At 40.3% G+C, this 288,358-nt stretch overlaps 3 protein-coding genes and 2 pseudogenes across 10 annotated transcripts in view; 2 read left to right on the forward strand and 3 right to left on the reverse strand.

Moving 5' to 3' along the window:
• Positions 1-3,353: 3,353 nt before the first annotated feature.
• Positions 3,354-175,966, reverse strand: FAM168A (family with sequence similarity 168 member A). Of its 4 annotated transcripts, none has more exons than XM_054576244.1 (9): positions 175,645-175,966; positions 61,240-61,327; positions 27,623-27,703; positions 24,258-24,284; positions 19,021-19,146; positions 12,839-12,981; positions 11,169-11,343; positions 9,649-9,779; positions 3,354-8,976 (listed from the first exon to the last, which is right to left on the reverse strand). In XM_054576244.1, exons 2-8 carry the CDS (start codon positions 61,307-61,309, stop codon positions 9,667-9,669), a joined length of 735 nt encoding a protein of 244 aa, XP_054432219.1. In that variant the 5' UTR covers positions 61,310-61,327; positions 175,645-175,966; the 3' UTR covers positions 3,354-8,976; positions 9,649-9,666. The 4 variants fall into 4 exon arrangements, with proteins under 4 accessions (XP_054432219.1, XP_054432220.1, XP_054432222.1 ...); XM_054576245.1 differs by lacking the exon at positions 175,645-175,966 and adding an exon at positions 123,033-123,376; XM_054576247.1 differs by lacking the exon at positions 24,258-24,284 and having other exon boundaries at positions 175,645-175,965.
• LOC129072735 (cyclin-dependent kinase 2-associated protein 1-like) lies at positions 113,538-113,861 on the forward strand (annotated as a pseudogene).
• Positions 175,967-206,843: 30,877 nt separating the features above from the next.
• On the forward strand, positions 206,844-220,105 carry PLEKHB1 (pleckstrin homology domain containing B1). Of its 4 annotated transcripts, none has more exons than XM_054576250.1 (8): positions 206,844-206,977; positions 208,182-208,257; positions 209,332-209,484; positions 210,073-210,175; positions 211,253-211,292; positions 214,150-214,254; positions 218,190-218,289; positions 218,749-220,105. In XM_054576250.1, exons 2-8 carry the CDS (start codon positions 208,221-208,223, stop codon positions 218,883-218,885), a joined length of 675 nt encoding a protein of 224 aa, XP_054432225.1. In that variant the 5' UTR covers positions 206,844-206,977; positions 208,182-208,220; the 3' UTR covers positions 218,886-220,105. The 4 variants fall into 4 exon arrangements, with proteins under 4 accessions (XP_054432225.1, XP_054432224.1, XP_054432226.1 ...); XM_054576249.1 differs by having other exon boundaries at positions 206,844-206,965; XM_054576251.1 differs by lacking the exon at positions 214,150-214,254 and having other exon boundaries at positions 206,844-206,965.
• Positions 220,106-225,940: 5,835 nt separating this feature from the next.
• RAB6A (RAB6A, member RAS oncogene family) overlaps positions 225,941-288,358 on the reverse strand; it is a 65,536-nt gene continuing 3,118 nt past the window's right edge. The window contains exons 2-8 of one of the 2 annotated variants that reach the window (XM_054576255.1): positions 269,635-269,693; positions 260,140-260,193; positions 258,650-258,755; positions 256,539-256,650; positions 251,817-251,910; positions 231,644-231,710; positions 225,941-230,663 (exon numbers count right to left, since the gene is read on the reverse strand). In XM_054576255.1, coding sequence (XP_054432230.1) covers positions 230,599-230,663; positions 231,644-231,710; positions 251,817-251,910; positions 256,539-256,650; positions 258,650-258,755; positions 260,140-260,193; positions 269,635-269,693 — 557 coding nt within the window. In that variant the 3' untranslated portion in view covers positions 225,941-230,598. Of the gene's footprint in view, positions 230,664-231,643; positions 231,711-251,816; positions 251,911-256,538; positions 256,651-258,487; positions 258,594-258,649; positions 258,756-260,139; positions 260,194-269,634; positions 269,694-288,358 lie in introns of both variants that reach the window. The other variant, XM_054576253.1, reaches the window with a different exon arrangement.
• LOC129072839 (uncharacterized) lies at positions 281,655-281,754 on the reverse strand (annotated as a pseudogene).

Here is a 288,358-nt window from a genome sequence, read left to right on the forward strand (position 1 = left end):
TGAATTTTAACCCTATCAATAATGCATTCCATTTAACCCAGGAAATATCTATTTTCATTTCAATATACAATCAATCAGTATAAAAACTATGAGCCATTAGTATTTTGCTTTGAAATCTGGTGTGTATTTTACATATAAACCACATCTTCTTATGAACCAGCAATGTACTTCAAGGGCTTGGTAGCCGCCTGCGGCTACTGGCTCCTGTGTTGGACAGCACAGCTCCAGAGGAAGTGGAGCCAGGAAGATGGATGGGGTAGGAAAGCCACTGGGGGCTGGAGGACGTGGAAGGGGAAACGTTCCACAGAACGGCAACATACGCAAAGGCCGGCAGTCAGCAGAAATGTAAGGAGTTGGAAAGGCTGGAAGTAGAACCCTCTTGACAGGGTGGAGATTGGGATAAGGCTGGGCCTTAGAAGGCAGCCACCTGGGCTCTCAGAGCCATCGGCCTCGTCCCAGGGACGCCAAGGCGCTTCCGAAGCATATGCAGGAAGCGGGGAGTGCGGCCCGCTTGGTCTTGGGTGCAGAGTGGGAGCTGTTGCAGACATCCAGGCGAGGGAGGGTGGAGGCCAGGGTGCACGGGTGTGACGGGAACAGATGGATGGACCAGTAGGTTCCTAGAGCACAACCACAGGGGCGTGGTAATGGGGTGACAGTCAACGGAGCTGGGACAGCTGGGACAGCTGGGTGGGTGAAGAGGAGCAGCAGTCCTACGGCAGCTGGGATACTGCCCCATGAGATGTCCTGAGGCATCTGATGTGAAGGCCTGTTGCTCTCAAGACAGGTCCGGGCTAGGAGAGTACCTGGAAGCACTCACCTGGGCTTTTCTACCTGTACTGGACTGGGAGGGGCCATGTTCCAGGGCAAGGGCTCAGGGCAGACTGCCAGGCTGCTCCAGGGCACTGGCAAGGAGGGGGAAGGAAAGCAAAGGAGGTGCAGCATCCTGGAAGCCCGGGGAGAGTGTGGGGAGCAGGTGGGTCATGAGGCCAGGTGCTGCTGCTGGGCTGCTGCTGCAGGGTCAGAAGGAACGGTCCCATGATGGGGAGGCGCGGGTGCGCCAGGTATCCTCTCCTGGGAGTGGCGAGAGCAGGGCGGTCTGAGTGGCCTGAGCCCCCCGCGGAAGCCTGACTGCGCCAGGCCATAGCTGAGGGGGCCCGAGACTCCAGGGAGAGGGGGTTTTCAGTTCAGCTCTGGGTTCTTCTGCTGTTCGGGTTTTTTTTCTTTTTAACATAGAAGAGGGGGACACATTTAAAAACTAATGGGAAAAAGGCCCAAGGAGAGGCAGAAGCACCGGGACGCCTGATAGAGCCTGGTGGTGTGGAGAGGGCCCCTGTGCGAGGCCCGGGCCCCCTGTGGTGTCGCGCTGGGCCTGCCGGCGGCCGAGGCCGGGGCTGCTGGGCAAGGCATGCCGGGAGATTGCAGCCCTCCTACCTCTCCTTCCTACGCCACCGACTTCTCTCTGGGGCTTCTCAGGTGGGCAGGAAAGGGAGGGCACCTCCCGGGACCCAGGAAACAAGGCTTCACCTGCTCGAGGAGCAGGGCAGGAAGCAGAGCAGCTGGGTATCAGGAGGACTTTTCTGGAGCTCCAAAGGTTGAGAAAGCCTAGAACAGGGTGTTCTTGGTGAGGGACTAGTGAGTATCGCCAGGGCACCCAAAGAAATGTTCCTGCCACTGCCAGGGTGCACTGTGTCCTTATTTGCCAGCTGGGCGCAGCATCTCCGGGTTTGGCTTCTCAGTGTCTCCTCAGCCAACCAATCCCAGTTCACCTAGGACTGAGGTGACACACTGAGGTGAGGACAGTGCCCCGAAATGCCCTCACCTGGGGCGAGGCACATACAGGTGACGGCTAGGGTGGAGCCTGGGAATGGCTTCGCAGGCCAGGAGAGGGACACCCCCACCCTGGTGCTGGGCCCAGGGGTCATAAGCACTGCCCCCCTCCAGAACCCCCCCGCCCCCCCGCTTTTCTGCTTGCTGGAAGGCAAGACAAGTATGGCTCTGGCCTGTTTCTTCACCAGTCCCTCGGGGATGTTGAGGTCAGCTCCCAAGAGTGGGATGCCAAGCTGCGATATCAAGGTAGGGGGTGTGTCGTCTGATGTCCTGGCCTTCAGGACCCCACCCTCACCTGGAAGGCTTCCTGGCTTGTCCCTTCCCAGACCTGCCCTGTCTAAATGCCAGCAGCTGGCAGCTCTTGGCGGCTGGAAGGGTAGGGCCCTGGGCTGACCACTCCCTACTCCGCCCACACCCTTTCCTCCAGGGCTGACTGGTGCGCGCTGGGGCCCAGCTCTGCCTCCCTGCCCGCTCCTGGCCTGCAGCCCTGCCGCTGTGGCCTGGAGCCGAGTTCCTGGTAAAAATCCCCTTCCTGCCCTGGAGAAGTGCTGTGACCCAGGCTGGCACTGCCTGAGGGCGGAGGTACCCTCCCCTCCCACACCTGACTGAGCTGCCTGCGTGAGAACGAGCCTCCCGGCAGGTAAGGACAGGAGGGGAAGCTGGGAGGGTGCTGTGGAGGCACCGAGGGTGGTTTGGGTGACAGGGTTGGAGAGTTAGGAGTCCGAGTTGTAACTACAGCTCGAGTGTGAGCCTCATCACTTAGCCTCTTTGGGCCTGTTTTCTTACCATGTGAGGAGACTAAGTACTTGGAGGCTGGGCGAGTACAGACTGGAGGGGCCAGGCCCTGGAAGGAAACACTGACCACAATGACCAGGGAGAGTAGCCCCGAACGGGACTAGGACAGTGGCTTTGTCCAGAATGGAGCCAAAAGTGAGATGCTGAGGATGTAAAGCTGTCAACACCTGGTGAACATTGGGATGGAGACCACTTCCCTTCCCTTGTTTCCCACCCGACACATTTACCCTTTGCAGAGCAGGCATTGCTTCCTCGGGGCGGGGGCCGCAGAACATGCAGCTTGGTGCCTGGGCCTCGGAGCCAGGCCAAGTGTGAGTTCCAACTCTCCCCTCACCAGCTCTGCAACCTTGGTCAAGGTTTACCTTCCTTAGCTGTCCCCGGCTGAGGGCAGGCCTGACAACAGCGCTCGCTTCCCACCGTGCTGTGCGGGTTGAGTTACCACACGTCAAGAGCAGCACCAGCCACACGTGGTGGGCGCTCTGCAGATGTCAGCCCGCGCTGTTGGCTCCCTGCGCTCCAGTATCAGACACCTCCATCCAGGTGCTGATGGCCGCTTCCCAGGCCCCTCACCTGGGAGTCCCAGGGCAGCCCACTATGCCTGCAGGGAGATGCAGCATCGGTGTTACCCGACCGGGGGAAACCAGTTTAGAACCAACTTAAGAAGCTCAGGGGACTCACTGGCCCAGGAGGTGGTCTGTGTCCCCTGCCCCAAGAATCACCAGTCTGGTCACCCCAGACTTTTATTTTTTTGGAAACTTTTTTTTTTTTTAATAGTTATTGAATGTTCTACAGCTTACAGTAAATATCATAGTTACAAATTCTTGGCTTCAATCTTTCAGAGTGATCACTATCTGATCTTCAAAACAAAATGAAACAAAACCCAAAAGAATCCAAAACAACAAAACAAAACCAAATTTACACTTCATATACACAAGCGAGGCCATGGGGCTTTCCAATCTTTGCACTCCAGGCTGTGTTTTAAAAACACCTATAAGTTCTTTGATCAAACTACTTGGAAGACACTGGTCAAAGGTTTATTATTATTTTAAATGTTTTTGCTTTTAAAATGTAAATTCCAATAAAATTTAAAAATTAGATTCCAACCTGTAGATTAAAATGAATTAAAAAATACAAACCCATATACAACACTCTCTCACAGGGATGTTACATGCCATAAGAACAGGTTTCTGTCATATGATATGAAACGGGTGCAGATGCCTTTTAGTCAGGAGATGGGGACAGGCCTCTGGGCCTTTAAAGGTCGTTACAGACAACTTCAAGTTGCTAGAGGCCTGGTCTTACCTCCCCTTGGTAAGGAGAAGCTTGAGTCCCACCACACACGCAGATAACCTGGCTGACCCGAGCAGGCGGTCTCTGGGCAGCCCCACTTCCCGGTTCTCAGGCTTGAGGAGGAAGGCTGGAGCCTGAAGATGTTGGTCTGCTGGGGTCAGGCTCAAAGATGATTTCACCCATTTGACTCCCATGGGCTGGTATTGTACTTAGCTGCAAAGCTGTTCCATCTGTTCTCTTCAGGAAGGAAGACAGCCCTCCACCAGGTGCTGGAATGGGGACAGGGTCTCGCTGCCACAGCAAGGAGCCTGGGGACTAGCGATGCAGCCACAGGAAAGCGGGAACTCTAGCTTCCTTTCAGGCTTGTGACAACCAGTCCTAATTCCTGTGCTTCTCACTTGGCTGGCCACTGGGCTGCACTCAACAGCACGTAAGATAGAAAACAGCCACTGAAACTGAGTGAGTGGGACCGAGTCTGGCTCAGGCAAGGCTGGCTATGGAATGTTGAGGCTGGCCTGGCAGGAGTGTTGAAGGCTGGGCCCTGGAACCAGGTAAGACCTGATTTCAGAAATGCGTTCTCTAAGGACCGGGAACGGAGAGACAGGTAAAGGGCAAATCCTGCAGCCAGCCTGACATGCCCCATGGGAGCCTGAGCGCTCAGGAGGCCCAGGTGTGGATGCTGATGTTAGCCTGGCTGAGTGCCCTCTCCTGCGACCCTGCTTTTGGAGGCAGGTCGGGCCTGGACTCCCCAAGGGCTACACAGCTGCCTGGAGCCTGCTTCCCGCCTGCCCACTCCACCGCCTGGCCTGACCCCGCTCCGGGTTTCCCAGCTTGGCAAGCAGCTGGGCACCACGTGCCCTACAGTGCTGTGGCAGAACGCAGAATGGAAAAGCAGAGCCCGCACGTACTCTCAGCTGCAACTGAGGTGAGATGCCATGGCAACATCTAAATGAGTATTTTAGTCAGAGTGCTGTGACCAAGACCACACCAAGACCAAGACACACGCCATCCAGGCCCTCCATCTCCGGCCACGGAGCAGAGCTGAGGACTCTGACATGCAGGGCTCCTGGCCTGGCTAAGCCAGGGCCTCGCTGAGACTCTGGCTGAGTCTGCACAATGACACACAACTTGGTGACCAAGAGGCCCGCCCTCCTTTATGCCCCACAATTCATTTCTCAAGGCCACTCAGAACAAAGCAAGCCCCTCTGGAGAAGCACCCCCATCAGGGATATCAGGGAGACCTCGAACTTAGAACAGTTTGGGTGGCCAGAGATAAGAGCTGGGGTGAGGAGCAAGGACTGGGCACTGCCTCTAGGGCCCGGCCCTCCCCACAGGGCAGACGGGCAGCCCATCCCTTCTTCGCACCTGCCACCCAGCCCCCGCAGGTGCCAGCAGAGAGGAGAGGATCTGAAGAGTTCAAGTGCTGGCTCTTTCTCTTACGAGCCCTGTGACCTTTGGCAAGTCTCTGAAGCCTCTGAGACTTAGTTTTTTCCATCTGCAAACTGGGTATTTTGGCAATCAATGTCAAAGTATTTCGTACATGAAAAACACTCTGGACAGGTGTGTGTCCTTGTTCAGTATTTAGGCATGGGAAGAGAACATCACTTTAGGGTCATTGCCAGTAGAGAGAGAAAGAGAGAGCGAGCAGTGGCAACTGTCCTGTCTCGTGGGGAATACATTTTAAATATTTTTTCCAAAATGTGGCAGATTGTTTCAAGCTCTCACCATTGGGGCACCACAGCCTCCTAGGCCCCAGACTGAGAGGGAGTCAAATAGAAATGGGGGAAATGAAGAGGGTTGGCTCTGGAACCACCTATATGCCCCTAGCCTGGGCCACCAAGCTGTGGTACCGGGGAGAGGCAGGGGGGTAGGGAGGGACTGGCATGTGGTACCAGCACTGCAGCTCACCGCCACGTTGGCACACCCCTGTCCTCTCTGGCTTGCTGGCCTTCCTACAATGACAGGGTCCTTCCAGCTCTGATCTTCTGTCCAGCCTGGCCAGTGGGCCACCCAGTATCTTTGGATGGTGCCCCTGGCACCTCCTGACAGACACCCGTGAGAGTACCAGGTGTGCTCATCCTACCAAAAGCACAGTGCTGCCCCTGCTCCCCGGCTCAGTCCCTCTGCAATGGCTCCCCAAGCCTGGCCAGGCTCGTGGATCTCCATCAAAGCAAGAGGGTGAGGCCGGCCGAACTGGGGCTCCAACACTCATACCGAAAAAGGGGTGCTGGGCCGGGGCTCTCCCAGACCACAGGCTTGTTTATGCCCTGGGGCCTGTCTTTGATCTTGAATTACATACTAGGACTAAGAAAGGGTGGAGATCATAGATATTTCAGTCTGCAAGGCTGTGTGTGCAGTCGGGCTGGAGGGAAAGAGACAGCAGACAGACTGGGATTCAAGTGGCTCTGCCACTTCGGAGCAAGTCACTGTTTTCTGAGTTTGTTTCCTCACGAATCAAATGGGAGGAATACTCCGTTTCACAGGGTTATATCAGGGGATGGCTATGAAATTGCTTTGTGAACTGCAAGGTACAAGACATTAGTTTTTACTTACTGGCGTGGAAAGAATAAGAATAGCAAGGTCATTCCTAAGTTCCCTCTTTATCCCTTCCTCTCTGTGGCGCTACTCCAGCCCATCCAGAAGTGGCACCGTTCAGGGGAGGCTGTCGGCGTACCAGCACTCTGCTCACTTTGGGCAAATTCCCTCTCCATGCAGAACCAGTTTCCTTGTTTGATCCTGTCTCTCTCTGTCTCAGGGCCAGTAAATTAAAGGCTGTGAAGTGCTCTGAAATCTAAGAAGCACCTGACAAATGCAAAAGTTTCCTCTTATTATTATTTTGGCATTTTCCAAACATGACATAATCTAAACCAACCTTCGTCCACCCTTACAAAACCAAAGAGTAGGAGGAGGTATTTGCAAAAAATGGATTAATACTGGAAAACTTTGTTTTAAAAGAAAACTTCTTCAACAGACCATTTAGAATAGCTGGGTTTCTCCTTACTGGTCCTACAGATCCCTGGAAGGCCAAGAAGGTGGGCCCCCAACTCCTGGCTCTGGGCTGAGGAAGCTGAGGGGCTTTGCCCTCCTCAGAATGGCCAGGCAGCCTCTGAGGTCCCTCTGGCCCAAGGGTTCCTGATTTTTTTTCCTCCTTTAGGGAGTCATGGGAGGTAGGGGTAGGGATACGTCCAAGTTTGCATGAATTTAAATCAAAAAAGTTATTTAAAAGTCCCAAATGTTATCAATGATCCCACTTTGTATAGTAAAATGTCCCTGGCCCCACTGGGGGGCTGCTGGCCCAGCCAAGCGCTGGGTATGGGCGGGGGGGGGGGCAGTGCTGAACGAACCAGGCTCCGGCTAAGACTAGGGGGACCTCCTGATCCAGGAACCCCTCTTCTCCCAGGAGATCTCGTGTCTCCTGGACCTCAGCCTCGTCCTCCTCCCCGCTGAGGATGAGGAGCTACTGTCCTCAAAGCACAGCCTCTCCTTTTCAGCCTGCCCACCTGCTTGTTCTCCTAGGGCTGGATTCAGGTATAGGAAGAAAGCTCCTGATGTCGTCACAGAATTTCCAAATGCCATTTCTTCATTTACATTTTCTGTTCCTGCCGTCTGCCCCTAGGTAACCTCTGCCCAGGCTTCAACCCCTGCCTCTGGAGTCCGAGGAGGAGAACAAAAAGGCAGACAGATACTGTTCCAGAGCTCACCAGATGTGGGCACCGCTGACTTAATTTTTGCAAAACCAAGCCAATCCATCCCTAGGTAAATTTTTGTAGGCAACATGCCCCTAGGTAGGAAGGCTGCATTTAATGCTAATTTACTGCAAGATCTAGGGAAGTCCTTCCCTCTTCTCGTGGCCTCAGCTTCCTCATCTGTTGAATAGGGGAATGGATGAGATGATTGCTAAGGTCCCTTCAGTTCCATGAGTCTATGAAATGTTTATTGCTATTGCTTTTCCTTCACCATTCTGACCTTCAAAGCCGCCAGCACCCATCTGGAATGTGGTTCCTTCACTTTGGCCATGAGTGGCAAAGGTAACCAAGAGCCTGGCCTGCCTGCCAGCCCCATGGACAGATGGGCGAGTCCTGGCACTGGGAAGGGCAGAAGGAAGGGAGAGAAATGCCACAGGTTCCCACTCTAATCAGGAGGTGGCTCCTCATCAGAGTGGGTCCATCATGGCTCAGAGGCCAAGATCTAGATTACAGAGGGCACCTGGCCTTCCAAGGCTTTGGGAGGCTGGGATCCCACTACCCTGCAGCTGCTTGGCAGGTCTGAGGTCAAAATCGCCTTCTCAGGAAGTGCCGGGTCAGTTTACATTACTGTGCAAATGAGAGGGTCTAGGCCCAGGCAATTTGGCCAGAGACCTTACAAACCAAAGCCAGCAGGTAAGCACCTCTCTCCCCTCTTTCTTCCATATTGCTCCCCCCACCCCCAAGTTCTCCCAAAGAAAGAATCTTGTTTCCCCAGGCTCTCACCTGGCGTATTAAGCTGCTGTGAACACTCCTAACTAATCAGGTGGTTCTGTTCTTGGTCTGTTGCGATGGTTCTCAGAAGACATTTCATTTGAGTCAGGACATGGCAGTATCCTAGACTAATCTTGCTTGAGAAAAATCAAAAAAGGAACAATTCCCCAAAGATGTAGCCTGCTCAACAGCTCTGAGTTCCCACCCTGGACCCAAGAGCTACGTATGTCACACTCTCCAAAGGAAACAGCGCCTTCAACTGAACCACTGCAATAAACCCCCCCTCTCTATTTGCCACTAGACTGGGATCCCTGGGGAATGGATGCTGGGGGAAGGGAAGAAGAGCAGAGAGGAAGTGCCTGGTCAGGTAGGAGGAGGAGAAGAGCTGGAAGGGCAGTGGCTAAGAGGAGGAAAGTGGGGAGAGGCAGGAGATTAAAAAAAGCAGCTTTTACAAAAATCAAAAATAAAAATCAAAACCGTTAAAGATGCATAAAGTGACCCTTGCACTTCCGTTGTCTCTTCTTGCAAATAGAGGTGCTGCTGCTAGGGAACTGCTCCAGCACCTGTGTAAGACTTGAGTAGTTGCATACAATGTGTGACTCCAGATCTGGGGGAAGAAGGAGACAGCCATCAGTGACAGTGATATTCCCAAGGCCACTTCAGGAAGCCACTGGCTTCCTCACCATGGGAGCCCTCTGTGCCCTCCCAGTGGAGCTACCTGCTGTGCAGGACACGGAGGGCAGGGGATTTCAAGTGACACATCTGGCACCTTGTGGTTCACTGGCCCTGACTAAGGAGATGCCGAGGGCAGGGAGGAAATGGGTGGTGGCCACTGGCCTCAAGTGTCCATGTGGCCCCAGTCACAGCCAACATCTGATTGAGGTAAGGTTTCAGTTGAAGAATGGTACCCACAGTTAAAACCAGTGTGAAGACCGTATAGTAAAAAGCATAGAATTTAGTACCGGAGGACTGGAGTTCTGAGTCCCAGCCTCATTTTTACTGCTTATGCGATGCTGAACTATGTCTGTATCTGTACAACAGGACTGATGATCCTTATTTCACAGAGTTACTGTAAGAATTATGAGCTATCAGGTAAAGTACCTAGAATGTATGTGAAGTGACAGCTATTATTTAGAGTGCTGTTACTGAACTTAAGCATGAAAGCAACTGGGAACTCCCCTTCCCCTCTGACACCTGTGCTTCAGATCAAGCCAGGGCCAGTGAAGCAGGTGCAGTGTTCAGTCACCCTCCTACCCATCCCGCCCTGGGCCCCACTCACTTGGATGGGCTGCAGGCTTTACCAGTGCGGTGGCACATAGCTGTAGGCAGGGGTCCCCTGGGCCCTGTACGTTGGCATGGAGACAGGGTGTGCCCCAATCGCAGTGTGCTGGGGTGCAGTCAGCAGGGTCCCTGAGCACGGAGAGAGAGGAGAGCAAAGCTGCAGAGGCTGTCCCGGGGCACGGGGAGGAGGAGGATGAAGCCACAGTCTTCCCCACAGCTGCTCCCACCTGGCCCCTGCTGCCCAGCCAGCTCCTGAACTGTCACCTGCCCTTCCCCACCTTGCCAGGGTTCATCTCCTTAGAGAAAGCTTTTCTGATGCTCCAGGACAGAGCCAACCACTCTTCTCCAGTGGCCTCCTTTCACTCTTCTTTGCATGCTCCTCTCATGGCAGAAACATCATACTGAGGGGTAACAGTTGGTTTATGTGTCTGTGTTTCCTACTAACCTCGTTATTCCTAAAGGCAGGGCTCTGGTCTGATATATTGATAACTGGTCCCCAGGACCTGAACAAAAGGCTGGTACCAAGCAGATATTCCATAGCTCCCTGACCTGATCTGAGAAATGAGAGGCCTCAACAACCCCTTACGTTAGGGGCAGGATAAAATTCCAAATGCCTACCTCCTGCCCACTCGACCCCTCAGAAGGTGATCCAGCTGATTCTTTAGAAGTTGGGACCCTAAAAATCATCCACTGCCCTCTTGCCTTCTCATGCTCTTTGGAATATGAACTCATCCAGATTTCCCTAAGCCTGCTCTTCCTCTGGCATCTCTCCTACCCCCACCCTCAGGGCTCCTGAGGGGCAGGACTCTGGTCTAATTTCTGGAGTGAGCCAGAGATGGAGAAGGGCCCTTCTGGACTCCCACTTCTCCTACTCCTTACAAGTAATTACTGGACAGGCCCTTAAGCTCCTGCCTGCTAGCTAAGTTACACTGCCTCACGCCCTCCTTTCTAGAACCCCCGCTGCTGTCCGAGTCCCAGTGTCATCATCTCTCCACTAAACTACAGCCTCCCCTAGACCTACGTGCTTCCAGCCTCTCCACATCTCATCCTGCCTCCACCTTGCAGCCAGAGAGAATGTTTAAAGCAAGCCCCATCTCTTCCCTGCCTAAATCCCTTTGCTAGCTCTCTGTTAGCTAAAGGTATTCTCTTCCCCACTTTATCTCTGCCGACTGCTCCAGCCACCCTTCCAACTTCATACTCCTTTCTAAGTGCCTTGGACCATTTCCATTCTGTGAACATGCCACGCTCACGTTCTTTTGCCCGGATGGCCCTTCCCCCTCCTTCATTTCTCTGGTTTGCCCCTGCTCATCCTTTAAGTTAGTCTAGCTCAAGATGCCTCCTTGGTGAAATCTTCCTCATCCCCGTGGAGAGGTTCAGCGGATCCTTCCTCTGGGTTCCCAGAGACCCTGGTACGGGATTTCTCCTACTATGCTACAGTTGATTCCATGACTGTTTTCCACTATGTCGTGTGTTCCCGGAAGGGGGATGGCTGGGCACTGACACAGAGGTAGCCCTCACCTGCTGACATCGCCATGGTAGTGCCGGCCACCATGCCCATGGCCACGCCGTTGGTCCTGGGGGCGGCGACAGGTGCCGGGTAGATGGCGGAGGGAATGCTGTTGGGCTGGACGACCGTGGTGTGGTGGATGACGTGGGGCTGGGCGGCGTACACTGGCTGCGTGTAGTAGGCTCCCTGGGGGTGGGGGGAGAGTCTGAGGTCACACAGGCTTTGAAAGAGGTGGGTGGGATGTAGAGAGGAGGAGAGGGGTAGGGAGCCTATTCTTCCCAGATCCTAAGAGATGGGGTCAGAGAAACACTATCCAGGGACACAGGGTATGGGCCCCAGTGGGGCTCTGCTTCTGTCTTTCTATGAGAATGGGGACAATTCAGTGCTGGGCTCAACTTGTGGTCTGAAAAGTAAGGCTCCAACCCTGTCTTGCCTCGTTCCTAGGGCTGCTAGGATCATCTAATGGGGTAATAGCTCTACTCCCTCAACACTGATTTTAGCATTTAAAAAATGTTTGTACTTTATTGCATTGTGCTCTATAAGCTGCCTAAATGTAAAGGCAGAGACCACAATGAGTGAAGAGGCTGTGGTCATGGCTGCTGTGCACACGTGAGGGGTGATTAGTGGGCGTGTCATCCTGTGCGACCGCTACTGTTGTACAGATTGGAAAAATGTCCTAAATGCAGAGCATTTCCCTAGATGTCTCTTACTACCAATTTCCCTTTAGGAAAAAAAAGGTTGAGGACAGAAACAATGGTCTGCGGTGACCTCCTACTGCCTGGATCGCCTGGCTGCCTCCTGCTGCCACAGTGACAGGCCTGCTCGCCCTTGGGGGGAATAGACGGGGGTCCCCAGATCACCTGAACCCAGCGCTTCTCAAAGGTTTTTAGTGCACAATGACAAGAGCTTCAGAATATGGTTTGTAACCTGAGATCTGAGAGCATAGTGCAAAGCAGCCTACCATAAACAAGAAAAATTTACCTCACGGAATATAGGTTGCTTTAGAAGTTTTTCATTCTATTCTACAATACAGCTGTTTTTTAAATTTGAAAAATGTTTTCCTTACTACTTAAACCTCACCTAGAATTGTCACTCCAGAAAAATGCGCCATGAGTATGTTAAAGCCTCATCCAGTCACTGTCACATAGCCATCCCCTCAGAGTGCGCACGTTCTCCAGTTGAAGGAGCCCAGAAGGGGGCGTCAAGGCGCAGATGGAGAGAATAACTTGCCCAAGGTCACATAGGAACTGGCGGCAGCGCCTGGGCACTTATTCCCTCCCTACTCAAGCTCACAGACTTTATCAAGGAAAGGTACATTTGGGGAGTACAGAGAGACGCTCCCGACAGAAGGGGTCTCATTGGGACTCAACTAGCTCCCCGTGCAACCTTGGACTAGCCATTCCCCTCTCCGGATGTCAGATTCCCCAGCTGAGCTAGATGATTCCAAGGGCCCTTGCCCCTCTGGCATCCTGGGCTCCACTGATCTTAGTGACTCCGTATGTCACCCCTCCTGCCACTCTACCCCAGGGGCTGAGGTGGAGTGAGGGAGTGTATGGACTGCGGGGACATTCTTTCAGTGACATACTCGCCTTCTTTTTCTTTCTTACCCGCACCCACCCATCTAGGCTGGTGGTTCCTTTACCTGCAGAGGAGGTGGGCCGAGGCTTCCACATGTACCTACCTGGGCATACAGATTCTGCTGGGGGTAGGCACTTCTGATTGGATACATGGCCGTCTGATAAGGGTTGGGTGACGGGGAGTAGGGGGGAGGAGCAGTATTACTCTGGGTCGGTGGGACCTTGTATGGTGTCCCCGCAGTATATCCTGTACCAAGGCAATAAGAGAGACTTCCAATTAGTTGGCAGAACAGCACCGCTGGAAGATAGCAGGTCCCAGTCATGACTCCCCAGACAAGAATGGGCTGAATCCAGGCTGGAAACACGGATGAGAACAGACAGAGAACAGGGCTCCACCCAGAGAGCCCTGGCCCCCGAGGCAGCTCCCTCAGTCCTGGTGCACAGGGCTGCATGTGTGATTCTGGAATCTTTTATTTCTCTGGGTCTCAGGGCTCTCCATCTATCAAGTAACGGATGGAACCAGATGATCTCTTAAGGGACCCTTGCAGCTCAGACAGTCTGGGTTTCTGAGCTACATGCTGAGAAGCAAGTGTACACAGATGGGAGAACCTCAACCTGCTCGATCTTTATCTTCCTGCTTTTTCTCCTCACTAAGTGCCCAGTGTAACTTTTCCTGCTGTTTCTGTCTTTCTGTCTTGCTTTTCCCCTTACTCTGTTTTTTCTCCCTTGTATCTCTCTCCCTCTATCATATTCCTCTTTCTCCCTGCCAAGTTTTAAGATGAAAACTCCATACAAAACACCACCCAGAGACCCTCAATTTCAGAGATACTGAAGAACTCTGCTCTGCAGAGCTGGCTTTCCCTTTCCTCCTGGGCCTGGGGCAGGGCCGCCTCTGCCTGAGGGCCTGAAGTCAGGGATCACAAGGTTCACATCAATTTGGAGGCCAGGCCGCGGGTATTTCAGCAAGGTAGACAAAAGCTGGGGTTGAGGCTCAGAAGTCAGGTTCCAAGAAACTCATAGTTGGCCATTCAAACAAATTGTGCTGCCTTTGAATCTTCTGGAAAAAAGAATCTGATTCTACATTCACAGGAAAACAACTGAAACATGCCATCACACAGGTACAAGAATCACAAAACGAATGGTTATACGGAACTCAAGGATCTATACAAGGGGATCCTGGGGCTCAGCAAAGGCAAGTGTTTATAAGAAACTTCTCCTTTCTGAGTTGAAGGGACAGTGCCATATTGTCATACATCTCTGTTAGTCCACATCACAGCTCTGTCTTGGGGCCCCCATGCCCCCGAAGAGTTGGCAGGTATGGGAGTCATCACAAAGGCACCATAAAACATGTCCTTTACTTTCCCCAGAATTATCTTTCCACCTGGAGATAAACAGCTGGTTCCATGAGAAACCCATTTTGTGGTCAAATTCACTTGGGCGATAAGTAGCAATGAAGAGGGAGTGGGAAAAGCACAGGAGAGAGAAGGGAGCACTGATGAGAACCAGAAACTAGCTGGCGGGCGGGGGGGAGGGTATGGGGGGGGGGAAATGCGAGTCGGCTGGGGGCGGGATCCGCAGCAGGCTCCTCCCCGCTCCTAGGTGTGGGGCTAATCACAAGAGGTGGCCATGGGATGGGAAGCAGAGACTGCGGGGGACAGGGAATCGAGGTTTGCAGACATCTGGAAGGAGCCGTCTGAGGGTTGCTTCAGCTTAGAGACGCAGTTTACTTATCTGTAAAACAAAGGGGGTTGGGCATGTCCCAAGAGTATACAAGGGACACAGATGGATCTTATTGTTTTGCAAAAAAAGAAGAAAAAAGAAAGCAAGCAGCAGCAATATAAAACAGAGATAAATAGGTTGGTTTGTTTTTTCAGTCCATGACCCTGAGAAGTTTTAAAACGGCAGGATGAACTAAGACTCTCTAAGACAGGGACGTGCAGGAGCCAATTCCCGATTTATTTTACCACAGAATCTTTTATTCATACCATTAGCATTTAAACCAGGAAAACGGCAGTTTTGGGTAACTGTAGCCTGTTTTGGTAAATAAAAGTGTTATGGTAACACCGCCATGCCTATTTATATACATACATATTGACTACGGCTGCTTTCCTGCTACAATGGTAGTTATAATAGAGACCATATGGCCTGAAAAGCCTAAATTATTTTTTTACCAACTCGTGATTTAAAAGGATAAAACAAGGTATGGGGACCCCTGCCAGAGTGGAGAGCATCTTTCCTTTACATGAGGGCAGGACACCCCAAATCCTAAGATGCTGGTCTCTGAAAGCTACCTAGCACAGAGTGTGGTCATGAGTGGGCTAGGGCCAGACTGCCTGCCTGCCTGGGCCCAAACCCTACCCTGCTACTTAACAGCTCTAGAAGGTATCAGTCTCCTCACCTGTAAAATGAAGAGAGGGTGTAAAAATATTTCCTATGTTGTACGGTAACTGTGATAAATACATTAATAATTGCGAAGCCTTTAGAAGAGTGCCTAATACATTAAAAGCACTTCATAAAGGTTTGCTTTTATTCTTTTTCTCTGACTACACAGAGAGATAGTGAGCTTCTTGTCCTGGGGGTGTCCAAGCAGAGACAGGTCTGAAGGACTACAGTAGATAGGAGGTTAAACTATGATTTCCATAGCGTGATTCAACTTGAAATACAGACTCCAGGATTCTAAGATTCTAAAATTTTATAGTCTAAAATGCCATTGTTTTATGATTCTTTAAAGTTAACAAGCCAACAATGTTGGTGACTCTCCTTTGTGCTCCTCGAGAACGTGCCCTGGGATTTTGATCCTCTGGAGAAGTCTGCACGTCTCCCCCTATGCCACAAGGACAACCATCTCCCTCTCTGAGACAAGGACAACCGTCCTACAAAGTGTTGAAATCATCCCTCTGACAAAAATCAAAAGGCTCCAAGAGACTGCAGTAGAATTCGGTTTCCACATCTAAGAATAACCTTGTCTGAGACTGTTACCCTTTTTTCATGTTATGAAACGAAGACACACACATACTCAGAATACAAATCAGTAGCCAAAACATCCCTGGCAGCCAAACTGATGATGCTGCAGAAGGCCTTGCCTGTTTGTCCAGACAGTCCGAGAGGAGAAGCAGACGTGCAGAGCTAGGACAGATCTCAGAGGGCATTAGGACTGACACACGTGTCTCACAGATGAGATACGGTCAGATGCTGAGCGCGAGGACTCACGGCTCAGTGCTCCTTCCTCTAACTACAGTGGTTCTTAAGGCGACCATCTGTGTCAGAGGGCTGCAGAAACTGCCCGGGGTCCCCATCCTGGGCCCTGTCAGCATGAGTCAGGTCAATTCTTTTCTCAGGAAATACCCTCATTTGGACTAGGTAACATCAGAGGGGCCTTTCTAATGCTGACATTCTGAGTATTTCATTGAAATTTTTAAGAGGAAATCACTGCAGAGGACTTTCCACAACTGACTGGTGGTCCTGTTCATACGCCTGAGGATCACTGGAAAATCCCCTGGGCTGTAGCCTGGGCCACCTTCAAGGTCATTTGTTACTTTGTGCATCTAAGTAAAAGAAGGTATTGGGTTTGATGTAATAAACCTCATGCATTTTGCTCAAATGAACATAGACTCAACTCTTTAAAGGAGTTGTACCTAAATCTGAAGGTCAGAGAGTTAGGTCTCTGGAATTACTATGCCTTAAGGACATTACAGACTTGAATTCAATGCTCTCTGTTTTTCATGAAGAACCTGGAGCCCAGAGGGGCAGAGACTTCCCCCAGATTGCACAGCACATCAGCGCAGAGCTAGCCCAGAGTTCAGGGCTTACCACGCTCCGGGCAGAACTCCTTTCTGAGCTATAGGCCTCTGTAGTCCAATCCTGAACATCTGGTATGCCTTTATGACATCTTTTCACTAGAGGCAGTATTGTGACAGAAAAAAGGAATTTGATCACTACAAGTCCCAATTTTGCCTTAAAAGAGGATTTGTTTATGACACCCTTTTCTTTCTCTCAGGTTCCTAACCATGATTTTAGGCTCCATCACACGGGATAATAAAAGGCGTGTACGTTAGCGAGGTAAAACTTTTCAGTCCTCTCTTCAGTCCTTCTGCACTGTCATAAATCTTTCTCAGCTGTAGAACCTCACACCTTCAAAGTCATTGATTCTCACATCAAGGGTGCCTTTTAGACTAATTGGTTTATTGACCATTAGATTTATATGTCTGGACAAAGCTCTATGTCTGATTCTTGCCTTGACCCTCAAGTCTCCTTGTTGGTAGCTGAACAAAAGAGTGCTGAGTAAGTAGGAGGGAGGCATTATTACAAACGGGCTTAGCAAGTGTTGGTGAAATTGAACCGAGCTTGTCAAAGTGCCCTGAGTTTTCTGCTGCATTTTAAGCCACAAATCTGTGTGCTGGGAGGGACCCTGCCGGGTATGGGAGGGTCAGTCAATCCCACCACTATGTAAAAATAGTGCAGGTTGACACGTTACTTGCTTAAAAGAGAGGGAACTATGATAACCTGTGAGAGGGCAGCAGGATTTAGCTACTGGACATTTCGATGGGAAGGCAGGAAGATTTCAACACAGAAGCCAAGGCCTTCTAATACTCAGTTTCTCACTGTGGAAAGGGTTGCCCCTGGAGAGAATGGTACCCCACACCTGGAAATGTGTGAGCAAAGACTGGTGGGCCAACTACTGGTCAGGCAGTTAGAGGGAAGGGCCCTGCTGGAATGGAGGGTACTAAATGCCCAGCACCAATGTGGCAGAATCGGTAGTCTAATATAATAGCTGGAGAGAAACTTAAAAGATGACCTTATTTTACAGTTGGGAAAACCAAGGTCCAAAGCATGGAAATGAACTAAACACAACCAAATCTAGAATCCAGCCCTCTTGGTCTTCCACTCCGTGCCTCCTCCTGCTGCACTACAGCACATGTGCCCGTAAGCTGCAGATACATGTATATGCCCACTTACGTATATAATGCTGTAGGCATCTGGAAACACTGCCTACTGCTGCCATCCCTCCTTTAAAGAGTACAATTGATCTCATGAAAAAAGACAGTAATGGCAGCTTAACTGGGGGGTGATGCCTTTTTCTAGGTGCACTGCTTGCTAGTTGGATGGCAAGAAGTATATTCGCTTTCTGGGCCTCAGCTTTCAAAATACAATAAAAATCCACCCAAATAATAGGACTACAGTGCAGATTACCTGAGAAGGTGATTATGAAAGCATATTCTCTGAAAGGTGAGAGTCATGTTATATACAAACATAAGGTGATGTTGACATCTAGGAGCAATGACAACTAAGAAGAAAATAACAGTGGGCATTTTAAAGAAAAAAAATACCATGTATTCTTCTGATCTACTTAATAGATCAATAAGCCACTGAATCACATGCTATGGGGCCTAGTCGGCAACATGCCACCCAGTTCCTGGCCACCTGCTGCCGGAACAGCCTTAGAGACAGGCAGTCACCACACCCAAAGCCAGCCGTTCCTCTTCTGGACAGCTCCAAAAGACGCAAAGTCAAGTCAAAATCCCACTCAGTAATTTCTAAACTTTGGCCTCATTTTACCAGTGGAACCATTTTGTGTTCAAAATCAGATGTGAAGATAAAACCATCAGTCACCTCAGTGAGCCTGAAGATGAGTGTGACCAATATGACTGGTCACGTAGATGGTTTCTGTCCTCCCTGGAGACTCCAGGTACCTGCTTTACTCCCACAGTGTAGCTTCCACAAGGGCAGTACTTCTCAGACGGGGGCCATCTGGCCCCCCCGAGGCCCTCTAGCACTGTTTAGAGACATTTTTGACTGCTATAATGAGGGTTGCTGCTGGCAACCAGTGTGTAGGGGCCAGGGGCGCTGCCGAGCATCTTACAGAACACAGGACCGCGCTACACACAGCAAAGAATGGTCTGACCCAGACGTCCACAGCACCAAGGCTGAGAAGCCCTGTGCTTGCTGGAGGAGCCCTCTATGTCTAAAGGTCCACAGGCAGGTGCCCAAATGTTCCCTCTGTCTTTTCCCCTGAAATGTAGAAACAGTCCTTCCCTCAACAAACTCTTTGGCCGGGTAAGCACTTCCTTTTCCCTCCCTCACTGCTTTGTGTCTCCCCAGAGCTGGCTGCACGATCAAAGAGGATGACCTTTCCTGTATGAGGAGGGCCAATTTTAGGGTGGGTGAGAGAACCTCTTGAAATAGTGTCTTATAAATGTCACTTTTAAAGTTCCCTTTCCTTTCTTCCTAAAGACATATCAGTCCCAACCAAGGGGAACAAGGAAAGGAGGAGACAGGCTGTATTTACTGAAAGCCGCAGAGGATGCTTGGTAAGTTCGGTTCTCGGTCCCGGTGTCCACTGGGAGGTGGAAGGTGCCTTCAGTGCCACAGGAAGACGAGTTCTGTGGCCAGGCCTGTTTCATCAGCAGAGTTGCTTAAGGGAAGACACAAGAATGGCATTAGGCAGAAATAAGAAGTGGGCACCACCAATCACAGACACAAAGCAAGGGTCTTGGGCTGGATGGAAACATACAACGCAAGGGGCCCTGTTCAGACACACAGGCCGGTTCAGCCTTTCTGAGCTGGGTGGGCGGATGAGAGGAGTGCTGAAGTGGGCGTCCACAGGGTATGAAACCACGGAAATCTGAGCTCATACTAAATTAGGAGAGTCAGAATTTTCTGCCCATTACTAAAACCACAAAGATGCCTATGAAATACTGCCTCCTACTATGTGATATTCTGGCCTAAAGCTCTGGACTATTCCTTAGCCACTTTCTCATGAACGGTTAGCAACTTGGAACCTTTGACTGCATATTGGCAGATCAGCTGAGTACTTTTTTACACCTGAAATCTCATCTGGAGGTGTATTTAGTAAGTTGCTTTCAAAGGAGGACCCCGAAATAATTACCAGACGACATGAACCTTCCTGGACTGCCATCTGTTCTAAAGGGACTGACCTTTGGCAGCTCAGGAGGCGCACAGTGGCCAGTGGGGCGCTCCCTCCTCATTCCTCCTGTACACCCAGCTGGGGCCAGACAGACAAACCTTGTGCACACCCTCTATACCTTCTCCTGGGGCCTCCCACACTTGGAGATATCTCCTCACGAATTAAAGATGATATTTTGGGCCATTAAGAAAGTAAATGTCAAATGAGGTAGTTGTGAAACAGAGATGAGGCCCAGTTTGAAAGAAATCTACAGAGAATTCCCAGGATGACTCAAAGCTCAGCTTAAAAAATTTGAAGGATGATGCTTCATAGGTTCTAGAAGTGGGGAAGAACTCAAAAAAACTTACCTTCATGGTATCCTGTGGGGAAGGAGAGAGGAAATAGGGTTTCAAAGGGGGGAAATGCCTAACATTTTAGATATTTCCCTTGATACACTTTCAAATACTAGAGGAGAAACATTTTTGACCCAAATTGCTACAAAGGGGAAAAAACATTTTTAACAGTATCTTTTCCATTCAAATAAGGTCTTGGGAGTCATGGATATGGGGCATTTTAAAGTACATTAGAAGGAGGTGGGGCCACACTGGCAACAGTTAGATATACTTGAAACATTTTAACAAGGGGCTAAGGTAAGACAGGATGTTATGAGAAGAAAGTATGCCTACATACTCTAAAGGATAGTCCACCTCCAGAGAGATCCCATAACCCTCTGCCTGCCCCAGCAACAGGGATGCCTCTGGTTCCTTCCATCATGAAGGTATTGCGCCCAGAGAAGAAAGGCAAGGACTGCTGTTTTTGTTGATTCAAGTGGAGCTGTAGCTGTTGTGGGCTGACTCTGCCCTTGCATTAATGGCCCGCAATATATACAGCAGATGCTAAGAAATGAGAAGAAAATCATGGGCAGGGAAGTGACACTAAAAGGAGAATTCTGGCGGAAGAAACAGAGACCCAGCAGAATTCCAGGCTGAGTCCACGGCCTTGGCTGGCCCGCAAGATATGGCTGTGCAGACAATGTAGGACGAGGGCAGTTAGTTTTAAACAATTATCTTGGGTTTCTTTTTCTGGGATTGGTGGGGGTGGGGAAGGGTGGCGGTGAGTAGGGGTTGAGGATTAATGAAGGATCCAATTAGTGTTGAAAAACCTTATCAAGATGTCTCCAAATTTAGAACCTACCACTCCATGTGGCTCGACAGCCCAGCCCACCCAAAACAGCTCCCTAGAAAGTGAAATGTAGCTCTGTTTAAGTCAGACAAAGCAAATCCATGCCCTCAAGACCCCACAGGGACTTGCAGGAGGCCTAAATGTGGCTGCAGAACATTTGGAGAATTTGGAGGTCCAGTTCCGGTCCAGCTGTTTCCCCAAGTGGTGCATACTTTACCATAATTTTCATCATAAGCCAAAAGTCTGGCATTAGCCTGAAGGACTGTGCAACAAAATAAGTAAATCAAAATTAACCAAAGAGTGACTGAGGCCTACTGCACTCAGCACTGAGGGGAGCGCCACGGTGGACAGGAACACACGTGGGTCATGGTCACCGCACACAAGGTACTTATGGTCTAGCTGGGATGCAACACAGCCACACGCCAGCCAGAGAGTGAACAAGACAGCATCACACACGGTAAAATAATATTCCAGATTAGCCAGGAGAGAAGCAAGTGCGACTGTGCCTTTGATTATGTCTTTCCCAAGTGATCAAGTGAACTAAACTATACATGTTCCTGAAGCAGTGAGTATCTTCTTCTGGTTTCGTTATAAAGAAACGAATATTATTATTTCTCTCTTTTTATATATATTTGAATACTTAATAATTTAAATAACAGGATAAATAGGAAGACTAAAAACAAAAATGGATATCAGCTGTCAACCTGACTTCCTCATTAGTTAGTTGTACCACATGGTCTTCCTCCTCCATGTCCAATTCTAAAATAACCCATTCTGTTGGTGGTAGCAATTCAGAGCTCAGCTGCGGGATGACGACAATCCGGCTGAACCTTTCAGAGGCACGGTAACAGAGGAGGTAGCTTTGACAGGCATTTTGCTCCTGGGTGCCAGGAAAGGTACCAACTTCTAGAAATGTTTCTATATTGTGAAGTAGACGATGGTTAAATACAAGTGTATACATATGTCAAAAGTTAGTGAGCTGTACATTTGAGACTAGTGCACTGCACATACTACAGAATATGTGTTATTCCTCAATTTAAAAGGACAGAGAGAGAACAAGCCCTTGGCAGTGAAGGGCCGCGGCCCGGCCCCAGCATGCTGCCCACATCCACGTGCTGGGTTGTTCACTTCCCCGGACTCGGCGCCCTCACGCCCTCTGACACTTGAACAGTCTGTTAAGCACACTTACAAGGAGGAGAGGCAGCAAGGGACCATCATTCTGAACAATGTAGTAAGTCAGGAAATCTGAAAGCTAGCCTGGGCTGTGCCACTTATTAACTGTGAGAACTTGGGCAAGTCACAATCTCTCTAAACTTCAGTTTGTTGTCTCACAAAACGGCAATAATTATCACTCCCTGTTCACTTCATAGTATTCATGTGAGGACCAAAAATAAAGTGTCATCCAGGTTTACAGTTCTGAGTCTGGGTATCTATCCACCCTTTCATTTTCACAGCTGTGGACAGCTCTAATTTAAGCTCTCATCTCTCACCTGAACAATTGCAACTGCTTCCTCATTGTTCTGTTTGTTGTTAAACCTGCTGTAATCTCTAAGCTGTACTCAGAGTGATATTTCTAAGACCTAAACCTAATCACAAAACCTTTCTTACAAACATTCAAGGGTTGTCCACTGCCTACATAGTCCGAAGGCTGAACTCCTTGTGCGGCACTCAAGGCCCCTCGCGATCCATCCTATGATCTCTCTAGACTCCTCATGCCCTCCCTCTCAACCCTGCACTACCGCCACACAAGCTGCTTATCATTCCTGGAATATGCCCAAGGAATGTCACATCTCTGTATTTTTGCTCACAATGCTCCCTCTTCCCGGCCTTGTCTTTCCCCAAATGCTACCGGGTAAATATTTATTATTATTCGTCAATCATGAGCTGAAGTCTTATCTATCTACATTTTCAAGGTTTTTCTTTTCCCCACCACTTGACCACACAGCCTCCTCACAGATCCCATGTGGTTCACTATCCCAGTCCCTTAGAAGCTGGCTTCTCTGTCTCTCCCACTAAACTATGAGCTCCTTGGAAACAGGGACCCTCTCTTACTGGTCTTACATCTTCAAAGGGCCAGCTTAGGGCCTGGCACAGAACTACGGACTCTGTAACTGGAGGGGGTGGAAGCACAAGAGCTTCTCCCACTTCTTATGGAGTCTTCTGTCCAAGTTCATACGTCTTGAGGCAAACAAAAAATGACTCCCCATAAACGAAAGGAGGAACAAGTCTGTAAATAGCAAAAATGAAATAATAAAAGTACCCATGGCCAGTGTGGCGTTGGTTAGAGCGTCACCCACAGACAAAAAGGTTGCAGGGTCGATCCCTGGTTGGGGTGTGTATGAAAAGGCAACCAATCAATGTTTCTCTCTGACATCAATGTGGATATCTCTCTCCCCCCGACCTCCTCCTCTCTCTCTCTAGAAGCAATGGGAAAAGGTCCTCAGGTGAGGAAAAAATAATAAAAATTATAAGAGGACAGGCTGGTAGCACTTAAAGGGACCTCAGAAATCATATGAATAAAACACATTATCTATGGCCTGCAAACATTAGCAAATTGCCCAAGATCACGCAGTCCACAGCAGTGAGCGGCAAAGAGAAATTTCACAGTTCATCTCCTGAAAGATGCGCCAAACACAAATTCAATATTCGACATTCAAATAATTTAAGGGTAAAAGTTGAGAAGGTGTGCAGAGATTTTACGAAAACATTGTCCTGAGCAGCCCAGGTGAGGGTGGTGAAAGTGTCAAGTCCCTCCCATGGTCCCTTCCTGTCTATGACAAAAAGGACCTAGTCAAGTTACACTGCTGGGACCCTCACAGGTGCCCAGAAGTTCCTGTGGTGCCTTGGGCCTGGAGTCCACACTGCCCAGAGAGCTCTCTCTCTGGTCCCTTGCTCATTTTAGCACACTTGACCCTCACCTCTTTCCGTCCAGGAAAATGCCCTGAAAAAGATCCAGAGCTCCAGATCTGGGCTAAAAAAAAACAGATTGTATCTCTAGTCGACCAGGTCTTCAAACATCTCAGACTGTCAATGGAGGCATAATCCAGGTACTCCTCCAAGGGGCTGCCACAAAGCCAACAGGGGAGCCATACGGGCTCAGGAATTTTTGTTCACTTGTTTGAATTCAGCCACCAGGTCAAGATGAACGTTTCTGACCTAGGTCAGATCGGGACCCCGGAGGTGAGGAAGGGGTGAGATGCCTTTTAGTGCCATGATCCTTCACTGCTGCCCTAGGGGATGGTTCATGTGTGTCTCCAACCCATGATTTTGCACCATCAGACATGTTCCCGCATGCTTTAGGAACTGCTGCTGAGCCACCTGGGGGAGCCCAAGCCTAGGAGATGGGATTTGAGGAGGAAAGGGGAAGGGATCTACCATTGTTACGAGATAACACATTCATAGGCCATAATACATATGAGGAAAAATAGCTCTCCTACCATAAGCTGAATGCAGGAACTGAAACTCTGTTGGATAGAAATGTTAGTTGAAATTACCACTAAGAATTTGTGCAAAGTAGTACACATTGCAGTTACAAAAACAGACTTTGTTTCAGGTTTGCAGTTTATCCCAAGCCACACAAGAAATGAGACTGTAGAGGGTGTGAAGGGCCTCTACTCTGGAGGGGAGTGACAGACTTGCCATCCAGAAAAGCCCATTCATTAAGGAGCGACACCTTCGCGGCGGCTCACCCAGAAGCTGCCTGTACAAGAACAAGCCCAAGCTCCCGCTCCCGCGCTTTGCTGGTCCATGCTAAGAGTACATTTCAATTCTCCCAACTACTGCAAAGGGACTTCACACATGACAAAGGCTGTATGTACTAGAGGACATAAAGGTTCAGGGACAAAATCATCATTTTGGTCTCTGAAGAGTTCTCTATAAAGCCCCAAAGGGCGAGGACCAATGCAAAGCCACTTCACTCCCTGAGACCTCTGGGAAGACGAGGTGCAGGAGGAGGAGCACAGGCGGTGGAGGTCAGACAGGCTGGATTTGAATCCCAGTTCCGCTGCTTTTTAGCTGAGCAACTTTGGACAAGTTACTTAACTTCACTGAGCAAAATCGGTAGAAGCTCTAACTTACAAGACTGAGGTGAAAATTAATGTTTGTGACATGTCTTACACAGTGACTAGAAGACAGCAGCTGTTCAGAAAACAGAAATTGTTTCCTTTGCCTCCCCCCAGGATCATCATATGTCAAATGGGAATGATATGTTTGTACTTTAGAAGGCTGCTATGAAATCAAGTGAGACAACAGATGAAAATGACTTATAAACAGATCTCTTGTGAGACAGTATTTCATTCTTATCTACATTAGTTACCCTACGTACACTTTCCTTTCACTTTCAAGTCATTAATATGACATACCCTGTGGTCTCCAGATTCTCAAAACAATTCCCAGTTGGCTACTGCCTCTGGGGGTGAGGGGGAGGGGCAAGTATTTCTTAAATAAGATCCCTGAAGTCATTAAGAGCTTGGGAAAAAGCTCTAAGTACCTACATTGCCTTCAGAACCAATGAAATGTTTCCCTGCATCCTGGACAGATGACATATTAGGGTACTCAGAGCTCTGAAAATAGCTCTCTGAAGCAACTTCTTGGTCTCCCTGAAGAGGCTGAGAGAAATTTAAACCTGAGAGCCTAGCTCCTTTGCAGGTTTTACTCCGCAGGCAACTCTGGGCATCACGAACGGCAGGCTCTGGCAGGAGCTGAAACGAACCTACACTGCCCCCCACCCCCACCCTGTCTCCAGGTGGAGCGCCTCTCCAGAAGGAGCACTCCAGCCGCAGTCAGGAGACCTGTTGAGTGCAGAGGCCAGCCTCCCGATTAAATGGACCGGTGTGTGTGCATGCTACAGCCCTAGCCTTCCAACTCCCAGTTTGGGGCTTTCTGACACAATGAGCTCATACCACCCTCCCTAGTGGATTTTGTGGGTTTCTGATAAAATGGTCTGGGTTGGTTTAGTCATAGCTTAGAAATATGTTGACTTTTCAAAATAAAAAATTGAAGAAAATCAAGTCTGATGAGGGCTGATATTGAGTTTGTTTTAAAATTAAAGCTTACTCAGTACTTTATATATGCCAGGAGCTTTCCAATCTCTCTCCTGCCCCCACCCCGCCAGTCTCAGCCTCCTCCTGTCTGCTCTCTTCCCTTTCTAGTCTGGCTGCTCTAGTCTAACCCCTCAATTTCTCTCTGGCCAACTTCAAGTGCAACGCAGTGGTTAAGAATACACGCAGGTGTGGTGGCAGGATGCCCGCCTGGGCTGAGATCTTGTGCGAGTTCCCTAACTTCTGAGGTTTTAGTTTTCCCAGTTGGAAAATGGAATAACAACAGTACTAACCTCAAAGGTTTGTTGAGGTATAAAACAAGGTGATATCCATAAAGAGCTTAAAATATTCCCTGGCACATACGGATCATTCAACATATATTAGCTATTTATTCCCCATCCTCTACTTTTTTGCCATCCTGATCCTAAAACAATTCTCTCACCACACGTTTTGGACAACATGGGAAAATACCCCAGGGCTAGGGAATGGAGTCTTGACAAACTCCATTCTCACATGCCTCCTACTTTCTCCCTCAAGCCTCTGTTGCTGGCCCCCCGTGAAGCCTCCCCCGCACGTCTGATCTCAGGCAGACTGTTGCTCCCTCTTCTCTTGTGTGTACGCCGTCTACAACACTCATCACGCTGCACAGCCTCGCATCTGTTTATGTGCTGCCTCCCAAATGGACTGTAAGCTACTGAGGCAAAGGCAAGCATCCTTTCTGTTTTTTCTATACTAGCATGGAATACATTCAACAAACAAATCCTTGCTGAGTAAATGAAGAGGAACATAAAACCACCTACAACCCTGATTTCTCAGATATAAGGTAACTTGTCCAAGGCCTCACAACTAGTGAGCTGAGTAATCAGGATTCAAACCCAGGACTAACAGCAGAGCCCATACTCTTTCTTCTGCTCCTTGAATGTAAAAGTACCCACTGAGTGTGGGAATTAAGGTCAGTGAGAAGATCTCTGCACTGCTCCTAGCCCAAACTAGAACAAACTTTTTCAACATTTCCAAACCTATTTCAACATCCAAGGAGTGCTGGGTCTTTATTATTTTTGAAAGACAAGTTCCTTGCTTTAGCTTGAAAACCAGCTCTTTATCCTCTGGTGGCAAGTCTCTCACTTCCAAATTCGCACCCAGAAAAGTCGTGTGTGGGGGGGTAGGAGGGAGAGAGAGGAGGAGAGGAGGAGGAGAGAGGGAGGGGGAGGCGAGAGAGGGGGAAAGAAGGGGAGGGTAAGGGGAGGTGAGGGGAAGGGGAGGGGAAGGGGAGGGGAGGGGAGGGGAGAGGAGGGGAGAGGAGAGGAGAGGAGAGGAGGGGAGAGGAGGGGAGAGGAGGGGAGGGGAGGGGAGAGGAGGGGAGGGGACGGGAGGGGAGGGGAGGGGAGGGGAGCGGAGGGGAGGGGAGAGGATAGATTCTTAATGACATCCTCAGGGGCAACTGAGCAGAGAATGGATTTGGACATTGTTAGGAAGAGCAGAAAAGGTTCTGTGAGGAGGATGCATGTTTCAGACATTCCAATAAAGGAGAGATGGGTCAACCTTAAGTCCCAAGTAGAATGGAAGAGATTCTACTCCTGCCCCCACCCTAAGGCTGAACTACCCCAGTTCCCAGAGGGAGCTCCCAGGAGAATTATACTTGGACAAGCTGAGCCCAGAGCAATTAAGGACAGGAAAAGGCCAGCAGGTGGGTTTGCATTTCCAAATATAATAGATCCCACCTCCCACCCCACTCACCACTACTATCTCCACTTTCTCCTTACCTGGAGCGTAGCTGGGGCTATTAGTGGGGTATAGGCTGGGATTGTACGCAGGGGCCGCTGCTGGATAGGCTGTGGGGTAACCTACAAAGAGACAAGAAAAGCTCCATTCAGTTGGACAAAAAGAAAAGCAAATTTCTAAGGAAACGGAATCCAGGTCCCAGGCTTGGTCTTTAGCCTCTTCACAGGCCATTTCAGACAGTATATGTGACTTGCCTTTACTCTCTCAAGGGAAAAGCCACCAACACCACAATCCCAACTTATGCAGATTTCCTGTCCATTAAAAAAAAAACAAACCAAACCAAGAAATATATGTCTCTATGCTCACTGTAAAAATACTGAAATACAGAAATGTGTATGATAAAAAGTATAAGTTTACTTTTAAATTCCTGCCACACATTCTTCTCCCTGGCAGTAGTAACAGTTTGGCATCTATCCTTCCAGACAGTTTTCTATGTAATTTTATATACATATAGTCAGCGGTGTGCTGGTAAATACGTAACAAATGGCTTGAGGGGACTGAGGTGAAGCTCTGTTTTGTATCATTTGCCAAGTTCCATAGCATAAAAAACTCCCACCTTGGCCAATTTCAAGCTACCAACATCACTGAATGAGAAGCTGGGAAGAGACACTCACGATTGGCTTGAGAGCCCACACATGCCAGATCCAGCCCATCGATGCATATTTTATATGGTGTTTTGTGAGTTTTTAAAAAAATTTTATTGTGGCAAAGTATATATAACAAGATTTGTGATTTTAACCATTTTGGGTGTACAATTCAGTAGCATTAATTAGATTCACCATGTTGTGCAACCACCCCCACTACGTGTTTCTAAAACTTTTTAATCAACTCCAAACAGAAAACTTGTACCCATTAAGCAATAACTTTCCATTCCCCCTCCCTATAGCCCCTTGTTAACCTCTAATCTACTTTGTTTCTATGTATTTGCCTATTCTAGATATTTTACATAAGCAAAATCAAATTCAATTTGTCTTTTTGTGCCTGGCTTCTTTGACTTAGCATACTGTTTTCAAGGTTCATCAACATTGTAGCAGGCATCAGAACATCATTCCTTTACATGCCTGAATAATATTCTATTCTATGTTTATGCCGTATTTTGTTGAATCCATCCATTGATGGGCATGTGGGTTTTTTCTGCCTTTTGGCTACTGTGGACAATGTCCCTATGAACTTTGGGATACAAATTCTTGTTTGAATCCTGATTTCAATTCTTTTGGGTATATACCGAGGAGCAGAATTGCTATCATATTATAATTATATGTCTAGCTTTTTTGAGGAACCATCACAGTGGCTGCACCATTTTGTATTCCCACAAGCAATGCACGAGGTTTCCAATTTCTCCACATCCTCATCAACACCTGTTACTTTGATCATGCACATCCTAGTAAGTGTAAAGTGGTGTTTCATTGGGGTTTTAAAAAAAAATTATATTTTATTGATTATGCTATTATAGTTGTCCTAGTTTTTCCCCCATTTGCCCCGCTCCACGAAGTAACCCCTACTCACTCAGGCAATCCTCACATCACTGTTCATGTCCATGGGTCATGTGTAGGTTCTTCGGCTACTTCATTTCCTATACTGTACTTTACAACCCTGTGGCCATTCTGTAATTACCTATTTGCACTTCTTAATACCCTCACCTCTTTACCCATTCCCTCACACCTCCATCTCATCGGGCAACTATCAAAATGCTCTCCGTATCCATGATTCTATCTCTGTTCTTCTTGTTTGCTTGGTTTGTTTTTCAGATTCAATCGTTGATAGATATGCATTTTTGCAATTTTATTGTTCATAGTTTTGATCTTTTTCTTAAGTCCCTTCAACATTTCATATAATAATGGTTTGGTGATGATGAACTCCTTTAGTTTTTTGTCTGCAAAGTGATTTATCTTTATCTGCCCTTTGATTCTAAGTGATAGCTTTGCTGGGTAGAGAAATCTTGGCTGTAGGTCCCTGCTTTTTGTGACTTTGAATATTTCTTGCCAATCTCTTCTAGCCTGAAAAGTTTCTTTTGAGAAATCAGTTGACAGTCTTATGGGAACTCCCCTCTTGGTAACTAACTGCTTTTCTCTTGCTGCTTTTAAGGTTCTCTCTTTATCTTAAATGTTTGGCATTTTAATTATTATGTGTCTTAGAGTGGGCCTTTTTGCATCCATCTTGTGTGGGACTCTATGTGCTTCCTGGACTTGCATATCTATTTCTCTCACTAAATTACAGAAGTTTTCTTTCATTATTTTTTCAAATAGGTTTCCAATTTCTTGCTCTTTCTCTTCTCCTTCTGGCACCCCTATGATAAGAATGTCGGAACGCTTGAAGTTGTCTCAGAGGCTGCTTACACTATCTTCATCTTTTTGGATTCTTTTTTCTTCTGGTTGCTCTGATTGGTTTTTTTTCTTCCTTATGTTCCAAATCACTGACTGGATTCTCAGCTTCATCCACTCTGCTGTTGTTTCCCTGTAAATTGTTCTATGCCAAAATACAGTGCTATTTTAAAATCTCATCCATTCAACAAATTCGGAGTATTAACTCTGTGCCAGACACTATCATCCCTGCCCTTGTGAGCTTAGATTCTAAGAAGGTGTGAAAGGTAGTGAATAAATAGTAAATATAAACACACACACACAGTCTTAAATGCTAGGGGAAAGAGAAAAAAGGCAGGGTAAAAGACATCAGAAGTGCCACAGTGCTTTGAGCGGGGCAGGCACTGCAATATCAAATAGGGTAAGCAGCACAAGACACAACGAAAGGGTAAGATTTTCACAAAGACTTGAAGGGAATAGAGTTAACCAAGCAGATGGTTGAAAAGAGAGCAATGCAAAGGAAACAGTGCAAAGGCCCTCGGTTCTGAGCATATAGGACACGTCTGAGGACCAGCAAGGAGGCCAGTGTGGCTGAAATGGACTAAGTGAAGGGGACAGTAGTAGAAGTCAGAGATATAAAGGGCTGGTCAGTTCATATAGGGCCTTATAGGTTACTGTAACTTTGATTTTCATCATGGGGAATAACATGATCTGACTTACATTTGAAAAGGTCCATTACGATTGCTGTGTTGAAAACAGACTAAAAAAGGGGAAGGGTAGAGATGCACAGAAGCTACTGTCAATAGAAGATGGCGCTCCCATCAGGGCTATAGTAGCAAAAGTGACAAGAAGTGACATGCTTAGGGTCTTCATACACTTTGCCACACTACTTTCTAGAAAGACTATTGATTTTTAGTTGCACTAGCACTGTGTAAGTGCCTGTCTCACTGCTCCCTGTAGTTTTTTAATGCTCATTGGTATTTTGACTGACAATGAAAAGCAGATTTTAAAAGTCAAAGATTAAATCCCTAAATCCCTAAAAGCTTCTTTGGGATTTGTAAATACTGAACTTTAATAATGTATCTTTGTTAATATGCCTTTCTCTAAATCCTTTCCAGTTCCAAAGAAAATCAATCTCTCTTCCCCAGACCCCAGCTATTTTCTGATTTCAGAACTGAGGTAGCCAACTTGTTGTCACTTAATTAGCAATCTGGAGGTCTGCCACTTCTCAAGGAGAAAGTCAGGGATTTAATCTGGGAAGCAAAGTGATCCAGATTCAGCTCCATGTGGGAGACTGTGCAGCCAAGGGTAATCACAGCCCTGCCATATCATTGCAGATGCCTTCCACTTTAGGAGCAATTGCAAGATCTTCCTTCAATTTGGCAGATATCATAGAAGGCAGCGTTAGAAGGACCTTTATTTGGTTCAACCCTCTTCATTGTATAGATGACATCCTCAAGCCAAGGTAAAGAAAGGGATTCAGGGTTATGGACTGCTGAGGTTAGCAGCACCCTAAAGACCATTTGGCCCTCAAACATGCGCTACAGACTCCTCTACACCACATGCTCATGTGATCATTCATTCCAGCCTTTACATCTCCACTGAGAGTGAACACCTTCCTTTCCTGAGACTCCCACCCCCACTCCATGAGACTGCTCTGACTGAGAGTGACTTCTCGTACTGCACCCAACTCTGACTACCTGCAGCTTCTACTCTTTACAACAGAACAAATTTGAAGATACTTGCGTCCCCAATTACAGAACTTGTTACACTGTACTTCACTGGTTTGTCTGTACTTCCTGTCTTGCCCCTCTCTCTTTAAACTGTAAGCTCCTTAAAGGTACGGCTAAATCTCATTTGCCTGTACACAATAGCTCTTGGTCAGTTCCTCCTTCCCACTCCCTGCTCTGGGCATGGTCCTGTGTGGCCAGGAGAGAATATCCCTTCCCCAGCATCAACTTTCTTTGTCCAGCAAGGCATCACAGATAAGCTGGGATTCCTCTCTGCAACTTTCTTGGCTTTGTTTCCATTATTTTATTTCCTTATCTCCAGCTGATGTTATTCATCTTGCTGCTTCTGTTGATGATGATGTTGGCATCTCTGGTGCCTAGCACAGATAAGGCAGGGAATAGGTAAGGTACTCAATAAAGAGATTGGCAAGGAGGTTGTATTCTGAAGCTATGAGAGGTTTACAACAAAAGAAAGAAATCCAACAGGGTCCCTAGCCTTTAGAGGGTCACTAACTAATGAGGGAGAAAGAAAGATAAGCAGACAGTTAGAACGCAGCCTGAAAACTACCATGACAATGGCAAAGTAGGTAGAGAAGCAGCCCTCACCAACCACATTTATTTAGTGCTTACTGTCTGCCAGGACTAAACTGGGCACTAGGTGTCCTTGGATGTAGACAAAGAAGGGGAGGAAGGACATTCGAGGCAGAAGCATGGAGGGTAGCATTTAAGGGGCATTCAGAGTGACTTGGCTTGCACCCGCCTTGGCTCTAAAGAGCATGACTGAAGGGTCAGTAACACCTGAGAGGGCAAGTTGTCTTTCAGGGGTTTGAGCTCATCATTTTAATCTTCTTGTGATCATGTCTCCCCTTACGTGGTTGACCCTAACTTACCTTTTTTTAGCAACATCTGTCTACTAACAACTACGCCTGAGTTACATATTGCTAGATCAGACTTCCCTCCGGAACCCCTGACTCATACAGCATCTAACTGCCTACTCAACATCTTCACTTGGATGTTTCCTACACTCTAAGATATATGGTAGAGTGGTTAAGAGTATGGTCTCTGGAGCTAAACGCAGGCATAGGTGTGAATCTCAGCAACACCACTAATTATTATGTGTGATCTTGGGTCACTTAATTAACATGTCTGTGCTGTAGTTTGCCCATCTGTAAAACAAGACTAATAATATTACTTACCTAATAGGTTGCTAGAAGTATGAAATCGGTTAAGATTTTTTAAAAAAAGATTTTATTTATCTATTTCTAGAAAGTGGGGAAGGGAGGGAGAAAGAGGAAGAGAAATATCAATGTGTGGTTGCCTCTCACGTGCCTCCAACTAGGGGCTTGGCTCACAACCCATGCATGTGCCCTGGCTAGGAATCAAACTGGCAGCCCTTTGGTTAGCAGGCTGGCAGTCAATCCACTGAGCCACACCAGCCAGGGCAGAACTGGTTATGATTTTTAAGCACTAAGAGCCAGGCATGTAATTAAGGCTTCAAAAAGTTAGCTATTATCACTTCAAGCTTAAAAGATTAAAAAAATAAGCCCTGGCTGGTATGGCTCAGTTGGTTGGAACAGTGGCTTGTAAACCAAAAGGTCGTGGGTTCGATTCCTGGTCAGGGCACATGCTTGGGCTGCGGGTTCAATCATTGGTCAGGGCATGTATGAGGCAATCGATTGATGTTTCTCTCTCACTTCAATGTTTCTCTCCCTCTCTCTCCCTCCCCCTCCCTCTCTAAATAACCATGCCTCTTGGATGAGGATAAAAAAATAAAAATAAAAATATTAAAAAATAAGATTTTACTTCCTGACCTCTCCCTCCCAAACCTGTTCCTCCGCAGATTTCTCCTCCACTGTAAATGACAACTCATTATTCTAGTTCCTCAGGCCAAAAACTTGAGAGTTATCCTTGACTCTATGCTTTCTCTCCTATCCACATCCAGTCCATCAACAAATCCTGTCAGTTCCATCTTCAGAATATATTCAAAATCTGGCCATATTGCACTGCCTACACAATTTCTATCCTACTCCAAGTAATCATTATTTCTTACCTAGATTATTGCAAGAGCTGAATAACTGGTCTCCCTCTTTCTACCTTTGATTCCATGCAGTCCAATTCCCACAGCAGCCAGAGCAAGAGCAATCCAGCTAAAACAGTTAAGTCTGATCATGACACATTTCTCTTTAAGCCCCACCGTAGCTTCCCATGACAATCACAGTGAAATCCTTTTCATGACTCCTCTGGGCCTCAGCCACTTCTCTGACCTTCTCTCCTACTGTTTGCCCCCATGCTAATCTACTCCAGCCACAATGGCTTCCTTGCAGTTCTTCAAATGTATTAAGCACTTTCCTATCCCACACTCTTTCTGTACCCTTTTCCTGGAACTCTGTTCAAAGGTCACCTTAGATTCTCTCTCAAACAGTAATCTCAACTTGTATTACTCTCTCTGCTCTTAATCCTGCTTTTTCTTCACAGCACTTAATGGCTTGACATAGTATGTGTTTTCTTGTTAGTGAGAGACAATCTCCCACCACTAAAATGTGAGCTTCAGATCACAGTAGCACGTGGCTAGCGCATGGCTCTTTCCTACTGGAGGTCTCTTCTCAGCACAGTCCAAAGGCTCTCAGACGAGGCTCTGACCCATCCAAGCTAGCAGAGCGCATTCCAGTCCTAGCACCCCAAGGCTGCCTTGATCTGCTGAAGCTGTTGAGTAAAAATACTCAATTCGAGTAACACACCAGGTATATTTCACCCATTGCTCACACCCACTATTTCATTTGAGCCTCAAAACAACACTAGCGTTATTTTCCCCACTTTGCAGATAAAAAAAGGGAGGCTCAGGGAGGTGAAGTGACTTTTTGGTTAAGATTATTCAACAAGTCAGTGGGAAGCAAATCTTGAAAGCAAGACCCTTTCCAAACCTACTAAGTAACTATGACTTGGTCCTTGGAAATAAGTCAGTCCCTTCTGTATTTATATTCCTTGAAGGTTAAGAGTGCAGAGAATAAATGAACGTAAGTGAGCTTTTCTCCTTTGTATCCCAAAAGCTATAGTAGTGATCAGGTCTCCTGGGATTCTCATGTATACATTTTAATTGCTTTATAGATATCAATACAATCTAACCCCTCTTTCTAGTCACTAGGATTAGGACTAAAGAAGTGTAAAACTATTTTGTTATTAATAATTAAAAAATTAATAATTTTTTGTTATAAAAAATTAGAAGTGAAAGAGAAATCAGGGCTTTTTCAGTAACTACCTTAACCTTATCTTTAGGAAGTAAAAATAGCAGGAGTATCAAAAGGCCGGTGGAAGACTAACTCCTTGGCTCAGGAAGACAAAGGGAATTGCTCCTTTGTGAGCAGGAAGACACATGCAGTGGAGATATTTTAGTTCTGGAAGCTCATGATTAAAAAGAAGAAAACTCTGTTTCTCACCTAGATTACTGCAACAGCTTCATAACTAGTATCCCTTCTCCTACCGTGCCCTGCCCCCCATAAGGCCAGGGTGACCAAAAACAAAAGCAAACAAATAAACAAAAAGGGCAAGAGAGAGGGAGGAAATTTTGAATCTGTAGTATGCTCTGAGCACTGTGAGAGGCACTTCTTTATATGATTTAATCTTCACCCTAACTCTATGAAATACATACTTATTAGTCCCATTTCAGAATGAGGATATTGAAGCAGACTTACCCTCCACAACTAGTAAATAGAGTGGAGATGTGACCCAGGCCTGAAGAGTGAGACACAAAGTCTATCCCTACCAAACTCCCTACCTCTCCTCAAAGCATGAATCTACTCAGCAGAAACCTCTGGGTTTGGCAGCCATCTTCTTTGATTTCAGCTTCAAAACACAGGAAAACAGGAAATTAGAGAATTAATTTGGTCAAAGATGGTTCAGTTAAAAAAAAAAAAAAAGCGATTCTGTTCCTACTCAGTGTCCTGATATGGGCTATGCTCATGTTATTGAAAGGTATCACACATGCACTGAATTATAGAGTTAGAAGAGCTATTAGAGATGATTTCAACTTGCCACTCGACACAGAAATGCCTTTTATAATGGCCCAATGGCTGGCCACATGGCCTCTGCCAGCACACCCTTCTAACGATGGTGTGCTCAGAACCTCCTCAGGCAGTCCTGCACTTCCTGGAGAACTCTGGAGTTTAAGAAATTCTTCAATCTGAGCTTAACAGACAAACGAACAAACAAAAAACTTTATAAAGAATCTAACCCTGAACATCTTCCCCATCACTGGTCCTAGGTCTACCCTCACAGAACACGTCTGTTCCCTCTGCTCCAGGACAAGCCTCCAGAGATATGAAGATATCAGTTATTCTTCCTGAATTTTCTGTGCCCAAATTTAACAGACTCAATTCCTTCAACCCATCCCCATTCTGATTGCCCACCTTTGGCCAGACTTCAATTTATAAACCCCCTTTTCCTAAAACAATGCCATTTATTCTTCCTGCCTTATTCACTCTTCTGATGGTTTTCCCCCTGATTTTTTTTTTAATTGAATTGACTGCTGATAGGTGGTCAGTGAAAGCCTGAAGTGGCTTAATCTAGATTTCTTCATCATTATCCATCAGCATTGTTAGTATCTAGCAAATGCTTACTCTGTGCCAACCATGGTGCTAGGTTCTTTACATAGGAGCTTACAGTCTAATGGGGGAAATAATATAGGTTATTTATATTAATCTATAAGCAACATATATAATCAAATAATGTTGGGGTGTTAGTGGAAAGCTGAGGAGGGAATGGAGAACAAGTCTAGGAGAGTCGTAAATGAATGGCTTCTCAGAAGAAGAAATATAGTTGGCTCTGAACAACTGAGTAGCAGGAGTTTGTCAGAGGTTTATGGGAATGGGGACAAAGAAATATGCATTTGTTCCATGGATGAAGGCATGAAAATTTATGCCATATTAGGGAAGTGGCTAACAGTTCAATATAGCGGAGTTTACAATGTGGGGGAAATGGAAGCAAATGAAGATAGGTACACTGGGGATATACTGTGAGGAGATCTGAATTCCAGGCCAAGGGGTGGAAATCATCAATTAATAACAGGAGTCCATTGGAGGATTTTAAACTGGGGATTTACAGGTTTAACAAACACTACTCCAGCGGCAATACAGAAAGGAGTTCAGAGTGAGTGGAACAGAGGAGGGACCAGATAGGAAGTTACTATAGTAGTCCGAAGGCAAAGCTAAAACAGTAACAATGGAATAAAGAGAGAGGGAACTACAAAGATGTTTAGGAGATAGAGCCTATAAAACTTCACCCTGATAGCAAACCTCATCTTTATTGCTGTGAACTGAGAAGCTGCAAAGTAAGACGGAAATGTTCTAACTGCAAGGTTTGTGATCTTTTTTCTTTTCTTTACTAAAAGGAAAGAAAATAAATTAAAGGGAGTCTTGAATCTGTCAGTTCCAGAAAAAAAAGCCTGAATCTGAATTCTTCCTACTAGCTGGGAGGCCCGGCTGCTGAGAGTGCTATACTGGCGAGAATGCAGGTCAGCGCAGGCAGGCAGTGGTTCCGTGGCGCTGGCTCCGACCTGTCCACAGGACTGGAATCTGAGGTAGCCTCTACACTGGATTCAAGGCCCAGCCACCCAGCCTCCCACTAGTGAGTCCCAGGGAATTGTAAGGGTGTAAGTTAGGTACTGTTCTTCTTAGGGCAAGACAAGTCTCCTAAAGTAGTAAGAAAGGGGGGAATATCCAGTAATGAATTATGCTCCAGGCTGTGTTGTATCTTCAGGGAGAATTTACCCATCCAGATAAAAGGCCAGCAATCTGTGAGTCATTTGCCTTGGCTCAGCCCTGGAAGAGTGAAGGCTGCTAACACTAGAGCAGGCTTAACTTGACTATATCTTTAATATAAAAACAATTATCATCAACAAAAAAACAAAAAAGATAAGAAAAGAGGCTATATAAAAGCTAATAAAATTTCTCCTAGGTAAGCACCTAAGGCCAAGTATGTGTATTCCTCAGGGGAAAAAAAATTCTTTTACAGATCTAAAAATATCCCTAACGTTCCCTATCTGCCGGTATGGGAGTAATTTTAATGGAAAGCAGATGGCCAATTCTGTCTCAATTGCCACTCCAGGAGAATGCTGCTGCTGCTGCTGCTGCTGCTGCTGGTGCTTTTTTGTTTGTTCCCCTGCCAGATGGGGAGATATTCAGCACTTTACAAATTGTTTGATTCCTGTCCTCCCTGCATTTATCTTCTAAAAAAAAGATAAAGGAGTAAGATGAAATTCTGCAAACTGGTGATTTGGTCTGTGAAGCCCTTTCCCTACCAGGCCAATTCACTCTTTTATTGTTTAAAGAGATCTGGTAAAGGGAGGATTTTCACTCAGATTCAATGAAACATATTGGGATTCTTGGTTTTCTGTGTGAAAAATAAACTAGAACTTCACCTCTCACATCTCCAATTCTAGAAAGACCAAAGACCTAAATAGTTTTTAAAGTACACAAAACTTCAAAACTATTAGAAAAAAATAGAAGATTTCAGTTTGATCTTGGGATTAGAAAGTACTTATTGCCCTGGCTGGGTAGTTCAGTTGGTTGGAGCGTCTTCCCAATGTCCCAGGGCTGCAGGCAGTTCAATCCTCAGTTGGGGCACAAACAAGAATCAACCGATAAATTCTAGGTGGGTGGAACAAGTTGTTATCTTCTCTCTCCCTCCCTCTCTTTCTCTATCTCCTTTCTTCTCTCTCTCTAAAATCAATAATTTTTAAAAAATGTAAAGTATTTCTTATATACAACCAAAAGGAAAAATCACAGAAGATTAATTAATTTAACACATCGAAGTTTAAATCTGTATGACAAGATGTTGTAAACAAAGTTTTAAAATAAGCAGCCTAAGAGAAGAGATTGTAACACATTTAACAAAGGACTAATATTAAGAATACAGCACTGATATTAATCAATAAGAAAATGAAAATAAATCAATCAATAGCATCTAATCATGCAGTTCACAGACGAATTTACTCAAATGACTAGGGAGAAGGAGGAGAAAAGGAAAAGATGATCTGTCACATTAGTAATCAGCAAAATGCAAGTAAAAGGAATAAAATATCATTTCATATCAATCACACCGACAATAATTTTATTTTTAAAAGATTTTGTTTCTTTTTAGAGAGAGGAGAAGGGAAGAAGAAAGAAAAGGAGAGAAATATCAACATAAGAGAGAAACATCAATCTATTGCCCCTAGTACACACCCTCACTGGGGACTGAACACACAACCCAGGCATGTTGCCTTGACCAGGAATGGAACCAGCAACCTTTCAGTCTATGCGACAACGCCTACCCGAGCCACATGGGTCAGGGCAGACTGACAATTTTAAACTTCGACAATAACAAGCATTGAGAGGGTTCTGAAACAAAGGGAATTTAAGCATTTTGAAGGCAAATTTTGCAATAACAGATAAAGATATACAACTTGGCAATTCGGTTTCTAGGTATTGGAGCATATGTGCTTGGAAAATTGGAATTTGAGTTGGGCCTTGTGGGATGGGTGGGATTCTGTCAGAAGATAAAAGGACTGGCATTCCCAAATAAAAAGAACGGCATAAGCAAGTCACGAAGAGAGAAAAACCATTTGAGGAACTACCAGGCTGTTTTCCAAAGTGGTTACATGAGGCAGTATGTGAGAGTTTCAATTTCTCCATATCCTTGCCAACACTTGTTATTATCTGGTTTTTTGGTAATAGCTGCCCTAGGGGTGTAAAGTAGGTATCTCACTGCAGTTTTGATTTGCATTTCCCTGGTGATTATGACTAAATATGTTGAGCATCTTTTCATGCATTTATTAGCCTTTTATATATCTTCTTTGGAAAACTGTCTATTCAGATTCCTTGCATATTTCTTAGCTGGGTTATTTGTCTTTTTATTATTGGGTTGTGAAAGTTCTTGATATATTCTACATACAAGTTCTTTATCAGGCAGATGATGTGCAAATATTTTATCCCATTCTGTGGGTTGGGCTGTCTGTTTGATTTCTTGATGGCATCCTTTGAAACACCAAAGTTTTAAATTTTGATGAAGTCCAGTTTATCTATTTTCTTTGGTTGCTTGTACTGTTGGTGTCATGACCTTGCCAAATCTAAGGTCACAAAAGATTTATCTCCATATTTTCTTTTAAGAGTTTTTATAGTTTTAACTTTTATATGTAGGTCTCTGATAAATTTTGAATTAAGTTTTGCGTATGACGTGAAGTAAGGGCTTTTTTCATTCTTTCATTTGTGGATATCCAGTTGTCCCAGCACCGCTTGTTGAAAAGACTATTCTTTCCTTATTGAATTGTTTTTGGTACTCTTGTTGAAAATTGCTAACTGAAAATGTGAGTTTATTTCTGGATACTCAATTCTATTCCATTAATCCAAATGTCTATCCTTATACCACAACCACACTATCTTGATTACTGTAGACTTCTAATAAACTTTGAAACTGAAAGTTCTCTAAGTTAGTTCTTTATCAAGACTATTTTGGCTACTATGGGTCCTTTGAATTTCCACCTGAATTTTAGGATAGCTTGTAAAAGTCTGCAAACAAGCCCACTGGGATATTGATAGGCATTTTGTTGAATCTGTAGATCAATTTGGGAAGTATTGTTGTCTTAAAAATATCAAGTCTTTCAATCCATGAACGTGAGATGTTTTTCCAAATATTTAGATCTTTAATTTTTTTCAACATTTTATAATTTTCAGAGTATATGTTTTATACTTTTGTTAAATTTATTCCTAAGTATTTTATTCATTTTGATACTATAAATGAAATTTTCTTAATTTCATTTTTTGATTATTACAACTGTACAGAAATACAATTGATTTTTGTTTTGTACATTGATCTTGTATCCTGCAATCTTGCTGAACTCATTGATTAGTTCTAATAGTTTTCTGTGTGTGGATTCCTCAGAATTTTTTTTAAAAAAGATTTTAGTTATTTATTTTTAGAGAGAGGAGAAAGGAGGGAGAAAGAGGAAGAGAAACGATGATGCATAAGAGAGACATCCATTGATTACCTCTCATACCCCCAACTGGGGAACCGCCTGCCCCCCAACCCAGGCATGTGACCTGAGCAGGAATCCAACTGGAGTACTTTCAGTTCACAGGTCGGTGCTCAATCCACTGAGCCACACCAGCCAGGGTCTCAGAATTTTCTATATGCAAGACTGTGTCATCTTCAAATATAGTTTTACTTGTTCCTTTCCAGTATGAATGACTTATTACATATTCTTGCCCAAATGCCCTGGTTAGAACCTCCAGCCTGCTGTTCAATGGACATGGTGAGACTGGACAGCCTTGCCTTGTTCCCAGTGTTAGGGGAAAAGCATTCACGGTTTTTCTGTTAAGTATTATGAAAGCCATGGGTTTCTCATAATTGCCCTTTTTCACACTGAAGAAGTTCCCTCTATTCCTAGTTTGTTGGGGTTTTGTTCATTTCTCTGTTTAAATCATGAAAGGGTACTGGAGTTTGTCAAATGGTTTTTCTGTTTCTATTGAAATGATTATGAAAGTTTTCTCCTTTAATCTTTTAATATGGTGTATTGCATTGTCTGAAGTTACCTTGCACCCCTGGGATAAATCCCACTTGGTCATAATGTATAATAAAAGGTCTGTCCAGAAGGTATTCAGCCAAGCAACATGAAAAATAGAGACATTTACTGAAGATACAAGATACAATAAACACTGTACATAGGACAATGATGCCTCAGTCCCCTTCAAAGTAGGCATCTTGGGACCTCACACAACTCTTCCAATTGCCATCAGCTGCCCCATCTTATATTCTCCTGAATCTCAGTGATGGTCTGAAATCTATTCCCTTTCAAAGTTGATTTTAGTTTTGGGAAAAGCCAAAAGTCTCAGGGCACCAAATCTGGGCTGTAGGGGCCTAAATCACCTGGGTCATTTGATGTTTCGCCAAAAAACCCTGCACAAGTTTTTTGATGCATGAGCCAGTATGTTGTTGTGATGAAGCTGCCAATTACCAGTTGCCCATACCTGCAGCCTTCTGAATCATCTGAGTAGTTTCTGCGGAGGAATGTTCAAGCTTAATGCAAAATTTGATGCAGATTCATGGCTCTACTCGCTCAGTCATGTTTAATGCAATGGCCACACAATACACAGGCTCACTCAACAGCATCTACCGTCCCCACTGCCTAACAGAGTGAAGTCGTCATTTTTCACGGATGCACATTCCAGTCCACTATCCTTGGCTGCCAGGTTACATGGATGTCACACAAACTGTGATTGTTCTATTAACAATGGCTGGACTTTTTCTGGACAGATCTTGTATAACCTTTTCTGTAAGTTATTTGTAATTATTTTGCTAGTTTTTTGTTGAGGATTTTTGCATTTATATTCAAATGGAATATTGGTCCATAGTTTTCTCATGATGCTTTTGTCCGGTTTTGATATCAGGGCGATACTAGCTTTACAAAATGAGAGTGTTTGGAATTTTTTGGAAGAGTTTGTGGCACATTAGTATTAATTTCTATTTAAATGCTTCTTAGAACTTACCAATAACGCTGTCAGGTCCTGGGCTTTTCTTTGAGGAAAGTTTTTTTTTCTTAACTAATTCTGTTTGTTATAGGTCTATTCAGACTTCTGTTTCTCATAAATCAGTGTTGGTAGTTTGTGTCTTTCTAGTAATTTGTCTTTTAATCTAATTTGTTGTCATGAAATTTTTCATAGTATTCTTGTTCATTTTATTTCTGTAAAGTCTGTAGTGACGTCTCCTGTATCATTCCTGAGTTTAGTAATTTGAGTCTTCTTTCTTCTATTCTTGATCAGTCTGAATAAAAGTTTGTCACTTTTGTTGATTTTTTTTTCAGATAACTGACCTTTGTCCTGGCTGGTGTGGCTCAGTGGATTAAATTCCAGCCTGCAGACCAAAACATCACAGGTTTGATTCCTGGCCAGGGCACACTCTGGGGTGTGGGTCAGGTCGGGTCCCCAACTGGGGGTATGTGAGAGGCAACCTGTGAGATTTCTCTCCCTCTTTTTCTCCCTCCTTTCCCCCTCTCTAAAAATAAATTAAACAAAATCTTCAAATAACCGACTTCTGATTTATTGATTTTTTTCTATTGTTTTTCTATTTTGAAATGTCATTGATTTCTGCTTTATCTTTATTTCCTTCCATTTACTTGTTTTAGGTTTAGTTTGCTCTGTTTTTCCCAGTGTGTCATGGTGGAAGGTTAGGTTGTTGAATTAAAATCATTCTTTTTTAATGGAAGTATTTACAGTTATAAATTTCCTTCTAAGTACTACTTTAACTACATCCCATAAGTTTTGGTATGTTGTATGTCATTCATTTCCAAGCATTTTCTAATTTCGCTTGTGATTTCTTCTTTGACCCACTGGTTATTTAGGAGTGTGTAATTTAATTTTCACATAACTGAATTTCTCAAATTTCTTTCTGTTATTGATTTCTAACTTCATTCTATTGTAGTTGGAGGATATACTTTAAGTTCAGTTCTTTAAGTGGATCAGGAGTTGTTTTATAGCTCCAGCCTAGACAATGTTTCATGTGTACTTGAGAAGAATTATATATGGTTGTTGTTCTTATTGTATCCTATAGATGATATCTGTTAGGTACAGTTGGTGTGCAGTGCTGTTCAAGTCTTTTATTCCTTTGCTGATCTTCTGCCTAGCTGTTCTATCCATTATTGAAAGTAAGATAGTAAAGTGCCCAAGTATTACTGTTGAATTGTCTCTTTTGCCCTTAATTTCAGTCAGTTTTTGTTTCATGTATTTGGGGCTTTTTTGTTAGGTTCATATGTTTATCTTCATGATGGATTGACCCTTTTATTATTATAAAATGTCCCTCTTTATTTCTAGCAACTTTCTTTTTTATTTTAAAGTCTATTCTGTCAGAAATTAGTATTGCCACTCTAGTTTTCTTATAATTGCTATTACAAGATTTGCCATCTTTTTATTTTCAACCTTTTTTTACCTTTGAATCTGAAGTATATCTCCTGTAGACAGTAAAGAGTGGGATCTTGTTTTTTTAATCCCGTATGACAATGTCTGACTTTTGTTTTGACACACAGAAGATGTAATGAAGGCACTGGAACAGTAGGGTATGCCGAATATGAGTAACTGTTTCCCTGACTGGTGTGGGGCTCAGTTGGATGGGTGTCATCCCACAAAACAAAAGGTTGCCGGTTGGATTCCAGGTTAGGACACATGCCTGGGTTGCAGTTTCAGTCCCTGGTTGGGGCCCATACCATCAGAGGCAACTGATCAATGTTTCTCTCCCTCTCTTTCTCCCTCCATTCCCCTCTCCAAAAATAAAATACAATCTTAAAAAAAAAAGAAAAAGGGAGTAAAAATTGGCAATAAAGGAAAGATGACAGCCTGAGAAGGTAGGAAGACCTAGAAGATTTTTTCCCCCTCCCAGAATGGAGGCAAGACATTTTTTTCCCCTTAAAAATAAAGGAAATTAGGGGTGTAGATCTAAATACATCTTTTTTATGCTAAGGTTATTAACACTCACTTTTACAATCATTTTATTATCATGAAGTCTACATCCTTACAACTGTTCTTAGCTAGCCCTTTCCCAGGGCTAAAATTAGTTGTGGACTAGAAGACCTGAAATCCAACCTTTTTATAATTGTGTGTATGTTAAATGTTAATACCTGAGTAACTGCCTTCAAAAGTGAGCTAAGTACTCAAATCGTGGGCTATTCAATTAAAAATTTCCATGAATACCTAATGTGTTCTAGGTGCTATGAAAAATGCAAAATGAAAAGACATGATCCTCATCTTCTACAAATTCACCATCTAATGGGAGAGACAAGCAAGCACAAAAGTAACTCAGGTGCTAGGCATTCTGGGAAAAGGCTGTCAGAGAGGGAGAGTCACAGTGTTATAGGAGAACAGGGAAGAAGGACAAAATGAATTTTAGCATTTATCCTAGTTCTTTCTCCCACTAATCCGGTCTGGCTTCTGGAATGCAGAGGCTGCATGCACTTCCAAGTTAGCATAAGAGAGATCTTAAGTAGAGAGTTATTTGTGCTTAAGCCATGTACCTTTCCCTACTGCTAATTCAAACAAGTAACACTGTTGTGGACATGGAGAGACAGTGTCAAAATGAGACAAAGTGTACAATGTTACAGAAACACCAAGAGCTTCATTTAGAGGCAGACCTAGATTCAAATCTGAGCCCTTTTACTTTTCAGCTCTGTAACTTTGGGCAAATCACTTCAACTCTAAGTCTCAGTTTTGAGGTGTTTTTAAAAGAGATACAATCATTAATTTACTTGCTTGGTAAACATTTTTTGAGTACCTACTCTATGTCAGGACCAGCACCGCCTTACGTGGGCTGGCTGGGAGGAAGCAGGGCAATTCTGAACTTGTTTCGTATATACCCATCTAAGCATTCCTACAAAGAGTCACGAGGAGTTCCTGTTCTGGCCCTCCTGCAGGAGCCATCATAGTCCGGTAGGAAGAACGGGGGCTCCGAAGGCAGGCAAATATGGATTCAAAAGTCAGCCGTATACTTACCAAACATGAAATCTCAGGCAAGTCTGTTTACCTGAACCTCAAGAACACAGGGATATCCTATATGTAGGCTAAAAAATTTAAAGAGATAGCATGCGAAATATATAGCGTAAGTACTTGGCACAGAGTCATAACTACTTCAACGAATGTTAGTCTCCCACTCTTACCCTTCTCATTAAAAGTTCCCTTTTGGAAATGGCTGTGTTTGTCCATGGATTTTAAGGCATTTAATGAAAAGCTTCTAGATAATCATGTTGCTTACCTCCTACCCTTTCCTCTCCCTTACATGGCATGGCTCCAGGTGACTGTACCTACTGCCATTTGGCCAAGCACAAGCTGGACAAGAGCAAGGTCCTAGTGAGCATGGCTTTTTGCGAAACACTGAAATCAGTCACTATGCTTTGAATACAGGTAATTTGTGTACTGTTGTGTATGTAGGTGTACTTACAATCTTTTCTGCACTTTAAAACATTCTTGTCCTTTTAAAAAATTTGTACATAAAAGCATCCCCATATTTTTGCATTTTTATTTCTTACTTGTTTTCAGTACATTATTTTTGCTTTGTGCTACTGGTTAACAGTGAAAGTCAAAGCAACCTAAAAGGACATTATCTGAAACAAATCTAAATGACCCAACAAAACTCATAACTCCTTAAATAAATTAAGATGTCACAGGATAGTACATAGTATATAATCTCATTTTTGTTGAAAAATCATGTGTATGTATGTTCATTTTAAAAAACTAGAAAAAAAAATGTACCAAAATGTAAACAGTGACTACCTCTGGTTCAGGGGAACTATGGATGTTTTCTTATATTCAGTCTTTTCTGATTTTTCTAAAATAAACACATTGTTTTGAAAATGAGGAAAAAACAATAAACTATAAAATAATATTACTGACACTTTGGTAAATTCAATTACTCTCCTATTATTAGACATTTCATCTGTTCCAAATAACTGCTGCTCATCCTTCAGGCAGAACCAGGACTAGAATCCTGTTACCCAGATTTTCTAGTTATGTGTAAGAATGTCCTAAAAACTCTTTGGGGGCTCTATAAATTTAAAGGGATGATGTTATTAGAGGCCTGTCAGCCCATTGGTGGGTGGGCCCCTAAAAGAAGCATGAGGCAGATAGGCATGGCACGCACACCAGGAGTGTGTTTTCAAATAAACTGGGAAATAGGGAACGTCTTTGTCAGAGATTCCCAGAAAACGCTTCCACTTCAACACATTTTTTGTTTTAGAGATGCCACTAGGATACTATGTGACCTGGGCAAGACCCTTATAATCCTTATCAAATTCTGAATCTCTGTTTCTGTGTCTGCAAAATAATAATACCATTAACTGAACATCTCCCATATTTTTACAGGTGAGAAAACTGCGGAGGCACTGATAGGTTAAGTAATTTGCTCACATTTATGTGACAGTTAAGACTGAAATTAGATCTAGCTAATAAAGAAGAATAAGGATAGGGAATGGCAGACTATTTCTGTAAGTTATTTTTTCCTCTTAACACTATGAAGGCATCACTAAATCTTTGTACAGTGCAAATTATACTGTACACTCTGTTGGACTGAATTAGAAGGCACACTGAATTACAGTTAACTCATTGCCTCATCTAACGCTGAGTAATTAGATCAATCTAATCTTCTGAATTTTATTGCTTGTTTTATTATGGCCTACTATCAGTTGAAATTACAACAGGAAGTTCAAGAGTCTTACACAGACACAACATGCTGAAGAGGAAAGACTATCTCCTAACTCTGAGTAGCTAAACGATCCCAGGCAAGTTACTTAACTACACTGCACCTCAGTTTCCAAATCTGTAAAATGGGAATAGCATTATTTTGCCCTATAATTACCAAGGTGCATTTATTAAGTTTAGAAATCCCAAGAAAAACAGGTATTCCCCAAGGGTTATGAGAAAGTCACCTGAGAAACACACGCTGGTTTCAGTGCTCCTGAGAAAGGGCATAGTCATGAAGCCTGTCACTTAAATTCAGAGGAAGCCTGGGATAAGTCCAGACTCTTCCTTCTCCCTCACTCCCCCAATCCAACGTCAAGCTCTAACTTTCTCACTCATATTCCACAAATATTCAATGTCTACTGTACGCCACACACTGGTCTCTCTAAAACTGTCTCAAACCTGTCCTGTCTATCCCAAATACCACCTCTAGTTCAGGTCTCTTGACTGAACTACTTTAAGAGCCTCCTAACTTCCCCTCTAACCTCCACTTTTTCTCACTGCAATACATCCTTCTCATACATCTAGAGAGATCTTTCAAAAATAACAATCTACCCATCATGCCTAAAACTCTTTGGTGGTCAAAGATAAAGTTCCAAAGAAGGATAACGGTTATTGCCAAGTATAAAGTTCCAAATTTCTGAGCATGGCCTAAGACCCTACAAGTCCGGCTCCTATCCGCCTAGATGCCCTATTTTCAGTCCTGGCCTGGCATTTTACACGCCCCCAACACCAGACACACAGCTGCTGCAGCGCGCCCCGGTGACTGTTCCGTTTCCATGTCATGGGTCAGGCTGTCCTCAATCCCTGAATTCTCCTTCCCTTGCCTTTCCCTTCAATTCCTTAGCCAAAAAGCCTTGACCTTCCTCTCTCCAGGCTAGATTAGGGGTCCTTTCTGGGTATTCCCATACATGGCTTTTCTTACAGCTTTTATCAAACTATATTTCCATTTTCCTTAAATATTCATGCCCTAATGTGGAGGATCTAGCGTCAGTCTAGCGATGGCCCTCTAGTTGTGGTATTCTTTGTCCTTACATGCCCCAAACAGGGGTTTCTCCCTGTGTAAACCATTCTTTTCAGCTTCCTTCCATCCCCACTCACCAACCCTGTGGCTGATGCCATAAGTCTGGCCAAGACAGACTCACCAGCTAATTACCATTTCTCTGCTGACTCAACTCCCAGTGCAGAAAAAGGAGCATAGACTTTAGATTCAGATACAGGTTCTAATCCCATTCTGTCACTTCAAAAATCTGTGAATTCAGACAAGTCATTATTTCCATTCACTAAATTTCAGCTTCCTCTTTTATGTAAGATGTTATAACAGTTATTAATACTCTGCAGAGTTGATGATATTAACGCCAGTAAAAACAGTATTGTTATTTATTATGTATTAAGTATTATGCTAAGCACTTTACATGAATCTCATTGAATCCTTACAACTCCTTCAGGAGGTAGGTTCTACCATTTTCTTTCTTTTATAGATGAGGAAGCTGGCTAGAGTAGCTAACTAACTTGCCGAGCCACTGTGAAAGGCCGTGGGCTGGCTAACCGACACTCATTCTCAACCCGCTCTGTCCTTTGGCTACTGAGCCTGAAATGGCTACTTACTCTCCCAGCCTTCCTAGCACTTAGGAGCAGCCAGGAGGTCCAGTTCTCACCAATGACATATACAGGGAAGTCTCCTGAGGGAATTTCGGGAAAGCCTTACCTTCCTAGTAAAAGGATGACCATTATTATGTTCCCCGACACCCCCTTTTTCTACCTTGATCATAGACATGATGCCTATAGCTACAGCAGTCATCTTAGATCACGAGAGAAAAGTCAAGAGTCAGGGGACACTAGTCTTGAAATCACTGCCCAATAAATCAATGTCTACACCTGCCACTGACCTTCAGACTTCTCTTTTTATGAGAAAAATATACACCATATTTGTTTTTCTTAAATTATACTTTATTAATTATGCTATTACAGTTGTCCTGATTTTCTCCCCGTTGCCCCCCCTCACCCAGCACTTCCCATTCCCTCAGGCAATGCCCCCACCATTGTTCATGTCCATGGGTCATGCATGAAAGTTCTTTGGCTACTCCATTTCCCATACAGTACTGGGCAGCCCCACGGCTATTCTCTAACTGCCTATTTGTACTTCTTAACCCCCTCACCTCTTCACCCCTTCCCCCACGCACCCCTCCCACCTGCGACCATCAAAATGCTCTCCACATCCATGATTCTGTCTCTGCTCTTCTTGTTTGCTTAGTTTGTTTTTAAGATTCAATTGTTGATAGATATGTATTTTTTTTGCCATTTTATTGTTCATAGTTTTGATCTTCTTTTTCTTAAATAAGTTCCTTTAACATTTCACATAATAACGGTTTGGTGATGATGAACTCCTTTAGTTTTTTCTTGTCTGGGAAGCTCTTTATGTGCCGTTTGATTCTGAATGATAGCTTTGCTGGAGGGAGTGATCTTGACTGTAGGTCCCTGCTTGTCGTAACTTTCAATATTTCTTGCCAGTCCCTTCTAGACTGCAAAGTTTCCTTTGAGAAATCAGTTGACAGTCTTATAGGAACTCCTCTCTTGGTAACTAACAGCTTTTCTCTTGCTGCTTTTAAGATTCTCTCTTTATCTTAAACCTTTGTCATTTTAATTATGATGTGTCTTGGAGTAGGCCTCTTTGCATCCACCTTGTTTGGGACTTTCTGTGCTTCCTGGGCTTGTATGTCTATTTCCTTCACCAAACTAGAGAACAACTTTCATTATTTTTTCCAACAGACTTCCAATTTCTTGCTGTTTCTCTTCTCCTTCTTCATAGTGCTATGATAAGAATGTTGGAACGCTTGAAGTTGTCTCAGAGGCTGCTTACTCTATCCTCATCTTTTTCGATTCTTTTTTTCTTCTTGTTCTGATTGGTTGTTTTTTGCTTCCTTAAGTTCCATATCATTGATTTGATTCTCAGCTTCATCCACTCTACTGCTGTTTCCCTGAAAATTGTTCTTACTTCCATTAGTGTATCTTTCATTTCTGACTGGATCTTTTTATGCTGTTGAGATCCTTACTAAGTTCCTTGAACATCCTAGTAACCAGTGTTTTGAACCCTGAATCTGATAGATCGCTTATATCCATTTCATTTCGTTCTTTTTCTGGAGTTTTGATCTGTTCTTTCATTTGGGCCAAGTTTCTTTGTCTCAACATTTTGGCAGCCTCCTTGTGTTTGCTTCTACATACCAGGTAAAGCTGCTTTGACTCTGTGCCTTGGTAGTGTGGCCTAATGTAGTAGGTGTCCTGTAGGGTCCAGTGGCACTGCCTTCCCTATCACCCAAGCTGTGTATTTGAGGTGCACGCTTTATGTGAGCTAAGTACACCCTCCTCTTGTAGTTGAGCCTTGGTTGCTGTTGGCAGAGCAATGGGAGGGATTTACCCAGGCCAGTCAGCTGCAAGGATGTAACCACTTACTACCGACCTCTGCCCTCTGTGGAGGATCAGCTTTGCAGGGGCAGGGTGGTGGTGCCCAACATGGCCTGTAGCTGTGCACTGGATGCACTGGTCATGTGGTTTCCTGGGTGGTGCAGGTCATGGGCTGCCCTCACCTATGTTTTATCCCAGGCCACCCTGCCTGAGCTATAAAGCAATCTGAGATGGCTGCTAGTTGTGCTAGGTTTGGAGATTCCCAGGTGAAGTCAAGCTGTGAATCTATGCTGGGTGCTGGTAGTGCTGGTCCTGGGACTCACTGAGGCCACTGTTGCTTGTTTGAGAGGATTTAAGAAGTTGTGCAGTATGAGCAAAAACCAGCCATTCATACGGAAAAGCAGCTTGGGTCAGCCTGTAAGTTGGGTGGGTAGGAGTCTCTGGGGATCTCCAAGGCTGGTCAGTGTTAGTCAGGCTGATGTAGTCTCAGAAATGGTACCAGCCTTTTGGCACCGTGGCTCTGCAGGTAGAACACTCATAAAAAGGACAATGGCCTCTGCTTACCTTGATGCCAGACACTTCAGTTCTTCCCTTTATGCCACTGATGCCCTTCAAGCTGCCACCCTGATGTTAGAGCCCAGAGAGAGTAAGTTTGCGTAGGTAAGTCCGTTTGTGGGTGCTTTAAGAGGAACTTCTTGGAGCTCCAGAAATTTCTTCCACTGACTCAATCCCCACTGGTTTTTGCAGCCAGAGTTGTGGGGACTTATCTTCCTGGCACTGGAACCCTGGGCTGGGGGGCCAGTGTGGGGCTGGGACTCCTCACTCAAGAGATATTCCTCCCGAATTTTTATCCACCACATGTGGATGACAGACCAGCCTGTTCCACATCTGTGCTCCCCACCAGTCTGGATGGATGTGGTTTATGTAATTCCGTAATTGTCAGACTTCCATTCAACTCGATTTCAGATGGTTCTGAGTAACTGCTGTTCTATACTATAGTTATAATTTTGATGTGGTTGTGAGAAGAGGCAAGTCATGTCTGCCTACGCCGCGATCTTGACCAGGAGTCTTTACCCCATATTTGTTTAAATTACCAATAGTCAAGTGTTCAAGTAGCATCTTCAGGCATTTTATAAGTGATATAGAGTAATCAAATGATGGAGCTAAGATTCAAACTAGGCAATCTTAACCATTAAGGTATATAAAAAACGCTTAGCACTAGACTAGGTAGGGAATGGTTACTCAAATGATGAAAATGATAATAATATAAATTACCTAACTTCTGGAAACTCAGGATTGTCAGTATCCTAAATCACAACAGAGCTGCTTGGGAACAGACCACCCCTTTTAAATATTGTACCCAGCCCTTTTCTCTGCACTTCTGAATTCAGTTTCCCAGCTCAGGGTCTACCCTATGGAGGGAAGAAGGAAGAAAGGTCTTTGCTGTTCACCCCTACCTATCTCATGTTACCAAAAACATTCCAAGCCTCCTGCCACGCAGATATAAGATGATAGAGTTCAAGGAATTCAGCATGAACTCGGTGTCACACAGCATCTGTGGTGACACCAACGGCCCAAACTTCTCTGTGGCAGCTAGAGACCTTTGGAGGTAACTTGCAGTGTGGTTTTGTAGCTTAGGACCAAGGACTATTGATTTTTCTGCCTCTTTTCTTGCTGAGATCAGTAATAGCAAAAATCTGATTTAGACACTTAAATTCAAGTACCTCCCCTCCTAGCTGAGTGATTTTCAAGTAATCACTCTTTTGACCTCATCCAACATGAGTGAGGTCAAAAAAGCCAATTTTGGGGGCCAATTATTTAGTTTCCTAAGATGTGCAAGGAAAAAAGATAGCATTGTTGGTCATCTTCTTGAAAACTATAGCTTTTATTCCTATGTCCAGGGTTTAGAGCTGCCTGCTCACAGACCTCCGAATCTGTCTGAGAAGGGGCCATCCACTCCTGTCATATCTGGCACATGTGCCCTACCAGAGACATGACCCCTTTGGAATTCAAAGGTTATTTCCCACAAAAATTATGACATTCATGAAGACAAGAATCCTAGACAAACACAGAATTGGGAGAGAAGAGAAACCCTGTTTATTGAACATTTACTAAGTGACAGATATGAGCATCAGAATCATCTAGGGTGCTTGTGAAAACACAGATTGCTGAGAACCACCTCCAGAGTTTCTGATTCGGTACGTCTGGGGGAGCACCCAATAATTTGCATTTCTAACAAATTCCTAGGCCTGGAGACTACACTTAGAAGCCATTGTTACATGGTATAAGTCAGTTACTGAGACTTTGAAAACCCACAGCTGGCCACCTTCAGATGTTGGAAAAGCTTCTCCAACTCTAAGAAGAGATTCACAATACCATGATGTCCATCTTGCTTACAGCCTTTTAAAAATAAACAAGCTGCCCTGGTTGGTGCGGCTCAGTGGATTGAGTGCCAGCCTGGAAACCAAAAGGTCACTGGTTTCATTCCCAGTCAGGGAACATGGCTGGGTTGTGGGCTAGGTCCCCAGTCGAGGAAGTGCTTAAAGGCAACTGATTGATGTATCTCTCGCGCATCGATACTTTTCTCCCTCTCTTTGTCCCTTCTTTCCCTTCTTTCTAAAAATAAATAAAATCTTTAAAAAAATAAAATAAATAACAAACAAACAACCCTCTCCAACACCCCCTGCTCCCCACCCCCAAATCCAGTAGTGACAGGTTTCTCTTTAAGGACCAGATTCCAAGTGCTTCAGGACACTGGCCAACACCTGTGGGTTTTCAGAAGAGAAATTCTCCTAGAAGCTCCAGGTGCTATGTTTTGGAAGAAAGGACAAACCACCAGTGGAGGTTCACCAATCTTCCTAAGTGTGCACAGACTACTTACCACTTTAGCTTCTACTAAGGGGGAAAAAAACTTTAAAAGAATAATTCTCAAGCTTTGTCCACAAAACAACTGTGCTCATGACAGTAATGATCAGGGGTGAATGGGTACAAGGATAGAGAAGAGAGAGGGTGTGAAAGTGTATACTGGAGAGTGGGGGAGACAGACAAAAGCCAGAGCATTCTGAGATACCCTTCATGGCAGCTTAGGGGCCGTCAGTGGGTTACAGGCGAATTCAGACACTGATTCCTTACACTCTTAGGGTGTCTGGGAAGGAAGTGGAACATAAGGGCTCCTGGGTAGCCTCGCCTGTTTAATCTTGAGTTCTCTAGAAATACCATTATTTTCTGCGTGGAAGCACTTGCTTAAAGCTAACTGTGAATTGCTGCTTTAGAGAACAAAAACATTTATTCCAAACTCTGTGGTCAATGTGCCAGAGATTTATGGGCCTCTAAAAAGGCTTCAGTATTAGCCCTGGATGGTGTGGCTCAGTGTATTGAGTGCCAGCCTGCGAACCAAAGGGTCACTGGTTAAATTCCCAGTCGGGGCACATGCCTGGATTGTGGGCCAGGTCCCCAGTCGGGGGTGGGGTGGGGGTGGGGCATGAGAGGCCACCACACATTGATGTTTCTCTCTCTCTTTCTCCCTCCTTTCCCCTCTCTCTAAAAATAAATAAAATCTTTTAAAAAAAGCCTTCAGTATTAGGGGCCTAATTATTTAGTCATTTATTCATTCGCCAGTCACTATTCACTGAGGGTTTACTGTGTGTCAGGCACTTGTTAAGCACTGAGGAATAGTGAGTGACTGCAAGAGCAATGAGTATTATGGAAATATAACAATTATAAGGCAGGAAATAACATAGACTACATATAGCTCAGTGGTAAGAACACTAAACATCCAAATTTAGACTTGATTCTGACTCCACCACCTTCTGGCTCTGTGCCAGGAACAAGTCTTTCCATTTTCTTTGATTTGTGTCTATGTATATTAACACTTAATAAGGATTAAATAAAATAATGATGACATAGTTCTCAAACTGGGAACAGGAACCCCTAAGAATACTAAACAATACAGGTATATGAAAACACTGAATCAATATGGTACACTTTCTTGGGATGTTATTAATAGAATTTTGAAGATAATCCATAAATTTCAAATAAATTTTAACACTGGAGTACCTGCTCTGGGCTATTCCCCCATCAATCCAGGAATGAATTCATTCTCCTCTGATGTCAGATGTACTTGAGCAGGAGAGTTTCCAAAACACTGTACATGGCTGATAACACATGCTCAACCAACAGCAACCATAATTGTTAATAACAGATAACTGCTATCAATAACTTGTCCACAGTAGAAACAAATTTACTCTGTACTGTATGGGACATAAGACAGTGTCCTCTTTACCCAGGCATCCCTTTTTTCCATCCTCTGGACTTCAATTCCTGCCCCCAAATCCTATGATTACTTGGGAAGTGGAACTCCAGGAAGCAAATGCCAGGGAGTTGTCTTCAAAACATGAAAAAGAAGTTTCAGCACTAGTAAAGTTGCTAATCTCATCTACCTCCTGGCCTCTCCTGGGCCTTGGCCTGACCAAGCAGTTAACCTTCAAAATGGGAATAGATCAATAACAGACCCAGCTCCATCCTAGCTCTGTCTCATTTTAAAAGCTCTTAGAGATCAATTAACTCCTTAAAGTCTCATAAGCAAGTGATACATAGGTTAGGTATTATTTTTCCTACTTTACAGAGAAGAAAACTGAGGCCTTTGGAAGTAAAGTGACTTGTTCAAGTTTTTAATTAGAGGCATAGTCAAGACTCAAACTCAGGTCTCCTGACTTCAAGGAGGGGAAGGGGTTCTGCCCACTACATTAACCAATAGAAATCATTCCAATGAGAATCTATGCAGCATAGCCAAAAGGTCTTCTGGTTCTTTATCAAGAACCCACAAGTTTTCAGGGCCACTAAATTATATCTCCATTGACTAAGAATCATAAGTAACTACTAGAAAACTAAATTAAACTGCATGACCATACTGCGCAGGAAAAGGAAACTCACTCCCTGGTTGTGGCTATGGCTATACTTTTCCTTTTCTTAGGAGGATACTTGTGGAAAGGCTTTCATGTTTCCTACTGATCTTGCTCAAGAATGTCAGGAGCTCTGGGGCAAGAAGTCTAGGACTGACAGAAGGTACTGTCACAGCAGGAGAGGGTTCTGAGCCTACCTTGCCTCCCTATTTCTGAACTCTTCATCAATACCAGGGCTTCCAAGAAGGTGCACAGAAAATTGTGTTCAAGAAGCAGCAAACTAAATAGATTAAGGGAATGAGGTATCCAGATGTTTGTAACAAAAGAGATCTAACAAAAACTTATAGCTTAATGTCTAGAATGTTAAGAGCTGGAAGGGAAATTATTAAACAACTCATAGCCTGAATGGGAAAGTGAAGGCAAGAGAGATGGACAGGATTTGTCCAGTATCTTGCAATTATTAGTAGCAGAAACAGACCTGGAACTAAGACATCCATCTACCTCATGTGTTTGAAGACTGAGTTCCATGCCTGACTTCTCAGAAGCCTTTCCTGACACCAACCTCTCATAGAGCTGTGGCCTCTCCTCTACATTCACCATGTTTCTACAGCAATCTGTACATCTATTTATTATGTTATGTTCTTGAAATATAGTAGCTCTTATCTCGGTGTACTATCATTGTCTTCTTACATGTGGAGTCCATGGAGGGGCTGCTGGCCAGGAGCACACTTTTAGCTCCTCAAAGGTGAGGCTACCTAGTCCTAGAAATGGTAAAGATAACCCTCTTCCCTAGGTTGTCACTGGGAGCAGTGAAAGGAGCACATATTTTAATATGGATCAGCTTGCTATAATAGAAAGTACATGTAGTTTGAAATCATAAAGACCCAAGTTCAAATTCTTCCTCATCCTTCAAAAACTGTATTACAGTTCAGCCAACATGGAGGCATATGTAGACATGCTTCACCTTCTTGCACAACCGTAGGAAGGATCACAACCAACTTCAAAACCAAAAACAACCAGAACTGCCAAAAATTGAACTGTATGGAATTCCAACAACCAAGGATTTATAGAAGAAAATATTCATCCAGATGTGCAGAAGGGGTGGAGCTGGAGAGCAGGGAGGACTAGCTGTGGCAGAGGCTAGAATTCACATGTGGCAGATAAAAACCAGGAAGGACACCTGGTAAGTGAGCTATCCCAGCCTCTGGCCAGACTGTGCAGCCCAGGGTTCCAGTGCCAGGAAAATAAAGCCTCATAACTTCTAGCTGTAAAAACCAGTGGGGGCTGGGGTGGCAGAAGAAACTGCTGGCCTCTCAGGAGAGCCCATTTAAAGGACCCTCACTGTCCTAGAATGTACACAAACCTACCCATGCTGGGATTCAGCACCAGGGAAGCAGCTAGAAGGGTACCAGTCTCATTTGGAAAGTGGGGAAGTGACTAGAAACAGGGCGAGAGCTGGGCAAACAGCTTTGTCCCCTCCCCGACCTCTCCCCTACATACAGCACCATAAAGTGATGAAGCAGACTGCCTCGCCCTGCTGACTACTTAAGGCTCCGCCCCTTACAACACAACAGGTGTGTCAACATGGGGAGTCAAAGCAGCTCTACATAATACACAAAACAAACACAGGGAGGCTGCCAAATTGAGGAGACAAAGAAATATGGCCCAAATGAAAGACTAGTTCAAAACTACAGAAAAAGAGCTAATGGAAATGGAGATAGCCAACCTATCAGATGCAGAGTTCAAAATGTTGGTGATAAGGATGCTCAGAGAACTCATTGAGTATGGCAAATGCATAAGGGAAGAAATAAGGGTTACACTAAATGAAATAAATAAAAATCCACAGGAAAACAACAGTGAAGGGAAGGAAGCCAGGGTTAAATCAACGATTTAGAACATAAGGAAGAAATAAACCGTCAACCAGTACAGAATGAAGAAACAAGAATTCAAAACAAAAAAAAGAGAGAGAGAGAGAGAATAAGACAACTATGGGACATCTCTAAACGTGCCAACATCTGAATCATAGGGATGCTAGAAGGGGAAGAGGAGGAGCAAGAAACTGAAAACTTATATGAAAAAATAATGAAAGAAAACTTCCCTAATTTGGTGAAGGAAATAGACATACAAGTAAGCCCAGGAAGCAAAGAGTCCCAAAAAAGCTCGATCCAAAGAGGGTCACACCAAGACATATCATAATTAAAATGCCAAAGGTTAAAGATAAAGAATATTAAAAGGAGCAAGAGAAAAGAAGAGTTACCTACAAAGGAGTTCCCATAAGACTATCAGCTGATTTTTCAAAAGAAACTCTGCAGGCTAGAAGGGACTGGCAAGAAGTATTCAAAGAGATGAAAAGCAAGGACCTACAACCAAGATTACTCTATCCAGCAAAGCTACCATTTAGAATTGAAGGGCAGATAAAGTGTTTCCCAGACAAGGTAAAGCTAAAGGAGTTCATCATTGCCAAGCCCTTATTATATGAAATGTTAAAGGGACTTATTTAAGAAAAAGAAGATGATCAAAACTATGAACAGAAAATGACAACAAACTCAACTATCAACAACTGAACCTAAAAAAACAAAAACAAAAAGACTAAGCAAACAACTAGAACAGGAATAGAATAATTGAAATGGAGATCACATGGAGAATGAGCAGCAGGCAGGCGGAAAGAGGAGAATGGGGAAAAAGGTACAGGGATTAAGAACCATAATTGGTAGGTACAAAATAGACAGGAGGATGTTAAGAATAGTACAGGAAATGGAGGAGCCAAAGAACTTATATGTACAACCCATGGACATTAGCTAAGAGTGGGGACTGCTGGAGGGAAGGGGGGTACCAGGCAAAAGGGGCAAAGGGGAAAAAAACTGGGACAACTGTAATAGCATAATCAATAAAATATACTTAAAAAAAAGCTATATGATATACTGTCCAAGTCATATGATCTGAATTAAATTACCAGGTTTTTTTTATATATACTACAGGGTTTATGGTTAATAAGATTATAATTAGTATATATATATGAAGTACAAAGCATGTGCTTGTCAAATGGTAATTAATACTTTTTAATATAACCACCATTGTTACTAACCATTTATTGTATCTAGTATTTGTTTACAAATTATCCCACTTGGATCTTCTATACCTAACAATGTGAAGGAAAAGATAACCTGACAATCTGCCTCCTACGTAACACCTTGAAAATCTTGATAAAGTTTTAACAAATACTTTATGTTATATAACAAAACATAGAGTTGAGATTTTAAGAAAGAAAAAGAAATCTCCAGGGGTCCAAAATTTGGAGGAAACTAAAACTCAGGAACACATAGTGAGCTGATGTTGGCCTGCTCTGGGAAGGTTTTTGGTGTGGGTAATCAAAGGGCTTGATTTTTAAGTCATGGAAGTGGGAGATGAGGTTTTGGGCCTTGGAGAAGCCATAAGCTGGAACTCAAATTCTCCTGTATAAAGCTAGGACCTTAGAGGAAATCATATTGTCAGTTAAAAAAAAATAAATACACTGACTCAAAAGTACAAAGAGACAACAGGAAGCTTGGATTAGAAAAGACAGTTTCCCTAAGAATTTGAACCTTGGTCTGTATGAAGACAATTTATTCCAGTTGTGTGGAGTTTATACTACCTGTGTGGTCCTAGAATCTCCAGCAGAGAAATTAACTTAAAACGTAGTTCCAGGCTGAACAGCCCTGGCTGGTGTGGCTCAGTGGACTGAGTGCCAGCCTGCAAACCAAAGGGTGGCCAGTTAAATTCCCAGTCAGGGCACATGCCTGGGTTGTGGGCCAGGTCTCCAGTAAGGGGGCACACGAGAGGCAACCACACATTGATATTTCTCTTCCTCTTTCCTTCTCTTTCTCTCAAAAAGTAAAATCTTAAAAAGAAAATTGTTCCTGGCTGATAATATTTCTTGGTGATTCGTCAAAACAAAGGCAATCCTTCCTCTCTCCTTCTGGAGAGTACTAATTACCTCATTTAACTCTCACCACTATTCTATGAAATATATAATAAATTTAGGGAGGTTTAGCAACTTGTCCAAAGTCACTTAACTATTATTATCTGGCAGATCTGGGATTTGAACCTGGTTGTTGTTCATTCAATTGAAACTATTTACCAAGTTCTACTATGTGCCATGCAGAGACAAGGTGTGTTCCCTTTCCAATATACCACACTGCCTAATCTTCTTTGTGCAAATTAATAAATAAATGTAACTATTTTCTTCTCAAGTTTAGCAATTCAGTAAAAATGAAGGCAGTCAGGAAACCCACAGGATTACCCTGTGCTCTGTCTGCCAAAGCATCTCAGTCCTCTCTGGCCAAGGAACTTAGGTTGCTGGAACACTCTGAACTGGGAAGAACAGCAACAGGCTCTCTGAGCTAGAGAGGCATAGGGTTCTGCCCAATGGGTCCTGGTTACTGGGATTAATTTTATTAGAATACACATACAGAATTTCAAAGAAAAAATATTTACCATTAAGGCAAAATTGGGATAATAAAGCTATTGTGATAAACACCAATATATGGAGAGCGGGATGACAGTTCTGGGGGAAGTTAAGGGGTGAGGAATTGAGCAAAAAGGAAAAGGACTCATGGACATGGACAACAGTGTGGTGACTGCTGGGGGGAGGGAGTATAAGAGGACTAAACGGTAATGGGAAAAAATACAATAAAGATTAAGTAAAAAAAGAAATGGAAAGTTAGTGATGACAGCTATCGTCCCTATCAGGCTAAACCTCCAATATATTTCTGAATGATAGTCAGGAGCACTGAGAAAATCTTAACTTACAAATCAGTAGCTGTAAATGGTAGCAGTTTTTAAAAATTAATACATATTTGTACAAGCTTAAGTTAACACACTGATCATCTTATATATAGGTGTGCTTTATAAAAATAGTTCTAAATATTTTTTTTAAATCAAATAATATATTTGAGGAATTTCTGAAGCACCCTCTAGTGTTCTTATAGAACAAAGTTTGGAACAACCCAGGAGTTCCCTGAGATCTCTACCACTAAGACCATTATTAACCTACTTTTTGAGCTTCATCTTTCACTTTTCCCCATTTCTAATTTTTACTCCAGCTAATCTCAAGTATTGACTGTGCCCTGACCATACTTTCTTACTTCCATGTGTTTGTTCATACTCTCACCTTTACCTTTGATTTAAATTCATTACCTTTTTGAACACTCATGATATGCTAACACCAAGCTAGCAACTTACATACATTTTCTCATTCACTTCCACACATCCTACCCATTTTATTTATTTGAAAATAATAACTATTATTAAGCATGTACTTTATTACATGCTCAGATATTATATGCTGAGTGCCTTCTACTAACTCATTTAATCCTTACAGCAGCCCTATGAAATAGAGCAATACTATTGCTCCCATTTTATAGTGAGAACACTGAGACTCCAGAAAATTAAGAAACTTGCCCAAGGACAAGTAAGGAAGAGGCCGCTTCCTAGAAAAGTGCTTTCTGTGCTCCAAGTTGAATTCTTAAAGAATAAGGTGAAGCTATAAAGGGACAATGGCATTTCAGACAGAGGGACAACATGCACAAAGGCAGAGAAGTAGGAAACAGTTTGGTATGCAGTTCAGGGGAAAAAAAAAATCAGCCTTCACAATCAGCAGATCTGGGTTAAAAAATCTATTTTTGTTTTGTATTGTAGCCTCTTACTGTGACTATGATTTTCTCATCTGCAACACGGTGATGATAAGGTGTACCTTGTAGAACTGCTTTAAGATTAAAGCACAGGGCCAGGCCCATGGTAGGTACTCAGGAAATAAGTATTGTCTCCCTTCCTTTCCCCTAGTTGATTAGCCAATAATCCTTACTCTCAATAAATGTCGGCTCCATTTTCACTGGATCCCACACATGTCTCTCCCTTCTACAAGTCTGCAAGCTTTACCAAAGCTTTTGGAGGCACAGTATATCAAAAGTCATCCAGCAGCTTACCTGGTAATGACCTTAACCACCCTTTCTCAAAACGAGAACCATTCTCATACAACTCACCTGTGTAAGCCATGTTTTTAGGGTTGCCATAAGGAGCCCCAGGCTGCATGGGGCTATAAACAGGGTTCATTGTGGAAGACCGAGGATCCTACAGAGAAACAGAGAAAACAGGATAGATTATTAATTGCTTGTTCTTCCTAACACCAGCTTCCTCCCTATAATCTTCAGTTTATACTCATAGAGATGCAAATGGTAGAGCAAAAAAAGGACTAAACAAAAAGCCATTTGTTTGCACTTGGCCCTATGCTAGAGACTTTTTCTATCATACAGTTGAAAATGTGGGAAAGAAGAGAAGTGATAAAACTTGCTTAACATCAATCCGGGCCTTTGTTCAGTACTAGACCCACTATCCCAGATGACTCTGTCACTCGCATACTGTGTGACATGGCCAAGTCACTTCCCCTCTGTGGACTTCAATGTCCTGATGTAAAATCAATTAGTTTGGACTCTCCAAGGTCCTTTCTAATTCTAAGGCCGCTAGTCCAGGAGCTGGGAAAGGATACACTTCTGTTCACCAGGGGAGCCAGAGTGCCTGATGATGAGCACATAGACTTCCAAAAGGAAGAGTAGCAAATGTCTCCCACCCTCTGTACCTGCAGAGGACAAGCTACCAGTTACTAACAGCTCTGAAAGAAGGGAGGGGGAGATTTATTGCCATCGCTCATTTTAATGTAAACAAGGGAACACAGCCAAGGCCTGCAGGATCAAAGCCAGCATGATCCTAATTCCAAAACTAGGTAAAGACACAACAAAGAAAAAAAAACAAAACTACAAGCCAGTATCTCTGATGAACGCAGATGCTAAAATCCTCAACAAAATACTGGCAACCCAGACTCAGAAATACATTGAAAAGATCACATACTATGATCAAGCGGGATTCATCCCAGGGATGCAAGGATGGTACAATACTCACAAATCAATAAACATAATATACTGCATAAATAAAATGAAGGACAGAAATCACATGATCATATCTATAGATGCTGGAAAATCACTTGATAAAATCCAACACCCATTTATGATAAAAACACTCAGCAAAGTGGGAATAGAAGGAGCATAGTTCAACATAATGAAAAGCCATAAACAAGAAACCTACAGCCAATACTATACTTACAGGCCAAAAACTAAAAACTTTCCCTTTAAGGTCAGGAACAAGACAAGGGTGTCCGCTTTCACCACTCTTATTTGACATAGTACAGGAAGTTATAGCCAAATGATCAGACAAGAAAAAGAAATAAAAGGCATCCAAACTAGAAAGGAGGAAGTAAAACTGTCATTATTTACAGCTGACATGAATAGTGTGCATAGAATATCCTACAGTCTCCACCAAAAAAACTACGTGACCTAATAGGTAAATTTGGCAATACAGCTGGATACAAAGCCAATATTCAGAAATTGATGGTATTTTTGTACACCAACAATGAACTATCAGAAAAAGAAACTAGGATAAAAAGTCCCATTTACTACAGCAACAAGAAAAATGAAGTACCTAGGAATAAATTTAACCAAGGAGGTAAAAGACCTATACTTGGAAAACTATAAAACACTGAAGAAGAAAAAAATAAAGGAAAATACAAATAAATGGAAGCATATACCGGGTTCATGGATTAGAAGAATCAACATCAATAAAATGTCCATACTACCCAAAGCAATCTATAGATTCAATGCAATTGCTATTAAAATACCAATAGCATGTTTCACTGATCTAGTACAAATATTTCCAAAATTTATATGGAACCAGACTGACCCCAAATAGCCTCAGCAATCTTGAGAAAGAAGAACAAAGTAGGAGGAATCACAATACCCAATATCAAACTATACTACAAGGCCACCGTAATCAAAATAGTCTGGTACTAGCATAAGAACAGACACATAGATCACTGGAACAGAATAGAGAACCCAAAAATAAACCCAAGACTCGATGGTCAATTAATATTTGACAAAAGGGGCATGAACATACACCTGAGTAAAGACAGCCTCTTCAATAAATGGTGTTGGCAGAAGTGGACAGGTACATGCAAAAAAATGAAACTAGACCACTAACTTACACAATACACAAGGATAAACTCAAAATAGATAAGACTTAAATATTTTAAGTTGTGACACCATAAAAGTGCTAGAGGGAAACATAGACAGGAAAATTTCTGATATCTCTTAATGGTAAGGGAAATAGAAAAAAAACGAATGGGACTACATCAAATTAAAAAGCTTTTGCACGGCTAAGGAAAAATATCATCAAAGTGAAAAGAAAACCCACTGTATGGGAGAATATATTTCCCAATGATACATTGGAAAGGGGTTTGATCTCCAAAATATATAAAGAACTCATACGACTGAACACCAGGAAGACAGACAATCCAGTTAAGAAATGGGCAAACAATCTGAATAGACATTTCTCCAAGGAGGATATACACATGGCCCATAGAAATATGAAAACATGCTCAACATCACAAGTCATCAGAGAGATGCAAATTAAAACCACAATGAGATATCATCTCACACCTGTCAGAATGGGCATGATTAACAAACCAAAACCAACAAATGCTGGCAAGGATGTGGAGAAGGGGGAACCCTAGCACACTGTTGGTGGGAATGCAGACTGGTGCAGCTGCTATGGAAAACAGTATGCAATTTCCTCAAAAAACTAAAAATGGAACTGCTTTTTGATGCAGCAATTCCGCTGCTGGGACTATATCCTAAGAATCCAAAATCACCAATTCAAAAGAACTAACGCACCCCTATGTTCATAGCGGGGCTATTTACAATAGCCAAGTACTGGAAACAGTCTAAATGAACATCAGTAAATGAGTGGATCAAAAAACTGTAGTACATTTATACAATAACATACCATGCAGCAGAAAGAACGAAGGACCCCTTTTACCTTTTGCAATAGCATGGATAGAACTGGAGAATATTAAGTGAAATAAATCAATTGGTGAAAGGCAAATACCACATGAGCTCACCTATAAGAGGACTCTAATAAACAATAAACTAATGAACATAACAGAACCACAGGCATGGAAACATGGAAGACTGAAAGTGACCAGAGGGGAGGGGAGAGATGGATAATGGTAAAGAAGGGGAAGGGAATAGACAAAGAACATGTATGAATGATCCACAGACATGGACAACAGCGTGGAAATTAACTCTGGGAATGGTGGGTGGGACGGGTGGAGGAGGGCAAAGGGGGAAAACTAGGACAACTGTAATAGAATAACAATAAAAAAAAGATTTACAAAAACAAGTATCACCTGCACAAGTGCTCTGTTAATTATCGTAATAGAGCACATTCTCCATTCTGATTAACAGAAAATCTGTCATTAAGCTCTATTAGCCACCCCATTTGTCCCATCTTATTTAGGGAACCATCTTTGACACACAGGCCAACACATGTTTGAAAACATGTCTCCAAACATAGGCACATTATTTACACTTCATAAAAATCAAACAATTCCCTCCTAACTAGGTTCACATGATAGATGGGCAATTTTTTAGGTCATTAACTTTTCCTGTAGCACCTCAGAACAGGAAACAGTCAAACGCTGAAGACAAGCAGTCAGCAGTTGGCTTGATGACAACTGCTCTGCAATTAATTAGTCTGCCCAGGGTTCTGTAATGAGAGGTGGAGAAAAGATGGGTTCCCAAGGAGAGGAAGCTGAGGGGGTTAAACAGGCAAACAAGAAAATGTCACTGGCCAATTTCAGAGGACAGAACTTCCTGAAATGTGCTCAGTGTGCAGCTCTGGCCAACCACCCCAGGGCAACAGGCTACATTAAACTACCACAAGGTGACAAACTGAAACTAGAGCAATCTGAGGAGGAAAGTTGCAGGAGATACATATTTCAGCACAACTTAAGGAAACAATATTCTTACAGCCAGAGTTATCCAAAAATACAGACAAGTGACACTCTCTCTCTAAATATAAGCACTCTCTTGACAGGGTACTGAGAGAATTAACAGAGATTACAAATGTTAAAATACAAAGCGACATACATATGTAACTGATGGTGGCAGTGATGTGACAACACAGAAGACTTCCTGCACGCTTTCCCTGCCTTAAATCTCGTCTGTCCAACCGTTTCTCTGCTAACTAAACCAAGGTAAGGAAGGCTAAAATAGCTAAGCAGCACATCTGGCCCTGTAAACATCTGGGCACTCTCCTACTGAGAAGGTTTTCTATTTTGTTGATTGGGCAAAGTATGAAATTGCTCTTCATCACCAAAGAAACTCATCAACTTTGAAACTGGTCTCCTGCTGCTCCAAAACGAGTGCCACAGTGTCAGAAGAGATCAGCCCCGGGCAGCAGTCCACAACAGCATCCATTTCAATCCCAGCTAATAGCCGACAGAAATGAGGTCCCCCAGGGGCTCAAAATTTGGAATAAAAATGACAACCACTTTCGAGGAGCTGCTCACAGGTAAACAGGGTTCCTGGCTTTCAAGGTAAGGTCAGTCTTTTAAAACAGAATCCACACACTACTAACAGTTCCTGGGGCCAGCTAAAAATGAGCAGGAAGGTATAACAAGCCCTATGATCAGGGAGATTTAGGTTCAAATCCTGGGAACTGTCACCTACCAAATGGGGGCCACGGGCAAGTCCACTGATCTTTGTAAGCCTTGGTTTCCTCTAGCCTCAAAATAGAAAAGAATAACACATACTTTGTAGAGTTGTTGTAAAGTATTTTTTTAAAGAGGTTTATTTCCTTTGCGTATAGTAAAACCCCATTTGGGTATACAGTTCTGTAAGCCTTGAAAAATGTATACAGTTGTAAAAATGCTACAATTAAGATACAAAGTATTTTCATTGCTCCCATGCGTTGTCTCCATCTGTGTAGTCAGTACTCTCGCTCTCCAGACTCCCAGCCCATAGAAACAACTAAGTCAAGTCGCGAAAAGGCAAGTGAATGGTCCGAGGTCACAAAGCAAGTAAGGGACAGGTTCAAGACTAGCACCCCAAATGGATCAAAGTCCTAAATGAGAGAGTTAAAAAGATAAACACTCTTAGAAGAGAAGAGAAAATAAAGGTATAAACCTTCATGACCTTGGATTTGTAAATGGTTTCTTAGATATTAGATATGACAGCAATAGCACAAATAACTAAAGGGGGCAGCAGGTAAACTGGATTCATCGAAACTAAAAACTTTTGTGCTTTGAAGAATACCATCAAGAAAGTTAAGGGAATCCACAGAAAAAGAGAGAATTTTTTGCAAATCATATATACAGGGCCCAAATAACACCCCTTTTTTATTACAAAATCATAAGCACATAATTCTGTAACATAACAATATCACACTCAAGCACACCATATGACATTTTAAGTGAAATGTTCAAATTAAAACTATAAATTATTACACCCATATTATTATCCTACCAACTATACTTAAGCAGGCATTACTTCTGCTGGACCCCGTATACTAAGAAATTTTTATTTATTATATATAAAAAAAACTTCCAGTCAAGATGGAGACATAGGTAAATATGGCTTGCCTCCTCACAACCACAGCAAAAATTACAACTAAACTACAAAACAACTATCATGCAGAACAATGAGGATGTCCAACAAATAAGGAGTTAAAGAAGTCACATTCATTCAGATGGGTAGGAGGGCCGGAGACGAGGCTAGGGCTGGTCCCATACCCATGTGTGGTGGATAAAAACTGGGAGGAATATCTTGGGAGGGAAGGATCCCTGCACCACACCAGACCACCCAGCCCAGGGCTCCCGTGCCAGGAAGGTAAGTCTCCGTAACTTCCGGCTGTAAAAACCAGTGGAGGTTGGGGTGGCGGAAGACACTTCTGGATTCTTGGGTGTCTTATTAAAGGGCTCGTAGCAGACTTAGGACTTACTCGGACTCACTCCCTCTGGGCTCCAGCACCAGAGAAGCTGCTTGAAGGGCACCAATGGCGTTATCAGGAGAAACTGAAATGTCTGGCATCAAGGCGAGAGCTGGAGGACAGCTTTCTCCCAGACAGAAAGGTGGGCAGAGGCCACTGTCATCTTTCTGAGCTCTTCCCCCACACAGCCACAGAGCCCACAGGCAGGTACCATATCTGAGATTCCATCAACCTAGCTAACACTGTTAGCCGCATCTGGGAGATCCTCTGAGACTCCATCCCACCAAACTTACAGACCCATCCAGACTGTTAACCATGACTTCTCCTTATGAATGGCTGGTTTTGTCTGTGCTTCAAATTTCCCTAAATCCTCTCAAATAAGCAAAAGCTAAGTGGCCCCCGGCCTGGCACTAGCAGCAGCCAGCCTAGATCCACAGCGTGGCTTTGCCTGGAAATCTCCAAACTCAGCACAATAGCAGCCATCTCAGATTGCTTTATAGGTCATGCAGGGTGGCCACAGGCAGAACACAGGTGGGTGCTGACCTTGCCTGCACCTTCTGGGAAACCCCAGAGCCTGCACACCCAGTGCACAGCTACAGACCACATCAGAGCACCACCACCCTGCCCCGGCACAGCTGATCCTCCACAGAGGGAGGAGGTTGGTGGTCAGTGGTCACAGCTAGTCCTTGCAGCTGACTGGCCTGGGTAATCCCTCCCACTAAGCTGCCAACAGCAATCAAGGCTCAACTACAAGAGGAGGGTGTCATCAGCCCACACAAAGGGCACACCTCAAGCACCTAGTTTGGGCGATAGGGGAGACTGCGCCACTGGACCCTATAGGACACCTACTATCTTAGCCATGCTACCGAGAGTCATAGCAGCTCTACCTAATACATAAAAACAATCAGGCTGTCAAAATGATGAGACAAAGAAACATGGCCCAAATGAAAGAACAGATCAAAACTCCCAAAAAAAGAACTAACAAAGTGGAGATAAGCAATCTATCAGATGCAGAGTTCAAAACACTGGTTATTACGATGTTCAAGGAGCTTAGTAAGGACTTCAATAGCATAAAAAAAGGTCCAGTCAGAAACAAAGGAAACACTAATTGAAATAAAGAACAATTTACAGGGAAACAACAGTAGAGTGGATGAGGCTGAGAATTAAATCAATGATTTGGAACATAAGGAAGCAAAAAACAACCAATCAGGAGAACAAGAAGAAAAAAGAAGCCAAAAAAATGAGAATAGTTTGAGCAGCTTCTAGGACAACTTCAAGAGGTCCAATAATCGTATCATAAGGGTACCAGAAGGAGAAGAGAAAGAGCAAGAAATTAGAAATCTAGCTGAAGAAAAAATGAAAGAAAACTTCCCTAATTTGGTGAAGGGAATAGACATACAAGTCCAGGTAGCCCAGAGAGTCCCCACTCAAGATGGATGCAAAGAGGCCTACTCCAAAACACATCATAATTAAAATGACAAAAACTATGAACAATAAAAAGACAATACAAGTACATATCTATCAACAATTGAATATAAAAAACAAACTAAGCAGACAAGAAGAACAGAGACAGAATCATAATACAGAGAGCATTTTGATGGTTGCCAGATCGGGGGACGGTGTGGGGGAATGGGTGAAGAGGTGAAGGGATTAGGATATACAAATAGGTAGTTACAGAATAGCCATGGGGATGTAGAGTTAGAAAATGAAGTAACCACAGAACCTATATGCATGACCCATAGACATGAACAATGGTGTGGGGATTGCCTGAGGGAGTTGGGGGTGCTGGGTGGAGGGGGGCAAAGAAGGATAAATTGGGACAACTGTAAACACATAATCAGTAAAATATACCTTTTAAAAAAGAAATAATAGATGCTGAGGCAATGGAATGATATGTAAAACATGCTGAAAGAAAAAAACTTGTCTATGAATTTATCAGAAGAAACCCAAAACACTAATTCAAAAGAATACATGCACCCCTAACTTCACTGCAGCATGTTTTACAGCAGCCAAGATTTGGAAACAGCCCAAGTGTCCATCCAAAGATGAGTGGATAAAACAGCTATGGTAGCCATAACTGGTGTGGCTCAGTGGGTGGTGCACTGTCCCACACACAGAAAGGTCACTGGTTAGATTCCCGTTCAGGGTACATGCCTGGGTTTCAAGCCAAGTTGCCTATCGGGGGCATGCGAGAGACAATCAATTGATGTTCCTCTCACACATCAATGTTTCTCTCCTTCTCTTTCTCCCTCCCTTCCCCTCTCTAAAAATAAATAAAATCTTTAAAAAAAAATCTGGTACATTTATACAATTGAATACTACGTGGCATGAAAAAGAAAAAAAAATTTATCCATTGCAACGGCATACTTGGACCTAGAGAACATTTGCTAAGTGAAATAAACCAGAGAGAGGAAGACATATACCATATGATTTCACTCATATGTGGAATCTAATGAACAAATTGAACTAACAAGCAAATAGAGACAGAGTCATAGACAGAGAGCAGGCTGATGGCTCTGGGGGATTTAGGGGCTGGAGGGATTGAGCAAAAAAGAGAAAAGAACTCAAGGACATGGACAACAATGTGGTGACTGCAGGTGGGGAGAGGGGGGTGGGTGAAAGTGGAAGAGAGTATAAGGGGGATAAATGGTAATGGGAAAAAATACAATAAAAATAAACTATTAAAAAATAAAAGCTAAAAAAAATTAGAAAACACTTGTCAACGAAAACTTCCAACCCCAGCAAAAGTATTGTTTAAAATTAAAGGCGAAAATGACCCTGGCTGGTGTGGCTCAGTGGACTGAGCACTGGCCCATTAACCAAAGGGCTGCCCGTTCGATTCCCAGTGTAAGGAATATGCCTGGGTGGTGGGCCCGGTCCCCAGTAGGGGGCGTGTGAGATGCAACCACACATTGATGTTTCTCTCCCTCTCCTTCTCCCTCCCGTCCCTTCTCTAAAAATAAAATAAATAAAATGTTTTTAAAAATTAAGGGCAAAAATACATTCCCATATAAATAATGACTGAGATGATTCACTGCTAGCAACCTGCCTTTCCAAAATACTAAAGCCATCTGGCTGAAACAAAATGGTCCTGGAGAGTAATTCAAATGAACATGAGAAAAAAAATTATAAAGAGTCTCAGTGAAGGTGATTATGGACATAAATATAAAAGACAGTATAAATATTTTTCTATTTTTTTGTTAATAGACTTAAAAGACAGCTATAAATCAAAAACTTTAAAACTGTATTGTTTGGGCATATAATGGATAAAAATTTAAAAGACAAGAGCCCAAAGTCAAGGAGAAGGAGAATGGAGTTACATTGGAACAAAGTTTCTACATCTTACTGAATGTAAATCAGTTTGTATCTAAAGTAGATTGTATATGAAGTTGATTGTAACACACACATAATTTGTAATAAGACACATTTAATCCTCAAAACAATCACTAAAAAAATAACCTTTAAGATTTTATAAAAATATCAACTCTATCAGCAATAAAAAAAGAACCAACCATTGATACATGTTACAACAAGGATTAAGCCGGAAAAACCAGGGTCTGGCACAAATAACACCCCTTTTTTTTATTACAAAATCATAAGCATGTAATTCTGTAACATAACAATATCACCCTCAAGCACATCCTATGACATTTTACGTGAAATGTTCAAATTGTTGTCTATCTCATGCAAAACATTCACGTACCCTACCAACCACACTCAAGCAAGCCTTACTTCTGCTGGACCCTGTATTACGCTAAATGAAAGAAGCCAAAGCAAAGGATCACATATTCCTTTTATGTGAAATGTTCAGAAAAGGCAGATCTACAGAGGCAGACAATAGATATTTGGTCAACTACGACTTGAAGTAGGAATGGGGATTGACAGGAGGCAGGAGCAAAAAGATCTCTTTAGGGTAATAAAAACGGTTTAAAACTGGATTTTGGTGATAGTTACACAACTCTGTAAATTTAATAAAAATCATTCAATTGTATACTTAAAATGAGTGAACTTTACCATATCAATTATAAGTCAAAAAAGCTGTTAAAAATACAAATTTGTGCTTCAATAAATAGGTATGCATTTTTTATAAGCTAAAAGGAATTAAGTCATTTAGTTTGATACCCTCATTTAATATACATAAACTAATATCTCCTGTGCTAAGCTCTCTACAAAGTATTACAAATCCAGAGATAACAGGACTCAATTTCTGTCCCTGGGGTGTTTACATGAGGGAGACAGACATGGAAACTGACAATTGGGAGCAATATAGTGCTGTTATTACACTCACTGCTAAAATTTAAACAAAGACAACCAACTAAAGGGCAGGTGGGGGAAAATGTTCTGACTGCCATTAGGTGGCAACAGTTCAGTTAAAGGATTCCATTTCTTAATCTCTCTTGCAGTTAGGTGTGGCTATGTGATTACTTCTGTTCAATGAGATATAACTGAAATATGGTGGAGGACTTACACTCAAAAGCTGCTTAAAGAGAACAGTGTTAGCTGGGGGTGGTGCCCTTCCTTCTTCTCTTACTCTTTCCTGCTATTTAGAATTAAGGCATAATGATTGGAACTTACCAGCCTTCCTTACCATGAACTGACCTTGAGAATGGAAGTCTCAAACTGAGGGATAGCAGAAGGTGCCTTGATTTCATAGAGCAATGATTTCGACTGCGGCTTACCTACCTCTATATTTTCTTTAAACCACTGTTCATTTTAGATTCCTGTTGTATGTAGCTGAAACTAATCATTTAATTGGGACGGGGAAAGGGAAGATTTCAAGAGACTGTGTCATTTGATCTGTTTTGATGGATGACAGGAATTCTACAGAGGGAGAAGGGGAAGAAAAGGCCATTCGTGAAACTGTACCATGAGAAAGCAAGGCACATTCAGAGAATATCAAGTAGTTCTGAAAGGCTGCACTGCAGAATCTGAGGGAACACATGGCAGGGATATTACCATCCTGTCCCGACTTCTGAATTGTGTCCACTCAGCTCTTCTGAAGGCTCTCAGAAGCCAGATTGGGCATTATAGGCCATTATAGGCCATGACCCCAGAGCTCTCTGAACTTCTGTTATACTCATTGCAGCAATAATTTGCTTGCCCAATTCTTTTCTTCCTGCAATATTTTAAGCACCATGAGGTGATGGGACTGTATCTTTTTATTCATCACTACATTTCTAGAAAAGGACATGATTTAAAACAGGGTGCTCACTAAACATTTGCTGACTAGTTGAATTAATTAATGGATAAATAAGGGAACATTTTATTGAAATTCAACTGCTTAATATCTTCTTACCAAAGAAAGCTTCATTTCAGTGGGTTTTTCCCTTAATTCTCTTAGTATGGTATGCAAGGAAGTCCAGTTTGTTTTTTATCGAATCTGTACCTTTCTACTGTCTGCAAAATGTAATTAGACTGCACATTAGATTTCTGCATTTTACAGTTCTGTGTATCATTTCATCTCAGAAAGTGTTTCAATTTAAAAATGAAATGGACAAAAACTCTGATTTCTAGGAATCTGCCAAGAGGATCTCAATATCAAAAAGACTTCCACAGTTAACAGAAAGATCTTTTCATGCCAAAGCGCAACAACTATCTCTTGTGCCTGACTGTAAATGAGATGTTCTTCTGCAAAATGTCACATTCCAACCACTAGAGCATTCAGCCCATTGAAACAGCTTTAGTAAAATGGCTTTTTGTTGATCAAAATCACAACAAAATCGTCTCTCAAGCCAAATGCTTGCAAATAATACAAAACTTCTTCTCAAGGGTTTTCCCCCCTAAGGACAAACAAATTTCAGAAGGAATCTCCCTTAATATAGAATCCAATTACACACAGTCCCCAAGTTGTAATGGTTTGACTTAATTTTTCAGCTTTACAGTGGTGTGAAAGTGATACGCATTCAGTAGAAACCAGCTAGGCTAAGCTGTGATATAACTCCATCATAAGTTGAGGAGTATCTGTATTCATAAAACCTCACAAGTACTTGGGACTTAGTATGTGTCATTTCTCTGCCCTTAAAGAACTCATTCTTTAGTGAGGAAACAGCTATGTGTAACTATGACTATAATGAAAGCGCTGTATTAAAACAAAGAGCTTGAAACAGAGAGAATGTCATTTTTCCTGCCAGAAGGGTGGAGGAAAGTTTTCACAATGTAGCACTTTCATAGTTTATAAGGATGGTACAAGAGATAACAATTACACTATTGCAGATAGAGAAACATAATCAGAGAAGTTATATAAATTGTTAGTGGAAAGCCAGGTACTAAAATCTAGAACTTTAGATCTGAAGTCCAGAGTCCTTTGCATGATATCATGCTTTCCATGACACCCGGGTGGCTGAAATTTCAAGAGAATATTTTCCTGCTTTCACACTTCACAATCCAGTGATTTGATCTTCTTTGAATTCCCCTAAACATGCCATAGTCTCTTTCCTCTGAGTCTTTACACATTCTGCTCTCTCTCTTTGCCTGAAATGCCACTTTCCTTCATCATCCAGGGGTTCTCTTCATTTTTCCTGCATCTTAGTTTGGATAATTCCTACTCATTTTCAGGATTTAATTAAATGCTACCTATACAACACTATAATATAATTGTATCACACTCCCAACTGTAAAGCCCTCTAGAGCAGAGATTTGTCTTTTTTAAAATCGTTATTTTTCAATTTTAGTTGACATACAATATTATATTAGTTTCAGGTGTACATCCTTGTGATTAGACATTATATAACTTTAAGTGATCATTCCAATAAATCTACTACCCATCTGACACCATACATAATTAAAATATTATTGACTATATTTTCTATGCTGTACGTCACATTCCCAGGACTGTTCTATAACAACCACTTTGTACTTAACATCTTCACTTTTTCAGCCAGCCCTCCCAACCCTCATTCCATCTGGCAACTATATCTGTCTGTTTTTGTTCTTCTTCTTTGTTTATTTTGGGGGATTTTAAGATTCATTTGTTGATAGATATGTATTTATTGACATTTTATTGTTCACATTTTTGATCTTCTTGAAGAAGAAGACACTTCAACATTTCATATAATACTGGTTTGGTGATCATGAATTCCTGTAGCTTTTTCTTGTCTGGGAAGCTCTTTATCTGTCTGATAGTTTTGCTAGGTAGAGTAACCTTGTTTGTAGATCCTTGCTTTTTATCACTGAATATATTTTGTGCCAATCCTTCCTGGCCTGCAAAGTTTCTTTTAAGAAATCAGCTGACAGTCATGGGAAGCCCCACGTAGATAACTGTTTTTCTCTTGCTGCTTTTAAGATTCTCTCTTTGCCCTGGTCAGGCGGCTCAGTTGGTTGGAGCATCATCCCATACTCCAAAAGGTCATGGGTTTGATTCCCAGTCAGGTACATACCTAGGTTGCAGGTTCAATTCCTAGTAGGGTTTTGTACAGGAGGCAACCAATTGATATTTCTCTCTAACATCAATGTTTCTCTTTCTCTCTCTGCTTCTTTCTCTCTTCTTCTCTAAAATCAATAAACATATCCTCAGGTGAGGGAAAAGATCTTTTCTTTGTCTTTAACCTTGTGCACCTTAATTATGATGTATCTTGGTGTGGGCCTCTTTGGGTTCATCTTGTTTGGGATTCTCTGTGCTTCCTGAACTTGTATGTCTATCTCCTTCACCAGGCTAGGGAAGTTATCTGTCATTATTTTTTCCAATAGGTTTCCAATTTCTTGCCCTCCCATTTCTTCCAGCATCCCCATGAAGCAAACATTGGTGTGCTTGAATATGTCCAAAAGGCTCTTTACACTCTTCATTTTTTTTTTTAATTCTTTTTTTCTTTTTGCTGTTCTGATAGGCTGGGGTTTTGGGGGTTTTGTTTTGTTTGGGGTTTTTTTGCTTCCTTATGTTCCAAATTGCCAATTGGACTCTCATTTCATCTACTCTATTGTTGATTCCCTATAAATTTTTCTTCATTTCAGTTAGTGTATTTTTTATTTCTGACTGGCTCTTTTTTATGGTTTCCATGTCCTTATTTATGCTATTGAAGTTCTCGTAAGTTCATCTGCTCTTCTCCTTATAACCAGGGTAATGAACTCTGCATCTAGGAAATTGCTTGTTTCCATTTTATTTAGTGTGGTTTTTTTTAAGTTCTGTTCTTTTCTTTCATTAGGAACGCACTTCTTTGTCTCCTCATTTTGGCTGCCTCTCTGTGTTTGTTTCTATATATTAGGTAGAGAGCTGCTACGTCTAGGGTTCTAGAAGGGTAATTAGAGAGCCTCAAAAGATAAGAGCAGTAGCAATCACTCTGAGGCTATCTGCTATAGGAAAGCAATTATCTCCTCATCCATAAAATGGAAATACTACCATTTAATCTAAAGAACTGCTATGAAGATAAATAGAAAGCCATGAAGGACTGAAGCACACAGTGACAACCATAACTGTGTTTTATTGAATAGAATGTTTCATGGGAAGATGTAAAATGGACTGTAGAAGAGAAACAGAAGATCTGAAACAGAAAGCAATTCCTGAAATAGAAAAGGAAAGAACATAGGAAATATTCTGGAGTCAAGAATGGCAGGATTTCGAAACTATGCAGGGCTTAATGAGAAAAAAGTAAAGGGTTTTAAGGGTAAGCAATGAAAGACGGCATTCATATTTGAAGAGCAGAGGCAAAGATGTCCAATGAACATTTGGGAATACTGATCTGAGAGATGATGATTGCTGTGAACTAACTACCCACCAACCATTAAGTTTATTTGTTTAGAGGTTGGCAGAAGTAGTCCAGAAAGGGTATAAAGGCAGTAAAGAATGACAAAACATGGGGAAAGAGTAACAGTGTAGTAGAATACACTGTCAGGTGTAATTCAGAGCCAAGTAGGGCTCCCAGAAAACATGTCTTTAGAACTTTCTCAGTTGTTAAAGAATAAAGCCTGTTTGGCTCTCAAGTTGCTTGTTTGCTTCCTTCCTTCCTTCAGTCAAAAAACTTTCACTGAATTTCATTTTACACCAGGCCCAGTGCCAGTATTACAGATATAAAGATAAATAACATGCCCTTAAGGACCTTGGAGTTAGCAGAGAAAGGAAACATGTAGAGTCAAAGACACCCATGTGTTACAGTAGAGACAAATGAGCCCCAGGTCTAGAGAACCTAACTCCATGTACCCCTTCTGCAGGATGTCTTCCCTGAATGTTATTATTACCTAAATTTATGGAATGCTTACTATAAGCCAGACATTTTTCTTAGAGCTTTACATACGTTATTTTATTTTTCACAACGACCTTATAAAGTAGGTACTATTTATTACTCCCACTTTACCAATGGGGGAACTGAACAGTCTGGCCTATGATGAACTCTTTCCTCTGAGCTCTTATAATCCTCAACAAAGCATTTTATACCATTACACAGTACTTTGTAGCATTAGTTTTAAAAAAAGTTGAGGAGGATTAACTGTATCTTCAACTTCATATGTTAATGCCCCCCTACCCCACTGGCTTCTTGCTCTAAGTGAAATGCTTCTTCTGCAACCTTCTCAAATGGGGGCTGATTTTCATTCATTCCCCAGCTATTATTACTCTAACTTCTTGTTGCTTCCAGACTCTTCCTGCATGTAAACATCCAGGTTTGAATCTAACATCATCATATTCAAGATCACTCCATCTTGTAGCCATATACTTCCCCAAATCACTCCCTCTTATGCTTTCAAGATTGTGGCTCCTAGCAAACTGTTATTCTCTCCAACACCATTCTTGTCATAATTCTTGGTAATTTCAGTAACTATATAAATAATGGTTACGACATGTTGCCCTACTAGTTACCTGACCTCCTATCCTCTGTTGATCTTGATTTCCAGCCCACCTCAGCCTCTCATTCCCATGGTTATACTCTTGTCCTTGTCATCACTAATAGTTGCCAATCTTCTATAACCTCAGTTCCAAATATCTCATTTTCCAACCGCTGTCTCTTACCTTTTCAGGACAGAACACTGTAGTACCCCAATTCTAACAATCCTTCAGCCTATTAGGACATTCAATCTACTGATCCTACCTACACTTCATTTCTATCACCTTCCTTGTATCCTCACTTCCTTCCTAATCCTGGCTACTTTAAATTCATTGGTCAATTTTTGTAATCACTCCCTGGGCCCTCTATACTTGTATTAACATTAGATTGATTAAATCACAGCTCTGGTTAAATCCATTCACCATCTAATCTCTGCCTACATTGGCACACGTCTTGGAGAAGGAAAACATGTACAACTATACTTTCTAAAGTTAAACTTCAAACCCATGGTCACTATTTCCAAGTGGGTTCTAAATGTAACCTGACCATCATTCTGTATTTGCCAAGATGATTTACTTTACTAAACAATATACTTTCTCTGCTCCTACTCTCATTCTTACCTAGTGGTTTTGCTTATTTGTCTAAATAAAATCAATCATCCAGAAGAGAATTTTCACAAGATCCCACCACATTTACCTACCAGACTGCATCCATGCACATATACTCTAACTTCTCTCCTATTACCATGGACAACAGTCCACATCCAACCCTCCACTGGTACACCAGATTCCAGCTCCCCACTAAATGAAGGACATTACTCTGGTCATTTCCCCTTTCCTTCTCCCACATTATCATAATTTTCCTTTTCTGCAGAATTATTCCTATTAACATACTGTTACTTGTCTAATCAAATAAATAAGTAAACAAACAAAATTCTTTATTCCATCTAACACACCATCTACCAATCGATTTCTCTCGTTCCCTTCACAACAAACCTTCTAGTAAGAACTTTTATATGCTTTCTCTCATCTTTCCTCCCATTCTGTTGAAACTTCTCCAATTAGATTTTCATTCCCACCATGCCACCACAACTGCTCTTATCAAAGCCACCATAACCTCCACTACGTTAAAACTAGTGATCAGTTTTCAGCTCTCATCTTCCTTGACGTATCAGCACAATGTGACCCAGTTGATCACTCTTCCCCCTCTTTTAAACACTTTTGTAACTTGGTTTTCAGACACTACACTCACTCAGTTTTGGTGGGGTTCTGTTCTGTTTTGTTTTTCCTTCATCATTCTAACAGCTTGTTCCCAATCTCTGAACTTTGTGGTGATCTAGTGCCATGGGCCTCTTCCCTTTTCTATCCCCATGCACTCGGAAGGCCACCTCATCTAATCTCATGAGTCTAAATACCATCTACATTTCTATGTTTACTCATCCCCTGAAATCTGTTTCTCCTTAAGTCTTTCTCAGTTCAGTTAAAGGCAACTCCATCCTTTCAACTTCACAGGTCAAAATTTTGCTGTCAGTCTTGATTTCCCTTTTTCTTATACCTCACAACCAGTCCAACAACAAATCTTTTCGTGTTCTACCTCTATAATCAATTCTTGCCACCCCCATTTTCACCACCTTAATCCAAGCCACCATCATCTCTCAAGATCAATGCACCATAAACTGACAAGTTCCACATTCAAACATTTTCCTCAATTCTCTTCCCTAACCACCTCCTTTGTTCATTCCCTAAATTCCTTTGTGTTCACATCTGTCTGCCCTGAGCAATTAGCAGGTTAAGTCCTTGGAGGGCAAAGGCCACATGTGATTCTTCCTTCCTGTCCTCTGGCATAGGACTTAGTAGGTACTTTGGAAATATTTGTTAAAACCAAAGAAAGAAAAAGATCAATTTTTTTTTTTTACTATCCAAAGCATTTCTGTAGTCATCTAACAACTCAATGGGCAATCAGGGTTGGGATTAGCCACTGCTTTAGAAATGAGAAAAGTTTCAAAGAAGAGAAGCAACTTTGCCCAGACTTTAACCCTGATATCTCACACTCGAAGCCAGTGTTTTTTTCATCTAGTCATAATGTTCACCATATTTCTTAGAACGAAGAAGACAGTTAAGCCAATAAAGGATTAAGACTGACAAAAAGACTTACACATTATAAATTAATCACACAACAACATAAACAGCACATCTGAATAAATAAGCAAATATGACATCTATATCAGATCCAAGAGACTTGGATTAAAATAAACACACCCACATTTGATGACACGCTGAGCTGGGGAATTTGGTTTGTAAATCATTTGAAAGAGGCATTGATGAGAGAGTAAGATACACTGTTTGTCCTTACGGAGCTCAGAGTGTAGTAACAAAAATGACGCCCAAACGCTCAGTGTTTAAAATCCGGGTGGCAGACAAAATAAGAAAAGCAATTTGAGCTCACAGTTCCAAATAATTTTTTAAAATGGAAGACAATAATAAATAACAGCTTAAGGAATTTTACAGGTAACCTGTACAGCTATTGCAGCAGTGTGGATAAAGGAGGAAAGGATTTCTGTGACTGTGTATGTGTTTTTAGGGTTTTTGTTTTGTTGTTTTAAGAAAGAATATGATTTAATATGAAAACTGTGGCAAAATTTAAATAGGAAATGGGCTTGGGGACTCATATGGGGATGAAACAACAGAACAGAAACAGAACAGAGGTGAAGATGGACCAATGGCTCAAACACTTGCTCCTACGTGAAGCTTTGCCCATTCTTCCAGCAGAACTAAACATTGTCCTCGATTGCAAACCCACTTGGTGATAGCTCCATTCTACACCTGCTTCCAGTTAGACCCTCCTGGGCTATGTATGAGCTCTGTGAAAGCAGGGGCTATCTTGTTAACCTATTGAGATCCTCACTGAATGATACAGAGCCAAGCACACAAGTACACGGTTTGCTTAACTGAAATGAACCAAAGAATGTTAGAGCTTGGTAGGAACTCAAAAAACATTTAATTCAAGCTCTTCATTTTCCAACAGAGAAAACAGAGACCAAATGACTTGATCAAAGTAACAAGGCAAGTCAGTAACAGATTCAGCACTAAACCTTTGGCCTCCAGACTCCCAGCCAGAAAAGTAGCAGCAAGGCTGCTTTTCTACCCAAAGCACAAGAGATCTCTGCTTACTCGTTGGTTCAAAGACTGCTGGGCTCTCGCAAAGCGGAGGTTTAAGACTCAATCAGGAACTGTTTGAAACAGCTGATACTCGGAGTCCTTGGTTTCAGTACAAAAGGGCTCAGAAAAACCTGGCAGAACCCAATGTGAGGCAAAGGCCTCAGGACACTCTGGGCTACAGAATCAGGAAGTGTGACTATGATTAAGCTGAAGAAACACTGAAAAATATGGAGAACGGGAGCAATGGAGAGTTAGATTCCTGCCCAGCAACACCAACACTAAGCAAGTACTCTTGATTAAAAGGAAAGAAACTGTATTATAGGAAGGTAGGCTCAAGAAATGGAAGATGGAGTAATTTTAGAACACAGTAAAGACTCCCCAGGGAAGTCTAATTTGAGACTTAATAGTATAAACATTACAAAAAAAAAATCAAACTAGAGACTGTGTGATATCAAGAATAACCTAATCGAGAATAACACAGCTTGAATGATTAAAGCCTCCTTACTCTCCATCACAACTGCTGGCCCACCCAGCCCCATCCTCCTTCAAAATCACCAGGGTACTTATTTAAAACACAGTCTTACAAAGAATTCCACTGAAAAATGGGCAAAAAACTTAAAGGTGCTGAATATTGCTAATCAGCAAGGAAATGCAAAATAAAACTACAATGAGATACCACCTCACATCTGTTTGGATGGCCTCCTCCGCCCCACAAAAAAAATCCAAAAACAAAAACAAAACCCCAAATAACAATTGCTGGCAAGGATATGGTGCAGAAGCTATGGAGAAGAGTATGGAGATTCCTCAAAAAATAAAAAAATTAGGTTACTATATAATCCAGCAATCCCACTTCGGGGTCTAGATCCAAAAGAATTGAAAACAGGATCTTGAAGAGATGTTTGCACACCCATGTTCACTGCAACATTATTCGCAATGGCCAATAATGTAAGCAAACTAAATGTCCATCAATGAATGAATGGATAAAGAAAATCTGGTATAGACTTCCAGCCAAGATGGAGGCGTAGGTAGATAAACTTTGACTCCTTGCACAACCAAACGAAAGGACAACAACAAACTTAAAAACAGGAAATAACCAGAACTACCAGAAAATCAAACTGTATGGAAGTCTGACAACCAAGGAATTAAAAAAGAAACATTCATCCAGACTGGTAGGAGGAGCAGAGATGGGCAGCCAGGGTGGAAAGGACACCTGGAAAGCAGCATCTGGCGGACCAGGCAGTCCACATTTGCGTGCGTATAAACTGAGAGGAACAGCGGGGGAACGAGACAGACCGCACAATCCAGAGTTCCAATGCGGGAAAAGAAAGCCTCAAAACCTCTGGCTGTAAAAATCAGTGGGGGTTGCAGCAGCAAGGAAAATCCCAGCCTCACAGAAGGATTGGAGAGACCCACAGGGTCCTAGAACATACACAAACCCACCTATCCTGGAATCAGCACTAGAAGGCCCCACTTTGCTTGTAGGTAGCAGGGGAAGTGACTGAAAACCGGCTGAGAACTGAACGACCCCTCCCCCCACATACAGCGTCATAATACAGTGACCTGCGTTGCCCCGCCCTGGCAAACCTAGGGTTCCACCCCTTCCAACGTTAAGTGTGCTGAGACAAAGAAAGATGGCCCAAATGAAAGAATAGATCAAAGCTCCAGAAGCAGAACTAAGCGATGAAGAGATAACAACAGATGAAGAGATACACCAGAGATAATCAGATGCACAGTTCAAAACACTGGTAATGACAATGCTCACAGAAATGGTTGAGTATGGTGGCAAAATGGAGGAAAAAGTGAAGGTCATGCGAAGTGAAATAAATAAAAATATACAGGGAACCAACAGTAAAGAGAAGGAAACTGGGACTCAGATCAATGATTTGGAGCAAAAGAGATAAACATTCAACCAGAACCAGAACAGAACGAAGAAACAAGAATTCAAAAAAAAAAAAAAAAAAAAAAAATGAAGAGAGGCTTAGGAACCTCTGGGATGATTTTAAACGCTCCAACATCTGAATCACAGGGGTGCCAGAAGGAGAAGAGGAAGAGCAAGAAATTGAAAACTTATTTGCAAAAATAGTGAGAGAGAACTTCCCCAGTCTGGCCAAGGAAGTAGACTTCCAGGAAGTCCAGGAAGCTCAGAGAGTTCCAAAGAAATTGGACCCAAGGAAGCACACACCAAGGCACATAATTACATTCCCCAAGATTAAAGATGAGAGAATCTTCAAAGCAACAAGAGAAAAGGAGACAGTTACCTACAAAGGAGTTCCCATAAGACTATGAGCTGATTTCTCAAAAGAAACCTTGCAGGCAAGAAGGGGCTGTAAAGAAGTATTCAAAGTCATGAAAGGCAAGGACCTACATCCACAAGTATTCTATTCAGCAAAGCCATCATTCAGAATGGAAGGGCAGATAAAGTGCTTCCCAAAAAAAGGTAGTTAAAGGAGTTCATCATGACCAAGCCCTTATTATATGAAATGTTAAAGGGATTTATCTAAGAAAAAGATCAAAAACTGTGAACAGTAAAATGACAATAAACTTACAACTATCAACAACTGAACCTAAAAAAACAAAAACAAAAACAAACTAAGCAAACTAGAACGGGAACAGAATCACAGAAATGGAGATCACACGGAGGGAGATGAGGGGGGAGGGGCAAAGAGGAGAATGGGGGAAAAGGTACAGGGAATAAGAAGCAAAAATAGTAGGTACAAAATAGACAGGAGGATGTTAAGAGCAGTATAGGAAACGTAGAAGCCAAAGAACTTACATGGACGACCCATGGACATGAACTAAGGGGAAGGAGGCAGGGTGGGGAATATTGGTATGGGGGATATAGGGCGGAGGGGAATAAAGAGGAAGAAAAAAATGGGACAACAGTAATAGCATAATCAATAATATACATATTAAAAAGTAAAGAAAATAGTTTTTATTGTTTAAAAAAGGAAAATCTGGTATATATAAGCAGTATCATATTATTAAGCCTTAAGAAGAAAACCCTGTCCTATGCTACAACATGGATAAACCTTAAACCTTGAGGACATTATGTGATTGGGTTATTCACTTAGCAATAAGGCAATCACAAAAAGGTAAAAAACTTAGAAAGTAGAATGGTAATTGCCAGAGGCTACTGGAGTGAGGGAGAACTTCCCCAGTCTGGCCAAGGAAGCAGACTTCCAGGAAGTCCAGGAAGCTCAGAGAGTTCCAAAGAAATTGGACCCAAGGAAGCAGCAGCTAACACTACTGCACTGCACTTTTTAAAAAATGGTTAAGATGATAAAGCTGATGTTACATGTTTTTACCACAAAAAAGAAAAAAAGAGTTTTAAAACTAGTATTTGTTTTTTGTTTTAGATTTTATTTATTTTTAGAGAGAGGAGAAGGGAAGGAGAGAAGTATCGATGTGTGGTTGCCTCTCACATGTCTCCTACTGTGGGCCTGGCCCGCAACCCAGGCATGTGCCCTACACTGGGAATCAAACTGGTGACCCTTTGGTTCACAGGCCAGCACTCAATCCACTGAGCCACACCAAAATAGAATGAAAATAAAATGAGAATAAAATAGGGTGAAAAATAGAGCTTTAGGTCCCACATCAAAACCACTAAATAGACCAACTGGTAATCAGAATTTTAAACAAACTCGCCAAGGTATTTCTGATATATGGCCAAATTCAGGAGCCACTGGCTTCAAAATAGAGTCCAAACTTTCTTTTGGCATCCAAAATCCTCCATGACCCTGTTCCTCTCTCTCTCCCCCCATTCTCACCACTCGCTCCACCTCGGGCCTCATTCCATTTGTCTGCACCTCAAGAAGCCACTAGAGAAGCACCGTCCAGACTAAACTTTCTAGGATGACAGAAATGTTCTACTTCTGACCCTAAAGAGTCCACCAAAAACCTATTATAACTATTGTAATAAATGAATTCAGGAAAGTAGCAGGATACAAAATAGTATTTAGAATCATTTGTATTTTTATATAACAATAATGAATTATCAGAGAAATTAAAACAATCCCAAGAATTTAACCAAGGAAATAAAAGACCTGTACTCAGGGAAGTATAAGACACTGAAGAAAGAAAGTGAAGGTACAAATAAATTAAATAATATACTGTGCTCATGCAGAGGAAGAAACAGCATTATTAAAATGTCCATACTACCCAAAGCAATCTACAGATTCAATGCAATCCCTATCAAAATACCAATGGCACCTTTCACAGAATAAGAACAAATAATCCTAAAATTTATATGGAACCACAAAATATCAAATTTTCTTTGATATTTTATATCAAATCAAAGATCAAATTCAGGAACCCTGAATAGACAAAGCAATCTTCAGAAAGAAGAACAAAGTTGGAGGTATCACACTCCCTGATATCAAACTATACTGCAGGGCTATAGTAATCAAAACAGCATGGTACTGGCATACAGAACAGAGGATCCAGAAATAAACCTATGCCTGTATGGTCAATTAATATATAATAAAGGATGCAAGGACACACAAGGGGTAAAGACAGTCTCTTCACTAAGTGGTACTAGGAAAAGTGGACAGATAGATGCAAAAAAAGAAAGAGAAAGAAACTAAACCACTTTCTTCTATCACATACAAGAATGAAGTCAAAATGGATAAAAGACTTAAGTGTAAGACCTGAAACCATAAAACTCTTAGAAGAAAGCATAGGCAGTAAAATCTCTGACATTTTTCTTAGCAATTTTTTTTTTGGATATGTCTCCTCCAGCATGGGAAACAAAAGAAAAAATAAATATGTGGGACTATATAAAACTAAAAAGTTCTGCACAGTGAAGGAAACCATCAACAAAACGAAAACAAACTACTGAATGGAAGAAGATATCTGCCAATGATATATTCAATAAGGGGTTAATATCTAAAATAAATAAGGAACTCATACAACTTACCACTCCCCCCCCCCAAAAAAAATCAAACAATTAAAAAATGGACAGAGGTCCTGAATAGATATTTCTCCTATGAGGACACACAGATGGTCAACAGGCAGATGAAAAGATGCTGGACATGACTGATTATCAGGGAAATGCAAATTAAAACCACAATGAGATATTACCTCACATCTGTCAGAATGGCTATCATCAATAAATTGACAAATAAGTGTTGGTGAGGACGTAGAGAAAAGGGAACCCTCATGCACTGTTGAGATTATAAATTGCTGCCACTGCTATGTAAAACAGTATGGAAGGTCCTCAAAAAATTAAAAAATAGAACTACCACCTGAACCAGCAATTCCACTTCCGCTCATTTATCCAGAGAAACCCAAAACACCAATTTGAAAAGATATATGCACCCCTATATTCACTGCAACATTATTTATGATAGCCAAGATACGGAAGCAACCTAAGTGTCCACTGACAGACAAATGGATAAATAAGATATGGTACATATAATAATGGAATATTACTCAGCCATAGAAAGAATGAAATCTTGCCATTTGTGACAAAGTGAAAGGATGAAGAGGGTATTATGGTAAGTGAAATAAGTCAGTCAGAGAAAGACAAATACCATGTGATTTCATTTATCTGTGGAATCTAAACAACAAAACAAACAAAAAAAACAGAAACAAGCTTATAGATACAGAGAAGAAATTGATGGCTGCAGATGGGGTTGGGTACATGGGGGAAAAAGGTAAAGGGATCAAGAAGTACCAATTGGCAGTTACAAAAATAATCACAGAGATGTAAAGTACTGCACAGGGAATATAGTCAATAATACTGTAATAACTATGTATGGCGTCAGATGGGTGCTAGAGTTATCTGGGTGACCACTTTGTTATATAAATATCTAAGCACTGTTGTATACTTGAAACTAATAATGTATGTCAACTGTAATTGAAAAATTAAATTATAGTGGTAGCCCAGTCGTCGTCGTTAATTCATTCTGGAGCTCATTACAAGTGCTGAAACTGACTCGTACCAAATGATGAAGCATTTTTCTCTTCCAGGGCAGCATCCTGACTCATATCAGTTTTAGCAAATGCAATGAGGCCTAAGCAAGTGCCGAGTGCTGACCATTTTTTTCTCATCAAAATGCAACGAGCCCTGGGTTTGACAAGTTCTGAAGCCAACAAGTACCAAGGTATGACTATATATAAAAAAAGAAATGGTCTACATCTGCTGTCTAATATAGTAGCTATTAGGCACATGTGGCTACTGAGCCTACTGAGCATATAATATCTATTAGCACCTTAAATGTGGCCATTGGCTACCATATTGAATAGCACAGAACTGGATAATAAAAACGGATCAAGGTAAAAACTCAAAAAAACTCCATTTAACTTTTTTCCCCTCATATTTTCTCTTTTTAATCCTCACATTTTTTTCATTGCTTTTAGAGAGAGAGGAAGGCAGGGGGGAGAGGAAGGGAAAGAGAGAGAAAGAGAGAAAGAAACATCAGTATGAGAAACGATAAATTGGTTGCCTACACTTCAAGCAGCTGAGCCACACCGGCCAGAGCTCACATGTTTTCAATGTGCATTCATTCAACAAATATTCATTGCTTACTGTATGCCATGTATTATTCTAGCTATTGGTGAAACAACAGTGAACAACAACAAGAACACAAACATTCCTTTCCTCAAAAAGTTTATGTTCTAATATAGTATAGTGATTATAGGCAGGACGTGGAGCCAGAGAGCTTAAGTTCAGATTCTGGATCCACTGCTAACCACCTACGTGTGTTTTGGAAATCACTTAACTTCTCCATGCCTCAGTTTCTTAATCTATAAAATGGGAATGATAATAATAGTACCACCTAACAGGGTTTCTATAAGGATTACATTATTTAACACATGCAAAGTGCTTAGAACAGTGCCCAACATAAAAGAGCCAAACATTACTATTATTGCTGTATTTTGTTGTTGTTATGAGTGGGAGCAAAACAAACAGTAAAAAATGGCCAATTAGTGGTAGGGCGGGAAAATAAAGCAGGATAAGAGAACACAGGGTGCCAAACAGGAATTACAATTTTAAGAAGATAGTCAGGGAAAGCTTCTCGAAGAAGGTATTTTGGAGGAAAAGGAACAAACCTCGCATACATCTGGGGAAAATTTAATCCTGTGTGAGGTACTTGGTATTACTAACACCATTTTATAGATAGGAGAACTGAGATTCAAACTACAGAACCTATCCAAGGTCACATGGCTTATAAACGACTGAGTCTAGAGTCAAGTCCATGACTGTTGACTCTAATTCCTTCTCCACTACCGGATCTTCTTTGACCTACATTCCTTTCTGTTGTTAAACAAGACCAATGGAGTCTTTTCACATCAGTTTCCTCTTCTGGCACTGAGACTTACATATTCATTATGACTAGACAAGACCTCCGGGTTAATGGGTTAAAGGCACCAGCAATCACCAAAGGAGTTAAAGGCAGTAGCAAGAGCCCACCCCTGAGCACTCTCACATGCGCTCTCACCCACTGCTTCCTAAGCAGCTGCCCACCAGGACCTCCATGTTAACTGCAGGCTGTGCACTGAAAACAGGCATTTATCAAGACCAACAAGGCTCGAACACTAGGAAGGAGAGGTAAATTATACATCAGAAATAAAGGCCAGTTTCCAACCAGGCCTTTGAGGGAAAAAGCTCTGCGAGATGTGCACTGTGGGAAAATTATGATCAAAAGTTACATTCAGCCCGGAGTGGTGTAGCTTAGTAGGTTGGATGTCATCCCACAAAGTCGATTCCTGGTCAGGGCACATGCCTGGGTTGTGGGTTCGGTCCCCAGTTGGGGCATATACAAGAGGCAACCAGTCGATGTTTCTCTCTCTCCCTTTCTTCCTCCCTTCCACTCTCTCTAAAAATAAAGAAATTCTTTTTTTAAAAAAAAGTTAGGTTCAACCTCCTGAATCTTTCTAATGTAAACCTGGTACAGAGAACTATAGAAATAAGGAGAAAAAAAAATTTCCATAGGCTCACTTTATCTGTAAAAAAGTCAGTGATTCAAAATATGTTCAACGATGTTTTTTTCTGTATGTTTTACCTGTGCTTATAAAATCTCTGTGAAAACACTGGCAATTTATTCCAGAAAAATCATCAATGCTGCCAGGAGCAATAGTCCTCACCTACAAATTATTAGAAAAGTCACTTCCACTCTCTGGGCCCCACTTCACTCTTCAGGGAGAAGGAGAGTCTAGACTAGATATATTTAAAGGTTCCACCTTTAGCCCTTTATATCATATCATATTATAATAATGACACAGTATCCCTGCAACTTCAGACTCTGACCAAAAAATTCATCCATTCAACAAACATTTATATAAGCTAGTTATTGAAAACACAAAGATACTAAATGAAAAATTCACAAAAGGGTCATATATATTGCTTTTCCTATTCATATATATAAACATTTCTGAATTGTGTTTCTACTAAAAAAAGAACAAACAAAACTTGGCTCCAAAATTCTGTTGTTTAATTTTTCTCTCATACACTTAAGGCGGTTGCAGATCTTTTATTGTATACTATACTTAAACCTCCTCCCTCCCCGATAAAAACCCTTCTGCCTGTTAAATCATAGCTCACATTTATTTTCCCTTGTTTAAATCACTCATAGCCTGAACTACTCAGGATTTCCCCCCCAGGTGCTGTATGATGGGAACACCTCTAATTCTGTACATATCTTTTTGTTACACCTAACCAACCAGTAGTTCCTTGAGAATAGACCAAACATCTTATTTTTCTTTGCATCTCCAGTAAGACTTTTTATAATTATTTACAATCCATACTGAGACTAATTCAAGAGAGTGTGACGTGATTCACCTTTCTGATATAAAAATAAGACAGTTAAAATAAAAATGAATAAAAACCAGCTGGGAAATAGATTCTAAATCAAAATATACCTTCCACATCTGCCATTTATGTGCCATGAGGATTATTGCCAAGTTAAGACCTTTCTTATCAGCTTGCTCACCTGTAAGTAAACACACAATGCCACATCACACAGAGAGCCAGTAAAGAACAGACATTAACAGAACCAGCTGCGGAGTCAGGCACTGTTGGTTGGATTCAAATCACAGATCCATCACATATTAACTGTGTGATCTTGGGCACCTTACTTAATTTCTTCAGGTTTTAACGTCTTCGTCTTTTCCAAATGGTAATGATACAACGTGTACAGCTGAGATAAAAGTTAAGTGAGATAACATAAGTAAAGCACTTAGCATAGTGTTGGACACATAGTAAGTACTCAATAAAAAGTAAATATGTGTAGTAAGCATCATCTCCAGGCTGTTAATGAAGACGTGTTATATAGAGGGGAAAAAAGGCTCTGAAGTTAGAAGTGCTATGAAATGTTTGGAATGCTTAGTACTATTACTCATATCCAAAACTATGAAGCAAATTTATAAAAATGAGGAAAAAAACATGTCCAAAGACAATTGTCTTAAACAATATTTTTCTAAATATAGTTCCTTATAGCTCTCTCTTTTGCATTTCTGGCTCCTTCCAAATATCTTTAATACAGCAGTAAAGTTGGGGTGAAAATGCAATCTATGACTTACAACTGACAGGAAAGGTGAGACTTGGGGTTTTTCTACCAAGTTGGGACAAAGCTGCCACACCTCCTCCTTTGAGCCCTGCAGAATGCCTACGCAGGGATTAGCAGTGTATAGTTGCCAGGGAGGCCAGTTTAAATAGAAACAGCTGGTTGGGTTTGGGGGTTTGTTTTTTTCTGATACTAGTAGAACACAGTGGTGTCTCTGGGTCTATGGCTTGCTCTGCAGGATGACAGAAGATACAGTCAGAACAAAAGGCAGCATAGGGCATAAAAAGGACAGGACACAAGAAAAATACTCAAAAAGCCAGTGTAGCATGATCACCAATAAGAAATGTTTCATTAGCATGTGTTGAACAAGTCAGTATGTGTGCAGTCACTGTGATATGATTACACTTGCATTATGCATTATGACCTGTGCACAGGAAGGACGTTGAAGAAAAGGCTAATCTGTGTCCTGTATACAGAGTTCTAAAATATCAGAACCAGAAGAGCCTGCAGAGATTAACCAGCCCAGCACTAGTGTTATTATGGATGCAGGAGCTAAGAGAGAAACTTATCCATGGTCAAACAGACAAGTCAAGGACTAGAGCTGAGATCAGAACCCAGGTGTAGGCTGATTATGGACTTTAGTATAAAGAACGTAGAAAGAGAACATATCAAAAACCTTATCATTTGAGAACAAATCTCCAGGGATGGCTTAAGAATCCCCAAATTTACAAGTGTCACGAATTGTAAGTCGAAGACATTCCTTAGCTCAGTAATATCTCTCCCATCCACCACTGACTACTTCATCAAATCCTTGCCTCAGGAAAGCAAGAAATTAGAAAATATAAGACCTCTGAGGCTGCTGAAGAATAGCCAGAGCTGCATATGTTAAGTTCATCAAAGTGAAATGTCTAAAACAAAGCTCCAATTTATAAAGGGTAAAAAGCTGCTGTCCATTCCCACAACTCATCTTTGAAAAGGGAGCCCATCTTTAGTGACATTAATGGAAATAAAAATTAAATCCTCAATTTCTGGAACTCTAGGCTTTTAAAACCTACCCCCCACCCTACCCCTTCAGCACTCCCTCCTCAACAATGCTCTAGACAAATTAAACAGGTGCTTGGCTTTCCTGCTTTCTTTAAAGAGGAAGATAAGTGCGTGCTCACTTTTTTCTACAAACCTTGTGTCATCCCTGTAAATTCAAATCCTAACGATCCTTCAAGCCCAACTCAAGGCTCCAACTCAAGGAAGCTTTCTTTAAAAAGCCCATGTTAAAGCAATCTGTCCTCTTTAGTGTCACACATGTATCCTCTCCCCTCCTCCCAGTGTTTCTCACTGCCTTCCCCGCACCTCCCTTCATTTAATTCAACCTGTGCTCTGGCTAGTTGCTTCTCTCCAAGTGCAGATAATACCTACTGGAGCTTTGCTCTGTCTGAACTGTTTTTCCCCTGTCAAAATCATAGCAATCCAGACATAGTTTACTGGAAAGAAGACTAGACAAGTTGGACTCAGAACATCTGAGTTGAAACCCCAGCTCCATCAATTCCTGTCCAAGATCCCCATCCAGGTCTACCTAGCTCTTTCAACATGGCAAGACAACCTTCACATGTAAAATAACAAATCTGAGAGGTTATTAGCTATACCTTAAAAACGGGCTCCCTAAGGGATATAAGGTATATAAGGCATGACCTCTGCCCTCTAAAAGCTTATGATGTTATGTGAGTGGGAAAATATTAGGCAGAACCTGGTAGAGGGAAAAATGGGTCTACAGTCAAGACATCAAGGTTCTAGTCTCACCTCTGTCACAGAATCTGTGGAATCTAGGTAAATACCTCCCTTTATTACATCTCAGCTTTCTTCTTCTACAAAATGAACAGGGGTTAGTCAGGGATTTTTAAGGACTCTCCCTGCTTTGATATTCTGTGGAAAATAACTACAATACTAACCCATTCAGTAGGTGAGCCAAAAGGGTGGTACAGATAATGCCTAATGTAACCAGAAACGAGCTGCTGGATTCAATGGAAGCTGCTCTGTGACTGGCAGATCCAAAGGAACCTGAAGGGGCAGGTGTGAAAGTTGATGTCAAACGATGACTGCTTCTGCTGCTAGGAGGTCATGGCAGACTGCAGGAATACTCCTCATTCACCAGAAGCTCTGCACAAACCCTCCATTCACATCCCAAGGTCCCAGCCCACACAAAGGAGCCTCACTGCCTGGAGGAGAGGTACCCGTCGGGAACCTGGCAGGGCAGATAATGGACAAAGCCAAATCGGGCAGAGTCCGCCCTGCCCAGCGTTAAGGACACATCTTGGGTCTTCTCTGTCCTCACGTTTTTTCTACCCAGAATAGGTAAAGAGGGAGCAACAGAGCAGCAGTGTTCCAGTAGTAGATTTTTCAAAATATATACTGAATCTTAAGCTTTTTTATCCAAAACAGAGTTTCTGCTTTGTAGGACTTACAAACTTCAGAGAACTAGCAGTAAATTCTTTTTGTAAGCATCAGAAATAGTAAAAACAGGTTTTACAATTGACCAGATTCCGGTTCAAATTCCAGCCCCACTACTTATTACCTACAGGAACCTGGCTGGGTAAGTCACTTAACATCTCTGAGCCTAAGAATCCCCACCTCACAGGCCCAGACGTGTTAGAGTATATTTATATACTCTTTATGTATGTCTCTGCCATAGACTGTGAACAGCTTGAAAACAGCAATAGTGTTTTAAACCAAAACAGTCCCTGGCACACAGTAGGGGCTTTAGGAAATTGGACAAATGTGCCTACCATGTGTCCAGTCCAATTCTAGGTGTTATAAAGGGAACAAAATAGTGATCATAAGAATGTTGAACATAATCATAAAACAAAACAACAAACATATAGTATTTACTGTGTGCCAGACACAATTCTAAGTCCTTTAAATATTTTCCTGCTCCCATATCACACTTATAACAACCTGATAAGATAGCTATTATTATCCCCAGAAAGGTCAAATAACTTGCCCAGTCCAGAGCAGACAAATCCTTAAAGAAAGTAAGTAGTTTAGTGTTTACTAGGGGCTGAGGGGTGGGGAGAGTAAGTGACTGCTAAGCGGTATAAGGTTTCTTTTGGGATAACGAAAATGTTCTAAAATTAGATAGAGGTTGTGGTTGTACAAGTCTGTGGATATATGAAAAACTACAAATTATATACTCTAAAAGGGTGGACTTTATGGTATATGAATTACATCTTAATAAAGCTGGATATTTTTTAAAAAGTTGCAGAAGGTCAGAGAGTTAGGAAGGGGCAGATTCGGAATTTTAACCCTTAAAATCAGTGCTTTTAACCATTGTTCTATACTGCCTTGTATGAACTTAAAATCTAGTACTATCTAGTTTAATTACTTATAACATAGGTAGATAGATAGATAAAGCAATAGATATTGGAAAGAAAACAAGGCCTGGAACAGCAAGTGTTCAATAATGTTTAATTGCAAGCTCGTTTATTAATTTAATTCTTGACCTCAAGGCACTCAGAGTATAAAACATGCCCAGACACGTTAACCTTCCTTGATTTAAGCTAAAAGGGAACACGTACTATGTAAACGTAATTTCCCTCAGGAAGCATCTGTTATGAAGAGGTCTGGCAGAGATATTTGCTAATCACTGAATATCCCTGAGTTCCCCCATAGTTCCCAGACTTCTTAAAGTTAGTGCTAATGATCTGTGAAGAGAAGTGACACGTCTCACTTTCAGGCAGAAATATTCAAGAGTCGCTGTATGACCCTCCGGAGTGCTCAAGCTCCCTCCCTCTCCTCCTTCCTCTCTGTCTTTCCTGCAAAGGCACCCTGGAAGTGTCTGATGTTGAGATGGCATCATAAGACTGAAGCAGCATACATACCCTAGTCACCATTTCTTGGAGGACAAATGTCCTCTAGAGTTGCCTGGCCCATGCGGAAATTCATAATGGGCAAGAATTCAACAAATCTTTGTTACATTAGCCACTGAAATCTTGTGGGCAATTTGTTACCACAGCATAGTACTGCCCATCCTGACTAATATAACAAGAAATGAACCCAGAATATGTGAATTCAGATCTATACTCTGCCACTTACTAGTGTGGCTAAGTTATTAAAACTCACTGGCCCTTGGTTTATTTGTCTTTAAAATGAAGGTAGTAACACTGTCTCAAGAGGTGCTATGATAAGTAAATGAAATATGTGAAAGCACCTGACATAATACTACTGCCTCTGGGGGAAAAAATGTGAGACTGAATCTGATGGTTGGCTGAGAAATTCTAATAGGAGTCTGTTGTCAAAAACAAACCAAAAAAAAGTCATAGTGTTTGGGACACCATGAAAGTTGGCATTTTGGCTGAGTTCTAAAAATCAGAATCCTCTTAAATCCTCCTCAAATGTATCAGGAATTCTGGCTCTCTGGGGAAACATCACAGAGCTCTGTAAAATCAACCTATAACATAATACAAAGAGCTCTGAATTTATAGCCAAGAGACCTAAATGTGCTCTGGCTCTGTCCTTTACCAGTTGTGTTACTTCAAGAAGGTTGTTTAACCACTCTGATCCCAATTTCCTCATCTATAAAATAGGACACTAGTACCACTTACTTTACCAGATTGTTGAAAAAATTAAACAATGGATAAATGGTTAAATGGTTGAGAAAGTGCCTGATAAATTCAGATTGTTGTTAGCACTTATCTCAAAATGGATATCCTTGACTTCAGCACCTACCCATTCTTATACCATGAGAGAATAAACTTAAGTAATTTTCAATTTTTAAATGACCACTAGAATTAAATACTGTTAAAATCTGTATTATATTTTTTTCCCCAAGACCCTCTCCTCTAAAAGATTTTGAGTACCCCCAGGTGAAAGATCATGAGCAATTCACCTCTAACCTAATGCCTAAATAACAAATGCCTGTTGAGTCTATAAGTGAATCAGTGGGCCTCTAGTACTTTAAAGAGAGTCTGCATGGTAGAAAATCCTTCATCCATCCAAAAGTATTAAGGGCTTTCCATGTGCCTGGCAATGAAAGAGACTGGCATGATCCCTGATCTCATGGAGATCACTGTATAGCAGAGAAGACAAACATGGAACAAACAAATACAAGTATAAGGATAAATTATTTCTGAAACATACAGATCTCTGGATGCTTAGACAAGGCAAGAGCATGTGTTCACAGAAAGTTTAGAGTGTAAGGTATCTTCAAAGTCAGTAAGTGAGTTAACATATCTTTTTTTTTTTTTTTTTTTTAAGCAATCAAGTAGTCCCTGGCCAGGTAGCTCAGTTGGCTAGAGCTTCATCCTGATAAGGCAAGGTTGCATGTTCAATCTCTGGTCAGGGCACATACAAGAAGCAACCAATGAATGAATAAATAAGTGAAACAAATCGATGTTTCTCTCTCTCCCCCTTTCTCTCTCTAAAAATCAATAAATAAAAAAACAAATAAAGCAACTGAGTAGTAAACAATCTCTCCCCATCCCAATCTCTGCACCCTCAGCTGTCATGCAGCTGGTCTAGAATGTAGGTCACCTGATTGCCAGAGGCTATTTTTCTTTTTACCATTCCAATTCACAGATTTCTAAACCAAACAGAAATAAATGCTATATATAAACAGGTAAAGGAAAGGGTTTATTTGTGGTGGGGGAAGTCTTAAAAATGTCATGATGCTTGCCTATTAGTTCTCTGAAGGTACACTCCAAAATGCAAAAATAAATATTTCTGTCTCTTGAGATCAGGGGAAAACAACAACTCAGAAGTGTCTCTTATACAGCAAAACCTTGATTTTGGCTCAGGTGTATCAATTACTTTTTGAAACACCTGAGATGACCTTGAGTATTTTTTAACATAAAGGCAAATGCTATACCTTTTCAACATAAGATCAGAAGCACAAGCTATTCATGTTGGGGTCCATTACACAAACAGAAGATTTGGAACAATTTCTTTCAGCATGGGTCACAACTTAGTAATACATGCTTTTAAAAAGGGCACTAGGCCTTTGGAAACTAGGGGAAAAAAGAGCGAATTAAATCCAAAATAAGCAGAAAAAGAGAAATAAGAATTAGAGCAAAAATCATTGAACATTGAAAACAGAAAATCAAAAGAGAAAAATCAACAAAAGTTTGTTCTTTGAAAAGATCAATAAAATCAATAAGCCTCTACGCAGGCTAAGAAAAAAATAGAGAAGATACAACTTACTAAAACTAGTCATGAAGGAGAAGTGATCACTATAGATCCCATGGAAATTAAAGGGATAATGAAGGAATATTATGAACAACTCTGAATGAAATAGCTCAAGTCCTTGAGAGACATCATCTGCCAAAAATCACACAGGAAAAAAACAGATGATCTGAACAGACTTATATCTATTAAAGAAATTAAATCAATAATGAATTATATTCTAAAACAAAAAATACCAGGTCCAGATGAGTTCACTGGTGAATTTTACCAAACATTTAAAAAAGAAATTATACCAATTACATACAATCTCTTTCAGAGGACAAAAATATAAAGATTAGTTCCTAACTCATTCCATGAGTCCAGCATTCCCTAATACCAAAACCGGACAAAGACATTACAAGGAAAGAAAACTACAGGTCAGCATTGCTCATGAGCAGAGATGCAAAAATCCTCAACAAAATATTAGCAAATCAAAATTTTAAAAAGTATTTAAAAAATTATACACATGACCAACTGGGATTCATCCCAGGTACACAAGGCTGGTTCAACATTCAAAAATTAATTACTATAATCCATCACATCAACAGACTAAAAAAGAAAAATCACACCATCATATCATTAGATGCAGAAAAATATCTGACAAAATCTAATAACCTCATGACAAAAATCCTCAGTAAACTAGAAAGAAAGGAACTTTCTCAACTTGATAGGTTATAAAAAAACCTATAGGTAACATCATCCTTGATGGTGGGAAACTTTTCTCACTAAGTTCAGGTACAAGGCAAAGCTGTCCCTTCTCACCACTCCTTTTAAGTCCCTGCTAATGTAAGAAGGCAAGAAAAGGAATTAAAAGTAAACATGTTCCCAGATGAAATGATCATCTATGTAGAAAATCCAAAAGAACTGACAAAAAAAAAATTTCCTGAAACTAGTAAGCAATTAGAACAATACTGCAGGATACAAGGTTAATTACTTTTCTACACTTATATATTTACTATAAACAAGCAGAATTTGAAATTTAAAATACAGTACTATTTACATTAGCACTCTCCAAAATGAAATACTTAAGGTACAAATCTAACAAAGTATGTACAAGATCTTTATAAGAAAAACCACAAAACTCTGATGAAAGGAAGGGAGGGAGGGAGGGAGGAAGAGAGAGCTTAAAGGGAGGCAGGGAAGGGGGAAGAGATATTCCATGTTCAGGAATAGAAAGACTTACTAATGTCAAGATAACAGTTGTATAGACCAACTTGATCTATAGATTCAATACAATCCTAATTAAAATTGCAGCAAGTTATTTTATGGATATTGACAAACTTACTCTAAAGTTTATATATAGAGGCACAAGACCCAAAATGGTCAACACAATTTGAAAGAGAACAACAAAGTTGAAGGACCATTGCTACTCAACTTCAGGACTTATTATAAAGCTACAGTTATTAAAACAGTATGGTACTGCTGAAAGAAGAGATGAATAGATCAATGCAATGGAATAAAGAGCCCAGAAATAGATCCACATAAATACAGCCAACTGATCTTTGATGCAGGAGTAAAGGTAATACAATGGAGCAAAGACCATCTCTTCAACAAATGGTGCTGGAACAACTGGACATCCACATGCAAAAACAAACAAATCTAGACACAGACCATACACCTTCCACAAAAAAATAATTCAAATGGATCACAGATTTTCATGTAAAACACAAAACTATAAAGCTCCTAGAAGATATCATAGGAGAAACCCAAGATGACCTTGGGTGGCACCAAATTCCATGAAATAAATAATTGAGAAGCTGGACTTCGTTTAAATTAAAAACTTCTGCTCTGCAGAAGACAGTAGCAAAAGAATTAGAAAATATGTCACAGATTAGTAGAACATAGTTGCAAAAGACACACTTAATAAAGGACTAGTACTCCAAATACAGAAAGAACTTTTAAAACTCAACAACAAAACAAACAACCTGATTAAAAAATGGGCCAAAGACCTTAACAGTCACTTGACCAAAGAAGATACACAGGTGGAAAATAAGCATATGAAAAGATGCTCCATATCACATGTCATCAGAGAACCACAAGTTAAAACAATGAGATACCACCACATACCTCTGGAACTGCCAAAATACAGAACACTGATGATAACACTAAATGCTGATGAGGATATGGAGCAACAGGAACTCTCATACATTGCTGGTGGGAATGCAAAATGGTACAGCCACTTTGGAAGATAGTTTGGCAGTTTCTTATTAAAACTAAACATATTCTTACCATGTGATCCAGCAATCACACTCAAAGGAGCTGAGAACTATCCAAACAAAGAACTGCACAAGGATGTTCACAGCAGTTTTATTCATAACTGTTAAAACTTCAAAGCAACCATGATGTCCTTCAGTAGGTAAATGGATAAATAAACTATAGTACACCCAGTGCTAAAAAGAAATGATCCATCAAGCCATGAAAATACATGGAGGAGCCTTAAATGCATATTATTAAGTGAAATAAGCCAATCTTAAAAGGCTAGATACTGTGTGATTCCAACTATATGATATTTGGGAAAAGCAAAACTATAAAAGGCAATAAAAAGTGGTTGTGGGAAAGGGGGGAGTTCAGGGTGAATAGGATAGAGGACTTTTAAGGCAATGAGGTACTCTGTATGATATTATAATGATGTACGTACATCATTATACATTTATCCAAACTCACTGAAAGTACAACACCAAGAGTGAACCCTAATGTAAACTATGGGCTTTGGCTGATTATGATGTGCCAATGAAAGTACATCACTGGTAAAAGATGTATCATTCTGGTAAGTGATACTGATAGTGAGGGAGAGACTATTCACATGCGGGGACAGGGGTACATGAGAAATCTCTGTACTTCTTTCTCACTTTTGTTATAAACCTAAGACTGCTCAAGGAAAATAAAGTCTCTTTTTTTTAAAGGCAATAGTTTAGGTGAAAGAGTGGGGTGTCCAAGTGATTCCATTTATTGACTGTGTGCTTTGGGGATCAGGAGCAAAGGCTGTCTGGTTCACTACTGCATTCTCATTGTCTAATGCAATGGTCAAATTAAAATACAGACATATCTTGGAGATTGCGGATTCATTTCCAGAACCCTGCAATAAAGTGAGTATATTTCAATAAAGTGAGTTGTAATCTTTTTGCTAGTGGAGGGCCTTGCCCTCAATTTGTAAAGAAAACCACAATATCTGAGAAGCACAATAAAGTAAAGCACAATTAAACAAGATATGCCTGTACATTGCTGAAAGCCTGAATGAATGAAGGAACTGCTTAAATTTTTTGATAGAACCAGGATCTGAACCTCTTCTCTGTATACTCCAGGGATGTCTATCCAGGAATGTTAGAGAGTAGTATACGAGAGCTGCATCCATTTCTCAAAGAAGATATCCAGTACCCAGCTAGGAACTATCTCTTGTGACACTGTATTTTCCAAAGATTGCTACAACCTCATCAGGAGGTACAGTCTAATTTTCCTCCCCATGTATTTGAACTGGACTAGCCCAACCAGTAGGATGCAGCGGAAGTAATGGTGTGTGACTTCCAAAGCCACGCCAAAAATGGCCATTTATCTTTTGCCTGGTTCTCCTGGATACTCCCTAAAAAAGAGGAGGCTCCTTCATTCATTCAAGCCTTCAACAAATATTTGTTATGAATTCCTAATATGTGTCAGTCTTTAGACATTGTGTTAGGCACTGAGAATGCAATAATGAACCACTCAGTCACTGCCCCTGTCCTCAGTTTACACTCTAGAGGAGGAAAGAGATGAAGGGCAGGTGGGACAGACTAATACATCCTATAATTACAATGCGTGTAAGAGATGCTCATAAAGAAGCAAACATTGAGATTTGCTCGGGAATGGCAAGAGAAGAAAGAACCCTCCAAGATGGTGACATTCAAACAAGCCACAACAGAGGAGTAGTTAACCATGTTGGAGGGAGGACTGGGGAAACGTGTTAGGGAAAGGAACAGCATGGGCACAGGCACGGAAGCAGAAAAGAACTTGATATGCTCTCAGAGGAACTGAAGGACCATGGATGTGGCTGGAACAAGATGAACAAGGTGGAGAATGGCACAAAAACTAGAGCACAGACTTTTGAAGCCATAGTATTGGTTTAATCATAGATCAGTTACCATACCATACCTGGAGAGTCACCTCTTAAAATTATAATTTAAATATTACTTTAAAACCAGATTTATATAACTTTAGATATAAAGCAAAAGACGTCAAGTAATAAGTACTGATAGTGAATACTATATGACTAAATGCAGTCACATAACAAGCACACTATTCAAAAATGGAAATATTTCCAAGATAAAGGAATATATGATTTGAAGCCTTTCCTGTAATTAACCTCTTTAAAATTTCAGGACACAGAAAGACAGAATTGACTTTCTCATTGCCTCATTAATGGTGTATTTCATATATCATGCCTGATTTAACCTAGTTTCTTTAGCAGTCATCTTGAAATATTTCACTGAAACCATAATCCTTAAATAGGGAGAATGATCAAGCCTGTCACCAAAGGTTGCCTTGATAAAAAGAAACAGCTTCTTTATACAATCCAGAACATGGAAAGGGCTCCTTACATATCCTGCCCAAAGGACGTGTCCTCTTATCAGATGTCAAGCTCCTGATAAAGAAGAAATGAGTTTCACACATTATTTCACACTACTGTCAAACATCTGTCCCTGCACCCAAAGACAGCTAAAATAATCAGCTGAAAAACACATTACTAGCAATGGTTCCAAAAAAAAAAAAAAAAAAGGCACCTCACGGGCCTGGAACCTACCAGCAAACACTACCTTGTAACAAGGTTCTTTGGTCTAGAGGAGTATCTCTTAACACTGCCTGAGACTAATAAGTTCCAACTTAAAAGTGAGCTGATCAAATTTTATTATGTTACAGCAGTTTCAAGAAATATATGTGCTATTATTTTAATAATAAGATTGATTTTAGTCTTACAGTTCAAAAGGATGCCTGTGCAATGTAGCCTGTGAACACTGATTGAACTCTCGGTGAGAATCATGAAAGAAGGAGCCCTTTGGCCCCCTCTCCAGGACAGTCTGAATAACAGACACCCCTCTATTCCTGTCTGTACTGTTGTTGCCACACCTGTGAAACCCTCTAAAGGGACTGCTCCAGAGGAACAAAACAGCTAAGACACACCCACCCCTACCCACCTTCTGACGTGAGCAGGCCCCTCTCCCTTTTCCTTCCAACTGAGCCTGGGGGTGGAAGGAGACAAAAATAATGCTCTGTTCTTGTTTTCGCTCATATAAAATCATGACATTTTCTCTATAACAGGGAATAACAGAGCTCTTGTTTTCATCTTCAGAAATAGGAAATTAGTCTTTAACTGGATAAAACAATCACATAGCAGCCTCACCAGTAAGCAAAGAAAACCAAGGGAGCCTGCAGCTAATGCCTGTGGACAAGAATGCTTTAATGGTAGTAACACTGGGGAAGGGGATAACCTAGTATTTGAAGGACACTCCTAGACCACTGACTCATTCTGAGGCCTTTATTCTGTGTGTGAATCTTGTAGTTGGCACATTAGGACAGAGAATGATTCTCCAGCACTGGGCAATGGCACTCCTCACTGAAAATTCTCATGCAAGACAGATGAGGGATAAATCATTTGCAGAAGTGACCCAAAGGACTATCTGTGACACAGAAAATTTGGGAACACTAGATGTCAAAGAGGGAAATCTCAAAGAAGCTGAAATTGCAGCTGAGAAAGGAAGGAATCCTATTGTACTTGGTAAAGGAGAGAAAAAAAAGAAAGTAATGAAGCAATAGCTTAGATTCAAGTTCTTTGACTCCCACTCCTAGGTTGTGACCTCCCTCTCTTATGACCAGGAATATTTTGTCAGAGGCCAACCATCGATTTTTAAACTGAAAAAAAATATGGGCCCATGCAATTCCTATAAACGAGCTATCCTTAGTCCATCAAAAGAAAAGAAAATGGACATGGCTGTTGAGCTGGCATTTCAAAAAAGTTTTATGGTTATTTATTACCTGAGCATCAGCCTGGGTCATTAGGACTCTTGTTTGCTATGCCAGGCACTTTGCAGCATCCAAAATACAAAAGCTTAACAACCAATGTAACAAATATTCAGAGGGCTCTGTTGGGAGCATTTGTGTGAACATGTCCAGCAAATACTCCAAGGCAGGGTGGACAGAAAGGGCAATGGTGAGAGTCAGAGAGCCAGAGCTGAAGTCTCGACTTCACTATTTATTCATCCTAAAACTTTAAGTCAGTAACTCTCTCAGCCTTATTTCCACGTATGACAATAACCCTTGACTTTATATGCATATAGTAAGTACTATAAGGCTTATAACAAAAAAGCAGCACTCCTGATTTCTGTTTCCCAAAGGCAATCATTTTCAAGTTTTAGCTCTTTCTCTTAGTATTTATTTCTTTATTTCAAAATAAAAAAGGCTTATACTGGCTTTTTGTCAATTTTAGTCACTATTTATCATCTTTCTGTTATGAGGATTTGTTCTTTTATAACACAATCATCACACCCACAACCGCCCATACATGTGTACACATACTTTCACTAACACAGTCACATCACAATTTTTAGTTAAATTAATATTTAGGACATACCCATTCCATGGAGCATTACTCAGCAATCAAAAGGAATGAACTATTAATGCACACAACCATTTGGATAGATCTCAAGGGCATTATGCTAAACAAAAACTTAAAAAAAAAAGTCACATGTACTGTATGATTCCACTGATACACTTATTTTGAAATGACAAAATTATACAAATGGAGAACAAATTAGTGGTTGTCAGGAGTTAGGGATTGGAGGGGGAGGGTGCTATGACCACAAAGGAATAGCATGAGGGAAATCAAATATTTTGGTTATCATGGTGGTTACACAAATCTATACATGTGATCAGATAACACACCGTACCAATGTCTTTTTCCTGGTTTTAATACTATACTATAGTTTTAAGATCTAACCACTGGAAAAAACTGGGTAAAGGGTATATAGGACCTCCCTGTACTATCTTTGCAACACCTTAAAAATCTATAATATTTCAAAATAAAATGTTTTTAAAAATTAATATTCATAGTTTACATTATTATGATTTTTCACAGCTAAGCTACATAGTATATTATGGCTGCCCTGTCTTTCCCAGACAACTACAACTCTAGTTTTTCCTAGAATTAATAGTTGCCTTATTTTTAATTTGCCTGGTTTTAATATCCTTTTACCCACTTCATCTCCAAATCCTCCAAAATAACGTTGGGGCTCCTTTTAATATGGTCGTATATGTCAGATAATTTATTGGTTTCATTTTATCTTTTCTTTAAAACATCTCTCTTGGAGAACTCCAACCTCATATTCTAAAATGGTCATTCTCTCTAGTGTCTAGGCCTCCTGCATAGCCATGGTCCTGGAATACACCTGAACCATCATTCTGGGATTTCTACTCACTGTTCTATATTGGATACCCACGCTTCCTGGACCGTCCTCTTTCTTTTGTCTCATTATGGTACATCAAACTAACAAGTTTCCTAAAATAGCATACATAGGAAATCTTTTGAGAGATCTGAAAATGTCTTTTTCCTCCCTACATTCATATTTGATTGTTAGTTTGGGCGGGGTATAGAATCCTAGGCTGGAAATAATTTCTTTCCAGAATATAAGGCAATTTTTCTACTTTATTCTAGCTTCCAATACTGCTTTTGAGAAGTCCAATGTCTTGTGACCTGTTAATTTTCTCTGGAAGCTTTTATGATATTCTCATTCTACCCAGTGTTCTGAAATTTCATGATGATATGTTTCTTTTTTTTTTTTTTATTTACTGTACTGAATACTCTATGGGGTTTTCAACCTAAACACATAGGTACTTAAATTCTAGGAAATTATATCTTTTCTTTGATGATTTCATTCACTCTGTGATCCAACACCTAACTATTAGGAGACCCAGAAATTTAAAGCGAAAAAACTAGGAAAATCATCAAAAATAATTAAATCAATTTTCTTAAATTTAAATAAATCTGAAACTGAGTCTCTAATTTGTTTCTTTCTTCTGTTTTCTGCTTCTTTACTTTTGATATATTTTTTAGTGCCCAAACTTGTTCTCTGATTGTTCCTTTATTTATAGGATCCTGTTATTGTTTCACTTAGGCAAGATGTTCTCTGATCTGGTTTTTTGTGGGGGTTTTTTTTCAAATTTTCCTTTGCTTTCTGTGTTGTTTCTCTTAAGCTTTCCCTTCCCCCTGCTCTCTTTTTTGGGGATGGAGTTCACTTTATCTGTTTGTCTTTATTTCTGTTATTCATATTAGAGGTTTTTCTGGAACATTGGGTGATCTTTGTCTAGTCTTTGATATTTAGGAATAAGGTACACAAGGATAGACTGTATAAGCAGCAGGGCATGTTACCTTCTAGGCTTCACTGTATCAGGAGAAAATGCCAACCCAGTTTTTTATTGGGGAGGCCCTCAAATATCTGTGAGTCAGTTTCTCAGAGAGGAAACCTCCAACCTCCCACCTGAAGAGAATAAGCCTGACTACCTATGCCTGGAAGCTAAGAACTGGATGGAGACCTTCACTTAATCTGTTTTTACAATCTCGCCTCTCTCCTACTCCCAGCTCAGGTTAGGTATTCCCAAATCGAGGGCCTCTATGATTTTTTTTTCTTTAGAGAATAAACCTCCAAAGTTTTGCTGAAATAAAGAAAAGATCTATGAGTTTAATTATTCCTTATATAACCTCTGAATTCCTGTTTTCAGCTCCCCTTTCAGCCTAACATTCAAGATGCCAAGACCCTCCAAGATCTAGGGCTCTCCAGGGCGCTGCGCCACGAAATGGCTTTTTTCATGGTCACATTCTCTCGGCAGCCTGGGCTTGCTGCTTTCCCTAATCCACTAAGTCACATTCATCACTTGTCCCTCTTTTCCATCTTTTCTTACTCTCTTAGCCTTTATGAGCTAACACTAGCTTTATCCCATTTCAATGGAGTTTTTTAAAGAAGGTTAAGATGTACATGGTCAATCCATCTTATTTTTAAATCATAAGCGCCTTCATGAAGCTCCTGAAAGGACCAAAAAAAGAATATGAAAGTGCTCAGAAAACTCATAAAGTAAATGTTCAGTAGTAGTATTAGTGGTAGCAATAGTATGCTATTTTTAAAATGGTTAGCCGGACATAAAAAACTTTTCTCTTTGCTGCTCTAGGGAAGCACCCAAGTTTTACAAATAAAACATCAAAAATATTTGCAGTGTATATATCAAAAGATAAAGAACCTTAATATGCTTAATAAGAGCACCAACCACCCCCCCAGCAAAAATGATGAGACAACCTAGCAGAAAATGTGCAATAAATGATGCAAAATTCACAGAACTACAAATGACCAATAAACATTAAAAAATATTTAACTTCACTAGTAACTAGGGAGGAAAAGAATTAAAACAATGAAGTATTTGTCTCTCGTTGGAGTGGCAAAAATTGTAGAGAATGATAATATCCAGTGTTAGCAAGGTGTGCCAATGTTCCTAGTGATCATCAAACACCTGAAAAATAAAAGGGCCTTCTTGCTCTTTAGTTCTAATTCTAAACTTATCCCTGACTCACTGTGTGACTCTGAACAAGTCATCTCCTCTCTCTGGACCTCAATTTCCTCATCGGTTTTTTAAAAAACAAGAACTAAACAAAAAATCATGTAAGAGTATCTAACTTGTTTATCTTACAGAAGTGTTGTGAAGAAAAAAGCAATACTGGCCACATATAATCTTGCAGCATTTATGAGATGGAAAATCAGAGTATTTTCAAAAATTAGCTGCTTATTGTTGGCTAAACATCTTATGAAATAAACAGCTACTTTTCCAAAAGAACTACAGGAAGAGAATTAACAGGAAGAAATCTAGGCCTGGTTTTACAATATAACTTTAAACAAGTCCACTAATCTCTGTGTTCAGTTTTTTAAGATCTCAAAGGATTCCGTAACTAGGTGACAAAAAGAGAAATGAAATGCTCGAACTAGAACCGTTGTAATTCAAACTTGCTAGAGTCTCTTGCCTGAAGAGGCTAAGTAGAGATCACAGGTCAGTTTTGCAGAGACATCTAGTATACTGGCCCATGAAACATTCTTCACTGGCCAACCCTTCTTGGCTTAGAATAAAGAAATAGCAAGAGAGATCTCTTAACTCACATTTAATAGGGTTGTTTTAGAGTCCTTTGTGTATTTTGAGCTGAAATCTTCTATCAGATATGTGTTTTGGAAAGATTTTTGCCCAGTTTGTGGCATTTTTTTTTAGTCTCTGAACAAGTTCGTTTACACAGTAGTTTTTAAGTCTATGAAGCCTAAATTAATTTGTTTCTTCATTAAACTCCATGTCCATAACTAAAAAAAGCAAAAGAAACAGCAAAAAACAGCTCAATCACACCTCCTTAAAGGCCTTTGGCAAGCCCTCCTCAGTCTTGTATACAAAACAATGGACCCAGAAATACAAGCTACTGGAAGTTTCGAACCACAATTCAGTCTTTGTACTCCGCTTTCTCTGTACAGAGCAACTTGGAATAACACAATAAGGACTGCAGCTTGGGAAGGAAACTCTCAGGGGAAACAAGTGCATAGTTCTGTCTGTAGACATGACAGGTAAGAAAAAGAACACCAGCAGATCAAGTAGAACTGTCCATAAAGGAAATGACAAGAGCTTCCCACTGAACAAATTAATCAATGAGTATTTATTAATAAGCCCTGACCCATCCCCTAGAAACTATCCTACCCTCAGGAGCCTTCTCTTTCAGATCTCCTAAGAACAGTCATAGCAACTTATTTAAAACTCAGCATACACAAATACTATGTGCCAGACACTCGTATAGACACTTCCATTTATATTAGCCAGCTTCTTTACATACCAAAGCTATCACTGAGGAATTACTGCCTCCATTTTACAGATAAATTGAGGTTCAATGAAATTCACAAACTTACCCCAAATCATGGATCACTATTCTTGTCAATCTTATTTATCATTATTCTCATTATAATGATGAGGAAACTAAGGCTCAAACAGGATGATAACTACTAAGTAGCACAATGGGGTTTTGCCCAGGTGGTTTTGCTCTTAAAACCCATACTAGTTCCACTACACTTCCTTTCCTGTTCAATGTTAAATAACAAAATGAAAGAGCTCAATTCTGAGTGTGTATTTAAAAATAAATGACATGTTCAGACTCTTTCATCAGTTCCTTACAGAAGATAAATGTAATCGTTTCTCAAAAGCAGCAGAGCAGCGACGTTTATTGCCAGGAAACTCAAAGGAGAAGGTACCTATCCTAAGAGACAATGATGGCACCAAAAGAAACTAAGGAAAGGTGATACTGATCCAAGGGCTTCACACTGTTATGATGAAATCGCACTCCCATGTCAGCCAATCCCAGTGGCCACCCCAGAAGATAATCACAAAATAACCAGCTGAATAATTTGATTAGCAAATCCTGATTTACTGGCCTCTTTCAATGCTTTTAATTTCTAATGGCCTCTTCTGCTAAGAAAAAAACTTTTCTTCTGGGCCATATGCAATACTCTGACCCTTCAAGCAATATGACAAACATCAGGGTCCCCGACTCTGCCTGGCTGAGGACCTGAGAAAGGAGTAACTGATTCTCAAGCCTAAATCATTTCCTTAAAAGTTTTGTGTGTGCTGGCCCAGAATCGACAAACACTGACCAGCCTCATACATTTGCTTCCTAATAATAATTAAGTGGTCTATGTAGTTTCAGACCCTGGAAAAGGAAAGTGACCTACAGGAATAAGAGAGAAGCTTAATGTTGCAGGGAATCTCTTGTAAGCCGCTAGTGTCAGATGATGAATGAATGAACAAACGAACGAACGAACAGTAATATCCTGCTGCCAGATAGCAACTGCTTCCCAAATAGGGTTTCTGAAACTCAGGCTCACGCTGGTTTATTTTAAATGGCAATTATTAGCAAACACTATAATTGCAAGTGCTGCTATTTTGCCCTGTTGTTACTTACCCAACCTCAAATGGCCAGAAACACAAATCAATTCTAGATTTCTACTGCCATCAGCTAACAAAAACTCTGTGCTTACCCTCATAAGCTGGGAGAAAGGAAGAAGGTGTTGCCCTGTTCAAATTTAGAACAGCCAAACCTAGGCTAGCTTTGGCACCTACTAGCTGTGTAACTCTGGTCAAGTCCTTCAACCTTTCTGGGCCTCAGTTTCTCCATCTGTAAATGGTGATGATGCAATGGGCTATAGGGAGAAAATGAACTAAACTGCACAGAAGATACTATTACAAGAAAATGAACTAAATTTCTAAGGAATATACTTACGTGTAAAGTACCTACCCTAGATTTCATATTATCATGCTTTAGGGAAGGGGATATAATTAATTTCACATGAGTATATTTTTTTAATTCTTATCCAAGAATACACTTTATTTGAGAGAGAAAGGGAGGGAGAAGGAGGAAGGGAAAGGGGGGGGGCGAGAGAGAGAAATGCTGATGTGAGGGAAAAACATGGATCGACTGCCTCCTGTACACATCCCGACTAGGGATCAAACCCACAACCTAGGTACCATATTTTGCCTTGTATAATGCACTCCTGTGTACAATGCACACTCATGGTTTTGGCCCAAACTCTCAGAAAAAAAAAAATCTTTCATTTTAATTTTTTTAATTCAATTTTTTATTTACTTGTATTTAGGAACAAAAACAATTACCATATTCCAGGGAATTATTTTGAATATGGATATCATTATTGCTTTCCAGGGTCATACTTTTAACACATATGCATAAATAAAAGCATTAAAGACATTTATGTAGATACAGGATTAATACTACCCATGTATAATGCACATCCTTATTTTTCCCTGAAAAAATTGGGCAAAAAAGTGCACATTATACATGGCAAAATACGGTATGTGCCCTGACTTAGGATCGAACCCACAACCTTTTGGTGTATGGGACAAGGCTCCAATCAACTGAGCCACCTGACCAGGGCTATTTCACATGAATATTAATAGAACAATGTTCTCATTGTCCTCACTCTAGCATCTAATGCAAGCTATGTACAAGACAGGCACAAGACAAATGGCATTCAATAAGGTTTCAACAGATACAGAGAATGCCTGGCCCCAATTCCTTCTAAGATAATCAGACTTAAGCCAACCTAGAGAAACACCTAAATTTCTCAATCTTACAGAGACTTTTCTTCATTCAAACAGTATTTTACTGAGCAACTCTGTAGTGCCAGGCCTCTTTGGGAACAATGCAGACAGAGAGACAAATAGGACACTACTTCAGTCACTGCTGAGCTCATGGTGCAATGAGGAAGACAAATAGCAAAACAGATTATTTCAATATACAAATTATAAATTTTTGCCTTGAAGCTCCAAACGAATTCTTCATTGCCCTGCTCTGTGATACTGGACTGGACCCTGCAGACTACATTCCTCCTGTCCCTGCTGGTTCATGTAGGTTCTGCCACAAGAGGATGCTGGAAGGAGACTACAAGGCTAAGTAAGAAAGAAGAGACTTTTTCCAGTGTTTGGTTTTTTAGGAGGCAGTCCTGAAGGCGGTAGACTTCAACACAGTGGCTCTCCTGGTTCTAAGGTGACTGCCTTCCAGCCAGTTTCTTCACCACAGGAGCAAGCAGCACGTTCTTAGGACAGTCACAGACTCTGCTCAGAGGTCTGAATCTCAGTCCCTCATGGAGCTCTCTTTTCTTAAGCTGGTAAATTCACTTTCCCTCAGTGCTAGATATTGATGGTAGCTGTTTTCTGCAGTTACCACCCTATTACATCTTAGAGTTATCTTTTAATTTCTTTTAATAGTTAACCACTTTTTACCTAGTTAACTCTTTTGTTTCACATTTTTTCCTTTTTATGTAATTTATTGGGGTGACACTGGTTAACAAAATTATACAGGTTTCACGTGTACGATTCTATAACACATCATCTGTACACCATACTGTGAGTTCACTACCCCAAGTCAAGTCTCCGTCCTTCACCATTTATCTCCCCTATACCCTCCTCCACCCCACCCCACCCCCACCCCGGTAATAACCATATTACTGTCCATGTCCTGACTACTCTAAGTAGGATAAATGCTATGAAACCTGCCTCGGAGTCCAGACTCATATTTTACAGATAAGAAAACTGGAGTTTCAAAGATTGGAAATGATCTGCTGAAGGTCACAGAGTGGTAGAACAGAAGCTTTAACTCCTGTATCCTGACTCTCAAAAAACAATAAACATGTACCAAACACTTCTGTGTCCAGGCTCTACGCTGACAGTTGACAAAACACAAGAGATAAACTATACCAAATCCCTGCCCTCAGCGGGGCCAATATCCAGTCGGGGATACAGACACTGAGGGAAAAAGGTGAGGGGCAGAGGGAGAGAGAGTTCTAGGGCAGGGTGACCAGCACTAAGACAAAAAGAAAAGGAATTACTGGCTCCAGGAGGGTAAGAAAAGGCTTCCTAGAGGGCTTCATTTCACCACACTTTATTCCCTAAACTGAAGGATTCCTGACCTGAATAGAAAGTTAAACAACTTTAAAATAAACCTGTAACTTAGGCTTAAGAACTACAAGTAATCAAACAAACTTTTGCACTCTGGGCATAATCAAAAGTATCACTAATGGCAAATCCTTCTAGAATAGAAAGCAACAGAGAAACAAATTATAGATGAGCACTTGTCAGTATTAACTCAGGAGGGAATTGCATTGGCTTACAAAGGGCAACCGGAGTTTGAAGAAGAGAGGTATCGGGAATCAGCCAGGAAAGCTTTTTAGAAAAGAGTATAATTATCCTAACTAAACTCTGAAGAAAGGCTTGCAAGGCTGTAGAGGAGATGCAGCCTCTTTCAGAGAGCACTTGCATATAAGGAAGAATATTCCTATGGTGAGCAGATGCTGGCACAGCATAATAGGAAGAGGCCTTGAGAGCCTTGGACGAGGAGGCCTAGTTTACCTGACTCTCCGGTTCTGGCTGAATCAAGCTTCCCACTGATTTCCTCACACAGCCAGTTCTTTCATATTTCTGAGATTTTGCACATACTGTTCCATGTGCCTACAATGCCCTTCATTCCCTGTCTGAAAGCTGATCTATCCTGCAAGCACAAGTCAATCATCACCTTCACTGTAAAGTTTTCTCCAGTCACTCCCCCACCCTTGATCTGGGAACAGTTAATCATTCCCTATTCAGTGCTCTTTGTATATCTCTCAGTTATAGCACTTTCTTACACTATAATGTAATTATTTTTATGTTCCTTCCCAACTAGACCAAGGGACTCCTAAGCAGGACATTCCCCAGTGTCTATTATTATTCCTGGTACACATCAGAAGCTCAATAAATGTGTATAGAATTACTCTACTGAACTGTCTAGGCAAACTCAGCCTTTAAATCCAAGAATGAATGGATCTTAAAGCCCTAACATTCCCTGATTCTTGATGAATCTCTCCTGGGGTCCAGAGTATTAGACTAGAAACTAAGTATTTCTACTTGAGAGCTTTTAGTATTTCCTTGTGCCAAACTGGCAACACAACTGTGTAACTTTAGTGCTTCCACTAAAGGAATTAAAATTTGTTGCAAGTCCAAACACAACAGTTCTTTATATTCCTCCTTTTTGTAAAATGGAAAAATAGCCTGAGAATTCCAATCAGCTGAAATCTTCCTAGGGAAGAGGACTTAGCTGTTTACTAACAGTTCAAACTACTGCTGTCTAATATCCATATGGCTGGCATATCTTCTCTTCTGGCAGCTCAAATTAAATTTAAAGAGGAAGTATCATACACTGCAGAGAGCAGGATTTGGAGTCAAAGGAAGTAAATGAGTCCTAGTTCTGCCACCTTTGTTTTATCAGATGACCTTGTACAAGTCACTTAATCTCTCTGAGCTTCCATTTCCCCAGGTGGGAAATAGGAAAAATAGAACCCATCTCACTGTGCTACTACCGTAAGGATCAAATGAAGACTATTCCTTAATGCCCTTAACTCTAATCTGAGGACTCTGACTCTGTAAACTACCACATACAAAAGGACAGAACAGAAAAGGAACAGAACACTAAGATTTGAGTCAGACAACCTGACATTAGGCCCAGCTCTACCACTCAGTTATGTGATGGGAAGAAGTCATTTAATCATTCTGAACCTCAAATTGCTTTATCTATAAAACAGGAATAATCTTACCTGTCCTACCACATTGTAGAATTACTGGGAAACTTAAAAGGAGATGGTATGGATGAAAGCAATTTACTTGACAAGACATGAAGTTTTATTATAATACATTTGTATAGAATTCAGCAATCCAATAACCTTGTCGCTCTGGAACACACAGAGAACTAGGTAATCAAAAAAGGCGTCTTCAAAGCCAAAATAACTGCCTTTAATTCTTCATACTTTACTACTAATAGAACCCCATGGCCTCAATTTTCCCTTAAAAACACATCTAATAAACTCAGTAATTTGGGAGCACCCATAAATAGCAGGTGAGAAGTGACAAAGTAAGGAAAGAGAACAATATTGTTTGTTGTGTTTCACAAACAGCAGGAAGAAAATGCAAAACAATAATTCCAAAACAACCACAAGAATGTTAAAAACATAGTACTCATCCAAAAGGTGGCCCTGAGCCTTCTTTCTGTTTTAAAGTGCGGCATACCCAAAGGACTCCGTGTAGAACACAGTAGCTCCCATGGGCATCAGTGCAACACAAAAGGCAGAATAACTGATGTTCAAAATAAGGAACTTGAATCCTAAGAAAGACTAAATAATATTTTGTCTGTTCTGAAAAGGGGAGTGTATAAGGTATTTTAGATCCTACTTTTGAATTTTTATAAGGCATAAAACCATAAAAACAAAGAGAAATGGAGAAGACCAATAGCCACAAAATACCAAAAGCCAGAAAGCAAATGAGTGAACAGTAACTGACTTCTCAGACCCAAGAAAGGTAACTACTAAGCCAGCAGTGAAAAAACTAAAAAGTAACAATTTAACCTGTAAAACCCCCACAAAATTCAGAAACTGGTAGCTCTGTGTTTGGGTTTTCTTTTCCCTCTGGAAAGGGTAACATCGAGGTTATCTCTAGAAAAAGGGAAGAGCGGGCACAATTGAAGGAAGGGTACTGAAAATAACGAGTCTAAGTGAATTGAATATTGAGGATCTCCTGACAATCTTCCTCCCCCATTCAGCTTCTAGACCAATGGCAGCCAGTCCTATAACCTCTAGGAAGGTGACTAGAGGATCCTTCCAGAGAACCTGACCCACCCTAGTCGAAAGATAAAAATAATAACATTGTAGTTGTCCCACAAATAGACTGGGAAGACCATACAATGAGATCCACAATCACTATTTAAAATTTCCTATCAGCTTTTCAGTATCCCATTTAAAAATAAGGACACCAAAGATCACCAGACATTTAGGGAATGCTCCAAAATGAAAAACAGAATTCAGGCCCTATTTAAGCAGAAGAAATTTGAGGATCCAAATGAAAAGTTATTTGAAAGAAAGCATAACAAAAAGAGAGAAAGAAAGAATGCATAACAGTTATGTTTCTCTTGACCAAAGTTTGTCAATGATTTAAAAATCAGATCAGCTGGACCTATGCCATCAACCTGATAACCAGCTCTTCCCAAATCTTTAACCGTTCATTTTATTGATGGGTATTCACTTAATCAGGAATAAGATGTATAATAAAATATAATTTGCTAAGTCTGGCAAGGTGCTGCATTGTTTCTGCATTTATTTATTTTTTTTATTCTAAAGATATCTGTTTTGGGGTGTGGTCCAAGCCCCGTCAACAACAAAAAGCAGACGGTAGCTGGGCGGTGCACTGACTGGTGCATCAACCCCAACAGGCCCCGCGCACCCCGCCACTTTCAGGGGATGTCTTACAAACAGAAGGTGACCACCACATGCCCACCTGCCCTCCATCTACAGCAATGTCCTCACAGTATCACCAGCTGCTGAGTAACTATGAGGCACCGTCTCTACACCACACCAAGGGAACTGGGGACATCCAGGCGACCCAAAGCAAATACAGAGAGTTCCTGGACAATATCAAAGAGTTGGGGAAAGAGATCAGAGCCACCAAGGCAGGAAGAAAGAGTGCAATGAAAAGATGAAAACAAAGCATCATCCACGATAGGGAGCTGGTCCCAGACTGCTTGGCTTAAATGGAACAGAATGCCAGATCCTAGCTGCCTTGTAAGCATGGAAAGTTTTCCATCTTCTTTCAAGAAGTTACAGTTCATCTGAAACTTGTTTTCAAAATGGTAACAATTTGGTTTCTATTCCCTGTGGCCCTCCCATGGTTCACTAGGTTCTGAACCTATAACTCTAAATTGGAGAAGAGATTTTGCAGTTGATTAGGATTTACATTTTAAATAGTCAGGAACTACACAGGGTTGATTTTTTTTTTTTTTTGGTTGATGTTTTTTTTTTGTTTTAGCATTTATTCAAAAGATGCACATAAACATAACCTATCTCACTGCAAACAGTAGTTTGTCTCCAAAATACCACTGTTTCTCTTTTGAATACATTTTTGTTACTCAAACTTTTCTTTGTTTCCCTTAAGCAAATACAGCTCTTAAGGGTTATATTCTTAGTACATGCTGACAGCACACATTACTTAGTAGCCTGCCCCTGGTCCTTGTTGGCCATACAGTACAGATTCTGCTTAATGTAACTTCTTTTTTTTTTTTGCTTAAGCATTTGCAAATGCCCTAACAGCTGATGACTGTTAGTGCTTTGAAGAGAGAGAAGGGAGGTAGAGAAGCGTCAATAAATTGTCTATCCTTTGCATCCTGAGCATTCTGACTGGGAAGAAAACTGAAACCCAGGCATGTGTCCTGACCAGGAATCAAACCGGGGACCTTTTGCTTTGCGGGACTACACCCAACCAACTGAGCAGCACCAGTCAGAGCTGAAGTCAATTTTTAAAATGCACAAGTTATAAATAGAAAAGAAAAATCAACTTACCAAACCTTACTTAACAAGGACACCTGAAATTTTTCCTAAGACTGTTATGTAGACTTCAGTCCTGCCTTTCCTGTAAGTTGATCCAAACATCTCTAAGAAAATTACTAACACTGCGCCATTATGTATTTATTGATGTAATGAAGCTTATTTTCATTAGCAAAAAATAAAAGTATCTGTTGTAAACGGACCTACTACTTATGGATAAACTGAGTATCTAATGAAGGCACTAAAATAAAATAGCCAATGTATCAAACAAAAGCATTAACAGACATCATTCTGTCTACTAATCACTTAGACTACAGCATGTAGCTAAGAGTTTTGTATGTAGCCCTGGCTGGTGTGGCTGGTGTGACTGAGCGCTGGCCTGAGAACTAAAGGGTTGCCAGTTCAAGTCCCAGTCAGGGCACATGCCTGGGTTGTGGGCCAGGTCCCCAGTAGGGAGCATGTGAGAGGCAACCACACATTGATGTTTCTCTCCCTCTCTTCCCCTCTCTAAAAATAAGTAAAAAAAAAAAATCTTGTTTTTAAAAAAAAAGAGTTTTGTAAGTACAAAATTCTAGCTGAATCTCGAGAAGGGAAGCCTCTCATCCCATGGCACCTCACCTTTAGAAGCGAGGAAGGACCGGCCTCACAGAAAACATGGTACTTGAGAGACTTTTAAAAAAATATTTATTTATAATTAGAGAGAGGGAAAGGGAGTGGGGAAGGGAGGGAGAGAAACATCGATCAGCTGCCTCTAGCAAATACCCTGACCAGGGACTGAACTTGAAACCCAGGTATGTGCCCTGTCCAAGAATCAAACCCCCATCTCTTCAGTTTTCAGAACAACACTCCAACCACCTGAGCCACACCAGCCAGGGCCAATGGAAGAGTTTTAACAGCAAATTAAGATGACCAGATTTGAATCTTGGAAAAGACCATTTGCTGATGACATAACAGATTGGGGGAGGGGGGCTGGTGACTCTAACCTTTTAAGCTATGTACTTACTGTTCCTAAAAGGCAGTTCTCATGTATATAAACCCCAGGTCCTGCTCTCAGTTAACTGTGAAGCAGATTATTCTATCTCTAAGATACCATTAGCTACCAAAGGCACTAATGGTCCCCCTGAGTAAACCAGTATCACAAGGCTTCCACCACCAGGTTCTTTCTTTTCTCCTCCTAAGGTCTTCTTTAAAAGAACAAAGACTGTGTTATGTTACCTTATCAGAGTATATCTCTCAGCCTGGTTTCAAGGAAGATAGGCACCCACCCCCAAGCCTTCACCCTCCCAATTCCCAATGACTGGCAAATTCCAGCCACTTCTCAGAGTTACATTAAGTTAATACACATGCACACACATACAATCACTTGTATACATGTCTGATTTTCCCATGTATACTCCTTAAGGGGATGGAAAGATGGAAAGAAATATTTAATGAGCATCAACTTAATGCTCAATTCTTTCCCATATAGTTTCTCATTTAATCCTCACCACAACTTTGAACAAGGTATTTACAGTTCCATGTTTAGAGATAAAGAAACTATGGCTCAAAGAGATTAAATTATTTACCAAAGATCATAAAGCCAGTATAAATCAAAGCTGAGATTTCAAGCCACATGGCTATGGGTTTACCAAGGCTTTTCCACTACTTCACACTAGGTTTCCCCTATTTTATTCATTACTGAATCTTCACTTAAATCATTCTGCTGAACTGCATTATACAAAGCCATTCACTGAACAGAACCACGACCTGGGAAAACAAAGTGCCAATGGAAAACTTGGACAATAGATGGATGGGTGGAAGGAAGAAAGGGAGGGAGGAAGAAAGAGAGAGAGAGGGAGGCAAGTTTGGAGGGAGGAAGAAGGGAAAGGGAGGGAAGGGAGGGAGGGAGAGAGAGAGGGAGGAGGAAGAAAGGAAGGAAGGAAGGAAGGAAGGAAGGAAGGAAGGAAGGAAGGAAGGAAGGAAGGAAGGAAGGAAAGAAGGAAAGAAGGAAGGAAGGAAGAGTAGCAATCCCAACAAGTTCTTTGAAGCCCTGGCTTATACTGGCAAGGACTGAAAGAGCCAAAACCCATGTTGATAAAACTCAATTCCAAAATTTTATCTCCTCCTCAGCCAGCCCCAGCAGAATCCCTGGTAAAATACTGCCTAGCCAGGCACACATCACAAATGAATTCCAATGAGCAGATGCAATCTCTCCCCATAAGGCCTTCCCACTCTTACAAAACCACCATGAATTTAAGAAAGCCTTCATACTCCATTTGACCAATGGCCTGCAAGCCCTTGGTGGTAAAGGAAAATTGGGTTTGAGAAGCAGATGGCTTATCCAACAGTGAAAACCTAAGGTGAAAAGGAAGCAATTTACTAAAACCAAACATTCCAAATGAGAAACTACACTTCTCTGAGGTAGAGTGCTATCATTGTCATGATTTGCCCTCCAAACTGAGGGTCCTGCAATCACCTTGCAGGAGGGGCAGAAGCCAAGAATCGCAGACTAGCTCTAGCTGCTTTGGTCCATAGATTCATGCTAGATATTACCACAGGTTCATACTAGACTTTAACACTAGGTTTTTCTAAAAGTAAGCATCACTTGCAACAACTGTGTTTGGTTATGAGGATTTGACTATGGAAGGATTTTTGTCATGTAAGGAAAGTACTATTGTACCAATTAGACCCTCAATAAAATAAAGGGAGAAAGAATGAAACTTAAAAGGTTAAATATAATAATTTAAGTAAAGAGCCTAGAAATTGGGCTGGCACAAGGTAGATGCTTAATCAATGTTGGCTCAACTGAACTGAAGAAGAGGATAGCATTTATTTAGTTCTTTCTCATTGTCAAAAATGACGTAAGCAGCCTTCATTATAACCTGTATCTCATTTAATCCTCATTTTATACATAAGAAGAGAGATTCACCGCACAACAAAATATGTGAAAGTAAGTGCTGGGCCAGGAATTGGAATATTCGAGTTCTACCCTTAGCCATTACGTAGCCACTACTGCTGCAGCTTAAACTAGTCTCTTTACTCCTCTGGATTTTAATTTTCTCACCCAACTCAATAGTGGTACAACACTGATATCTCAAAACTCCAGAAATAAAGGAGACACAATTAAGACTCTACTGGATAAGAAATTCTCCCTTATTGTCCAGTGTTCACTCTGATCCTCCTCCGGCTATACTCTCAGGACTAACAGCTTACCTCCACCTGTCCATAAGCCATTTCTAACGCCATGAGCATCCTTTCCAGCACAGCTCACCACCTGTGCTGGATGCTTCATTAAGTGTAATGCTGATACTGTACTTAGCTGGAAAGCTGGTGTACAAATGTTACCTGCAGATGAATAAATCATTCCAGTTGTGTTGGGTTGCAACTGTAAGAGCTGCAGCTGTGGGTCTGAAAACAGATGGTCTTATAAGGATGAAGGACTTGGCTCCTACCTGATGTACCTAGGGTAAGCAGGTTTGGGTCAGTAGGAAACCTGGCTGATAAGCGCCTGAGTATAGCTAATATCCAACAATGAGGAAAGATGACAGAAATGCACACGCAGTTTCTTTCCATAATAAATGAATATACTGGAGCTACAATTACCAGAATCTCAAGCCCTTACTTTTATACCTACTCATTAACTTCTAAATCATTTTCTTTTTCAGTCCAACATTTCCTTCCTTGATTTCAATACCAAGGGGGGCTCAGGAAGAATGCTTAGCACAGCTTAGGCACAAAAACAGTACTTTTTTTTAATATCTCCTGATTAAAACAAATTGAAAAAGAAGAGAAAACTGATCTTACTGGGTGACAGTGGAATTCATACCTAGGACACAGTCAGTAATAGTTTGCAGTAAACATGTTTAAAATAGTAATGTGTCACGCAACAGTCTAGGTGTTTTATACACATTCTCATTTAATTCTCAAGACAGCCTTTATTTTATTACCTCTGTCTTATAGATAAGGAAATGAAAACTCAGAAAAGCTAGATACTCTGCCCAGGGTCACAGAGCAAATTAAGTGAAAGGAGTCAGAACTGACCCTCCTGGGCTCAGTGACTCCAAACCTCTATACGTTTTGTTTGTTGATCTCCTATTCTTCTTGCTGTTCCTCAGACACATCCAGCTCATTCCCACCTCTGAACCTTTCTTCTGGTTTCCTCTATCACATTTCGCATGCCTTTCTATTTTAGATCATTCAGGTCTTTGCTCAAATGCCATCTCTTCAGAGAGGCTTTTCTTGATCATCCCCTAACACAGTCTCTTCCCTGACCTTGCTCTATTTTTTATTATGACACTAACATTGTATTATTTATTAGTTAATTTTTTGTTTATTGTTAATCTTCCCCACTAGAATGAAAGATCTCTGAGGACAAGGACTTTGTCTCAGTCACAGTTGTATCCCCAGGACTTAGAACAGTGAATAGTTAGTTACACTGCAGGCCTCAACACATATTCAGTGAATGTATAAATAAATGAATTATATGTGATCAAAATCATATCATACTGAAACATTAACATAGCACATAACTGTTACGTAGTATAAACAGCACAGGCTTTGAGATTTGGCAGATCTAGGTCTAAGTCTCTATGTGTGACTTTGGACAAGTCTCTAAACTTCTTTAATCCTCCATCTGTAAAATGGGTATAAAAACATAAGTCACACAGATTTGTTATGATTAAATGTGGTAAACATATGGAAATACTTTGTGCAAACTATAAAGTGTTATATAAATGTTTATTATGATAGTGGGGAAAAGTTGAGAAACAATCTTATACTTTATAGATCATGCCAAGGCCCAAAAATTGTAAAGTGAAGTGTCCAATGTTGCAGTTATTTAGAACCAAACCATAATTAAACAATAGGACTCTGGGCAACCAAGTTGGGACACTTGTTATTACCCCCACAAACTACTTGGCCTCTGATGCTTTTCTTTTACCGCACTAGCTACCCCTTTGACCTTCTCAATTTTCCAATGTCAGAAATGTCCAGGACTCCACTGTTAGATCTCTTTGCCCTATCTACACACATTTTTTAGGTGACCACATCTATTCTGTGGCTTTACATATACTAATGACTCCCAGATTTATATCTCCCAACTGGACTTCTTTGAATTCCAGACTTGTATATCCACTGGCCTACCTGACATTTCCTTAAATAGAATATGTCTAAAACCAAACACCTGACCCCTTCCTACAAACTTGCTCCTCCCAATCTTTCCCATCTCCATATATGACAACTCAATCTTCTAGCTGCTCAAGGCAAAAACCTTCATTGACCACCTTCTTACTCTCAAAATCCTCATCTAATTACCAGCTAATTCTGCCAGATCTGCTTTCAAAACATATCCTGATTCCAACAACTTATTACCAATCCTACTGCTATCACACTGGTTCAAGCTTTATCTCATTCCCTAACTCTTTTAACAGCTTCCTAAATTCAATTCAGATCACATCACAGCACTCTGTTCAAAACCTTTCAAGAACTGCTCATCTCACTCAAAATAAAAATAAAAGATCATTACCATGGCCTACAAGATACCATGTAACCTGGCTTCCTTCTACCTATCTGATCTTACCACCTACCACTGTTCTCTTTGCTCATTACACTTGGGCTACACCAAAGTAAAATTAAACTTTAACACTAACACTCACGTTGTTTGGAAACACTCTGAGGTGGCCAAATGCAAAGTCTAAGAAGAACATATAAGCCTTGGATTCTTTAGTGTGAACAGCAGAAACATTCTTTCCCTTACTGTTGTTCACTGTAAGTTAAACACAACCCCACCTCAGGGATTTAAAGCACTTAAAGAGTTTCTGACTAAAGCATTCTTCCCTCAAGTTATCAATATGACTTGTTCCTTTATTTCATTAAGATCTGTACTCAAATTTCACCTCACCAGAGACATAGGTTAACTGATCATATCTAAAATAGCCTCCCTTCCTTTCAGTAACTCTCTTCCCCATACACTGCCTAATTTTTCATGTCTCTGTATAGTAGAGTGCAACTCAAAGCTGGGATTTTAATTTGTTCACTGATGTATCCCCAGTGCCAAAACCAAATTGTTTAAGTGCTCTATAATCAATACCAGTAATCATTTCAGCCATTAATTACTCTTTAATTATAAAATCTTATGTCTTCAATCCTATCTTCCCTTAAACAGACCAAATATTACTTGAAAATCTCTTTTCTGGATATCCTGAGGGCTTTCAATTCAACTAGTGATAGGAGTAACTGAAAAAGGAGAGAATGACATGATGAAGTGATACTTTTGTTCTTTTAGGATCCTCTTATAATCAGCTAACAAATTGGTAAGTATTAATAAGCACCTATGGCTATAGAGCACCATCTATTAAAGAAGGATATTACATAGCTTAGTAAGTAAAACAAAGAGATACTTAAAAAGTGACAAAATGGGCCATAAATACATTAAAAGATGCTCCACATCATTAGCTGCTGGGGAAATGCAAATCAAAACACAATGAGATACCACTCCCCATTCACCAGGATGACTAAAATCAAAAAGACAAGTCATGGAGACGATGTGGGAAAACTGGAACCTTCATAGTTGCTCGTGGGAATGTTAAATGGTGCAGTCATTTTGGAAAACAGTCTGGTGTTCCTCAAAAGGTTAAACAAAGTTACCAATTATCCAGGATTTCCATTCCTTAGAACTCATTCCCTCTACCCAAGAAAGACAAAAACATATCCACAAAAAATCTTATGTAAGAATGTTCGTAGCAGCATTTATCCTAAGAAACCACCCAAATGTCTATTAACCAACGAAAAGGTAAACATGGTCTTATCCACACACTGTAATATTCAGCAATAAAAATAAATGAAGTATTGATACATGTCATAACATTAATGAACCTTGAAAACATTATGCTAAATGAAAGAAGCCTGGTTACAAAAGGCTACATATTATTTGATAATATCAATATGAAATATTCAGAATAGGCAACATCTACTTTAGAAAACAGATTGGAAGGGTTGGCGAGAATAGGTGAAGTATGGTGTGAATGCTAAAGTACTGGTTTCTCTTTGAGATAATAAAAAATGTTCACAATTCTGTAACTATATTAAAAGCCTTATACTCTTTAAATGGGTGAACTGTATGGTACGTGGATCGTAGCTCAATACAGCTGTTATTTTTAAAAACTTTAAAAAATATACTCAGGTTTATTCAGGTTCCATTTATGAACATTCTTACCATTCACATTCAGTTTAACATTTACTAGAATACTAGATAATGCTCATCTTCTTTATTTTACTTAAATATTCACAAATAGCCACTGTAGGTAAGAAAATACATCTCATGACTTAAGATCTATAGTAAATCATCAGAGCCAGAAATTGGTCCTGCGCTCACTCTTCAAATCTAGGGGCTCTTTCTCACCTCTCTTCCTCAAGCAGGCATAATTAAGACCTAAATGTAACACTTATAAGAACTATGAATTAACAAACCAAGGACTGAGTGACCATAAGAACACAGATTTATAACCACAGATTAAAAGAATGACTACCAAAACTGTGTATCATAAAATCCAGTATCCCTGTGTTTATTACTTGTCCACAGTGCTCTACTACATGAAAAGAGGGACACAGGCTCAGGACAGGTGGCTCAGTTCAGTGGGGTGTCATCCCGTGCACCAAAGAGTTGCAGGTATAATCCCCAGTCAGGGCGTGAACAAGAGTCAACTGATCCATGTTTCTCCCTCACATTAATGTCTCTCTCTCTCTCCCTCTCCCCCCCCATCCTCTTCCTCTCTATCTAAAATCAATAAACATATCCTTGGATGAGGGTTAAAAAAAAAAAAAAAGAAAAGAGGGACATGGAACTAACTTTCTCCTAATCAGTGCCTCCTATTCAAGGAAGGTCAGTGAATGCTCCTCAGTACACACATTCCATTCTCTCCTATAGCGTCTATCAAATAAACATAATACACTACAAAATAAATATATTGTTAAGTATATTAAACCCTTGACCACATTCCTCAATTCTCCATATTTATTTGTAAAAATTTCGTAGTCTTTCCAGGAATTTTAATTATTTCCTTAAAAGAAAGCCCTGATTAAACAAAGTAGGCTCACATTAAACCAAACTTAACTAAGCACCTACTATGCTTCTAAATTAGATTTCTTCATAGGTGGTTTTTCATTTAATCCCCAGAAAGAATCCTTAGGTATTACTGGCTGCCACCCTTCATCATTTTCTTTAACCGCCAAGTGAGAATCATAGTTAAAATAACTTGTAAAGACTTCACAAATAAAAAGGCGGGGGGGGGCGAGGGCGGAGAATAGGAGCCAGAATTCAAATTCAGACCCTCTGTATCACCTTTTTCACCTTTTTGAACCTCAATTTCCTCCTCTGGAAAATGAAAAAAATATCATCCACCTTCAAGGGTCAATGTAGGAAGTACTACCTGCAAAGTAGATCAGCGGCTGCTCCTCAATAACCTTAGTTCTTTCTCTTTCTTCCTTCATACTTGAATTGCCTGGTTTGTGGCTTATTCCAAACAAAAAGCAATTTTAAAGTTGACACTTCATTTTTCTCTTAGCTGTCTGATAACTATCACCTATCATAACATGCAGTGACCCAGGAGCACTTCTAGCTCACCTAGCAGTTGGGGTGCTCAGCAGAGCTCTTCTTGCTCAGAGGCCTGCATTAAGGCTATTTCCTCTCCTCTATTCCCCCCTAGACAAACATACATAGGCAGGTGGAAATTTTTTAAAAGCCATAATTAACCTAATTAACATAGAGTGATAGAAATAGAAAAGACCACAGTGTTCTAGGCAGGCTGCAGGGCAAACAAGAATTCTCTGGCTGGAGAAGTGAGGGGAGAAAATAGTATCTACTGGGGAGAAAAAGGAGTCACGGCTGCAAGGCAGAAACTGAGGAATGTCTAAAATGGACAGTCAGCACCACCCACCAGGGCCCTCATCCCTATGCCCCGGGATGGATTGGTGTGTCCCTGATTCATCAAACAAGAACTCTCAAGTAGACAAAAGTCAAATTATGGGCTTCTTGGGGGTCGAAACTGTAACTTACATTTAGATCTCCAGAGCACGGAACCTAGCACAGACAGGTACTCGTTTGTTGAATGTGTAAATAATGGGTAAGTTAATAAAGTCAGATTAAAAGGGCTTCTCTATCCTCTCCACAGTGTACTATTACTATACAAGGGGTTCTTATCATCATCCACCATGCAACCTGTAACTCTTCATAAATACCCACACACAAAGCACAGTGCATCTGTAGGCCATCTCCCCAAGAGGTCCAAATAACCCACACTGCTTCTGAAAAAAATTAAAGCAAATCCCAAATAAAACTTTCAAACAGCTCCCCACTAACTTCAGAATAAAGTCTATACATTTAATTTATAAATAAGGTTCTTTTGCAAATTGGTTCTTGCCTTTCTTTCCAAATACATCTTTTCAAGAACTCTAAATACCTGCCAAATATTTGAACTCACGGCCCCTTAAATATGCCCTGCTCCTGCTTCAACATCTTTAGATGCCACATTTCCGACAAAACTCATAACCACAAAAATTTGGTTTACATAAGTTCTATCCACCTTTCATGGAACAAATCAGGTCCCATCCATTTTACAGACCCTACTGTAACGGTCCCAAAGCAGTGTTAAATTCCTTTCCTGTCCTAAGGTAGTCATGTCCATAGCACTCATCCTACATTCAATGATAGCATGTTGTTGTTTTGTAGAGAGAGACACCCACATACAGATTAACACAGGGTGTGGTAAGCTCCTCCAACCAGTAAATCTCCTAATAGCCAGAACACACTTATGTTACTCTATTGACAGCGGCTAGAAAATTAGCATATATCTTGTAAGTGCTGCTTGTTCGTGCAAATATTAAACATTTTTTCCATTTTAAGATGCAAGTGCCAACTAATGTCTTTTATTATATTTTTAAAAGGGATTTTCAGCTTCCTAGCTTTCTCATCAATTTTATATAGTAATGTTGGCAGCAAAAACAGAACCAGATGTTAAGCTGGCGGAGTTAGACCAACCCTAGGTTCAGCAACCTCAGTACTTGAGTTCTGGCTAAGAAAGGACTCAGAGCCAAGAGAAAGTTTATTTAGAACATCACAGAGGCAGAAGAAGTGAGCCAAGGAAGAAATGGACCCAGGAAACAAGTTAGAGAGGCAAAAGAAGGGCCCCTGGAGCTTAGGGGAAAGAGCGAAGCAAGGAAACCATGTGGAAAGGCTCAGGCTTGCTCAAGAGAGAACCGCACTGGGTCCTCCACCTTGAGGGTATGTATCTGGAGGTCTCAGAGGAGGATCCCAATAGCATATTCATCAGCCTTCCAGATGTGTCCTTTCAGGGCCGTGGTCTCTAATGACTGGTTGGCACCAGAGCAAGGGGTCATTAGTCAATGCAGCGGGTCCTGATGCCAGCCATGGCATTGCTTCTCTGATTTTGCTGCTTTTCTGGGCCTGGAGCTGAAAAACAACTGAGGCCAAGATGTATTTGATGTGGGTAGAACCTCACCGTCCTGGGGACTTAACACTTAAGGGGCTCTTCTCTGGCCCCCTTGTTTGTTCTTCCTCTAAGGGGTCTAATTCATATGACTAGCAACATGCCAGGGGTTGGTCCAAACTGCATGGCCAATGATATGAAAGGTCAGGGGGTCTAAACCATGTGACCAGCAATATGCTTGGGAAGAAAGGTCGCCCTGGGGGCAACATCCTTTTTTCCCCAGTTTTGCCCGTTGCTAGGCACCCTGGGCTTTCCGCCCTGGTGACCTTCTGTACCTGGGCAAACTTCCTTGCTCTGCTCATGTCTTCCAAATGCCTACCACAGTAAGCGCTCTAATAACCAGAAGCATTCCTACATTCCTTCCTGAATCGAAGGTAAGACTATATCATGTACAGTGAGGTTTTAGGAGTAACTATGTTTTACTGTATTTTGATTCTTGAAAAACTGGTAACCTGCAAACACTGTAAGTCTTTAAGCTAACATTATGTGACAATCAGGTATACCCACCCATCTATTAGGACACATAAAGCTATGACAATTTCTTGACTCCTTCTCCCACTTCCACTTCTTTTGGGTTCCACTTTCCCCTAGATATATCTGAGCCAATCCAACACAGAACCCTAGATATATTTCTATCATAGCACCTGTTACACTTAATCATACCTCCTTATTTACAGGTCTGTCTCCCTACTGATTTGCCCCTCTAGATCTGTGCTTTCCAATACAGCAGCCACAAGACAAATGTAGCTATTTAAATTCAAATTTATGTTAATTAAAACTAAATAAAATTTAAAATTTAGTTCCTCAGTCTCACTAGCCACATTTCAAACACTCAAGAGCCACATGTGGCAGGTGACTACCATATTGGACAGCAGAGATACAGAACATTTCTATCATTGCTGTGTCTATGCTGTGTATGTTCCCCAAGGCACATACAGTCTAGCAGGCAGTCTGGCAGGAGCTATGACTAATTTATTTCTTTATCCCAGCACCCAGCACTTAGTAAATGACTCTTAGGAATGACACTGGGTAACAGAGAGCTGCTTCTACCTTTCTTATTATCACACACCATGAGAACCTCTATTCCATACAGTCAATGTCCCTTATAAGCTAGAATCAGTGTATTAATCCACCATTATCCCAACTTGTAGAAAGAGGCAAGAACCACGATAGTTAGAAGATAATCGGAAAGCCTTTGCTTGGCCCCTTTGTCCAAAACAAAGCTCCAATATTTACGTGAGACAGTGAACAAAGGGTCTTTTTTTTTCTTTTTTTTTCAGGTTTAGCATATAACTAAATGGCAGGTGACTCTAAAAGGAACTTTTTTTCAAATATTGGAGCAAACACAACTCAGCAGAAATAAAAACAGGAAGACACTGTTAGAAATTTATCACACTTTTGGGATTCCATGAATTAATACATCCTCAGTATGCTGTTTACATTTTTTTTTTTAATATTAATTTGGCACACATTTTTGGAGGATCTATTAAGGGTTAAGAGCTAAAAAGAAATAAATAAATTCTAATGGCAGATAGAAAGGTATGTTGGCATAATACGAAGTGGTAAATGTTCTATGATAAGGGGAGCTATGAAGAGCACAAAAGAGAGGCTCAGAACTCAGTGGTAAACTGCGGTAGGGGCAGCAGTGGAGGGGAACCACCAGAAGGCTGATTAGAAATGAGCCCAAGCTAAGTCTTAAAGGGTAATTAAAAGGTTGGGAGATGACAAAAGGGTGGGAGAGTGTCACACATAGAGACAATGGCACTGATGAAGGCACAGGAATGTCACCTGGACAGTAAATGCCAAGTGATTCAGTCTGATTGGAACAACATGAAAAAGAAGTAAGATTTGAGACTAATGAGGCAGGAAGAGGCCATATCATTTAAAAAAAAAAAATCACTTTGTATGCTAAACCAAGGGGTTTGAATTTCATCCTCAAAGCTACAGGAAACCTCTAAAGGTTTTAAAACAAAAAAGGAGTACAATATATATTTAACCAAGCTCACAGAAAAGCAGGATGAAGGATGAGCTGGGGGAGGTGAGACAGGAACACAGGGAGATCAGTTAGTAAGTTGCTGTACAAAGTAAAGAGACAAGGATATTTTACCACAATTAAAAAAAAGTGATAAGACAGCGTTCATCTGACGCAAATAGTTTTAAACACAATCTATTTTTAATAGGTCTCTCTCCCTTAGTCTATGCTTCTAAAAGCTATAACACCATGATTTAATTATGCAGCACAACTATAAAAGCAACTATTAAAGTCAATTACATAAGCACTAAAAAATTACACTGCAATCTTTTTCAACAGCCATTCTGGACTTCAAACTAAAACTGCACATTTTTCTCTTTTTCCACTGCACACAATTTTGGAAAAACATTTCAGCCAGCTGAGCACATCTGTGCAGTATGCAACAAGTGTAAACAATTTAACAGGAGTTTAATGAAACATTTCCTATTCTTTATTAGAGGGGAAAAAATTAGAAAATTCTAACATGGCAATATCAAGTTGCAAACTGACATTTTTAAATTTTGTTGTTTTTGTTTTTTTTTTTTTTAATATGAACATACCAATTTTAAAGCCCATCTGGCTGCATGGTGCAGCTATCCTGAATGAATATATAGCATTTTCAGTTATTAGGCACTTGGCTAAAAGCATTCCAAACTGCCATGTGTCATCAATAGCAAGAGCCACGGGTGCTAGGATTGACTGCTTAGGAAGTACCTACATACTCAAACTGGTAGGAGAGGGTTTCTTACTCTGTCCTAGGGAGGAGGGAACACTGAGGACATGGAAGGAACAAACTCACAATTTAAAGAAAATCTTTCAGTTTTACCTCATATTCTCTTAAAGGCAATGGACTCTGATATCACTGATCCCATAGTTCCCTAGCCTACAGAGTTTTACCTACCAAAATCTGAAGAACCAAGGCTTTGAAACTGGACTGAAACTGGGTTGAATTCCACCTCTACCTTTTACAAACTGTTTGAACTTAACACATTGCTTAACCTTCCTGAGACTATTTCTTCACGTGTAAAATAACACCTAACCTTGTAGAGTCGAGGTAGGGATGAAAGCAAGTGTACATAAAATATATATAAAACATCTGGTTCATGTGGCATTCAATAAATAGTAACTACTTTTACACTCTCTTTGTATCTCACTATAATTCCTGTAACAGTAATTATGCACCTACCTTAAAAGTTTATTAGGAGGATTACATGAATCAATACAGGTAAAGGGTTTAGAATAGTGTCCAGCACAGCAGATAATCATTACACATCAGTTGCTATTACTGTGACTATTTCATACCAATATCATAGCATGTTTCACACTGAATTACAATTTATTTGTCATCTTCCTCCCCATCTAATACTAAGCATAAAACTTCAATAAATATCTGCTGACCAGTGGAATAAATAATGGACGAATGCTTGAATGAAGATATAATAGTTCTGTGACAAGAGGAATACCTCTCTGAATTTATCATACAGTCTTTCCACAGTACCTGTTCAATAAAAATGTATTATTTTGTGAATTGAGGTTTTCTGTCAAGTCTGAGCGGTAAGGAGGAAACGTATTCTTGTAGACCCATTTTACAGATAAGCAGCAGAGTCCCACACAGATTAAAGATTACGATCACTCAGCTAGGCCAGGATCTAGAATCCCCTTTACTCTCTCAGAAGTCAGTTCTAGATTTTTGCTAACTAGGGCTTGCTCTCTCTCCATATTCTAAACATTAACTATGGGATTGGTCAAGTTTTTCCAAATCTGTGGTTGCCAAGAGTCAGTAGATACTACCAATAAATGATGTAAAGGTGAAAAGGAAAGTGACCAAATAAGGGGAAAATCCCTGTTTCTTTGAGAGAGAGGAAGCAAAGCCCTGATTTCATTTGACCTGAGCATAGAGAAAGCAATTAAATCTGAAACTAACAAGAGGATAAAGCCCTAACTGTGAACAAATGAGGGCAGGGGATACTGAGAGGGCCAAAAATGAAAGGCGGTATGGAGGTTACAGGCGGTCACCCTCTCCTACAGAAAGCATGACCAGGTACAGTCTTTCTGGGGAATTTGTATTCTTTCATTTAACAAATACTTAATATTCAGTCCCTGCAATGAACCAGGAGAACTTGACAGTATGCAGCAAGAGCCTTATAAAATTTAGACTTTTACTCTAAATACAGTATTCCTAAATTTCATCAAAAGAAAGCTATCAAAAATACAGACCAAAATTTACAACCATGGTGTTATTTATAATACCCCAAAAATGCAAAGTAACCTAAATCTTATGACTAAATAAATTATATCATGCAATGCAACAGTATACAGTCATTAAAACTGATGCTTAATAAAAAATTTCAGTAACATTATAAAATGCTTATGATCTAATGTTAAATTAAAAAGCACTCCACAAAATTGTCTATAGCATGATCTTTATATAAAATAAATTGGAAAAAAACTTTTTAAAAAAATACTGAAAATTTAAAAAGTTAATCTGTCATGGTAGGATAAAGGGAGGATACTGTGAGGACAGGCGATAGGGAGACAATGGCCAAGTTGTCTGATTTTCCATAAGAGGCATTTTCAAAAAGCCACAAGGTGAAGGAGGTTTACAGAAGAAAAACAAGGATATTAAATACCATTAGGATTGATCAAGATCTTTGGAATCTGCTAGATGAGAAGGATGTAAAAGGCATATTATCTTATCCAAAAGGATTATGTCAATTCTAGTAAGATCCGACACAACTACAAGGGTGAAACCCAAAAGGAGAGCAATAAAGAGGAAGTCCAATCAGATTCCCAGGAAATCACTTTCATTCCAGAAAGTCTGTCAACAGCAAAATCAAGTTCAATGAGTAAAGAAGATGGCAGAAACCTAGTGCCAAACTCTGTGTGAGTTCCTTGAGAGTATGGAACCTGTCAATTACCATACAGGGTGATAAAAACCATCAGGAAGGCAGCCGCAAGAATGTGGCAAAAATAGTCTAGAGAGGGTCCAGAACGGCTTCATGGAAGATGACTGATTCCAAGAAGATATGCGTGACCCTAGAGAAAGGGGAGAAGGGCATTCTAAGAAAAAGGGACAGCCCAGAGAATGGAAACAATTTAACACGTCTGGAGAAATGACATTCATTTCAGTGTTGCTAAAATATAAAGTGCAAGCAGGCAAGCAGTGGTTAAAGCTGTGGTTGCAGAAGTCAGTTATCAGGGGCCTGTCCCAGAGGGCCTGAATGCCTTGGGTACTGTTAGTCAAGCAGCTGCACGTGAATCAATGAGGGCACCAGCCCAGAAGGAGCGCACTCCAGCAAAAGAGACAGGCATTATGCAAAGAGAAGTGGAGGTGGTCATCACCAGAATATGAGCTCCAAAAATCTCATTTGTCTTGGTCACTGCCATGTCTCCAATACTAAAAACAGTGAGGACAAAAAAGCTGCGCTATAGATATTTATGAAGAAAAAGAGAGGGAGGCTTCCTTAAAAAGCAATGGGGAATTCAAAATTGCCAAAAGATACAAGCAATCCAAGCATTCAACAGATGTATGCATTTTTTTTAATGTTGTATATCTACATACAATGAGATACTATTAGTCAGCCTTAAAAAAGAAGGAAATTCTGACACATAATGAAGATATTACGCTAAGTAAAATAAGTCAGTCATAAAAAAACAAATACTGCATGATTCCACTCATATGAGGTACTTAGAGTAGTCAAATTCGTAACAACAGAAAGTAGAATAGTGGTTGCTGGGAGCTAGAAGGAGGAGGAAAAAGGCAGTTACTGTTTAATGAGTGCAGCTTCAGTTGGACAACATGAAAAAGTTCTGGAGATGGATGGTGGGATTGTCGCACAACATTAGTGTCCATAATGTCACTGAACTGTACACTCTAAAACAGCTAAAATGGTAAATTTTATATTTACACATATTTACCACTATTTTTAAAAAATTGTAAGACCCACCAAAAAAGTTACTTAAAAAGAATGCAATGGGTCCTGGCTAGTGTGGCTCAGCATATTGAGCGCTGGCCTGTGAACCAAAGTGTTGCCGGTTCAATCCCCAGTCAGGGCACAGGCCTGGGCTGCAGGCCAGGTCCCCAGTTGGGGGCGTGCAAGAGGCAACCACACATTGAAGTTTCTCTCCCTCTCTTTCTCCCTCCTTTCCCCTCCCTTGAAAAATAAATAAATAAAATCTTTTTTAAAAAAAAGAAAAGAAAGCAATGGGTAAACAAAAAGAAATGGAAAAAAGGACAAAGAAATAGGAGTTATTACTCTGAAGAATATGGCTAATCCTTAGGAGCTTAGAGTCAAAGGCAAAAAGCAATGTCTCCTCTATCTATCCCTTCAACCATTTCCAGCCACGTCCCAATTTAGTAATTTTACATACAGTTGACTGCTCCTTAAAACTAATGCTAAATGCAGAACCCCCAAGGGGTCACAAACAAGCAAATCCATGGGTAGTCTGACAGATATGTTATGGAAAAAGAGTCTCACTGACTTTATATCATTATTGTTAGTAACAGTGAAAAACACATATAATTTACTTGAACATTAATATGTATGAAGTACTATAGTTGGAGCTTTATGTATGTTATCTCTAATCATAAGAGTAACACTGAAAGGTAATTCTATATTTTCATACTAACTCATCTAGGCCGATACAGATATAAATGGTAAAGTTGAAATCTGAATCTAGGTCTATCTGATTCCAAAAGCCTCATAGAGTGATCAGTTGTTGTCTCAAAAGCACTGGCTTCCTTACTCCCCAGCCAGGTACCTCTCAGTGCTACTGCTCAGGCCTTGGCCCCTGATTTGTCCTCCCTCCAGCTCTGCTAAAAATTATCAGTTGGGAGTACCTAGATTGACTCATTACCAAATACCTTTCTAGGCATATCCAATGGCCAGAGATGGGGATGCTCTGGGCATTGAGCCACTGCAGGAAGAAAGAGGTGTGGCTCACGATGGTCTTTCAGACTCCAAACTGACCAAGCAGGATGTAGAGACACTTAAAATATTTGTAACAACATTTGCTCCAGGAGGGCACTCCACTGGCACTGGTGCTGCTTAACTACACTTCATTGATTAATAGCCTTCACTCCCTTTCCTCCCCCAGACAAGACCTGGAAATCATTACCTTCTAGCCCATTTTCCCTCAGCCTCTCCCCCTCCCATCTGTACCACTCCCAGCTCCACCAAACCCACTGCTCCTTAAAGCTCTGCTGAGTGACATCTACTACCCAATGAACTAATCACATCTGTACAGTTCTCAGATACTTCCAAACATTAAATTATATATTCCTTACAAAATAAGTATTAATATCTTTAGTTGACTGAACTGGCTCAGTTTAGTCTAAGTAAATAAATAAGTAGTGGGAAATAGCCATTAGAAAAAGAGGTCACCTTCCTTGTTTCTTGTTTAGTTTTGTTTTGTTTTGTTTTTTTGAGCCAAGAACCTTTCTCAAAAGCCTCCAGTAGTATTCCTGTCATGTCTCACTGGCTAGACTTTGGGCACCCATTCCTAAATCATTCATTGGCATGGGGCATGGAATTACTAATTGACTTAAATTGCTTAGGGTGGAACGGAAGTTGGCAAAAAACACAACCACCACACTGCTCATCACCTCTAGGACACTGACACAAAACAATGAAGGAAGCAGATTGCCACCAGGGCTCTTCTTTTACATTTCTTACATGTCATAAGGACCCTGAAGACTCAAAGCGTCAGAACCGCTGGCCCTGGGAAAAGAGAACAGACATTCCATAGAGTTGAGTCTGTGGAGAGCACTCAGGAAGATGATTTAGAGACCCTAGTGCTAATAATAGTACTATACTAACACTTTTGGGCTGGCCAAAAAGATTTTTTCCATAAAATAAAAAGACATTTTTCATTTTCACTAATAACTTTATTGATTTGGATATTTTGAGTATATCAGCTATCTCCATCCATTGGCTTCTAGTAGGTAGAGGCCAAGTGTGCTGTTAAACATCTTCCAATACATGAGACATAGCAAAGAATTATTTGGCCAAAATGTCTATAGTACCAAGAAACTTTGCAAACCACTTTTGACATGTTTGAGTAATCACAACACTTTCTCCATATACTGCACAAATCTTTTTTTTGCATTTCAGTTGCATTTTTACCTTTCTTAAAATAATAAAACATAATACACCAAAAATGTTGCTTATTTTCTTCCACCTTCAATATTAAAATGGCTGCACAAAAATTTACCGGTTTTGATAAGTTTTTTTTTAAATGCATGCTGATATGACAGCTCTCACAATACAATCTAACAAAATTGTTTCAAACGAAGTTAAAGACTACTAGAGCCACCTTATGGAAAAAACTGAATGAACTTTTTGGCCAACCCAATAGCTCTAAACTTAAAGCCTTCTATGTATGCTTTAATAAGAGACTGACTTTCCTCAACTCCTCAGAGTCCCCTTCAGTAAAGAGACCACTTAAATCAGTGTTTTCAAAATGGTCTTCAGAGAACTAAGGGTTACCAAAGGTATCCAGGACCAGATGTAAACAGAAGGAGGATACAAAGGAGTAGTGTTATAAGCCCCACTTCAACCAGAGCAGCTCCCATTTGATCTTTGTACAAAATCTCATGTAACATTTGGTAGGGGAAAAGTTCTAGTGCTTTCCATTTTTTTTTTCAATCACTAAAACAGATGATAATATCCCTTCCAGATTAACATTCTGTTTTTCAGATATCAGCTGAACAATCCCCCATTAATCACTTTACCATATTTCCTAAGGTTATGAAGGACCTTCATATTGATAAATCCAATGGACATTGACTTTATTTTTATTTGATCTCAAATATAAATGTAGCTTTAATCAAAGGAAACGTGCAAGTACATATGTATTAAAATAGCCCAAATTAAAATAGTGATAATACTAAATGCTGGCAGGGACGCGGAGAAACTGGGTTTCTCATACATTGCTGGTAGAAATATGAAAGTTACAGTAACCTGGAAAAATGTTTCACAGGTTCTTATAAAACTAAACATACACTTACTATACAACCCAGCAATTGCACTCTTGGGTATTTATCCCAGAGAAATAAAAACATAAAAACCTGTACAGAAATGCTCATAACAGCTTATTTGTAATAGCAAAAACCTGGAAACAACCCAAATGTTCTTCAACAGGTGGATGGTTACATAAATAATAATACATCCTTAAGATGGAATTCTACTCAGCAAAAAAGAGGGCAAAATATTGATACATGCAACAATCTGGATGAATCTCAAGGGAATTATGCTTAGTGAGGCCTATCCCAAAAGGTTATATGTTATATGATTCTATTTACATATCATTCTTAAAATGACAAAATTATACAGATGGAGAAGAGATTAGTGATTGCCAGGGAACAGTAACAGGAACAGGCTGGTAGACAGAGGGAGGTGTGTGTATAAACATGAAGGGAGGTGGACAGTAAAAGGGAATCCCTTTGTCCGCGATGAAATAACTTTCCACCTTGATTGCAGGGCTAATATCACACAAATTTATACATGGAATAAAATCCAATAAAACTATACACACACACACAGAGGAATACACGGATATAAAATAAAATAGTGAAAATGAATGAACAAAGTCTGTGGTCTAGTTAATATATGGTACAAGTATCAATTATCTGATCTTGCTTTTTTTGTTCTACATTATATAAAATGTCACCGCTAGAGCAAGTTGGAAGAATATACAGGACTCAGTTTATTTTTACTTCCTGTGGTGTTATAATTATTTCAAAATAAAAAGCTTTTTTAAAGCAATACAATTCAACAAACACTAAGTATCTACAATATGTAGGGTACTGTGTAAAGTACTTCATAATGGAATGTTATTCATCAAAAAAATTAGCCCTGGCTGGTGTGGCTCAATGGATTGAGCGCCAGCCTGCAAACTGAAAAGTTGTGGGTTCAATTCCCAGGCAGGGTGCATGCCTGGGTTGCAGGCCAATGTTTCTCTCCCTCTTTTTCTCCCTCTCTTCCCCTCTCTCTAAAAATAAATAAATAAAATCTGCTTTTTAATTATATAATGCAATGTAGTATAAAACTAAATTTTTTTCCAATTTTGATAACCTTGGCTTATCCATTTTAAAAATTAAGATACTTTTGGCTGAGACTATTAACTCTTTTCTCTAATATGGCAACTATTATAACCTGAATTTATTATCAACATATTTATAAAGTGCATCATTACTTCTACATGCCAGAAAGCACATTCTTTACACCATTAACAAATATATCAAGAGCTCAGAAATGTATCATCAGCTTTCCTTTTTACAGCATAGAGAGAGCCTGGAAGGTGAAAAAATGTGAGTTGGGGAAAAAAAACCCACTTAGGAAAAAAATTGAAAGAAGAGCAAATACAGTTGAACATATACTGGGACAGGAGGAAAAGTATTGGGTTGGCCAAAAAGACCATTTAGTTTTTTTCTGTAAAATAAAAGACATATTTTTCATTTTCACCAATAACTTTACTGATTTGGATATTTTGAGTATGTCAGCTATCTCCCTCTATTGGCTTCTAGTGGGTAGAGGCCAGGGGTGCTGCTAAATATCTTTCAATATATAAGGCAGCCCCACAGCAAAGAATTATTTGGCCAAAATGTCAGTAGTACCAAGAAACTTAGCAAGCCACTTTTGACATGTTAAATCAGTCACAGCAACTTCTCCATAACACTACACAAATCTTTTTTTGCATTTCAGTTGCATTTTTACCTTTCTTAAAATACACTATAATACGCCGAAAATGTTATTTTCTTCCATCTTCACTATTAAAATGGCTGCACAAAAATTCACCAATTTTGATTACGTTTTTTAAAATGCATGCTGATACGATAGCTGTCACAATACAATCTCACAAACTTGTTTGAAATGAAGTTGAAGACAACTACGTGGTACTAGAGCCATTGTATGGAAAAAACTAAACGAACTTTTTGACTAACCCATTAGCTTCTCAGAAAATATCCAACCTGAGAAATAGAATTAAGCCAGACCACAAAGGAAGTCCCTGGCAGAAGGTGTAACTGGTACAGAGAAACAAGGAACCCCTGAGTCCCCAGAAAGGGGCAAGAGGTGGACATGTATCCTGCAACTGGAGCCTCTGGATGCCTACAATGCGTGTGGATGGTCTGGGCTCCTACATAAAGTCTTGATTCCAGCCAAATGAGCCTACAGGTTCCCCCCACTATTCGAAAGTAAAGCATTCCTGTGAAATCCTTCATAAGCCAAAATGCCATAAAGTAAAGAAGCAATTACCACTGATTTACACAAAAAATTTTTTGAGCATTCCCAGACCCAAAATTCAACGCACACATAATGTCTTAATTTTGTTCACCACTTCAAAACATTTCATTACGTCCAGTTTTATGCTAAGTATAACAACACCCTTATAAGGTCTCTTAGGCTTTTCTAACACCTTAGCACATTACTAACAGATGCACAAAATATTATAAATCAAGATTAAAAAAAAAGATGCTTATAGACACAGTTAAAGCTACGGCATCTTGATGCTGGGATACTGAGGGTAGTTCCAGCAGAAGGAGCTTGGCCATGCCACTCTTGCTGCTCGGGTACGAGCTGTCTCCCTAACAGCTTGCTGCAAAACTAACACTGAGCACTATCTTTGCTTTTAGTCTTTTTTCATAAAAGTGAAAATCCAAAAGAAATTTGAATTTCTTTCGGTTAAGCAAAATAGTACTAATATAGGTCCTTTGTAAAAGTGAAGTGGAATAAAGCAAACTTTTGAAAAGTGGGGACATCTATATGTGCACCTATTCCTCTGTTGGGAAGTCTCCTAGTTACCCAGTCCAAAAATGGTCTCCCCCTCTTCTGGCTCCTACAATCACAGAAGAGAAGATTAAGTCCCACGTCTGGGAACTTACCCTATACTACTTTAAACTGTAACGTGAACATTTTAATCCATTTCCCCTGTGAGTAGGCCCTTACAAAAGACACTGTTTAAAAACAGTATAAAGCATGTAAACAAAGAACGTTTGGTTCAGGTTTTATGCCAATATAGCTATGTCCGTGCTGTTCCCTACACATGAATGATAAACTCAGTTAAATATTAAATTGCTTTCCCAGAGAAACTGTCTTGTTTTCTCCATTTAAAGGTCATCCTTCTCCCCTACGTTTCTAAGAAATTCAGAGGTCAATTTGTAGTTAGCCTACAGCAAGTGAGGAGACATTTATTATTCTATGTTCATTAGTACTGAAATTTTCTTTTTTATATCATTTAAAAAAAATAAAATTACTGTCGTAAGCTACCCTAAGTCCTTTGTAGAATACACCGAAGACCACACAAATTTGGTATACTTTACTATATCCCTAATAAGTGTATTAAAATTATGACATATAAGCTGGTATGTGTGGCTCAGTGGATTGAATGTTGGCCTGCAAACCAAAGGGTCGCTGTTTTGATCCCCAGTCAGGGTACATGCCTGGGTTGTGGGCCAGGTCCCTAGTAGGGGGCACATGAGAAGCAACCACACATTGATGTTTCATTCCTTCTTTCTCACTCCCTCCCTTCCCTTCTAAAAATAAATAAATCTCTTAAAAAATAAATAAAATAAAATTATGACATATTAGACTGAAAACAGTATAGCCATTCACTTTTTTAAAAAATCCAAAAACCACCCTGGCCAGTGTGGCTCACTTGGTTGCAGCATCATCCCATAAACCGAAAGACTGCGTGTTCAATTCTCCATCAGGGCATGTGCCTGGATTACAGGTTCGTCCCTGGACATACTAGAGGTCCCTGGTCAGGACCTATATGAGAGGCAGTGGACTGAAATTTCCCTCTCATATTGATGTTTCTTCTCTCCCTGTCTCTCTCCCTCCCTTCCCCTCTCTCTAAAATCAATGAGCATGTCTTCAGGTGAAGAATAAAAAAAAAATCCATAAACCAACGTCTTTATCAGGACCCCTTCCATTGCTGAAATTATTTTATTTTATATCCGCATCATTTAACTAAGTGGTGAAAAGTGACACTTCCCTCACTTTGGACAATGATAATTTTGGAGGTAATTTAAGTATCCTCTTCTATGTGATTCTTGATCTTGTGGTTCAATGCTGCAATCTTAGAAAGGACTGTGATTTAAAACATTACAAGGGAATATTTACAGCTGTATAACCTCTCTCTATCTCTCTGACCTTCATAACTGGGGAGAGCAATTCTTACCCTGAAGGGCTCTTTTAGAGATTATATAAGACAATATTATGTAAATCATGTAGCAGGTCCTCGGTATCATCTGATTCAGACCTGAGTCTACAATCTAGGTATTTTTGCTTCAAGGTGAAAGTGTTTTCCATCAAAGAATGAAGTCTATAATGTTAGCCAGACTTTTTCCATTTAATTTCTTGCTTAATCTGATTTGATTTTAAAGTGCAATAAAGAACTAAAGGTTTCCTACTGACGGGGTGGTTCTGCCAGAACCTGGTCAACACGTTCCCACGGCACCTGTCAAACACTGATATATGTTAGTGTTTAATTAAGCAAGGTATTAATTCATAAGGGATTCAGGGAGGGGACATTTACTGAGCTATTCAATAGGGCATCACCATACTATACACTACCCTTGGTGAACAGACTCTCTAATGCCACTACTCTCTATATCTTTTATCATTTAATACCAATGCAATGGATTGGTGAAATCAATGAAACTATGGCAAGAAAAGATTCATAGGTGGCTTTTCAAGCAATTCCAGACCAAGGTTTCATCCCTATCAGGTATTTAATGTTCATCTCTATCATTCACCTAAGCCAGGTCCTTCAAATATTCCTAGCAGATTCTTGAATGATGTCATTTCACTGAAGTCTTATTACAGTGCTGATAAGATGCTGTGTGAAATTTCACTCCTGTTTATATCAATTGGCTTATAGAAACTGGTTTTGTTATATGTAATTGCACTTAACAGTTGAAGAACCTAACAAGGATGTTGAAAACTAACTGTATGCTCTACAAGGCTCAGTCACATTTTATTTTCTGTCATAATTCAACCAATAATGTCAGCTCTCTAGCTTAACTGTATAACCTAAACTCTGAAGACAACTCTGTACTTATCTAATACTAGCTAACAGGTATTAGTTAAGTAAGGTTTAGAGATAATTTATGTAGAATGGCCACACAATGTCTGGCATGAAGAAAGGAATACAATAAACTGTAGCTGCTACTGTCATCATTAATAAGTATTCATGAATGTTCACTATTCTCCCAACGTTGTACTGAGTACTAGGGGGAAACAACAGGTATAGATGTAGTCCCATTATTTGAAGGTATACAATCTAATTGAGAGAAAACAAGTTAACCACTATATATAATGACATAGTTGAATGAATGATTTGGCATAGACCAAGTGCAGAAGGAGATCAGAAAACTTTTCCTTCCATTAATTCACAAAAACTCTTGAGTCAGGCAGGACAGACACTACTATTTACATTTTACAGGAAAAAAAAAACAGACTAAGAAAGAAAATATGTTCATAGAAGTCATTCATGCACTTACAAATTCTAGGTCATGCACTATGATAGGTACAGAAGAGGAATAGATAGATAAATCAGTTAGGACTCTTTCTATTGTAAATGACAGAAAACTTACTCCAAACTAGTTTAAGCAGAAAGTCTAATAACTGGCTTAATTCCCTGAAGCCCAAGATAAAGATAGACTAAGGAGGAGCCTCAATTATGAGCTGAAAGTTACCAACTCCATCTAGTTATTTTTACTTCCTCTATGTTGGTTCTCTCATCAGCCAGAGTCTCCTCTCACATGGCAAAAAGGTTTAGCACTTCTAGTCCTTCTAGAAGCTAACACCCTTCTAGTCCAGCAGGACTGAGAGAGGGTCTTTTGCAGTGGCTCTCACAGAAGTCCTTAACATCCAGTTAAGGCAAACCAGCTTAGAATACCTATTTACCCCTGGTTCAGGTACACCAGAACTCAGAAGGCCCTACCCAAACCACATGGGACAAAGAGGGAGGAGGTATGGTTCCCAAAACCAACATCTGAGGCCATTACTGAGATAAGAGAGAAACTAAGGGAGCAAATGACCAATGTCTACCACAGGAATCCTACAACTGTTCTCTCAGGGAATACAGAGTTTAGGGCAATGATTATTCACAAGTACAGATGTCTGGTAGAAAAGGGGGTTAGAGGTACAGTTCTAACAAGAAAGAACCATAACTGCAGTAAATAGCAGTAAGTGCAACTGCAGTGGATATGTCCAAGTATCACAGCATCCACAAATAAAAAGGCATTAAGGCCACCACAGGAGTCAGGGAAGTCTTCACAGAGGTGGTACTGACCAAACTCAGCCCTCACAAGAAGAGGTCAAGTAGGAAATCCCCCAGCTACACCAGAAAACCAAGGTTTCCAGATTCCCTGTCAACAGCCTTTTCTACTACTAAGTCCTAAGGAGTGGAAAATGCGCACGGGGGCATTGAGGTGACTGCTACTGAAGCTCATTCAGACCAGCTGTCAAAATTGCTCAGCACTTAAAAGGGCCTGTCACACAAGCAGCAGAACCATGAATACCCTGCCAACCCTACAGAAAGAGGTTTCAGCTAGATCCATTCATGATCCAAACGTGAAGCTGGAAAATCCATCATTCCCCAGGACTTTAGTTTCTTCACCAGCCACCATATTGCCTTTTTCCACTATATATGTAAGGGTTGAAAGCTGAAAGAGAAAAGTACCAAGCACACTAAGCTGAGACCACATATCACATGACAAAGTTTTTAAAAAACCACAAAACTGACATTTCTACACACGCAGTTTATGCTCATTAAAATAGCATGATTTACCAAAAAGGTGAGGTTTGAGGTCTGCGTAGTCCCTGCCACTTACTAATTGTGGAACCTTGGGCAAGTCACTCTTCTGACCCTCAGTTTTCTCACCCATAAAAATGGAAAACATAAGTATAACATCTTTATTCATAAAGTTACAGAAAAAAACAATATAAAGGGAAAGCACTTGATCAAATTATAAAGCATCATGTGAACATTAGTTACTATGTTCTTTAACTCTATGCAGAAACATGTTTCAAAGTAAATTATATGACTTCTACTTTTACGAAGCGCAAAATCCTCACTGCTCCAAAACACAGGGACTACATAGTCTTTTGGATTTGAAAGAGATCAAAACTGTTTCCAGGGAAGGCTTATAAAAACAGTACTGCATAAAACATCCTTGATTTGTTTTAAGGGCTGGTACACAATTAAGATTCCACTGTTTTCACCAGGCTCTTAAGGCATCCAATTAAGTAATAATGTGAGAAAGGAGCTCTTAATTATGGAGGAAAACTTTCACAAGCCAGTGACAGGTGTGCAGGGCTCAAGCTGAGATCAAAATAGTTGACTACAGCATTAATCCCCCCTTTCCTTTTTCCCAAAGACACTTGAGTGAAAAGTAAACTAGACCAATGACTGCCATATTTCAAGCCTTATTACCTTTATCACATTAACATCCACCAATTGAGTTTTAAAGGATTAACACCAAAACAGATGGTTTAAACCCACAATAAGTGAGCTTCAGTGATCAGAAATATAATGACCAAGTTGAATTTACATTCATCACTAAGATGTTACCATATCTCCCTAAATTGTGCACATTGTTTTTCATTTTCATATACTTTGCAAATGACCTTAATAAACTATCTTTAAATGGATGCATTTTTTAAAAATTAGCCTACCTTTCTTCCAAAATGTATAGCAAACCTACTTGTCCCCTTGATTTAATCAATAAAAATTAAAGTCAGGCATCCAACATTAATTTTGCCTATTACAGACCAATTGTTTTAGCAGCACCTGCATGAACGCCAAATAAAACACACCCGCAAAATCCAAATGGAAAAATAATTTTCCCATTAGTTTCATTATTCTAATGTAAAAGTGTGACTTTTCAAAGAGATGAACTTTTACAAACTAAAGACTTTACCTGAATGCTAAATATGTGTTAGGGCAATGATTATGCCGCTAAAGTGCCCATTTGTTGAAAGAGACCTTTTCAAGCAGGGTTACTCTTGAATGCCACATAAAAGAGCTCCAGGAAGATCAGATCACAAAATGTGGTGCTAGGAAGCAAATTCCAAGAAATATGTACACTCCCACATAGGATGAGTCATTATGATAAGAAAAACACAGGATTAGGATTCAAGTAACAACAGTCCGTCACGTACTCCAGTTAGTCAAGCAATTATTGACTGGCTGCTCTCTACCAGGCACAATATTGAGTGCTGATGATATAAGGAAGGCACATGTCAAATTAGTACAATAAAGTGACAGGCATCAACACAGGAGAAGCATGAAGAGGAAATAGTTGATTCTACCTAGAAAAGAGAGCAACAGCTTTATAGAGGAAGTGATGTTGGTGCTAATTTTTTTTTAAAGGCTGTGTTTGCCAAGTTGAGAAGAAAGGACCATTTAAATGGAAGAAACAACATGACTAAAAGTTTGGCAATATAAAAACATATGGTAAATCCCAGAGAGTGCAAGTGGTTTGGCGGGGTCAGGCTAAGAAGAGGAGGTCATTAGAGGTGACACTGGCAGCAGAGGAAAGAATGGAGGCTACAGTCTGGCAAGAGACACTGAGAGTCTGAGCTGAGGCCGCAGCTGTAGGGATGGAGAGAAAGGCATAGATTTGAGAAATGGGAAGGTGATAATATCTACACAGCTTAGTGACTGCGGAAGGATGGGAAGGTAAGGAAAGCCCCAATTTCCAGCTTGTGTGACTGAGAGAATGGTGGTGTCATTCACTGAGATAAGAAACACCAGAGAAGAAGGTTTGGGAAAGAAGATAATGAGTTCCATTGTGAGTCAAACATGTGACTCTAAACCAATCACTTAATACCTCAAAATCAAAATGATTATAATACCACCTACCTTAAAGGTCATAACTATTAAATTTTATAGAATAATGGATGGAGAGAGGCCTATATTATTATTACCCTCTATCTATGACTCTGTGAAGGGACTACTAATAGTATCCACTTTCCCTTTCTTTCTTTTAGTACAGATATTCCCCACCCTTGCTTTCTGCCAAGATTTAGCTGAGGTACATGTAACCTGCCTGGAATCTACATGTCTCAGTGCTACTCACACGTTTCTAAGTACAAATAATAAATGAGATGCCAGGAAAACTGATGCCAGCAACTTCCACCTCTTTTTTTAAAAAAAGATTTTATTTATATATTGTTAGAGAGATGGGAAGAGAGGGAGAGAAACATCGATGTAAGAGAAAAACATCAACCAGCTGCTTTTTGCACGTGCCCCAACCAGGGACTGAACCTGCAAACCAAGGCATGTGCCCTGACTGGGAATCAGGGCCAGCAACCTTTCATTTTGCGGGATGACGTCCAACCAATTGAACCACTGTTGGTCAGGACTCCAACTCCTTTAAGGCAACTATGTTCTCTCTATAAGGCCCTCTATATTCTCTCTTCTTCCTTCTCATGAATCAGAAGGTGGACATGTTAATAAGTTGTCTTTGAGCATGCAGTTGAGGATACCACCTGAGAGAGCAATAAAATAAAATGTACCTGGACCCCTGGTGATTTCATGGAGAATCTCTGCCCTTCCGGGTTATAACAGACCTACCTCTTAACTTATGTAAGAGATAAACATCTATGTTGTTTGAACCACTGAAGTTATGAGTCTCACTGCTTTAACAGCTACACTGTATACTTTTTACCCTCCAAGCTTGTAAAAACCTCCAAGGAAACTGTGCAAGACAAATTTCAAGGCCCTAAAAAATCTACTAGATATTGGTAGTACCTTCAAGACCGGTGAGGGGAACATTCACGTGTATATATGCACATGTGCACTCATAGACATAATGCGAGGAAAGAGTTGGATTGATGTGTGCCAAGTGATAGAGCAGGACCAGGTCTGTAGTCAACTAAGCAAGACTAAAAATTCTAATTTTTCATCTCATACAATTTCCACATTACAACAACTCTTAAAAGATCCAGTAATATGTACTTACTACCTGACAGTCAACTCTACAATCTGGAACAACGGAATCAATTATGACATTCCCAGGTGAAGAATAATTTACATGAACATAACCATGTCAGACTAATATAAGAGCAGGGGCTTAGGAATTCTCATTTTAAACTATAATCATATACAAAAATAAGGCAGATAAATACACCTGAAAAACCAAATAGGCTACGAGTATGACTGTATTTGAATATACTGCCTAGAAGCTAAGTGAAGCAAAGATGGCTTCTTCTCAAGGACTTGAAAGTAAGCTATCAATGGAACTAGCTCCTTAATCTGTTTACTATTGGGATGCTTCTATCAAAAGCCACACTTCCTTTTTCTTTTCTGTCCTTCTTTCTTTTCTTTCTTTCATCCTTTTTTCTTTCATTTATCTAATTTACTTATTTGCAGGACAGAGGAGTAAAAATACTTCAGCTTGTGGCTTTGGTCATGTGACACCCCTTTAGATCGACATCTGACTTCAAAATTGCCAAAGTAAGAAAATAGTCTGCAAAAGAAAGAGTGCTGTGGCAAAAACAGAGAAACCTAGGTTCCGGTCCCAAATTTTCCCATTTTCAAATTATATGACCTTGAACAAATCAATTGACATTCCCTGGGTTTTCAGTTCCTTATCTGTAACAGAGGAGAGGGTGAGAGTAAAGCAACACAATGATCTTTTCTAGATCCATTAAGTTCCAAAATTTGTAAATCTATTAATACATTGGGTTGGCCAAAAAACTCATTTGGCTCTTTTCCATAAGATGGCTCTAGTAACGCTTAGTTGTTTGTCTTCTACTTCACTCAAAACAATGTTCTGAGATTGTATCGTGAAAGCTGTCATATCAGAGTGCATTTTTAAAAAACATCAAAATTAGTGAAATTTTTGTGTAGATATTTTAATATTGAAGATGAATGATAATACGCAAAATTTTTGGCGTATCATGCTTTATTATTTCAAGAAAAGTAAAAACTGAAATGCAAAAAAGGTTTCTGCAGTGTATGGACTGATTGAACATGTCAAAAGTGGTTTATGAAGTTTCATGCTGGAGATTTCTTGCTAGACAATGCTCCACGGTTGGGTAGACCAGTGAAATTGATGGTGATCAAATTGAGACATTAATTGAGAACGATCAATGTTCTATCATGTGGCAGATAGCCAACATACTCAAAATATCCAAATCAATAAACTTATTGGTGAAAATGAAAAATATATCCTTTATTTCATGGAAAAAATGTAACGGACTTTTTGGGCAATACTACTGAGTTAGTCTCCTATTACTTTAATGCCAGTATTTCAGTGTAAAAAAACATGTCATAAAATAGCATGACTTCAACTTATTTAAAATACATATTTTAAGCAAAATAAATAAATAAAAGAATCCTGGAAAACTAATTTGCCACTGTCATGTCTTCTTCACAGAAATACAAAATAAAATAATCTGACAAGGCAATCAAAGAGTCCAATACAATTAAGTTTACCCAGACATCCAAAAAATTGCTTCTTCAGGTATTACAAATGTGTAACTGCAATCCACATCTCATATGAAGGCAGTTACCATTTACTGGCTCAACTATATTAAATGCCACTATAGTGTTACTGTAATTGTCAAACATAATCCAATAGTGACCAAGTATGAAGCAATCAGAAGAAAGCATAGGATATAAAACTAGCACCACTCTAATAACACTAGACTGAACAAGAGAGTGAGAGCAAGCTAGTTATCCAATCTACTCTCAAGTAGTTCTCACAATCCACCTACCAAAGAATTATTCTCTTGGTATTGGGGGAAGAAAAGGCACACAGGTTGTTTTTTTTTAAGTTCACCTCTTATCTTCAGTTAGTCTACAAAAAGGAATCTATTTTCCATATCTAAAAAGATTATTGTGCATTCCTAAGACAATAGACATGTAGCTCTACCAACAGCCATAGCATGATAGAGGGAAAAAAGATGGGAGTTGGAGTCGAGAGACCTGAGGTTTGGAGTCCAGATTCTGCCACTCAACACATGTATGACCCTATATAATTAGTTCACTTCACTTTCTCACCTATAAAATGGATACAGCATACTATCTGCTTCAAAGAGTTTTAAGATTCAAATGAGATGGATAATATACTCATATTTTACATAAACCTACATATTCTTACAAATTGTTTCTAAGAAAACGTAGTGTAGAGGTTAAGTATGTTAGGCTCTGAAGTCAGACTGCTTGGGTATTAATCACACATGTGTCCCTTCATTAGTTGTGAGACTGAGAAAGTTACTTCCTTTTGCTGAGTCTTAGTTTTCTCTTCTATAAAATGGGGAAAATGAGTCTGGCTGCTGTGGCTCAGTGGACTGAGTGCTAGCCTGCAAACCAAAGGGTCACTGGTTTAATTCCCAGTTAGGGCACATGCCTGGGTTGCAGGAAAGGTCCCCGGTAGGGAACACAGGAGAAGCAACCACATGTTGATGTTTCTCTCCCTCTCTTTCTCCCTCCCTTCCTCTCTCTCAAAAAATAATAAAATCTTTTTTTTAAAGCTTTAAAATTGAAAAATGGGGATAATGAGAATTAAAACAAATATTGCACTTGGCACAATCCCTGACACAATGTTTGCTAGCATCACCATTATTATTACTCTGTACTGAATACAGTGAATAAAAAGATGAAAAAATACATGGTCCTGCCCAAAAGAGCTACCAGTTTAGTGCAAAAAAACAGATTGGCAAAAAGAAAAATTGTATCTTACTTTGTTTTTTTAAAGATTTTATTTATTTTTAGACAGAGGGGAAGGGAGGGGGAAAGAGAGGAAGAGAAACATCAATGTGTGGTTGCTTTTCACGTGCCCTCCACGGGGGACCTGGCCCACAATCCACGCATGTGCCCTGACTGGGAATCAGACCAGCGACCTTTGGTTCACAGGCTGGCACTCAACCCACTGAGCCATACCAACCAGGGCAAAAAGAAAAATTTTAAATAATATAAAATACTTAACAAAGAAAGAATTATGCAACTATCAGTTGACATTATTACATGTGAAGTTAATGTGATAAAGTAATTCAGACTGATTCTAAATGAGGTCTATGGAAATCCAACTCCTACCTAATCACTGCAACATCTTTGTACTAGAAGACAAAAGGGGCAGAAAAACAAGAGTATTCTTATAGCCCTGACTGATATGGCTCAGTGGACTGAGAGCTGGCCTGTGGACTGAAAGGTCACCGGTTCAGTTTCCAATCAGGGCATATGCCTGGGTTGCAGGCCAGGTCCTCAGTGGGGAGTGCGTGCGAGGCAACCACACACTGATGTTTCTCTCCCTCTCCTGCTCCTTCCCATTCCCCTCTCTCTAAAAATAAATAAATAAAATCTTTTTAAAAAATTATGGTTGATGTTTCACTTAGGAAAAATACCATCTGCATTACTGTAATGCTGTAAACGGAACAAATTTTCAGGGAAGAGATAACCTGAATATGATGACTGCATAAAATTAATAAGCTTTCTATCTGTGAAAGCAAACCTCCACTTGCCACCCACCTGCACCTCTTTAAATGAAAACATGCCTAGCCTTTTTCAATTTTTTTTTTTTTTTTTGCATTTTTCAATTTAAAAGGCATTTTCACATCCATTAACTCATCTGATCCTCAGGACAGATGAAATGATCAGGTCTTATTACCACAATTCCAAGTCTCACCCAGAGAAAGTCAGTTGTCCCAAGAAACTCAGCTACTAAGGAGGAAAGCTGGAACTTCAACCAAGTTTGTATGGTCAGAAATCCAATGCCCTTTCCACAAATGCACTCACTTTTTTTTTACCATGAGAGTGTGAACATGAACAATCTGCCTAAATGTCCCTTAAACAAAGTACCTATTAAACAAAGTTTGGTCAGTAAGTTTCTAAAAAAGAAAAAAAAAAGAACCCAGTCAATTTAACAGCATCAACATGAAATGCAACACAATGGCACAGGATGTTGGCCATCCTTTAATAAATCCTATGGCCAATGATGAAAGAAGCATCAAATTATCTAAACAGTTCAATAGCAGAGTTAGTTAAGAAGGAAGGAAATCAGCATTTATTGGTCCCTGTATATGCAACAAGGCATCTATGAGACACTATCACATACATCAATCCTAACATCCCTGTAAAGTTGGCATCATATTCCTATTTTGCAGATAAGCAAAATAAAACTTATCCAAGGGCAAAGGGTTACCCAATGAGAGTTAACAGGTTTATTCAAGATCACCCAATAAATGGCAGTGCCAAGATTTTAAAACCAAGTCCCCAACTCTAAATCTAGGCTATTTCCTATGACTAATCTGTGCTTTGGTTCCTTTAAAAGAATTCTTAAAACCATGTATGTCTGGAATGCCTTTAACTTTGGTAAGATAATCAAAATATTCCATGTACCTTACTACTGTAAGACTAGATGATATAAAGAATAATCAGATATGAGATCTGTCCAGAAAAAAGTCCAGTCATTTTTAATATAACAAGAACCATTTGCACGACATCGACGTAACCTGGCAGCCAAGGAGAGTGAATTGGAATGAGCATGCATGAACAATAACGACTTCACTATACTAGACAGTGGCGGTGGTAGACAGTGTTGAGTGAGCACGTGTACTGTGTGGCATTCACATTTAAAATGACTGAGTAGAGCAATGGATCTGCATCAAATTTTGCGGTAAGCCTGAGTATTCCTCTGTGGAAACTATCTGGATGATTCAGACAGCCACAATTATGGGCAACTGGTGATTAGCAGCTTCATCACAACAATGCACCCACTCACGCATCACATCTCCTCCTCTCGTGCAGAGCTTTTTGGTGAAACATCATATCACCCAGGTGACTCAGCCCTGCCACAGCCCAGATTTGGTGCCCTGTGTCTTCTGGTTTTTCCCAAAACTAAAATCACCTTTGAAAGGGAAGAAATTTCAGACAATCAATGAGATTCAGTAAACACAACAGGGCAGTTGGTGGCCACTGGGAGAACTGTGTAAGGTCCCAAGGTGTCTACTTTGAAAGGGACTGAGGCGTCATTGTCCTATGCATGATGTTTCTTTTATCTCGTATCTTCTTCAGTAAATGTTTCTATTTTTTAATTATATTTTATTGATTATGCTTACAGTTGCCCTGATTTCCCCCCCTTTGCTCCCCTCCACCTAGCAACCCCACTCCCTCACGCAATCCCTACACCATTGTTCATGTCCATGGGTCATGCATGTAAGTTCTTTCGCTACTCCATTTCTTACACTGTACTTTACATCCCCATGGCTATTCTCTAACTGCCTATTTGTACTTCTTAATCCCCTCACCTTTTCACCCATTCCCCCACACTGCCCTCCATCTGCAACCATCAAAATGCTCTCTGCATCCACGATTCTCTGTTCTTGTTTGCTTAGTTTGTTTTTTAGATTCAACTGTTGATAGATGTATTTTTTGCCATTTTATTGTTCATACGTTTGATGATCTTTTTTCTTAAATAAGCCCCTTTAACATTTCATTTAATAAAGGTTTGGTGATGATGAACTCCTTTAGTTTTTTCTCGTCGGGGAAGTTCTTTATGTGCCCTTCAATTCTAAATGATATCTTTGCAGAGTAGAGCAATCTTGGCTATAGGTCTCTGTTTTTATGACTTTGAATATTTCTTGCCAACCCATTTTACAAGAAGTGGCTACACTTCTTTTCTCTTGATGCTTTTATCTTTACCTCTTTATCTTTAACCTTTTGCTTTTTTTTTAAAGAATTTATTTATTTTTAGAGAGAGGGAAAGGGAGGGAGAAAGAGAGGAAGAGAAACATCGTTGTGTGAAAGATAAACAGATCAGTTGTCTCTCGTACACCCCCAACCAGAGACCTTACCCACAACCCAGTCATGTGCCCTACTGGAACTCAAACCGTCAACCTTTTGGTTCACAGGCCAGCACTTAGTCCACTGAGCCACATCAGCCTGGGTTGGCATTTTAATTATAATGTGTCTTGGAGTGGGCCTCTTTGTTTGGGACTCTGTGCTTCCTGTGCATGCATGCCTATTTCCTTCACCACATTAGGCAAGTTTTCTTTCATTATTTTTTCAAATAGATTTCCAATTTCTTGCTCTTTCTCTTCTCCTTCTGGCACCCCTATGATGCGCATGTTCGACCTCCTGAAGTTGTCTCAGAGGCTGCTTACATTTTCCTCATTTTTTTGGATTCTTTTTTTCCTCTTGTTCTGATTAATTGTTTTCTGCTTCCTTATGTTCCAACTCATTGATTTGAATCTCGGCTTCCTCCACTACTGTTATTTCCTTGTAACTTGTTCTTTATTTCAATTAATGTATCCTTTATTTCTAACTGGATCTTTTTTCTGCTGCTGAGGTCCTCACTAAGTTCCTTGAGCATCCTAGTAACCAGTGTTTTGAACTTTTCATCTGACAGATTGCTTATCTCCATTTCATTTAGCTCTTTTTCTGGAGTTTTGATCTGTTTTTCCATATGGGCCATGTTTCTTTGTCTCCTCATTTTGGTAGCCTCTCTGTGTTTGTTTCTACACATTAGATAGAGCTGCTTTGACTTCGTGTCTAATGTACCAGGTATCCTGTAGGGTCCAGTGGCAAAGCCTCCCCTATTACCCAAGCTGGGTACTTGAAGTGTGCCCTTTGTGTGGACTGAGTACACCCTTCTCTCGTAGTTGATCTTTGGTTGCTGTTAGCAGATCAACAGGAGGGATTTATGCAGGCCAGTTAGCTGCAAGGATTGGCTGTGACCACTGACCACCAATCTCCGCCCTCTGTGGAGGATCAGCTATGCAGGGGCAGGGTGGTGGTGCTTCAACGTGGTCTATAGCTGACACTAGGGTTTCCTGGGTAAATGTCTCTATTTTTCATACTACGTGTCTGGATACCTTCTGGACAGACCTCATGTACACCTAATATGTATGAAGTCATACATAATTTATTACTGAGCCAATCACTGTAATATCTAAGAGTGTAATAGAAACTTAAATATATCTTCAGAATATCTTATACTATAACTGAAAATCTAGTATAAGCTTTTAATCTGGTAAACTGCCTGTCATTTACTAGCTGAGATACCTTAATATGGTTACCTAATTTCTCTGAATTTAAGTTTCTGCATATGAGAAATGGAAACAATACCTACTTCTCAGGGTTCTAATTAAGATTTAGAGTTAATGTATGTGAAACACTTAGGGCAATGTCTAGCATGAGGTAGCTATTGTCGTCCTTTGACCTCTGTGGATATTCCCAACAAAACCATGTAGATAAAAATTAAAAACTCAAACAAATGTTTTTCCAAATATAATGAAATGTTTGGTGCTATGGAAAATAAATAGTCAGATGACCTCAATTATTTTCAACCAGATATTTTGACACTGTGTAGACAAAACGTTTTTTAAAATCTCAGATGGCAATCAAAACCAAACTCAGGTATTTTGCCTTGAATCCCTAACTTGAATTTCTTCCCCATTCAGAAGATCTTCTAGTTACCTAGTAACCACCTGCCAGCCTCAAACTAAAGAAAATTGGCTCTGCACTGGGCTAATTACACAACCAGCCTGAACAATCTAAAATGAAGTCTAAAATAAAGGGAACTGTCATCCAGAACGTTAGTGAAATTATCCACAACAGGAAACCTGACAATCCAAATACCACTGGACAGTTATTTCCATGAGAATAAAATCACAATTTATGGGCCCTGCAAATTATACCATTATTAAAACAAACATCCCATTGAGGCTACAGCTATCAGATAAATGGCTTTATTGTCCCCATTGTTTCATCCACTGCAGCAAAGAGGTGCAAACTGAATGAGCAGTTACCAGAAGCAGCAATTTCTAGGAAATTACAATGCGGACCTCCATCTTAAGGCTCCCTTTGTGTTGGGCTATAAACGCTCTGGAGAGAAAGATGGAACAGAGAATCAACTCTCCTCCACTGCCCCCAAACTCACAGACCCTGACAACTTTTCAAGCAGAACTCACCAGTTATCCCCACATTTTCCTATCCCCCCCCCCCCCCCCCCCCCGCTCCACATAGGTCATTCCTGGGCTCACCCAGGAGGAAGAGTCTGAACTCGGCAAATTCACTTTTTTCACTAAGAAATCATTACACAATTTTCCAATACAAATAAACACAAACATTAGAGACCAAAAAAAAAAAAAAGTCCCCTGTCTCCCTGGCTCCCATAATACAAAGTACCTCCAGCCACAGCAACGAGAACTAATGAGAAAGTACAAAACCATAGCATTAGCTCTTCCAATTAGGAAAAAAATCCCTTTACAATAACTGTTAGCATCATAAACCTCTGCATTATCAGACTAAATGGGAAATCTGAGACACTACCTAATAACAGCTATCCAGGGCCAAATTGCATCATGGGATGGGGAAGGCAAGAGTAATCCCTTCAGTGATAGCTCACTGAACTCCACAAATCTGCCAATTTTGGAAATGGAAGAAAGGAAACTAGAATCACTGGGTATCTGCTATATAACAACTACTCTACACACATTATTTCTAATTCTCACAACAACCCTATGAGGCAGACTAGATATCCCTTCCTGAGAAGTGAGAATTTAACGCTCAGAGAAATTAAGTAATTTGCCCAAGGTCACACAACTACTAAATTAAGATTTGAATTAAAGTTTCTCTGACTTTAAATTCTAAGCACTTTTAACCTTTGGTTTTTGCTTTTTTGCGCTTAGTAAGGCCTAATAAAATAGACTTGAAAAAAATGTAAGATATCAAATTTAAATGCTACCTGCACCTTTTGCAAAGTTCTAATGTTACAAGGCAGTCATAGGATGATGCAGATGAACTATGACTTCATCATATAATTCATCTTTAAAATTCTCCTTTAATCCTCTCAACAAATTATGTGGTATCGGCTCCCTGACTTTTTATGAGAAATCTGAGGCTCAGAATTTATGGTTGGCCCAAAGCAGCATGGAAACTAAACCCAGAACGCTGACTACAAGCTCTGCTCATGCAGCTTTATCACAATGCCAGACTTAAACATAGGCATAAAAAAATTTAAAATCTGCTATGGCATTCTTTGCTTGTTTATGAAGAAACATCTGTTCATAATTAATAGCATGTGGAACATTGGGCATGGAGGAGGAAATGAAGGAGTACCAGAAAGCCCTTTAGGGCCTCAAGCTGCCTAAACCTAAACTTTTCTGTTTCAAGAACACTAATAGCTCATTCACTGGGAGGGGACATGAGATCTAAGTGATAGAAAGCATTTTGGAACTGTGAACTGTGGAATACCAAGGATATGTGCACTGGTAATACTGACTTCCAGGGACTGAAGGCCTGTTTTGTGTCAGGCACCCTGGTAGGCTCCTTCTATACATTGTTTCTATCTTCCTCATGGTCCTTTGGGAAGGTAACAGAATTCCTGTTTTACAGATTAGTAAACTAGGCTGAGAGCTGAAATGACTTCTCCGAAGCTGCTGAACTAATACAGTGGCAGATTAGGATCTGAATAGTAACTGATCTGACTTCAAAACCATTTTTAAACTATAGTAATAGAAGGTAAATCAATGGTTGCTTGCATGGGGAATCACGGAGAGCAGGAAGAAGGCATCACAGAGGGATACCAGGAAACTCACGGGCGCTGATATATATATTCACTATCTGAATTCTGGTGATGATTTCAAAGGTGTATGTATACATGTCAAAATTTAGCAAATTGCATTAAATCTGAGTAACTTATTGTTTTAGGAAGGGGAAAAAAACATGCTGTTCTTTTTACAAACTAATAACCAGGATCCCAAAATATCTGCCCTTCAATTGTGTCTGATCATAGGGGGCCAGGCCAAAGAGTTCTTTCTCAAACCAATATAGTTCTGAGTTTATGTAAATTATTAGTAAACATCACTGAAAAGTTTTCAGTATCTAAGAGTAACAAAGTATTTTCAAACATTCTACAGCATTTCAGAATACATTTACATACAAATGGAAGTTACAAAAATGTAGGCTGGTAAAAAGAGCAATTTTCAACCTGTGTGCTGCAAGAATTTTTAAAACATTCCATGCCTAGCTATTTAATCAGAGCCACTGACCTCTTTTCCCTTAGAGAGTCAAATAAAAAAAAAGAAAAAGACAACAGCCAACATGACAATAGCAGTCCAGTGTGAATCAATTAAAATTATACCTTTTTTGCATCAGACCAGCAACAAATACATTTTTTGACATGCCGCAGAATTTTACTAATTACTTTATGTGTGCCATGAGATGAAAAAGGTTGAAAATCACTGGGATATAGTAAAGATTCTAGTATCGCGCAAACCTGGACTGAATCCCATCCTTGGTTCTTTAAAGTGAATACAGTCAGGTTGCTAATTTTGCTACCTAGTTCCTGATTTATAAAGTGAAATTAGTAAAAACAATGCTACCATTTACTGAAATTGTTACAAGGCAGATCTGGCGCAATCCCGCAATCCCGTGGGAACAGGAAAGGAACCCCAAAGTGGCCCAAGAGCCTGTGCTCCCTAGGGAAGGGAGCAGTGGGGGCGGGGGGGGGGGTGTGAGTTGAAGCATGGGGCTGAAAAGGTCGCAGTACCACGGACGTGAACAAGGCAACAGAGGAAGAGCAGGCTGGCCAGTCTAGGACAGGAGTGGCTGATAAATTGGACGCTTCCTCAGCATGCAGGATTTTGAGGCGGAGGATTTAAATGCAGGACAGGCAGAGACTCAAGGGCCCCTCCTGCTGCCCCTCGATCACCCCGTTGGGAGCCAGCTATGGCTGGGCCGTACTTCCCTGGCAGCAGAGTGCACGACACTGCGGCTCCGTGCCACAGAGGTCCGGGACTGCGCCCCTTCTCTCACCCTGAGACCAGTGCACAGATGTGGGGGCCAGAGTGCTCACTAGCCCCAGGGGCGCAAGCACTCTCAGGCACGGGGTGAAGAGGGGCACAAATGGGCCTCCCCTGCACCACCAGCTGCAGTGGTGTGGCAGTGGCCCGGGCCCTGGGAGAGGGGAGAAGCTACAGGAAGGCAATGTGGCACTGGCCCCACAAGTACGCATTCCAGGAAGGGAGCCTGAAGCCCAAGGGCGGTTCCGTAACAGCCCTGGGCCCCAGAAGGGCGTGTAAGATGGAGCGGGGTACCTGGACACTGGCTCTGGTTTTGGGGGTGGCTGGGTTCCTTTTGTGTTTTACGGAAGAGATTGGCCTTGGAGCTGGGGAGTCCCCAGCTTCCCCAAATTGGGCAGCCTTTTAGAAAAGACCTTTTTCCTTCTCTATCAATCTTTGTGTTATGCCTGTACCCAGCAGCAGAAGCCAAATCCCAGTTTGTTCAGTAACAAAATCATATTATGTGCCAAAGTATCTTCCCAACAACTATATACTGTAAATACCACTATATCCCCATTTTGTAGATGAAAACAACTTATAAACTTGAAGAAATAAAATACTATCAGTGTCAATAGAGTAAAAATGAGAGAATGCCCCCTCTAGTCTTTAAAACAAGGCTCTTTAAAGAAGTCCATGGTATTGCAAAGAGGTGTTGTTGTTTTTTTTGTAAATATTCTAAAAATTAAACTTTTAATTGATTAAGGCTAGTGGTGTGCACTTTACCCAATTTATCCCTAATTTTCAATCTGCAAAATAACTTGTTTTTCTCCGTTTTACTGATGGAGAAAATGTATTTCTGAAATGTTAAATAAACTTCAGTGGTGGCACAGACATAAGTCCTCTCACAAGAAATGGAGTTCCTCTTGGTTTGGGTGTTGTCATCCAATATTTTTTCAGAGACCACTCCTTAAACATCTTAAGCAGTATTTTCCATTATTGTGGATTCTGAACTTAAAACTCTTCACAATAATTCTTGATGTTAGCATGTCATAAATGACAACTATACCTTAATATACCCAATCTCTTTCTCTTATTTCTAGTTAGGGTAAGAAAACTGATGCTCCAATCTGTCAAAATATTGTTATTAATGAATACAGAAAAACAAAAACCAGAATACGAAAATATGTATAACACATTTACAAAGTTCTTTGTCATGTCTAATATCCTTGCGACACTCAAAAGTAGATATAAACATGATAATTCTCTCTTTACAGGGGGAAAAATGAGAGTCAGAACGCTTAAACAACTTGCTCCAAGCCAGAAAGCTAGTAAATTGTTAAGCTGAGGTTCAAATCCAGGTCTTCGGACTCTACATCCAGAAACTTCCACACACAAGACCTTAGTCTTCTTTCAGACATAAGCTCAGGTGTCTACTCCTCCAAGAATGTATTTTCAGGTGTCTACTCCTGAAAAACGTATTAACATCTCCCTCGCTGTTACTTATTTTTACAGCATCTATAACACATTGAACTGTAATGTATTTGTTTATACCTTCTCCCTTACACCTGGGAGCTCCTTACAAAAAGACCACATCTTTCATCTCTGTGTATCATCAAAACTTTTCTAGCACAGAGCCTGATACTCATGTTAACTAAATAAATACATGCCCAAATGATTATTTTTGCCTGGTACTAAAACTCCAGCAAAATATTTTTGGAAGCCATAATTTAAATCACATGTCAGAACTAAGGGCTTAAGAGGGCAGTCAAAAATACCCCACTTTCTTTTTTTAACTCATAGTTGACATACATACCCCACATTTCTTAAAATTGTGTCATCCCACTACTGTAACAGGTAAGTCAAATCCTTAATTTAGGTTCAAAAAATCAGATGCACAAGCACAGTACTAATAAAACGGTTCTGCAGCATTCATTTTGTTTTCTAAATGTTAAAACTGACCAAAAGATTAAAAGAAAAGAAAAAAAAATTGGAAACAAAGAACTAAGAGTTAGAAAAGCAATCACAAGATGCCAACTTCTCCATTTACCAATGTGACCTTTATTTATTTCAAGTGAGATTTCATTCTGAATATCTACATGAGTCCCTACTGCATACACAGCTCCACTGACCCAGGGATGGGCAAAGGATAGAGGAAAGGTTCATGAGAGTGGACTGAAATCTCGTAGAGACAATACAAGGAGTGCTGGAGGGAGGTGCAATGGCCGTGACAGAAAAACCATTCTACTAAAACTCAGCCTAGAACAACATACAGTAACCGCAACTGGGTGGGAAACTACAGCTGCTTGCAGACCGCCCGAAACTATAAATTAGCTCAACAAGATGCCTATTCTTACTGATGCCTACTCTGTACAAGGTCCAAAAATGGGCTCTTGAGAAGAAAAGAATAATCGGATGCAATTCCTACCCACTACAAGCAGAGAAGACCAATAAATAATAAATAAATAGACAATTACAATCAGAGGAACCCAATCCCAACCTGGGAAAGTCAAGAAAAGCTTTCTGGAAAAGGTTAATTCCTAGGCTGAGTCTTAAAGGCTGAGTAAGAGAGTTACAAAGAGATGTCCAGGCCCAGAGAGGAGCATGTTCAAAGACACTGAAACAAGAGGCATAGCGCAGCTGAAGAAATGCAAATACAGTCAATGCACATAAACTTCATTTGTACTAGAAGCAAAATGTGAAAGCTGGGAGGTTAGACAAACAATGAATGACACTGGAGAGAAAGTAAGAGAAAGGATATTGAACTGCCTTACATACCATACTAGGGAACCTAGACCTTGTCTCAAAGATTTTAAATATTCAAGAGTGTCATGCTAACTCTCTTCTAGGAGACAGGGTACCTAGGAGACAGTGGAAAGGTAGGCAGGCTTTCAGGTATGATCATATAGAATGGATAAGTGGTTTTCCCCTCCATAACTCCATAGCTTTATCAAAATGTACTATCAAAGCCAAAAACCTCTAAAACATATGTAATATTACCACCAACAGAAATAAATGTAGAAAATTTAAAAACACTGTTCCTTCAGTTCTGGGGCAGGGTACTATGGAGAAATACTGGATCCTCTCAGTGATGACTAGTTAGAAAAAATTTAGAAAGAGGTGTTTCTCCCATTCACTGACATTGTTAATTGAGAAAGAACTACCAACCTCCATGAATTTACCAGAGCAACCCAATCTGTTTTATCTAGACAACAAAGTTTAAAAAGTTGGAGAAAGCCTTTGGGCTATACCATACCCACACTGGTTCACCAAGAAATCTGGGCAAATGGTCAGAATTAGAGCTTCATTGCCATGAAGACCAAGTAAACTACAATCAGAAAACAAATTCCAAAATACAAAAACCAAAAAACTCAGTGCTTTATTTCTCTAATAAAAATGCTTTAAAAGCCAAAACACTGTTTCTTCTTTGCATGCTACAAATCACATTAAATCCCACACTTCATTCAAGAAGGATAACGTGACCCTGGCTGGTGTAGCTCAGTCGGTTGGAGCACTGGCCTGCAAACCAAAAAGTCACTGGTTCAATTCCCGGTCAGGGGATATGCTTGTGTTGCAGGCCAGGTCCCCCGTTGGGCACATGAGAGAGGCAACTGGATCGATGTTTCTCTTGCTCTCTTTCTCCCTTCCCTCTCCTCTCTCTAAAAAATAAATAAAATCTTTTTTAAAATGTAACAAAAAAAGGATAATATGAATAATATCTACCATTTACAGTAGAACCTCAGTTCTCAAACTTAGTTCATTCCAAAAAACTGTTCGAAAAGTGATTTGTTTGATAACTGAATCTCCTTTGTCGCCTGAGAGGTGAATGACTGATCATACAAGTGTCAGCATGAAAGGGCTGTTGGGTAGGAAATTGAGACCCAAAGTTTTGCTAGACAAGTGAGACATTTTTTTCATGAACAATTTAGTCAAAAACTGAATTATTCAAGAACCAAGACATTTGAGAACCAAGGTTTGACTGCATTAATTACATATGCCAACCACTACAGTAAAGTCTTTATATGAATTATCTCATTCAATCCTCAAAACAACCTAGGAATTATGTACTATTATTACTGCCCTTCCCTTTTTAAAGGTTAAAAAAAGACACAGAAAATATGAAGTAACTTGCCCAAGATCCCATAGTCAGTGAAGGGGAAAACATGGGCAAAACAGATATATCACCTATTTCTGAAGAGATCATTATTTCTGAAGAGATCATCAACAATCTAAAGACAATGCATCCCATTAGAGCTTTTCAATTCCTAAAAACCCAAATTATTTTAAAGTTTTATAGAGTTTATTAAGTTAAGAAGATTGATCCTTTCCCCAGCATCAACAGATCCTGGCCAGACCCTACTATGTAGCTTCGTAGCACCAATCTACACAGTAGCCCAGAGGAGTTAGGTTACATCCTACTCTGTAAAAACTGGTTTATTCATTTAGCATGAACTCAATTATTAAACAAAAATGTACTGAGTCCTACTAGGTTCCAGGTACTAAGGATATACAAATAATCAGTGAGATGGTGTCACTGGAAGATAGCACAACACGTAGGGAAAGAACACTCATAGGCTTTGGAGAAAGAAAAGTAAGGGGATAAACCTAAGCAGGCTCCAGATCTCTGAGCCTAAATTCTCTCACAAATAAGTTTAAATAATTATAACCACCTTAAGGGTAATTGTGAGTTTAAATAAAATAACACACATAATGGTCCTAGCACAATGTAGGCACACAATAAATATTAATTCTCCTCCCTCCAGAACTAAGGTTCCAGGCTGTATAAGGGTGCTGGCTGAGAGGAAAAATAATGCTCAGTACTGACTTGTCTGGCCTACTTCCTCCATTCTCCACTATTCAATCATGGGGGAAAATCAAAGTCATTACACAAAGATTACTTGTCTGTGGCTTCATCTGCATTTTTTTTCCTATGGCAAATACTCCAGTTATGAGTAGGAAGACCCAATATACCTAGAGAACCACTTTTATGCACAGCTATTCACAGTTCCTTAAAGGTCACTTCATACCTTTCCTTCACCACAATGTAGTAAAGAGTAAGCATTAAGCCCAGAGATTGTCTAAAACCATGGCAAAGTTAAACTGCTAACTATAAAGAGTTTTGGTTCTACTGGGTTGGCCAAAAAGTCTGTCTGGTTTTTTCTGTAAAATGAAAGACATTTTTCATTTTCTGTACCAATAACTGTACTGATTTGGATATTCTGAGTATGTTAGCTCTCTCCCACATGGTAGAACACTGATTATTCTCAATTAATGTCTCAATTTGACAGCCATCAACTTCAACTGGTCTACCCAACCATGAAGCAAGGTCCAGGGAGAAATCGCCCACATGAAACTTCACAAACCACTTTTGACACATTCAATCAGTCAGAGTGCCTTTTCCATATACTGCACAAATCTTTTTTTTCATCTCAGTTGCATTTTTACCTTTCTTGAAATAGTAAGGCATAATATGCCAAAAATGTTGCTTATTTTTTTCATCTTCGGTATTAAAATTGCTATACAAAAATTCACCAATTTTGATGTTTTTTTTAAATGCATGCTGATATGACAGCTCTCACAATACAATCTAACAAAATTCTTTTGAATGAAGTTCAAGACAACTAAGCGCTACTAGAGCCATCTTATAGGAAAATAAACCAAACGTTTTCGCCAACTCAATACTAAGCCAAGGAAAAATCAACAACACTCATGCTGACTTTCAAAACAGTGTAACTAACCACCTTTTCCCCCCCTTTAAGAAATAAGTGAAGACTGGGAACATAATCAAACTAATAAATAAAAATATACCATCTTGTAGTGAATCAAGGCAGTGACACCAAACTGCATTCTTCATTCATACACACACACACACACACACACACACACACACACACACACAGGCGCGCGCAGGCGGCTAGTTTCAGTTTCCCTAAAGAATGCTTTTCATTGAGACAAAAAAAAAACACAAACACTAAAGGAGTTCATCACCACCAAACCAGTATCACAAGAAATGTGAAAGAGATTTCCTTAGGAAGAAAACAAGATAAAAAATAATAATAATAAAATAGCAATAACAACATGTCTATCAATAATCACTGTAAAAGTAAATGGATTAAATGCTCCAATCAAAAGATACAGGGTGACTGAATGAGTAAGAGAACAAGACCCACCTCACATCAAAAGACACAGACTGAAAGGGATGAAAAAAGGTGTTTCATGAAAATGAAAAAGAAAAGTGGGGTAGTAATACTTGTATCAGACAAAATAGACTTTAAAACCAAGACTGTAACAGCCCTGGCTGATGTGGCTCAATTGGTTGGAGCGTCACCCATAAAATGCAGGGTATGGTTTGATTCCCAATCAGGGCACATGCCTGGGTTGCAAGTTTGGTTCCCTGTCAAGGCTCAGTTTGGGGCAACTGATTAATGTTTCACTCTATCTCTATCTCCTTTCCTCTCTCTCTAGAATATATTCTCAGATGAGGATTTAAAAAAAAAAGAAAAAAAAAGAAACCATACATACAAAAGCTGTAACAAGAGATAAAGAAGGACCCAGCAATTTCACTTCTCGGTATTTATCCAAAGAAACCCAAAACACTGACTCAAAAAGACATATTCATCCCTATGTTCACTGAAGCATTATTTACAATAACCAAATATGGAAACAAGGTAAGTGTCCATCAAAAGAAAAATGTAGGACTTCCAGTCAAGATGGCAGCATAGGTAAACACAGCTCACCTCCTCACACAACCACATCAAAATTACAACTAAATTATAGAACCATCACTCAGAACCATCAGCAATCAACTTGAATGGAAGTCTGACAACTACAGAATTAAAGAAACCACATCCATCCAGACTGGTGGGGTGGGTAGAGATGCAGAACAGGCTGGTCCCACATCCACATGGGGTGGATAAAAATTTGAGAGGGATATCTTGAGAATGAGGACTCCCAGACCCATACCAGGCCCCCAGCCCAGGGCTCTAGTGCCAGGAACATAAATCCCCATAATTTCTGGCTGCAAAAACCAGTGGGGAATCAGTTGGCAGAAGAAACTTATGCAGTTCCAAGCAGTTCCTCCTAAAGAACCCACACATGGACTTACTCTGACTCACTCCCTCTGAGCTCCAGCCCTGGGGTAGCAGTTTGAAAGGCACCAGTGGCATACAGGGAGGAAATGAAGTGTATGGCATTAAGACAGGAGCTAGGGGACAGCTTTCTCCCAAAGAGAAAGGTGGACAGAGGCCACTGTCCCTTTTCTGAGCCCTCCCCCCCAAGAGCTGGCAGGTGGGTGCCATAACCGAGAATCCATCAGCCTGGCTATCACTCTTTGCCCTGCCCTGGAGATCCCCTGAGGTTCCATCCCACCAAACTTACAGCTGTTAACAGTGGCTTTTCCATATGAATGGCTGGTCTTGGCTCATGCTTCACAACTTCCTAAATCCTTTCAAACAAGCAACAGCCAGGCTCAGTGAGCCCCCAGCCCCTGTACCTCTTGCTAAGTAGCCCCGGGCATGGTACTAACAGCAGCCAGTCTAAATTCACAGCTCAGTTCTGCCTAGGAAACTCCAAGCCCAGCACAAGTAGCAGTCATCTCAGAGAGCTTTATAGCTCAGACAGTGTAGCCCCAGGCAAAACACAGGTGGGGGCTGACCTTGGCCTGTACCACCCAGGGAAACCCTTCCGAATGAGCACCTACTGGACAGCAACAGACCACATCGGAGCCCAACCCCCCTGCCCCTGGCACAGCTGATTGTCCACAGAGGGCAGAGAGATTAGTGGTCACAGACAATCCTTGCAGCTGACTGGTCTGGGCAAATCTCTCTCACTGACCTGCCAACAGCAACCAAGGCTCAGCTTCAAGAGAAGGGTGTACTCATTCCACATGAAGGGCACGCCTCTAGTATCCAGCTTGGGTGATAGGGGAGGCTGTGCCACTAGACCCTACAGGATACCTACTATATCAGGCCACACTACCAAGACACAGAGTCATGGCAGCTCTACCTAATACATAGAAACAAACACAGGGAGACTGCCAAACTCAGGAGACAAAGAAACGTGGCCCAAATGAAAGAAACAGATGAAAACTCCAGAAAAAGAATTCAACAAAATGGAGATAAGCAATCTATCAGATACAGCATTCAAAACACTGGTTTTAAGGATGTTCAAGGAATTCTGTAAGGACCTCAACAGCATAAAAAAATCCAGTCAGAAACGAAGGATACACTAATTGAAATAAAGAACAATTTACAGGGAAACAGTAGAGTGGATGAAGCTGAGAATCAAATCAGTGATTTGGAACATAAGGAAGCAAAAACAATCAATCAGAAAAATAAGAAAAAAGAATCCAAAAAAATAAGGATAGTGTAAGCAGCCTCAGAGACAACATCAGCATTCCAACATTTGTATCATAGGGGTGCCAGAAAGAAAAGAGAAAGAGCAAGAAATTGGAAATCTATTGGAAAATATAATGGAAGAAAACTTCCCGAATTTGGTGAAGGAAATAGACATACAAGTCTAGGAAGCACAGAAAGTACCAAATAAGATGGATGCAAAGAGGCCTACTCCAAGACACATCATAATTAAAGTGACAACGATTAAAGATAAAGAGAGAATCTTAAAAGCATCAAAAGAAAAGTAGTTAGTTACCTTACAGGGGAATTTCCATAAGACTATCAACTGATTTCTCAAAAGAAACTTTGCAGGCTAGAAGGGATTGGCAAGAAATATTCAAAGTCATGAAAAACATGGACCTATAGCCAAGATTGCTCTACCCAACGAAGATATCGTTTAGAATCAAAGGACAGATAAAGAGCTTCCCAGATGAAAAAAAAACTATAGAAGTCCATCACCAAACCATTATTATATGAAATGTTAACGGGATTCATTTAAGAAAAATATCAAAACTATGAACAATAAAATGGCAATAAATATATATCAACAATTGAATCTAAAAAACAAACTAAGCAAAGAAGAAGAACAGAGACAGAATCATAGATATGGGGAGTGTTTTGATGGTTGCCAGATGGGAGGAGGGCACAGAGGAATGGGTGAAGAGATGAGGGGATTAAGAAGCACAAATAGGAAGTTACAGAATAACCATAGGGATATAAAGTACTGTATAGGAAATGGAGAAGCCAAAGAACTTACACATATGACCCATGGACATGAACATGGTGTGGGGATTGCCTGAGGGGTGGGGGCGCTGGCTAGAGGAGGGCAAAGGGGGAAAATTGGGACAACTGCAATAGCATAATCAATAAAACATAATTTTTAAAAATGTATAAAGAAGATGTAGTAAATATATACAATGGAATATTACTCAGCCATTAAAAGGTGCTTTTTTACCCCTTGCAATAATGTGGATGGATCTAGAGGGTATTATGCTAATAAGCCAGAGAGAGAAAGACAAATACCATGTGATTTCACTTATATGTGGAATCTAAAAAAACAAAATAAATTAACAAACTCATACATACAGAGAATAAACTGATGGCTGCCAGGTAGGAGAGGGGTTGGGAGGCTGGATGAAAAAGGTGAAGGAATTAAGCAGCAAAAAATGGCAGTTACAAAACAGTCATGGGTATGTGAAGTACTGCACAGGAAATATAGTCAATAATAGTGTAATAACTATGTACAGTGCCAGGGATTCTAGACTTATCAGGGGGAAGCACTTTGAAGTCATAGAAATGTCTAACTACTATGTTTTGTACCTGAAACTAATATAATACTGAATGCCAACTGTAATTAAAAACTTAAAGAAAAATAAAATAGTTTTTAAAATGTTCTTCATTAAGCCACATAAATTATTAATTTTATTAAATCTCAGTCCTCAACTACACATCTTTTGAATATTCTGTGATATGGGAAGTACACATAAAGCACTTCTCTTGCATACCAAACTACAAGAGTTATCTCAAGGAAAATCACTAAAAGCACTTGTGCAACTGAGTTGCAAGCTAAGATAGCTGCTCTTTTCTTAAAACACTATTTTTACTTGAAAGACTGACTGGCAGACAAACTAGGATTATTCAGACTTAGATGTTTGGCAGACATTTTTTCAAAAATGAACAATGTGAGATTGTCACTTCAAGGAAAACAACTGTCAGTATTTGTTCCAATGATAAAGTTTGAGCTTTCAAGCAAAAATTAGAAAAGACTTATCTGAAGAGATTGGTGGTGAAAGTAACAAATGTGATTTTTTGACATTGTATAATAGAATGTCAACATACAGTAGATCTGCATAATTTAGTAAACCAATATTTTCCAAATGACCAATGCATGATGTTACAATATTATGCATGAGTAGAAGATCCTTTCAAAGTAAAAAACACACTAATGGAGTTTAATGTAACAATACAAAACGCTCATTGATACGGTTTCAGACTCCACAAGGCAATGGGCCTATAAGAAACTAACAGCTGTCAAGTTTTGATATACTATCTTTTAAAAAATCCACAATTATTTTAAAAAGCAATTAAAACATTCCCCCCTTTTATGGCCACATACATATATGAGACTGCATTTTTTTTATATACTACAAACAAAACAACCAACTGCAGCATATTGAATGTAAAAGCAGATACATATCCAGTCAGACAGTAAAAAGATTTGAAAAAAATGTAAACTATTATTCTTCTAATTATTTTTGGCCTAGGTAATATTTTCATAAAACTATGCTAATATTTAATATGGTTATTTTAAATAAAATTTTTTTAATTTTCATTTTTAATACAGTAAATACTAATAGATATGAACAGAAGTTCTTTGGGGTCTTTAATAATTAGTAAGAGTGAAGACACCAAAATGAGAACTATTGTTACAAAGCAATGAGCAAGAACAAACTATTGCTACACACAAAAACATAAATGACTCTCACAAATAAAGTTGAGTGCAAAGAGCCTGTCACAGCTTACGTAAGTTCAAAAACAGGCAAAAGTAACCTTTGATATTGGAAATCAGAATACTGGTTACCTTGCAGGGAGGTGTAGTGTTTCCTTTCTTGATTTGAGTGTGGTTACACTTTTTGTGCACTTTTTTCTACATATTATATCCCTCAATACAATTCCTTTATATTTTATATTTCTGTATAAACATAAACCCATACACACAGCTGCCTTAGGCTCACCCACAGAAGTTCTGTTAACATAGTTTTGTTAGAACTAGACATGTCCTTTTTCTTAAAACAGATCTGCAGGTGATGCTAATTGATAGCCACAATACTACTCATAAACAAGAGTTTAAAACCAGGGGGTTTTATATATAGTATGGTAAAAAGAACAAGGGCTTTGAACCAAGGCAGATCAGGTTTTCAATACAAGCTTCTATTCTCTTACTAGTTATGTAGCCTAATGCAAATTACTTAATCCCTACAGGATTCAGTTGCTTCAGTTTCCTCTTCTGTAAAATGGGCACAATATCCTATACAGTACAAATGTGAGAATCAAATTATGTAAGGGGAGAAAGCATCCAGCATATTGTCTATCACTTAAGTATTATGTCCCTTTTCTCTTCCATCATCATCCTCTACTAATCCTAAACCCTGAGACAAACAACTCTGAGTCTTCATTACCTCATCCTTAAAATGAAAATCATGACCAACCTATACGCTGTAGATCAAATAAAATAGTAATTTTTATTTGCAGAGGTATAAATAGTGTAACTGTATACACAGGTAGGAATTTTTGCTATAAACTCAAAATAGAAGAGGAAGGAGAACATACATTAGGAAACTAGGCTATGTAGAAAAATTATAAAACAGAGGCTAGAAAATATGAGTATCAGCAGCAACTGTCAAGACCGAAGGACATGATCAGAAGGCAAATCAAAATAATAAGGTCAAGTCAGCCAGGGATTGATGTCTACTGTGAAAAATGTATCAACCCAACGTTCCCTCTAAATGTCTGTATTTAAGAAAAAAAGCACAGTCCATATCATCAGAAAAACAGGCATATTCTGTAAGGATCCAGACATCGGCCTAAAGGTAGGGAAGAAGGAGAGCTGTGTTGGAGCTTTATAAACCACGGTGTTCTTACATCTTCACACAGAGATCAACGGTCCTTTTAATAAAATGTTAAACTTTTACATAAATGGAGCAGTTTGACAAAAAAAGATTCTGTTCAATTGTTTTCAATACTGAACATATGTCTAACTGCCCAAGGAACTAAATTTTATAATAAATAAAACAAGAAATATAAACTTGCTTTACTTTCTTTGCTTTGCAATATTCTACAACTTCAAATTTGATTTCTGATAACATACCAGAAATTGTCAAGCTATGGCATACCATGGCCTGTTTTTGTATGGCTTGTGAGCTAAAAATGAAACTTAAGGAGGAGGGAAGAAGGGGGAAGATAAGGAGGGGGAAAATGTGAAGGAGAAAAAGAAAAAATAACAGAGGCTGTATGTGGCCCGCAAAGCCTAAAATATTTTTGACAGAAAACATATGCCAAAACCTGAGCACACCATCTTTCTGTCTTCTACTTTTGAACCCTGTGCTATACAACATTATCATCAAAGTCTTTATCAACCCAATTAAATTCTAACTTCCATTTTAAATAAATAAAAACCTACATCTAGAAAAACATATATCACCTTACTCCTCATTAGAATATCATACTACTGATTTGTCATCTGTCCTTAATAAGTTCAGTTCAAAAACTAACCATTCACAAGGCACCCTCCAGGAGGAGTTAGGACCATAAAGATGGCAAAAACACAGTCCCTGCCCCCAAGAAAGTGGAGCGAACAGTTTATTTTCCTCAAACAGGGCAAGTACTGTAACAGAGACATGTACTGGATGCTCCCCGTGGAAGAAAAATGGGTATACTTAAGACAACCTTCAGAATTCTGAAAGGTTTCTTTAGGGAGATGCACTCAACCCAGAGGATGGATGAAAAGAGAAACAGCATGAGCAAAGGAGTTTAACTGCAAGATATCTATAGAAACTACATGCTGCTCAGTATTATCAGTAATGTCAGATAGGGCAAGAGGAGTAAATTGGGAACAGGTCACAGAAGGCTAAATATGTCATGGCAAGGAGATTAGACTTCAGAGCCGATGAAGGGCTTTAAGGAAGGGAGCGACACAGACATTTATACCTTCCGGGTAGGAGCTCTCACCGCTGTGTAGAAGGTAGGTTTACTCTATGAGTGACCCAGTTAGGAGGCTAATGCACTTGTCCAGGTGAAGTTAAAGTCTGAACTAAGTTGGTAATAGTAGAAAAGGGGAGATGAATTGCAGAAATATTTAGGAAGATTTATTTTTGAGCAAGAAGGGAGAAGAAAAGACTAATGGCACAGATTCACATCTTGAATGACTGGATGGATGGTAGTACCTTTAAGTTAGGACAAAACTACAGAAAGAAATGATTTTAACTTTTCGGGTGGGAGAGGGTACAAAGTGGGGGAGATCAAAATAAGTAGATGGGAAAAATGAGTTCTGTTTTGCACTTACTGAATTTGAGAATCACCAAAATGGATGCACATGGGTGACGAGTAGCCAGTGAGATATACAAGTCCGGAGCTGAGGAGAGAGCTCTCAGCTGGCCACTGAAATTTGAGAATTCTCAGGATACAGGTAGCAGTTAAAACCAACAGAGTAGACAAGACTACTGAAGGAAAGGATCTTAAAGAGTCCAGGGAGCTAAAGAGCCAACCGTCAGGAATATCAACATTTACTGAGAAATCAGAATCAATAAAGATCTCTTAAGTTTCTGCTAGTTTTAAGAGCTTCAAAAATCTTTTCCTGCTAGACAACAAACTGGAAAGAGCAAAAACTATGAAATATGTTCATCTAATGGACAAAGATCAGGGAATTCAGTAGGGAGAGGGCTTCCCAGGTATAAGGCACAGCATATGGAAAGAATAGGAGCATGACAGTACATCATTATTTAGGTATTTGCTTATTTGGTTTTTATAGGAGGTATATATGTTAGAAAGGCCTTTTTTAAAAAAAGAAAAGGTATAAACCAAGGCCTACAAGAATACGAGGAGGGAACAATCAAGGAAGGCTGTGCTGTTGATAACATAAACCATTTTTAACTTCTCCTTACCCAACACATCCACATATTCTTCAGGTCTCAGCTCAAACATTAACTCCTTCAAGCATCTCTCTTTCCTGCTCCCCTGGGCAGATCAGGCCATGCCAACCTCCATCCTGCCCATACCATTTGTCCATATCACTGCAGCAATTCCCTGTGACATGCCTGTCTCCCCACTAGATTGCCTATAAGCTCCTAACAGCAGAGAACTGTCATTTTTGTATCCCATACTCCCAGCACTCCCTTACTATGACTCTAATAATCATTCAATAGGTACTTGTTGAATAGATGTCTTAAACATACCTGTGACACCTAAGACTACAAGCTCCTTAGCCTTGGACTGCATTGCAGTTGTACATTTATGTTCTTTGTTTTACTTTACTTATGATATGAAAATAAATCTATAAACAAATGTAAAATGAGTGCGGAGAGATGTAGCCCAGGAAAATAATAAATAACGAAAGAACATTCCAGAGGAAACACTAGCTCTAAACAATTCATAAGTAAAATAAAAATACAATTATAGCTACCATATTAAGCACAAACTATGTGCCAGTCAACATTCCTGGTTCTTTGTCCTTCTTACCTCTTTAACCCACACAATCCAACAACAGAGTATTATCTCCCTTTTACATATGCACAGATAATATATCTCACTATACTCTGTAATAAGTTACAGGTAGAAAACTAATAAGGAATTAACTATATTTGTTTGTATACTTCATCCTCCACTTCAATAGCTTCATTTTCAGCTAATCAATGCAATTAATGTGGAACCAAGTCCCAAAAATTCACTAGGAGAAAGTCCTTTAACACCTTCTCCATCCCACTATATCCAATATCTTCAAGTTTCAAGGCAGAAACTGTGAACCGACCATGTATTTGCTCCTCCACTGGCAAAAGCCTCCAGGGAAGATTTTTCACCTGTGTGGGATGCACTCCCAGATTTGTTTTATTTTAGTATGTATTTACTTCTGCCCTGGTTGGTATGGCTCAGTGGATTGAGTGCCAACCTGCGAACCCAAGGGTTGCAGGTTCGACTCCCAGTCTAGGGCACATGCCTGGGTTGCAGGCCAGGTTCCCTGGTAGGGGGTGTGTGATTGGCAACCACACATTGATGTTTCTCTCCCTCTCTTTCTCCCTCCCTTCCCCTCTCTGAAAATAAAATAAAATCTTAAAAATATATATTTATTTACTTCTTATTTTAAAGAGAGGGGAAAGGGGGGAAGAAAGTGAAAGACACATCGATGTGAGAGAAAAACACTAATCAGTTGCCTCTGGCACATGCCCTGACCTGGGACTGAACCCACAACCTAGGTATGTGCCCTGACTGGAAATGAACTCAAGACCTTTCGCTTTGTGAGACAATGTCCAACCAAGTGAGCCACATCGGTCAGGACCTCCCTGATTTATTTTATAAACTAGAAGGAAAAAAAAACCGCACTAACATTTATATAGTATTGTACAGTTTATTGTACTTTACAGATGACATATATGTCATCTGAGCCTGATTTTACAGATAAGTAAACTGAAGCTCCAACAGATAATGAATTTGGATTTCAAATCTCAGACAAAGTTCTTGGCGTTTAGGTTTCTAAGCTTACCTCAGATAACAACAGATCCTCCTACACAATCAGGTACAAATCAATGCACCTTTCTTTGTGCATATGCACAAAGAAAGATGCACAAAAATTTTGACCAAAAAATTTATCAGAACATGGTATGAAACTCTAAGCTGGTATAATAAAGAATTAGTCTCTAGTAAATAAAGAACTCCTGCCACTGAGAAAAAGGCTTTAGGACAGTGCTCCTTCACAGCTCACAAAGGCTGCTACTACTCCCCCAATTCCTGTTTCCAAGTATGACTGATCCACATCTGGATAATCTGATCATCCATAAATGCAACCTGGCTTCCTCTGGCTATCTATATTAAGAAGTGTTGCTGGGTAATGGGACTACGGACAACAATTTTTGCTCCCTTTTATTTTGTTGTAATTTCCATTTCTACCACGATCATGTTATTTTAACAGTGAAAAAAAATAACATTTTTTTTAAAGTTAAAAAATGAGAAGAAAAAAGCAACTCACAGAAGAGTGCTTACACTATAATTCTACTTAAAGTTGCAAAGGTAAAAAATATATATTGGTTAGGATATATACTTCTTTGTTAAAAGTATAATGAAAAGCAAGGGAATAGTTTACATAAAATTCAGGAAACTGGTTACTTCTGAGGGAGTGAGAAGGAAGAGGGAGATTCAACCAGGGAATTGCAAGAGGCTTAAAAGGTACTAGAAATCTCCCTTTTGTTAAGCTGGTAGTAGAAACAGGCCTTCAATTTATCACTCTTCAAGTTGAAGATGTATGTTATATGAACTTTTATACATATGGCTTGTTTCACAGTTTAAAAAGATATAAACAAGGCTAAGAAATAAGAATTTGGGGACTGTAACCCAGATTCTTCCACTTACTGACTATAACCTTAAGCAAGTCATTTGACCTCTCAGAGGAATTTTTCCTTTTTTTAATAGATGAGTAAGCTAACAGGTAACATAAGTTTAGTACTTTTCTGTTTAAAGTTACTAGACTACAGTAAGACATGCAAATAAAGCCCTGGCTGGTATAGCTCAGTGGATTGAACACAGGCCTGCAGACCAAAGGGTTGACCCCTGGTCAGGGAACACACCTGGGTTGTAGGCCAGGTCCCCAGCTGAGGGTGTATGGGAGGCAACAGATCAATGTTTCTCTCCCTCTCTTTCTCTCACCTTTCTCCTCTCTCTAAAAAAAAAAAAAAGTAAATAAAAAATTATTTTAAAAAGACATGCAAATAAAATGTGATGCAAAGTAATAACCTTCTTAATAGGAGAACATCATAACATTCTACTAAGAACTCAATGATAAGACACACAAGACTATTCACATTCTAGTCTCTTCCTATCTAACAATGGCAACAACTAATATTTTTTAATGTGTACTATGTAACACTGCATTAAATGCTTTTTTAATGTATACTATGTAACACTGCATTAAATGCTTTCCATAGATTATTATGTTTAATACTCAAAACAACTTTATGAGATTAGGTCTCTTAAGCCCACTTTACAGATAAGACCATTGTGCCCAAGATCACACAGCTAACAGTAAATGGCAGACAGACCTCAGAACCCACACTCTTCATCCTACTAGTTTTGTCTCACTTCTCTCACTGTATGTAAATTGTCTGTCTCTCCCACTACATGAAAGCTGGTTTTTGTTCATTTTCATTTCCCCTGGCACTTAGCAGGCAATAATAAATAAATATAGAGAAAATATTTCATATATGCACAGTGTTTTCAGGACATCAAGTTATTTCAGGACATGAATTGATTTGTTCCCCTTGACAGCTTTGTGAAGTATGAAAGTGTTTTTTTTAACCATTTTAACCGTATTTAGGTGTATAATTCAGTGGAAGTAAGTATATTCACAATGTTATATAACCATTACCACTAAGTATGAAAGGTTTTTAATGACTTTACTAAAATCACTCAGCTATCAAATTCTGAAATGGGGATTTGAACCCAGGACTCTCAACCCGTAAATTCACAGGCTATTCATTCTATCGAGGTGCCTATTTACTAATACCTCCATCTGCTCTCCCCTTCTCATTAGAATATTGGGAGAATCAAATGAAGTAAAGACAGTAAAATACTTGACATACATTTCTACAGCACAGGTGACCACAGTCGTGAAAGGGAGGCGGGGGGAGGGGGAATCCACCAAGACATTTCTCCCAGGCTATTACTTTTCATTTTGAGCTTCCAAAAGCTAAAAAAATATAAAATGTCCCACCTGTAGATCAAGACTTCAGATCCAAAAAAAACACTGTCAGGACCCCAAAGGAAAGTTATAAGGAGAAATGCTTGCATTAATTAGATTACACGCTCATCGAATGACAGGTAATTGCCCAAACCTGATTTTTATTGTAATACAGCTTCCTTTTTTTTTTTTTTTTTAAAGCAGCACTTTCATTCTGAGAATAAGTCCAATCATCCATCATTCTGCCCATTTTGGAACTACTTTTTTAAAAAACACATTCTAAATACTGGGTATTTTTATGTGCTCAACTGTGAAAGCCAAGGAAAATGATTTGTTTTTAAGCTGAACACTGAAACTTAAACCAAAAAAAACAAAAACAAAAACACTTTAATCCAGTGGGTGCCAATTTTATCCTCTTTATATCCCTCCCCATTTTTTCTGTCTGAACTCTAAAATCAACAGCCACTTCTTTAGCATATCATAGTTAATGCAATTCAGTCCAGAATACTGTTTCCCAAAGATGTTTCTTCTGTGCACACCCCTCTCTACCTCCTAGTATCACCATTGAGCCATGAGAATAGCATATTATTATACCTTAAATAAAATTGGAGAGATTGTTTCTGTAGTTAATGTAATGTGTATACATCAATGCCATCCCCTAAAAACTAAAATAAAATTATTCTATATGCTTTATTTATCCACATCTGTAGAATTCTGACCACCTGAATTCCTTCAGAAGAAAATTCAATCTATAGAAATTGAGTCCAATTATTATAAATCTTACCAAGTAATGTCTGAAGAGAATCAAATGAGAAACTCCATCGATACCAAACCATCTCACCAATGAATATTTATGACATTTTCATATTTCCTGTCCTCTCTGTTTACATAAAGCAGTGGTGCCAAGATTCATCTCAGGATTATTAGCCTGCAATACAATGATGGGCCTAATTGCCTTGCAAACCAGGACACCAATAAATGGAGTCTTCAAGCCATCAATTTTAAGCCAAAAAAAAAAAAAAATGTCTAAGCTCTTGCTGCATACATGCACATTCCCTGACTAGGAAATAAATTCAGCCTCCTATTTTTCAGCCTCATTCATCAGTTCTCAAGCAAGGAATGCTACCTCAAGCCCATGAAATCTATTTAATTCAAATTCCAGGACTAATTTTTAAATTCACCAGAGGGAGGGAGGAAAGAAGAAGGCAGGGACATCATATAGAAAGATATCTGTCACATTCCAGTTTTATCTTCTTCACCTTTAGTTTGGAACTGGGTTTTTTCTCCCAACTTTCTTGTTATATGAACACAAACATACCTCATTTTATTGCACTTTGCTTAATTACACTTCACAGATGTTGCAGTTTTTACAAATTCAAGGCAAAACCTTCCACCAGCAATAAGATCACAACTCACTTGATTCTAATACTTGCTTTATTATGGTGGTCTGGACCCAAACCAACACTATGTCCAAGGTGAGCCTATAAGTAAAAGACATTCTCCCCTCCTTAATTCTATTTCTCTCAACTTTACCCTTTGGGTTGATTTACTTCCAAATATGATACTAACATAAATGGAAAAACAAAAACAAAAAGATTAAACCAACAGCTTAAGTCGTCCTCTAGGAAAGGGAATCTTTAATGTGTCTTCTCTCTTCCCTACAAAGTCCCTTTTGATTATTGTCTTTCCCCAAACCAGTTTCCCAAAGCTATCCATTTAAGTCCAACCCTTTACCCTCTTCTGTCTCTTGGAGGCCATCCGACTCCTTCCTTTTCATCCAATCCGCCTCCTTCCAGCACTGCTCACCCTCTCCATCCTCCCTGCCCCATTCACACCAATTCCACGTCTCCCACACCTTAAATAACCCCTCTGTCACCTCACCATCAGCAATCACCTCTCCTGTCCTACCAGTTCACCTCAGACATTCTTTCTCCAAAACTCCCTCTGCCACCTTGACCAAGGGACATTTTCTTCAAGACACCATCCCCCAACCTTGCTCACCACCTGCCACTATTCTTTCAGTGTCCAGCTCAGTAGCGTCTTCTATGCCCTCTGCCTTGACCCTGTACCGAGGGAGCCACCAATGCCCCTTCCAGTAGTTCTAAGACCGCCCTAAATCTCATCACACTGTGCCCCCCCCTTTTCAAAACTTGTCTGCCCATTTGGGGCCTAGTATCTAATTTAACCCCTCCTGCCAGTTCACCATCACACTCCCCTCACTTAAAGTCCCATCCCCACCAGCTCCTATTCCAACCTCCATAAACGCTCCCCAGGAAAACCCCAGATTCTACCTCTTCTGCTCTCCTAACCCACGCTATTCCATAAGTCTCCACAAATTCCACCATCCCTAGATGACAAACGCCCACTTCAAGCTCAGGTCTCAACCCATGCCAAGCCCCTCACCCGCAGCTCCTACCACCTCTATCAACCTGTCCTAGGTCCACCACAAATTCCACCCTCCTAAATTAACACCTCCCAAGGGTACTATCCAACCCTGCAGTCTCACTCTCTATTGAAATTACCCTCTACCTGGCACCCTAGCTCGGATCCCAAAGTGTCAACTGGTCCAAGCCAACCCAAAATCCACCACCCTCATTCAGTCCCCTCCCCCATTAAAAGCCATCTCACTCCAGTCTAATCATCCAGCTCTCCCCAAAACCATCCAAAATTCCACCCCAACCCCCCAACCCAACGCTCCTGTCCCAGGTCCGGTTATTCCCCACTAAAAGTCCCCTTTCCCTGTCGCCCCCCCCCACCCCCAACCTGCTTGGGTCCCACCCTCACCCCACCCCCAGCCCGCGCCTGGACAAGTCTCCCCTGCCAGCCCGCCGTTCCATCGCGACCTCACCCCCCTTCCCCCAACCCGCGCTCCGCAGTCTCCACTCTCATTCTCCCCGGTACCACCGGCCCAGGCTCAGGACGAACGGACCGGGGGGGTGGGGGCTCTCCTCACCGGCGAGCCGCTGCAGGAGAAAACGGCGGCGGCGGCTGAGACGGTGATGCCCTTGTCTTCTCTGGAGGCTACAGAGGCGACGCTCTCACCCCCTTGGCCGTATCCAGTAAGGTGGCGGATGGCGCGCAGGGACCGGGAGCCTCCTCCTCCTAAGCGACTCCGCTCTGAATCCTCTGCAGTAGCTGCCGAGAAGCCCCACGGGTGGGGGAGGGGACGCTCCGCTGCGGGCGAGGGAGGAGGAGGCGAAGGGAGGGAGCCGGGGACCTCTAAGAAGGGCGGGGAAGGAGGAGCCGGCGCTGCGCCGCGACACGTCCCCCAGCTTCAGCGTGCCGGGACCACAACTCCCGGCATGCCTTGCTCCGGCCCGCGCGCGGCCTGCGCCTGCCGCCGCGCGCCCAATGCAGAGGGGCCGCGCCCTCCACGGTCACGGACAATGGAATAAAGCCAACTATCCACGGGCGGCATTTGTAGGCTCAGAGCCCACATGTGAGAATAGTTAGGTCGCCCCACGGCCCCATCCCCAAGTGGCGATGTTCTCAGTGTCGCTAACCTCTTCAGGCGCGCGGGCGCGCGCGCGTACACACACTCGCGGCCACCACCACCACCACACATTACACACACACACACACACCACACCACACCCCCCCCGCCGTCGCCACCACCCACCCACCCACTCACCCACACCGCCTTCTCGGCTCGCTGGACTACATTTTCCAGCATGCGCCACAGTTTTCCGCCTTCCGGTCCCTGCGAAATGCTGGAAGGCTCAGTTCACAGTCTGCCTCCATGTTAAGAAAAAGAAATGAAGGTGAGGAACAAGGAAAGGAATGTGCGAACCCACCGAGGACAAGCCTAAGTGAATTAGCTCACCTGTGAGACGGTGCTCCCTTCGCTATCCCCGTTGCCACTGCCTCGCAAAACTAAGGCAGCAGCTTTCTCCTGGTCTCCCTGAAAATCCGAGGGCGATTTGGCAACTTGAATCCAAATGTAAAAAAGAGCACAATTCTTGACCGAGCTCCTTTACTTTTTAAAATTCACCTTAAGAAGATAGTAGAGCAATTTGGAAAAGATGAATGCCCGAGATTGTTACATGAAGTTGTTGATAATAGGGGGGAAAACAAATATCCATCAACAGGAACTGACTGAATTATATATACAAACAATGCAGTGTTAAGCAGCCTTTTGAAACAATGTTATAGGTCTATTTATTGACATGAAAACCCATTCACAATTTATTCTTGGGGAAAAAAATTTATTATAGAACAGTATGTTTAAAATGGTCCAACTTATAGGATAAGATTGAGACAATACTATCATCATAGATTTCAGGAAAGAGGTTCCTCACAATATTACCAGTGATTGTCTTGGAGGAGAAGGTATCAGATTTCAAGTAATTTTAATTTTCATATTGCCTGAATTGTTTAAAAGGAGCATATAATTTCTTAAACTATAAGATTATTTTCAAAAATATAATTTCTATACCCAGCAACCATATTTTTGAGACTAAATGCTCTCCATGGCTTTCTATTACCTTCCGTGGTGCTCCAGGACTAGGCCTTTCTTGTTTTTCTGGGAGCTCAACAGTTCCACTATTAAAAAAAAATAATGGGCCCTGACTGGTGTGGCTCAGTGGGTTGAGTGCAGGGCTGCAAACTGGAAGGTTGCTGGTTCCGTTCCCAGCCAGAGCACATGCCTGGGTTGCAGGCCAGGTCCCCAGTAGAGGGTGCGGGAGAGGCAAGCACACATTCATTTTTCTCTCCCTTTCTCCCTCCCTTCCCCTCTCTCTAAAAATAAATAAAGTCTAAAAAAATTAAGAAAAACAAACAAACAAATAATGGGCCCTATCCTGGGGGCTCACTGGTGGCTCAGTTAGATGGAGCATTGTCTCTAGGTTGCTCTCTATGTTGCAGGTTAGATCTCCTGTCAGGGGACATATGAGAGATGACCAATTGATGTTTCACTCTCTCTCCCTTCCTCTCCCTATAAAAACAATAAAAACATATCCTCGGGGGGGATTAAAAATAATAAAAATAATGGCATTCACTTATAATTCACATAACATTACATTAGTAGAGAGAACTTTCTCAATTTTCTTATTTTTTAATAAGTAATTTTTTAAAATATTTTATTTATTTTCACAGAGAGGGGAAGGAGAGAGAGAAACTCGTTGTCTCTCACACACCCTCAACCAGTTGCTTCTCACATGTCCCCAACTAGGGACTTCGCCCACAACCCAGGCATGTGCCCTGACAGGAATCAGACTTATAACCTTTCACTTTGCAGGACAATGCCCAACCCACTGAACCACACCAGTCAGGACAGAATTTTCTCAATTTGTATTGTCTCTTCTCAAATTTTTCCTTCTTCTGGTCTTTCCACACTCATTGCGCTGTATCTCCTATTTAATTTTGAAGCTCAAGACAAAGTCCTGCCTTCCCTAGGACATATTTTAGACACTGGTTTTCCTTATACCTGAATTCTTATAGCAGTGGCTTCTAATATGTGGGCCAGAGATCACTGTGGGAAAGGGGGAGTGAGGCAGGGGTAACAGAGTTACAGGTCTACAAAGCTCTGTTTGAACAAAGCACTGTCTATAGACAATAAATGTCTTACACTTTTTCCTTCTGTGTCCAGTTCTCCTAGAATATATAATATGGTATCAGATAATCTCTAATTCAGCATAAATCTTATATTCAATTACAATATTTTAGACTTCATATGTCATTGTTCTATGGTGTTGTGCAAGAAACAACATAATGTATGAGCTCTACCGGCCAGCCTCAGAACTACAGGCCTCCCAGAGAAAGCCCCCACGGCCTAGATCAGAGAGCCCAACAGTCCTGCCGCAGCTGGCCCGTCAGCTTCACCCCACCTACATCTGGTTACATTCCTATCCCTTAGGAATCACTTTCTCAAAATACATCAGGCACTGTCTTTTTCAAACTACGTCTCTAGTTTTCATCCTGTTCTCCCAGCTTTAAAATCTCACTCCCGCTGCCCAAGAAAAAACATCTGATTCCTCTGTTCTCTTTTCTTAGACTAGTAAGACAAGTACCGAGGACATGTTCGGTCTGTCCCTTCCCTTCTCTGAGTTGCATTGGCCATCCCCTCTCCTAAACCCTTTTCACTCCTCCTCCTCCTTTTCCTTATTTCCCCAGATGGCAGAAGGTGGGGGCTGGGTAATCGAAATTAGAAGGGGTCTGGTCCATCCTGTGAGTAAAAGATGACCTGAACAAGGGGAATATGTACGAGGAAGCTTACTGGCCTAGGAATCTGGGAATCAGATCCTAAATTAGACCTTGCCATGAACATGCTGCGTCACCTTTAGTAAATCCTTTTCTGAACCCCAGTGTTTACCTCTGTAAATGGAAGGAATGATTCCTGCCCTGTCACCTCATAAGGTTATTAGGAGATAAAACAATATGTATGAAAGTGTTCTGAATATTGTCAAGTGCCATTTATAGTCCAAACCCTTCATCTAATTTGAGAATTACCTCTCCAAATCCCTGTCAAGTCTTGACATGTATACTCTTTACTCAGAAATAAATCATTATTAATGAATTTATTAAAGTATTTAAGGAATTCACTCCATTAAGCCAATTTAATTTCTTGATAAATTTTCTATATAGCACAGTTAAACAATTTCTAACTTTTCTAGATCTTCTATATTGAATTTTCATCAAGATATATGCTTTTCTCTACCAATTTAACAAGAAAGATTTGATTCATCAAACAGTTATCTTTGCGACTACTACTGATTATCACTTCAGCCGTTCAATATTTCTAGTCATGATTTCCACCAGTTCCACCTTTTCCTGGGTGCAATTTGAGCTATTGTCAGTTTTATTTTGTGTTGATTATTTCTCCCACGTGGAATTTTCCCAGGAGTCAACTTTGCAATGTTCAATGCAATCAACAAAGATGGGATCATTCAGTTTGCTTTTCCACCCATAATAAATTTTTACCATGTGTAGTTTTAGCCATTGTCAGTTTGATTTTGTGTTGATTGTCTCTACCACATCCAGTTTTTTCCTGCAATCCAACTAAAACAAACTCAGGGAGAGGGACAAAATAACAGTGTCAAACGCTATCCTTTGCCTGTAACTATCTGATTAACGAGAACTGAGATGGTTTTGTCCCTGCTATGGTAATGAACTGGCGTTGAACTCTCTCTCAAAGCATCTCTTTAGCAGTCCTGGCACAAATGTGGGCTGGAGTATTACCTTAAGAACTGATTTAGAATTGCAAGAGAATGGACATTAGAGACCATATTAGGAGAACCAATCTTTAATAGCCAGGTGCTGTGCTGGTGTCTAAGATCTGTTATCTCATTTAATTCTTCAGCCTAAATGTCCTTCATGTGACCATCTTATAGTAGAAGAAACTGAGACCCAGAGAGAGGAAGGGATTGGCCAAATTAGGATCAGAAACCAGACCCTGGTTTAATTCTCAGTTAGTGCAATTCGAATATTTCTAAGTTCCAAAGTTATCTAATTTAATTTGTAGACTTTTGATACAATCCTGTTGTAAAATTAAATTATAAGTTTTGAGTTTAGCTAAGATATGAAATAAGAAAAATGTATGCATATAAGCAAAGCATTCTCAAAGAGCTTTTGGTAACAGCAGATGACACAAGGACTGTAAAATGTTTTGTAAATGACTCAACACTGGGCAAATGAATGTTTCTTCCATTTGTGATAAGGCTGTTAAATAAATCTGCTAAGCTAGCTTGACAGAGTGCTAGAAAACAAATAATACACAACTAACGTGGGTATCAAGTGCCCAGCCTAATATTTAATTCTAATAGCCAATATTAAAGGGTTATGATTGCATCCTGCCTATTCTTTAAGACCTAAGTCAGTCATCAGGAAGCCTCTTCTGACCCCTCAATAGGTTAGGAGCCCACTTAGTTCTCACAGCCTGCTCACTTTATCGTATTCATAGTCTGTTTACTGTCCTCAAGGGCAAGCACCAAGGTGATTTGGTTCATCTCTGTGGCCAGAGCTCAGTTCAACCCAGAGATTCTCACAGGGTAAGGCTTCAGTAAATTAATGAATGAATTAATGAATCTGTTAACAAATATATAGACTACATATACTTGGCAATTAAAATGACAGGGAAAATATATCAATAAAGCTGAAAAAATTTAATCACAAGGAAAAAGTGCACATTAAATAAAGAGCAAAAGTAAATCACAAACAAATATGCATGAACTGATTATAGCTACCTAAGCTCCAAAGCAGCAGCAGCATGAGAGAGCCTTGCCATACTAGGTTCAAATCCCACCTCAGTCAGGATTGAGTGTCCTCTGTCAAGTCATTTCTTCTTCTATACCTGCTTCTTTTCTTTTTAAAAATTAATTGATTTTTTTAGAAGGAGCGAGGAAGGGAAAATGAGAGAGAGAGAAACACTGATTTGTTGTCCCACTTATTTATACGTTCATGGGTTGATTCTCGCATGTGCCCTGGCTGGGGACCAAACCCACAACCTTGGTGTATCAGGATGATGTTAACCAACCAAGTTACCAGGCCAGGGCCTGGCCCTGTTCTCTTATCCATAAAATGGCTGACCTTGCAGAATTCCTAGAGCAGATAAAAGAGTTACTTAAGGTATCAGATTTTTTTTATGCTATAAGAGCTGACAGAAGTGAGGATTGTTACTAACAAATATCAGAATAGAATTGAGAGGGAAGTTTACAGTTAGGAGGATCCTTTACATAAATTATGCTGCTCAAGTTCACAAACTTAAAAAAAAAAAGCATACCAAATATAGTGGGTTGAATTTTGTCTTCCAGAAAGATACAGGTATACCTCATTTTATTCACTTCACTTTACTGGGTTTCACAGATGTTGCATTTTTACAAATTGAAGGCAAGACCTTCTACCAGCAAAAATATTACAAGTCACTTTATTGTGGTGGTCTGGAACCAAACCCTCAATGTATCTGGGGTATGCCTCTGTGTCCAAGTCCTAAAGCCTGTATCTGTAAATGTGAACTTAATTGGAAGTAGGGTCTTGGCAGTTGAGAATCTCAATGGCATCGATCCTGGATTTAGGTGGGATGAGTGGTGTTTTTATAAGAGAAGGAAGAAGATTTGAGACACAGAGACATCAAGGAGAAGGCCATGTGAAGATAGAGGCAGAGATTAGTCATGTACCCCAAGTCAAGGGACATCAAAGATTGCCAGTAGCCTCTAGAAGCTAGGAGAGATGCATGGAGGGATTCTCCCTCACAGCCTCCAGAAGGAACCACCCTTGCCAATACCTTCATTTCAGATTTCTGGCCTCCACAACTGGGAGAGAACAACTTCTATTGTTGAAGCCACCTAGTTTGTGGCAATTTGTTAAGACAGCCCGAGGAAACTAATACAGCAATTAAGCTGGAAACCCAAGTAATCAAGTCAGTAGCAAATACTTTGCCCCCCAAACCAATTCAGAGGAGCCTATTTTGGAAAATGTTTATCAGTTCATCTAATTTGCCATCTCTAACAGCTGCTCTGAGAAAATTGGTGTTAACACCCATTGTTTTTAAATCTATGCCTTTTCTCTTTTTAACACTTAGTTGCACTCTTAGTTCTTGCTTTGTCTCCTGGGATGGCTCATTCTTCAAATTAATGTGAAGAACTCTGGTGCCATACAAAGTGCACAGATATGAGGAAGCCAGATCTAGGTTCATATCCCAGATCAGTTACTTAGAGGCTGCGACATTGGGAAAATCATTTCTCCTTACTGGACTACCATGTCCTCAATTGGACACTTACTCATTATGGTGTCTGGGGTTTGGACACGTGTGTGGCTTGCTCTCTAAAGGTAAAGGAAGAACAGCATATGGTAGACAGAAGAACATTGGTATCCACTAAGCATGAAAGGGGCCTCCCCAAATATTTTTTTCTATATACAATCCCAAATCTTTTGTAAGTGAGGGACCAAATAATGACCAGGATATATGTTGGACTTAATTTGATTTAAATTCAGTGAAGTGTTATGTTATTTCTTACTCCTCAAAGTTTGTGGAGTAAGATTCATACCCATTACATAATCAACAGAAAAAATAAAACTGACAGCAGCTAAATTGCACACAATAAGATTACTTATTGCCTACAAATTGATGGAAAAATAAAATAAATCTTCTAGACAAACTGTAGATCTGTAAAATTTGTCCTGGGAAAACTGGACTTGATAGAACATAGAAATGATGACCATAAAAGATAATTCACAATGACAGAAGCTTTAATTACTAAACTGTAGTATGGATTTTGTAAATTGACTGATAACTCAAATCATCATAACAACATTTAGACAGAAAATTATTTTTCATATGAAAATAATTATAGCTCAATTTAAGTGAAAGTGGGTAAGTTGGAAATAGATTTAATAGGCTATGTAGACAATAGTGTCAACAATAAAAAAAAAGGGAAAAAAATAGGCTATGTAGAAAAATCAAAGGTATTGAACTGACCCAATGGCATTTGTTCTGGGAAATATTTTCTCAGTGAAAAATAATCAATATCATGTAATTCTGTCTAAAACTCTGTATTCATAAACACAAGACAAAAACATAGTTAGGGTCAAAACAGGAGAACATCCCTGGCTGATGTGACTCAGTGGATTGAGTGCTGGCCTGTGAACCATAAGGTTGCTGGTTCAATTCTGGGTCAGGGCACATGCCTGAGTTGTGGGCTAGATCCCCAGTTGGAGGAGGGCAAGAGGCAGCCAATCATGTTTCTCCATTGCATCAATGTTTCTCTCCTCTCTTTCTCCCTCCCTTCCTCCTTCTCTAAAAATAAACCTTGAAAATGCACGTTCATGTGCATGCGCGCGCGCGCACACACACACACACACACACACACACACACACACACACACACACACACACACACACGAGAACAAATATCCTGACTACTCTGCTGAAGCTCCTGAAGAAAAAACAGAAATGGAGACCAAGGCAAAATCTTTGCTACATTTTACCAAGGATATTTCCCTGATTCTTCCAGTGATTTTTCATCAGTAAAAAACTTCACTGTGTGTAATTTTACTGCCATAACTTTTATTTTTTCTGTTGATTATGTAACAGTCAGTGCCCTGTAGTGAAGGTCCCTGGGGCCTCACTGTTTAACATTCTCTTTGTCCATCCATTGCTCCATCTGTCCAGTCAGCAGTTACTCAGCCCTAACAGAGGCTAATTAGGCCAAGCCCCAGACTGCAAATACTGACACTTTTACTTCTTTTTTCTAATCCTACACTTCTTCTTATCTTATTGGGGAGGACCTCTACCACAATCCTAATAGAATTGGTGATAAGGGGCACTCTATTTTTATATTTCACCAGTAAATATGATGTTTGCCATAGGTTTAGTTTTGTGCATGCTCTTTTTGAAATAAAGAAAGTTCCCTTTTATTCATAGTTTGAAAGGAATTCTATCAGCCCTGGCCAAGTAACTCAGCTGGTTAGAGCATCATCCTGATACGCCAAGGTTGTAGGTTCAATCTCCGGTCAAGGCACGTACAAGATTCAACCAATAAATGCATAAATAAGTGAAACAACAACGAGATCTCTCTCTCTCTCTCTCTCTCTCTCTCTCTCTCTAATCAATAAATTTATTTATTTTTTTAATTTAAAAAGGATTGTATTATAAATGAGTGGTCACTTTTATCAAATTATTTCTCTACATATCTTGAGATGATTCTAAGATTTTTTAACTTTATTCTGTTAGTGTGGTAAGTTATATTAATTAATTTTCAAATGTCAAATCAACCTGGTATTTCTGGAATAAAGAGAACTTGGTTGTATAGTATTACACTATTTATAGATCTTTGGATTTGGTTTGCTGATTTTTTCTAGAATTTTTGTATCTTTGGCCTGTAATTGCCCTTCTTCATAATGTCCATTAGGTTTGTATATCTAGGTATTGCTGATCACATAAAATAAGTTGAGAAGTACTTCCACTTTTCCTGTTCTCTGGAAACATCTGAACCTGGAGTTTTCTTTGTGGGAAATTTTATTTAAATAAAAAATTCAATCTCTTTAATAGACACAGGACTACTTAGTTTTCCTATTTCTTCTTGTGTCAATATTAGTAGGTTGTTTTTCTAAGAATTTACCCATTTAATCTGAATTTTCAAGTTTGTTGGGATATAATTATTCATAGTATCCTTTCATTATCTTTTTGATGAATATAGGGTCTCTTTGATGGCACTCTTTATTTCTCAATTGATACTGTCTTCTCTTTTTCACCTGCATTAGACTTGCCCGAAGTCTATCAGTTTTAGTACTCTTAATTTATTATTTTGATCCACTCTATCACATCTTTGCTTTCTATTGTATTAATTTAGAACTGTTTTTCTTCTCCAGACTTCTAGCCAAGACAGAGATGTAGGTAGATATACTTTGCCTCCTCACATAACCAAGAGAAGGACAACACAAATTTAAAAACAAAAAATAACCAGAACTGCCAGAAAATCAAACTGTATGGAAGTCTGACAACCAAGTAGCTAAAGAAGAAACATTCATCCAGACTGGTAGGAGGGGCAGACAGACAGCTGGGGCAGAGAGGATGTGCAGCAAGGTGGGGGCTGGAGGACCGGGTGGGACCACATTTGCATGCAGAAAAATGGTGAGGAACAGCTGGGGAGCAGGACAGACTGCACAATCCAGGGTTTCAGTGCGGGAAAAGGAAGCCTCAAAACCTCTGGAGGTAAAGATCTGTGGGGATTGCGGCAGCAGGAGAAACTCCCAGCTTCACAGGAGAATCTGTTGGAGAGACCCAAAGGGTCCTAAAATGTACACAAACCCACCCACCAGGGAATCAGCACTAGAAGGGCCCAATGTGCTTGTGGGTAGCAGAGGAAGTCGCTGAAAGCCACCCAAGAGCCGAGCAAGTGGCACTGTTCTCTCTTGGACCCCTCTCCCACACACAGTGTCACAACCCAGTGACCTGTGTTGCCCCGCCCTGGTGAATACCTAAGGCTCTGCCCCTTCCAATGTAACAGGTCATTGAGATAAAGAAATATGGCCCAAATGAAAGAACAGATCAAAGCTCAAAAAATAGAACTAAGCAATAAACCAGATAGCCAACCTATCAGATGCACAGTTCAAAACACTGGTAATCTGGATGCTCACTGAATTGGTTGAGTATTGTCGCAAAATGGAGGAAAAAGTGAAGGCTATGGAAAGTGAAATAAAGAAAAATACACAGGGAACCAACTGTGAAGGGAGGGAAACCAGGACACAAATCAATGATTGAGAGCAGAAGGAAGAGATAAATATTCAACCATAACAGAATGAAGAAACAAGAATTCAAAAAAGTGAGGAGAAGCTTAGGAACCTCTGGGACAACGTTAAATGTTCCAACGTCCAAATCATAAGGGTGCCAGAAGCAGAAGAGAAAGAGCAAGAAACTGAAATCTTATTTGCAAAAATAATGAAGGAGAACTTCCCCAATCTGGCCAAGGAAATAGACTTCCAGGAGATCCAGGAAGATCAGAGAGTCCCGAAGAAGCTGGACCCAAGGAAGCACACACCAAGGCACATCATAATTACATTCCCCAAGATTAAAGATAAGGAGAGAATCTTCAACGCAGCAAGAGAAAAGGAGCCAGTTACCTACAAAGGAGTTCCCATAAGACTATCAGCTGATTTCTCAAAAGAAACCTTGCAGGCAAGAAGTATTCAAAGTCATGAAAGACAGGGACCTACACCCAAGATTACTCTATCCAGCAAAGCTATCATTTAGAATGAAGGGCAGATACAGTGCTTCCCAGACAAGGTCAAGTTAAAGGATTTCATCATCACCAAGCCCTTATCATATAAAATGTTAAAGGGACTATTTAAGAAAAAGGAGATAAAAAACTATGAACAGTAAAATGACAACAAACTGACAACTATCAACAACTGAACCTAAAAAACAAAAACAAAAACAAACTAAGCAAACAACTAGAACAGGAACAGAATCATAGAAATGGAAATCAGAGGGGAGGGGGCAGGGGAGAATGGGGAAAAAGGCACAGGGAATTAAAAGCTTAAATATTAAGTATAAAGTAGGCAGGGGGAGGTTAAGAATATACAGGAAATGGAGAAGCCAAAGAACTTACAAGTACGACCCATGGACATGAACTCGGGGGGAGAGGTGATGCAGGGAGGAGGGGAATAAAAGGGAGGGAAAAAATGGGACAACTGCAATGACATAATCAATAAAATATATATTTAAAAAAGAATTATTTTTCTTCTTCCTTCTACTTTATTTGGTATTTATTTGGTATTTAATTTCTGTATGTTTTTCTTAACTCCTTAAAGTAGATATTTAGATCATTGATTTCAGCCATTTTTCACTTCTAATATAGGCATTTAAAGCCATAAATTTCACTGTAAGCATGGCTTTAGCAGCATTCCACAATTTTTAAAAAATTTGTATTTAAAGATTTTAGAGAGGAAAGGAAAAAGAGAGAGAGAAACATTGATTTTTGTTGTTCCACTTATTCATGCATTTATTGGTTGATTGTTGTATGTACCCTGACTGGGTTTGAACCTGCAACCTTAACATATCAGGACAACTTTCTTACCAGCTGAGCTACCTGGTCAGGGCTCCACAAGTTTTGACATATTGTATTTTCATTATCATTTGATTGAAATATTTTTCACTTTCTATTGTGGGGTGATTTTTTTTTTTTTAATCCTCACTAGGGGACATTTTGTCTTTGCTTTTAGAGAGAGAGGAAGGGAGGGAAGCAGAGAGAAAGAGAGAGAAACATTGATTAGCTGCCTTCTCATATGCCCCTCAACCAGAAATCGAACCTGCAACCTCGGTATGTGCCCTGACTGGGAATTGTACCTGTGACCTTTCGGTCCACAGGATGACGCTCGCACTAACAGCCACACCAGCCAGGGAAATGTTGTGGGTTTTTTAAAAATCCATGGATTATTTAGTAGTGTACTGCTCAATTTCCAAAAAATTTTGGGATTTTCTAGTGTTCTTTTTGTTTTTTATTACTAGCATAATCCCACTGTGGTTATTGAGATACTCTACCTGATTTCAGTTCTTTAAAATTTGGTTAGACTTAGATTATGTTCCATAATATCAATAAATATTCCACGTGCATTGTCATATTGAACTGGAAGTTCCCAGATTTTGTTTTTCCCTGCATGACCTTTTTGTCTAAACTATGTGTCACAAACTCAACTGCCTACACTTGAAAGGGACAGAGACAATATAAAATGAAAAGAAACTTTAGACTCCTAAACTAGTGTGAACAGAAAATAAACTGAAAAAAAAAACTACTCAGCTGCAAGCACTGTCTACCTTTCATGAATAGAGAAGGATGACTCCGAGCACAGAACCAATACCCACAGAGAAGTATTCCCGGGCTGGGGCTGAATCGCGGAACTGCTTAATTTCAGAATCAATGCGTGCCCTGCTTGATTTCAGAATTGGTATGGACCAGTGACTCCTTGTGTGCTTTCTCTTTCTTCCCTTTTCGAGTAGGAGGGTTTATAATAGTTACCCTAGGCCTGTGCCACCGCGGTATGCTGGGTGGGTAGAGAGCAGATAACTTCTCTGTTTGGCAGATGTTCAGATAAAACACTGCTATGCTTGAGGAGATTACTTAAGGAACTACACCCAAGGAGCCTCATTTGTATCTGAACGTTACTAAATTAATGAAATTCTGGACTCAAGTTGATGCTGTAATGAGACCAAACTTTTAAGGGGAATTGAGAGAGAGTAAGTGTATTTTACCTTGGGGTCAAAAGGTAGGTTATGTTACCTGGCCTCCAAAATGGTCCCCAACAATTTTTACCTCGTGATATTCACACCCTTGGCAGTGTGACTTCTGAGATTAGGTAATAAAAAGGAAGGGGAAAGCCAAGGAACATATAGCAAGGACTCATGGACAAAACCAAAGGGGAAGAGCTGAGGGAAGGAAGGAGGGAGGGGGCAAGGGAAAGTGGTGGGGGGAAGGCAGAGACAAATGTATTTGAAAAAATAAATAAATTTGTAAAATTAAAAAAATAAAAATGAGATTATATTACATGAAAAAAAAAAGAAGAAGAAGAAGAAGATGACATAAAGCTGTGTGGCCGGCTCCCGCCTCACTCTTTCTCGGATCACTTGCCCTGGCAGAAGCCAGCGCCATGTCCTGAGAACAAATTCAGATTATGAGGAACTGAGATCTCCTGCCAACAACCGAGCTTCCTGTCGAAGCCCTTTGGATGGCTGCAGCCCTCGCTGGTGTTCAACTGCAACCTCGTGAGAACCGTGAGCCAGAATTCTTAGTTAAGTCACTTCCAAATTCTTGACCACAGAAAACATGCAAGGGACTAAATGTTTATTGTTTTAAGCCACTGAATTTTGGGATAACTTTTTATGCAGAAATGGATCATTTATACTCTCACTTGGACTGCTTATATTGAACTATTAAAGAAGATCTATTTAGGTCACATAAGACCATTGCTACAGCAAGCTGAACTTATCACTAATACAAAGCTTTTCCTCTGTCTGAGACGTTTCTTGAGCACCACAACACATCCCACCCCTTCACCTGGCTATTTCCCACTCATCCTCAGCTTCCTCCATCTCTGAGAAGCCTCCTGTTCCTAGGGATAGAGAGCCCTTCCCTTTCCCTCTGCAGCTGTACTGATTATTCTGAGCAATAACCAGCTATGTCCACGTATGCCTTATGTAGCAGCTGATGAGCTTCTCAGGGGCAGGACCTCAGGCACAGAGCCAGGCAGGGAATGGGTAGGGAGAGTCTGTGAATGTTTACTGAATGATTGAGTGAGTTAGGAAACAGCTTCACACCCCTGCGGGCCTTAGTGACTCTGTGAAATGCAACTCCTATACCCATGGAGTCTTCAGGGACCTTAGAGGAGGACTCAAAGGACCCTTAGAGGACTCCTCTGTTAGGCCCACAATGCACTTAGAAAACAGGCAACTCCCGCGGAGACTTTCAAAAAGTTCTCAGAGTTTCATAGTTATAAGCAAGAAGAACATAACAGAAAATTCTGGCTGATTTAAGAGGAGGGATTTATTTAAGGAATATGGGAATAGGCACATGAAAAAGTGCTCAATATCATTAACAATGAGAGAAATACAAGTCTAAACCACAGTGAGATACCCCCTCAAACTCACTAGGATGACTAATAATTAAAAGGACAAACAAGTGTTGACAGGATGTGGAGAAACTGGAAACCTCATACACTGTTGGTAGGAATGTAAAATGATGTCATTGCTCTAGAAAACAGTCTGGCAGGTTCTAATAAAATTAAACATAGAGTGACAGTATAACCCAACAATTCCACTCCTAGGCATAAATCCAGAAGAAACAAAAACATATGCACACACAAAAATGTGTACATACATGTTCACATCAGCAACCCAAATATCAATTAACTAATGAATGAATAAACAAAATATGGTATATCCATACAATGCAATGTTATTTGGCACAAAAAGTAATGAAGTATGTCCTGGCTGGGCGTCTCAGTTGGCTGGACTATTGTCCCATGCACCAAGAAGCTGCGGGTTCAATCCCTGGTCAGGGCACATACAGGAGGTAATCGATTGATGTTTCTCTCTCACATCAATGTTTCTTCCTCTCTCTCTCTCTCTTCCTCTCCCTCTAAAATCAATAAACAGCCCTGGTTGGTGTGGCTCAATGGGTTGAGCTTCAGCCTGTGAACCAAAATGTCGCGGAGGCACATGCCTGGGTTGCAGGCCAGGCCCCCAGTCAGGGGCACGCGAGAGTTGCCTCACAACCGATCGATGTTTCTCTCACACATCAATGTTTCTCTCCCTCTTTTTCTCCCTCCCTTCCCTTTTCTCTAAAAAAAAAATAAATAAAATATTTTTTAAAAATAAAATCAATAAACATATCCTTGGGTGAGGATTAAAAAATAATGCAGTACTGATACAACATGCTACAATGTAGGTGAACCTTGAAAACATTATGCTCTGTGAGAGAAACTAGTCAGAAAAGACTACATATTGTATAATTACACTTATATTAAATATCCAGAGTAGGGAGATACTTAAATGGACAGTAGATTAGTAGTTAGTTGTCTAAGGATGAGAGGGTGCTGTGGGTTGGATTACGTCCCCCCCAAAAGATATGTTAGATTCCTAACCTCTGGTACCTGTGAATGTGACCTTATTTGGAAAAAGGGTTCTTGCAGATGGAATTAAAGTATAAATAAGATGAGGTCATACTAGAGAAGAGTGGATCCATCATCTAATCTGACTGATGTTAGGAGAAGAGAAATGCAGAGAGACACACGCCGAGGAAAGAATGCCGTGTGAAAATATGCGACACAGGAAAGAGTATCAGGCGACAACGGAGCCTGCAATGGGGAGCGGTGCACCTACCAGCCGAGCAACGCCAAGAGCTGCCCGCAGCTCGAGTAGCTCAGAGAAAGGCATGGAGCCGATTCTCCCATAGAGCCTACTGAGAGAGCACGATCCTGCCAGCACCTTGATTTTGGATGACTCCGAACCCTCACGACTCTGAGAGAATACATTCCTGTTGCTTTAAGCCCCCAGGGTGTGGCACTTTGTTACGGCAGCCCTAGCCACCGAATCTGGGGGACCGGGGGGACGAGGGACTGACTGCTAAAGGGTGTGGGCTTCCTTTGCAGGTTGATGAAAATGTTCTACAGCGGGTGTGATGGCGGTTGCGCAACTCTGTGAACATGTTCGAAAGCACTGTATCTCAATAAACCCGTTATATGAAAAAACCAAAAGTTCTATTGGAGAGTTCGTAGAATCAAGAAGAGACCTAGAGGACCAGGTATAGAGCCAGTAATGTCACCCCAAATCGTATTAAAACTGGGCTCGGGAGAACCCACAGCCACTATACCAAGTACTAGCTTTAAAAAATTATTATGAAATAGAGCAGGTCCTCTTTTTAAAATATCAGCTTGATATATAATTTACATTCAATAAACTGCACCCATTTAAAGTGTGTAATCTGGTGAGTTTTGAAAAACATATATACCCCATGTAACCACCATCACAATCAAGATACGAAATATTCGCATCATCTACAAAAGTTTCCTTGTGTCCCTCCGTCTCCAGCCCCAGGCAAGTACTGATCTGCATCCCGTCCACTTCCTGAGCCTGGTTCTCCAACCTTCCCATCGACTCTGTGAGCCACCCAACACCCTTCCAACAAACTCCTTTAAGTGAGCCAGGACTGGAGTCGGTGTTCAAACCAAGCATCCCGGCTGATAAAATAGGGAGAGCGTGAGTAAGGAGGAAGCAGCAGAAAAGTAGCTCAAACGAAACATATTTACTCTCCACCCATTTCTATAAAGTTCAAAAACAGAAGAAAACAACTGATACATTGTTTTGAGATACATTGCTATTTGATAAAATCATGAAGGAAACCAGGCATGTTTGTGATAGTCTGAATTACGGTTTAGCAAATATTCACTGTACCTCCATCTTCTGGGAAGGGACTGCACTTCCTGCCCCACTGAGGTTGGGCTTGGCCATAGTACTTGTTTTGGTCAGCAGGATATTAGTAGACATGACATGAGCCACGCCTTAAATGTGCTTGTGCTGTATGACGTGGCTCTCACACCTCAGTGAGCTTCGGGAAGAAGACCATGTCCCAGGCCAACTCTGATCCAAGTAGGATGAGAGACCCGAGGAGCAGACCTGAATCCAGTCTGCAGCCTGGAGCCGGCCCAGCCAACCCACCCGCCAAGCCCAGCCCTGTTTAGTGTAAAGCAGTTAAGATGTAGACCATGAGCGTGAGAGAAATTTTCATCGAGTTTTGACGCCATACGTGGCAATTTTATAGCAACAACTGACTGATGCAGTAAGTGATATCAAATTCAGAAGGAGAAAGGAGGAGATGTGATCAGGGCCTCAAAGTATTAGTAATGCTCTATTTTTCAAGCTGAAAACTGGGTTCACAAATGTTCATTTTATTGTTACTCTTTAAACTAGACACACACATTATACACTGTTATTTCTGATTTTCAGATTTTTTTTTTCAAAGTTAAAAAAGTGAGGAGGAGTTTGGGGCCATGGCCTACAACAAACTGTCATTGCTTGAGAGTGGACGGGCAGCTTTAAAGAGCTGGTTAAAAGTGAGGGTAGAGGGGGCTGGGAGGGGTGAAGTGCAGAGACGGATAAAACAAGTGCAAAGTGGATAAGACAGTGCTCGCTTCAGCAGCACACACAATAAAATTGGGCAAGACAAGTAGTTGGATCTTGGTGGTAGAATATTAGGAGATTTTATCTTTGTCTTTATCCTTCTCTGGATTTCTCTAATTTTCTGCAATGCACATATATGACTTTTGTGATCAAAGACAAGAACAAAAAAAATGTAACAGCAGATACAAGTAGTCACTTCCTAGCAGGCCTCTCTCCCTTTCTTCCCTGTTGACAGGATGAATCATGACTTTCTCAAGCTCGCCACGGTAACAGTCCTCATCCCCGGCATTGGCTCAGTGGAGCCTGTGTGCCCCGGTTCCGACAAGTAAGATGAAGGAGGAAGTCTCCTGGTGGAGAGTGGGGGCAGAATTTTAAGAAAAATTCCCCTCCCAGATAGAAAAGAAAGAAGAGAGACAAGAGGGGAAGATATTGTGCATTGTCCTGTAACGCCGTGATATTTGGATCTGTGGCAGCCATCTTGCAACCTTGAGGGAAGATGTTGCCCAGGAAGGTGGTTGAGGAGAGAGATGGCAAGGTCCCGGGTGACAGCTTGAGCCACCGAGTCAATCTGTGGATGGTCTGCTGACTTCCTGTTAAGAAAGATTATAAAACTTCTATGGCTCAAGTCACTTGGAGTTAAGAAGACTCAGTTACAGCCAAAGACATCCTAATTGTCACAGAATATTTTTTTAAGTGTAAGAAGAGTCATATTTGAATAGCCTTAGAGGCTCGTTTCCTCTCCTGAGGCAGCCAGCTCGGCGTGTCTGGATTAGCCCAATGGTATCAGCCCCTGGGTTCCAGGGGCTCCCCCTTTCTAACTAGACCACTTCCTTAACAGGGGCATTTCCAATGTGACATTGTCACATAGCTGTTCCCTCCCTTATGCACTCAATTTAAAAGTTCCTTTGCAAGTTATATAAATATCTAATCACTATTTGTACAGCTGAAATGAATATAATATTGTATGTTATCAGTAAAAAATTAAAGAAAAAAATTTCCTTCTTTTTAGTCATTTATAGCAGCAAAATAGTTTCTTCTCCATTTCAGCATTACTGGAACAGGGCCCTTTCTACTGGGACTCTGGCCGCAGTGCCGTGGGGTAATGGGAGTTCCAGGGTCTGCTTGTGCCCTACTCCTCTGCTTGTATGTTTCCCCGTTATACACAATTTTGTGTTTGCACTGCTGAGTGGGGCTAGTTGTATGCATCCCATAACCTCTTAGCATGACAAAGTGTTGAGCAAAGAGGAAACATAAGATAATGACAGTAAGGTGGATATAAACTAGAATTGACCAATGTCAATATTTAGTGGTTGCACCTGGCTCTGTCCTTGCACCCAGACTTGCTCCTCAGGCTGCATACAGGGTAAGACCCTTCATCTACCAGGTCTCATCTCGGGAAATCACCAGTCCCTCTCACCTCCCCGGAGAGTGAGCCTTTTAAAACACAAATCACATCGTACTATATCTTTGTTGAAAGCCCTGTACTGCTTTCCAATCGCACTCAGTATACATTCACTCCTGTCTTCCTTTCTGTGCCTGTCACGTGTGGAAAGGAGATGCTCCAGGGAAGCAGGGCTTCAGGGTTTCTGCCATATAGGCATGCTCAAGATCCTCCCAAATACTGTGCTCTGAGAATGCCAAGGCCACAATCTCTAGCAGCTGGTTGTTCTTCAGCAAAAAACTTCAGCTGCCCCTCCTGACTCCCCATTCTAACCCATCTCTGCTCCATGAAGACGGCTGCTGGTGGAAATCATCAGGGTTAGGGGTAACATTATAGGTGCTACCCAAGCCGGGGACTTTCAGGTCGCCTCCGTTAGAAGGGTTGCTCTAAAATGCCAGCTCACAACCGTATCCAATTTATCTAGCTCTTCACCTTGGCTAAAGCCTTGGAAAATACTGTACTGACCTGGGCGCCTGGCTTGGGTGCAGTAAGCAAATGTGGCCACGAGGGGGCAGTCATGCAATTTGTCAACTGCAAGAATTTGGCTTCAACCAGGAATAACTTCAGATGTTTTTAGCCTGATCACAAGCAGAAGGGCCAGATGGAGATCTGCAGGTGCTCTGATGAAGGCAAATAACTCAACGTGTTTTTTAAATGGCATTTTTAAAATACAGGGTCCAGCAGAAGTAAGGCCTGCTTGAGTGTGATTGACAGGGTAATAATGTGGGTGTAGTAATTTATAGTCTTAATTTGAATATTACACCTAAAATGTCATATGGTGTGCTCGAGTGTGATACTGTTATATTACAGAATTACATGCTTATGATTTTGTAATCAAAGACTTTGTAATCAAAAAGGGGTATTATTTGTGCCAGACCCTGTGCTTGTTCAACTATAACAGCCCAGGAGACAAGGGTCACTTGATCTTCACCCAAGGACATTTTTTTCTTTGCTTTTAGAGAGAGAGAAACATCCGTGTGAGAGAAAAGCATCAGTTGGTTGCCTTCTGTACATGCCCAGAGCAGGGATCGTATGGGCCTGGACTGGGACGAGCACCTGCAAAGTTACTGTGCCCCGACAGTAATCATAAGCCACGACCCTCCCGCGGGACAACATTCCAACCAGCTGAGTAGCACCGGCCTGGGCTAGGGTCACTTTCACAGCTGGGAGCAAGCGCCATAGTACTTACGAACACCCCTTCTAAAGCAGGGTATTTTAATCTGGGATACACAGACCCATATAATTCATGAGGTCTGTAAACTGGGATGGGAAAAAACGTCTTTATATTCATTAACCCTTAGTGGAATTTAGTATTCCTTCAAATATGAGTGTAGGCAACCAAACTGCAGTAGTGGTAACGGTGATTATGTCACTAACAAATCAAATCCTTGCATATCACATTATAAGTTGTTCCAGGTATCTTTATCATTTACATTCATCACTCACTCAAAATTGAGTTATTAAACCTGCTTCTAGAGGATGTTATTGAATGTGTTAATAAAGAAGCATACACTTTACTATATTGCAAGTATTTTTTTATATCTTGATTTCAAATTGAAATTTATATCTACACTTCAATACTGTTGGTTTCCTTTTTAATCCTATGTATTGCCAAAGTGTGTGCTGTCTCAGGGTTGTCCCGTCAGCCCTGGGGATGGTGGTGTGCTATGCTACGTAGTGTCCCCATCCTCCAAGTGTGGCCTCAGCCCACTGAGGGGCCCCTTGTGGTCTCCTTATGACCAGCACACAGATATAAAAATGGAGGATCTTTCCATTTCATAGACTCACTTTCACACATAACCAATGGGTGATTATTGGTCACCTACTAAATATTATCTTTCTAAAAGTAATGTTATTTTTTTTGTTTTTAAAATGTTATTTTTATTGATGTGTGAGAAAGAAAGAGAGAAACATTGATTTGTTGTTTCACTTATTGGTCAATTCTTGTATGTGCCCTGACCAGGGATTAAATACATTATCAAGTTAACAACAATTGATTATTCACCAACAAAAGTTATCCCTTACTAGGCAATATTGGTTACTCACAATCTGAACTTCACTCAGGAGTCCTGCCACCACACGGAACTGGCTTAGTTCAGCTGGGATACAAAAAAGGTGACATCTCTCTCTTTCTTAAAAGGGTTTTTGGCATATCTCTTTTGGTCCCCAAGCCCAGAATTGTCCACGAACTCTGGAGGTTTACCAAAGAGGATGGTCCTATTTCCAGATTCCACTAAGTCCAAGTGCCTTTGATCACTGCTGGGATGATCTCATATTGATTTTGATCCATGCTCTGGCCACAGTGACCTTCAGGAGGAAGTCGTCCAAGGCCACTTCCTGCTGGTTCAGGTTCAAGGACCCAAAGAGTGTTTTGAGGATTGAGCAATCACAGGTTTTTCCAGACATGGTTTGGGGTTATACTGATCATACAATTCCTTTGAAAATTTAGTAGTCCTTTGGTCTATTTGACTTTGGTCATTTTCCAATGTGATTGACCACATCCTAAGATCTTATCTAAACTGGTTTTCAGGGCTAAAGACTGATCTTCTACTTACAGGGCATCCCCCCAGCTGGATGGCGGCTCTCCTCGGGCTATCGGAAACAGCAGGTTTGGGTGGGAAAGCACCATCCTTCTCTGCCAACAGGCTCATGGCTTTTCTAAAGAGAGAACTAGTCTTAACTCCTCTTGCAACTGCCACTTTGCAGTTACCACTTATAAGTGCTCCAGTGTGGAAGCAATTGGCTTTTCAAACTCTGCAAAACTCAAAATTACAGGATACTCAGTCAACCCAGATTACAGGTTATAGCGAGGGGTTCCTCCCTTAGCAAAGCTGTGCAGAGTAGCCAGCTCTAGTTGGAGTTTCTTTCTTCTTCTTTAGCAAAGCTTTGCTAAAAGTAGCAAGCAGGAACCAGAAACCACTATTCTAAATTTTTCTACATTGCCACATTGCATTGCTACATCCTGTCAGCCCATGATATGCCCTCTAGAGTGAGGTAGCTAGTGTCTGAAGACTGCCTCCAATGAATGTATCTCCCAGTATTCATGCCCATGTGTAGAGTCCTCCCTTCCACTCGGGGCTGGTCCTGTGACTCACTTTAAAGCTTTAAGGAGGTCTGGAAACTCCCGTTTTTGCATACTTGGGATCCAGCCAGCATGTAAAGAAGCCCACACTACACGACATGGAGAGGAAGGTCACAGCCCTTACAGCCGTCTCACCAGGCGTCACACACTCAAGTGACGTCATCTTGGATATTCCATCCCCAGCCACCTGACTGAAACCTTATCAAAGACCGTGTGAGACTCACAGAAAAACCACCCAGCTGATCACAGTCAACCAAAAGAATTGAGAGGTAATAAAATACTTGCAGTTTTAACTCACTAAGTTTGGTGGTAGTTTGCCACGTAGTAACAGGTAACTAACACACACACACAAACAAGGTGTTCCCCTCCACCCCGCAACACACAAGTCTGTTCTTTTTTCTTTTTAATCCTCACCTGAGGGTACATCCATTGATTTTTTTAAAAATTATTATTATTATTATTTTATTTATAGAGAGAGGGGAAGGGAGGGAGAGAGAGAGAGAAAAACATCAGTGTGAGAGAGAAACATAGATCAGTTGCCTCTGGTACACACCCCAACTGGTGCCAAACCTGCAACCTAGGCACATGCCCTGACTAGGAATCAAACCAGCAACATTGTGCTTTGCAGGACGATGCCCAACCAACTGAGCCACACCAGTCAGGGCTGTCCACGGAAAAGAGAGAGAGAGAGAGAGAGAGAGAGAGAGAGAGAGAGAGACATTGTTTGGCAGCCTCCCTTACACACCCCACACCCCAGCTGGTGATCGAACCCGCAACCTGAGTATGTGCCCTAATGGAGAATTAAACCTGCAACCTTTTGGTGCATGGGCTAACACTCCAGCCAACACACAGGTTTTGATCAAATGTTTTAATCCTGTGTAATGAAGAGTCACAGCTTCCCAGTGTGCAGTGCCTGAGTCTTTGCCATCTGCAACTCAACTGCACTCATTAATTAAACATGTAGTTTCTGTCACTTGCAGTGCCCTATCTCCAGGTACCAAATTCAATGTCAATTAGAGTTAGGTTTACTTGTGAGTGACAGAAAAATTAAGGTAATAGTGGCTTAAACTAAATACAAGTTTATTTCTCTTTCACATAAATGAAGTCCAGAGATAAGTAATTAGAGCTGGTTTGACCCTACACCGTTTCAGGGGCCCAGGCTCTTCTCTCTTCTTCCTTCTTCCTCAACACATGGCTTTTCTCTCATGGTCCAAGGTGGCTGCTCAAGCTCCTGCCATAATGGCTGCCTTCCAACTGACAGAACATGAAAGGAGCAAAGAAAGCTATGTCCCCCTCCCTCTAAGGACACTGTGTAAAATTGCACAGGGTACTTCTGCCTATGTCTCATTTGCTAGAATTTACTCTCAGGGCCACACTATGCTGGACGACAGGCTAGGAGACGTGGTCTTTATTCAAAGTGGCTATGTGCCCAGATGTGAATCTAGGACTCTGCTAAGGATGAGGAGGCCAGTGAGTACTGGAGCTAAACCAGCAGCATCTGCCACAGGTCACTCTGATCACAGCTTCCTAGCCTACTCTGATTTCTGGAGAGCAAATCTCCTCCCTGTTCTTCTTTTTCAGACTTTCTCTGTCAATTCTTAAGAAAGAAAAAGAAAGAGGAGGAGGAAATTTGTTAGTATTCTAGCTGGAATGAAATTAAACTTATACAGTAATTAGAAAACTGACACTTTTATGAATTTGTATCTTTCTATCCAAGAACATGACATGTCTTTTCATTTGTTCAAATCTTGTTATATATCTTTTAATAAGGTTTTTTGCTTTTTTATTTATAGGTTTTATACCTTTCTTGTTAAGTGCATTCTGAAGTATTTCATAGTTTTGGTTGCTATAAATGTAATTTTATCTCCAATTTTGTTTGTAGGTATTCATTTTGAGAGTAGGAAAAAAGATTGACTATCTGCTCCAATCTTTTCGGCAGGGAGCGCTCCTGCTGAGAACTAGACGAAGCACTGAGGGGCTGCTGCGCCGGGCAGGCCCGCGGTGGCTACGGTCCCAGAAGGGGGAGCTAACAGTCTGCAGCTGCTGTTTATATCTTCATCTAAAGTTTTCTTTAAAAAAATAAGTTTTCTTTTTATGTTTATCTTCTATGCAGTCACCTTGCTCAATTCTCTTACCAATTCTAATAGTTTTAAATAGCCTGTTATATTGACAGGGCATACAATCTTGACAGTAAAAAGTTTTAACCCCTTTTCTTGAATTTATAGCAGGTATTTTATTTTCTTATCTTAATGCTCTTGCTAAACATGGGTGGAATGCTTGATTCATGGAAGGAGTTGCTGATATGTGGACAGAGGAATCAAAAAGTTCACGTACCTGCCAAGCTCTATGTCTACCCTTGTGTTAATCCTCACATGCTATGAGGGAGGCATTGCTGTTGCCATTTACAGATGAGGAAAGGACACTCAGAAAGGCTAGGTGACTTGTTCATGTCTCCCGGTGGGGTGGTGGGGTGGGAGCAGCTGGGGAATGAGGAGCCCCGGGCAGAGCTGCCACCACCTCCCCTTCCCTCCACCATCCTGCACTGAGTTCTGACAGGAGTTGTCAGCTCTCCTAAGGGAACCAGCTGCTGAGGCCACAGAGCTGGCGTTATGTGTGAATCTGCAGGGAGTGGCTTTAACACTCATTCGTCTGTTCACTCATTCATTCATTATCTCCATGGACATTCCTGGAGCGCTGAGACCCTAGTCTGTGCCAGGCCCTGCCCGGAGCACTGGGAACACAGGGATGATGAGGTCCAGCAGCTACATAATTAGCGCTGGCTCTAGGGCAGCAAGTGGAAGCACTTTCCAGGCAGAGGGAAGGGCACACACTGAGGCCTCCAGGGCCACAAAAGCGAGGTTTAAGTAGAGAACAGAAGGGGCTCAGGACAAGACTGAGGGCCTCAGGTATCTGACACAAGACTGTTGTATCAGTCCTCTTCCCCCCCAAACCTCTCACTCATGGTCTGCCCAGTTGCCAGACGCTGGCTTGGTTCTGGGAGAAACTTGCTCAGTGTTCCCTCCACGACATACTGAGCCGAGCAGGACTTGGTGACAATAGAGGGGGCTCCATGCAGCCTGGGCACCGTGGAGGGGTTTCCACCTGCTACGGATCTGCACTGTTGGTGAACCTGGGAGACACTGCCGAATTCTACGCAGAAATATCTGACAACCTGAGGCCAAGTCTCCCTCTCCTGGGCATCAGTGGGAAACAGTTACGTTTGCCATGCCAGTATGTGTGTTAACAGCTCTCTTGGTTTTAGGCAGGATTTTTTAGTCAATTAAAAAAAAAATATTTTCTGTACTAAAAGTTAAAGAACACACCCTTAGCAATTCAGCACTCATTCTAATACAATTCAAGCACTTGTCAGTTTCACCCTGAAATGAAGGAAGTGCCTGAAGGGCCTGATACCCTCCATACGTCTAACCCTGTGATCTGGTACATCTTACGCTTAATAACAAACCATCTAGGAAAAGAGAAACCTCAATATTCAGATCAAGATAAGACAATCTCTTATAATGTGAGAAAGAAACTGTTGAAGCAGAAACCAAAACCAGAAAAATGCAAGTAGGAAAAGCAAAAGCAAACTTAAAACTATAAGGGCAACAAAAGAAAGATTCATACAGCTCTCCAGGGCACATGTGAAGAGTCTAGACCAAGTGTCTGGAGAAATGTTGAAAGGCCTGACAGCTTCCCATGGAGGAGAAAACATGGGTAAAACTTGGAATCAGCAGGTGGGCACAGTGTTTATGACCAAAGAAGAGAAGCCAAGAGGAAACTGACTGATGTTGAAAAGTCGAGTGTGCAATTAAATATCCAAGATGGAGAGAAAAATCAATGCTACATCAACATTACTGGAAAAAAACCCTCAAAAAAGCCCACATGACAGATCACCTTAAAAGTCTTAGACTGAGCAAACCTGGACTGAAATAGTGCAGATCAAAATCTTCAGGGGAGAGGAAACAAAGTGACTAAACTTTGTCAAGAGAAGGAAATAGAGTCTCTTGAGAAATTATCTGTCTATTACTTGGAGTAAGAAGCAAATGATAAGATGAAGATGTGAATGAAGAGTTGAAGACCTTTAGAGAACAAGACAAAGACCCTGGAGAAAAGCTAAAAGCACAGTTACAAGAAGAGCTAAAAAGCATCTTCTCAAAACCAAATTATTTCTCTTGAACTAAAAGGTCATGATCATTCAACAAGGGCACAGAAGGCTGAGAGACACCTCCTCATCTCAAGACAGGAGATTGTAGACATAAGACAAAGAACAATAGAAACAGTGATTAAATTTGACCTTCTAGAAATGGATCCTTATGCACTTGATGATCCAGTTGGAGGATTCTTTTTCAGGGACTACTTGTGTCTTCCCCTTACTCATCTCTGAGTACAGAATGCCGTTTCCTCTTCTGTCTCAATGCCCCTCGCTCCAGGCCCTCTACTTGGCTGTCAGGTTCTCCTCCTCCATTTCCAAATCTAGTGTTTCCAACAAATTCAAATGGGAGATTCATGGCAAGAAGTCTCCCTCCTCCCTGTGTTAGTCAGTGCTCTCCAGGGAGACAGAACAAATGTATATAGAAAGAGAGTTATCTGAGGAATTGGTTTATGCAATTGTGGGAGCTGGCAGGTCTGAAATCTGCAGGGCAGGCCAGAAGGCGGAAATTCTCAGGCAGAGACTGAGGCTGCAGTCCCCACACTATATAGTCTTCTTCAGAGAAATCTCAGTTTTGCTCTTAAGACCCTTCAATTAATAGAATGATTATCGAGGGTAATCTCCTTTATTTAAAGTCAACTGATTGTAGAGGTTGACCCCATCTGCAAAGAACCTCCCCAGCAAGACTCAGATTAGCATTTGATTAAATAACTAGATCACATAGCCCCGCCAGGCTGGCATATAAAACTAACTTCTCCAGATCCGGGAAGCTGGGATACACGCCTCCAAGCTGGCTTTCCCCCAGGGATTGCTGTCCTCCTTATCCCCGCCCTTCATAAGGGCCCTCACAGGCTGCGTTCTCCCTGCGCACATGCATCCCGAGATGTCGATGTCACCTTCAGGATTCACGGAGCCTCCACACGGCCCTTCTGCTCCAGCTCCTGAAACACTGCAAGGATCTTACACCACTTCATTTATTTTCTTCTTCAAAATTATTTTTGAATTATCTACATTTTTTAGCTTAAAAACCTTTTTATAGCGTAACATGAAAAAATATACAATCCAACTAAAAAAGAGACAAAAGATTAAAATAAACATTTCCAAAGGTATACAACTGGCTACCAAGCACATGAAAAGATGCTCAACATTATTGGTCATTAGGGAACTTAAAATTCAAAACCACGATAAGGTAATTTTCACCTAATAGGAGGGCTATAATAAAAAAGACAGATAATTATGAGGACTGCAGAAAAATTGGAACACTCAGGGTTTGCTAGTGGGAATGTAAAATGATATAGCCACTTCAGAAAATAGTTTGATGGTTTCTCAGAATGTTAAACATACAGTTACCATATGACCCAGAAATATCACAACCAAAGGAAATGAAAATATATGTCCACACATAAAAAAAGTCTCTTCAATAAATGGTGCTGGGAAAATTGGACTAGTACATGCAAAAAAAAAAAAAAAAAAAGAAAAAGAAAAAGAAAAGAAAAGAAAAGAAAGAAAGAAAGAAAACAAACCACCAACTTACACCATACACAAGAAAAAACTCAAAATGGATAAAAGACTTAAATGTAAGTCTCAAAAGCATAAAAATCTCAGGCAAAAACATAGGCAATAAAACCTTGGACATTGCTTGTAGCAATATTTTTTCCCTGATGTATCTCCTAGGGCAAGAGAAACAGGAAAAAATAAACAAATGGGACTACATCAAACTAAAAACTTCTGCATAGCAAAAGAAACCATCCACAAAATGAAAAAGGAATCCCACCATATAGGAGAGCCTATTTGCCAATGATACATCTGAAAAGGGGTTAATTTCCAAAATATATAAAGAACTGATACAACTAAATACCAGGAAGACAAACAACACAATTAAAAAGTGTGAAAGGACCTGAATGGACACTTCTCCAAAGAGGACATATGGATGGCCAAAAGACACATGAGAAGATGCTTGATGTCATTAATCATCAGAGAGATGCAAATTAAAAGCACAACGAGGTATCACCTCACACCTGCCAGAATGACTACCGTTCATAAATCAACAAACAAGGGCTGGTGAGGATGTGGAGAAAAGGGAACACCAGTTCACTGCTGGTGGGAATGCGGACCGGTGCCGCCACTGTGGAAAACAGTATGGCGTTTCCTCAAAAAAACTAAAAATGGAGCCCTAGCTGGTGTGGTTTGGTGGGACGTTGCCCTGCAACGGAAGGTAGCTGGTTTGTTTCCTGGTCAGGGCACATGCCTGGGTTGCAGGTTCAGTCCCCAGCTGCTGTACATAGGATGTTTCTCTCCCTTTCTTTATCCCTCCCTTCTCTGTTCTCCTTCTAAAAAACAAAACAAAACAAAACACTGAAAATAGAACAGCCATTTGACCCAGCAATCCTACTTCTGGCAATATATCCTAAGGATCCCGAAACACCAATCAGAAAGAATATATGCACCCCTATGTTCATAGCAGCATTATTTACCATAGCCAATATCTAGAAACAGCCCAAGTGCCCATCAGGAGATGAATGGATAAAAAAGCAGTGGTACATTTACACAATAGAACACTATGCAGCTGTAAAAAAGAAGGAACTCTTACCCTTCGTGACAGCATCGATGGACTCAGAGATTATTATGCTAGGTGAAATAAGCAAATCAGAGAAAAACAAATACCATGTGATCTCATATGTGGAATCTAGTGAACAAAATAAACTGACAAAATAAAACAGAGGCATGGGTACATGGAACAGACTGCCGGATCTCAGAGGGGAGAGGGAGGTGGGGGACTGGAAGAGACCAGCCAAAGAATGTATATAGCATATATGCATAGCCCATGGACACAGACAACAAACGTGGTGAAGTCGGGGCGGGGGGCTAGGTGGAGGAGGGCAAAGTTGGGGGAATGGAGGGCGTCTGTAATAGTGTTGGCAATGTTAAAAATGTTCTATGTACCACAGTGAAGAGAAACAAGAAAGTTACCATTGGCTTGTTGGTCTCAATAAATTTTAGTTGATCTAAAGGATGTCTCTCAAAGGCAGGGCTGCTGGAGCTGGGATTCCCGCTATGCTCTCAGCGTCCCTTACTTGTCAGTCACTCTCCCTCCACCAGGCTACGCAGCCTTGGAAATTAAAAACCATCTCAATAGCAAGCATCAGGTTTCAGGAGTGTGTGAACTCTCATAAATTATATGCAAAATATGATGTGTGTGCACTTTTTTCCTGGCCAGAGCCTACACCCTTTATTAGCATCTCAAAGAGGGTCCTTAACCCACATTTTAGAGACTTAGGCCAGGTCGGGCTGCAGTTAGATTCTGTAGCAGCATCTGTAGTTTAAGTATGCAAAGTGTCCTTTGGCCCCTTGTTCTTGTCATAGCGCCCCCTCTTTGGGAGAATGATGAGGGGGTCTTCCCCTTAAATTCCACACTGCTGCTGGAGAATCTTCCCTTTTCATCTGGTTGCTAAATGCAGAAAATGTAATCTAGAGCTGTGTGCACGGTTCTCCACCTCACACCTCTATGAAGAAGCCGAAGGGCGCTCTTAGGAGACGGGGAGGAAGCGCTCGAGTGGGGGTCTCGATCCAGATTCCCCGAGGCCAGCTCCACTCTTCCCTTCCTCCCTCTCTCCGTTCCTTCCTTCCGTCCTTCTGTCCTCCAGCTGTAGGGGAGGAGATTTTAGCTTGGAGAAGGGAGAATGGTCCAGGGACAGAAAGGAACCAGGGTGGAGAACAGCGCGGTTCGGGAGAGCTGGTAACGGGGGCTGCACGGAGGGGATTTACCCAGGGACTAATAGGATCAGCCAACGGGAATCCTCCAGCAAGGCACGCACTGCATGAAGGGCCGAAGCGCCGGGGTGGCTCGAGGTCAGGATTACCGAACCCCAGGAGCGAGAGAAGGAAGCTTAAAGGGCCAGGCTGTGCAACCAAGACAGGGGTGATGGCACTGTCCTGACCCGCTGAGAAAGAAAAGGCAGCCCTGCCCACCCTACCCCCACCCTCCCCTGATCTAGGGGGGAGCACCGGTCCCGGGAATTTCAGCGATGCCAGGCCCAGGCCGCCTCCGAATCGCGGATGACTTGTTTGTTACCCAGCGAGCTGGAAGTCTGAAGCCAAGGAAGTCAGTCAGGGAGGTTGGGGAAGGGACTGAGGAGAGATGACTTTCCCTGCCCCTCTTCCTCGCCTCCCCCTCCGGGTCCCACTTGGTAGCACCTTCCTGATCCCCTAATCTCTAAGGCGCTCAGGGAAATGCCCCCCTGCAGAAGGCCTCTGGGAAGTGCAGCCCTGGCGGCCCAGGAACCATGAGCCCTGCAGCCCCGGTAAGGAAGAAGTCTCTGGGATAGGAGGAAGGGTTTACGGCCGGGTGGGTGCCCTTGTCAAATAGGGGGTTGGACCAGGAGCCTTTCAAGGCCTTGACAGGACCTGCTCTCTGAATGACATCCTGGTTTTGCTCGTAGGTGGGGGTTTGTGGCTGAGCTATTCAAGGAAACGATCCTGGAAGGGCAGACTGAGGTGGTAGATAGAGACACGGCCTTCTTTCTCCAGCTGGGTTCCCTTCAACCCATTTTTGACTGTCCTAGAGGTGCCTTTCCAATCCACAAATCCGACCACCTAACTCCTCATCTGGAAACTCCAACCCCAAGCTCCAGTCACTACTCATAATATTCAAGCTCTTGAGCCTATCATCCGAAGCCTTCCTGTTATGTCCTAGCGACCCCTGCAGCTTCATCACCTGCCACTCCCATGCCTCCCCCACCCCTGCACTCTACTTTCCAAACACAGTGAAATTCTGCACACTCTTTTGAACTTCCTTGATCAGTGTGCATATGAGTCCCTTAGGTTTCCTACTCATCCTTCAAGACCCTTTTTTGCCTCCTCTGGGAAGCCTTCCTGAACCTCTTGGGCAAAGTCGGACTCTTTCCTACTGCAAAATCATACCCTACGCTGTAATTGTGTGTTCATGCTGTCTCCCCCACCAGACTGGAAGCTGGGGAAGGAAGAGGGAGGGCCTTGTGGGATGCTTCTTTGTGCCCTGCCTACCTCCCAGTGTAGTGCCAGGTACAAACTGAGTATTGAGAAAACATGGTAAAACTGGGAACCTGGGAACCTTACTTTTTTTCTAGAAAATTAGTTCAAGATTCTTAGAAAAAAGTATTTCATGATAAATTAATGAACAAATGTCATAACCGCAAAGTAAAATCGCAGGTGCGGCCTCTCACCTGTGCTGGGTCAGGACAGGTGTACCACCACCCAGGGGCGGTTGCGTTCTGCCTGGTTCTAGAGCTGCAGACTACAAGTCCCAGAAGGCCTTATGACAGCGCATCTCTCCACGCCCCGCCCCCTCCCTAGGGGTGAGGCGGGGCAGGAGGGCGGGGCCCAGGAGCTACGAGTCCCAGGAGCAGTCTGGGGAGTGAAGTGCCCCGAGCGCTCTGGGGCGCGCTAAGCGCAGGCGTAGCGGATTGGGTGGCAGCAGCATCAAGTAGCGGCCGTTTTTGGCAGCAGCATCCTGCAACAGGTGTGTAGACAGGTGGGTGCATCAAGGGGAGGCTGGAGAGGGAGTCTGCCCCTGGCCCTCTTGTCTTACCTGTGTCAGGGCTTGGACAAGGGAGGGAGCGCCAGGAGAAGCGGGGACAAGGCCGGGCCTTTCAGCCCAGGTGTGCCAGCCCTTGCTACGCAGCAAGTGGGGGAGGGGCAGAGGCACCCGCTCCCAGGTAAGTCGCACTCAGGAACAGAGTGCACCTCGATTCCAATCCAAGCTCCATCACATACATAGACAAGTCAATGTATCTATCACTCAGTTTGTGCATCTGTAAAATAGTAAATAGTCTACCCATCTAACAAGAGTTACAGTGGGGACATGGTAAGGTGGTGCAGTATGTGCAGTGGTTCCCAAACTTTGCTGCGCATTGAATCAGCTGGGGATCTTTAAAAACTAACAATGCTTCGTTCCCACCCCCAGCCATTCTGATTTAGTTCTTAATAGAGTATGAGCTTGGTACTGGGAGATTTAAAAGCTCCTACTGGTATAATGGGTAGAAGCTAGGACTGCTGGGTGTGAACTCTGGCTGCATTGCTTGCTAATTAAGTGGATCTGCACAAGCGACTGGACTTATCCAGTTTCTTGGGAGTGGCAAGATTGTTGTGAGGCTTTGATGCGATAATAGACAAAAATGCTGGGAGGTGTACCTGGCATAGTGCTCAGTCAATGGTAGCTGCCGTTGAACCATTATTTTTGCATTTTATTTACAGCTCAGGTGGGGTTCAAATGTGAGGGTTTTTTTTTCTTATGATGAAAGTCCCTCATTTATTGCCATAATTCTAATATTCTGTGCTACCAGCATATCAGAAATCCAGGGTTTCTAACATTTTTTGAGTTCCTTACGCCAGCCTCTACCTGCCTCACAGACACACTTCTACAGATCTAGGATGAGAGGCCAGGAATAAGGGACTTGGACAAGGTTATGTAACTGAGATTGGAATCGAGGCTCCTGACCCCACCCCCACCCCAGCACAGTGGTGGCTGCCCTGCTGACCCCACGGGACAGTGCTGCCATTATCTTCCTGGAGCAGAGAATGGGGAGGAGGTAGCAGGCTTGCCTTGTTTGTTTACTTACACTCCCGTAAACATTTCTTCAGTGGCTCTCCTGGGGAGGATGGGCTGGGGGCTTCTCTCCCCAGAGCTGCTCTGAAAGTGCTGATGAGGCCTGTGTATCCTGTGGCTCCTCTGGCAGGTCCCGTCTGACTCCATCCTGGAAGCTCCTTTTGAAGAAATGGCCCTGGTGAGGGGCGGCTGGCTGTGGAGACAGAGTGAGTGGCCCTGGGCCAAGCCCGTGTCTGACCTGTACCTTGTCCAGGGAAGGAGCAAGGAAAGAGGCTGGTTGGGCCTGTTGCAGGGACCCCTTCTTCCCAGAAACCAGGCCCTCTCCCCTCCTCTGTCCATGCTCTTCCCTATGCCTGGCATGTCCTTCCTATTCCTGACTGCTCGGTAAACGTCTACTTTTCTTCAAGACCCGGCTCAGACGTCCCCTTCTGTGAGGAGCCTTCTCTGACTTTTCCTCTAGCCCCCACCCCAGCCCCTGATTGCTTCTGTGATCCCCAACATCTCATCCATACTCCTGTTATGGGTCTCACCATCTCCCTCCCCATGCAGGCCCCAGGCTGTGAGCCCTTCAAGTCTGGCGCTGGGTTAGATCCTCTGTGGGTCTACACCACCCCAGCCTAGGGCTGGCCATATAACAAGGCTCAGAACAAAAGGAAAAATGCCTCTGTGCTTTAGAATCCATAAGGCTCTAGGAAGCTTTCTTATGTCTTTGCCCTTTCTGTCAAGATTTCTAGTCCCAAAATATCTGAAGCTAGGGCTCAGCTTCCAGACCCACACTCTGACCAGAGTCATGATTGTAATGAGAGCTCTTCTGGGCTAGGAACCCCCTACCCCCTCCATAACCTATTCTCAGCAAACACTGAGCCCAGGTCCAGCTGGGGACGCCCCCCGTCTGGTGGAAGAGGCAGATACTACATAAATATCACGGCCACACAAGTCAGAAATAAGAGCTAAGATGAGGCTCAGGGTAGGGAGAGGTCTTTGCCCTTGAAAGACCTGGGGCTTGGCCTTGGAAGCCCTCAGGGGAAGAAGCAGGCCATCCGTTTACCATTCTAAACATTTAGGGAGCCCCTACTATGTGTTAGGCCCAATGGGAGGCAATGGGCGAGCAAGACAGAAAGAGGACCTGCTGTCATTTCAGGGGATAGACAATGACAGGTGATTACAACACTGAGGACCTGGGGGAAGGGGACTCTGGGGGCCCATCTAGGGCTCCTGCACCCTCCTCACCCAGCAGACTCTGCAATCAGTGTGCCTGGCGGGTCTGGAATATCTCATAGGTTCTATTCTTCGACGCTGGAAACGAAACTGGTTCGCCCTGTGGATGGATGGAACTCTGGGCTACTACCACGACGAGACTGCTCAGGACGAGGAGGACCGAGTGCTTATCCGCTTCAATGTTCGCAACATAAAGATTGGCCAAGAGTGCCACGGTGAGAAGCCCTTGCCCCTCTCGCAATGTGACTGGGCATGCCCTCCCATCACGTCTGTCCAAGAACACTTGCATTGGAAGGCTCTTTGCGACTTTCAGAGGACTTTTACCGACACTGCTTCTAGGCCTCTATCAACTCCCATTCATGGGTATGAATTAAGAAATCAGATCCTTACTGAGTTCCTACCCTGTGCTGGGCCCCAGCTGTATACTGGGCTCACAGAGGTGAGTCAGTCCCAGTTCCTGTCCTCTAGGTACTAGGAGCTGGGTAAAGATGAAGGGAAATAAAGGAGGCTCAGAGAAGTTAAGTGACTGGCCCAGAATCACACAGCAAATCTCAACAAGACTTAGGCCACAGTTATGACAGGATTACTGAGAGCTAGGCGTACCAAGCTAGAGAAGAAGGCAATGTGAAAGCATCGAGAGGCTCTAAAGAGTAGAACACAATCCTAAAGAAAGTGTGCAGGATCCGAGGAGGTTGGCAATGGCCAATAAACAGAACCCAGAGAAGTCAGTTCCTAGTCTTGTTCCTGGTTTACTGGGGGGTCCTGGAGACTGCGCCCCCTGGAAACCCTGTGTCTGCCTTTAGATGTGCAGCCGCCAGAGGGCCGGAGCCGAGATGGCCTGCTGATTGTGAGTCTACGGGAGGGCGGGCGCCTGCACCTGTGTGCGGAGACCCAGGATGACGCCATGTGAGTTGCTCCCAGGAGAGGATGGGATGGTATCTTGGGGGATGGGATCAGAAGCCTCCTCATTGGGCCTTTTGGTTCCCTGAGGTTAGGAAAAGGGGCCAGAGAGATCAGTCGGTTTGGTAGAGGCTGAAAGAGTGCATTTGATGGCTCATAGTGGTTGGTAAGGTACCCAGTAAACTCCTCACATGGCCTGCGGTGAACTCAGGACTGTTGGGGGAGGATTGTGCACACCTGCCTCAAGTGTGTGGCCCCTGATCACTCAGAGTCGGGTATTTAGCAGCCTCTACTTAGAGGTGATACAAAGGAACGGAGCCCTGTGTTATCCTCAAAGGACCCTCTTCTGAGGTGTTCTGAGAAGGTGGGGAGTTGGTCTGAGGGGTAGACCCTGACCTGCCTACCAGAGGCAGCCTGCCTTATCACGGGAGCACCGCAGGGTCAGACTCGGATCCATGCTGAGGGACTGGGTGTATCCTCCTCAGGCGCCGGCTGCTCACTCACATTCTTTCCCTTCCTACCCTCTGGCAGAGAGGGTTGGTTGGCCTTTGCATTGTAGGAGAGTGATTGAGAGGGGGTGTGTGGGAGCGGGGTGGGGGGAAAGCTGAGCTCTGCGTAGACGAAGCACAGAGCCGCCTTGTCCATCCAGACAGGTGCCATGGCAACCAACAAAAGCCCGATTGTCCTGTGTCTGCTGGGCCTTTCCAGGGCTCTGGGGTCAGAGTGTTGGGAGACTGCAGGTTTTGGATGAGGGGGGTGCTGCTGCTAGAGAACCAGCCCAGGCCTGTCCAAATCTGAAGGGCAAAGAGACCCCCCAGGCCCAGCTGTCTATTGTCTAGGTGGGGAAACCGGATCTCCCCTCGGGGGTAAAAAAACATGAACTAAATGAATTTCGAGGTTCCAGGTCAACTGAGGGCTGCATCCATGTGACAGGAGTAGGGGAAGGGGTCACTTTTGTATACTAAAGAGATCTCCCCCTTCTCAAGAGAGTGGGACTGGAGGCTGTGTGAGGGAATTAAATCTAAATTGTAGGGACCCATCTTCCAAACTCCCCCTCATGGTCTGGTGGGGTTTGCTTTGCAGAGCGTGGAAGACGGCACTGCTGGAGGCGAATTCCACCCCGGTGAGCCCCCATTCCCTCCCTCGCCCCCTCCCACCCCTACCTGCCATGGAATCATGGGTGACTCAGACTCGGTCTCCATCTGCCAGGAGTTCTCAGTTTCCTATATGTGAATAAATAGGCATGTGCAGACTCAGGTGCCCTGAGTCCCAAGTAGAAAAGGATAGATGACAGCCCACTGGTGTTCAGAGGAGGAAGAGGGAGGCCTCCAGGACGGGGATGGCATGGGAGCTGGGGGAAAGGAACTGTCTTTTATCGAGCAACTATTATATGCCGGGTGTGGTACAGGTGTAGTTCTAACTATTCCTCACGATAGTCCTGTGAGGTTGTGATTATTGTTTCCTCTCTGCAAATGATAAGACTGAGCTTCATTCATGCACACAACAAATATTTACTGACTTTCTACTATATGCCAGGCATTGTGCCAAGGGCCAGGGATCAGAGGTGAACTAAGGACATATGGTCCCTGCCCTCCTGGACTCAGCCTGATGGGAAGCCAGACGTGAAGCAACAAATTAGTTTTTTATTCCATTGCAATGGGGGTAACTGCTCTGACAGACAGGCAGTGTGTATTCAGTGTGTGTCCACCTCGATGGCTGGATTCACAGATGGAAGTTCAGACAAGGCTTAAAGTGAGACCCGTAGGATCGACAAATAGACTGGGTAAAAGAGGCGGGGTGGGGTGAATGGCACAGTTTTCCAGGCAGAGGAAACTGCATGTGCAAAGGCCCTGAGGGGGGTTAAGTCTTTGGCAAACTGAGCAAAATGAAGGCTCTGGGGGCTGGAGCTCAGGGAGTGAGAGGGCAGTTGCGGGGGGGCTGGCAGGGCCAGGTGTCTCAGGCTGTGTGAAGGATGCTGGTTTCTCTTAAGAGTACAAGGAAGGCATGGAAAGTTTTTAAGCAGAGGGATGGCATGAATGAGTCAGACCAGATCTGTATTTTTGAATGTTTTTATTGTTTTTTTAGAAAGAGAGGAAAGGAGAGGGGGTGGGGTGGGGGGCAGAGAGAGAGAGAGAGGGAGGGAGAGAGCATGGATTTGTTGTTCCACCCATCCTTGCAGTCGTTGCTTAATTCTTGCATGTGACTTGACCAAGGATCAAACCCACAACCTTGGCATATTGGGATGACGCTCTTACCAACTGAGCTACCTGGCCAGGGCTCAGATTTGTATTTTTAAAAAGATAGTTTGGCTGGTAGGTAGGAAATGGATTACGGAGGGTGAAAGTGGATGCTGGGACAGTGTCCAGGTGACTGGCTGGAGGTCTGGATTAAGGCCTTGCTGGCGGAGGCAAGCTGACGAGGATAAGACATGTTTAGGAGGTAGCGTCAACAGAGCTCAGTCACTAATGGAGGTGTGGGTTTGAGGAGCTGCCCAAAGCCCCCAGCTCAAGGTGACCTTGACCCCATCTGCCTGTCCCCAGATTCCATGCTTGCTCCTTCTGTCTATGGCACAGTGGAGCCCTACTCATCTACAGAGAAAGTCCTCTGAGGAGAAGCAGGAAAAACTGGGATGCTTTAAAAAACCCCCTCAGGCATCCATCTGAGGGCTGGGCATGGTGATGAGCCCCTAACTCGGTTATATCACTTAATCTTCCAACAACTCTGGTGGGGGATTGATGTTTTCAGTCCCATTTTACAGATAAGGAACCTGAGGTTCAGAGGGGAAGGGATTTATCCGAAGTCTCATAGTTTTAAGTCATTGAAGAAGCCTGTATTGGAACCTAGGTCAGTGTGAGATTTTGAAGGAAACTGCATGAGCAGAGGCAGGGAGGTGACATGTGCGTGTATGTGTGTGTGTGCACAGGTGTGTGTCAGGGCCAGGAGCCTGGCCTGGCTACAGGTCATATGTGGGAGGAAAGAAATGGGAAAGATGACCCCTGAGGAGCTACGTCACAGAGGACCTGAGCTTTATCCCGAGGCTTGTGGGGAACAGTAAAGGTCATCAAGCAGGAAGGGCTGTGGTCAGACTTTGGGGAGCAGACTCGGGCTTCTGGGTGGAGCCTGGAGTAGAGGAAGCTAAGAGGAGGCTGGGGCAGTGGTCAGCAGGGTGGAGAGACCCTTGGGTGGGCCACACTGGCTCTGAGCTCCAAATTCCCCTTATGCAGGGCCAATCAGCCCCGCCCAGGAGAGGCGGGATAAAAGGAGGTGAGGGCTGACCGTTCTGCACTCTGTGACTCTATGAAGCGGCCTTGTCCCTTCTCTTCCTGTCCGCCTTCCTGCTGCTCTGCCTACCACACCTCTCTGCTCTGACCCTCTGCTCCAGCTCCTGCTGCTCTACACGCACACCCTCTGCTCCCAGGGCTCGCTCCCGCGGGGTGATTTTGTGCCTGTGTCTGTACCGGTGCCTGCCTGTCTCTGAGTGTTCATGCCTGAGTGGTCAAGCCTCTGACGTGCCCCTGTGCTGGAGGGACCTGTGCTTTGCGTCTTCGCATCCTGCAGGTTTACACCCGACTCTGGGTGGAGGCTCTAGGAGGAGCCCCTGACCCCAGCTGCTCCAGGGAACACAGGGCTGGGCTCAGCCAGGGGCAGGGCTCGGGGTTCAGTGAAGGGGGCGGGTGGCTGGGAGGGCAGATCAGAGCTGTGCTGTCCTCCCTGGAGACTGGGAGCCTCAGCAGCCTGAAACAGGTGAAGGTGGGCTAATTCTGGAGGCGTGCTACTGATCCTTCTTCTCTGAGTAACTTGGGCAAAATCACCACCTGCTGTGAGCCCCATTACCATGGGCTGAGGAGGAAGGAGACAGCCCCAGTCCCTGCCCAGCTGGCTCTGGTAGGGCCTGTTAAGAACTCTTGAGTCCCTCCAGACGTAGAGGGCCTCTGACACCTCCCTCCCTCCACCTTCTTGGGTTTCTGTGGCTTGAGCAGGCCCCAGCTGGAGCCACCGTCCCTCCCAGAAGCCGCCGGGTTTGCCCCAAGGTCAGGTGTGTGATCCGCACGTGGAACCCCTGTAAGTTTGAGAGGCGAATCTGGGTAAGTGCTGACTTAGCCCTCCCGGCCTCCATCCTGGTCACCGGGATGTGCCTCCAAAATTGGGCCTGGTCACATCCCTTCCCTGCTCACAAACATTCCATGGCTCCCCATCACCCGGGGGACATGGCAACCCTGCCCTCAGGATCTGGCCTGGGCCCGCCACAGGCCCCTCATCCCCTGTGTTCCACCTGCTTTGCTGTACCCTCTGTCCCAGCTGCTCTAGACCTCTTCCGTCTTTCCAGCCTTTACACATGCTGTTCTCTCAGCTGCAAAAACCCTTAGTTTCCATACTCACCTGACGAACTGACGTTTATCCTCGAAGACCCACCTCAAAGGCTGCCACCGCCTCAGGGAGGACTTTCCAGATGCCAGGCAAGGTCCCTGTCTCCCACTGCACTAATACTTAGTACTGTCTTCATTCTGCCCAGTTTCTAATCTGTTTATTTCTGTCTCTGTTCTCCCATGAGACCTGAAGCTTCCTTCAAGGCAAGGACCAGGTCTGATCAGCTCTGCCCCTGTGGAGCCTGGCACAGTCCTGGGCCTACCGAGGGAAGTCAATGACTACTTAGTGGCTGCGAGAGTCTATTTCAACCTTCCTTATTCCTGGTGCAGGAGTGTCAGGCACAAGTAGGCTTCAGGCAGTGTTCACTGAATGAGCAAACAGGTGAATGACTAAAGGGAGGAAGCAAGGAGTGAAAAACCTTTGTTATGGCGTCACTATTGCCTATTACTATCTAGTCCCTGTCTGTCTCCCTGCCTACCCCGCAGGGTTTCTGGAAAGCAACACTGTCTCTGGATTTGGGGATGAATCCTCTGTCTGTCCCCAGGGCTCAGCCTGGATGCAGTGGGCCCTTGCCTTAGAGAACCTGTGGTCTTATAGTCAACTGTGAGCTCCTTTTCTAGCACAATGGTGCTCAGTCTGGCTATGCATTAGAGTTGCTTAAGGACTTTAAAAAAAAATGCAAATGTTCAGATCCTACTTCTGGATGCTTTAATTTCATAGGTTTGGCTTTGGAAATCTGTGGTTTAAAAATTTCTCCTCGTGATTCTGATGTTCAAGAACCACTGTGCCCAGAAGTGCTAGGACCACCCAGTTGCTTAGACAAGGCTCTGCTGGGTTCTCACTGTGCCTTGCGCATGGATGGTGTAGGAAAGGCTGTACCTATTTACAGATGAGAGGACTGAAGCTCTGAGGGGCCATAACTTGACCAGGGTCCTTTGATTCCTCAGTAGCAGCACTGGGACTTCCAGCTCAGCATTGCAAGGCATCCCCCATGCCTGGACTATGATTCAAGTTTGTTTATAGTGAGGATTCCTAAAAACAGGATTTAAAAGGCTATAAACCTTTAAAATCTTGTAAGCACAGACAGCTTTTCTGAGGGAAGGGATGTATTTGCATGTGACCTCTTGAGTCCCATGATCCTGTCCCCACTCACAAAATGGGCTGGGCCTGTGGAGAGGGAGAGGACTAGGAATCAAGTCTTTTGGTTCTGTTCCTGAGGTCTCTGGAGGATCCCCTGCCCCGTTGCCAGGTGACCCACATGATTTTACCTCTGAGCCTCCCAAATCTGGAAGGTTGAAGCAGGTGCCCCACAGGGACATGAGGTGGTGTTTTCCATTCTCTTCTGCGCAGCTACTATGGCTCGCCCTACGCAGGGAGGCCACGGGCTCCCTGTGCAGCTGCAGAGGCATGCACTCTGGACCTCAGCTTCCCTACCAGTGAAACTGGGGATCAGTGCTTAGGTCTCTCTTGCTCCTTCTAGGCTTGGAGCTCAGATCCCAGCCACCCCCACCAGAAACGCCTATCGGATCACCCTTGCGGAAGGAGCACAGTGAGGGAAGTCACTTGAGACAGGGCTTTGTTTGTCTGAACATCCTGCATTGCTCTGGACTGGTCATTGTCCCTAATTTGAAACTGGACTTAGAGTTGGGTGACCTTTGTTCCAGTCTGGCCCTGTATTTGATTTACTTGAGATAAATTCAATGTATTAGGTACCATGTTCCAATCAGGCCTGGTCAGACCCAGTTCCTGTCCTTGGTCATGATGATGATGGGGGCGTCTCCAAGTCTGATGAGAGAGATGCTCTCCCTGGGATACACCCAATGACACTGCAGGGGGAGGTACTCTGCTATGATGAGGAAAGTTAAGAGCAAAGGGTGCCCAGATGGGACCCCAACAGAACCCGAGGGTCAGGGAGAGTAATACTTGGAGTTGATGCTGAGAGACAAGTTAGGCAGTTGAATAAAAAAAGGTGAGAAAGGTATCCCCATCAAAGGGAAATGGCATGGAGATTTGAAATTGCTAGGTGTGCTTGAGAATTCCCCTTTACAGCCAAACTTCTTGAAAGAGATGTCATGACATGTTGGTTCCATCCCTCATCTCTCAATTACTCTTCAACCCCTTGTAGTCTGGCTTCTTTCCCCAATCACTCCTCTGAAAAGTATTTTTCCACGGTCACCCACAGCTTCCAAGTTGCTAAAACCAATGGCTTCTTCTCTTGGCACTGGCCAAGAGGGTAGACAGAAAAGCATATTTACAAGGTAAAGTCATGAGACCCGGTGGCTATGATGTGGAAGATGAGTGTGTGAAGACAAGTGTGCCAACATGTCTTGATTTGAGTGCATGGTGGTGGCATTTAGAGAAAAGAATTTACAGAAGAGCAGGTTTGAGGGGATGGAAGGATGATGAAATCAGAGATGGGCGGAGTTTAAGATACCTGGACTTCAAAGGGGAGTTGGACCATTCAGGTGTGAAGCCCCGTGAGAAAGAGACATAGGGTGGAAGGGGGCTGAGAAGGGGGTAGGAGAGAGGGGAAAGCTGCCCCTCTCCACGTGTGCTCCCCTGTAGGTAAAATGAAGGGCTTGCATTAGGAGCTTCCATTTAATTTAGCATATATTTATTGTTATCAATTAGACCCTGCTGGTGACACACATGAATCAGAGTCCTTGCCTACAGGTAGTTCACATTTTGGGTGCTGGCAGGAAAGGATAGGAGTAAGAGGCATAAGTATAGCTCATGGAGAACTCAGGAAGAAAGGGTTGTTCCTGAGCCCTGAAGGGCTTCCTGGAGTGGGTGGATTTTGAGTTGTCTTTGAGAGGTTAGTAGAAATCCCATAGGGACGGAAGGGGGCAGGGAGTGCATTCCTTTCTCCCAGAGAGAACACTGACCAATCTTTGAGCCTCCCTCTCCAGCTCTGTGGCAATGTGGAGATAGTAATGCCCACTGTAAGGAGTAGAGGAGGTAACAATGTAAACAACTCCCTCAGGACCTGGTACATGGTGGATGCTCTGTAACACTTTAGTTACTTCCTTTCCCTACTGGATCAACCCCCTTCCTTCCTTTTATTTCCTTGGCCTGGGGCTTGGCCAGGTCCCCCTCTCCGTGACTAGGAGAGTAATCCATTGGGTTTCTCCAAATGGGGAGCCATTGGAGAGCTGCTAGCAAACACTAGACTATCTAAGAAAAAAGTTGGAAGCCATGGAGATTCTTTTTTTAAGTATGGTTTTATTATTTCTATTGGAGCGGGCATTTCAAAGTTGTGAGACTTATTTATCATATTTTCAAACCCTGCCTGAGAATCGAAATATTTTTCATAATGTATACGATGTTATTTGTTATGTACAGACCCCTCCCTGGCCATATTGCTGTTCGCCTTGGAGAATTTTTTATTACGGGAGGACTAGGTAGGAGGCCAGGACAGGAAAATGGCATCTCTGGGAGCCGTTTATGGCGGCTGAGCTTTAGAGGACAAGGACCATGGACCTGGTGGGTAGGCAGGGCTTTTCTTCAAGAGGTTGCTGGTGCCTGGGGACCCATTTATAAATTTGGGGAAGCATATCCATGGGCCCAGAGGGGCATAGGCTGGATGTAGTGGGTAGGGGACCAAACCCGGGACAGGGAGTTTCCAGGCAGCTAACTCGGCAGGGCTCCCCAGGTGCGTGTCTACAGCCCGTACCAGGACTACTACGAGATGGTGCACCCCAACGCACACGAGGCCACTTATGTTCGCAGCTACTATGGCCCGCCCTACGCAGGTAAGTTTCTAGCCAGTTCTGCCCCTGCCTCGATCCATCAGGCCCCTCCCTTTTAGTGACCACATATCTTCCCAGGCAGGATCCCTCATGAGGTTCTCCCCATTCGAATAGCTCTTGGACCAGAGCCTCTCCCCATTCCAGAGCTGACCTCACCTCTCCGTGCCTCCTCGTTACGTGTTCCTGATCTGGTGGTGACCCCCGGTGGCTAATGTGGGAACAGCTGCCGCCTTTCCACCCTAGCCCACGGTCCCAGAACGTCCCTGGCAGATTCAAGTCCGGGAAGCCATGGGGACGGGGCGCTCTTCCTTCCCGCGTTAAGGCCTCAGTTTCTCCGACTGGGGAACAGGATAATGGGCTCAGCGCTCTACCTTGGGTTGGGATGGAGTCTATCAGAAGAGGAGCGAAGATTGCTCTGCTCCCTCCTTTGAATTCCCCGGCTCTCACCAGCGTTCTCCGCAGGCCCCGGTGTAACGCACGTGGTAGTGCGCGAGGATCCCTGCTACAGCGCGGGCGCCCCTCTGGCCATGGGCATGCTCGCGGGGGCCGCCACCGGCGCAGCGCTGGGCTCGCTCATGTGGTCACCCTGCTGGTTCTGAGCCAGGCCTGAGACTCAGCGTGTGGACCCGGCGCATAGAACAACTGACCTCCTTTAAACCTCCATGACCCCACCCTCCACCCCAAGCCCTGCCCAACTTTTGCCTCTTCTCTGTTAGCCATTCAGAGCTTGGATCATACCCTTCCACTCCCCCCGACCCCGGCCCCCCCGCATCAGAAGTAGTTATCATCCCAGGCACAAACGTTTACTCAAAATCCTTTTATCTACTGCCAGACACCCCAGAAACCCGTTAGAGGCACATATGGGTATGTTTTCCTCAAACGCACCAGGATACAGAAAACAACTCATGGGGCTTCAAGTTCCCCAAGGTGCTGGAGACACAGGAGTCAGGTTCTTCCAACAGGTGGCCCCAGGCTTGTTGGGAAAAACAGGAGTAAACACTTGACAAGGCAGCGTTATCAGTCTTTTTGACAGCATGAGGGCAGAGTGAGGAAGGCAGGCTAGCAAGAAGAGGCAAGAGTGCAGAGTCCTCTGTAACCATCATGGCATATCAAAGAAATTAGAGGGGCATTTAATTGGGCTGGGGCAGGGGCAGGGGCAGGGGTCAGATCATTATGCTCCTCCAGGTTAAGAAGGTTGGCTGAGCAAAGAAGTAGATATGAGCTTTTGGGCAGGGAGCTTTTATAATGAATATATAGCCTGTTTTGTTAAGACATACCCAAACCCCAAACACTGCATTTAGCCCCATCCTTCCCACTACCAGCTTACTGGGTCCCATTCCTTCAGTGCTCAGAAAGCACCTCTTTCCCATGTCAGGGTGCCTGGGGCAGCAATTGAGCTGAACCAAGGGTCCCCTTGCTTGGAGGAGGGTGGCGGGGCAGGAGAGATGTTTGGGGCTTCCACCACAGGTCTGTGTCTCCCTCAGGAAATATATTTCTGCTCCCCAGATGCTTGGCCCTGTGCCCATAACTGCAGCTGTCACCATCTAAGGCTTTGCATCTCTTCCTTCACTCAGGGGAAGAGGGCAGTGTTCATTTCTGGGGCCTGATCCACCTTTGTCTCAGCCCAGGAGGCTTCCCATGTGCCTCCCTGCAGGTAGCCCAGGAGTCTCCCCATTTGGTCCCTTTCCAGGCTCCTCCCCCAGCCCATCCGTTACCACAGAAATGCTAACATCCCTACCCAGTAGCTAGAGTAGCCTGCTAAAGTTCCCCTGTATATAGGGGCTCCAGTGGCCCTGCTGCGGAGACTAATAAAGGTGTGGTTGGCTTTACCCCGGACTCTGGCTTTGTTTCTTCTCTGGGCCCTCTCCCCCTAGGCTATCCCCATGACTCAGCTCCTGCTACTGTGTTTTCTGACATAATGAGAAGTGTTGATTCCGAGGTGAGATAGAAATGGTGACAGCATGTTAGCTGAGCATTTTGGGGCAAATCACTTAATCTTTCTGAATCTTGCTTTCCCCCACCCATAAGGTAGCAGGTTGATGTTGGCCACCCCTGAGGGCTCAAGAGACAGGCTGTTATCAGGGTCTCTGTCACTTGAGCTAATGGGTGAGCCTGCCATCTGAGAGTTCTGTGGTCTTGGGGTCTTTCCCAGCACGTTCCTGTTCTTCTACAGTTGAGTGAGTTGGTCTCAGAGACCAGGTGGTCAGGGAAGGAAACACAAACTATCTTGCTAGTGATCTGGGAAAGATGGTCTAAAACAACAGGGCTTTGAGCAGGGATGGGGTGGTGTCCAAAAGGAAATTTAGGTATTTGCCTCAGCCATATTTCAGAGACACCAACTTAAGAGGGGGACATGAACAAACAGCAATGATTCATTGAGGCAAGAGGGGAACATGGTGCTTCTGAGGAGCAAGTAGCCGACTCTGCTAAGGGAACTGGGGAAAGCTTTGGGAAGAGGAAATGGAAACCTTGTAGGATGAGTAGGAGTTTGCCAAGCAGTAAGGGAGGGAAAGCTTTCCACACAGAACATGGGAGAAATGGCATGAGCAAAGGCCTTAGAACACTTTGTTCTCAAGAGCATTATGAAGTTCAGAAAAGTCTGATGCACAGAAGGTTATATGGTGACAAGGGGTGATGAATGGGGCCAGGTTATAAAGAACCTCTCACAGCTGGGTTAAGGGCTTTTTCCTTTGTGCCTCTACAATTTCAGGGCTACCATTTGCCATGGTCCCCTGATGACACTATGGTTCTTTTAACTTGCCCCACTGAAGAGGGCAAGATGGATGCAGATGAATGTTCCAAATGCAGTTGTTTGCTTCAAAATCTCTCCACTAATAATACTGCAGCATAAATTTTTAATCTTCCAGCTGTCCGGCAGACAGTAACAAAATTACCCACACACACACTTGGAAAGAAACATTTAACACAGTCTAATCTGGAGGTGCCCCATGGAACACATCTGGCTCACACATTTGCTTGGTCAGCACAGTGTTTTTACCAAGTTCTAAATTAAAATCTGGTACCACTACATACCCACCGAAATGGCTAAAGTCGAAAAAGACAACATTAATAAATGATATGGAGCTGGAGATCTCATGTGTAAATTGGTGTAACTGCATTGGACACTAGTCAGTACAACCAAACATAGGCACACCTGATAACACGTCAATTCTACTCCTAGCTGCACCCAACAGAAATGTGTATATATGTTCACACAAAAAAGGTATGAAAGTGTCATAGAGACACTGGAAAAACTCAAATTCTAGAATGGGTCCATTGACATATCCCATTCACAAAATGGATACTATTCAAAGAGAATTAATTAGCCATAAGTATAAGCAGAATTATGGGTAAAGCAAGAAAATAAAGAAAGGGGTGAGGGGAAGGTGGGACAACCGAGTCATACTGAGGCAAGGTTCCTGTACCTTATGTAAAGTAGTACAATATTAACTTAAGAATATGCTGGTAAGTCAAAGATGCATAGTGGATTCCCCAATACAACCACTGAAAACAATGCAAAGGGATTAAGCTTAAAAAGTCAATAGGGGAATTTAAAAACAGATGTGACAAATAGAACACAAACACCAAACTGGCAGACATAAATCCAAGCATATTAATAATTATATTAGATAAAAGTGGGTGAAAAAAACAAATGAAGAGACAGAAATTGTCAGGATGAATGAACAAACAAGACCCAACTATATGCTGTGTACAAAAGACATTCTCTAAAATAAAAAAAAAAAGGAAGACTTCCAGCCAGGACAGAGGCATAGGTAGATACACTTTGCCTCCTTGCACAACCAAAAGGACAACAAACTTAAACACAAAAAAATTACCAGAACGGCCAGAAAATCGAACTGTAAGGAAACCCAACAACCAAGGAGCTAAAAAAACATTCATCCAGACCGGTAGGAGGGGTAGAGACAGGCAACCGGGGCAGAGAGGCCACCCGGCAAGGTAGTGGCTGTGGACCAGGTGGGCAAGTTGGTGGCTGGAGGACCAGGCGGGCAAGGCGGTGGCTGGAAGACTGGGCTGTCCCACATTTGTGTGCAGATAAACCAGGAGCAACAGCTGGGGAGTGAGACAGACCACGCAACCCAGGGTTCCAGTTCAGGAAAAGAAAGCCTCAAAACCTCTGGAGGTAAAAGCCTGCAGAGGTTGTGGCGGCAGGAGAAACTCCCAGCCTCACAGGGCAGTCTGTATACACATCCACCCACCCAGGAATAAGCACCAGAAGGGCCCAATTTGCTCATGGGTAGCGGGGAAGTGACTGAAAGCCAGTCGAGAGCTGAGCAAGAGGCACTGTTCCCTCTCAGACCCCTCCCTCACACAGTGTGCCACAACACAGTGACCTGGGTTGCCCCACCCTAGAGAATAACTAAGGCTCTGTCCCTTCCAATGTAACAGGTCATTGAGATAAAGAAATATGGCTCAAATGAAAGAACAGATCAAAGCTCAAAAAATGGAATTAACCAATGAACCACAGAGCCAACCTATTAGATGCCCAGTTCAACACTGGTAATCTGGATGCTCACTAAATTGGTTGAGTATGGTTGCAAAATGGATGAAAAAGTGAAGGCCACGCAAAGTGAAGTAAATAAAAATATACAGGGAACCAACTGTGAAGGGAAGGAAACCAGGACACAAATCAATGATTGGGAGCAGAAGGAAGAGATAAATATTCAACCATGACAGAATGAAGAAACAAGAATTCAAAAAAGTGAGGAGGGGCTTAGGAACCTCTGGGACAACTTTAAACATTCCAACATCCAAATCATAAGGGTGCCAGAAGCAGAAGAGAAAGAGCAAGAAACTGAAATTTTATTTGCAAAAATAATGAAGGAGAACTTCCCCAATCTGGCCAAGGAAATAGACTTCCAGGAGATCCAGGAAGATCAGAGAGTCCCGAAGAAGCTGGACCCAAGGAAGCACACACCAAGGCACATCATAATTACATTCTCCAAGATTAAAGATAAGGAGAGAATCTTCAAAGCAGCAAGAAAGAAGGAGCCAGTTACCTACAAAGGAGTTCCCATAAGACTATCAGCTGATTTCTCAAAAGAAACCTTGCAGGCAAGAAGTATTCAAAGTCATGAAAGACAGGGACCTACACCCAAGATTACTCTATCCAGCAAAGCTATCATTTAGAATGAAGGGCAGATACAGTGCTTCCCAGACAAGGTCAAGTTAAAGGATTTCATCATCACCAAGCTCATATCATATGAAGTGTTAAAGGGACTTATCTAAGAAAAAGATCAAACACTATGAACAGTAAAATGACAACAAATTCACAACTATCATCAACTGAACCTAAAAAACAAAAACAAACAACTAGAACAGGAACAGAATCATAGAAATGGAGATGAGAGGGGAGAGGGACGGGTAGAATGGGGAAACAGGTACAGGGTATCAGCAGCATAAATGGTAGGTACAAAATAGGGGGAGATTAAGAATAGTATAGGAAATGGAGAAGCCAAAGAATTTATATGTACAACCCATGGACATGAACTAAGGCAGGGGGTATTGCTGGGGGTGACAGGTGGTGGAGGGTGGAGGGAAATAAAGGGGAGAAAAAAATGGGACAAATGTAATAGCATAATCTATAAAATATATATTAAAAAAATTGAAAAAAATACCCTGAAAACAATTTTAAAGAGGACTCACAGTAGAACAGAAAAAGATATACCATATAAAGAATAGAAAAGCTGGAGTAGGTATTTAAGAAAAATTTTTAAAAAAATATTTTATTTATTTTTAGAGAAAGAGGGGAAGGGAGGGAGAAAGGGAACAAGAACATCAATGAGTGGTTGCCTCTGGCACACCCCCCTACTGGGGACCTGGCCCACAATCCAGGCATGGGTTCCAACTGGGAATTGAACTGGAGACCTCTTGGTTCACAGGCTGGTGTTCAATCTACTGAGCCATACCAGCCAGGGCTGGTGTAGCTATTTTAACATCAGACAAAACAGACATCAAGACAAAAATTATCAAAAATAAAAAGGGGCATTTCATAAAGTGTCAGTCGCTACATCAGCAAGATGGGAGCAGTGCTACGAGATGTTTATAGCTGTAAATCTACTCTTAAGGAGTAGATTAGTACAATTCTTAAGGATCCTAGGATTTTCAGATGAAAATAAACATTGGCTTCAACATAAAGTCACCAGCTGCATTAGCCCCTAACAAGAGAGTCAGCCTGTCATTTGAAGCCAGGCACTGACTTCTCATCTCCAGCTATGAAAGTCCTAGATGGCATCTTCTTTCAAAAGAATACTGTCTCGTCTACACTGAAAACCTGTTAAGCGTAGCCACCTTCATTACTTATCTTAGATCTTCTGGATAATTTGCTGCAGCTTCTACATCAGCACTTGCTGCTTCATCTTGTACTTTTATGTTATGGAGAGAGTTTCTTTCCTTAAACCTCATGAACCAACTTCTGCTAGCTTCCAGGTTTTGCAGCATCCTCACCTCACTCAGCCTTCATAGAATTGAAGAGTATTAGGGCTCTGGATCAGGCTCTGGCTTTGGGTAATGTTGTGGCTGGTATCCAAACCACTAAAACTTTCTCCATTGCAGCAATAAGGCTGTTTACTTTATTGTCATTTGTATGTTCGCTGGAGTAGCTGAGTAGTGCTTTTAATTTCCTTCAGGAATTTTTTCCTTTGCATTCACATTCAGTTAACTGTTTGGCATAAGAGGCCTAGCTTATGGCCTATTTCTGCTTTTGATGTGCTTTCCTTACTAAGTTTAACCTAGCATTCAACTGAAAGTGAGAGATATGCGACTCTTCCTTTCACCTGAACACTTAAGAAGACACTGCAGGTTTATTAAGTAGCCTAATTTCAATATTGTTGTCTCAGGGGTAGGGAGGCCCCAGAAGAGTGTAAGAGGTGGGGGAATGGCCAGTCAGTGGAACAGTCTGAACAAATACACACACACCATTTATCCATTAAGTTTGCCATCTTATATGAGCATGGTTTGTGGTGCACCCAAAATAATTACAATAATAATAATAATATTAAAGATCACTGATTATACATCACCGTAACAAATAATGAAAAATTTGAAATATTACCAAAATATGACACAGAGACACAAAGTGAGCAAATGCTGTTGGAAAAATGGGGCCGACAGACTTGCTTGATTCTGGGTTGTCAAAAACCTTCAATTTGTAAAACCACAGTATCTGCGAGTGCAGTAAAACAAGTCTTGCCTCTACAAAGCTATAGTAATCAAAACAGTGTGGTACTGGCATAAGAACAGGTATACAGACCAATGGAATGTAACAGACAACCCAGAAATAAACCCTCACATTTATAGTCATCAACTGATTTTTAACAAGGGTGCCAAAGCAATTCAATGGGGGAAAGAACAGTCTTTTCAATAAATGTTGCCGGGAAAACTAAATATCCACATGCAAAAGAATGAAGTTGGACTCTTACCTTATACTAGATACAAAATTAACTAAATGTGATTCAAAGACCTAGACTTAAGAGCTAAAATTATAAAACTCTTAGAATAAAACAGAGGAGAAAATCTTCATGACACTGGATTTGGCAGTGATTTCTTGGATATGACACCAAAAGCATAGGCAAAAAAAAAAAAAAAAAAAAAAAAAAAAAGACAATTGGGTTTGATCAAACTTAAAACTTTTGTAAATTAAGGGACACTGTTAAGAGAGTGAAAAGACAACCCACAGAATGGGAAGAAATATTTGTAAATCCATATATCTATTAAGGGATTAATATCTAAAATATGTAAAGAGCTATAATTCAACAACAAAATAAACAACCCAACTTAAAAATGGGTAGAGGACTTGAATAGACATTTCTTCAAAAAAGATATACAAATGGCCAGTTAGCAAGAAATTCAACATCAATAATCATTAAGGAAATGCAAAAATCAAAACCACAATGAGAAAGATACCACTACACTTTCATTAGGATGGCTATTACTAAAAAAAATCAGAACATAAAAAGTACTGATGAGAAACTGGAACCCTCATACATTGCTCGTAGGAATGTAAAGTTGTGCAGCTGCTGTAAAAAGCAATTTGGCATGTCTTCAAAAGTTAAACACAGTTGAACATAGAATTATCATATAATTCAGTAATTTCACTCCTACATATATACTAAAAAAGAACTGAAACCAGTAACTCAAGCAGACACTTGTATACCAATGTTCAGAGCAGCATTACTTAAAATAGCCAAAAGGTAAAAACATCAATGTCCATCAACAGATGAATGGATAAACAAAATGTGATATATACATACAATGGAATATTATTCAGCCATAAAAAGGAATGAAATTCTGATACATGCTACAACATGGATGAACACTGAAAACATTATGCTAAGAGAAAGAAGCCTTTAAACCCAGTTTAGAAGAGGCAGTTCTTATAGGAAGCACTTTCCCTAGATTACAGTCCACTAACTGATGTTTTAAAAGGGAAAAGGTAGAAAGTACTAAAAGGCCGAAGGCAGGCAGGTCGCTTCATCAACTCCTCACTTAGCGGGGATTTTATACTGCCCTAATATTACCCCTGTGGACACCTGCACCAGTAGTCTGGCCTGTGGCTTCAGTTTTCTATAGTCAAGAGGACAGCTATGGTTTGTACCAAGGCAGGGGCTAGCCCTTTTTCTATAAAGGGCCAGATTGTAAATATCTAACTCTTAGGCTCTAAGGTCTGTCATAACTCTACCATTCAACTCTGCCTTTGTAGTGAGAAAGTATGGCTGAGTTCCAATAAAACTTAATTTTTAATCCTCACCTGAGGATATGTTTTCGTTGATTTAGAGAAACATCGCTGTGAGAAACGTCGATTGGTTGCCTTCTGTCCACGCCTCAACCAAGGATTGAACTCACAGCCTCAGTATGTGCCTTCACTGGGAATCAAACCCACAACCTTTTTCGTGTATGGGACAATGCTCCAACCAACTGAGCGAACAGGCTAGAGCCAATAAAACTTATTTTAAAAAACAGGTAGCAGGCTGGATTTGGATTTGGTGGGAGGGCAGTTTACTGTCCTTGTACCAAGGCATAGGTGGGTTAGGAGTGAGGTGGCAAAAGTGGAATTTAAACTACTTTTTTTTTTCTTTTTAATCCTCACCTGAGGACATTATTTTCATTGCTTTTAGAGAGAGTAAGGGAGAGAGGGAGGGAGACAGAGACACATGGATGTGAGAGAGAAGCACTGGTTGCCTCCCATACATGCCCAGACTGAGAATCAGGGATCAAACCTACAACCAAAGCATGTGCCCTGAACAGAGATCAAACCCACAACCCTTCCGTCATGACGACGATCCAACTGAGCCACAAGGGCCAGGGCCTAAACTACATTTCTTTTTTCTCTTTTTTAAGACTTTATTTTTTAGAGAGAGGGGAAGGAACGCAGAAAGAGAGGAAGAGAAACACAAGCCCCCAAGGACCTGGCACACAAAACTACTTAAAAAAAGAAATTTAGCCCCGGTTGGTGTGGCTCAGTGGATTAAGTGCTGCCTGCAAACCAAAGGGTCGTTAGTTTGATTCCCAGTCTGGGCACATGCCTGGATTTCAGGCCAGGCCCCCAGTGTGGTTGCATGAGGGGCAACCACACATTGATGTTTCCCTCCCACTTCCTTCACCTCTCTAAAAAATAAAATATAAAAAAAATTTTTTTTACATTTATTTTTAAAGAGTACAGAAGGGAGGGAGAGAGAAACATTGATGTGCGAGAGCTGTATCTACCTATTGCCTCTTGCACGCCCCCAACCGGGGACCTGGCGAGCAACCCAGGCATGCGCCCTGATGGGAATCGAACTGGCAACTTTTCAGTTCGCAGGATGGTACTCAATCCACTCATCCACACCAACCAGGGCTTCTTTTCTTAATACATCCTGTTACTGCCTCCATCAGGAGCCTTGTTTTCAAGCTGCAGCCACTCTCCTTCACCTTTAACAGCTAAAAAGTTTTCTGACTCCCCAGGGGCTTCTCACTTTTTTGGTTGTTTTATGTTTTGGGATTCTACATTCCCCTTTATAGTTCTAGAGAGGAAATAAAGAGTACAGACTAATTCTCCACTTTGGCAGGACTGGGAAATCAAGTCAATATTGTTTTCTTTTGTGTTTTATTTATATACTTTTGGCAGCAAAACTTCATTTATTAAAAAAAAAAAATCTGGTATATGAAGACTCTTCACTGCTTCAGTTGAAGAACTCCAAGCTAAATAAAAATACCAATATTAAAAGCAACATAACTGATTACTACTGTCTTAAAGATACATAAAAAAAAAATCAAATGCTACAGTGTAGGAAATCAATCACCCCTATGTCACAAATCACAACTTCTTCCAAATAAAGAATATGACCCATTTGCCATATTGAATTGATATTTATTTCAGGACATGCCATGTCAAAATAAAACAAAAGAATCAACCCTTGCCTTTAACAATAATATTGTAATATAAAAGCACTTTACAACTCCATCCCATCTTTGAGTATAAGTTACTGGTATGTGGGCTAATGATTATCTTAAAACATTTCGCTATTCAGTCCCATTATCCAAGTGCTCTCTGAATATTAGAAGGTGATAATAAATGGGAAGTGGAGGAGAAAGAGGAAAGACAGGGGAATAAGGTTCTCCCAGTAAAGGTTTTGTTGCAATGAGGGAATGAAGAAGTATGAAGATATTTTTGTTGTATTTTCATCTTTATACTGTGTTAAGTAATGCTTACAACATAAATTCAGCAGGTTTTTCCTGAGCTGTAACTCAGAAAATTTCTTCCTGCAAATAATGTATTTACAAATGTGTTTATTAACTTACACAGCAATCTCACAATAACTAGTAAATATTAAAATGGTGCACTCCTAGTATATTTGTTTGCGGTGTTTTAAGGAAAATACATATTGCCATGGTGATGAAGCTCTAAATAGATTAAACAAAACATCTAAAAATTAAAAGTAGTTTTCAAAAGGCAAAGAAATAAATATCACCAAAGAAAAAAGATTAATTGTAGCTCTTTAAATATAAAACTAAATACTAGTTAATTAACCAAACTATACAAATCTAATAAAAAGCAAAACCAGCCTGAAAGACCCAACATTTAAAAAAAGCTAAAAAATAAGGCATAAATCTGCATAATATTGAGTTTTATTTCCATTCTCTCCTTACCCTCTTCTATGTATGCTTTTTCAGATCTGCCTCTAGGGACTTATAGGAAAACTTGCTGTTTTCAATCTGACCTCAAACATCCTGAACAAAGTATCTGCTATTTTGTTGAGGATTCTTTTGTTGGTACACATTAGATATCATTGTTTCTACTGGGTATAGTAGTTTTGATCAAGGTGGCAAATTTAAATTTTTCCACTGGTTCTTCTTAAAGGAATTTGATTTCTACAGTGCCTTGCCTGCATAGCATTAAAAAAAAGAGAGAGAGAGAGAGAGAAATCTATTGCTTAAAAAAAGGTGGGGTTTTTTTTGTTTTTTTGTTTTTAAATAAACAGGGTATCTCTATCTTGACAATTTTAAAATCTTGGGATAGTTTATTAGAAGAACTAAATATTAAAAACCTGTTCTGGAGCACTTTTACTTTTCTCTCCCAGAGTCTAACATGTGAAAGGGTTATTTGTTTTGATCAGAAATATACTTTTGTTCATTACTTATAAGTACTATGTTCATTAGGACTCATTTTAAAGATGCACCAGAACACTTCAAGCACTGCCTACCATGATAGTTGAGTTTTGACCTCAAATAAGGTCTAAATAATTTATATCAGTGCTCAAGAATAATTTTGGACACATTGACCCAAGGCCTAGAGCAAGTATCACTAAAACGGGAAGATAATTCTAATGGGCTTGGTCTGACTGCTGCTTTGCCACCTCTTGTTTGTTCTGAGGGAGGGAGAGTAATAAGAATAGAGACAGGGGTAAGACAGAGGTGAAAAAAGCAGGGAAAGGTCAAGTAGGTAGGCAAGTGCTGCTGTGAACAACTGTTCCTTAACCAAGCCACATACGGTTGAGATTTCCATCATTTTGAAGTGCATTATCAAAACATTAAAAAGGAAAAAAAAGTTAAGAAAATGTATCTAATTTTTAAAGTTATCACTGGAATATGCTGGAATCATCTGACTTTTTGTAAAATATAAATAATAAAGACACTGACTTTTTTGTGCTTGTGAAGCTAATAGATCATCTCCACGAGACAGGCAGCAATGATGAATTGCAATACGTTATTACTGAAGGGAAAAGGTTCAAGCCAATATTCACACTGCAGTCAATGAAAGAGTAAGGGGGCCAAAGCAATGAGCTTCTGGAGAAAAGCTGAAGATGCCAAGAGGGATTAGCAGGAACAGCCTCCTTCGTTGACTGGTTGGTCCTGAGGCTTTTCCAGTTTTATGTCAATCACTGAAACAAAAGTTAAGGAGCTATAAGTAGGGAAGTACAATTCCAATTCTGAACACTCACATCTCTGGCAAGTCCCTCCCATCCCTATCAACAGCTACTATTCTCTATACAGCTAGCTCACCATACCACAATATGCTCAAATGGAATAAACTTACTCGTATTTACTATATGCAGCATGATCAGAACAAAGTTAACCTCTTTATTCCTGGAAATCTACCCTAATAAAATTATTCTATAGGAGCAAGAAACCATATAAAGATGATGTTCCTTTTATTATAGATAATTATGAAAATAGCCTAAAAGAGTTCTAAGAACAGGGACAGAATTTAATAAATGATGGGACTTAACTCTGTAGAACACTTTATGCTATTAAAATAAAGGCTTAGAAAACATAAAACATTTAGAAGTGGGAAGAGCTGAATACAAAGTGCTGTAAATCCTATGGCTTAATAAAAATGCCTGCATATGGAAAAGCAGTAGAAGACAAATATACAACAATAAAAATATAAACATTCAAAATCCCTTAAAATAATTAATATTAGATGTGTTTTGTTATGTTCTGTTTTTGAAAGCATAAGCCATGATAAAGCTCCAGACTGAGTTATTTCCTCCCTATGTCAAGTAGAAAGCTTGAATGTTAGAAAAAGCAGAGGAAGAAAACATGATACACACTGTGGGGAAAATGTGCAGTCAGGACTTAAAATTAAGAAGACTGGTATTCTAGAGTTTCCTTCTCATTAAAAATCAAGCAAACAAATAAACACGAATTCTCTCACTGATTAATTGTAGTGAGCAGCAGGGCACAAAGTATACCCCTTGGATAACCAGATCTCATTTGTCACAGAAAACCGCAGAGCTTCTATGCGCCTAGGCCATCAATTCCTGACTGCAAAAGACAGTGGCATAATATTTCTTAGCCAACCAAGTGGGGTGGTAAGGACTAGTGATAACAACATCTTCCGATGACACAGGAAGGATACTGTCTTCTCTGCTTCTGTCCTGTGTGCTTTCCATTCCAGGCAAAGCTGCTGCAACACGTCGGAAGAGCTGTGGAGAAGAGAGAAATGAGATAACTGGGAGGGAATTCAGCAAATGGCATCAAGTAAAGGTGAATGACCACTGCATTCTGTGTTCAAGGATACAGCTTCTAGGTTATTTCTTATTTAGACCTTACCACAATGAAAACATCTTAAAATATCTATTTATTCTATAAATAGAATACTGTATAAAAAACACTATACTAAATACAGAGGTATAAAGATATGATCCTTGCTTTCCACCTGGTGATATGAGACATGAACAAACAGTGAAGAAATAAGCGGTAAAAATGTCATGTGAGTCATAAAAACTAAGAACTTAGAAACTCAGAGTAAAGGACAGATTGTTCATTTCGTAAAGTTTATAGTGGCATCCCTATCTTTTATAAAGGGTGAGGTTCTAAAGATGGTGTATATATAGTGAAAGACAGAATAGTCAAAATTATCCTGAATAATCCTTTAAGAAAGCACTATGTTAGAGACTAGCATACCACCTCTTAAGCTAAACACAGCTGTCTTTTCCTCTGTCATTGGAAAGAGCACGGGTGGAATGGTTGGCTTGTCTGAGGTATGATGTAATGAAAAACATTTACAGAAGAATCACGCTCAAGCCTGGTGAGATGTTCACTAGAGGCATGTGGGAACAGAAAGGTCTAATGACAGAAAAAACAGCAGTTTCATACCTATTTTGCCCCCAAACCTAAAGCATATGCTCACTGGGTAGAATAGCACATAAAACTGCTGGATTTGCCCTGGCTGGTGTGGCTCAGTGGACTGAGCACTGGCCTGTGAACTAAAAGGTTGCAGTGTTAATTCCCAGTCAGAGCATATGCCTGGGTTGCAGGCCCTGGAAGAGTCAACGAATTGATGTTACTCTCCTTCTCTTTCTCCCTTCCTTCCACTCTCTCTAAAAATAAATTGATCAATTAAAAAAAAAGAAAAAAAACCCTGCTGGATTATTTCAGTCGCTTCTTTGTTAGGCATGCAGTGTAAAATTCCTATAAATTAAATCCACATGTGATATAACTCTCTCTACTAAGCATTTGCTTACTTGAGGTATTGTCTCATGTTCTCTAGGGACATAGAAACGAACAAGATGTAATTTTTTAATTCAAGGAGATCACAGTTTGGCAAAGAAGACAGACTCAAACAATTTCTTATGTGACAACTTGATTAATGCTATAAACCAAGGCAATACAAAATGATATAGGAATACAGATGAAAGAAAGCTCTTCTCAAGAAGCGGGGAAAGTCTTCAGGTGGAAACATCTGAGTTGGGATCTAAAGGCAGTTTTAAAATTTTGCCTGGCTGAAAAACACACTGTGTAAAGTGTTCAGAGTTTACATGCTCTGAATTTAAGTGCTCCATAAATGTTGCTGAATTAAAATGAAAAGGAAACAGAAAGAACAAAGGCCAGAGATGAAAGACAGGTTTTAATCTGTTTGGGGAAAGAAGTATAGAAAATAAGTGAATTTTTATCTGCAGGCAATCTCTCAATGGGATAGGATTAGGGAAGACTCTTAAGGAAAAGTACTATGATCTTGGTTCTATATGGTTTAGTAGCACTTTAGAAACATACCAAAGTTATGCACTAGCCTCAATATTCAACTCAAATCAGCTCTTAAACATAAAATTGTAGAACACTTAATTTAACATCTTCTGGTATTCCAGAAATTGTGCATGATCAAAGATCATGTGGTTATGTAAATTATCTATCTAATCAATATGACATTAATTGTGTAAGGTGAGTCCATTTGGATTAATATATAAATACTTATTTTCAAATATAGAGCAACATTCTAGATACAAGAATAAATGCTGCAATAATTAGTGATTGTGAAAACTGTTAATTTTATGAACAAAAATAACTTTAAATTCACAAAACTGAAATAAATGCAGAACTAGATTGATGGAGTAAATTAGATTAACTTCAGAAAGAATATTATGCCGCTTTAAAGCAGCAAGGGTTTGTAAAAATTTAATTAATGCAAAGTTAGACAAAAATTCTAATCTTTTTGAAGTTTTTGTATATTAGCATTAGATAATGAATTAAAAAAAGAATACCAACTTTGTGAGCTCAAAATTTTATACACCAAGGAAAAGTCTAACACCCATTAAAAATCACCTTTCATCTAGACACAAAGAATACAGAGTATGAAGTAAAACATATGTTACAGAAATAAGAAAGTCTAAAAAAATTTATTCCCCTATGATCATCAGCTAAAAACAACCATCTATTTAGTACTGCAAATAGACAGTAAGTATAGTGACTACAGAAATAATCTAGCAGCTATCAGATCAAAATTTGTATCCCAGAAATTCATTCTGTAATGGTAGTATTTAGTCTTGGTCACAACGATTTTAACACTTGGTCATCTAGCCAAATGCAGAGTCAGCACATTTCTGATTTAAATAGAGATGAGGGCAAGGGAAAAGAAGTGTGAAAATTTTCAGAGGCAAGAACTGCCAGAATAAAATGTTCAGAGGTAGAAAAGCACAGAGCATATTCAAGAATCATTATGTGGTCCCGACTGGCCAGAGCAGACTATGTAAAAGAATTAGGATGAAACTGTATATTGAAGGACAGATTAAAAAAGACGTGGAAGAGATAGGGACTTGTCCTGCAAACAAAGAGAAGGAACTATAAAAGCCACTTGCATGAGGACTCCTATCACTGATTCCAGTGTCTTCATATGGCTACAAAGACATATATATCACATACTGAAAGCAGCAGATAAGATGAAATGGCAGAAATCTAAAAACAAAAATGTAAAGTGCATTTAGCATTCTGTGTAGGCCACTAAGGTGGCAGTCTTCATTCTGTCCCTTAATTTTCTCATCTGTAAAATGGAATTAAAACAATACACTTAACGGACTGGATTATTGTGAAGCTCAAGGGAAATCATGTTATATTATGTTAACTGCTTAGGACTGACCTGTTATTTAGAAAGACTTTAATAAACAGTACCTGTATTTCTACCAGATATTAGTCACAATAATTGATGGTCCTGCAGGCTACATTTTCCAAATGTTATGATATTCTGCACTATAGCAGAATTATAGCAGATTCCAGTATTATAGCAGAACACCAACAGGGACAAAATTCTTTTTTAAGAAATTATGTAAAACTTTTGGAAAAGGTATGGAGGTTGGGAGAGACCTTTTGAAAATACAGAGCAGAACTGAAATGTTTTTACTTAGAAATATCTAGAAATTTTTCCAAGATCTCATAGTTTGTTTCTGACATGAAATATTAACTACTTACTTGTTCAAGATAAATACCCCCATTATTATAGCTTTTTTACTTCAAGGAGAATTAATTTCTCTAATCCTTCCTTAGATTTCTTCTAATAAAAAGAGGGACATAATTGTGAAGTTCAAAGGACACAATGATGCTGCTTCTCCTAGGAATATCCTTGCTCCCAGCCCAACCTGTCTAGCTGAAACTCATCTTCAGGATCCCTAGTGATTCCTTAGAAAACTTCCTTAACTCATTCAGATTCCTTCAATTCCATCACTCTCCCATCTAGTAAAATACTTCTATATATACTCTAATAGCACCCTGTTTCCTCTTTTGGAGCAATACACTAATTGTAATGGCCTATTTACTTCCCTGTCTTTCCCTCTAAATTTTAAACTCCTGGAGGGCAAAGCTCATATTTCATCTCTTTGTTATCCTAGTACCCAATAGGCAGTAGGTATTTTTTAAAAAATATTTTATTTATTCATTTTTAGAGAGAGAAAAACACCAATGTGTGGTTGTCTTTTTGAATGACCCCTACTGGGGACCTGGTCTGCAATCCAGGCATGTGCCCTGAGTGGGAACTGAACTGGCAACCCTTTGATTTGCAAGCTGGCACTCAATCCACTGAGCCACACCAGCCAGGGTGGGGTTTTTTTTTGCTGTTTTTTTTTAATGATAGTTGAAAGACTGACTAATAGGTGTGAAAACATATTAGAAAGCATAGAGTGCAGTTCATACAGTTGATTAGTACTTTTAGCTTACAGTTTTTTTGGGTTCACTTGCATCTGAATTACCATGTCATTCCTTAGGAATGACTATCCATAATACTACTTAGCAGATGATCACCGATCTGAGAATGGCTGTTCTTTTATCAAGTGAAAGAAAAACTAGCAATCCTTACATCTACTGAATCCTCCTGATACCCCACCCAAATGGACAACAAAATAAATAAATTTAGTTCCTTGAAGAAAAAAGAAGTATAAAAGGGATTTTATTTTTTTATTTAAATATTTTTATTTATTTTTAGAGAGAGAGGGGAAGAAAGGAAGAGAAACATCAGTGTGTGGTTGTCTTTCACATGCCCCCTACTGGGGACTTGGCCTGCAATCCAGGTATGTGCCCTGACTAGGAATCGAACCAGTGACCCTTTGGTTTGCAGGCTGGCGCTCAATCCACTGAGCCACACCAGCCAGGGCGGGATTTTAAATTTACATGGAGAGAGTGACAATGAGGGAAAACTGTGATAAACTTCAACTTGATGAAAAACAAATGCTGCTGAGTAATATCTCCAATCAAACAAAAAGGATTCAATTAAAACACGCAAGTATAATGGGAGGTGATAACACTTTTGCCATATACTAAAGAAATAGCAAAGCTAAGATTCCAAGGTTCACATTCTTTCTATTACTTTATGCTACCTAGTATAAATGGAAGACCTTTCTATATGAAAAGCACAGTGAAAAGGGCTACGCAAATAGCTGAAAATCCTGAGTATGAAGAATTTTTTCCTGAAAAACTACCACATGCAATGTCATAGAGATAAAAACTTAATCCATTTTCTATGACTAAAACTTTTATCTGTAGTGTTAATCAATGTATTTTTAATTTTTGGTGCTGTCAAAATATTTCAATTAAACTCAAAGAATCAATGTCACTCACTTGTACTCACCTCAGAACACTGCAAAATGAGCCAAGAAAATACAAAAGCCAAGTTCTATCCTTACAGAAATATATATGACAGGAAAGAAAAGATTCTAGGGGTTTAAGTTGTTTTAACTAATCGTTAAAGGAAAATCCATTTCTTAAATGTCAATGATATACTAACAGAGGCTTCTGCTGTATTACAAGTCACAAATGACAAAATATGGAGTCAGTACAGTTGTTTATATATACATATATATATATATTTAAATCCTCATGTCTATATTTACTGAGTAACCACTTTCTATCAACATTTCTCTCCTTGCCAGCATGCTTCCTAGAATATTTATTTTCGGGAAAAAGAGTATTAATTCCACCCTGACCTCTAGTTGTATGGTATTTTACTTGTAATTTCTAGAGGGGAATAGGCATATTTAAATTGAAGTGACAGCTCTAGCAAGTATGGCCTGGTTGGTTGGGTGCTGTTCCACAAAGTATAAGATCACTGGCTTGGTTCCCAATCAGGGCACATGCCCAATGGATTGCAGGCTGGTCCCCAGTTGGGGCGTGGCCAGGAGGCAACAGGTGGAAGTTTCTCTCCCTCTCTTCCCCTTTCTCTAAAAATAAATAAATAAAATCTTAAAGAAAATTGCAGTGACAACTATGGGAATTGGCTCTGGAGATGATGACAAGCTGAATATAGCTTTTCATAAAAATTTTCAAGTTGAGTATTCTGGGCTATAATTTTACCTATTTAATTTAAAGGAGTAAATTGGAGAAGGAAATCTCAAAGTAAAATCACTGTTGCTACCAGTTTTTATCTTTACTATAAAATTAACTACTTTATTTATTTATGGTTTAGAAAAAATTTTTTTTTAATTTGTTGATTTTAGAGGAAGAAGAAGGGAGGGAGATCGATTTCTGTTGTGCCACTTATTTATGCATCCCTTTGGTTGATTCTTGGACTGAACCCCTAATCTTGGCATATTGGGACAATGCTCTAACCAACTGGGCTACCCACCTGGCCAGGGCTTAACCAAGTACAATCATACCTCGGTACCTGTTGGCTTCCAAATTTGTCAAACCCTACACTCGTCACATTTTGACAAGAAAAAAATGTTTCAGTGCTCTGAGCTTGCTCGGGACTTGTCGTATTTGCTAGAACTTGTGAGTCAGGACACTGCCCCGCAAGAGAAAAACACTTCATCATTTGGTACTAGTTAGTTTTAGCACCTGTCATGAGTTCCGGAACGAATTAACGACAAGTACAGAGATACCGCTGTATTTTATAAGCAAGAAATTCCATCCTTCAAAGAGCAAGCTAAGTTAATCAGTTCCACCAACTTACAGAAAAATTTCCATTATGAAAATAAACGTTGTAAGGGTAGAGAGTATTTTATATGCCACTGTAATTCTCATATGATGAATGCTCAGTGTTAGCTGACTTTGAATTTTTGCTAGATCTCTATTTTGGTTTTGGTAGTCTATCATTTCTTAACTAAAGGATTATTTTAATACCTTTCTTCTTCTTCTTCTATTTTTTTTTTTTTTACAATTTTTAACTTGTCTCCTTGCTTCCATAATTATCCTCTACAGTCTATTTTTTTACAGAACAGCCAGCCAATGATTTATTTCAAATACTAAATTTCATGTCAAATCTCTGTTTAAAAACTTCAGCTTCCCACCTTACTCTAAGTAAGTGTTCAAACTCTTACTACAGCCTACATGGACTAATAGTTAGACCTCTGTCCCCTAAAACTATCCTCAATTTCTATCACATGCCCCTCCCCCTCATTACACTCTGTTTTTGCTGAACTCCTTAATATCCCTCAAATAAGTACCTTTGATCTTGTCACTGCACTTGATGCTTGGAATGTTCTTCCCCAGACATATGACTTACTTCCTTAATTCCTTTATTTCTTTTTAAGATTTTATTTATTTATTTTTAGACAGAGGGGAAGGGAGGGAGAAAGAGAGAAACATCAATGTGTGGTAGCCTCTTGTGCACCCCCTACTGAGGACCTGGCCCAAAACCCAGGCCTGTGCCCTGACTGGGAATTGAACCTGCAACCTTTTGATATACGGGGTTCCAACTAACTGAACCAACCATCCAGGGCTGTATTTTCAATTATTGCCTAACTCAACATATTAGAATGTAAACTCCATAATTCTACGACTTAAGATGTTTTGTTTACTGTTATTTCTCAGTACCTATAACATAACAGAACTAGGCATGTAGGGGGTGATCCATAAATATCTGATGAGTGAATTAATAACTGAGTAAGAGCATGGTCAGTATTTCTCTTTCTACCAGTTCATATTCATCATAGAGTTGGATTCCTGCACATTCAGTGATATTAAAGCCCTATTGTGTTAGGGATGTGAAATATAAAAAAGTAAATTAAGAGTAAGATTAAATATGAGAGAGACAGAATACTGTAGGGTTAAGAGCACAGCTTTTGGAACGAGAGACCTGGGTTCAAATTCTATGTTGAGCTATAATCTATTTTTTAAAAAAATTATTGATGTTTAGTTGAGAGAGAAGAGAGGGAAACATCAATTTGTTGTTCCACTTATTTATGCATTCAACTGGTTGTTTCTTGTATGTGCCGACTGGAGACTGAACCAGCAACCCTGGCACATCGGGATGATGCTCCAACTGAGCTACCTGCTACCTGGCCATGGCCTTGAGCTACAATACTAAGTAAATTACTTAGCCTCTAAAACTTTGGTTTCTTAACAGTGAAATGGATATACCTATCTACTTCATAAGGATACTGGGGTGCTATGAGAATTAAGTGAGATAAATACCTGGTACATTAACCGGCTCTAACACATAGTATTTTAGATAATTCTGGGAAAGTTATACTACTTCTGTGCTTCAGGTTTTCTCTCTATCAGAGCAACATTAGCAGATACTTAGAGGACTGTTACATGGATTCATACTTATATTCAACAAATACCTAAACACTTGTATGTTGTATGTAAGAAGACAATAAAATGTTTTAAGGTTAATATGGATGGCATAATATTTATACCATGTGTGCGAGGTGGTCTTGTATTATATGTTAATTTCTCTTCTTCCTTGGAGCATACCCTGTCTTTTATCTATCCAAATCAACATTCCTCAAGGGGTTTAGCTCAGATTGCAGCATTTTTAAACAAATCCTTCCTTGATTATCCTAACCGTATGTGATCTCATTCATTTCTTCAACAAATATACCTCCTTGTGACAGCATTCATTTTACATCTCGATAATTACTATGGATCTTACTGTCTGTAGCATTCGGTAGGCATTTATCAGTTATTACCTACCCTTTAAAGCAAATTTTTTAGGAGAATGTGACTCTTAATACATAACTGTACTATAAGCTTCTTGAAATAAAAAATTGTGTTTTATATACTTTTATATTCTCTAAAGAACCTAGATGGTCTTGTATATTGAAGCTACCTGATACCTGTGGAATAAGGTACACAATAAAAGCACAAGATTAAGACCTGCTATGAGTCAAGAACTGTGGTAGACATGGATATGGTACTGTGAAAAAGACATCACTTCCAATGCTTAAAATACTTATGCTATCTCAGCAAGTATAAAATAATTTTCTCACACGCAACTCCACTATGAATATGTACACAAGCTTTCACTGACCTATTAGCACTAATGCCCACCAGCTATCACTAATTTCTCACAAAGGTCTTCGTTTTCTTTCAAATAAATCTTTTTCTTCTGACAAGCACTGATAGTTTAAGAAGTTAAAGATCAAGGAGCATGTCTGTTCATTTCTAATGTAAAATTAGAGAACATAGTAAGAAAGGTGACATGCATACACTTAACACTTTATTAAAAGCCTATACTAATTCTCAGATAAAGACAGGTGGAGCCCTAAATAATAAACTTATCATCACCATTTTCTCCAGCAATTTAAACACCATACCACTTTTACAAAAAAAGAAATATTACATTAAAAAAAAAACAGAATTAGAAAAATAATGGGTAAATATTTCTTCCTAGGCTATGTTTTTAGGAAATATTGAAGGTAATAAAAAACATCACTTAAATATCCAATATAATACAAATGATCATGTTAGATATTATTTATTCTAGTTCTAGCCCCAACAATTTTTACTTAAAAACTGCAACAATATTCTTTAAAACAGAATCAGGGCTTCAGAGTTAAGTGCTTAAACCAGATGAAGGGTTAAGCACAGATTTTAAATAAGAAGGAAAGTAACAGTATTGGGTAAGAATAAATTTGTTTTATTTTAAGCCAAAGTTCTCAGGCACTAAGGCCCAATCAGCTGAATCATGGTCAGATATTAAATGATGCATTAACAAATTCTCTCCTGGAATTGTTTAAAAAAGAAACAGAGAAACAGAGAAAGCCCATTTTAAGCTTTTATTATATGTATTATAATTCAGTACATGAGGGAGTAGGAAGGTGGAATCCAATTAGCAGAATAGCAGAAAGCTAGAAAACAACTTTGTACATGGAAAAGTACAACTAGATGGTACCTTTAGTACTGATAAACATCGTTTATACTTCTTGTGTACCTTACAGTGAAAAAGCACGATTTTGTCAAATAAAATGAGTAAAATGCACAATCACCAAAAGTAACTGCTTTGCAAAAACATACATGGCTAAACAAGCACACACAATGCTTACTTATGATGACTGTGACTTCCAATGTTTTTCAAGACAGTGACTGGACTATACCTGGTAAATTTCTGAATATGAGCACCATTTCTGAATTGTGATTAACCTACAACAAACACCTGAAAGGGGCCTGAGACTATTTCCTTATAATATAATTACCTCTGCTGATAGGTTTTACTCACTGACCAAATAATTTAACTCAAAATTTCACTAAAGTTGGTATTAGATAAATAATAATATGCAAAATTCAGGAATAAACTGGCCTTCTGTGATAAATAAAACTAAGTATGTACATGATAAATAGTCTCAGTTATTTATCAGGTATTAATTTTTACCCCCATAAGTTTAGTAGTCTTCAGTTTTGGTAAGAGTAGTTTATATAGGAACAACACTCTTGCAAATATCAATTTTTAACTCTGAACAAAATATAATAAACAGCTATTTGAAGACTCTTAAGAGCAACAAAAAGCAGTACAGACTAGGGAGATTTTAATCCTGGGAAGAAGAAAAACCACACTCACTGGGTGAGATCCATGTTTATTCAGGTTTTCCCAGGAGCCATTCATAGACTGTGAAATATGGAGAGGCTAGAACTCAGACGGAAAACTAGAGTTTTACAGGTTTGAGGTGTCAGTGCACAGTAAGCATGACTGAAAAATAACAAAAAAGGAAGACACAAGAGGAGAAGCCCTAAAATCTAAATATAAATTTCTATCAAATCCTCAATTGATTCTTTAATGGTATGTAGGTAAGAGGGACTCCAAGAAGCCCTTGTGAAAGCTACAGGCTGAAAAAAATGTGCACCAGCTACTGCTTGCTTTTTGGATACAGCTTAGAGTTTTAATTCCACCAAGGTAGAAAAGCTTCATAAACATTTGAGGCAATCTTCAGATCCACCCAAATAAAGCATAACATCAAGAATCCACAAATTCAAGGTGATAACCCAGCAATACAACAACATGCCATAATAAAAGTTAGAACTTTGCCCCCCAAAATAACAGACACCAGAGTATCTATTGAACAAAATACTGAGCAGATAGCCAAAAATTACTAGACATGTGAAGAAATAGGAAAAACATGCAATCGAGAGAAAAATCTAGGATTGAAGTACAATATCTGAAATAATAAATTCACTGGATAGACTTAATATCAGTTTGAATATGGCAGAAAAGGGATCAGTGAACCTAAAGACACATCAATAATATTATTCAATCTGAAAGAGAGCAAATAATAAAAACAATGAGCGAAGCTTCAATGACCAGTGGGACAGTATCAAGCCACTTAATAGCTGTGCCACTGGAATTCCAGGAGAGGAAAGATACAGGGTAGACTTCCAGTGAAGACGGGGGTGTAGGCAGACACGCTTTGCCTCCTCATGCAACCAAAAGAAAAATCACAACTAATATCACAACAAAAATACCCAGAACTGCCAGGAAATCAAACTGTATGGAAGTCTGACAACCAGAGTTATTCATCCAGGTGGATAGGAGGGGTGGAGATGGGGAGCCAGGGCAAAGAGGATGTCATGAGGCAGAGAGGCAGTGGAAGTGGCAGAATGGGCAGTCCCACATTCACACGTGGTGCATAAAAATCAGGTGGATACCTTGGGAACAAACAATCCCAGCGCCAGACCAGGCCGCACAGCCCAGGGTTCCAGTGACAGGAAGAGAAAGCCTTATAACTTTTGGCTGAAAAAACTAGTGGGCCTTAGGGCAATGGAAGAAACTGCCAGTTACTCAGGAGAGTCTGTTTAAAGGGCCCACACCTTCTTAAAACATATGCAACCCCACACACTCCAGGATTCAGCAGAGGGTAGCAGCTGGAAGGGCACCAGTCACATATGGGGCATACGGAGTATGGGTGAAGTGACTGAAAATGAGGTGAGTTCTGGACAAGCCTCCAGAAGCCAGGCTGCGGCCCCGTTCCCTCTCTGATCCCCCACTGCACAAAGCAGTGAAGTGGATTGACCCAACCTGGCAAAACCTAAGGCTCTGCCCCATACAACTTGCCAGGTGCACTAAGACAGTGAGTCAAAGTAGCTCTACCTAATACACTGAAACAAACAGAGGGAGGCTGCCAAATTGAGGAGACAAAGAAACATGGCCCAAACGAAAGAACAGAACAAAACCCCAGAAAAAGGACTAAAGGAAGCAGAGATAGCCAACCTATCATATACAGAGTTGGAAACACTAGTGATCAGGATGCTGAGAGAAATCACTGAATATGGCAAACACATAAGGGAAGAAATGAAGGCTACACTAAGTGAAATAAAGAAAAATCCACAGGGAAACAACAATGAAGGGAAGGAACTCAGATTCAAATCAACGATTTGGAACATACAGAAGAAATAAACATTCAACCAGAACAGAATGAAGAAACAAGGATTCAAAAAAATGAGAAGAGAATAAGAAGACTCCAAGACATCTCCAAAAGTGCCAATATGTGAATCATAGGGATGCAGAAGCAGAAGAGGAAGAGCAAGAAATTGAAAACTTATTTGCAAAAATAATGAAGGAAAACTTCCCCAATATGGCAAAGGAAATAGACTCCCAGGAGATCCAGGAAGCTCAGAGAGTCCCAAGGAAGCACGCGCTGAGGCTCATAATTATATTACCCAAGATTAAAGGTAAGGAGAGAATCTTCAAGGAAGCAAGAGAAAAGAGGAGACAGTTACCTACAAAGGAATTCCTGTAAGACTATCAGATGATTTCTCAAAAGTAACCTTGCAGGCAAGAAGGGGCTGGCAAGAAGTATTCAAAGTCATGAAAGACAGAGACCTACACCCAAGATTACTCTATCTAGCAAGGCTGTCATTTAGAATGAAGGGCAGATACAGTGCTTCCCAGATAGGGGAAAGTTAAAGGAGTTCATCAGCACCAAGCCTTTATCATATGAAATGTTAAAAGGACTTATCTAATAAAAAGAAGATCAAAAACTATGAACAGTAAAATGACTACAAACTCACAATTATCAACAACTGAACCTAAAAAACAAAAAAACAAACAAAAAACCCCAAAACAAACCAAAAACAAATGAAGCAAATAATTAGAACGGGAACAGAATCACAGAAATGGAGATCAGAGGGGAAGGGGAGGGGGTGAATGGAGGAAAAGGTACAGGGAATAAGAAGCATAAATAGTAGGCACAAAATAGACAGGGGGAGGTTAAGAATAGTATAGGAAATGGAGAAGTTAAAGAACTTATATGTGCGACCCATGGACATGAACTAAGGTGGGGGGGGAATGCTGTTGGGAGGTGGAGTGGAGGGGAATAAAGGGGAGAAATAAATGGGACAACTGTAATAGCATTATCAATAAAATATATTTAAAAAAAAACTAAAACTCAAAAGGCACAGGATTTCACACTGAATTACAAAGAAAAAAAAAAAAATTAGATCCAACTGTATGCCATCTGTAAGAAACTCACTTTACAAAGAAAAGGTATTCCAAGCAAATGATAAGCAATAAGAAAGCAGGTGTGGCTATGTTAACATCAGATAAAGAGGGAGACAAGGAAAATTAAAGAGGCATATTTCTTAACATTAAAAAATTCAATAAAATAGAAAGACAATAGCTATCCTAAATAAGTATGTACACGCTAACAGAACTTTCAAAACACATCAAGTAAAAGCTGACAGAACTAAATGACAATACAGAAAAATAAAAATATTTATGTAGACTTTAATACTCCTTTCTCAATAATTCATAGAATGACACACAAAAGATTAGTAATACTATATAAAATTTAAACAATGCCATCAAGTTTCTTGACCTAGAATATTCTTTTCCAGTGCACATAGAACTGAGAAAGGCCATATGCTAGGCCATAAAACAAATTTACTTATATACACTTATCAAAATTCACCTAATTAGCTCCGAACAGTGTGGCTCAGTTGGTTGTGCATCGTCCTGCAAAGCTAAGAGTCACCTGTTCAGTTCCCGTTTGGGGCACCTGGTTTGCAGGTTCAGTCCCCAATCAGTGCAGAAAAGAGGCAACTGATAGATGTTTCTCTCACATCAATGATTCTCTTCCTCTCTCTCCCTTCCCCTCTCTCTAAAAATAAATAAAATCTTTTTAAAAAATTCACCTAATTGTAAACTTAAGATACATGCATTTCACTGTACATATGTTTATGTTAATTTAAAAATTAAGAGAAAAAAAGTTAAAGGGAATTTATCTGCTTATAGGCAGGTAAGGGGAGTGCAAGAGTACACTTCCTGTGTCTGTTGATTCTTAGTTTCCTTCAGCTGAAAATCATCCTTATGCCAAAGTGACATATTGGGAGTGGCATACTATGATCTCCTTCAAATGGAAAGCAAAGAGTATTACAGCGGAAACATGGGTGAATTCTTTCCATAGTTATTACTTCTTTGGTACAAGTTCTATTGGAACATACATTCTTGCTTTCTATTGCATTCCACTGAATTTTTTTTTTTTATTGATTTTAGAGAGAGAGGGAGGAAGGCAGAGAGAGAGGGATAGACAGATACTGAGTGGTTGCCTCCCATACGCACAAACCAGGGATTGAACCTACAGCCTAGCTATGTGCCCTGACTGGGAATTGAACCCCCAACCTTATGGTGTCCAGGAGGGACAACACTCCAACTGAGCCACACTGCCAAGGGCCACTGGATTCTTTATTAAATTATTAAAAGTAATTAAGAATATATAAAGTATATTTATAAAAAAGGGGGGAGGCAATTCATACATAGTCCTATTAAAAACTTTTTGCAAAAAAAAAGTTAAATGCTGGTTCAGCTGAATTCAAAGAAAGTCAAGATATATGAGTATCTATGTCTAAGTTTAAATCAATGTAACCCTAGCTTCTCTAAGTTTCTTCAGTCTAGCTTAGAAAACTAAGAGTCAAACTCAATAAATTAATTTTATTCTTATGATAGAACTTGGCAGCTCTCAGTACCTGCTAAAAAAAATACAGCATATTAGTCTTTCATTCAATGAACATTTATTAAATTCAGGCTCGTAGGAAGAAAAACTGACAAAAAGCTTCTATATTAAAAGAAAGAAGGGGTGCTACTGCACATAATTAGGTAAGTTACTTTAAATGTGTGTTTTTTGGGGTTTTTTTTTTTTTAGTCTTTTAATACACTTTATTTTGAGGCATACAGTTTTTCTTAAACATCTATGCACAATACATGGAAAATGCCCTTATGAAGGTGGGCATTTGTCATATGTGATACAGAAAACTTGTTAAAAGCGTAGTTAATGGACACCATTTTGAAATAGTTCACAAAGCTTTTAAAACCAGTGCAAATTTACTACATTAATAGAAAGCTTTTTAACTCCAGTGAATTGTTTTTCATGCTTTTATTCTATTTCATACTCTGAAAAGGAGCTGACTACCTGTTTAAGATTAAACACTTGCATCAGTGAAGCATGCACAAAGTATCTCTTTTCTAATGCGTCACATCTAATCTGGTAATTGCAGTTAAAATAATCCTTTGGAGGGTAGAAAGGGTCTTAGAAAGCACGTTAGGGTTTCAGGGTGAAGGAAGGGGACTCCTTATTTGCTGAAATACAGTTCTAGCACAGGTAAAATTTTCAAGTAAGTTCCCATGTGAGGTCAATAATGCCAATTCCTGGACTATACCATTAGAAGCAAGATTCTTAATCCCCATTGCTCTTAATACGTGGTACTGGTTCTATAACATGGAAAGTCTTAATTGGCAACTGATGATGTAAAAGTTGAACTTCAGAACCCAAAACAAAGGATATACTATAGTCAGGGGGCAACCTAAAGCCAAAAGCCAAGTGTGGTGTATAGCCAAGAATTCTTTAGTATCCAGTTCATACACAGTTGATTCTAAAACACAAAACATGAACCACGTTTTGTGATTTTGAATGCATTCTCTGAAGTGGACCAATATGGCTTGCCTAGACTATTCTGGCAGATTGAAGATTGAGAACTTTTAAAAGGGTGTTAGATAATATCTGAAGAGTTATTAAGATTACAAACATGTTCAGTCTTGTACTACCACTAGGTACCAAAAATAAAAGGGCAACGACTGAACATCCCAGAGTTAATGGGAGACAATGTTCATTATTAACCATGCAGGATGCTTATGATCAACGTAAAAAATGCAACTGTGGAAGTGTGCTAAGTGAAATTGTCAGAAATTATGTACAATTTTCATTACCTTAAAACAGATCTTTTGGACTATCTCAGAGTATATATTTTTGCAGCTTAAGACTTGGTACTAGTTTTAATATTTAACACTTACTACCCCAACAGAAAGTTTGTGATTACTCTTGCATATAAAAAGCTAGAGGTTAAATGAAAAAATCGTTTTGCTGTGCTTGTTACATTTTTAAGCCTCCCGAAGGATGTAAATTTGAACCTTTATGATCTTTAGAATTCCAATATTGTTTTTCCATTTCTTCCCTGTAGCCTTAAGCTAAATTACTTCTCACTTAAAAAAAAAACCCAAAAAGCTGTAATGAAGATCTCCTCACTTTAAGAATATTTGGCTGTAATGTATCTAGTAATAAATTTTCTAGTAACTTTTCTTAACATTTTAAATTACAGACATTATATATTGGAAACCTGAGTCTGCTGCAGTCATTTAGAAACACAAGACGATTTGTGTTAAAGGCTTTTTCTAACATCTACCACTAAAAACTTTTACCAAAAAATATAGATCTCAGATCATTTGAATCTACAAGACATAGAAATGTAGCACTGAATGAAACATATCTTGATGATTTCTGAAAGCAGTCTTTCAAATTAATCCAGACTGTTTAGTCTAAAACCTTATACTGTTTTTGGATTTGATAGTCTAAATGTGTTTTTTGAACTGAGTTTTTAATTACAGATTACAGACAGGAAAGATACTATTTTAGGTAGAGTGACGGTAACTTACAACAGAAATATGAAAACATGGTAAACTTGGGGTACTTTAAGCAGTGTCATATAGGTATATAGTGCCCAGAGATCAGTATAGTGATATAGGCAGAGGCCCTATCAAAATTTTGTACATCAGAACACTGCATTCTAAGGAGTCTGCTTAAAATTCAGGATAAAATTCACAGAAGTAACTTCAAAGTGGGGTAAGACTGGGAGCAAAAATCACTTAATAAGCTATGGTAGCAGGCAAGGCAATAGACTGCTATTTTCAACTAATGTGCTGCATCATTTTTAAAATATGAAATATATGATTAGTCAGAGGCATTGACTTGTTTGCCGTTAGGTAGTTAAATAAAAAAATGATGACAGCCAAACTCAACAATAGCCATCCAGTGTGAATGAATCAAAATTACACGTATATATTTTTGTCAAATTGGCAAAAAATATTTTTTGATGTGCCACTGAATTTCAGTAATTAGTTTATGTGTGGCATGAGATGAAAAAGGTTGAAAATAGCTGCAACAGACAATGAGGGCCTTAATGCTGCAGTGGGAAAAGTAGAATAAACAATATTACTAGGTATCGCAATGACTGGTATGAATACAAGTTAGTCAAAAGACCCTCTGGGTTTCACTAGATTTGTTCTCCTACTTCACAAAGACACATTTTAACACTTGGATACATAATATTTAATTCCTTATGCATCAATTCAGTTTCCACAAAAGACTGAGCTATTTAGAAAGCTCATCTTTTGTATCTAGCAGGGGTAGGGAATTAATGCTTGTTCAAAAAATTATCACACTGAAGAGACATGACATACTTGCTGTACTATCTCTATGGCTTTCTGCATCTTTCACAAAATACAGTGCACATGAGAAATCTCCTAGGATTCTTGTCAAAAATATAAATTTTAGGACACTATCATAGACTCATTGAATCAAAATCCAGGAATAGTGCCCAGTAGTGCATATTAAAGTTTAGAACAATTAAAAAATTTTCTAATCCAAGGATAGCTTCCGAGTGACAATCTGCTATTCTACAACCTTTATCCCCTCTTACCCTTGACTGGACACCAGGTATTCTATTCACTACCAAAGATACCACGGTAGAGGAAAAATACATTCCTGGCCTCAATAGTAAACTCTATGGGTTTCAAAACTCCACCTTAGAGAAAACTTTTGTCACTCATCTTTTTTTCTATTGTCCAAGTTCCAATAGCATGATAAACATTAGATTTGCAAGAATAAGCACTGCACTCCAACCACACAAGGTGCATTTGGTCCAAAGTCAGAAACTGGACAAAGATTATTCGGCAGATTTGATTTGGATTCACTTAGGAAGATCTGAATTGTTTCATATAGCTAATATATCAAGTGATATCAAAGGCTATGTTCATTTGTTTTTTAAGAAAAAGGCAATCACTTCTCGGCCTTTTGGCTAAGATCAAGTGAAGAAAAAGACAAAGGTTTTTAATGACATCCTATTTGATTAGTTCTTTTTTAAATATTAAAAAAATTTTTTTTGTATTTACTGGTTATAGAGAGCATAGAAGGGAGAGAGAAAGTGAGAAAGATCGATTTGTTGTTCCATTTATTTATACATTCGTTGGTTGATTCTTGTATATGACCTAACTGGAGATCAAACCCGGAACCTTGGCAAACTGGGACGATGCTCTAATCAACTGAACTATCCAACCAGGGCTGATCAGTTCTTAAGCTCCATTATAAAAAAACTAACTCAAGGAACAGACAACCCATAAAAAACCATGTGATGTATTTCTCAGCTAGTACTTAAAATCAACTAGTAATTTCAACATATGACAGAAATATATCCTATGATTAATCACTAAAGTTAAACAAGGAAGATTTTAAACTATTATTTAAATGTGCTTATTAACATAAGACTTCAATTTTTTTTTTGGTTTCATTCTCTCATTTGCAGAGAGGGGGTCCTGAATTTTTTTCTTCCTTAATTAAATTATATGAGCTGACAAAGCATGGGTCTCTAAATACTGAAATAGCATTCTAATATATGGTGGTATAAAATGAAAAGTAATGGTATTTTTTAGTTAAGAATGAAGCTACTAAAATCAAAATTTGAAAACAGTAAATTAGGTCATATTTATATTTAAAAAATAATAAAAATCAAGTCCTCAAAGAATCAGGAACTTTAGCAAAATCACATGTTCAGACATAGCATCTACATAAGGAGAAACAATAAAGTAGCAAATGGGTTTTGAATTCATGATAAGGTTGTTTTGTAAAAGAAGTCTCTCTTGTCAGTATGGGTCAGGATAGTGGAAAAAAATCATGTACCTAATAATAAAAATATTCTAAAATCAAATTGTGCTGATGGTTGCACAACACTGTAAACTCACTTAAAATACATTTAAAACAAGTCAATTATATGGTAGGTAAATTATACTTAGAGCTGTTAAAAATTGTTTATAAAATAGCAAATGAATGATATATCCCGTCTTCTCAACATCATAGGAATGATCTCAATTTGGAAGGAATTAAATGTCATGAAGATACTAGCTATCACTAGTGCCCACTGTATGCTAATGATTTCAGAGCAGGGGTTCCCAACCTCCACACTGAGGATTGGTACCAGTCGGGCTTGTTAGGAACCGGGGCACACAGCAGGAGGTGAGCTTGAATGTAATGAACTTGAATCACCCTGAAACCACTCCTCCACTCCGGACCATGGAAAAACTGTCCTCCACAATACTGGTCCATGATGCCAAAAAGGTTGGAGACTGCCATTTTAGAGCTTCCAAACTATGAGACTACTCAGGGTCAGGACTAGGGAGATACAATAATTCCTACTTTACATATTAACCCTGACTGAAATATGTTCCATAGAAAGGCCACACTTTGACATACAAGAAACAAATTCACATCCTATTAAAAATGACTAAAATTGAGAAAGCTAGATGAAACTACCCACTGCTTTGTCCTAGAATAGTGACATATAATATTGTGATAACTTCTATTACTCAAATTATTGAACTGTCCTATAGGTACCTGTATGGCTCCTACAGGTTCAGTTATTTATCATATACAAAATTCCATACACATTGGTAGGTTCTAGGAATATATAATTTTGATGAAAGAGATAATTTCAATATAATGTGGTAAGTACTGTGACAGTGATTTCACAGGGTTCAAGCATCTGTAAAAACACAGAAGAGAGTCATTCATTCATCACTAAAATAGCCTGGAGATATGGTAGATAATCCATTAAACACTCCTTTTAAAACCACTGTAACACACCAGCAGTTTGTTAAAAGACAAATTAACCAGAATGTAACCTGCATCCCAACAGCAAAATACCATTCCTGACTGCAATATTTGCTTTCTTTTATTTTAATCTTACCATCAAACTCTAAAATAAGAAATGTTACCATGAAACAATGCAGCAGGGAAGTAGTCAGAGTATGGTGAGTTTACAAACTTGAAATTACACGCTCTTGCAACCATAATGAAGTACTTAAAACTGTACAATCTGAAAAGTTTGGCAAGTCTTTTCTCTTTTCCCAAAAACTATGCCACATTTATATTTTTTCACTGTTTAATAACCTAGTTCATGAGGCACAATGTTGCTAACCAGAAGAAAATCTTACACTAGAGAATAGGGTACTCACACAGTTATTTCACAGTCTGTTTTTGCAATTTGATAACATCAACCTATACTCAGAGAACACTTACCTGCTTTACATTGTATCCTGCTTTTGCACTAGTTTCAATAAACATAACATTCAGCTCTTTGGCTTTCCTCTCTCCCTCCTCAATTGACACTTGCCTGTAGAAAAAGAAAAGAAAAAAAAATTTTTTTGAAAGATGATATTATAAAGATTATAAACAGCCCTGGCTGGTATGGCTCAGTGGGTTGAGTGCCCGCCTGTGAACTGAAAGGTCATGAGTTCAATTCCCAGTCAGGGCACATTCCTGGGTTGCTAGCCAGATCCCCAGTTGGGGGCCTGTGAGAGGCAACCCATCCATATTTCTCTCCCTCTGTTTCCCTCCCTTCTCCTCTCTCTAAAAATACATAAATAAAACCTTAAAAAAAAAAAGAGTATAAACAAAATTCTAAAATAATTTTCTTGATATGGTGCAGGATACACAGACTAGTTTTAAAATTCAAGCTGCAGTACACTTACAATTTGTGCACTCATGTATTATTCTATATATGACTAAAGTTTTTTAAGACATTTTTTAATGATATGCTTTTACTTGGCTGAGATCATCCTGTACGTTCTCCATTTTGAAAAACTTAATAGCCTGCTATTTTCTGTTTATATTACATCTTAAGTATTTAATCTTGTAATTAAAAACTTGTATAAAATAATTTTTTATGGATACATAACTTGTCAATTTGCTACTATAACTTATGTAACCATCCCCAAATTATTAGAAATATATGTTGTTTTCAAATTTTATACTAATGTAAAAAATGTTGCTATAAACATCTTTGTGCTTAACATTTTGTGCACTGTGGATCATTTCCTTATGTTGGATTTTGTGAATTTCTATAAAAGCAAGTCAAAAGATATGTATGTTGAAGTCTCTTGGTACACAGTATTAATATTTATTAATACTTTAATACTTATTTTAAAGGCATTTTGTGATATATTGATTTGGCCAAAGGGGCTGTTTAGTTTTTCCCATAAGATAAATTTTTCATTTTTACCAATAACTTCATTAATTTAAAAATTATTTTGAGTATGTCAGCTATCTCCCGCTAATGGCTTCTAGTGGGGATAGACGAGGGCTGCTGCTAAATGTCTTTCAAGGCATAAGACAGCCCCACAGCAAAGAATTATTTTGTCAAAATGACAATAGTACCAAGAAACCTAGCAAGCCACTTTGACACATTCAATCAGTCACAGCATCTCCAGATACTGCACAAATCTTTTTGTGCATTTCAGTTGTGTTTTCACCTTTCTTAGAATAATAAAACATAATACACCAAAAATGTTGTGTATTTTATTCCCCCTTCAGTATTAAAATGGCTGCACAAAAATTTACCAATTTTGATTAAGTCTTTTTAATGCATTCTGTCTGATATGACAGCTCTCACAATACAGTCTAACCAAATTGTTTTGAATGAAGGTAAAGACAACTAGGCACTAGAAGAACCATAATATGGATAAAACTAAGTGTACTTTTTTGGTCAACCCATTAATATAATTAATAGTATGTCTCAAATCGTGAGCTCTTCAAATGCAAGATTATCTCATTTATATTGGTGTTCCAAGTGCCAAGGGATCTGTAAACCCGACATGTGAGGGATTCCAGACAGAAACCTTTCTTAGTTTCAGAACTATAAACCACCCTAATGAAATGGTTGAAAGCTAACTACAGTGAGGCCCCAACTGGGGGTTGATTTTGTCACAATCACCTAAGGAAGATTCTCTAAAATTCTAGGCTAATTGAATCAAACTATCTAGAAGTAGGGTTAAAACCTACCAAATTAAAAATTTGACCATGATTTTTTTATAGCCAGGATCTTAAAAGAGGGTATAGTGAGCCATACTTACCAGGTTTGAAAAATTTGTGAGTCACTGGGCTATAGGGGGCAGAGTACTGAGCACCAAAGTGTTTAAAATGAGACATTGAAACATATATTCTAGTCTTTCCTTCAAGTTTATACCCCCCAAAAAGTAATTCTCAGACAAAGTAATAGACATTTAACTTTTCAATCATTTTTATTAAAACTTTTTTTTCTGGCCCTGGCTGCTGTGCCTCAGTGGACTGAATGCCAGTCTGCAAACGGAAGGGTTACCAGTTTGATTCCCAGTCAGGGTACATATCTGGGTTATGGAACAGGTTCAACAGTTCATGGTGCGTGAGAGGCAACCACACATTTATGTTTTTTTCGCTCTTTCTCCCTCTGCTCCCCTCTCTCTAAAAATAAAATCTTAAAAAAAAAAAGTTTTTTCTGATTACAAAATAAATTTTTAAAAAGATTAATCATTACAATGAATTCCTCCATAATCCCACTCTCTTCCCAAAAATAACTAGTTAAGTTCTATGTGTGCTTATGTAGATTTGTTCTAAGTGAAAGAACATTTCTCTCTCCACCACCTTTTTATTTGAACAGAAAAGATATACTATGCACAATGATCAAGTGCTTTTTTAAGCTTCATGTGTTAGACCATAATAAATTCCTCTCATTCTTTTTAGTGGTTACAAGTACTCATTTATAAAATGCTACTGCTACTGATGGACATTTAGATTGATTTTAACTATTTACTATTACAAATATTGTTGCAATAAACTTTTTTTAATGTTCATCTTTTTACATTTTGTGGGTATATCTGTGGAATAAATTACTGGAGATGGATCGGAGTCAATAAGTATTTTAAATTCTGATAGTTAAACTGTCCCCCCCCCCCCGTTATATTAGGTACATATTTCAGTATATGAGAGTTCTTGTTTATTCAGACTCTTGACAATACTGTGCATTATCAATCTTCTAAATAATGGCTGATCTAATAGGTGAATATGATCTTTATATTTATGTATTCAAACTTATCAATCTTTCACATTATGGCTTCAGGGTTTTATGTCAAGCTTATGAAAAGTATTCCACTACTGAAAAACTTTCTTTTAATGCTTTTTTAAAAAAGCATTTAAATCTTTTACTCACTTTAAAATTATTTTAATGAAATGAACAAGGCTCTAACTCTTTTAAATGTGAATAGCTGAAGGGTGACAATCTGGCAAAAGTTACTGAGAAGGATGGTAATCCAAAGCAATGAATAGTACCTTAAAGAAAAATTATTGTAAATATAATTAGGTAAGTTTTTAGCATTTGTGTACTCAATTAAAATACTACCCAATAAAAGAACAGAGGCTTATAAGTATCCTTTTAGATAACTCTGGCTATAAATGGAAACAATTCAAACATACAATCTTCTTTATTTAAAAATGAAGATAACTCTCTACTAGAAGACTATATATGTACATGATCTTCAAATTCTCATACTGGGAAGAAATTAAACTCTGAAAATTTATATGCAGATAACTGATGTATAAAAAATAATTTTCATAAAAGATTAAATCATACTTAAAATTTATTTTGTTACACTGTAAAATTTTTATATTTAGAATTACCCAACTAGACTCAGTTTAGAAGATCCCAATTTTGTTTGCAACTCCCAAAGCATCACAGGAGACACTCAAACATATGCCTTCTTCTCCTTATCCGGCCTGATTAGGGTGTTGACCTGGGCCATGACAATGTCCAGAGCTTCTTCACAGCCTGTTTCATCTAGTGCTTGGCCTTGACACCCACAATGAAGACAAGTGTATTGTTGTATTCTACCTTCTTCATGGTTGACTTGGTAGTCAGAGGGAACATGATGATGGCATAGCAGTCCAGCTTGTATTTAGGCAGCCTTTGGAGTTGAGGTGTTTTGGCCAGTGTAAGCAAGGTAACATACAGGTCATTTATTTGTGCCTGTGGATGCCTTTCAGCATTGCTTTCTTTGTCTTCAAAGCCTTGGCTTTGGCTTTGGCTTTAGGAAGGGCAAGGGCTTCCTTCTTCATTTTTGGCACCATTTTTGTGAAAAGTGAATTTACTTTAAAATTATGTAAGACTTTTGGTCACTGTACTGCCAATTCTAAATGAGGTACCATGGACAGAAGTGGGCTTAAGATTTCCACAAACCTTTGAATATAGTGGATTTCTTGACAAAATTTTAATTAATAGCACAAGTTTATTACCCAAATTTCACCATCCAACTCATGAACACAATAAATAGTAAAAGCTTCTACTGTTAAGTAAAATGGTGAAGACTATTTAAAACAGAAAGAACAGCCAGTAGATCACTTAGGAATGCTGAAGGCAGTATTGAAGCCATGGATTCTACAGTGAATGTTAATATATCTTGCATCCTGTGACTTGAATATGGCTTTCCTCATTTGACTAAGATATCACAATCAGGCTATTCAGTTCAACTACACAGCCTGGCTCAACCATACAATTTAAAAAAGAAAAGAAAAAACTATACTACTGAATTATAATGAATATTTATAAGACTACCAAAAGGGTGTGCATTTAATCATCATTATGAATAATTTTTAAAGATAGAATTTGTTTTTTTAAAACATTTTGTTCTTTAACAGAAATACTGCTCATGTTTATAAGCCTAAAAAAGGCAAAAATTTACCTTTGTGTGGAAACAATCTTGCACAGGAGTTATTTATTAATGGACTTACACAAACAAAAAAGTTTCATTTTTTTTTAAGGACTGAGGTTAATGTTTTATATTTCAGGTTCCCAAACAAAAGAAAAGAGGGATAAAAACTTAAGGATTTAACATATCTATTATCAGAACAATTCTTCAGTAGCATTAAAAAGAACAGGCCGCCTAACAAAGAAATCAAACATTTCATTCATATACACACAAAATCACTCCATACCTCTTATCGGCAAGATCTGTTTTATTTCCTACTAGCATGATGATAACATCACTTCCTCTTTCTGTTCTGACATCATCAATCCATTTTGTAGTTTGCTGGAATGAGTTAACATCTGGTAGAGAAGGATGGACATAAAGATCAGTGTTATTGCAAATGCCTCCCCACATGATGAATTAAAAAAAAAAAAAAAAGAAAGAAAGAAAAGAAAGAAAAAGCCCTGGAAGTTGGAAGGGGGCTGGCACATTAGTACCTGCTTTTAATGTGCCTGTAACATAACTCCATTTTATCTGAGTGTAACTGTCAGTGGTCTAAACAAATCACAAGAATAAAATCCTTAAGGTTTATTTCATAGTGGTTTAAAATTTTTGGATACAACCAAATAAGAGCAACGTACTATTATGTAATTGGAAAAATATTTTTTTTAATGTAAGGACAGCTATGGCAGATAATATGGTGTTACATTGCCACAATATTTTTTTTATTACTTACAAATACCAAACATGACAAAGAAAGCATCTCCAAAAGTACGTCAGCCCATAAGACCCAACACATCCAGAAAATTCGGAAAGCCTTTCAAAGCTTTCAACACCAGTCTGTTTGCATTGCTTATTCAGTTTGTGATCACTTTAACTTGAAGTTTATTAGTTTAATGCACCAGAATCACTTAAAAAAATCCATCTTTTCTAGCACTAGGTTCTATGTACAATGCTTTTTTATTATTATAGCAGCTAAAAAGAGTTTACTAATATTTTAACCACCTATGTACAATATTTGAAGAAAAATATACCAGGTTTCACTTGACTTGGTTAAAGTAAGCACAAACATTTTAAAGCTGCAAAACTTGTCAATGCACAATAATGAACATACATTTTTTTTAAACAAGTAGCAACCCAAAGAAAAGCTTCAAGAAAAGATGGCATATAGCACCTAACAACAACAACAAAAAAGTCTCTGAATGCAAACTTGGAACTTATAATTCTGCTATTGCAATTGCTGAATTATTGTTAAGTAGGTATGACTTATGGTTGAGCAGATATGCAAAAATGTGTAATAGTATCACTTGCTCAAATCAATAGTTTGTTGATATGCTTTTAAAGAAGTCTAAGATGTGGTACTGTCCGGGTTCTTCTATAAATTATGGGCCACTAGATGAAACGATGCTTAATATTGCCTAATATATATCATAAACCAATTTATAAAGACAGTTTTAATTGGAGAGCGTTTCCCTATCAGTCACTAATGCTCCATGGAAAATTTAAAGTCACTCAAAATGCCAAAGGTATTAATTCAGTTTCTAGGGAAAAGGAAAAGGAAGACTATTACTTCATTCTCCCATTTAAAACATTTTTCCTGGAGAGAAACGAAAAGTGTAATTTGTTAGCAACAAAGCAAGTCAGTCAGTCACAGAATCCAGGTGTGATTCAAATGAAAATGATTATCAGAAAACTGCACATTATGTTTTCTCTGCCTTCCTCTATAGAGGGAAAATGGCTAAAAGGGGAAAGCAGAGAAAAGTTGGCTAGAAGAAGTTTTTAATAACCTGAACAGATGCCTTGGAGGATTTGGAAAACTTGGCAAGAGGCTTAAATGCAGATTATTTTATTTTACAGAAATCTGAGATCAGGTTAAATAAAAAAGGACATGTTCTTCCAATCATAATTATGGTGTGGCTTAGGGATAACAGGATACTGAGAAAGCCCTGGAGAGGATTCATAACTGAACCTGAAGGAAAATTCCCAGGGCAAAAAAACCTGGCACAGTACAAACAAAGTACATTGGTACAAACTCCAAAGCAAGTATTTCTGACCTAGCCAGTCTGTGATAAGGTTTGTTATGATAAAACTCATTTTTACATGCCAGTATGGAAAACAAGCACAAGACAAGAACATGCATGCAGCTAAGCTAAAGGTTGAAAAGAAGATTAGAAATGCATAATTCCCCCCACTCACTTGTGATATCATAAACAACAACTGCAACAGTGGAGTCACGAATGTAGCTAGGAATCAAGCTCCTGAACCGCTCTTGACCTGCTGTGTCCCATAATTGCAATCGTACCTAACAACAAAATCAGTCAAACAAGCAACAAGGTCAACCCATTGTAAAATACCTACTTGTGATATCGTAAACTACTACGGCTGCAGCAGAATCACGGATGTAACTGGGAATGAGGCTGCGGAAACGTTCCTGACCCGCAGTATCCCACAACTGCAGCCTGATCTGTGGGATGGGAAAAAATGAATAAAAAAAAAACCAAAAAACAAAAACAAAAAAAAACCAAACTCATACTGAAAAGAAAAAAGAAATAATGTTTTTTAAAGGGGGAGGTAGGAAGGAGGTAAAAAGGAGACTCATGCAAAAGGCTGCAGAGATGTGAGCAATGAACACACAAAATTTCCCTTTTTCAAAAGTTGGTAATATAAAAATTTGCTTGCTCTGAAGGTACATGACTTGAAAATGGCAATGGGAAAGACTTCACAGAATCAGAAATACATTTCATTTTTCCTCTCTATAACCTCTCTTTGAATCCTATGCCTTCTGGATAGCAAAAAGGAGACTTTGTTGATGTTCAAATAGTAAGCATAAAAGGAAAAAGAAAGGTAAAAGTCAATGAGCAGCCCAGGCTATCAGGGTAATGGAATGAATGTTTCTCTGAAACCCTCTCTCAAGCTAAAGTGTGTCTCTTTTCCTCTGGGTCCAGAAACCTTTGAAATTGGGTCTCTGCCTGCTGTGCTTATGTTTCTCCCACATATTTTTTCCCCCAGAACACTGTATATAATAATCTATCAAAAAGGAAAACTATCTTTTTGAAACCCTACCTAAAGATTTTACTTTCTTATTTTATCACATTTAAGAAAGAAAAGCCTGAAAACAAACATTAAGTTCTTTTACCATTATAAAGCTGTTTCTAAAGTTTCAAATTTTAAGAAATGGCATGCTATATATTAAAACATAAAAGAGAACCTCCAAAAGAAAACACACATTTATAAGAAACAGCATTAGATATAAAATGTTTTGGGCTATAGGTCCCAAAATATTTCATTTAAGACAGTCACTGTTTAGGTGATAGAAATCTCTTCAAGGGATAATGGACTAGAATGCAGAATTTACATTGTACTCCAAGGGAACATTCCTAAAGATGGAAGACAAAAATCCAACAAATAAATATACATTCTTTCTAACCACAGTCACTTTGGTATATATCGCATTCTGACATATAAAACCTGGAAGTTTGCAAATTCAAATGAAATGTTTACGAATACCTCAAGAGTGGCACTCAAAAGCTTAAGCAGCTTTAATTATTTCAACGCTATATTTGTTATTTTTTTCCAAATCAAGACGACAAATTTTATTGAACAAGCCTAGGGCCTTCAGGGTTTTATAAATAAATTGGTTTTCTCTCCCTTTTGGATTTCACTTAGGGTTAGGAAGTCAAGAGTGCCAAGTACTACTCACTCTGTAATAGGTTTTTCTCAAGGCCAGTAAATTAACTTTGGCAAGTTTGCTACGTACTTCTTATGGTGACACTAATTAATTATGTCTTTGATCATAGTTTTTTATCCTGGAATGTTGCAGAAAATTACACACAGAACGCATTACTCACTGTTCGATCCTCCAAGTACATTGTTTTTGATAAAAAGTCAATACCAATTGTTGCCTGTAAACCAAAACAAAACAAAATTAAATAGTAGTAGTTTAATGATGGTCAGCAGTTTAGGGTTCAAATGGGAATTACAGTTGTGAGAGAAACAATGAATAAACATAAACACATCATAGACAAGTAAAAATGAACAAAATTTTCAGTAATAACAGCTCCCATCTACTGAGCACTTGCTGTGTATTGGGGATATTGGAGATTCTTTTAGGCCCTTCACACGATCACCTCTTATCCTCATCCATCTCTGCAAGGTAGCTATTATCAGCCCTATCTTTCTTCTCTTCTTTTCTCTTCCCTCCCACCTTCCTTTTAAGACTGTATTTACCTATTTTTTTAGAGGGGAAAAAGGAAGGAAAAAGAGGGAGAGAGACATCAATTGGTTGCTCCCTGCACGCCCTCAACTGGAGACCTGGCCAGCAACCCAGACATGTGCCCTGACTGGGAATCAAATGGGCGACCCTTCATTTCACAGGCCAGCACTCAATCCACTAAGCCACACCAGCCAGGGGAGCTCTGTTTTTGTCATTGTATAGATAACAATACTGGAGTTCAGAGAAGTTAAGTAACTAAGGACACAAAAAGTTTCTGCTGTGGAGTTGGGAGTAAAGCGATTTCCAATATATACTTACCGGATAAATGTCTTAACCATTCTTTAAGACTATTTTTTCTTAGAGTATTTTTAGGTTCACAGCAAAACTGAGAGGAAGATACAGAGATTTCCCATCTGTCCCTTATCTCCACATATGCATAGCATCCCCTATTATCAACATAACTTAGGAAGCTACATTGACAGTGACATATTTTTAATATAGGTTTTATCTTTAAATGGTGGCAAAATATATGTATCATAAAATTTGACACATTAACCATTTTTAAGTATACCATTCAATGGCATTAATTACATTCACAATGGTGAACAACTGTCAACACTATTTCTAAACCTTTCCATCATGCCAAAACAGAAACTCTCTACCTATTAAGCAATAAAATATTACAATGTATGAAAATACCACAATTGATTTATCCATTCATCTACTGATGTACAGTTGGGCTGTTTCTACTTTTTGGCTACTATAAGTCCCTGTTCTCAATTATTCTTGGTTTCTATCTAGGAGTGGAATTGCTGGGCTTCATGGTAATTGTACTTTGTGAGGAAATGTCAGACTTTTCTACAGTCACTGCACTATTTTAAAATCTGTCTTAGTAGGTGTGAAGTTGAATCTTATTGTGGTTCTGATTTGCAGTTCCCTAATGACTATTGATGTGAGCATCTTTCCATGTGCATATTGGCTTTCCATATATCCTCTCTGGAAAAACATCTGTTCAAGTCCTTTGCACATTTAAATTGAGTTTGTCATTTTTGTTGTGACTTGTAGGAGTTCTTTGTTATATAGTGTTCTGGATATAAAAAACTTATTAGAAATATAACTGTCAGTTATATCCAGCCATTCTGTAGGTTGGGCCTGGCACACCTTTATTAAAAATCCATTGTCAATAGATACATGGATTTATTTGTGGATTCTGAATTCTATTCCATTGGTCAATATGTCTATCTTTGTGCCAGCACCATTATTTTGATTACTTTAGCTTTGCATTAAGTTTTAAAATCTTCAAGTATGAGTCCTCCCACTTTATTTTTCTTTTTCAAGGCTATTTGGCTTCTGCAATTTAGGATTGGCTCTTTCATTTCTACAAAAATGGTGAAAAAAATTTTGATGGGAATTGCACTGAATCTGTAGATTGCTTTGGGTAATTACTATTGGCATCTTAACAATACTAAATTGTTTAATCCATTTACCTGGGATGTCTCTCCATTTATTTAGGTCTTTAATATTTTGAGCAATGTTTTGTAGCTTTCAGTTACACAGAGGCTTTTATTTAAAAAATGAGAACAAAAAAGGTAGCTTCCTTCTTTAACTCAAACTATGTGACTATGTACAAGGTCTGTCGGGAAAAAGTCCAGCTGTTGTTAAAATAACGAGAATGGTTTGCCTGACATCTATGTAACCTGGCACTGAAATACTGTGGACTGGAATGTGTATGTGTGACAATGACAACTTCAATTTCACTGTACTAGTCAATGAGGGCAGGAGACACCATTGAGTGAGCGTATGTTTTGTGTGGCCATTGCATTCAAAATGACTGAGTACCCTGCCTGGAGTGGCTCAGTGGATTGAGTACCAGCCTGCAAACCAAAGGGTCACTGGTTTGATTCCCAGTTCAGTGCATGTGCCTGGGTTGTGGGGCCAGGTCCCCAGTAGAGGGGGTGTGAGAGTCAACCACACATTGATGTTTCTTTCTCTTTCTCCCTCCTCTCCCCTCTCTAAAAATAAATAAATGAAATCTCAAAAAAAAAAAAAAAATGACTGAGCAAGTAGAGCAACAAATTTCCATCAAATTTTGCATTCAGCTTGAACATTCCTCCATGGAAACTATCTGAATGATTCAGAAGGCGCCTGCTACAGCAACTGGTGATTGGTAGCTGCATCGCAACAATGTGTCCACTCATGCATCACATCTCTGCAGAGTTCTTTCTGTAAAACAGCAAATCACACAGGGGGTGACTCAACCCCTCTACAGCCCAGACTTGGTGTCCTGTGACTTCCAGCTTTTCCCAAAACTAAAATCACCTTTGAAAGGGGAAGAGATTTCAGACTGAGATTCAGGAAAATACGACAGGGCAGCTGATGGCGATTGGGAGAACCATGTGGGGTCCCAAGGTGGCTACTTTGAAAGGGCCTGTGGCATCATTGTCCTACATACAGAGCTTCTTGTATCATCTTTGATAAACGTGTCTATTTTGCATACTATGTGGCTGGATACTTTCTGGACATACCTCATCTTTCAATTATGTTTCTCAATTTAGGGCTTAAGTACATAAAACCAAAGTTCTAGTTCCATTTTATGACATTCCATCTGAGAATGTATATAGGCTAGGATAAACTTGAATTACTTTGAAAGAGCATCTATCTGACAAATCTGAGGAATGTACAGCAATGATATATGGCTACATTTAAGAAATTTCATCAGCAGAACCTCATTTACTCACTATGGTAGAAGCAGCTAACTGCCTGCACAAATATCCATCTCCCTCTTCCTCCTTACTAACACATTTTTTAAATCCATACATATTCCATTAAAAATTTTCCAGACTTCTTTGAGTTTTAAATAAATGGGTGTCTGAGTTGGGAGGTGCACCCTTGGTTTTGTTCTATTCCTCCTGCTTCCTGCCTGGACTATGGAAATCAGAACTCCAGGAGCCATTCAGTAACCATATGGAAGTCATATATTAGATCTGTTTAAACATAAAGTTAGAAGGACTCTTGATCCTAGATGCCAATGGAGCTGCCACAGAACCCTTGAACTACTCTATGCCTGGAATTCTTTTACATTTAAAAAAAAGAAATTCTCAGCCGCTCTGCATATGGAGTAGCCTTCTCTCTGTCCCACTACTTCACTAACAAATGCTCTTTCACTAAAAAAAAAATTCTCATGTAACTTATTCATGTTATTGTTTGTTAAGTTAGCCAAAAATAATTTTTAATGGCTATAAACAGAAGTTGTCATTTTCAGATTTCAAAACGTGCGGTCCAGCACATTTTTTAAATTAATAAAAATTAGTACAAAGCCAGACTTTATGATAAGGTGTACAACAGTCCCTCCTTCCACTACATCATCCTAGTTTGGGGATATCACTTACACCACCAAAATCATAAACATCAAAATTAACCTGAAAAACAATCTTTTGTTGCTTTTCTTTTCGGTTAATTTTATACCAAGACGACCTATTATGACAAAGAAGTTCATCAGCCAAGAGCAGAAAGAACACAAAAAATTGCAGGGAAAATAAACATTATTAGCTATTCCAGCATTTTGAATGCTACTGACATGGAATTAATTCACACCTTTATACTGATAAAAGGCAGATGAGGTATTAGTGGTGCCTCATGTTTATCTCCTCCATGGAAATGCAGAAGACAATCATAGTAGGAAAAAATCAAAGGTTAAAGAATTCTCCCATGTATCTTAATTTACAGCTTCACATTATTTAAGTGGTAATTAATTTGTTGGCTTGGGGGCAGGAGGTCTACTTTGTAAAAAGCAAATTAAACTGAGTACTTTTATTATCAGAGCTCAAAATTCAAGATTAAACAAACAATGGCTTACCCAAATATATCAGTGTCAAGATAATGATAACTTTAGATATTTTTATTTCTATGCTTTCTACTCAGAAATGTGTTTATTTACCCCGAAAAGAATGTTATAAAATACTGCTATTTATAATATGTAAACTACTATTCTGCCTGACTTCCTAAATAATGATTTGTCACCTATCCTGATGTCACACATAGCCAAAGACCCATAAACATCACAATTTTCCAAAAGGGACTCGATTTTTCCAGTATATAAGTGACTAGGTAAAGAAAGTCAGTTTTCCTCTATACCAAGCAATGGTAATCAGCTTCCCTCTGTGGTCCAAACATATGTAAAATTCTGTTGCCTGGCTGCTGCTGCTGCTTTCCCTAGTGATAGAAAATAGATAAATAATAGATGTCAAAAAAGGCAAAGATAAAGGAAGAAATGAGTGGAAAAGTTAAAGAGAAGTCTAAAGTTAAACAAAGGTGAAGAACTTTTGGAAGAGGATGGTAATACAGAGTCCATTTCAGAAGGGTAACCATCGCATTAATAAATGTGTTTATGTATAGGTATGTATGTGACTCTCTCTCTCCCCCCCCCCCTCAGATATCCTTGTGCCAGGCTACTTTAGACAAATTAGGTAGTCTGTGGATTTTAAAAACGAGCCATTATACAGGCACAAAATATCAGTTATGCAAGATGAACGAGTTATCTAGAGATCTACTGCATAACATTGTGCATATAAATAAAAATACTGTATGGTTTACACTTAAAAATCTGATAAGAAGGTAGATCTCATGTTAAGTTCTTACCACAATTAACTCTCCCCCCAATAAAATGACAATATATCTTGGAGGAAGCTAAAATGAAAAAGTCATTAAAAATTAAAGAAAATTAAAAAACAAGAAATCAAACACTGGATCAGAAAAACAATCTGCCCCAGCTGGTATGACTCGGTGGACTGAGCTCCAGGATGCAAACCAAAAGATGGCCAGTTGGATTCCTGGTTGCGGCACATGCCTGGGTTGCACACCAGGTCCCCAGTTGGGGGAGTGTGAGAGGCAACTGATCAATATATCTCTTCCTCTCTTTCTCAAAAGCATGAATTATTAATTACATAAAATGTATCTTTTTTTGTGAAATAAAACTTCATTTAAACTAAGTTTCAGATATATCTTACATACGGTGCACATAAGGCCAGTAATAAATTTTTAGGAGTAAGACTAGCTTTTTAATTATCCCTTTAAGAAGTTTTCCTGGCTCTGACCAGTATGGCTCAGTTGCTTGGGTGCCATCCTGCAAAGCAAAAAGTTACCAGTTCCATCCCTGGTCAGGGTACATGCCTGGGTTGCGGGTTTCGTCCCCAGTCGGGGTGACAACAAATCAATGTTTCTCTGTCACATCAATGCCTCTCTTCCTCTCTGTCTCCCTCCCTTCCCCCTCTCTAAAAACAAATCTTTTTTTTTTTTTTAGTGTTTCTGTTGTGTGTGTGGTGCACATAGGGGTAAAGAATCTTGAAATAATTTACTGAAGACCTCTTCACCTGGTAAGCTGGCAGCTAACCACACATGGTCAATTCTTCACAAAGATAATAATTGATATACTATTAAGCATACATTTATTTCCCTAAGTAAGGATGTAGCTATATCATCTAAACTTTCTTGTTAAAGTCCTGGAGTATCTAGGACTGTAATTCTTACAAAAAACTTGTAGCTTACATTGTTAATTAGTGTCTCCTAAGTACAATATTTTGGCTTCATTAGCAACAACTTTTTAATAAAGAATCAAAATCTTTCCTTATCTATCAAGTTTTACATAACCTCATCCCATCAACATCACTGCCCTTACATATGTATGACTTAACAGCAGCAATAGTCTTAGTGCATGAGAAAACAGCAATGGCACTTTCAGGTACACCTGAAGGATCTCCTTAATTTCACAGAAACCTTGAGTATAACAAAATACTTTTGAAAGACCCAGAGTACTCTAAATATAGATCGTGGCTCATATCTTTAGCCTAAGACTCTAACCACAGTTCATATTTTTTAGCCTATGGCATTAGGTTCTACTTCCAAAGATTCACACTTATATTCTCAGGAATTTTCCACATATGGCTTAATGACATCAATATTTTTTCAGTCCCTAAGACTGGTATTTGTAGCGTCTAAGCTGAGGATAGAAGCATTGCTTGGAATCAAAATACCACCCACATACAAGAGAAGGTCAGCTGGTGAAGTGTATAAGCTGTAGTTGCAGAGACAAAGAAAACTGGGGATATCTATTTAAATGGATCCAGAAGAAACTGAAGCACCCTTACTGATTTTCATTTTTAAACTTGCTCTTTTCATAATGTCTTAAGAGGTGGCTAAGCCATTTCTGAAATAGTCAAAAGAATGATAATAAAATATATACAGTACATACTCATTAGCTTTTTAAGAAGTGACTTTCCTTAAATGTCAGATTTATGATCTCATTTCTATGCTCTTTATGGTTTTTAATAAAAGCCTTAATTAAAAACAAATTCCTTTTGGGATCATGGAAATGTTCTTAATCTTGACTCTGCTGGTGGTTTCATATGTATAGACTGTCAAAATTTATCGGGATGCAAAGAATTCTATAGTACTGTCTGATTTTAAGAGTCCTTTGTATATTTTTGGATAACAGTCCTTTGCCATATGTCTTTTTCAAATATTTCATCCCAGTCTGTGGTTTGTCTTCTCACTCTCTTGACAATGTCTCGCACAGAAGAGAAGTTTTTAATTTTAATAAAGTCCAGCTTTGTCAATTGTTTCTTTTATGGATCACACCTTTGGTGCTGTATCTAAAAAACCATTGCCGCATCCACGGTTATCTAAGTTTTCTCCAATGTTATATTCTAGGAGTTTTATGTTTTACATTTAGGTCTGTGATCCATTTTGAGTTAATCTTTGTGAAGAGTGTAACCTGTGTCTAGATCCATTTTTTTGCACATAGATGCCCAGCTGTTCCAGCACCAACAAAGGTCGCCAGTTGAAGAGACTATCTCGGCTCCACTGTATTAGTGCCTTTGCTCCTTTGTCAAAGGTCAGTTGGCTATATTTGTGTGAGTCTACTTCTGAACTCTGTTTGCGAAATACTAAGAATGACATATACTGGTCTCTGCCCCTAGTTCCTCACATAGGGGTCCTAAAATCTTTGTAAATTCCTAAGTGGTAAGAGCACTAGGAGGATCTCTTATTCTACATTTGGTCTTTGAACCCAGTCCCTAACACAGGGCTCCTAAAACTCTTGTAAATGCCTAATAAGAGCATCTTCTGTTCTAATGAGGTAACTCTGGGTGGCTCCTGGATTGATGAGAGAGGGGAAGGAGCTGGTCACCAGAAAGACCTAGCCGTATCAGAAGCTTGGAATTTTCAGCCTCATTCCCGATTCTCCAAAGAGGGGAGACGGACTGGAAACAGAGTTAATGACTGGTCATGTCTACAAGATGAAGCCTCCATAAAAATCCCCAAATTTGGAGAGCTTCCAGTTTGGTGGACACGTCAAAAAACCAGAAGGATAAATGCATTCCTAATACCACAGGGACAGATGCTCTTGCATTTGGGGCACTCCCAGACCTCACTCTATACGTCAGGCTATTCTTCTGTAGCCTTTATATCCTTTAATAAATCAGTAAACCTAAGTTAAGTGTTCCCCTGGGTTCTGTGTGCTGTTCTAGCAAATCACAGAACTGAAGGGGGAGAAGGTCATGGAAACCTCAGATCTGCAGCATATAGTACAGAAGTTGTGGATAACCTGGCGACCAACTACTTGTTACTAACATCTGAAGTAGAGAACAGGCCCTGACTGGTGTGGCTTAGTGGGCTGGGCATCATCCTACAGACCAAGCGGTCGCTGGTTCCATTCCCGGTCAGGGTACATGCCTGGGTTGCCAGCTTGGGTCCCTGCTTGGGGGCATGCAAGAGGCGGCCAATTAATGTTTCTCTTACACATTGATGTTTCTCACTCTCTTTTCTCCCTCTTTCTCCTCTCTCTAAAAATAAATAAATAAAATCTTTTAAAAAACAAAATGAAAATGAAGTGAGGGGAAGTCTCATGAGACTGACGCTATCACTGTGTTTGTAGACAGTATAAGCATTGAGTTAAATTGCAGGACACCTAGCTGGTATCAAAGAATTGCTTGGTGTAAGAAAAACCTCCACACACCTGGTATCAAAAGTGCTTTAAATGTGGTCATAGCATGACAGTAAAGGAGAAAAACAGGTTTGGGAAATGAGGTTTTTTCAAACCCTATTCCACTTATCTTTTTGTTTATTCTTTTGCCAATAATAACACTGTCTTGACTACTGTAGCTTTATAGTAAGTCCTGAAGTCAAGTAGCACCAGCCCTTTGACTTTGTTCTTCTCCTTCAATATTGTCTTAGCTATTCTGGGACTTCTGCCTTTCCATATAAACTTTAGAGAAGTTTGTCAATATCCACAAAATTGCTTGCTGGAATTTTAATTGGCATTGCATCAAATCTATAGATAAATTGGGAGCAACTGACATATTGACAATATTGAGTCTTCTGTCCATGTACATAAACTCTCCATTTACTTCTTCTTTGATATCTTTCATCAGAGTTTCTAGTTTTTCTCATATAGGTCTTGTATATATTTTGTTAGATTCATACCTAAGAATTTCATTGGAGGGGTGCTAATGTAAATGGTGTTATGTTTTCAATCTCAAATTACACTTGCTCATTATTAGTATATAGAAAATATATATAGTATATACATTAAAGTAGAAGGTTAAACTATTGATTTAATGTATTTCTTTTCTTTATAGCACTTCTTTAGCTGAATCCCATTAAGTGTTGATATATTGTGTTTTCTTTTTCATTTGTCTCAAAGTATTTTCTAATTTCCCTTGTGGTTTTGTCTTTGGCCCATTGGTTATTTAGGAATGCATTGTTTAATTTCCACACATTTGTGAATTTCCTTAATCTCCTCATTCTTGTCTTAAAGTATAAATCAAAATGTCATAGAATCCTAGACTTGGACAAAATCTCTATACAAGACTATTTACAATCATTCCTACTTCTAGCCCAGATAGTACCAACGATAATCTTTCAAAAGACTCTGGGAGAGATACAGAAACCAAATGAAGTTGAGGACTATGAGCAAAATCAGTTATACTTTGTATTTAGATAGCTTTTTACAAATTACAGAAAGTGCTTTTATAGCTATGACTGCATGTAAATAAATGAATTTTTAAAAAAGACCTTGAATATTACTTATAACACAAAATTGGTAACAGCTAGTAGGATGGCAAAAACAAAATACCTGATAGGTGTTGTCAAAACTGTCATACATGAATCTGGTAATCAAGGATGTCTTCCCAACTGAAATACAAAGAAAAAAAAATCACTCAGTTAACATATTACATTGGGTTCTCGAAGACTTCTTTTATAAAAAACTGCAATTGAATTCAGTGGGAAATATCTGTAAAGGATTTAACAATAATAAAAAAAAAACAGAGTCCCAAGTTTGTTGACATGCCTTTCTTTAATAAATAGATAACAATCTCTCAAACTAAAATGCACATGTAAAGAGTTAAGAGTCGAGGAAAATGAGGGAAAAGATGGAGGAAAACAATCAATTACATTGATACCTCTAATTTACAAAAAGACAAAGCAGATATTTACTTGGGTCCTAACAAAAAGAAGAAGCAGGTATTTACTTGGGTCCTACCAAAAAGAAGTAGGATTAGATCGTGAAGCAACTGTAGTCAATGCCCTGGACAGTAACCTGGGGAAACTGAGGTTCAGGTCTGCTTAATTCAATGAATCAAAGCATACTCCCTGGGAATGTAAAGACTAGAGAGTCCTAGGAAAGCTATGAGGGCTCCAAGAGCTAGACTATTTATGCGTGAGAAAGAGGTGACACGGACAACTGCTTTAAAACACACCTCATGCCTTGGCTGGTGTGGCTCAGTGAACTGAGTGCCAGCCTGCAAACTGAAAGGTCACTGGTTCAATTCTCAGTCAGGGCACATGCCTGGATTGCAGGCCAGGTCCCCAGTAGGGGGAACACAAGAGGCAACCACACATTGATGTTTCTCCCCCTCTCTACTTTCCTTCCCCTCTCTCTAAAAATAAACAATCTAAAAAAAGGGAAAAAGAAAGAAAAGGAAAATAAAAATCTTAAGGAAAAAACAAAACTTGTCTCAGGATTAGATTTCCCTTTACTGAGGAATGAATAAACAAAATGTGGTATATCCGTACAATGCAATATTAATTAGCTATAAAAAGGAATGTACTGATATATGCCACAATAAGGATGTCTTAAAAAAGTACACTAAGTAAAAGAGATCAATAGCAAAAGACCACATATAATATAATTCAATTTATATGGAGTGTTTAGGTAAATATATAGAGACAGAAAGTAAGTCAGTGGTTGCTTAAGGATGGGAGTGGATAGAGGAATAGCGAGGATAGAGGTTAAGGGATATAGAGATTCTTTTGGAGGTGATGAAAATATCCTAAAACTGTCTAGTGATGGTTGCAAAACTCTGTGACAATACTAAAAATTACTGTATTGTATACTTTAAATTGATGAATTGTATGTGATTTTATCTCAATATACAGCTGTTACTAAAAATTTATGGTTGTACACAACATGAATGTACTTAATGCCACTGTACACTCAGAAATAGTTAAAATAGTAAATTGTTTATGTATATTTTATCACATTAAAAAAACTCACTACCAAAAAATTATGGAAGATTTTTTAAAATCTATTAGAACACCAAAGATAACTAAAAGGATTGCTAAAAACAATGGATGATTATTAAAGATTAGAGATACTAATTATTGTGCCTCTAGAAGAATAATTTAGACGATATTTATATAAATGGTAATTTCTCACATAATATACTTAGGATTCAAAGAATAGTAAGACTAGTGTTTGTATACAAAGTGTCTCAATTGCTTCATAATTCTTGGTCAGTTATTCTGGGCAGATAATACTGAAACAGACCAACTACATATTTCTATTTTCCCACAAGAGAAGTCACTATATAAGATTAATATGCTATGATAATAGTAGCTCAAATCAGATGCTATGATTTTAGTAACAGAGCTAACGAGGGGGGAAACCCCTACTTCCTGTAGTCACTATTCCATCAGAGTAATGAAGACAGCTGAAAAAGGTACTTAACGACTACAACAGAAAAGTTCAGCTGTAAGCAAAACTCACTCCAGTATCATATCCTTGCCATATCATGTCCAAGACGTTTCACCTGGGTAATGTAATTCCATAGCAAAACATAATTAATTAAACTAAGCTAATGCTACTTCAATGTAGCTAACCTGGACAACAACACTAAAATTAAAAAAAAATCTAGTAGCCTTTCTCTAAAGACCTAAACTGAATAAAGATTTTGTTTCTCCTAAAGTTAAAAAACAAACGATGACTATATTTGTACAGTCATATTCAAAAATGGGGAGAATGAGATTGGTTGTATGGAATATTTGTTAAAATAAGTAATTTCAAGTCTATGGCTCTACAGGTGTTTTTTAATAAAGGTGCTTTGTTCCTTTACAATAATATTTATGTTAAAGGCATTATACCTGAAGTACTATGAAGTTTCCAGGATGATGAAATGGAGACATCCAAAGTAAAAACAAAAAATATTTACTTACATATGAGACGAAGACAGAAAAAATACTTACATAAAGTAGAAACTCACTGGCTACTCTTAACAAAGATAACAAGTAAACAAATATTTTAATGCTTGAATGGCTACTATTTCTCACTTCATTACAAAACTAAGTGCGAAGGCCCTTACCAGCATGGCTCAGTGTATTGGGCATCCTGCCGCAAACAGAAAAGTCATGGGTTCGATTCCCAGTCAGGGCACATGCCTGGGTTGCAGGTTAAGTCCCCTGTTGGGGGCATGCAAGAGGCAACCAATCGATGTTTCTCTCCCTCTCTTCCCCTCTCTCTGAAAACAAATGCTATATAAAAAATAAATAAATAAATAAATAAAATGTAAGACCAACAACAACTATGTGCTAAGGATCATAGAGGTTTGTGGGATGATTCTGAAAAACAACTAAGACTTAAGGAAGGCCGTGACCACCAGAGTTTACACTACACTGAAAGAACAAACATACACAGGTACAAGAATAAATATGAGAAGAAATAACTGTGTAAAGCATCCAGCTTCTCTGTATTGCCAGAGGTGTATCCTTTCTTAATTTACAAAACATTCCAAGGCTCCCTAGTATCCATAAGATAAAGTTAAAAATCCGTAGCAGGCATTCAAGGCCTTTACAATCAAACTTGAGCCTAGCCTTTCAGTCTCATCTCCTATCCCTGCCTAACATAAATTTCATTTGACAGTGATGGAAGGCTATTAGTTATTCAAGCACACCATGCACTTTGGAGCCTCTGAGATTTTGCTCATGTAACCTAATTTTGAGGAACTTTTCTTTCCTGGTTACATTGTGAACTCATAAATTCAGTATCAGATATGGTACTGTCTGAAGGAAAGGAAAAGTAAATTACCTTTCAAAATTACTGTCTACCTAAGATTGTATTTCTACCAGTATTTTAGATGGCAGCAGGGTTTTTATTTTATTCTTACAACAAAGTCAACATCCATCTATGAATGTATCATAAGGCTAAAAAGATGAGTTGTAAGTAATCTGTACTCTCAAAGAACAGACCAGTGGCAAGTTCAAAATAAATAATAGCATGAGACTTACTTTACCATCATTAACTTTACTCAAGAACCTTAAGTCTAAGTGTAGAAATATATCATAAGGAAAAGCATGATCCACTTTTTCTTATGGGGAAAAATAAGAAAAATTAGCAAAATAGCACTTATCTCAAATTATCTTGTTGGTGCATTTTTTTACTAGTTTACCTCCCCAAATTACAAAGGGTAAGATACAGAATAGGAACCTCATCTGTCTTGTTCATGGATGTACTAACAGTGCTGGTCTCTGCCTGGCACTGAATAAATTAATCAATGAAAAGAAACTTCACCAAGTAGACAGCATTCACTACTAGGGTAGCTCAGAGTCTAGAAGACAGGAACGTGCAACAGCCTTGCATTCTTGGAAAAATGAAGGTAGATACAGTTCATAGGAACATACTTATAATAAAACTCAGGAAAATTGACGTTTTAAAACTAGAAGGCCAAATTCACTAATTTGTAGTAATAAATAACTTCCGTAAGGATGGAAATACGACTAGCAAATTTTCTCATTCAAGTTGTACACTTATGACTTGTATGCCTTTCTATTATTTTGTACTTCAATAAAAAGTTTTCCTGCCCTGGCTGGTGTGGCTTGGTGAATTGAGCGCCAGTCTTCGAACTGAAAGGCTGCAGGCTCAATTCCTGGTAAGGGCACAAGCCTGGATATGCCAGGTCCCCAGCTGGGGGCATGGTAGAGGCAACTGACCAACGTTTCTCTTACACATCAATGTTTCTCTCCCTCTTTCTTCCTCCTTTCCCATATCTCTAAAAATAAATAAAATCTTTTAAAAAAGTTTTCCTCATAAAAAAATTAACATAATCATTGTCTGAAACAGTAACATATTATAGGGTTTTATACACACACATACACACAATTAAAATACACATAGCATGTAAAATCAGAAGAAGGAGTGGTAAGTAGAGTTAGAATTCTAAGGTCCTTGCATTGTCCAGAAGGGTCAAGAAATCAATTAATGGTAGATTTATTTTTTTGCCCTTAAAAATTTTTTTTCTCTTTTTCAGAGAGAGGGAAAGGGAAGGAGAAAGAAGGGGAGAGAGATATTGATGTGAGAGAAATGGTGATCAGTTGCCTCTCGTACGTGCCCTAACCGGGGACTGAACCTGCAACCTAGGCATGTGCCTTGACTGGGAACTGAATCCGTGACCTTTCTCTTTGCAGGACAATGCCCAACCAGCTGAGCCACACCAGCCAGGGCAATGGTAGGCTTTTATAAGTCACAGCTACATGCCACGACTTCCCTAAATAAAAGAGTAATCACTAAATAAAAGGGAAAAAATGTATAACTTCCCTATTAATGATGATTATGGAATAATTTTTAAAACACTACAAATTCAAGTAACATAGGAGAAAGAAATATCCATAACAAAAAATAAAGCATATTAAGAAGACAGTAGATTTATTTTAAACCCAAATACAATCATGTGTTGTATAATCATATTCTGGTCAAAGACGGCCATTACTATAATGGAGCTGAAAAATTCCTATCACCTTAGAACATTATAGCCTCCCTAAAGAGCACAACACATTACTCCTGTGTTTGTGATGACGCTGGTATAAACAAACCCACCAAAAAGTATAGCTCATACAATTATGTATGGTACATAATACTTGATGATGATAATAAACAACTAGGTTACTGGTTTATGTATTTATTATACTATACTTTTTATCATTATCTTAGAGTTGTACTTTTTATACTTTCTTAAAAAAAGCTTGCTATAAAACAGTATGCTGTGTTATACAAGCAGCAGCCTCTTACAGCTCATGTCTACCTATGTCACATAATAAATTTGTGTAATACAGAATAAATAAAATCCATCAAGAAGTTCTGGAAAAAGGAAGCTTATACTGAGGCACGGCCAACTAAAACTAGCAAACAAGAATATGTAATTACCAATAAATATGACTCTATAGAAGCCAAAAAAGAACTGTTATGTACTGTAGGTATAATCCTGGTTCTGTCTGAGCACTCCTAAATCTTCCAAGAAATCAGTTCTCTTTTTGAAAAAGGAAATATTCTCCAAGTGATTTCATAACCCATTTTAATATTTCTACAACCTTTCAGTCATGAAATTCTTCCATATATCTGACTTAAATTCACTATGTTTCATATTTCACAAGTCTTTGTATTCTTGTTCAGATCTCAGAATTGCAAAGTAACTATTACCTTTTCTGTAAGATATTGCTACAAATCTAAAGACTTTTTTCAGTTGTACTTTTGCGTTCTAGAAGAGACTGAACAATTCTCATTTGAATATCACACTTTAATTCCATGATTAAATAAACCTGATTCTCCTTGCGTATAGAAGCATTTTGAAATAATTCCGATAATTCAGTATGAGAGTCAGTACCACAATCATTAATAAATGTTAACAAAGCCACTGACATTTACTAAAAACTAACTGCTTCCCATTTTACTTTGTTAATTTTAAGTTACGTGTATTGAGAATTTTGTCATATTAATTACAAAAGTCCAGAACTGCAAAACACACCAGAAATATCTAACAGTTTTAGTTGATATACTTCAACTTTCCATAGGTGATTGGTTTTTTCATTATTATTGTTTGAGGAAAACCTAAGTATCCGAACTTTCTGCACATATTCCACTTACAAAAATTTATCAAGGAGAGGTAGCGTAGTTGAGTGTTTTAGCACTGGAACTCTAGAACCAGATAGTTGAGCTGAAATCCCAGCCTAACCACTTACTAAGCACACCCAAATGGGACAAGTTAACCTCTCTGTGCCTTAATTTCCCCATGGTAAAATGGAAATAAAGTAGCACCTATCTTAAGGAACTGTTTTGACTTTTTACTTGGAAATAATTTTAAGCTCACAGAAAAGTTACAAAAATAGTACAAATTCCAGTACACCTTTCATTCAGTTTCCTCTAACGATAACATCTTATAAAACAATAGCACAATTATTAAAACTAAAAAATTAACAGTGATACAATGCTATTACCTAAACTACAGAACTTACATGGGTTTCATCAGTTTTTCTACTAATTCCCTTTTTCTTTCCCAAAATCCAACCCAGAATCCCAGAATGTATTTAGTTGTCATGCCTCCTTAGTCTCCTTTCATATGTAACATTTCCTGTCTTTCCTTGGTTTCATAGCCTTGACACTTGAAGAATACAGGTCAATTGTTTTGTATAATGTTCCTCAATTTAGGTTTGTCATTTTTCTCATTAGATTCAGGTCATGCATTTTTGGCATGACTACTACAGGCCTGAAGTGTCTCTTTCAGGTGCATAGGGGGACCATGATGTCCTCCTATTCATGTCTTAATCCTAGTTATACCAATCTTCTTCATTTGGTTATGATCTCCACCATTTCTCTACCATAAGTTTACTGTTTTATTATTTATTATTTACAAAGTATCTTGGGGAGATACTTTGAGACTATATAAATGTTATACATCTTCTCAAACTTTGCCCCCTAGTTTTAGCATTCATCAAATGGATCTTGCCAGTAGTAATTATTACCATGGTATTTCAATGAGAATTCTTCTGTAATGAAGAACAGTCCTACCTACCTACTACCTACCTATCTACCTACCTACTTAAGTACAGATGCATAGATATCTTAATTCTGTAGGTTATCCAATGTCATCATTATTTATTTTGTTGCTCAAATTATTCTAACTTTCCCCATTGAGAGCTCTTTCACACCGGCTCCTATACCCTTTCAACATGCCACCATCCTTTCTTAAATACTCCCTTACTTTCTGGCACCAGAAGACACTCCAGGCTTTGTATTTTCCCTGCCCTACTCCTGAAATTTAAGGATTAAGTTAGTTAAGACTTGGTGGAGCCTGCAGAGGACCATCTATGCAGGTCATTACTATAAGGAGGGTAAAGGAGCCTTATTTTACACATGAGGAAACTAAGGCACAGAGAAGTTCAAGTGAAGTCTTTAAGGGTACGTAATTTAAAAGGTGGCAGAGCAAAGACCATAGTTCAGTTTTCCTGACTAAAGAAATGTTCCATATTAAACAACGATAAACAAATATAAAAATTTACAAATAAGCAGTAACTTCAGTAGTTATCGAGTTTCTGCCTATTTATTTAATATCAATATGATGATGCTTTTGTCACTTTCCTAAAGAAGAAAGACCATTTATCCAGCTTTCTAAAGACTGAACAGAACCAATACTTTATGGTCACCTATATGAGGGACATTATGCTAGACACCGAGACAGAGATCTGAAAGACCTGAGTGGATTTTGTGCAGTATTTTATACTACACATCAAAATATCTTTACTCCAGTGATGGTCTAAAACTTGTCTAAATCCATGAGACATCACTTTCGCTATTTCCCTATTAAAATTAACTTAATTCACCTTGATTATGTAAATAATTTAAGGTGCCCATGCACAAATTTCTGAGATAGTCTTCAGTTTTAAGAGAAGGGTTAAGGGCAGATAAAGGGTTAACTAGCCACATGAGGCTGCTGAAGTTAAAATGAAGTAAAATGTATCAATCAGTTTCTCAGTTACCCTTGTCATCAACATATTAAACAGCACAAATGTATAACAGTTCCACTACTGCAAGAAGTTCAATTGAACAGCAATGATCTAGAGATCCTGAAATACTAAATGTCAAAAACACACAATGAAAAGTATCCCAAAAATAAAGGCCTCTGTGGGTAACTATATCCATGAATGTCAAGAATATACCAATAAGAAGGTCCTTGTCTTTTAGCAGTCATACCAAAATACTTGCAATGACAGTGCATATGGGATTACTTCAAACCACTCTAGTGTGGGGTTTGGGGAGGAATTATGTGCAATAGATGAAATCTGTCCTAAGTTGATAATTATTGAAGCTGAGTAACAGTTTATGGGGTTTCATGTTATTCTCTGTACTTCCTTGTATGTTTAAAATTTCCCATAATAAAGAGGTTAAAATATTTTAAGAATCCAGAAACATATTTGGTTAAATCACAAATTCACTTTTCAAATATGCCATTTATACTTATTGCCTACTTCTGAATCTTTTTTTTAAAATTGATTTTAGAGAGAGAAGAAGTGAATTGGTGGGAGAGGGGGAGAGAGAAATATCGATTTGCTGTTCTACCCACTCATGCATTCATTGGTTGCTTCTTGTATGTATCCTGACCAGGGATGGAACCTGCAACCTTGAAGTATCAGGACAATACTTTAACCTACTTGGCCAGGGCCTTCTGAATCTTTCTTGACTCTCTAAAACTCTACTGAAACCACTTTTTAAAAATTATTGATTAGTTCTTGATAAATCTAATGACTTTTCTGATACATCATTTTCCTTAACTTGAGCCCAGATACTTAGTATATCAAACCTCTTTCCTCCTAGGTTTTGCATTTTTATTGTTTTTCCTTTAATTACGCTCTTTTATTTATAATTGTGAGAAACCTCAAGAACTTTCTAAAATTAAGTAGGATAAAAATTACATATCCTTTACTTATTCAAAAATATTTAGTGAGCTCCACTGTGCATTGTGCTTAAAATACAGCAATGAACAAGAAATTCATGAACACTATCCCTGTAGAGCTTAAAAACCAAGTGGGAAACAAATTTTAATAGACAAATAATTACAACTGTATTAAAGGCAGTAAGAAGTACATAGTGCTGAGAATAGAAAGAATTTTGGGAACCTAAACTACTCTGAGGAAGTCAGCAAAGGCTTCTTTGAAGTGACTTGAAACTGAAATGTAAAGGATGCTCTTTACCAGGCAAAGGGGAAGAGGGAGTATATAACAAGATAGAGATTAGTGAAGAGCAAAAAAATGGGGAAAAATGGCCAGTACAACTGAAAAAGAGATGGTGGGAGATGTGTTCAAGGTTAAGAATGGGCAAGAGGAGCCATATTATGCAGTGTGGGCCATGTATTGGGTTTGTACTGGGTTGGCCAAAAAGTCCATTAGGTTTTTCTGTAAAATAAGTCATATTTTTCATTTTCACCAATAACTTTATTGATCTGATATTGTGAGTATGTCAGCTCTCTCCCACGTGATAGAAAGCTGATTGTTCTCAATTAATGCCTCGATTTGATCACTATCCACTTCAAGTGATCTACTTGACCATGGAGCATCGTCCAATGAGAAATCTCCAGCATGAAACTTCACAAACTACTTTTAACATGTTGTATCAATCATAGCACCTTCTCCAAACACTGCACAAATCTTTTTTTGAATTTTAGTTGCAGTTTTACCTTTCTTGAAATAATAAAGCATAATATGCCAAAAATGTTGCGTGATTTCTTCCATCTTCAGTATTAAAATGGCTACACAAAAGTTAACCAATTTTGGTAAGTTTTTTTTTTTTTTAATGCACAGCGATATGACAGCTGTCACAATACAATTTAACAAAACTGTTTGGAATGAAGTTAAAGACAACCAAGTGCTACTAGAGCCATCTTACAGAAAAAACCAAACAAACTTTTTGGCCAACCCAATAGATCCTTTGGAAAGATTTTAAGAGTTTATTCTAAGAATGGCAAAAATATTACAAAGGTAGGAGTTCTCTGAGATTTAAAAAAATTTTAACTTCATATATCATAAAATATACCATTTCAACAATTTTAAGTATAGAATTCAGTGGCATTAAATATATTCACAATGTTTTTGTTAAGTAAGTAACTCTGACTTACATTTTTATAAAGTTCACTATAACATCATGTAGAGAATGGATATGAGGGGTAGAGATCTAAGAGAGAGGCTTTATTGCTCCCTGCTAGACTCTCTGACTTACATTTTTATAAAGTTCACTATAACATCATGTAGAGAATGGATATGAGGGGTAGAGATCTAAGAGAGAGGCTTTATTGCTCCCTGCTAGACTCTCTGACTTACATTTTTATAAAGTTCACTATAACATCATGTAGAGAATGGATATGAGGGGTAGAGATCTAAGAGAGAGGCTTTATTGCTCCCTGCTAGACTATAAGCAAGAGAAGAGAGATTATATCTCATTATATCTCCTTTGTTAACAGCTCTATCACCTGGGACATAGCTCTATGCCTGGTATATGATGGGCATCTGTTAAATGAATAAATGACCTATAAAATTCTACGATTCTTAGAATGGAAGCTTTAAAAAGCGAAGACATGTTTTGTATAGCGAATAACACCTTAATTAAGTCTATATGGGGCATCAGGCAAGGTTTTATGCAATCTCACAATAGCAAGACAGATTAACAGTGATGCTTATTATCACTTAATTAAAAAATCATACAGTATTTGCCCTTTGGGGACTGGATTATTCCATTTAGCATAATGCCAAGGTTCATCCATGTTGTAGCATGTCAGAATTTCCTTCTTTAAAAAAAAGAATTTCCTTCCTTTTTAAATTCTCACCTGAGGATATGTTTATTGGTTTGGGGAACAGGGCGGGGTGGGGGGGGAGAGTGAGGGGGAGAGGGAGAGAGAAAGAAACATTGATGTGAAAGAGAAATACTGGTCAGCTGCCTCCTATGTGTACCCTGACTGGGGAGCAAACCCAAAACCTAGGTATGTGCCCTGACTGTGAATCAAATCCACGACCTTTTGGTTTGCGGAACGACACCCAACCAACTAAGCCCCTGGCCAGGGCCTGAGTCTATTTCTGTTTTGTTTGTTCATTTGTTTTGTTTTTTAGAGTCCACATAGTGAAACCACACAATATTTAACTTCTGTCTGACTTATTTCACTTAATACAATACCCTCTAGGTCCATCCATGTCACAAATGACAAGATTTCAATCTTTTGTATGACTAAGTAATATTCCACTATAGAACCTATATATATATCATTTTGTTTATCCATCCATCCACTGATGAACACTTGGGTTGCTTCTACCATTTGGTTACTACAGATAATGCTGCTATAAACATGAGTATAAGCAAGTTTTATTTTTATGAAATGTATTTTTTAAAAAGAAGGGAAAAAGAACAGAAACTGAAAACCGTAAGCAATTCTAAATGTCTGAATGTAAATGCTGGTTCTCAGAAAATCTAAATCATCTAAGTTCAGAAGCTAGACAGCAAATGCAAAAATGGTAACTGACCTAACAGATTCTATAATGATCAGTTTTAAACTGACAATGGGGAAAGCTAAGAAATCATCTGATTCAGGGAGAGAATCCCCAAATGGCTCAGAAATTGTTGGCGCCAAGCACACCTAGAAATAAGGATAAAAGTAGTAGTAAAAACAGAAGGACTAGATGAAAGTTTATTTAAAATGTAGATGACACTCTCTTACATCCCCTTCCTCTATTCTATACAGCCACGTCCCTCTCCCACTGCATCAGAATTTTGGAGAATTATGCTATAAAAAAGGAAAACAGAGGGTTTCTGGACTGGGGAATAAATATAAGGTACAGGGGCTAGAGTACAAACAGTATTAAAAACAAAGATATTAAATCTATTTACTCTACATTATTTTCAAATCCCCTCTCCATTCACCTCCTAGAAAGCTGGCAACCAAGCTTATACTCTCCAGCAGGAAATGTGACCAGCAAAAAGACATAAAAGACCTTACATCAGAGGCTGTCTCAGGAAGAACTCAGCCAGACTGTCCTACAGAGAAGTCCCATAAACCCATACAAGAGCTTATAATCAAATTTTTAGAACTCAATTCTTTTTTTTTCCCCTTGTGCAGGGGCCATACTAATCTCTGTATCGTTCCATCTTAGTATAAGTTCTGCCAAAGTGAGCAACAATGCTCAACTTTTAAATAGAAGCAGATAACCAAGAATTACTAGTTTTTTTGAGGACCATATCAAACAAGAGAGAAACTAAAATAGAGATATAAAGCAATTTACAAAAAATTGAGTATTGGGAAGAAAGTCATATATCTCACTAATATCCTCATATAACAAGAAGAAATTAGAATAAAAATGATGCTACAGACAAGGAACACTAAGAAAACATAGAGCTCTTTAAAATTAAAATGACAACAGAAATAAAACTTAACAGAATGGAAAAAAGGTAAGGAAATCTTTTTAAAAAAAAGATTTTATTTATATTTAGAGAGAGGGGAATGGAAGGGGGGAAAAAAGGAGAAAGAAAGGGGAAGAGAAACATCTATGTGCCAGAGAAACATCAATTGGTTGCCTCCTTCATGCCCCTTACCGGGGACCTGGGTTGAAACCCACAGACGTGCACTGACTATGAAACCAGCGACCTTTCTGTTTCTGGGATGATGCCCAACTCACTGAGCCACACCAAGTAGGGCAGGAAATCTTTTGAGAATTAAATCAGAAACATAAAGAAATGAAAAAAAGAGACAAGATAAAAGAGAAAATTAGAGGATCAATCCAGGAGGTCTAGTAAGAATTTCTGAGAGAACTGAAAATTGAAAAAAGGATATCATTCTAGTTAAGAAACTTTCCTGAAACTAAGAACATTAGTTTCTAGTAGGAAAGGACAAATATCTATTATTCAGCACATAAAATGAAAATAGACACATCATTATGAAAGATCAAAAGACAGAGTCATAAAGGCAACACTAGAATCTACAAGGCAATACATTAATTCTATACTCCACCAAACTTCCAGTATAAGGGTTGTACAAATAAATTTTCAGATACAAAAGGTCTCAAAAAACTTCCTCCTGTCTTCCCTTCATTAGGAAACTACCTACTGCAGGATATGTTCAATGTAATGAGGGACTAAGCAAAGAAAAAAATGTAATCTGATAAACAAGGAAGCCATCCAACGTAAAAAGAAGGAAATCTTCAAACTGATCGTACTGGCAGACTCCAAGTTGGAGTACACCGATCATAGAGAATAACTTATATAATTAGAAAAGGTCATCCCTGGTTGAACAGCTCAGTTGATTAGAGCATCATCCCACAAGATTGAGGGTTCAATCCCCAGTCAGGGCACAATCAAGAATCAACCAATGAATGCATAAATAAGTGGAACAAATCAATCTCTCTCATCAATAAAATTTAAAAAAGAAAAAGACAGAAAGAAAAGGTCAGAAGGAGAGGTGTGCTAAGGAGATTAAACTGAGGGAAAACCTGATGCATTCCATATACTGAAAGGCGATTTATAGTGATGGTAGAAGTTGGGAATGAATGAATGATATGCATATAATTAAACAAAGAAAAAAAGCAAGTTAAATAGTGACACAAAGGAAAACAAAAAAACACATTAATCAGTATACCACAAGGCTCAGCTGTGAATACCATTTACCTAATAATAATGTAAAGATTAAATACCAATCTAACCAAAATGTATGAAATCTATATTTAGAGGATGGGGAAAACAACACTACCACATTAGTATTATCATATCAGATATGAAAAGAATTTAGAACAGTTAACCTAAGATCACACTGTAAACACTGGGGTCAGGATTAGAACCATAGCCTGACTGTCTCTGGAGCTGTCTTTCGATATTGCCTCCCCAAGAAAAAAAGCTTTATACTATATAGCATGGGAATAAACTTGAGAATTGCAGAAAAGGGATGTTTGATATTGAAAACTACAAAATTTGTTTTCCTGGAAATATTTAAGAGTAGGAAGAAGAAACTTAGGAGTAGTCCAATTTAACTGTCACAGCAGAGAACAGCCAAAGGAGACCTAAAGAGTAAATGAAATGTAGTATCCTGAATGGGATCCTGAAACACAAAAAAGACATTAGATAAAAATTTTAAAATCTAAATAAAGTATAACCAAGAGACCAAGCGCCTAATCCTTTCTCACCCAAGGTGGTTAGGCCTGTTCTCTTTTCTGAGAACATATTACTAATAAAATCTTGCCTGCATGCTAAATAAATAAAATATAGATTTAGGTTAATAATAATGTATCGGTATTGTTTATTAATTGTAAAAAATGTACATGTGAGAGGTTAATTATGGAAGAAACTGGGTGTAGAGTATATAGAAATTCTATTACCTTTGTAATTTTTCTGTAAATCTATTCTCTAACAAAAATTTTATTTAATAAATTGAATGGGAAAGCTATGTACTAATATTAAAAGACATTTAGGGTATATGGTTAAGTGGAAAATGCAAGGTGCACAATAAAGTCTGACACATCTTATGTAAGGGAAATAAAATTATATTCACACTTGCTTTTGTCTGCACCAAGACATCACAGAATATACACAAGAAAATAACAATTACTAGAGGAAGAGTGTGGGTAGGAAATGGGGTCATAGGAACAGGGGTGATATTGTTTTCTTAGAGTATGCCTTTCTATATAATTTTGATTTGTGAAATATACGACTTAATTACCCATTAAAAATGAAGTTGGAAGGGGAAAAAAGTGGTCCAGCTTAAAGTTTTAGGAGGAATGAATTAAGACGATTTCTCAAAGTTTCCTCCACCTATGCAATGTTTTAATTAAACAATTTCAACTAAAGATGCTTAAACTATTAGCTGTATTTATAACGTGCATTCCCTCAAACTCCATGCTCTCCTGTCACTTCTCTGTACCTTTTAATTCCACTTTTCAAAAGCAGCTGTACTCATCATACTATATTATATTAGCTATTACATATTTCTTCCCCCAGTGAAATGTATATTCTTTATTTTTAAAGATTTTATTTATTTTTAGAGAGGGGGAAGGAGAAAAGAGAAGAGAAACATCCATGTGTGGTTGCCTCTCAGGTACCTCCCCCCCGACTGGGGACCTGGCCTGCAATCCAGGTGTGTGCCCTGACTGGGAATTGAACCAGTGACCCTTTGGTTCACAGGCCAGCACTCAATCCACGGAGCCATACCAGCCAGGGCTGAAATATAAATTTCTTAGGAGTAGGTTCTACGAAACGACTTGACATAAGAGCAGTTTTTAGTTAACATTTGTTAAAATATATACTGAGCACTTCTCATATGCCAGGCACTCTTCTAAATGCTCTACACTAATTAACTAATTTAATCTTGACATGATAGGTCCTATTATCTTTATTTTTAGATAAAGATATTGAAACATGGCCCTGGCCAGCTAGTGCAGTGGGTTAGAGAGCCATCCCTCTATGCCAAGGTTGCAGGTTCCATCTCCCATCAGGGCACATACAGAATCAACCAATGAATGCTTAAAATAAGTGGAAGTGTTCCTCTTTCTCTTTGTCTCCCCCCAACCCCCAAAACGCAATAAATACAAAATTTAAAAAAAGAAGTTGAAACATCAAGAGGCCAAATAATTTGGCCAAGGTCAGTAGCCAATGCGAAAATATGAAACCCAGACTCTGTGCCATTAATCATTAGGTCCACTGTTCAAGGTCTTCAAAACAAGATGTGGAAAACATTTCCCTTGATTGTCCTAACTTGCACTATGAACCAGCAATACAAATGGCATGATATCATCTAATCCAGTAATTCTCAAAGTATGGTCCCCTGACCCCTAGTCAGAGAATCCACTACTCTCCTGGGGGGTCAAAATGATTTTAATTATTTTTTATTATTCAAATACATTTGTCTCCATTTTCCCCTGCCCCTCCCACCCCCACCTCCCTCCCTCAATCCTTCCCCACTTTTGGCTTTGTCCATGGGTCCTTTATACATGTTCCTTGATTTGACTCTTCCCTTTCCTTTCCCCATTACCCTCCTCCCCCTTTCCTTCTTGTTACTGTCCATTTGTTTTTTCTTTCAATGTTGCTGGTAATATTTTCCTTGCTTGTTTGTTTTGTTGATTGGGTTCCACTTATAGGTGAGATCATATGGTATTTGTCTTTCACCCCTGGCTTATTTCACTTAGCATATGGCTCTCCAGTTCCATCCATGCTGTCGTAAAGGGTAGTAGCTCATTCCTTCTTTCTATTGTTGCGCAGTATTCCATTGTGTAAATGAACCATAGTTTTTTGATCCACTCATTTACTGAGGGGCACTTAAGTTGCTTCCAGCACTTGGCTATTGTAAATTGTGCTACGAACATTGGGGTGCATAGGTTCTTCTGAATTGGTGTTTTGGGGTTCCTAGGGTATAATCCCAGCAGTGGAATAGCTGGGTCAAGAGGCAGTTCCATTTTTAGCTTTTTGAGGAAATTCAACAGTTTTCCACAGTGGCTGCACCAGTCTGCATTCCCACCAACAGTGTACTAGAGTTCCCTTTTCTCCACAACCTCGCCAGCACCTTTGTTTGCTGGTTTTTTTATGATGCCATTCTGACTGGCGTTAAGTGGTAACTCATTGTGGTTTTAATTTGCATTTCTGATGGCTAGTGTTAATGAGCATCCTTTCATATGTCTCTGGGCCCTGTTTGTCCTTCTTGGAGAAGTGTCTTTTCAGGTCCTTTGCCCATTTTTTTAATTGGATTGTTTGTCTTCCTGGAGTGGAGTCATTTCAGTTCTTTATATATTTTGGAGATCACCTCCTGTCCGAGGTATCACTGGCAAATATATTTTCCCATATGGTTGGTTCCCTTTTCATTTTGCTGATGTTTTCTTTAGCCATGCAGAAGCTTCTTATTTCGATGAAGTCCCATTTGTTTATTCTTTCCTTTATGTCCCTTGCTCTAGGAGACATATCGGTTTTCATAATATTAAGGTATTTAGCTTTTCTACTCTCACTCTTCTATGGGTATACAATGGAGTTTCCCAGAGTCTACATGATGTGTGATATTATAACAGACTGAATGCAGAAACAGCTTTAAGACTCCAGATATCTTCTAAATCAGATATTAAAGAAATCTGCAAATACGTAAAAAAAAAATGCTACTCTGTCACTGAATTTTGTTTGCAAATAGTTCTCTTTCCTTAAAAATGATCTGATTAACATGTAATAGGCTTAATACTATTACTTTTAAGTAAACCAAATATTTAAAAATTTTCTCAGTTAACTTTCAATACAGTAAATAATGATGTAAGTCACATAAACAAAGCTCTCCAGATGCCTCAACAATTTGTTAGCATATAACCAACTCTTAAGAAAAAGTTTAAGATCACTGATCTAGCCAATCTAAACTGTTCAGTACTCCTGGTCTCTGACAGTAAAATACTTTTCTAAGTTAAAAGAACAGATGTAGCCCTGGCCAGTGGGCTCAGGTGGTTGGAACGTGGTTGCCCAAACCAAAAGGTCACAGGTTCAGGGGACATGACTAGGTTGCAGACTGGTCTCTGGTACAGGAGCATATGGGAGGCAATCTATCTAAGTTTCTCTCACATCGATGTTTCTCTCTTTCTCTCTCTGGAATTAAAAAAAAAAAGAAGTCATATACCATGAAAAGTAAGCAGTACTAGAGTACTAGGTCAGGTATGTGCTTCTCCTTGAGATCACATTTCTTAATTTGTAAGTTGCAACATTTGTAATAACAGCCTTTTATTGTAAATCAAAATGACATTCCTAGAAGTACCTCTGCATTTCAAGGAAATAACGACAGGTAGTAAAAGAGATCCTTCAAAGAAACTTCAGATTCAAATTGTGTATTTCAATATTCCTTTATTAAACTATGTAAACTAGTGAAATATAAAGAAACTGTAAGTTCATAGGAAGATTACCAAGAATGATGTCACTGATTCAACCTGAAACTTCATGTACTGAAACAACTTATCTTAATTACAGAACACAGAACTTTTAATTTTTTAAAAGATTTTATTTATTTGTTTTTAGAGAGAGAGCAGAAGGGGAGGAGAAAGAGAAGAACATCGACATGAGAGAGAAACATCAACTGGTTGTTTCTTACATGCGACGGATTTAGGGAACAGCAACCCAGGCATGTGCCCTAACCAGAAGTCCAACCCAGGTGACCTTTTGCTTTGCAGGAGGATGCCCAACCAATCGAACCACACAGGTCAGGGCCGAACCTTAAATCTGTAAGCTAAATAAAACAGTCTACTTCAAATCAGTTCCCTGAACATGTCTTTAACATATCATGTGACATAGTATGCGGTGCTATACTAATAGCAAGTAACTTAGCAATAATTTTAACAAAACAAAACTAATTTTACTCAACTCAAAAAAAGTGCAAAATCCTGGCCAGTCCTTTTCTTTTTTCTCTTTTTTCTTTTTTTAGTGAAATGGTGAAGGTTATAAATTATTGGGTTCCCTGCCCCTCTGAGCATTTGCAGTACCCCTGCATAAACTCAAATAATATAAGCATAAAATGTTATTGTTAAACTATTAACCGCGTGAGGAAGAAATGTCTACCTCTCCACAGCAAACATCAGTAGAAGCTACTAGCTTTGGTTATTTTTAAATTCAACCATCATTCATTCACCAAATATTTCTGAGTACCTACTACAACCTTGGCACTATACTAGGTACTGGGGATACAATGAACCAAAAACTAATAGTTTTTAACCTTCATGCGACTTGTATTCTGCTGTGGAAAACAGACAAAAACAAACATAAAAAATAAGAATTATAAATGTGG

This window comes from Pteronotus mesoamericanus, unplaced genomic scaffold, assembly GCF_021234165.1.
Source record: "Pteronotus mesoamericanus isolate MK-2021 breed Mesoamerican mustached bat unplaced genomic scaffold, CSHL_Meso_final contig_33, whole genome shotgun sequence".
Taxonomy (NCBI): Eukaryota; Metazoa; Chordata; class Mammalia; order Chiroptera; family Mormoopidae; genus Pteronotus; species Pteronotus mesoamericanus.

Excerpts from the sequence above, each read along its gene's own strand:
- FAM168A (XM_054576244.1), bottom strand. The coding sequence starts at position 61,309 with ATGAACCCTGTTTATAGCCCCATGCAGCCTGGGGCTCCTTATGGCAAC. Across the intron at positions 24,285-27,622 it reads TAGCCCCAGCTACGCTCCAG|AGTTTCAGTTCCTGCATTCA; the intron begins GTAAGGAGAAAG and ends TCTATCCAACAG. Across the intron at positions 19,147-24,257 it reads GTTCCTGCATTCAGCTTATG|CAACTCTGCTGATGAAACAG; the intron begins GTAGGAGAGCTA and ends TCTTCCCTTAAG.
- PLEKHB1 (XM_054576250.1), top strand. The coding sequence starts at position 208,221 with ATGGCCCTGGTGAGGGGCGGCTGGCTGTGGAGACAGA. Across the intron at positions 208,258-209,331 it reads CGGCTGGCTGTGGAGACAGA|GTTCTATTCTTCGACGCTGG; the intron begins GTGAGTGGCCCT and ends AATATCTCATAG. Across the intron at positions 211,293-214,149 it reads TGGAGGCGAATTCCACCCCG|GCCCCAGCTGGAGCCACCGT; the intron begins GTGAGCCCCCAT and ends TGGCTTGAGCAG.